At 40.6% G+C, this 257,569-nt stretch overlaps 1 protein-coding gene across 4 annotated transcripts; it reads left to right on the forward strand.

The window, feature by feature from the left end:
- Window positions 1-13,108: 13,108 nt before the first annotated feature.
- Window positions 13,109-151,686, forward strand: MLLT3 (MLLT3 super elongation complex subunit). Of its 4 annotated transcripts, XM_055791186.1 has the most exons (12): window positions 13,252-13,378; window positions 13,930-14,110; window positions 83,112-83,194; window positions 87,079-87,222; window positions 100,508-100,627; window positions 109,726-110,334; window positions 129,176-129,245; window positions 133,606-133,735; window positions 135,301-135,400; window positions 138,583-138,654; window positions 139,938-140,009; window positions 148,221-151,685. In XM_055791186.1, exons 1-12 carry the CDS (start codon window positions 13,367-13,369, stop codon window positions 148,350-148,352), a joined length of 1,725 nt encoding a protein of 574 aa, XP_055647161.1. In that variant the 5' UTR covers window positions 13,252-13,366; the 3' UTR covers window positions 148,353-151,685. The 4 variants fall into 4 exon arrangements, with proteins under 4 accessions (XP_055647158.1, XP_055647159.1, XP_055647161.1 ...); XM_055791183.1 differs by lacking the exon at window positions 139,938-140,009 and having other exon boundaries at window positions 13,109-13,378; XM_055791185.1 differs by lacking the exons at window positions 13,252-13,378; window positions 13,930-14,110 and adding an exon at window positions 29,402-29,437 and having other exon boundaries at window positions 148,221-151,686.
- Window positions 151,687-257,569: the final 105,883 nt, after the last annotated feature.

Here is a 257,569-nt window from a genome sequence, read left to right on the forward strand (position 1 = left end):
TAAATATTACCCGAATATAAAAAGAAATGTCTTCATCAGCTTCAAAATTACTGCAGAGTGAGTCTCTTCAGTCTTCAAATATTTTGGCAGGCAAACTGCAGGGACAACAGGAAGACACTGGACATGAAAAACGAATGCTGTTCTCTGTGCTGCATGTTATGCAGCTTTCTCAAAGGGAGGAGAGTAGGTGAATCTCCGCTCACAGCTCTACTGGTGACAGCTGCATCAGCGACAGGTTGAAAGCTCTATGCAGCAGGGTTTAAAGAGGTGGTGTTCTCAGTTAAGACTGTTATTTTAACACCAAACAGCACTTCGATTCATGAACATCAAAGCATCAGGCAACTTCTGCAAGACATGAATTTGTTTGGAAAGGGCTAGATTCTTTTCTAACGTCACTGAAAGGTGTGTGCTCTTGAGTCGGTTGAGCTGAAAGTAGTGAAATGCTGACAAACATGAAACCAACAGTAAGTGGAGGCAAGTAGCCTATTTATTTTTTTTTAACAGTTTATTAGACTTAGTCTTATGCAAAACTCCCAACACAGCTTGTCAGGTCCCTGCCTTGCATGCTGCTGGGGCAGTCAGTCCCAACTGCCACCACGTCCACTCTTGCAGTAGGTAGACATGGGAATGTGGATGCATCTCGTACGCTGCTTTGTTGTTCTGTTTACCTTTTTTCTCCTGCCTTGACAGAGGCTATTTTTGTTTGTTGCCACATAGCCTTTTAGCCAACTAGTTTTTCTTTTTGAAGCTTCCATGTTGCAGAGCTTGCCTAGACAGATGACATGTGTCTCAGTAGCGTGTTAACCAAAGAAACTTATCTGGCTCTGTGTTAGTTAGCTCCACGTTACACCCGAGAGGGGACCACTGCTCTCTGAGTATGGTGTTAAGTCTGCTATTGCCCAAATGAGCATTAGCCAAAATGGCTTTCAGTTAGATTAAAATTGTGATGAGATCTCTCAAGGGTAAAGGAGCATATAGGCTTTTGAAATATTTTGATGCTGACAGTTCTGATCATGTTTATACTGTGGAGCATCTTGCTATGAGAAGAGCTTCACCAGAGTGGCTTCATGCTTCGCATCGGCGTATCAGGGATTATCACATCCATTGTCTGGATTATTCAGTTCTGGAGCCTAGTTCCCAGCACTGTTTCAAAACCCTGAGTTTCATGCAGGTCATCTTGATACATGAGGACATTGAATGTACATAACATAAACATTCTCACAAAGGGCTTTTGGTAGCTCTGGAGACTCAGTCCTGGCTTGAGACGAAAGCAATCCATCTCCCCTGTATGAAATTATTTACTGTCCTGTGGTCTCAATCTGTTTTAATACCGTTCTGTTCTATGTCCAGATCTCAGAAGCAGGAAAGAAGCAGAAGATACCTCTTAATAGACATGCTTGAATTCACAGCTATTACTTTTGATTGCCTTTTGACTTGCATGTCTTCTAGAGCCTGGCTGTGTAACTGAAGTGTATTTTCTGTAGTTCACTGAAGTGGTGTCCCCAGCTTCCAAAGTCTTTCATTGAAATCGAAGAAATACTTGGGACTTATGAAGGCAGCATCAGTGCCAAAGTCATAACTGAGTTTGATTCAAAGCAGCTGCAGATTATGCTGAAAAATCTGTTTTCACTAGTCAAATTTGAAAGAAATTCAACACCTCTGGGAGGTGTCCCCATCATAATTTCCTTTTGGATTTAATGTCGCCTATCTGTTATACAGAAAACAATAGAACTCAGCTTGCATTGGGCTGCCAGACAGGCTTGCCGCTTTCCAGTTCCTGTGACTGGATAAAAGTTTCTGGTCAGGGAGTCCGTGTCGCTGACGGGTGAGCATGCTGCAGGCGCCTGGTCAGAGTGTGCTGGTCAGAGTGTGTTGATTCCGCGGTTCCCAGGACTTGCCCTGCACCTGGCTTCTTGTTCGGGCATAGCTGGTTTTCTTTCTCACACTGCTTGTTCCAAGGACAATTTAAAGTTGCTCAGCAGCTTCAACTAACAGGCCTCGGTTGTCCAACCCAGACAATGGTAACATATGTCCTCGGTCCTTCAAAAATCTCTCTACAAAGGTCAGAGATTTGGTTTACTTCCACAAATATTTCATCCTGCCTGTGTGCAGAAGGTTATACTAGATGTTCTCCTGAGGCTCTTTCTATGATTCTATGATTAGCAGCATTTTTCTTTTGGGATATTTGGGTGTGGGGAGGGTGCAGAAATGTGCATTTTTCACCCAAACATAATGCGTATACTCAACATAATTTTGTCTGAAATTCACATACAAAAACAAAAAAATGGCTTTGCTTCAATTAATAATTTTGCACTTACTGTGAAGCTAAGATGAAGTAGGCAGACTTGCAACTATGCTAAGCGTTCCTAGTACATTTTCAGAAAAGGAAAGCACTGATTGGGTGATACCCACTGTCAACAAGAATGTTTAAGTTTGAATGGGTATTCTTTCATATTTTCCCAAAATATAGAAATAATTTCCAACTCTGCTTACTATTATGTAGACTGTATTCCATTGGCATGGTTTTAATTGATAGGTATGTACACCTTGTGCATATATTAATGTGTCAGAAACTGATAACAACTGCATTGCACTGCTAGGCTTAAAGGTTTTTGATCTGTAGCACAACACCTAGTTGTAGACCAGTTACTAGTGGTGTACATCAAGGGCTGACACTGGGGTCAGTACTGCCTAACATCTTCAGGAGTGATTGAGATAATTGCATTTACAGTCTCAAAGGAAATTTCTCAGATCAGATTTTTAGAAACAACGTTTAATATCTTTCTAGAAAGCAAGAATTCTACTTTGAAGTAAGAATAGATGTTTCATATGCATACTTACTCAAACATAAAGTTGGAATCTCATTAGGGTTTTCATAACATGGGGTGATCAAAGTAATAAGATAACATGTCTTCGATATAGTCATTTGTGGTCTGTGGCAATTAATAGTTATGAAAAGGCTTTATTGGAACATAAGAATCCAAGTGGGAAATTCAAACTTGGTAAGTGACTTTGAAAAACACATTATAGATTTAAACTGTCAAGTGTTTTGAATATATTATTGCAAATCCTTGAGGCTACTGCACTGTCTACTTTTATATTCCCATCAGTTTATGCAGTCCCTTAAAGCTGCTATTTTGAAATGATACTTCATATTACAGCAACACCTTAATCAGTAATGATCTTCTAGATTCTTCATTCCAGATAAAAGATTGCCAGCTCCAGCAAAACAAGCCATGAGATTGGGATACAGGTGACCTCAAAACAATAAACTGCATTCTTTCACTTACACAATGCAGCACAGCTAAACATGAGGAGGATTCAAGGAATGCAATTAAGGATGTGATTCAAATTGTTTTGTGCCTCAGCTCCTTTTTCAAAACGTAAAAGTGCTACTTAAAAAAAAAAAGTTTTCTACTTTAGCACATTTCAGGCTATATGAGATTGAAATTACTGTCTTCATAATCTACTTGTCTAGATGCCTGGTAATCACCTGGTAACCTTCAGTTCTTGAATAGCTCATCTCAGAGCAATATGCCTGTTCAATTCTGCCAGTTGCAACTGTACGGGTATGTCAGAGAGGAGGGCCATACTGTGTCTGCCAGCATAGACATGTCGAATATCAGAATCATGCTCTGTGGTGCTTTTCCAAAAGCAGTAGAATCTCATCAATTTCTGTGACCAAAGCTGAAGTGGTACTTGAGTATTAGGCAAAAAAAAGCGTATATTACAAAATATGTAAAGAATGACCTTTACTCCTCTGTGCTTGAAAAGCTCTGTTAGCTGGATTAGTTTTATGGGTAGCTTCCTGTAGAAGAATGGCTGCAGAAGCGTGGCCTTAGATCTCTGGAGATCTGCACAATCCAGGCCTGGTATTAGAATAGGCCTGTAATCAGAATTGTACTGAAGTTGCTGTGCTGAAGTTAACAAGAAAGGTAGCCTTGAGCTGTTCTTGAATCCTGAGACCAAGTAATTATGTCGTGCCAACAGGCCGTGGCTGTAACAAGCTACAGCTGCTGGGAAAGCAGGTGCAGGGCCAAGAAAGGTAGGGACCGGTATGGGAATATAGGGAGTAACAAACTACAAGGCTGAAGCACAGCAACACAAGTAGCTACATGGATAGAATGCTTATTTTAGTCATGATAATTAGGGGTGTGAGAACCGTGCGCGCTTAAGAGACTAATAACCAATTATATTTTTGCTTTATGAATATGCATGAGTATCGATTCTATATAAGTGGTGTTAGAAACTAATAAAGTTGAGCAAGATGCATAACTCATATTAAGCGTCTTCTTGACTGCGGCGAACCCTTCTTCCAACAGCTTCCAACTTGGGGTAAAGGGCAATACTTGGAACTTCTATGATGAGGACAAGCCCCTAGGTCAGGCTTTACACCAAAGACAGAAAACTGACACAGATCTTCAAATCCTGGATGCTGTGCCACCACTTTTCTTCTTCCATGAAGTCAGAGTTAGGGAATCTATTAGTCTTTACATGTATTTAAATAGATATTAATTAATGTCATAAATCTGCAATAGGACTGCTCAGGTGTAATTTAAAATATATGAGCATTCAAATCATTGCCATTAATAAGACTACTAATTTTTTTAGGTTTACTTGGTGTGTTTGCAAGACAAGGCTTTAATTTTAATGTTCTCATTGAAGTACATTGGATTCCACCTGAACCATTGATGCAAAAATTAAAACTGAGACCTGATGTGAGCCTTTTATTGGGAAGTTCTGCAAGTACTTTTACTTCTTTTCAGATAGGCAATGCTAGTGATACAAAAGGGACCAGCAGTATGAGGGAAGAATAATGACATGAGTGAACTCACTGTTGAAAAAATGTTCAGTGAAACATACTATTTTTCTTACTGCTTAAGGTGCTTTTTCATTTTTGTGTTTTGCCTGGTAAGTTATTTTTTATTTTTGCTGTGTTTCCATCTTACACTTTTTTTACTGCCAGTTACATTCTTCAGGGAACTTTTAGAGCTGTGTTTCCAATGGCTTATATTTTTCTGGGTTCACTAGAGTTAAATTTCCTTTGGTTCCATTTCAGACAGCATTCTGAAACCCTCGAGATTTTAATATCATTACTAACTCAGTCACCAATTTGCAGTATCAACTATAGCAGTTTAAACACTTCCTTGACCCAAACTTTCTGTCTTTTGTTGGCCCTACAAAGTGTCTGTGGGACTTATTCCCACTGAAGAGAGGCTTTTAGAACAAGTAGAATTTGACCTCTCTTCCTCAAGACCTGGACTCTGAAAGCAAATTATTTACGATTTGAGTACTCCCCCAAAAGACTTGCAGGCCTCCTGGCATCCATTTTCATAGGAAGAGGTGCCCCTTTGTACCCTAGTCTCTCAAGGATTTCCTTGAGGTGGAGATGCAAGTACAGGACACTGATGAATGATGTGCTGGGGAACTATTACTTTCTAAATTTGCGTGTGTATATATAGTATATGTGTGTTACACACACATGTATTTGTATATATTTGCAATTTGAAGCATATAAAATTGATAGTTTTGGTCAGTTTAAAATACGCTGTAGGGAGAACAAATAAACGGGGCATGGGTAAAAAAGAGGCAGTGGAGCACTGATAGGTGGAAATTGCGGTAGATCAGGTCACCATGCTTTTTGCATTTGTATCTTTTGGAGAGCTGGGGAGTTTTATTTGAAATTGTAAATAACATGGAAAAGTATCTGGAATTAATGTCATATGGTGATGGAACATATTCTGATAGGAAATTCACTGTGTGTTGAGGGTTGCCTACCATTAGGAGGAGAGCAAACAGAGTGCAGCTGCTTGACTACTAAAATCTATTGAACTCAGTGAACCACACAGAGCTAATATGGAATGGCTTCTGAAATTTGCATGGCAAGTCAGAATATACAGACTGCAGCTCTACTGGTCCCCCTCCAGCAGCTGGCAAAGCATTTCCACCTACCTTAATTCTGCTTTGTTCCCCTCTGTGCCTTCATAAAGATTACCTCCAGCTTCCTTGCAATGCTGGGATTACTAGCTGGCTCCCAAACATACATATGTTGTGCAGTCTTGCTTTACAACTTTCCCATGTGTAAAAGCAGCTATTTCTCATTCATGCGATTTCTAGACTTCTCAAATATGTCTTTCAAGCCCTTAAGGACAGACTTCTGCAAATACATACGTAATCTAGACTTCTCAAATATGTCTATCAAGCCCTTAAGGACAGACTTCTGCAAATACATACGTAATATATTCCTCACACTTTGCAATGTTCTTTAAAATTCCCCATTTGTTAAAGCATTTCTTATTATTTGTTGAGCGAGCTGTGAATTTCAGTCTCTGCTCTCCCATACTACCTTTGTTTGCACTTCCCCGCCCCCCCCCCCTCCCCACCCCCCCCCATTTCTTAATTTTTTTCAGGGCCAAGCTTTGTCCTCACTGGGTTTAACTGCTTTCCCCACTTCATGCCTTTTCTTGTTGTCCTTATTCAAGTAATTTAATCTCTGTTTCAATTCCCTATCCATAAAAGTCAGGCTAAAACTACTTTCTGAGTCACAATGATGGCATAAGCATGAGTTCATTAAAGATGAGGACAGCTAAGAGCCTGTGGTCGTATGAGTACTTGTCACTGATAAAGGATTCTGCTTTTTCCCACATCATTCTAGCTTCTCACTCACTTTCTGTTGATACTGAGAATAAGGAAGATGTGGCTGGTTTATGGTTCTCGCAGCAGAAAGTGTGAAGGAAGAGTACTCAGCCTTTCTGATACTCCTGTAACCAAGCTATAGCATAAGCCAAGTAGTCTATGACCAGAACATACTGGTCATCTTATGCATAAACTGCTATCTTGGATAATGGTCAATTTATGTAACTAATACAGTGGCCAGCACAAGAACCTGATGCAGAGTGAGGACAGTCATGTAATTCCTTTACATTCTTTGGTTGATTTCCAGTTGGGAAATCTCCTGTCAGGCCAAGAACCAAGAACACTGATTTCAGTGAAGTTACTCTTGAATAGCTCCTTTGCATATGTGGGGGACTCTGTCCCGGCTATCGTGGAAATCTAGAACAGGTTCTCTGAACTTGGTCATTACACAAGCCGAAACTGAGTACAGAATTTGACTGTTTCTTTGCCTAACAGGAGGATTTCCTCTAGGGGATGCACCATTGTGAGGAAAAAAAACCCACTGAATACTTCCTTGTAGGTCTTTCAACAAGACTTTCCACCTTGAACAGACTTCCTTATGTGTCCCTAGAGGCCTTTAAACATCTTTTTTTTTTTTTTTTTTACCTTTTATTCTGTAGTACTGTGCATAGCCAGGACTCCTTTTTTGCATTTATCTTTTGTCATTACAACATCCCTCTGAGGTGGCTGGTGGTGAGTTATAAACTATTTTATATGGTTTCCTAAAACATACAGCTCTTGCTCTTAAATATCTTTTATACTGTCTAGGGTTTTAATACGTTACTAACTAAAGTGCTTATTTTCTGTTTGGTTTGTGATTAGAAATGGGCAAGCAAATAAAACCTCGAAACAGGTGCACACTTGGCCCAGGCTGCTTGGCATTTGTTCAGCCTATGTAGCCAACTCAAAAAAAAAGCCAATACAGAGAGGGTGTTTTGCCATTAATTGCTGGCAGCCAGAGTGGCATTACAAAGCATCTTATACATATTCCTTGTTGTGTGTGTAAGATAAGCTGTAGGCTTATTTTAAGTTTTGGCTCTAGTTCAGACCAGCATCTTAATATTGTAGTCGAAGTATCTGACTTGGATCAGGAATAGGCTATGATTTTATATGTTGTCTGCATAAGGAAATTAAAAGATCTCAGATACAGAGAAATTCAGACTGATGATATTTTTAAAAGGCACTGTGGTTTTCTTTATAGCCAGAATATTAGCTGCATCAGCTAGTTGTTTTTTTGAAACATTTAAAGACAAGGCCCATGTAAAAGTCGGTTCATATATTTGGGTTACTTTTTTTGTTTGTTTGTTTGTTTTAATTTGAACTTCAAATGGAAATTTAAAACAGCTGTGTTTGAAACACTGAAGACAATTCAATGTGTCCAAGTGAGCTGGGAAACACCCTCCTTTTTTGTGATATATCTGCAACATGTAAGAAGACAATAAAGGCAGCAATTCCTTTCAGCACGTGTGGAATCACCAACAGTATATCTATGAAAACTAGCTCTTGTTAGGTCGGGTGCAATGCTGCACTAACTCAGCTGTGCTCTTCCAGAGTTAGATGCATATTGAGCAGAAATATTGACTCATGTTCTAAGTCAGGGATCTGGGATCTGTGCAGCACACTTCACAGCATGTGATAGGATGTGAGGGAGCGGCCTCAAGTTGCGCCAGGGGAGGTTTAGATTGGATGTGATGAAAAATGTCTTGACTGAAAGGGTTGACAAGCCCTGGAACAGATTGCCCAGGGAAGTGGTAGAGGGACCATTCCTGGAGATACTTAAGACTTGTAGATGTGGCACTTGGGGACATGGTTTAGTGGTGGACTTGGCAGTGCTGGGTTTACAGTTGCTTCAATGATCTTAAAGGTCGTTTCCAACCTAAATGATTCTATGATTCTATGATTCTATGACGTAGGTATGTCTGAACGTGTCTGAACATAGGAACTAGTGCCTGCTGGGAAGCCTACAGCTACATCAGTTATTTCAGCAGACACAAAATGTGCAAGTGTTTTCAGCATCGCAGGAGCTGATTACATAAACCTTTAGGTAGTTAAATACATTAATGAGCATGACTCAAATGTCTCTTATTTTCCAGCAACTGTATAATTATTCTATTGTAAATGCTGTTTTAGCAGTACTGGATAGTATTACTAGAAAATTGCCTTCACATTTATAACTTTGTAGTTCTTTAAGCCAGGGTCTTTGCACTTTCATATGCACATAATTGCAGCCATCTGCTGTAATGAGATCAAAGAATGTTTAACTGTTAATCCAAAATGAAGGAAATAGTTGCAACAGTTTGTCACTTAACCAGCTTAAGATTGTTCTTTGATTCTGCTCCTGTCAGCCAAAGATTGTATTTACAGTTTGTGAAATTGGTAATTTTAAAATGGCTGTAATTGCATCACAACCCCTTCAGCCTGAATACAAGTGGTATTTTAATATTTTTTTTGTTTAATAATCAACATTGCTTCACAACTGACATATATTAAAAAACTCTCTTTTCCAAATTTGAGCCTGAATCTGCAGATGTTTTTAAGTAATTATTACTCAACTGAGTGGTCTCAGTTAAGTTGTTAAGAAGACTATTAGAATGAAAAAATTAGGTAATAGAAGCATTTACCTTGTTACACTGATGTGCAACATAGGAAAGCAGCTTATATTGATTCAGTTCTGTTCCAAGTCAGGAGGAAAATATTTTTGTCCACATACATAAGAAATAAAAATCAGCACTGAAAGACTCCAGAGGACTACCCAGTTCCATTTCTTCCTGTAGAATCCTAGGTTAGGGAGATGAGTATGGAGTGTGAGTCTATGCCAGAAAACTCAGCCATTTAAGGGATTCTGGGAAACAGAATTGTCTCAATGGTATCTGTTAAGAATAAATGAATTTTCTGCTTGCTGACAACCTTATTTCATCTTATTCTCAACTGTGACACATACTGAAGACAAAATACCTTCCTTCAGTGGAAGACTTTTTTTTCACTCTTATTTCCTGTTTCCTCTATCAGTGAAAATTAAAAATCCAGCAACCATAATCCTACAGTGTAGTAGAGACTTTACCTTTTGGACACCTTCTGTCTTGCTAAATGGCTTCGGATGTCACCAGCTGTATTAGAGCTACTATTAAAAACCTAAGACGTACTCTATTTGACTACGCTGTTACCAAAACTTCTCTTTTGAAGTAGCCTGAGTATAAAAGCTGTTCTGCTTATCTACACTCTAATTCTGGTAAAACAAAAATGATGCCAAAGATACCATAAAGTAACAGGACAATCATCAAAGAGATTATAGCCTTGTGGCTTTCAGGACAAATCTCCAAAGGTTCAGAAGGGACATTGGTTTCTTGACTTCAGCATAAAAGCCAGCAGGAACACAGAGGCACACACTTTGTGGAGACACAAGACAATTATTTTCTCACTCATCTGATTTGTTCTCTTTTGCAGTACATACATTTGGTGCTGCCAGGCCTAAAAGAACCCTTCCTTTCTCAGAAATTAGTATATCAGGAGGAAAGAAAGAAATTAAATCATATCTTTACAGCCTTCTGAGAAAAGCAGGTGTTGTGGTTTAACCCCAGCCGGCAACCAAGCACCACCGCAGCCAGTTGCTCACTCCCCCTCACTCAGAGGGATGGGGAAGAGAATTGGAAAGGAATATAAAAAGTCAAGAGTTGAGATAAGAACAATTTAATAATTTAAACAGAATAAAGAGGTAAGGACAATAATAATAACAATAACAATAATAATAACAATAATAATAGTAACAAAATGGAAAGGTGAGGAAAAAAGGGCAAAGCAAAAGCTGTGCACACAAGCAAAGCAAAGCAAGGAATTCATTCACCATTTCCCATGGGCAGGCAGGTGTTCGGCCATCCCCAGGACAGCAGGGCCGCATCACGCGTAACAGTTACTTGGGAAGACAGACGCCATAATACCAAATGTCTCCCCCTTCCTTTTTCTTCCCCCAGTTTATATACTCAGCATGACGTCATATGGTATGGAATATCTCTTTAGCTAGCTTGGGTCACCTGTCATGGCTGTCTCCCCTCCCAATTTTCTGTGCCCCCCACCCCCCCGCCCTCTGGCTGGCAGGGCCCAAGGAACTGAAAAGTCCTTGATTTAGTATAAACATCACCCAGCAACAACTAAAAACATCCATGTGCCATCAATATTGTTCTCACATCATAGCCAAAACACAGCACTGTACTAACTACTAAGAAGAAAATTAACTCTATCCCAGCTGAAACTAGGGCAGCAGGGCATATCAATAAATAAATCTATGTACAAGTATATCTTGTATAAAAATGTCATCATGGCTCTTACCCTGCAAGATAGTAATCATCTTTGCAGACCTGCTTCCACCTCTACCCTGTAACCCAGCAAGTGATCATACATTCAGGATCACGCCCACTGTGACTTCTGTCTAGCTATAGCTATGAATCATTTGTGTGGTTATACAGAGGGAGAAATAAATTTAAAAGGGCAGAGGTTTAAAATGATATCAAGTAATAATGATCTCCAGAACAAACTTAGTAAGACTAATTCAAATCTTTGCAGAAGAAAAAAAGCTGGAAGGAGGTGGACAAGAAGTAGAAATATTCCAACTTAGATCGATGCTTTTATTTTTGCATTTGAGTACTTCTAGTGTTTTCTGAACATCAAAATCTCTCACTGACTCAAAAATGCTTAAGAGTCATGATTTCCAATGAAACTAGCATGATTTAGACAGTTAAAAGCTCTAGATGGTCTATTCTTGGTCCTTACAAGTCTCTTAAGTGACTTAACACTTGAGAAGAGCAGCTCAGCTCAGCTGGGCCCCGACACCTGGAAGTCCACTGCATTAAGTGCAGTAGTGGTCCAACCTTGCTGTCCTCACTCATATGCATAATCCTTAGCCTAGTAAATAGTGTCAGTATCTTTTTCTACTTATCTTGCACGTACAAAGTTTTAAAATTACCAGAATCAGCTTTGATGTTTATGGGCTGAGCAGGAGTTCTTATGCCAGCTGGCTTGCTGGCTAGCTCAATGCAAGGTTAGTTGAAGATATGTGAACTATTAGATCTGCATTATGACTTGTGCAATTTTTACAAATGGTATTCACCCTTTTGAGGTGTTATTACTGATACTTACACCGTCTTTGGGAAAAAATAAGATACAGCTCAGCACCTTTGAAGGAAGTATTAAATTATGCTAGAATTTCGATAATGTGCGTTTCTCATTCCGAAGCGAAAAGACAAGAGGATGGGGATGCGGAGAGGTCAAATGAGGACATTAGCGCAAGGAGGCCGCGCGCCATCTCTCGGCGAAATCTGGGCCGCCCGAGGGGCGCGTGTCAGTGTGTACGCGTGCATCTGCTGGGAAGGATGGCTGCGTTGGCTGTGGGATCAGTGAGTTTTAACTGCCACCAGAAAATTAGCAAAAATGTAATTATCAAACAGACAAGAGTCGGTTTTCGGTGTGGCAAAATTTTAATATAGACAATTTTGGACGATTTTATGTTTGTCGGAAAATACCTCACAAGCATCAGTACTGTGATTTAGTCATTCCTAGTAAATCACTTGCTGCTCCTCACCAGCATATTCCTGTGGCGTGAATCAGCATGTTATCTCTTACAGTATGGAAGGGATATGGAAATTGTTGAGCTAGTATTTGTTTTTTTTTCAAGAGAGTATCGGCCCATTAATGTTAGAAGTAGCAGTCGGTGCTACAAATACGTGTTAAATGATCCCGGCTGTCATTTCCCACCTGCTGGCCACCATCACCTGTCCTACCCGTGCAATTAGGGCATTCCCTTCCTGTCTTCCTCCCTTTGTTTTGCAAGAGGATTTATTGGGAGCTCTTCAGAAACGTCTGCTTGTTTCGGTGCGCGGGACAGAAGCCGCGGTTTGGGGAGGCCGCCCCTCCTCAGCGTGCCTTGGGCACAGGGACTCCTTTCACTTAGTTTTGTCCGGGGGCCTCCTGCAGGCTCGGCGGAGGGCGGCGGGCGGGCACTCCGCGCGCTGCCGTGAGGCGCTACCGGCTCTCGCCGCTCGTAACGGCGGATCCAGACCGCCGCGCCCGCTGCCTGAGCGGCTCCGCCAGGGGAGCGGGGCACGGCGCCGCGGCCCTTGGCGTGAGGAGAGGCGGGGTGGGAGGCAGCCCCACCGCGCGCCGGCCCGTTTCGCTCGCAGCTGTTCTTGCTCAGCCTGCCTTCCCGCTTCGGCACGGCGCCGCCAACCCCCGTGCACGGCTCGGCGCCGCCGCCGCGGGCCGCCTCGAGCACCCCCCCCCGCCAGCCCCCCCCCAACCTGTTACTGTAAGGGCTGCCGGGGAGGGGCGGGGCTGGGCGGAGGGGCTCGTGGCCGCGCCGCCGAGCGCCATTGGCTGCCCAAGCCGCCCTGGTGCCCGCCCCCCTCCGCACACTGTTATGTCTGTGTCTCGGTGTCAATCGGGCGGGCGGTGCGCATGCGCGGCGGGCACTCGCCCAGGCGGCGGGGCTGGCGAGAGCGCTGAGGCCGAGGGTGCTGCGAGGCAAGGCAGCCAGCGAGTCAGCCAGCCAGCCATCCAGCGGGAGCAGCGAGGCAGATGATGTACGCCGGCCGCCCGCCGCTTCTCTGCACGCCCGTCGTCGTCTCCACGTCTTCATGAATTAGCGCTGCGGGTGGGGGCGACGGACCGGAGCGAGCGCCCCAGCAGAACCGGCGCCCCAGGCATGGCCAGCTCGGTGAGTACTGCCCTCCCGCCCCAAGCCCCCCGCGCTGCCCGGCGCCGCCGGTGCTCGCCGCCGGGAAGGGGTTGGCGTGACGGGGGATTTGTCTTCGCCTGCGGCATTCCCTGCCTCCCGCTACCTCCCCGCCGCTTCCGGCATCGGCACGGAGCACGCACGCACCCGCAGCGAGGCGGCGGGTGTCGCCTGAGCCGCTTTCCTGCCGCCGCACCGGGGACACCGAGCGCGGAGGCGCCGGGAAGGGAGGACGGTGCTGACAGCGGCCGCCGGCTGCCCGCGCCCGCAGGACGGCACCGCGGGCCGGTGGCCGCGCCTTCCCGCGTCCTCCCGGGCGGCAGCGAGAGCTCCTTACGCCCTCGCCTGCGGGTCCGGCTTTCTGCCGCAGGGTTGTGGTGAAGCCTTTTTGGTTTTGTGCCTTGCCGGGTGTGCGGTGCCGTTGTGTCCCTTGTGTCCCTCCTCCGCCTGCGATGAGGCCGGTCCCCCTCGGCTGCCCGCCCGGCCGCGCTGCCTCGGGCGCTCACCGGCGCTCCCCGCCTCTCCCCCCTCAGGGCGCCGTCCAGGTGAAGCTGGAGCTGGGACACCGAGCCCAGGTCAGGAAGAAACCCACCGTGGAGGGCTTCACCCACGACTGGATGGTGTTCGTCAGAGGACCCGAGCACAGCAACATTCAGCACTTTGTGGAGAAAGTCATCTTTCACCTGCACGAGAGCTTCCCCAGGCCTAAAAGAGGTAGGTAGGGCCCGCCGCGGGCCACCCCGCCGCCGCCGGCGTCCTGCCCCGCCGGCGCCGCGCTGCCGGTAGCGGCGGCTCCCTCCAGGCGAGCGCTTCCCGGCCGCCTCGGGGCGGGCACGGCTGACAGCGCCGTGCCGGTCTTCGCGCAGAACAAAAGCGGCCGTCGCTGAGGTGATGGGCTGCCGGCGGCCCTTTTCCCGCCCCCCTTGGGGCTGCCCGGTGTCGCGGTGGGCTCCGGTCTCGTTTCTGCCGCCTCCGCGCTCCCGCACTTGCTCCCTCGGGGGTCTCCACTCGGGTCTGGGTCCCGGCTCCTCCCGGTCTCTTGTCGGTGGCTGTCGCGGTTTAACCCCAGCCGGCAGCTAAGTAGCACGCAGTCGCTTGCTTGCAGCCCCCCCGCAGGGAGGAGAATTGGGGAAGAAAGTAAAACTCATGGGTGCAGCTAAGAACAATTCAATAAATGAAATAAAATATTATAGTAACAGTTGTAATGAAAAAGAGAGAGAAATAAAACCCAGAGGGAAAAAACCCCAAGTGGCATACAGTGCAACTGCTCATGACCTGCTTACTGATGCCATCAGTCCCCCAGCAGCGATAGGCAGCCCCGGCCAACTGTGCCCAGTTTCTGTATCGGGCATGGTGTTCTGTGGTGTGGAATCTCCCTGTGGCTAGTTCGGGTTAGCTGTCCTGGCTCTGCTCTGTTGCAGCTTCTTGTGCACCTGCTCACTGGCAGAGCAGGGAAGACTGAAAAGTTCTTCGTTTAGAGTAATCAGTACTTATGCTGATGGTTTAATTGCTGTGTCCTCCTGCTGAATCTGAAACACAGCATTGTACCAGCTACAGAGAAGAAAATTAACTCTGTCGCAGCTGAAACAAGGACAGTGGCATGGGGCTGACTTATCTCTCAGGATAGGTCTCCACCGAAGGTTTTTGCTCACGTGTTGCTTTCTTCTGGCTAGTGTTGTTTTCTCTCGATGTACTAAGTATCTGCCTGAAAACGTGTTCCTGCCCCAGTTGTGGTACTTGCATTTGGACCCCCCCAGAGCTTTGCTTTCTGCTTTGTTCTGTAGTTCATCGTCACGGCTTCACCCCTGCCTGAGTACATGAAAAATTCTTGAGGTGTGTGTGGTGCGTGCGTATGCATGTAAGTTGTGGGGGGAGAGGTATAAGAAGCCTTTTGTTTTCATTTCTGATTTCTGAGCCCTTACTGTCCTGGTTATTGTGGTTGGATTAGTAGGGGTAACAGTACAAATATAAGAAGTGAGCAGGTTTATTTGTCTATGCAGACACAATGGTTAGTAGTTATCTTTCATTTGATCTGCAATTTTTATTGGTATCTAGAACTCCTGCAGTTCCTTAAAACAATATCATCATAAATCCTGTCTGCTTAGAGCTAGTGGAGAAAAATTGAATGTTCAGGGAGCAAAAGACAGGAAATCTTTGTGTTGAGAATTTTTTTTTTTGTGGTAAGGTAAAAACGTATTTTGATTTAGTTTTCCTCAGTTTGAAGATACCAAGCTGTGACTTTTTTTTACATCAAATATTGTTTCTTCTAGAATATTTTCCTTCCCTTAAGCAATGAAGTGTAAGAATTGCAGTATTTTAGCTGCTAAGATTATCTTCTGAAGTATAAGTTATTAATTCCCTTTTACTATCAGAGTACCAATTTTTAGATCTACTGTAAACCAGTGCAGTATTGCACAAAGGGTTTTCAGTGGATCACATATAATACTGCAGTATTTCTGATGAATTAAATTGCCCAGATTGTGCTGTGGAGTCTTCTTCCTGTTTTCTTCTATTTCTTGTACAGAAAAAACATAACTTGAAGTAATTTCAAATAGTTTGGCAGAGAAACTCCTGAGAACACATCTGAGTAGCCTAAATAGGTGAGATAGCATTATGCATATTCAGTGAATTAGATGATCTATTGAAATCAGTGGTAGAAACTACATTTAATACTTTGAAGCTCTGTCTGCACAGGGGGTGTTTGTGATGCTTTTATTATCCATACTTTATTTATTTATTGTTGTCTGGCCTCGGGGGACATGGCTGTGCAGCCCAGACTTGGAGGTCGGTTGCTAGGTGTGATGTGGAGCTTGCTAATTTAGGACTTTTGCAAGTGAGAGATGCACGGTTTGCCACTGGGAGTGCTTTGTCTCCAGCTGCTGAGTTTAGTTATGGAGTCATTTATGCCATTGTTTTAAAGTGTTTAGTTTGGGGTTTTATTCGCATGCACCATTTTCATGATGTGGCAACTGCTGGGAAACATGCCAGCTTATGTAGCCTGGGAGGGACTTGTCACACTGTGATTGCCCATGACTTGGACTATGGGAGAGCGCTGCAGCCACTCCCATCTTGCAGAGTGTAAGCTCAGATGGCGAGCACCCCATTCACTTCTGGGCTTTGCTTAGCCTTCTAAAACTACAGCAATGAAGGAAAAATAGATGGTGAGGAAATGCAGGCCCCTGAAGTCACCGTGGGAGAGATGAGCATTATGCTGCCAAGAGCAATCCATGTATCAATTACCTAGCACTTCTTTCTGTGATTCAAAAGTGTTCAGGAGAGTGGTGGTGATCTGTGCCTTATAAATGGAAACATTTTGTTTGTCTTTCTAATTTACAAATACACTTAATTTTTTTGACAAAAGTAAATGCGCTCTGTAAATCAGTGCTTATAGTTTGACTTCAGATGGCCATCAGGGTGCTGTCTTAAGTGTTGCATATTTAATAAGAATGATATGCTTGCTTGTAGTTGGTCAAACTACCTTGTTTTCCATCACTTCTTCTGAAGTTGCATACTTTATTGGAGATACTTTGTAAGTTCTCAAACTAATTCTGGGCCATGGGTTTAGCAAGCTGAGGTAGGTGTACAATATTAATCAAGAGCAAGTACTAATATACTGACTAGCCATAATAACACTTAGTTCTCTGGTAAGTGATTTTTTTTTTTTTTTTTTTTTTTTTTTTTTTTGTCTCTAGATTCATGCTGTGAATGGCTGCTGTAAAAATGCTTGCTAGGAAAAGTTCAATTCATTAAGTCTATTTATAGAGCTCATGATCAGTTTGAAAATAACGAATGAATAGGCTACCGTGATTGTTATTAGCTCATAATGTGTTTCTGTTGATAGATCACTTTTTATTAGGGGCATAGTCATGCCAAACGTCAAGGGGGACAAGGGAGACTAGTTATTTTTGGCACATTCATTTTGCAAGTTTATGAGAATAGCTGGATAAACTGCTGGCTACAATTCTGGCTTTGCTTATCTGTTCTGGCTATAGTAGGGATTCTGGTAATTAGTACTGGAGGTTGGTGGTGAGTTTGCAAAGGTGTGTCCAAGTGTTTGCTCTACTAATAATTGCTGCAGAGCAAGCAGGGTCCTGTACCCTGAAGTTGGCATTGGTTTAGAGATGGCAACATAGCTAGAAACAGCATTTGGTGGAGAGCAGAGCAGGTTGGTTGGTTTGTGTGTATAGATAGGATGGGAAGGCGATGGTGACTAACAGGGGTGTCGAAAAGATAAGGTGACCTAAGAAATAGCCTCCTTCATCTTTCACTGGGCCTCACCTTAAAAACTTGAGCTTGGCAGCGGTTTCATTGTTTTCTGTTTGCTTTATGGTGATGGAGTGTTTCAGTGTATCTTTGCACAGTAGAGCATACAGGCATTCACAGTGGTTGGTTCCCTGTACTTCCTCCCATTTAATAGGCTGCTCCTGCCATCTGACTTCCATGAGTAATTTTATGGGGCTACAGGACTGCTTGTCACATTAAAGTAAGCAGACTCATGGCCAGACTCAGTTTTGAATAGAGTTTGCAAGACAAATGCTCTCCAAAATCATCGTGCAATCAGAAATACGGCTGTTTAGAAAGTCTCGTCTGTTCTATGATGCTGGTGCAAATTGGTTAAGACATGGAGAATTTCTAAGATTCTAGCTTTATTTCAAAGTGTTTGTTGCTTGCCTTTCATTATCAATGTGAAGAAAATAGTGCAGTATTTTTAAAGCATATCTGTGGAACCAGATTTGTCATCAGGTTATGATTAGTTTTGATCTGCTGCGATACTGCCTCCAAAAGAGGAGCTGATTTTTGATTATTATTAGTCTTACAGTATTCCAGCTGAATAAGGAAATAAATCTCTTGTGTTTCAATGACTCATTATTAAGTACATGCAAAAAACTACATTGGAGCTAGCATGGCGTGAGTAGTTAAGTTTCTATTGATCAGTGGTGCATTTTGACAAACTACATTTTTCTTATTAAGAAAGGGATGGGCTAATACTTCCTTGCTAATGTAGTAAATATGAAAATAGTGATTTGGACACTGGAATAATGTAATTTGAAAAGTGGGAGGTGTTGCTTTCCTCCGCAGAGCTGAGGAGAACAATGCTTACTGCACCTGGGTTGAAGTTTTAAAATGATATGGCAAAGGATGGAAGTGGAACTGCTCGTTATTCTGCTATAGGATGGATCAAACTGTAAATTTCTTTGAGGAAGTCCACATTTCCAGTATTGGTTGTTTTTGTTAAGGCTGTGTGTTAGTGCGGCATGAGACTTGAGTAGACCAGAACATTTTGACATAGACTTAGCTACTGTAAAAGCTGCCGATGAATTCTTCCTAGTAAACACATTCTTTATTTTCTCATATGAAAGCTTTTCCCATTTTGTTCCCACAATTCAACTAGGCGATATTTCTGAATAGTCTTCCTTAGAAAAGTCACAAAATCTCTTCTGAATCCATTGTGTTGTAGGAATCCAGTAAGGAGGAAGAAACTCTGAAAGATGCAGTCCCCATTATCACTGGCATTTTTTTACTGTTTGTTTTTTAAGATAACCTTGTCCCAGAGGCCATGGTATTTTGGGCCATGGCAAGGTAAGAATATTTTGGCATGGGAAGTGTGGTGTGGAGGTCAGCAGTGGTGTGGGGTGTGCCCTTCCTGGTGTGCTCAGTGTACAGCAGTTGCAGAGTAGAAACAGCATTAAGACCATCCTTCAGTTTGCTTATAAGCTCTTCTTGGGAAAACATATTTGTAGATAAACCCTAATATAGTATGCAGAATTTTATTTAAAGGGTAAACTTCTTGATTTAGGAAAAAAAGTCATGGCGTTTTTGTGCCCTATACACTGCCTTGAAATGAAAAAATGCCAATCAAATTCTGCTTTTGTGCATTTGGATTCATTATGCAAAAACTGAACTAAATTGATTGCATCAATTGCTTAACTTGTGATGATCAGATTGGTGCAGCTTCCAGATGTAGCTAGGTTCCTCCGTGGAGATGTTTGGCCTGCTGCTTTAAAGGGATGTTTAAATTTAGACAATTTTTTGTAGTGACAATTTAATCCTCTTGTGAAAGCATATCTCATTCTATATTCTGAAATAATCTCTAGTGATTTATATTTTGGCTGTGAAAATGCTTCATGAAGCTCCCTAAAATATTGATAATATGTTGGCCATGAGAATGAAATGTCTTAGAACAAACTTTAATTAGAAGGAATGATGCAGTTCTTCCCTGGTTACTGTGTGGTGGGTTTTTTTGTTTATTTATTTATTTTAATTTGCTTTCAAATACTGTGTTAGGAGGCACATTAGTGGAAGAGAAGTGAAAGAAGATCCTTAATCTTTCCTTCCTTTCCTAGCCCCATTTTATTAATGTCTTGACCACACTGCAAATATTTCTGCCTTTAGTAGCTTGTATATTGTCTTGTAAAATTTCGGAGAACATGGCTGTATAATATTATCTCAATGTTCTTGATTAGGTAGGGTTTTTTATTATTTTGCTGACTTTTAAATACTAAGGGTAAAGGGGAAAAAAAAAAGTCTCTCCCTGCTCCATTTAAAGTCAGTGAGAGACTTCACTATTAATTTTAGTAAATTGAGTGGTGTGAGGGACCCACAAGCAGGTTCTTACCATGACTTTGAGTTTTACTTTTGTACCAACTAGTGCAGGTCGATGGTCAAGATCACTAAACAGGCAGTCAGTTTTCTGTTGAATGTTTTAGTAGGATATTTAGCTACACCTGTAAGAACTAAGGTGTTTTGTTTGTTTAGATTTTTTTTTTTCTCCCTTTTACATTTTGCCTAAGCCTAACCCTCTAGGTATGATAGGCATGTGGGAATTTCTTTTTCTATCGGTCTTACAGATACAGGCTTGGTACTGCAGCTTTTAGGGCAGGTGCTGCTACTTCAGTTGCAAAATTGTTTTGTTATTGGGAATGGATTTGCTTCTCGGTGGATTTCAGCTATGGCCAAATGAAACTCCTGATGTCTAGCGAATGTAATTTCATTTGTTTAACAGAAACTCTTGGGGCTTTGTGTTGCTACGAGTTTAACAAGAGGCTGAATAGCTTTGAGAGTACATAGAAAGTGCACTTCAAAACACCTAATTCAGCCCAGTGCAAATCACAAGGGCATCTCACAGCTGTCTTTTTCAAAGAGAGTTACAAGAGTTGAATATAGAGAAGCTATCAAGTTTCATTTTTACATGAGTGGCGTCAGTAAATAAGTGGTGGCTTTGGTAAGATGCTGCCTGTATAGGAAGATGTGTTTCTAATAATTTCCCTTCCCTGGTACATGTCTAAAAACGATGACATGCAATGCCAATGCTTATGCTTTATTTAGAAGTGTACAGTGTAATAAGGACTTGATTCCTAGATTGGGCAGTTGTCATGGTTTAACCCCAGCCACTGACTAAGCCTCACACAGCCACTCGCTCACTGGCCCCCCACGGTGGGATGGGCGAGAGGATCAGAAGGGTAAAATTGAGAAAACTTGTGGGCTGAGATAAAGACAGTTTAACAAGTAAAGCAAAAGCTGCGCACGCAAGCAAAGCACGGAATTAATTCACCACTTCCCATGGGCAGGCAGGTGTTCAGCCATCTCCAGGAGATCACGTGCAGCGGTTGCTTGGGAAGACAAATGGTATAAATCCAAATGTCTCACCTTCCTCCTTCTCACCTCACCTCCCAGATTTATATGCTGCATGTGGTGTTCCATGGTTTGGAGTATTTGGTCGGTTGGGGCCAGCTGTCTTGGCTGTGTCCCCTCCCAGTCTCTTGTGCCCTTCCAGCCCTCTGGCTGGCAGGGCCTGAGAAAATGAAAAGTCCTTAACTTAGTATAAACATTACCCAGGAACAACTAAAATCATCCATGTGGCATCAACATTGTTCTCACACCAAATCCAAAACACAGCACAGCACCAGCTACTCAGAGGGAAATTAACTCTATCCCAGCTGAAATCAGGACAGCAGTACACATCTGGTTTACGAGTACACAAATCTGATGACCCCTCTTCATCAGCAATGATTTGCTGTCTGCGAAGACTTGCATTGTATTCAACTGAAATGAAATTAAATGCAGACTGAAGTGTAACAATGGGCGCAGAGCACTTGCTCAAGGTACGTGACTGTACAGTCTGTAAGTACCTCAGTGTGACAGGACATCTGACTAGCAGTGCTGCTACATCCTCCAGTGTCATGAACTTACAGATTTTAAAGTTTACCTGCACATTTTTTTATGTGATTTATTTGTGTGGTTTGTCTTCAGTGTGTGCTTTTTTCATTCTTCTGCATGGGATGTCTAGTTTCTGCTAGGTTTCTTCCCTCTGCCAGTATATTTCTGCAGGGGTAAATGATGATTTGTCTGAACAGCCAGTCAGTTCTGACTGTAATTTCTTAACTCTTAAAAAGAAGCCAGGTTATTTATTTCACATTAAGTTAACTTTAAATAGCATTTAATTGCTGATACAGTATTTTTAGTTCTTAGAAGCTAGGGCTACATCTATCTAAAGCTACATTATTTATACTCTGTGCTTAGAAATCTTCTAGATTTTAGATGGTACGAAATGAAATGTAGTTTCAGGGCTATCATATGCAAGATTTTTGGCTAGCCGTAGAAGAAAACTCACTTGAAGTACAGGAAACCAGATTGTTGTGTGTAAGATCAGCTCTATCACTTTAGTAAGATGAGAGGGAAGATACCTCAGAATGTTTAAATCAGTAGACAGTCAAATTTATTAGCATTTATTGGAGAAAATGAAAACAGCTGGATTGTTTGATTGCTTTTTATTATTACTACTCTATTCTGTGCAGTCTTTATCCTTGTAAGAAATTTCTAAACAACATTGTTTACTGTTACAGGTTAGACAGTCTCAACTGGAGATAAAGTATGTTTAAGATTCTTCAGTGCTGTATTAGTAAACTGTAAAGTCTTGGAAAATGGTGTAGTTCAAGGTGTGAAGGCTGTTCTCATAACAGAGCAGTGCAGTATGGTTAGGGTTGTTTTTTGGTGTGTTGTTGGGTTTGGGGATTTTTTGTTTGTTTTTTAAATTCAGGTTTAGGGGACGTTGGAGAGGGTTATTCTGTCCCTGGTTCTAGTAGAATCTGTGGAAAAGATTGACAACTTGATCGCTGCAACCTGTAAAGCCTGCTGATAATGCTTTTGATAGGTGGGGAAAGCACAGATTAATTTGCAAAAGTTTGATCTGGAATGGAGTCTGTAGGCTGCTGCAGTTCAACTACATTAATTTTTGTGAGATACTTATGATGGATGCCTGCACTTTAAACCAGCAGAACTTAGTTCAAACTAAGTGGCATCATTCTGTTCTTTCCTTCCAGGTAGTGATTGGTAGGCAAATATGAAAACAAAGGAACAGTCAAATTCTAGCACTTCTATGCGTTTGCGTGAAAATTAGTTTCTTGTCACAAAAACACTTAGCTTCTAGTTAAAAATGTTTGGGTTTTGTATGACTGTTGGCTTTTTTGCTATGCTTTCTAGTGTATATAAAGGGGAGGAAGAACAGACTGGTATTTAGAAACCTTTGTATGCTGACTTAAATCTCTGTATGGCTATTTAATTTATAATTAATATGTTATACTGTCTACTATTAAAGGATAGAGCTAAAATACAGATTTTTTGCAATGTAGAAAATTTTGAAAATGTACGCTGCTAGATAAAACCTGTTGTTCAGTACCTGTTAAAAAAATTGTTGACTTCTTTCTGGAGAGCTATTTACTTAATATTAGTGGATAATATTCTGTTACCACTAGGCAGAGTCAGCCATCACTATCCTTGTGATGGTGCTCCTAGGCAGAGCATCTGTGCTGAACTGTCTCCCTTGCTTGCCAGCTACCGGCTGTATGCCATTAATCCCATGCTGGGTTCCTGCACTGGCTCTGGCTTGGGCTCTCTTTGAGGACTTCAGGTTTGTTCCTTTGAGCCATCTGCACAAGCCCAGTGGTGCTGGATTCATTTGATTTTAAAATTTGTGGCACGCTGTGGAACAGAGATCTCAGCAGCTGTAACATCAAGTAAATGATAGATCAAATATCTTTTTTCTTTTTTTAAGTATGGTTCAGATCTGTTCTCAGCAGCTGTTGCGTATGAATTGCCTTTGTATGGTCCCAGTAACTTGTCCATAATTAGTGTAAAAAAGCATACAGTAGGATATATGTATTTTTCATATGGAAGCTTGCTCGTGAGGGCAAATACCAAGATAGGTATTTCTGGTTTTAGGTGGTTATGATGGCAGAGATTATAGTGCAAACTGCATTATTATACACAACAACAACAACAAAAAGCATAGCTGAACAAGAAATGTGAGATGGATTGATTTTGCTGATGAATATAGGATATAGGATACTGAGTGGTTTGTAGTAAGTCTAAATTTACTATTTGTGCCTACCTTTCTAAAGCTTGTACATAAAAAAACTCCACCAGGCTCAATGAGACACTAATCATTTTGCTTGTCCTAGATAGAAGTAATGTGAACATAACATAGTCTTGAAAGAGCAGTTGGCAGACAAGGTGTTCTGCATCTGTAGGATTGTAAGGGAAATAGAGGACTGACTTTGTATACTTGTAGGAAGACATTATTTTACCTTTCATGTGCTAATTTAATTTTAAAGGGCAAGTGATCCAGAAAGGAATAGTGCTGAGATTCAATTGAGACAAACTACTTGATGCTGTGAGCCTGGAGGTGAGCAACCGTGGTGTTTTCCATGTGTGGGGGGGGAAGAAGGGCACTTCCAAAAACACTTGCTGTTAGTCAGAGCAGCCTTTCTGGTAGTGGAGGGCAGAAGTTTTCTTGAGGAATTCTCATTGAGAAGTATTAAATGGGTAAATAACATTTGAATTCCTTCTGTGATCCAGCACCAGGCTCTATAAATGACAGTAAAAAATATTTGCCTATTTCATCTTATACAATGCAAATTCTGAGTGAATATTTTATTGAAGCGCTTGGTAGAACCATTTACAGGATGGTTGTTTTTAAGTTGTCACAGCACTAATGTCATGCTTTACTGAAAAGCAGGAGAGGTGGATTGAACTTAATTTTATGTATTCTGAACATAGAGATGCACAGGTCTGGCATAACATTCAAAGGTAGCTTTTTTTAATTGGGATACTGCCTGATGATTTTTTTTGTGGAGTTTTTCTTTAATTTCTTTTTTTTTTTTTCCTCCTTATTTTGCTTGCCCAACGTGGAGGTACACAGTATTTCTGGACACACTTGATGACTCAAAATGATTTAATGTTACTGCAAGGGTAGATAAAACTGTGTGAAAGAGAAATATACTGAAATGTGTATGTCATATTAGTGGGACAGAAATCAATCTCAGATCTGTTTTTATGAAAAGATCTAAATGAAAATAAATTTTTGGGAACTATTCCAAAGTATTTCTTTAAATACTTCTAAAAGTATAAAAATGAAGATGTTTCACTTTTGAAAGAACAGCATGTCCTTGTGCTATATTTTGAGGCAATGTTGGTATGTTTTGCCTCTCTGACAAGGTAAATTTCTACTTGGGTAATAAATAGATGCTAATAAGCACAGAGTTGGTTTTTTTTTTTTAGCCAGATCCAATGCCCAGCCTTTTCCAGCCAATATCCAGTTGCCGTCTTTCATTAGGGGATGGCTTAGAAACTGGAGGTACTGCTCAGGATGGAGGACCTGCACCCAATACGCACTCGCTTGCCGTGTTCTGAGCTTTCCCAGGGCTTGGAGGCTTTGTTTTGCTGTGCACTGACTGAACTCACACCAGGCTTCAGACACTGGCTCCTGTGTGCCACAGGCAATGTGTGAGAGATTATCCAGCAACCTGCTCTCTGATGGATGGGCTGGCAGGGAGGCAGAGGTGGATATCTGCTGCCAGCAGATAAACACACATGAGATCTGCACTGGAGTTTTTAAGAAATGGTGAGGAGGGCTGTGGAAATGTTTTGGTGCATTTGAAGACTTGACTGCTGAAAGCATTTATGCAAATTGTTCCCAAAATTTAGTAGCTAGCCAGAGGATGGAAGTACAGTTGTACTTGTGTAGTTTGGCTTTGCACAAAATAAAAATAAACCCCAACAGGTAATCTTCAGTCATCTCAAAAATAGTGAGCAAGGAATAAAGACAGAATCTAATGGTGAGAGTAGTATCTGGAAAGGACATATATACGGTCTGAGAGGGGGGAAAAAAACCAAAAAGTGTATTTTGTAACCATACCGTTCTGCTTAGCTTTTTGTTTAAAATAAAATCTTAAATTTCTTTGTGTGCTACACTAGATTCAAACTGCTTGTGAATTCCTCTTTGATATGTGAAAGTTCCTCATCTGTTTTGATGCAGCTACTGTTAAGGTTATGCCTCTTTGAGCTGCAAAGGTTTTCTCTCATCTGTGATATAATTCCTGCGCTATTAAGACTTAAAAGCTTTTTGACACTGAAGTTGTTACTTCTTTGTCTGGCTGTCACTAGTTTGTGAAGTGTGTGGTTACTGTGAGTCTGTTAGTATTGTAAATGCTCCTGTTTGTATCTAGCAAATACTCCAGAACATAAAATCCAACTTCTTAAATTTGGTGCGGCTTTTTTTGTCCCTTTCATTTGAGCTATGTTTTAGCCTAACTCTGCAGAATATTGCTCTAATGTCTTCTCATCAAGAAGTATTTTACCCATAACAGCCTACACAGTAATTCGTTACAGTTAGGTTAATAGAAACAGCAATACAGTAATACAATTGCACGTCCTTATCTAAAAGCTAGGGATACTTTAGGAAGTTTGACTGGACTGTAAATATTTTAAGATTGGTCTTTGTGTGAGAACTGGTGTACCCTCTTGCTTAATATAAAGGCAACTGGAACACATAAATGTGTTCTCTATCTTGTGGTCTTAGCCTCTTCTGTCTCCTCCATGAAAGCATGGGGGCATAGTAGCCTTCAAACCAGACTCTGTATTTACCTAGCATACTTTCTTATAAGGATATTGGCTTTTGTTACTCTTCAGTACTGTCCTCTCGATGATATTCCCTAGATACTTTTTGTTTTTAAGGAAGCTACTTAGAGCTGACTGTTACAAATGCTGTAGGGTATTCCTGTGTAAATTACTTTGAAGCAACTCCATCCAGGTTGTTTGGGTGCCTTGGCAGTCCTGTGCAAATACACCAAGACCAAACCTTGAACCTAAATCGAGTAAGGTACCCCCCAACAGTACAACGCCTCAGTTTGCTTCCGCAGGCACTGCTGTGCTGTGCAAGCACTGCACTTCCAGTGAGTGGCTGGCAGCGCTGCCAGTCACTCTGGCCATCCTTAAGGCTGTAGAGGCGGTACTGAAAAAGGCTCTCATGGTGCTGTGTCTTGAAGTAGAACCTGCTTTGGTCCTGGGGTGATTAACTCCCGGGAAGCAGCAGTGACCTGTGGTCTTCAGGCTGGACCCAGGTGGGCAGATTGTTCTGTGTGAATCCAGTTACAACACCTAGGAGCAAAGACCCAATCATTTCAATCATCAAAGAGAGTAAACTTAAGAAACCCACCACAAACAAAAACATGTAGGTGCATGTGCACACACTCACACACTTTACAAATACTGACTGTTCCATAGACATGGAACACTGTTTCTGTGTGGATTCTGTAGCTGTCCAGCATTTTAAGTTGAGGTGATGTACCTACACCTGCTGTGTTTGAAATCCTGTGCTTTAGAAAACAGAAAGTCTTTGTTGGATGTTGCACTTAATCAAAGGCTGTTCTTAAAATGGTAGTCATAAATTATTTTTAGTATTTGCTTTGAGCTTTATTGTTCAATGTTGACTCATCCCACAGCAGAAAGTTTATTTTTCACTTACAAAATTATTTCCAAACAAACTAAATGTCTTCACTGAGTGTACATGAGAATAGAAGTTATTATTTGACAAAGTAAATTTTGTCAAATACACTGAATTATTTGTTTTCATTATCCTTTCCATTGCCTGGAAACTAAATAGAAACGAACTGGTTTCTATGAAGCAGATCTACGTTAGGTGACTTCCTTCAATTTTTGATATAGTAAAGGCAAAGTTAAACAACCACTGTAGGTCTTTCAGGTTTGCTAACAAAAGTTTAGTTGTACTGGTCTACTGATCTTAGTCTGCAGGGATATTTCCTTACATTTCTGTCTTAATGCCTGAACTGCAATTTTACAGGAATTTAAATACTAATAAACTACTTCTAGATTGACATTTTAAGTGAACAGTCAAAAGTATCTATCTATGTTTCAGGTGGAATATTTAAATGGTTTTGGTGGGCTTTTTTTTTTGTTGTTGTTGTTAGCAGCTTAAATCTGGGAATTTGTCAGTTTGTGTGTCCAGACAACGGAAAATTTCACATTTTGTTTTCTGTTTCTTCCTTTGTGGTCTGTCCTGAAGTGTAGAGAACAGTAATTTCTTGATTAAAATCTGAAGTAACCTCTGGTTGTTCAATGCATTTTTAATGAAATATTTGATATGTAAATATTAAGTTAAGCTATGTAGCTAGCGTGTAGCTTGTAAATGTGTTTGTATGTATTGTAATTTTATAGGTATAACCAGCTTTTTTTTTTTACTTTAACAGTAGATTTTGAAATCTAAAGCAATGATTAGCTCAGTATGTTTGCCTTGAGGCTTCAGTAACTTAATATAAACTCTGCAAAATTCTGGAACATTCTTTATTTGAAAATGAAACTATTCAATAAACGAAAACTGGTATCTATATCTTTGTATGAAAAACAGTGAAGCCCGTAAGGGTGGTTAAGGCTAACATGCAGTCAGGTACTGAAGATAAGGCTTTTTCCTTCTCCCTGCTCTCCCTAGAGGGTTTTTTTCTTTCATACACTTTCTGCAGCCTGTTGTACTGTACATTAATCTTGCATAACTGGTCTTTAAACTGTATGTATAGTAGTTTTGCAAAGCCAGTGTTGGGGCCCAATGTTTAACTGCAAATTAGGACTAGAGTATAAGTACAAAATGCCTTCCAGCCATGGTCAGGTATGGGATTAAAAGTCTTTTTTCAATTTTTCCTTGTCAAAGTTAAGAACAGTGGACTTCATAAAAAGTGTGCAAGATTTTAAATGATAATGAGAAACATGTTTCTTCAAAAGTGCTACCGAAGAATGGGAAGAGGGGGTGAATCAGGAAAAGGCTTAGATTAAAGGTTACTCTAATTTTTAAAAAAATTTTGACTGATTCTTTTCCTTGCTAGAGATCACCAGGTTGATGCCTGGTTCTAAAAGGAAGGATTTAAAGTTACAGGCTTGTTTATCACAATGCTAATTTTATGTGGCACCTCTAGAGCGTGTGAGTTCATTCTGTGAAGAGAAAAAATGGACATGTGGGCATGCACATCGTTTATACATAGGGTAACTCTAGAATAGAGAGTCCATGATTCTAATTTAATATTGACTGTGTGTATTTGTGTGTGCCTGCTCATGGTAGGAATTACTGGCAAAATTTTCTTCAGCCTTCCACCAAAAAACAGCCGGCACTTGAAATGAGCAAAGAGTTTAAAGGTGTTTTGGATTTTTTGTGTCTTTCAACCATTGCATATTATATTAGACTGATAGTTTTCCTTGGCTGACAGGGAGTTTTCTTTCGTACAAAGAAATACAGTCATCAGTCTTCAATTTTTTCAGTTTCACCTCTCAAATTCCAGGTCACTAAAGAGGCAAAAGCATTGCTGGTGTTACTTGAAGGGGTTATAGTGTCATCCCCTTGCCTCTCTTGAGTTGTATCATGGATATCAGAAACCACGTTGGTACAGCAAGAGCTATCTTCCCCTGCTTACATGAGGCGAGGACCCTTTCATAATATAAATAATAACACAGAGATAAAATGTAGCTATATAAATCCCCAGGCACCTGTGATAGTTGACTTTCAGTGTATTTGTAATTTGTTGCTGGCAATATCAGTTCCCTTAAAGCAAAAGATACTGTCTTTGCTGCTTCTGCATGCTTAGGCAGTTTCACAATTTCCTTTTACTATTTATGATTATTTCCCACCCCTTTCTTTGCTATCCATACAAGAAGGGGAGAGAGCTGAACAATTAAGCAGGAGAATGTGCTTCTCAACTTGCAGTAAGTATTGGGGGATCAGAGGCAGGTGTAGTATGCTCCCTCCCCTGCTTTCTGAAGTTGCCTGTATCTCTGCCTTCTGTGAAGCAGTGTTGATTTAAACTGTTGCTGTATCTTACTTGTTCATGTTTGTGCTAAATCACTTTCCTTTCAAACATGGTCATCCCAGTGCTAAGATTTTGGTGTGTTCGTGTTTGAACATGTGGGAATTGAAATGCTTTTATTTCCTCTCTGTCTTCTGGAAATTAGATTTTTAGCATTGCCATAAGATGGCTTTGAAGCCCTACAGCCAAGCTAGGATATCAAAGGGCTACAGGAATTCAGCCATAATTGTTTTATGGCTTGCCAGAAATCAGACCTATTTGTATAGGTAGCATAGAAAAGAGCTGTGATTTGACAATTTGGTGCCATTTATATCCACCATAAAAATAATGAAAAAGTTAAAGGGGTATTTTGGAAGCAGGAACTAAGCTGTAAATACAAATTGCTTCTGCATTTTCTTAAAGAAACAAAAAGGAAACAGGTTTTAGGAAGCTTTTTATTGAAGCAAAGTTAACAAGGACCCTGTCTACTTCTAAGGATATTTAATACTGCACTTGCACTGTCAAATAGCACATTTATTTGTTCCTTTAGTACAAGATCACATTGTCCAAAATATACAGATTAAAAAGGACTTAATTACTAATAACTCAGAAGGAAAATTAATGCAAACTTATGCAGCAGGATGAGTAAATAGTCCAAGTGACCTCACTTCTGGAAAACTGGAAATACTTCTTTTTTCTGTTGTGAGTATATGCATGATGCCCTTGCTGTCTTCTGGAAGTCTTACTCCAAATTACTTGTCCAGGTACCATTTATGACTGAACAGTTAAGTGTGCAGGCGTGAAACTCTAATAGAATACTTTCTCAGCGGCCTGGAGAAGCTATTTTGGAAATGTGTTGGCAATCTTATTTGAAAACCTGGGATTAGGAAGCACTGGATCCCTACAAAGGAGTTTTAGGGTGTTTTGCTTTCCATTATGTTGATAAGCATCTGGTCACAGTAACTTAATCGCATCTACCTTGCCTTTCACTTGGCTGTACAGAGTACTCTGAACATGTAAGTATGTTTGAGGGGTTATTCCAGTGCACTGTGTAGAGGAGCGATGTAAGGAAGAAGTGTTCTGTGAGATACTGTTCAGTGGCATGCAGTGATAGCAAGGGCTGGAAGATCATCTTTTCTTAAATAAAAGAAGCATTTGAAGAGATTTGACTTGGCATCAGCACAAATACCAGGTCAGAGAACCTGTCACCATGTCTCCTTACATGTCTAAACAGATGTGGAATGGCAGGTCAGTTGTTAAAGTACAAAAACCTAGTTGCTAACTGATGAAAATCCCTGTATTTAACAATTACAGGGGCATCAAGGCGTTAGTGTTCCATCCAAGTGAGGACTGTTAAGGTGGTTAGTGTTTAGCTGGCAGTAGCCTGTGCTCTGTAAGCAGAGCAGAGCACGTTCAAGGTGGTGAAAAGAAGCACTCCAAATTACTAATGGCAATTTGAGGCCTGGAGAAATGAGTGAATCAGTATGCCACGCTGAGCATAGCAGAGGCTAGAATTTCCACTCTAGCACTCTTCCTTTTGTTGATGTTGGTGAGCCTGCTGACATCCAAGCTATTTTTATGATTAGGCATACCTTATTTCTTTGTCCCTGATCCCTTTCTGGTTCTTGAAAGCACTGATGTTTGTTGGAGTGTTAATACCATTTACACAAGCAATGAAACTTGTATTTGCTGTTGGGCTTCACTTAATGTGTGAACAAGGTTTGGCACCTCTAATACTGACCTGCCCTGTGAGAAAGAAGGAGATTTTTATCTCAAGAAATAGTGTCGTTCTTCCTGCTGCCAGTGGCACTCCTGTCACTAAAAAGAGTGGTTTCTTCATTAATATCTCATCTATCTCTTGTCTTTTGGTACCTGAAGAAGATTGAACTGTGGAATTTGTCTTAAATTCATTACTTCTAGATCTATTGATTTAAAGCTGTTCACTCTTAGTGGCTTTTAGGCTGACTGGTTATACCCTTAGTTGGTTTCCAGCTCTCACAGTCATCGTTTTGACATTCATCTGTTGAAGACGGAAGAAGCACTTTTAAGATTTGTAGTTGAGCTTGTTGTATAGATTGTGGGTTTTTTTCAATAACTAAGCCTTGCTTTGAAGACATAGCTATTTCTTCTCAGTTTATGGTGTTTTGTTTGAATGTTGCCTCCTGACTTGAGTTGTCTTGCTAATATCTGTGATTTGGCCTGGCTAGTAAATATCTTCCCTCTGACAAAGCAGTGCTTGGGTTTCAATTCTTGGCCTTCTCACATTCTCCAACAATGTCCTTGGTGGGGTAGGATTATTCAGTTATTCAAGCAGGTGAGGATTTGGATTCTGTGAACTTTGTATGGCATTGAGTGCTTATCCCATTTTTAAAAGATTTGCTGGAAGTGGAAACCATACAGTTGATCCAAGATGAAGGCCAAATAGCTGGTGATTTCTATGCAATAAGATGTGAGCAATTGCAAAACCTACTATATAGCTTGAAATTGTACCATGATTGCCATTCAGACTGTGTCTGCAAAGGGTTAGCACTTCAAACAACCTTGGTACAGCTTGGCAAATTGGTTGATTGTTTGATCATTGTGTAGCTTAAGTTGTTTCTGTTTCTCATCTCATTGACATTGTAAATTGATAAGTCTTTCAGTTGTGGAGCAATGAAAGAGTGGAGACTTTGGTTGTATCTCAAGAAACTTTCAAACCTGTGGCACACTACGGTCAACTGGCATATGAAGGTGGACTCTCATGGCTATAGCCATTTGACTTTCGGCAAGCTTCTAGTAATGAGTATGTTTGAGAATTTATTTGTGTTGTGTCCTGAAACAGAATTCAGTTAAAGGTGATGTAGTTCATTGTGAGTTGTGGGCATCTCTGACCTGCAGCAAGTTCACTGGAGAAGAGGAGGTGCATCTTCTGCTCTGTGTGCTTGTGTGGTCTTATGTGGTTGCAGTTTTCCCTCTTTTCTCTTTGTGTAAAAAGTGGCCAAGGAACTGTACACAGCATGTGTTACGTGAAGCCTTTGTGAATTTTCCGTTCCATATTGTCCTCATTCTGAGCTTCAAAACCATCAATAATATGGCATTTCTGTTTATCTTGTCTCTGTGCGCTAGCTGAGGCACCCAGAGGAGCTTATTTTCTGTTTGCTGGTATGTGTTACCCTGCAGTTGCACATGCAGTGTAGTTCTTGGGGAGGTATCAGAAGTGTATCTGTTGTTGTGATCTCTAGGAATGCTTGAGAAGCTTTAAATGGTAATAGATCCTTACAAGAGGTCTTGTTTATACCACTCCTTTTAACATCCTGCTGCTATGTTGTCATTTCTTTTGTAAAGCTTATAGCAATAAGAAACATGATGCCTTTTAAACATCTATAAAACAGGATGTCTAGCTACAGAAAGTGAATTTGCAGCTTGTGAGCTTTTCTACTAAGCCGAAGTTCTGTATGGCTAATCTTAACTGTGCCTTAGTTAAGGCTGAAGGTAAGCTCTTCTGGAGTTGCTTAGTACCTCACGTAAATAGTTTCTTCTCCTCTTCCTCTTTCTTAAGGACTGCTTTCCCAGTTCCAAGATAACTATTTTTAATCTTGGAGTTCTGGTGAATACAATTAGATTCATAGAGACAACAAACAGCTTAGTAGTTACATAGTTATGCCTTACTAGATCTAGGCACAGCCTGCTGCCTAAATGGGTGGCTTCATGTCTCCTTCTGTGTGTGTGCTGCTGCAGTTTTCCATGTGACATTGGTCTGAGCTGGGACAGCACTCCGATTAGATTGAAAACAGCTTCCAAGCCACTCCTACCACTTGTGGCTCTGAACTCTTGAGAAGTTCATTTTTAGTTGGATCTGTGGCTGAACGGACTCGCTCTAGAGCTGCCATGGCATCCAGTGCCAGCAGGACAGCTGGGAACACATGGCTGAGAGTGGAAGGAAAAGTAAGTCTTCCTCTTTCAGTGGCAGCTTGCAGTTGCATAAGGTGAGATACTGTGTTAAAACAAAACAAATCCTTAGAGTTCTTGTATAAATAATTATTGCTTTGACGCTGATGATGATCAGTTGGGGTCTTGGCTCTGACATTTGTGCCTTTGTACAGGAATCTTTAACTCACTCTAGAACTGTACTTACTCATAATGAATTTCTCTTATTTGTAAGTGCAGACTTTGCGGCATGGTTGGGAGGTGCAGGGCACTGCAGTATTAATTTAAGACTCGAAGGAAAAATTTCATAGCTTGGGGAAAGGCTATTTGCAGTCTGTCCGACAAAACAGTATCTACCAACTAGGAACCATTCAGGTCTGTGATAAGGAAAGGATAAAAGGATGCTTTGCTTTTCACTTAGAAAGAGAAATGTAGTATTTAAAAAAACCTTTTTTTTCTTTCCTTTTTCCAATGATACAGCTTGTTGTCCTTGAAGGCCATTTGATACTCTGTTTACTCAGTGGATAAGGAAGGCCGGTAAAGGGAGCTGTCTGTCTTGTATTTCTAGGGTTTGTACAATTCTGAAGAGCAGTGAATTCCCTTTTCTTTTGAATGCTTACAAGGCTACCAGTATGCGAGGCATGCGGTAGTACTCAAGGGAACTTCACTGCCCAAATAAGCGAGGGATTTAAAGAGAAACTGTTTACAGCAATCATGCCAAAACTAGGCTTACTCCTTTATATATCTGTGATATCCATGCAACTCTGTTCCTGTTCTTAATGTTTGGTTTTTTTCTTGAATTTTTACTTACGTTTTGGTTTATTGGTGTTTGTATGAGAGCATTTAAACTGATTGGTTTCATGACTAGTAATCTTAAACACCCAAATAAATTAATCGGATTCCTTCTTGGGTTTGATATTTACAGGGGAAGAGGGAAAGTGACCTGACAATGTCTTTTTTTCTTCTACAGTGTTTGACCCAAATGAGCAAGTGCTTTTGTCTCCTGTCTCCAGAGACAAAACGCTGTGATGCCAGAGATGAAGATTACTGCAGTGATCCTTGAAAATATGCTGCTTACTTTGATGTGCTGTTTTAAGAGCCTCCACTTGGCACAGTAATAAGTGTTCATCAGCTGAATGACTTACTAGTGATAGAGAGTACTGTGTAGTCTGTAAGTGATGTGGGACCTAAGCTGTGCCTGCCTGACTCTGAAAATTCTCTCTACTACAGGCTTAGAAGTTACTAGGCTTTTACACATTTTGGTTTAAGATGGACATGTAATTAAACTGTGACAGCCATATTGACTTAGTAGGTCTATGATACATTTAACTGGATGCAAGCAGTTAATTTTTCTTTACGTGTTGGTCTCTAAGAATAAACAGAAGAGGCCAGCACTGACTCAGGCTGCTTCTCATCATTTAGACAGTGTAAAACCAAAACTGCTACTTTAACACTCTTACCAGAGGAACTGATCAATACTGAAGCTGAGCCAGGTGTTCATTTACCTACAGATTTTTTTATTTATTTCTAATGGTGAGTATTTTTACTGATAGCTTACTATTTCTTGAGTGATATGATCAGCCTGAGTTTGGTGAAAATCTAAAGCTGAGAGGTTCTTAGTTGCTGTCAGGTCTTTAAAAAAAAAATAATTGCTTGCTTTCTACTACTGGAGAGGAGTACTTTCCAGATCCAAGAAACAAAATTCTTGGTCCTGAATGTTTAGGACATAAAGGTGTAATGCTTCCGGAGCTGCTCCTGGCACTTGTTACACCAGTCAGAGATATCGAGTAAGTCTTCCACAGCATTCTAGCCAAGGAGCAGCATTATTAGGAATCATGGAGTGTTTTTGAGGTTGCTGGCAATGGTAGGGCTTGAATGGGCTACAGTACTGCAGACACTGTTGCTTCCCATAAGCTTGAAGACTCATGCCAGTTGCTTGTCAAAAATTAAAGACTTGCCAAATTGCAGAGCAGCAACTGGTTACTACATTTCCTCCTGTGTCTACCAGTCCAGAGGCCTCTCCCAAGTTTCTGCATGCTGCAGAATGCATGACTTGATGCTTATACAAAGTTATATTCTTTTGAAAGAAGACATGGCCTTCTCTAAATTGCTGTGATCTTTTAGGTTATGAATTTTGTTGCCTTACTAGCAACAGAAGGAAAGTCTTCATGCCTGTTGCTGAGGGTAGGCACAAGTACTGAGACTATTTTCTGTTAAGTAAGGGCATGTTATCGTCAATAAGTATTTGAACAGGTGGAATAGCCTACTGCCTTCTTTTGCTTGCTTCTAGACTATCAGTGTTCAAAAGACAATATGTGACATCAGGACAGAGTGACATCAAGATAGGGTTAATGTGCAAATATGGAATGCAGAAGTATTTCATTCTAAGCAAGGTGAGAGAGGACAAAGCTTTTTAAGTTGCATGTCTAAAAATTTTCTGTCAGAATGGTCAATTTGTTTACTTGCATCCTAGTGATATGAATGGGGCCAGATGCAAAATCTGACTGTTTTTCAAAAGGCTTATTTAGAGTAATTTTATTCAGACAACAGTTAAACTCAATGGTATTGTGTGGCATGTGATCCCTCTCAGATTGCAGCAAAGCAATTTGAAGTTTTAAACTTTTATCATACAAGCCCTTGGAATCCACCCATTCATAAGGCATTTTACCAATAAGCTTAAAACTGTATCTGACCTTCCCTGGTGGAATTGTAGTTATTCTTTTTCAACATAGCATATAATTGGAAACAGACTGAGTGAACTGTTCAGAAGTGAAGTAGCGTGGAGTGTCAGTACAACCGAACCCTCTTGACAAGCTCTCAAATGAGTTAACTTGAGAAGGCGTGGCCCTGAAATGAACAAGAGTGCAAACAAAAGTAAGGTAGAGTGGGTCTTGGTTGTCTGAAACATGGGATAGTTTGCAGTGGTCAGCTTACGATGATCTTCCAGATTTGAAATGCTTTTGCAGACATTGCCTGACTTATACAATTGGCTTAGATAAGCTGAGGGAAGCGATGGGCATTTTTATGGAAGCGTGTAGTAAATGCTTGGGCCTTCTGTATTTCCCCCTTCGTTCTCTGGAGGGGTGGTGTACTGTGGGCATTTGTCAAAGAGCCAGATGTCAAGGGAAGTGTGTATGTGAAAAGTGGTGAGCACAGGCTCATCAGTAGGGCAGGGAGATGGGGAGCTTTAGAGGCAGTATTTTCCCTCCTTCAGTGTTAAGTGAAGCAGTCTTTCTCGATTAATTGTTTAAGGACTAGTGGATATCCTTTGAATTACACGTCTGCAGATGCAGCTCTGGATTGACTCCTGTGAGGAGCAGAAGCTACTGTGGCTATCTACAAACATTGCTGTAGTTGTGAACTCTGTTCTCCTGTAATGTTCCAGTTTAGTGGCAAGAGAGACATTTCTGCAAAATTTTAGAAATTTGAAACCTTGAAGAGGAAGGCATTGTAAAAAGCATAATGGAGATTTCCTTTATTAGATCCAACCAGTGGTTACCTACCCTATATCTTCACCTGCTGTAAAAATACCTGATGAGATAACTTCCTCCTAGGACCAAGGGAGGAAAGCCATTCCACAATAAAATCAGGTGGTGCAAATTCACTATTCTTACGCAGATCTGAGATAAATATCATGAGGAAATCCTCTTGCAGGAAAAAAAAATAAACAGCAATTTGTTTGTCACTTGATATATTATGAGTAATTAAGCAGATTCTTCCTGCATCTGCCTTGTTCTACATAGGTTTTCAGGTTTTTAATTCTATTTTTTTCCTCCTCAGGCTAAAAAGCTTTGTTTTTGTTACCTTATTTTGGGTTTTTATCTGCTTTGGAAATGGTCGAAACTGTTAACATCTGTGTAATGTCAGTGATAACACTGTCTCCTATGTAAAATATACAAGTTGTTCGTGCTGTGTATGTGACTAATTCTGCTTTCTGATACTTAAGCTTCTGTAAAATGGGAGTCTGAACTGTCTTTACTAACCTTATGAGCTGTTGTGGACAGCAGGTTGAGTTCAGTGAGAATTGTGCTTCAACACCTGGATGTTATTTTGAAAAATTACCAGCCCCCTCCTCCCCTCCACCCCCGCTCAGCCATCTTAAAAAAGACTTAGATGGTGGGCTTGTATTTGTTACTTGCTTTGAGAAATTTGTCAAAAAGATATTAATTTTAAGATTAGTAGCTTTTTGAAAATGTGTGTCTTTTTTCATGTAGTTAGTTTGTTTTGAAACATCAGGCTTCTTTTAAATTAAACCTAAAAAATATCCCAACACCTTAAGTACTGGAATTACAAATTCTTGAACACAGCAGTAAGACCCTCCAAGGCACATGCATGAAGCTGCATACTTGCTTAAGTGTTTGCAGGCCTAAAGCCTTTGTTTTAGAAATTCTGTTATTTTCTTTTTCCCCCTTGCCTTGCTTTAGAAAAAGAGTCTCTACCAATAATGGCAGTCACCTTTCTTCTCACAATGCACCATTTGGGAATTTATTGTTTAATTCCTGTAAAATATGTAAAAGTGTTGGTTAGTGTGATTCAAAGCAGTTAGTTCTTGATGTAATAAGTAGGTTAGGTTCTTAGCCCTTTCGCACTACCAAAATAGTGATAGTACATTTACTAGCATAAGCATAGTTGAAGAGTTGAAAAAAAATTCAGTATTTTTCCTTTTCCTGGTTTGGTCTATACCCTGGTATTTATTTAATTGTAAAGCAAGTCTAGTCTTCCTACATTTGGGAGGGGAAATGTATTTGGGGTGTTTACAGTAATTATGGGTTTTATGAGTCAGTACCATATTTTTCTGTTAACTTTTGGATACTGTTGCTGAGGTTGAGCCAAGTGAGAGGAATCTGGAGTGTACAGTTTTGTCTGGAAGGCTAGAAGAGTACAACAACAGAAGTTAGGGATAGATCTTCTACAATGGAATGTAACATCATTTCTGTGAAGAGCATTCTGTGATACATACTACTTCATACTGATGTTACAGATGTAATTTCATCATGTAATGACAATCAAGTACGAAAGTCTGTGATCCTTGCAGGCAGTGATTCTTTACCTTTGCAGACTGGAGGTGTAAACAGGGCCCTAGATGAAGGGGAGGTAAAACCACCAGCAGGCTTTTTGCCTTGACAGAAGCTTGCGAGACAGTGGGAAGTATTCAGGGCAGGGAACTACAGACTTAAGGAATCAATCCAGAGTAAACCTGAGTTCAGATATGAGTTTATTAACAAGACTGCTGCATGCAAGCATGCTTTGTGGTCTGTGTGGATCCTCCTTTGAGCATCCAGAGGTATTGAAAATATAGTAGCAATATTTTAATGTTACACTCCTAGACTGCATTAATTAAATGGTAAAGCAGTATGGAATTTTCTTGAAACAGAAGCAGAGATGCAGGCTAAGTTGCTATGTAACCAGAAGGTTACTGATATCAAGATTTGAAAAGACCAGCTGCTTCTTGGCCATTTCTGTTTTCACTTTGTGTGAAGAAAACTTGAGTATGAACTCCTTAAAACTATGATAAAGGCAAGGCAGATAAGTGCTTAATAATAGTTGAAATAACTCTACTGTATAGACTTAGGAGTTGATCATGGATTAAGCAAGGGAGGAAGATCCCAAAGAAAGACAGTCATTAGCAATTGGGATTTGAACAGAGCCTGTTAATGACACAGTGGATTTGCACTCTGAAATCCTGGCTGTACCTAGACTTTCTGGTGTATGTGGTAACATACAATGAGCTGGTAAAAGCTGTTTAGAAATGAGACCAAGATGTCCCTGCTCATTCCTGATATATGTCAACATGATATCAGTAATTTTCAGTACTGACTTGCTTGTTATTGTTCTGCCTTTATTGCTGTGTGGCTTTTGGGATGTCAGTGGATATCCTGGGCTGCTTCAAAAGAAGGTTGAGGGGCATGATTCTCCCCAGTCTGCTCAGCTCTCATGAGAACCCACCTGGAGTGCTGCGTCCAGCTCTGGGGGCCCCAGCATAAGAAGGACGTGGACCTGTTGGAGCAAGTCCAGAGGAGGGCCACAAAGATGATCAGAGGGCTGGAGAATCTTTCCTGCAAGGAAAGGTTGAGAGAGTTGGGGTGGTTCAGCCTGGAGAAAAAGAAGGCTCCAGGGAGACCTTATTGCAGGCTCGTCTGTCTTAAAGGGGTCTCATAAGGTGGGGGCAGACTTTTTTAGCAGAGCCTATTGCAGTAGGACAAGTGCTAATGGTTTTGAACTAAGAGAAGGTAGATTCAGACTAGGTGTAAAGAAGAAATCTTGTTACAGTGAGGGTGATGAAATACAGGAAGTTTGCCCAGAGAGGTGGTAGGATTCCCCATCCCTGGAAGTGTTCAATGCCAGGTTGGGTGGGGCTCTGAGCAACCTGGTCTAGCTGAAGATGGCCCTGCTCATTGCAGGAGGGTTGGACTAGATGACCTTTAAAGGTCCCTTCTAACTCTAAACTGTTATATGATTCTAGGGTCTTTCTGCCTGGCTAAAAACTTAAGTTAATAAAATTTTTCTTCAGTGATCTGAAACACTTGAAGTTCTGGATGAAAAGGAGTTGATGCATTATCTTAGAGGATAAAAGCAGAAAGTTTTAAGTGTGTGTTATTCTCTCCTGATAGAATGGGAAAGTCAGGTAGACCGCTAGTCTTACAAATAACCTTTACACAGGCAAGTTTAAAGATAAAACTCTCAAGTGCCTTTCATGAAGGCACAAAAAAGCACCAGTAAAGCTAATGAGTTTCAGCATAAGCAGTGGCAATAGAGTGGGCTCTCCTCTCTGCTCCGCTCTTCCAAGAAACCCCCCCAAAACCCAACAATAACTTGAGAGTTGGAAATGGAAGCTTTTTGGGGTTCCTGTTTTAAACAAAGGTTACCTTTTATTCAGTCTGAATGGGTCAGGAAGGGATGTCCCTTGGTTATCTGTGTGATTGGATCTGTTGAAGCATGGCCCTTAAACACTAGAGAGTTCACAACTTTCAATTCAGTTCTGAGTGCACTATATGGCTATTCCTGCAAATTGCAAAACAATGTCTGGAACTTCCTAGCTGATTTCATCCAGCAGCTTTGCTTGTTATATAGTAATCATACCTTGTAGTACTGGAGATTTATTTTAGGTTCGTTGTGCCCACAGATGCACACATGCACAAATCCATATCCAGTAGTACTAAAGCTAATACACAGGTAAGCTCTGCCACGCGTGACCATCATCTGTCCTCATAAACAAGTTTGTGTGAGCTGTCGGACAAGTTAAATATGGGGCATTTCAGAAAACCACCCGTTTCCACAAAATCATTCACATTCATATAGTCTCCTTCACAGTACCTAGCAGCAGTCTCTGTTTCTGTTTGTTGTGTGTCCTATCTCCATTCATGGGTCTGGAGTCAATTGCATGTGGGCAGCTTTGTGTTCAATTTTCTCTGCCTTTACAACCCTTCTCACTCATACCAAGGAAGACCCACATGCTTGTGCTGTGTGTTTAATGAAACACCAGAATGCTGCTCCCCAGATCTATGTGGGATTGCTTGCGCAGCATGTCCTCTTTTCTAACACATGGAGGGCTTGTTTGGCACACTTACAGCTTCACCAGCAGCTTTTATCCAGCCTCTTGTATTCATTATGTTTAGCACGGCTAATACAGCTGCTCTGCTGGCAGATGATTACTGCTGGCTGTTGCTGGCTTTTTGAATAGAAGAAGGGGAGGGGGGAGTAGTGGGGTCTTGGCATATACCTTTCATTTCTTATTCTTGGTCTTCATGGTTCTGAATGTTTCTGACTGTGGTGTTATGGAGAGGAGTCTCAATGAGGTTTGTTGGTAAGTTTAAGAACAATAATATTTTATTTTTGGACTCATTTGTTTATCTGAGCACTCTATGTGATAGTTAAAGCATCAGTAGCTATTTCAGTTTTCAGCTAAGATTCTGTGGGGTTCAGGCATGATAATATTTAGCTTGTGAATTTTTACTGTGAAGTCAAAGCATTTCACAGAGGAGAGATGTATATGTCCATTTGCAGATACGGAGAGCCTGAGACATCATGGCATATTGTCCTGAGAGGTCAATGGCAGAACTAGGAAAGAGAGTCTGATGCTTCTAGGCACTGAGTCCAGGGTTAGAGACCTTCCATCCTACCCAGACCAGATAGGATGGAAGGTCTCTAGCCCATTCCCCACTTCAGTTTTGTGCTGCCGTAGGGTATTAAAACTCATTTTTATGATTTGAAATTGTTCAAGGGAAGCAATTGAACTGTCGTAAAAGTAAGCATGAAAATTTGTAGTCACAGGAGTTGCAAATCTTACTAGTTTCCCAGAGAGAAACATATGCTGCTTTTGTGCATGAATGGAGCCCAGCTCCCTTCATGTACTATCCACAGGTAATCCCTTATTCCTTTTCCTTTCTTTTCAGCTAGACCCATTTGACCACACAGTTACCAAGTCATCTTTGAAAAGGCCCTGCCCACTGTGTACCTCCAGTTCTCCTAAGCACAGTAAAGCTCTTCACACAGAAGTGTGCCCGCGTGTGCTTGCATATTCACACAAAGGAGGGAGTGTGGAACTAGCATGTGAGCTGTTTCTCTCCCATCATCTCCTGACAGATATTTCCCTCCTACTGTTATTGTCCCCTGTCTTTTGATTCTTCTTCTTCCAAAAGTTATTTAACTTCTTTTTTCAACAGTCTAGTAAACATGTAAGGTACAACATACCGCTTCTGACACACCAGCAGGTTCAGTGGGCTGCTGTGTCAGCGAGGTCAGCACTGTGATGTGATGTGCTTTTGCAGTGAGACTGGCATGTCCTGCCTCACTTACTAAGGGCCAAAAGCATGCACACAGTCCTTATGCATGTCTCAGGTGATTTATATGGTACCCCAGCCATGTTTCCAGCCCCTCAGATGACATTAATTTCTCTTCTCCTTCCTCTTTGGTCCTCCCACTCCCAACAGTGCTCTTCATGGTTGGACCTCAACAAAATTTACTCTGTTTTCTCAGGACATTGAAGACTACAGCATCTCATTGTAGGTCAGGTTCAGTGACTACAGTATTTCTTTCTGAGCTGCCAATCTCATAAAAAATTGATCTGTTGTTTAATATGCCTGTGCTACAGACTGATGAATTTACTGTGCAGTTTCCACTTGCTCTGTAGTACTTTTTTTCAGTCCCAATAATACAGGATGTATTGAGGTCACTTGCCCAACTGAGCTTGGTAAAGGGATGCTAATAGTCTGTTTCCTATGTACAAACAAATCTCTAAACAGCTTCAAGTTGACTGTATTTTCTGATCACCTTGGTGATCACTTGGTAGTGGCCAGTTTATATCACTTTTCACACAGTGCAAGGAGTAGTAGACAGGGAGATTTTTCAGGTGCTTTTACCTGTTCTTTGAACAGTGACTGCTTATCAGCCTTGATTGTACCAGATCTGGTGCTAGCACTGGTTTGATAATTCTAAACTGCTGCAGGAAGTTACGCCCTCTAATGCAGATTTCTTTCCTGTTTTTATAGAAGTATAGCAAGTGGCTAATGACCAACAGGTACTATGTCTTTTCGGAATGCCTTCTTTTATGATAAGTTGATTGAAGCTGTTGTTCTATAATCTTAATTATACAGAAGGTATTTGTGACCTGACTATTAAATGCTTAGGGGTTAATTGTAGACTTCCTATCCAAGGAATCTCTTGATTTCAGTGGGTACTAGGAATGTATTAAAGCTGCAGGACTAAAGAGTAGTTACTGTAGAGTAGAAAGCCAGGCAAATTGGTTTATTTTTTGGAACAACTGAAATGCAAGTTCTAAAGACACATTCTTCCCCTCCTATATATTCCCTTCCTAACCCCTCATTAGAAGCCTGTACCACACTTCTAGTTTTTAAGAGACACTTTTGAACTTCATACACGGGGAATAGTCTTTGCCATTTCAGCAGTGTTACACATTGTAACCCTACCCTTGAAACATTTAAAAGCATGGCCACCAGTTTTATTACCCTACAGCAGCATGTGACTGAAGTGGAGAAAGGTCCTTGGTCCATATTTGTTAATGAGCCTTTGTAGACTATGGGATGAGGAGATAGACTTTGCATTTCGTGCTGCTTAGGAACTTTTCTTGATCTCCACGTACATGTAGAAGGGTTAGGGACAGTGTCGTCGTGGCAATCCTAGACTGACTGAAAGAAATGAGGAGAGATCAGTGCTTTTTACTTTATAGGTGGTCAGCTGTAATATTAATGTACAGCTTCACAGAAGTGGAGTCAGTGCTGGGATGCTTTCCTTGTAATAAGTACAGGAAGATGGGAGCATTACTCAAATCTATATCACTAAAAAGGTGCTTGTTGTAAGAATTCTGCAGTCATGCTCAAGAAGCCAAATGGGAGCAAACTGTACCAAATAACATTTATTCCCCTGTTCTCGCTTGTTTCTTGCAATTGCCAGAATTTTGTCTTAAATAATTGCAGCTATTATACTTCTGAGAGTTGTGACATCTTTTTAATGTGGAGTACCTTTGCAGACACTGGCATAGAAGCAAAGTTTGTGAAGTAATCCAAGGAAGATTAGAATCACTTTCAATTAATACACTGGACATCTGAACATCAAAAACCTTGCTGCTGTCATGTATTTCCTTTTGTATGTGACGTGTATGCCAGGATTGTCCATCCTGTTCATGAGCAGTGTCAAAATAAGTATTTTCTTCAGGTTATGCATCTGTATTTAGAGCATACTGTTTGGTTGCTTTTTTCCTGTTTCCAACTATGGCAAAAATTTAGCTGATTAGAGCCAGTTAAGTTTTTGTTTTATTGGGTTTCAGCTTTTGACTTTTTGATGGCAGGCCTTCCAGTGATTGATATGCTCTAATTTTTCTAAATTATTTTTTAAATTTTTGCTGTGGGTGCTTAACTTTGAAGTTGTTACTTACCTCGCTGCTGGGCTGATCGATGCAAGCCTGAAAAGCAAAGAAGATTATTTTGAGCTTTTCTGTAGCTATGTTTCAGCAGGGATCTTCAGGCGGACGGTGAGTGTCATAACTGGTTACAACTGGCAGGCTGGCTGTGCATCAGCCATGGGGAGCTCTCTGTTGTTACAGGGAACAGAAGCCTGCTGTATGGTCTTGGCTGGAAGCTGCTGCACTGTACAGGAAATTGGGCAGGGAAGTGGGGATGGGCTGATTGCAGTCATTAATGCCCCTGTAATGGGGGGCCTGTAAGGAATGTTACTCAGCAGCTGTCATGTCCCTTGTGCGGTGCCAATTAAATAATGTGAATGTGCAATTTCAAGCAGCTAGTACTTGGACTTACACAGAGGGGACAGGAAGTTTCTTATGAGGCAGGGATTAATTGCAAAGTCTGAGGGAATGTGAGGTGGCTGAAGTTCTCCCTTGTGTAAATGGGTTGAATAATGTTGCCTTTAATAGAAACTTGGAGAATCTCACGTTTATTAAATAATTCTGCTGGAGAACTGAGTTCCAGTGACAGGCATTATTGAGCCGAATAACTGTGTGGCAACTCTGCTTCCCTGCCCCCTGCTATGATCATACCACTCTTTGGGTGTTGCTTTGGAAATAGTATGTACTTTGTTCCCTAGTGTATTACCAGTCTCTTTGTTTAATTCCAAAATGAAAGATCGATATAATGATTGCTACGAATGCTAAATTTTGGATCTGTGTGGATCTTTGTTTTGTTACATTCCCTTTAGTACTTATTCATGTGACCACAAACTAGTGATTTTTAAATGACTATGGTAGGGAAAATAAAACTTTTCCAGTGGACATAGAACTCAAGCACCATAATTTCAGAAAATAAATAGTGCTGATTCCCCCAGCAACATCTCGCAGCCATAAGTTTTGAACTAAACCTTTTAAACTGTTACCATGTTTACCATATCTCAAAACAAATGACTATAAGCATTACATTGTTAGATTACTAAAAACAAATGGGAGTAATCCTCACGATCTTTACAAACCAACTGCAATTCCTAGTTAAACTCTTTCCTTTCTTTCTTTGCTTTGGGGTTAAAATAATGGCATGCAATAAGATCTGCTCACATTCAGAACAATGAATTAGTGACTTTACCTAATTAACATTTCTGAAATGTAACTTTGCTCATATGGCGTGGCTTGTTCATATTTGAATATAATAGGAGCATTGCAGAAGGTGAAGATACTAGGCAGAAGTGCTGTACACAATGTCAGGAAATACTGTCCTTTAAATCGGAGTAGTTGATATCCACCCACCACCACCCCAGCTCTGTGTTGTGTCATTGTTGGTGAAGAAGGTGGAATTTAATATTTGTGGAAGTGTGGTGTATTTAAAGAACTACTTTCAATGTCAAATGAACCTCTGGGTTTCCTTTCAGCAGCAATGCATTTGTGGAGGCATATGACATCCCGTCACTGCTCCGGTGGGACCAGTTTCCTTTCCCACACGGGTCTGCTTTGCCCCTGAACACGGGTGGAAAGGGGAACTGGAGACAGGCTTGCCATTTAATGAGAAGTAGAATGAAGTGGTAAGCATCTTCCTCACAGACTTTTTAGTTCTTGATGACTTCTCATTTTGTAGTCTGTTGACAAGAAGGTGGGTTTTGTACCTAAACTGCCAACTTGTTTTTAAAATCTGCATATTAAAATCAGAGTATGTGTGTTTCACATCATTACGAACTGACTTGCAGATGAACTTGCGCTATAGATTAAAATATACTTTCTACCTGAGAAATTTAGTGTGCTAAACTGGGGGAGGGCTGTTTCTGGTTTTGTTTGCCTTCTGTGGTCAGGGGAAGGTTAGTTGAGTTAGATACTGTCTTGTTATGTGAGTCTTCAGGAGAAAGGTGGAAAGGTACCTTGAAATTGACAGTACAGGTGGGTCAAAGTTTAGAGAAAACCTTTTCTGTTTTTTTAAAAAAGCCCTCTTTAAAAGCTGTGGATTTTTTGTTTAGGGAGTTCCTTTTCTACCTTTAGTCTTCTGAAAGAAGTGAGTATAATCAAATTTAAAGTTGAAGTTTGGTGTTTTCCAAAACGTTTCTTTAAGCTTTTATTTTATTTTCTCCATGTCTTTGTTCCTCAGTGCATCAGAATGAATGTATTTTGGGGGAAAGTGAGAACACTCGTTTTTCAGGCCTTGTTTTCCCAAAGCCAGAACAATTGTGAAGGCAGGGAAAGGAGTGGGCTGGCTGAGTTTTAAGGGTGGGGGAGAAATGTCATGTAAAGACATCAAGGTGCACTCAGAATGCACAAAATTTCTAGACTGATGCTTCCAAACTAATGCTTTCTCATATTTGAACAGTTAAACTACAAATACCACCTCAATATGAAACTATTACAGAAATGATAGGTGGTCTGCAAGGTGTCCATTATGTTGCAGCTCACTTGAGACTTGTGTGCTCAGTACTGGAATCTCATCTTGCTTGGAGAGACAAACTGTGGTGTCTGACAGGGGCAAGAAGAAGGTCCATTGTGTTAGCAACCCGCAATTCATACATTTTGTGCATGTACTCTGCTTGGCCTACAAACTGGTTGAGGTCACAACAGCGTCATTGGCATTCCCAGCGATGGCTTCTTTTTTTCTCTGAACTGCACAGATAAGATCTCTGATTATTCTAGAACCTGCCTTTTAAAAGTACATGTACACTGAGTATTTTTTTTCTAATAGTTCTGCTCTTATCAAAGAAAGAAAGAATTTTCTTTGCTGGAGGAAGATACAGGTGCATGATCTTCTCTCTCTCTGAGTTGCAAGACATGTCAGCACCATCATAATTAGGTCAGCTGCCCATAGCAGAGCTTGTGTGCACATTTCCATAAACCATGTGCTTAAGATGACTGTGTTGGTGTTTAAACTAACATCATTAAGTGTGGGAGAATATGGCAGGACCTGTAACTCACACCCACAGTCATGGAATTCTGCTCATACTTGTTCTTTAACTATATTTTTCACGTACACCCTGTTTACTTCTGAATGTATATTGTGGTGGATATTTCTCTTCAGAATTTTTGCTATTGGAAGCCTCCTCAGTTCTTCCAATTAATGTTTAAAAAGCAGAAAAAGGCAAAGCAGTCAAACTTTAAGAACATCACAGAAGAAAACTGATTGTCTGCAGATTCTTAATATCAAGACCATGGGAATTTGAATTCAAGGTAAGCACACAGCAAACCTTGTAAGTCATTCCCCTGTGAAGAATGTTATTATCTTTTTCCTTAAAAAAAAGAAATCATTTAGAAAGTATTAGAGCTCAGACCTGGTGAAAAATATGTGGCTTGTTGTTTTGAGAAAAGATCAGTTTTGCTAAAGCCCTGACACGTTGTGGTATTCTTTCTTTAGTCTTGTGATTTAGGCTTTCTTGAAGTCTTTTGGGTTCTGGAGTTTTGAGAGAATGGTTATATCAGACACCAGGATAACTTCAAAGTCCAGAGACTTGAGACATTCCTTGTTTTGCTGTTCTTTGTTTCCCCCTTCACCCAGAGTGAAAACACTCTGCCTGGCATCTGCTGTTAGAGTTGGGGGAAAAAATTAATGAGCTTCAGGTACGCCCTCTTCTTTTGGTGTGACTTACCAGGATAGGCAGCATTCTGGGTCTGTCAGCCAACTCTTGCCACAAACTTACTATGTGCTTTGACCATCATGGCTACAACTCATTACACATCTGTGGTAAGACTGTTTAAATGAAGCTTTGAGTGGAACCCTTTTCCTTTGTGTTTTGTAAATGGACAGTGCTTTTTTTACATGTGATACCTCTAGTCCTTCAAGATGTTCACTAGAACATAATGGTAGCCTGAACGTCTGGTTTTCTAGTTTTCATCTTCTGTTAGCCTTTTTCCTTGAAACTGAGGTCTGTGCAAGATCTAGCAAAGTAGTGAGAAGTGGCAGGCTTGTAAGGAGGCCAAAGAAAGTGGAGCCAATGCCATGCATTAAGTTAGGTGTATGTTGTACTGTTGGAGTCTGAGCAAGAGACGTTAGCGCCTTTCATAATTCTTCCCCTTAAAGTGAGAGATGGAGTAGCATGTGTTAAGCCGTAGACTGGCCCATTTTTCTGGTACTGCCAACAGTTAAACGAGTCTTTATTTATGTAGTGCTCCCTTTCTTGTTTAGTTGAATATTTCAAATATATTTTCAAATGTTACTTGAAAAATAGCAGATTTATTTCACAGCTATGAGGTCACAATCATGAAGTTTCAACTTCTAAAGCTGTAGATACGATGTACCTTTTTCAGAGGTAGATATTTCTTATGCTCATCTTGAAGAAAGTGCTAGGCAGTATGTTGTACCACGCAGTACGTAAGCTATGTAAAGCAGACAGAGCAGCAAATATAAAACAAGCACACTTACTATACTCATTCTTTATTTGTGTAAGTTTTACTTGGAAGACTCCTAGCTGCTGCTTTTCCTTAAGGTGCTGTGTTTGGATCGGCAAAAAGCAAGCCAGATCTAATTCTTAACAGAATAGTTTCTAAAAACACACTTTAAGGATCACAAAACATCCTCACAGACATTCACTTTTCCCCCTAGATCCTGTTCTTTTCATGTCAGAGTTCCTGTGGATGATTTTTCATGCTGTTGGTGATTCAGCTACATACCATAGTTTAGAGGTGGATGAAGCTCATGGGGTGAGGGACAGGTGCTTCTAATGCATACATAGACCTTGGCACATACATAAGTGCTCCCTCTCAGAGAGGAGGGAAAGAACTGCTTAGTCCTCCTTTTGTGAGAGCCAGCAAGGCAAGATTGGAAGCATAGGCATGCCCACAAGTGCATGATCGGGCAGGGGAAAACTGGTGTTTGAACACATTGTATTTGTGCCATTTAATCCAGTTAAATGGAATTGTATGTCTGTAAAATAAATAATAGGTATTCTAATAAAAAAATATTGTAAAGTCTTTTCTTCTTGGGGAGAAGATCTAGGCAGATCGATCTCAACATTTCGGTCATCACTGGGTTTTTTTTTCACAGGTTAAAACAGCCCACACAGAAGTAGAAGAGATTACTTCAGGACCTGGCAGTATGAGTTACTTTGACTTATAAAATATGTGGGGGTTTATTAGAATTAATCCAAACTTTCAAAATGTACCTTCATAATTGCTACTAGTTGCAATGTTGGTTAGGAAAGTGGTAACCTAGTTAAGCTTTTCTGATCCTTAGGTTTATATGATGTCATGGTTGTAATATTTTAGTAGATTTATGAGGTTCATTATTTATTAGATTTATTATCTTTATTAGACTAATTTTTTATATTTATTAGGCTTATTAGAGACACAAAACAGTGATGTACAGTATAATCTGACAAGAGGATAAGTCATGATAGACAACAGGTCTTCATTAGTATGAAGATGCAAAACATTTAAGTGGCAAGCTCTTTTTTGCCTGTAGGTAACATGTATACACAGGGTTTGAAAGGTTCTTTTTTCTGGCTGTGTCTTTTGCTTGATTGACCAGTCAGTTTCTTGTTAACCAGATCAGATGTATAATAAATACAATTAATTGGTGGAGAATGTGAAACAAAAAGCGGCTGAGATGTTACTGCTTACAAAAAATCATAGGTTAGAGAAAAGAGCTGGTTGGCCAGTCTGCTGAACTCTGAAGACTTGCTAGGACAGTAGTCTCTCTGTTGGTTCAAACTTGTAATGAGTAGTAAGCTTCAGCTCCCAGCAACAGCAAAATGGATAGAAAGTATAGAGTATGACAAGCATAAATCAAATTGGTTAAACCATGGTAAATTGAAATGAAATTAAAATCCTTAGAAATCTACATGGAACATCAGACAGAGCAGACTCTTTGAAACAGTAAACCCTGGCATTTCTATGTTAGATCACTCCAGGAAAGTAAACAAGAGGGGAGGATGTATGAATTGAAAATTCAGTAGTACTACTAATTTAGCTAAAAGGAAGAGTATTTACAGTTTCACTTGGAAGTAAGGGACTTCACACAGCAGGTAGATAGTCCCACCATCTTTCATAGGTGTGTGTTTATATGAGAGAAGTCTGACTGCTAATTTGTGGTAACAGCATCAGAATAGAGACTTTCTCTCCTTGCCAGAGGTATTGTAATTTTTTAAATTCACATTTTAAATGTAGCTTCTGTTCTCTTTGTGTTATGTTGTATGTGGGCAGTGCAGAGAACACATGATCTTTGTGGCAGATGCCGTGAAAGTGCTATGGAAAGAAAAAGTAGGGAAGCATCTTGAGTAACCTAGGAGCAAAATCTGTATTACATAGGAGAAGGAAATGGTAAGAATAGGAGTAGAGATGAGGTTCATTGAGAAGTTGAAGTGATTTGAAATCAAGGAAAGGAGCCACCACTATAAAGCGTCATGACTTGGCTAGTGTTGGATTTAGAGGAGGGATGGTGTGAGTGGCTTATAAGTAGCTAACTCAATTGCTGAATAACTTGCCATGTGACATCTGGTGTATGGAAAGGGGGAGTTAGAGGAAACGTACAACATATAGCCAAACCACTACCGAAATTTATCCCTAAGTCAGAGGTAGCAAGAGAGACATGGCTTGTCAGAGCCTAGCTAGGTGCTTGTTTGTACAGCTCCGATTAGAGGCATTGTTCTCATAGTTGTGACCTTCAAAGTACAGTGCTAGCACTTTTTTTTCTCCTTAGCTTTTCTAAGTGGCTGTGAACAAGCTTTTTGAAATAGTAGTTTCAGAAGCTAGCAGTTACACTGCAATAACAAAGGCCTGCAAGGCTGTAATAAAGGGCAGTAAAGGATTTTAAATCCAGTTTGATATGGTGAAAAGTCTTATTGTTGCTTTAAGAACACTGAAAGTCCTCCAAAAATATACCAAAACTGATTACAGAGAGAGGAGAAGTGTGTGCTTGTAGTGACCTTGGGACTGAACACTTGCTTTAGGGATTTGACAGGAATGGCTTGCAGATCAGAGAAATAAAAAGCATGTGTAGTAAGTATACAGTTACATTTGATGGCTGGAATGAAAAACAGAACATGGGTCTTATTTTAAGGTTCTCAGCACTTTTATTTTACTGCAGAAATCATGATTGTGACTAGTTTGCCAAAGTTGTTATCTTTGGTGATAAATGTGCTTTTAAGCATCTGAAAGTATCTATGCAAGTCAGAGAACAGCCAGACATATACCATGTTCTACTTCTCCAATGGTATCCTTACAGAGGTTTTTCTTTTTTATTAGTTTGTTTTAAGCAAAAAAAATTAATTATATGACTGCTATTAAGCCTTTCATGAAGGACTTTATACCACATAAAGGAGACAGGAGAGGCAGGAGGCTAAGACTGGGTATGTAGTGAGTATTGCAAAGGGGTATTTTTTAATTGGATTTGTTTACCAGTTTATATAGACTGCAGTAGTATTAAAACCTGGAAGAAACCAGCCCTGCAGAAGCATGTGCGTTGGCATTTCAGCACCCAGTGGACAGCATATGTGCTCAGCTCAACAGGAAATAGGGTTCTTCAGATTTTTTTCTCGGCTTATTCATCACATGGCTGTGAATGAGTTGCTTCATTTTCACATTCCTTCTGGCTTCTGCACAGGCTTATATCTTCAGTGCCATGATGTAGTTTTAGGAAAGGTGCTAACAGACCAGACTCTCCCCTTCCACTTGTTCTCTCTCTTCCACTTGGAGCTTTGACCAGTCACAGCCGGAGATGGAGCTTTCCTACAGGCTGAGGTCCCAGTCTTGGCTGTGAACCTTTTTTCAGTTCACTGGTGTTTGAGTGCTCGGGTTATGTCTCCAAATTCCCAGCCAAAGAGGGCTGGTGTTTAGAGGATGTTTAGAGCCCCTCTGCTTGCTCACCATCCCAAGAACTGCTGGTAGCTCATCTTTACCTCATTGCCAGAAGCAGCTGGGGACAGGTAGTAGAAAATATCTAGTCGTGAAAGGGTTGAGCTAGGATCTGTGTTCTGGTGTGGACAGTGAGGAGGAGAGAAACAGCCTATTTAAGACGAAATTCAGTAAATTTGTGGGAGGGTTTGGTTGTGTTACATGTTTCCCAGGAGCCTCCACTCAGCAGGCTAGACTGTCTGTTATGTTCCCAAATTCAAGTTCTGCAGTGTCTTGTGACATAACCACATCAATGACTTTGAGAAAACAATTGAAAAAATTGCCTTTGACTCAGAACTGAGGATGAAGTGGAAATGTTTAATCACCTTTTGCTAGATGCTATGGATTGAGCATGTTTGTATTAGAATATGAAAGCACTTTCTATTTGTCTTCTATCAAATACAAAGGTGAATTATAGGTGGCCTGGTGTTCCTGGTTACGTTTTGATCTTGAACTGAGGGGTGCTGATAAGTTCTGCCAGAAAAATGTCATCATTAGAGTTTTGTTTATTGCATATGAAAGTAAGGTAGACAGAAAAAGAAATTAAAAGTAGCCAGTTTAAAAAAAGATGAGTTTTACTTTGTTCTTTAGTTAATTTCTGTTTTAGCTTAATAAGGTAATGTGGAATATCTTGCAGGATGCTGTGAACGTAGAATGTATTGTGAATTCATTTAAAAAAATCTTGTTGATAGGTAGAATTTGGAAATGAAGCATCATGTCAGAGAGATGTAGAAACAATAGAGCTTGGAATGAATTCAAGTTGCAGAAACAAGGCGGAAACTGATAAATCATCCTCAGCATTTTAGTGCTTTGAGTACATACACTCATATGGTATTCTGCCATGACTGTCTGCCAGATATCTGACCTTACCTGTCAGGGTCTCCAGTTCTCTTGAAGGCTGACCCACTGATTGCAGTGGGCATGGGAAGGATGAGGAGAGGGAGTGAGTATGTGTGTGTGTGCGTGCTGTCTTTTCCACAGCATAAACAACCACTAGATCTGTGTTAAACTCTTGTAGTGCTGTCATTTAATTCTGTTCTACAGCAGCTGTGAGAAATTACTAATGTAGTGCTAGGACTGCACAATTATATTTGCCAGCTTGTGGTTGTAACTGAGAGCTGAGAGAAGCATTAATTCAACCATGTACATCTTTTGTGACATAAAATAGATTATACAACAAATAGTAAAATATTAATAGGAGGAAACCAATAGGATATGTCACACAGATACAAGACTGTCTTCCTCCTGCCTGTGCACGCACTCTGTAAATTTGTATAAAAGAGCAAATTGAATGTGCTGTTAACATATATGTTTCTGACCTTTTTTTGTGTATGTTGGAGTAACAAAGACGCTTATTTGAACTGAGCTAGTTACAGAGCTTGCAGAGGATAATCTCCTGTGTTGTTCTAGTTAATTGTAGGGTTCTCTTGTATCTCTGAAAGATGAGCTATTGTTCTTTATTTGGGGACCAGGTGGATAGAAACTGTAGTGCCAGTCAAGATAGTTTGGACCAAATGCATGGTAAAGAAACAGTGCTTCACTGAACACTGGGGTTTTGTGGAATGGTATGACATGAGCTAAAGTCTGCGTGAAAGTGAATGAGCAAAAAATCCTGGGCCTGTGATGGCTATGTGATAAGTGGTTTTTAAATTTGTCCAGCAGTTAGTGGTCATGGTGGTTCTAATTGATTATAAATTGACTTGGAGTAAAATTATAACTGAATTGGCTTAAATTTTATGTCACTGGATGCTAGGTCTCAAAATTTCATGGAAGCTTTTGTTTTTATCATAAGCTCATTGAATCAGGACATGTCTTCCTGTGTTTTTATAGACTGCCTTGGACTGCACAGGGATGTCATAGGGCCTCCACAAGCTGTCACTGCATAAATAATATGATTTGATATCAGTTTGACCTAACATCTTACTATCACTGTGTCCTTTGCAAACTGACTTTCAATTTAGTAGCTGATTGCCATCAGTGTGAGTGCCTGGTTTGTTGTGGTGGCACTGTTTTGCCTTGGAAGGCATTTATCTCAGAACTATGTTACAGTGTCCTGTGGATGAAATCTGTGGGTGATGGGTCACAGAATCAACTGATGCTCTTAAGGAAAAAATGAGTAAGGTTTTGGGCAGATGCAGTGAGCAGCCATTCCTCATATTAGTAATTGGTACCCCAGTGCCTGTGTCTGGTCATACCCAGAGAAGAATAGCAGCTGTTCTTTTAATATGTCTACAGGGGTTGAGTTGTCAGATTGTGAGGGAAGAAGGTGAGAAAAAGAAATATTCTACATTGGCATTAGTCATGAAGTGGAGAATGTGGCTGAGTAGTGTTTGGCTTTTTTTGTTAAACAACCTGTGCAAGGTGCAAATGATGACCCTGAGAGTCTGCCTTCTGCAGTCTCCCTTAGAAATGGAAAATGGGTTGGTTTGGATGCATATAAAGATGGTTAGCACCTCAGTGTAGGAGACAAGGATTACAGTATAGGGCAAGTATGACCTTTAGAAGGTGGAAGAAGAATTGGAAAGCCATAGCTGAATGCTTTTGGGTATGCAAAACCAAATCTTGTATTGTTGAAATACCTCCAAGCTGTCAGTGAATTTTTCTCTTCTCCTTGCTTTTTGATGTAAAAATTAGACTAGCACAATAGTGAAATAATATAAAACACTCTATCCACTTGCTACTCTAGCATAAGTATGCTATTCACATGTGAATTAAGATTATGGCAGAGAGAACCTACATTTCCACAGCCCTGAAGATGCAGACACCTTCCTTCTATGTGCAGGTATGATTGCAAAAAATGGGCAACTACTGCAAAAAAATTTGAACATTGGTTTTACATTGATGCTTGAGATGAGACAGTGAAAGTCTGCAGTATTTATGAAAGTAAATGAGGGAAGGAAGAATAAGGGATGCTTTAATGGAATCATGTTTTTACAAGTGAGCCAGCAACAACAATATTTATGACACATGAAGACTAGCCAATTGCCAACAGTGAAACTAAAGAATCAGAATTATGTAGGCAGGGTTGTAGGATTGAAAATGGGGAGGAAACTGTCCTTTTTTTTAACCAACTTTTTACTGCAGGCTAGAACTGAGGGGAAGAAAACGTCATATACCCTGACCTTACTGTGTTTTACTGCACCTTGTTCGATCCCTCTAGCAATGCTGATGTCTTCATTGAAAAACGTGTAATTTCTGAAAGTATGTTAAAATCACCTAAACTATGAATGCAGCAGTAGTCCTAGCTTTTAGATAAGACAGTAAATTGTGTGGTCCTTTCCTAAAGGAGTTGCTTTTCAGTTTGTGACAGCTCTGCTTTTATTGTCATTGTTCAGCTGTGCTATTTTCAGCACCTTGTAATATAGGCTACTAAAAACAGTTACTGACCCACTTACTGTCTTTTCATGCTGGGTGCCATACATGGATGTTGATGGCAAAATGTTAAACTTCTCACTTGTCTAATCTGCCCTTGTGACAGATGATTGCTTTGTTGATAGGCATTAACCCCCTCAAAGTATAAAACACTGAAAATAATACTGCAAATTGCACAGAACAACTGCTTTGAATAGAAAGAAAAGGGCTTCTTGAGTGTGAGCAACTGTAAAAGAAGACTAACAGAAAATTATTAACTGATACTTCAGCTTTCACTTAATTATATTAATTTGCTGCTTGAGGATTCTGATTACAGACTGCTTCTCAGTACTTGTTTCCTTCCACATCTCTTCACCGTCTGTTAGTAAGAACCAATGTAAAGTTGAGTTGGGATGACTTTATCCTGTGCCAGGTACAGTTCACCCTAGCAAAGAGAGCTATGCAAAAAATCACATGTTTCTACCTTGAAAACCTTGAGCTCCCATCAATAGCAGCCAAGCAGTACTGTAGCTTCTTGAATTTTAATGGAACTGAAACTGTTGTAGCAAGATTTCGCTTCTGCACTGAGCTGAATTCCCTTTTTTAAATGAAGTGCTTCATAGGAAAGGGCATAACTGAAATGTCTTATTGCCATTGCTTGAGATTCTGGCTTCCCCTTTAGGACTTGTATCAAAAGCTTGAAAGTTTCTTTACATTTTGGGAAATGTGCTTTACCATATAAGAATATTTGAGCAAATATCTTGTTAGAAAAACAGTTTACTAGATTAAGATTTGCTGGTAGGTTTTACTGAGAACTAAAATTGTCAGTAGTTGGTACCTTGCTCAAACAAACCAGGTAGGAAGTCTGTTACTAATCTATAGTGCCATCCCATTTTGGAGAAAACCAAGTGCTCCCTACCATTTAACCTTGTGTAATGGGTGTATAAACATACCTAACTGTAACATCTCTGTTGAGTATGACCTCATTCCATTGCTCCTGTTTGCTGATAACTGTGGATCTTATGGTGCGTTGGCTTTACAGTGGTCCACCTCTTAATGCTTCATTCTTTCATTCGTTGTGTTAGTAACAAGACTAATTGTGTGCTGATGAGAGAACTCATACTCTCAACATTTTGTTACTATTTTTAAAGTGCTCCACTCTAACTTTTGTGATTTTAAAAAACAGCCCTTATCTTACTGGGAGAATAGGTTTGTTATCTTTTAGTTGAGAAAACTGTCTCATACAAACCTGCTATGTCCGCAATTATTGTGGTTTGTCACTGGTGCTTAATAATACTAAGACTGACGAAATGTATGCATGTAGTTGTGTGATATATCCCCAGGTGTTAGCTCAGACTTACCAGCTGTCTTTGAAAGCAGTGGTAGAAAATGTCAGATAATTGCTGCCTAGAAGGCATGTTATATTCAAAGCAGCTTAGGGGCAGATGTGTGTGAAAGATCTTTTTGTTGATTTACTTTGTGCCTTTTGGGAATGCTGAATGTGAGGCCAGGTTCAGGTTCAACTTTGTGAAGTCTAGCAAAATGGAAGCTTTTTATGGATAGTCATGTCTTAATGGCAGTCGGCAGCCCTTGCATCTGTTCTTGACTTTGCCACTGATTTGGTGGATGACTTAGAACAAAGTGTTTCAACCCCGCCAAATCCTCTTGAAGTTGGTGCCAATAAGAGTAGCTTCCTTGGTCAAACACTTGGAGGTAAACCAAGTTTTTACTATATTACTATATTTGTCTTGAGAAGTGGTGTAAAATTGGCTCTCATTTCCTGTTCAGCTGAATACAAATGTGATGAGATTCCACATTAATGTCATCCTTATGGTGAAACACCGCTCCTGTATACTTTCTTGTTAATTGAAAGACATCTTATCTTTTTGAAAGAAACATCCCTCTCCAGTGATCTGCAAGCCACTTATGGGTGTTTTTTTGGGGGGTTGGGTTTTGTGGTTTTTTTTGTTTGTTTGTTTGTTTTTTTTTTGGGGTGGATACTAACAAGTGCCCAGCATGCAATAAACAAAATAGGATTTTACAGTGTAGTCACCCAACCAATTATCAAACTGTAATTAATTAAATTAAAATTTGATAATTCATGTAAAAGAAAATAGCAAGGCTGAACTATGCTTGCCTGAAGGCACTAAAAATTGCTAATGACCTGTTTATTTGCACTATGGGATGAAAATTAAGTGAAATCTAATGTTTCCTTGCGCCTTTTGAGTTTCCTCAGTCTTAGGTCACTTGTAAGCATGGAATTTTGTGTGACTACAGACCTTTTTTGTGTGGGTGGGTTTTTTGATGTATGTTTGTTTGTTTGGATGGGGTTTTTTTAGAGCACTTTCTGGTGTCTATTGGAGCACAGGTTCAACCACAAATTTACAGAGGTGTTTCTTATTGAGTTGATTCTCTACCATCTTTCCATACTTTTCTGTGCAATATTAAGATGCTCAGTACATGCACCAGCTGTAGGTTATATTGTAGAGCTGTTTTTTATAAGTGGTGTTTTGTAAACATATAAAAGAAGAGTTGTGCTGTTTAACTCTGGCACTGACTTTGGTGGATTGACTCTAGTATGAAGTAGGCAGAGAGAATTATGCTTCTTCAGAAAAACAAAATTAGTTACTTGTTCTCTTCATTTTATTTCAGAGATGCCTGCAATAGATATCCACAGCTATGGTGTTTCAGAGTAGGTAAGGATCCTTAGTGCAAAGAACTTGGTTTGAATAAGCCACAGATACAAGTTGTTTATATACTGAGAAACTTAGAGAGGGAGAGGTTACGCTGTAGTTGAGATCCTATGAAATAGGACAGTGACGACTCTGAACTTGATGAGGTATCTGCAGATAAGGACAAATTATAATGTGTTTATTATATAGAAGGGTAATATAGAGAGCAGCAAACACTGTCATGAAAAGTCTTCAAGCTGTAGAGAGCAGCTCATAGTCGGCTCATGATCCAAACCCACAAAAATAAGTATTTGAGGTATTATTCTTAAGTGTCTAGGGTACTGTAGGCTTAAGATACTGCGTTAGTGTAGAGCAGTGTATTTTCACCAGGGGAGGAAGTAGTTTCATAAAGTTCCCCAAAAGGACTATGTTAATCTATTCTAAATAATAGCTTCCCATTTCAACCTTCTATTATCTTAGTTGGAAAGAAGCTTTTTTCTACTGTTAGTCATGTTACTAATGAAAGGATGAATTAATAAACTTTTTAAAAGATCAGAATGACTGTGGTCTGAGACAATACACGGATTAAGGTACTTAATTTCTTTCATGTAGTATGTCTTAATATCACTTTTGTTTCTGCGGCTACTCATTCAAAGTAGTAGTACAAGACATTAGCCAGCAGCTGAAATTTTCACTTTAAGGATAGTTGAGTAACAAAAATAATCAGTGCCCACATGTCTTTCTGCAGAGGCATTTCTGTAGCTGTGGCCTAACTTCAAGGTCCAAGGGCTTAAATGTATTCTTAATATTTAATTACTGCAACAGCTGACTCAACCAAGGAAAAATGTGTAGGTGCCAAGGAAACTCTCAGAAGTTGAATAAGCTACTAGCCTCTGGGAATTTCATCCTGATACACATGGTACATATTAGGGGCTCTTGTGGGAAAATTGTGTTTCATAGAATGTGAAGAAAAAAACAGTATAATTCACAAGATGATCAGAATACAAATACTTTGTTAAAGGAATTTTTACTATAAGCAAAGAGCAGACAAGCCGGGGATCAAATTCAGTGGGAACAGATGAGCTAAGGTTTAGGTTATACTGTAAACAGTGTGTGAGTGAATCTTAACCAGTATGGCTGGCTAGAAGAAACATGTAAGCCTTACTTCTTTCCTTAAAGACCAAAGCTTTTTCTCATTTTCACATCTCCCCGTGAAAGCCAGCCAGTTTCAGCCAAACTTGACAAAGGAGATGGGAGTCTTGAGGATGTTAAGTTTTTCCATAATTTATGGAAATTGGCACCTTCTGGAGGGGAGGACAGACTCAATTTAGCATCACCAGTGATGGACAGGCAACACAGAGGTTCATGCTAGTCTCTTCCGCTGGTCTTTTTCCTTCCCCATCAGGCTGGATACATATCAGCACTTGCTAACTCCTGCTCAGGAATGCAGGAGGCTGATTTGTCTTCCAGCTTCTCATCTGGCAGGATAACATCTCTGGAGAGGAAGCCTTGGGAACAGGTGAAGATAGATGCCCAAGGCACACAGGCCACACACTCATACAAAATCTGGACTAGGTAACTGCTGCATTAAGAACTACTTGTTTCGTTAGAGCAGAGACCTTCCTTCTCCTTCACGTAGGGCATTTAAACTTTAATGGCTTTGATACTTCTTTTCCTGTTGTGTAGCCATAGTCTGACAAGGTGATGGAGAAACAGTATTATGGATCTGTTATTGTGTGTGGAACTGTTGAGACTAAGACACTGTAGCTTTTTTCTGTAACTTCAAAAAAATCATGCTGTTTTCTTGTAATGTTAGTTTTCTCAGCATGGGTTTCAGCAGATCTAGGGAAGGATGAACAGACTATGCTTTTTGTAGCTGTTTTCCAAACCTGTTTAGAGGAAGAAGGGTATATTTTGAGTCCTGTTCTTCTGAATTTCTGCTCTTGGAGTGGTGAGAAGCAATGGGGAACAAAAGTGTGAGCACAGTTTATCTGTCTTTGCTTTCTGGTGAAGCCAGTTAACTGCTGCTGGGAGTAAGAGGGTAAATGAGCCCATTTTATAGCGAATGTCAGCTTAAACATGTGTTACATGTTCAGAATATGTCTGTTAGTAACATCCAGAGGGAAATGAGCAAAACAAGAACTTCTCTAAGGGTAAGAATGATCGCAGTCAAAGAAGGAGCATGAGTGCTGGGAGGCAGAAGAAATTGTTGGTAACTCCATATCCACACGTTGTTTACAAGTGAAAACCTATATGGAAGAACTATAGCCAAAACCCCTCTGGATTAATTTTATTTGGTAACAGATTCCAAGTCATAACCCTTTATCTGAACTATTTCCCAGCAGTTCAATGGGTGCCAAACTGTAACTTGCTCCACCATTTTTCTTTTATGGTATCCTCATTTAAAAGTGTGGTGAAAAAGATTGTTTTTTGTGCCTACTAAGAGCAGAGGATGTGAAATGAATGACCTGTCCTAGTTCAAAGCATTAGAGTAAGAAGTAAAGGATATGTTTAAGAAACCTGTAATAAGAAACTCCAGTCTCCTTCAGTTACTAAATGAAATTGTTTCCAGGGGAGGAGGTGTGATATTAGTGAAGCTTTTATACTGTGTTCCCAAGGAACAGTGTTTTTAGTCCCTACTTCTGTTCTAGGAGAGACATCCAGAACGGAGTTTATTCTGTGCCCGCTGAACACCCAGCCACAAACTGAGGGACCAAGAGTGTTAAAAACAATTTATTTATAAAACAATTGTCTCACAGTTTCAGGGGACCCTGAAAGAAGATAGGAGAGACAAACCAAAGGCTGTTTAGCCTCAGACTGGGGATATTAATGCAGTTTTAGTGTCTTGGATGAGTTGGAAGGATTAACTTGGAGTCCAGACATCGCATTTCCTGCACAGTTGTGTATGTTGTGTATGCTTTCAGAGGATGAAATGTATTGGCATCTGTGAAGTGTTTGGTGTGGATTGAGAGGGTGATCTGAACAACTGGAAGGGTCATAGGTGTATTTTTTGGCCTGTTCCTGCAAGAATCAGGAGTGCTGAAGGCAGAAATACAGATCCTTGTACATACTTCTGTACTTTTCCAGGAGGAGAGCTGGTTGAGGAGTGAGAAAAGAGAACAGAAAGCATTCAGTGCAGGTCAATATACGAGGGTAAGACTGTTTATTCTGTAGCTCCATGGAAATCACCCCCTTAACTGACTGTGTCAAAGCCATACCTCAGAGTCTCTGCCAAATGCTTAGGTCACTGACAGAAGAAGCTTGGGGGTTTCCTGGAAAACTGCATGCTGTAAAAGCAGTCAGTAAGGATACAAAGCTGAAAACTGCATAGTTCAATAGTTACGCTATTTATATTAACATAACAAAGGAGATCTATCACTAACTTAGCAAGCGTATGTGCTTTCTACAAGGAATAGGCTTGCACATAAACACTTTCACAAGCTGTTTTTTGTAGGTTTACAAGCAAAATTAAGTTGTTAAATACAGAAATATATTGCGCTTAGGGATGTTCGACAGACATGTCATGGGATTTTGTGTTGTATAATATCTTATTTAGAACACCCTCCTTAACCATGTTGCGAGTGTAAGCAGGTTACTAATAAGATAGCAAATGTTGCTATATAGAGAGACATTATTAGCAGAAGTAGTAACACGGAAGGGATGTAAGTTTAAGGGGCATGGAGGGAAAGATGAAAATAACAAAATAAGGCTTACCTTGGATTAATGTGAGCCAATATCTAAACTCATAGCAGCAAGATTTAATTGCAGGGAGATGCCTAGAAAATAGATCCAGGAAGGAGTGGGGCAGGCTGATAAGCTTGTAGTGAACAGCAAATATATTGGTTTGTGTTGGACATATGTAGAAATAGAAAAGGCACTGCAGTTTCATTAGGAAAAGGCACTGCAGAATACAGTGAGAAGTATTGCTTCAAGGGGGTGCAGATAGTTCCTTCTCCTTCAGGGCTCTGCTGCGTGGGACTGTGGGAGGAAACTTACAGAAGAGCAATGAATTGCCTCATGGAGAGGGACTGCAGCCTTAAAAGTCTGGTCTGAGGCCTTTATTTAAATGAAACAGTTTGCCTTGGGGGATCTGGTGGGTTTAGGACTCATGTAGTGAGACCTGGTTACATCAGTCTGCATTAGAGGTTACCTGAACATAGTTTTCTGTTATTGCTTTACTTTGTAGCCAGAGATTGTTGCTCAAGAAGGCTAAGGTTGTTAATGTTTTTGAAAACAAAATGTACACCTTTATGGTATAGGTTGGTTTCTAGCATTAGAGTTGAGACTGAGTAGCAACAATGTGGTTATGATAGCCCCATACAAGCTACTGTGAAACAATGTAACTCTATTCCAGACAAAGTCACTAGAGAAGTGCTATACATCTGCTGCCTAAAGGCTTTAAGGTTTATCCTATGAAGGAGGATGCTTCCACTGCTGCTGTTTGTTCAAATCTGTAAGTCTGTTCTAAGTCTGAAGTGCAGTGTGTTTAGTGCTACAGACAACTAGTTTTGTGGGACTACCACTGTGAAGCATCTTACAAAAATGGAAATAAAATTAGAAAAATGCTGAAGTTGAGAACGTGCTGCTTTCTGAAAGTGACTTATTTCCAGAGGCATTAAAAATTATTGTTGTCATATTGTTGCACTTTTATATGTTTCCTATAGCTACTATATAGCTATATACTTGTTTAGTCTGTGAAGGAGGAGTCTCAGGGGGGATCTTATTGCTTCCTACGGCTACCTGAAAGGCAAGTGGGGATGGGTGTTTTCTGCCAGATAACAAGTGACAGGACAACGGGAGACAGCCTCAAGTTGTACCAGGGGAGGTTTAGATTGGCTGTTGGGAAAAATTTCTCCACTGAAAAGGTTGCCAAGCATTGGAACAGGGTGCCCAGGGAGGTGGTGGAATTGCCATCCCTGGAGGTGTTTAAAAATGTGTAGATGTGGTGCTCAGCAACATGGTTTAGTGGTCCATTAATTGTTAATGGTTGGACTTGATGATCTCAAAGGTGTTTTCCAACCTCAATGATTCTGTGATTCTATATGTATTTGTAGGGGCTTTAGTATGACTCTGAAAGTAATTACAGGTTTGAAATACTCAAGTGCTGTGTGTTCATGCACAGATATGGCAAATAGAGCTTAAATGGATTAGATGGTTTAAGAGATTGACAGTTGCATGGCAACGTCTACTAGCATGTACTGTTCAGTGTCCTCTTGAGGTAACTGCTGTGTTCTGAAGTTACAGTAATTGGTACTACTGGGAAGTGTGGGAATCTTTTGGTGAGAGGAAGTTCAGACTAAAAATTTAGAGAAATTATCCTCATCTGTTGCTGTAAGGCTTCAGCTAGGGCATTGTGAAAGGGAATGCATGTTTGGGGTTGTCTTAAATGGCTAGTTTTTGCATGTAGAAGCTGTGGCAGTGGCATTCATGAGCACATGACCCAATTTATTACCTGACTAAAGCACGTCAAAGGTTTGGTTTAACTCTTCTCAGTGGTGTTGTAATTTTTGCTTTTTAACATTCCTTTCAACTTTCCCTAATTTTCTGTTGTATTTTTTAAGGAATGCGGAGAAGATAAGTCATCACTATTATAGCAATTCAGTTACCCAGAATAATTATGTTACACTGCAGAAGAGCAGATAACTGGAAGACTGGCTATTTCAGTTAATTATTTTACTGGGTTCATATTGAGATTGCCTTGACTTCTTATGTTCATAAGTAGGATATAGCACCAAGTGGTAGGTACTTAAAATGGAATTACAGTTTAAATGGTATCTTTTTAAAATTCATATTACCTGTTTTTCTGTACATTGATTTCCATTTGTTACTGCCTTGGTAAGTGTAGGAAGTTATGTCAAGTCACCTGGTTTTCTTTGTTATGCCCAGATGGAGCTTAATCTAATTTTCTTTTATCAAGATGTTTCCTTCCCAGTAGGCTACCTGTCTTCCATCTAGTCTTTAGTAAATGTTGTGACTAGCACTCCTATACTGAAAAATATCTCATTAAGAATCATGAACATTGAAACAATCTGCCTGTTTAACAAGTTAAATAAATAAAATTAAGATCGCTGTCTGGTTTGAGTGTTCTGTATTCTTTTGGTTTCGTAGAAGTTCTTTCCTGCAATACTTTATATCTGTCTGGTCTTCTGTGATGGGGTTACAATGTTGATGGATCAGGGAAGAGCAACTGACGTCACGTACCTGGCCTTGTGCAAAGCTTTTGGCATTGTCCCGAGTGGTGTCCTTATCTCTAAACTGGAGAGACATGGATTTGATGGGAGGACAACTCAGTGGATAAGGAATTGGCTGGATAGTTACACTCAAAGAATTGTGGTCAACGGTTCAATGAGACTGGTGACGAGTAGCATTCCTCAGGGGTCTATCCTGGGACCAGTGCTGTTTGACATCTTTGTTGGTGACATAGACAGTAGGATTGACTGCACCCTCAGTGAGTTTGCTGATAACATCAAGCTGTGGGGCACGGTCAACACACTTGAGGGAAGGGATGCCATCCAGAGGGACCTTGACAGGCTTGAGGAGTGGGCCCCTGTGAACTTCATGAAGTACAACAAGGACAAGTGCAAGGTCCTGAACCTGGGTCAGGGCAGTCCACAATATCCATACAGACAAAGGGATTGAGAGCTTCTCTGTGGAGCAGGACTTGAGTATAATGGCAGACAAAGAGCTGGACATGAGCCAGCAATGTGCGCTTGCAGCCCAGAAAGCCGGCTGTAGCCTGGGCTATATAAAAAGCAGCGTGGCCAGCAGACAGAGGGAGGTGATTCTTCCCCTCTACTCAGAACCCACCTGGAATACTGGTGTTCATCTGTGGAGCCCCCCATATAAGAAGGATGTGGACCTGTTGAAGTGAGTCCAGAGGAGGGCCACAAAGATGGTCAGAGGGCTGGAGCTCCTCTCCTACGAAGACAGGCTGAGAGAGTGTTACTGGGTGTTGTGGTTTAACCCTGGCCAGCAACTAAGCACCACACAGCTGCCTGGTGTGATGGGGGAGAGAACTGTAAAGAGTCAAAACTGATGGGTCGAGATAAAGACAGCTTATAAGTCTGTATGTCCCCTGCTTCCTTCTTCGCCCAGCTTTATATACTGAACATGACATTCTGTGGTGTGGAATCTCCCTGTGGCTAGTTTGGGTTAGCTGTCCTGGCTCTGCTCCGTTGCAGCGTCTTGTGCACCTGCTCACTGGCAGAGCAGGGGAAACTTGGAAAGTCCTTGATTTAAAGTAAGCACTACTTAACAATGGAGACATCACTGCGTCATGGACATTATTCTCATACTAAAGTCAAAACACAGCACTGCATCAGCTGCTGAGAAGAAAATTAACTCTATCCCAGCCAAAACCAGGACAGTGGGCATTTCTCTTCTGAGTGCACCTCATTTGTCTACCTGTGAAGCAGCCATTCCTACTGTCCTTCACTCTTGTCTCTGATGTCTTAAATAGTTAAACTTACTCTGTCTGTGGGAAAACTTAAGAGTGTCTGGTGCTCATGATTGTTCTTAAAAGGCAAATTGATTTAGATAGGGCACTCATTGCTCAGAGTGTTATTTTCAGTCTATCTGTCTTTACTTTTAACTGAAGCAAAATGTTTCCTGCAAGGAAAGGATGCCCAAAATCTACCCTGGAGCAGAAGTTGGTTTGATCTTTTGTGCTGTCCTAAGAGGTACATAGGGAGAATCAAGAATGTTCAGTTCCTACTCTTACATGGACCATAATACAGTTTAATATTTTTTTATCATGCTGTCTTTTGTGTATGTAAGTAAATATTCCTCATAAAGAAACCTGAGGATATTTTGGAAGGTAGTAATATGTTCTAAAACCAGGTTTTTGCTATGTATGTTTTCAGTGTCTGTCTTTTCATTGCTTCTCTTAGTCCTCCTAATTATGTTGGGTTTTGCTTGTAGGACTTCTCTTAAAAGTGAATCATTATTAAATAGCAGAGATCTGCATGTATGTCTCCTATTTCAAACCCCACAGAAAGCCTATTTATCCATTCCTACAGGTGATAACTCTGTCAGGACACCACATGTCAATAGGCAGTGCCATTTGGACAGACTGATATTACAGGAAATGCTGAAGGAGATGGAACAAATCAGTCACAAACAGCCACGGAAGCATTCTTAGTTTCTGAAGCACATGGCTGAAGTTCTGCTACTCATAGCAACCAGTTCCTGAAGATAGAGGTGGAGGTTGGGTGCTGGAATGAAAGCCTTCTCCTTGTCCCGCTCCATGTCATGGTTCTCTGAACATTTCAGCTGCGGAGCTCATTCTAGCATGTGTTACTGCCTTTGCTTCAGGTTTTTGTACTTGGGAGCACTGAGAGTCTTCACAGCTTGAATTTTATTACTGATGGTGTTTTCTTTGTAGTATATTGGATTATGCGTGTGGGGAGGGCTCTTCATTGCTCACTTAGCATGAGGCTGTGAATGGGCACGTTTCTGACACTGTGACCTTGTTACTGAAGAAAAAGGGTTTTTTTTGTTACTGTGTTCTTTTCATTTAGATGACAGCATAATTATCAGTAGCCTTTAATATGGCTGGTGGCAGGGAAGCAGTGGAGAGTGCAGGAGTGCTTCTGAGTGGCGTGGAGCAAGGCAGTGGTGCTGGGTGTGGGCCCAGGCTGGGTGGAGGTTGCGTATTTCTGCGGCTGCAGGAGAGGATGTGGGGCAGCAGAGGTTCAGAACTTGCTATGAGCTCTGTCTTAGATGAGAAGTACTAGGGTGTATGTGGGTTTACAGCAGATACAGAGTGCTTCCTGAAGAGGATGGGTAAGGAGGAGCAGCATCTGCACAGAGAAACCCCTTTCCCCTGCCTGCATCCCCAAACCCAGAGCCTGCAGCTTGTGCTGCTGCTTGGCCAACTTTTGGGCCAAATGAGGCTTTTCTGCCATTGTCTGTTACATCTTCCTCTTCTGTTTGTCCTGGAGAAGGATGTGTGCTTTTTAGCCACAAGTTGTAGCTTCATTACCACTCAGATGAAGACAGAGAGGTCTTAACTTGGTAACTGCTCTTACGAGTTGACATCCTTGGGTGCAGGTGCTCGCTGATGTCTGTCATCCCTTACAAGTCTCCAAAAGTGCCCAAAGGCTCCAGTGTGACCTACCAGCAACAGAGGTGTGGTAAATAACAGCTGAAAACCACTTTAAAAGAAGGACAAAAGTAGCGGGAAGGGAGGTGTTTAAGTGGGCAGTTTTCCTTGTGTGTTGTCTAGGTATTTTCAAAGAACAAGACAAGCAGATGCTGTAAAAATGAGGCAGTCAAGCTTGCACCTTCTGTTTGGCCCTGTTTCATGCTTACCTGTTAGAAATTAAATGAACAGGAACATCTTGAATTTTAAAAGAAACAGTACCTGGCTTTGATACAGCATATTTTTAAAACACCTGATTGGTGGAGAGACTTGTCCTTCCAAAAACATACAGAAAAACGAGTGGCAAAGCTTACTTAAGAGTTTTACTCTGATTTGACTACATCTTGGGTTTCACTTTCTCTTTTTGTTTCTTAAGATTCAACAGTGGATTGCATGCACACTGTGGTCAGGGGTTTTCTTTCTTCAGACCTGTGGAGATCAGACTTGGAACAAAATCCAAGAGATATCTATTCAGACAGTTTCCTGGGGCAACTGCTAGTTTAGTAAAAGAAAACAAAACAAAAGTAACCAACAAATCAAAAATGACAAAGTTAAGAAACCCCCAGAACTAAACATGCCAGACTTTGAAAACCTTTTTTATGCGGTTATTGTCAGTCAAATCTATTAAGGGAAATAATGTTTTTTGATTAAATTATGTCCAAGAAGGAAGTCAGCTTTGATAAAGGGAAGTTGTGAGCATGACTCCTTTGAAAGCACCTGGTATGCTAGTTTGAAATGCTAATTTTCATTTTGACTAATTCAATGTCCTCTAGGCAATGTGTACTCTCATTCCAGAAAGAACTATAAATAAGTGTTAACTGGGGGATATTTTGTTAGGTTGAAGCAAATTATTGTGAGGTATACATGATATTACGGGTTTATATTGATTCACCCAAAGTAATTAATGACATTTCCTTCATAAAAAATGAAGAGAAGTGTGCAAGTTTTCTATTCCCCTCTATTCTGAGTCATGACCACTAATGAAGCAATGGTGGTGTAAGATTACTTGTTTCCTGCATGTCTGGCTGGGGTAATGCTCTTCAATTTTTTATTCAAGATATTTGCTCTGAATTATTTATGTTCTCTGTTTTTAAAGCTGTTATTAAATCAAATAAAACACATGGAGAAAGCATGTGCCAGAGGAATACCAAGAGATAGATAAATATATTTCAGTGAGCGAAGAAAATTATTAGAGTTGAAGTGATTGAGAGTTCAGATTCAGAAGGTCAAGTGATGAACTGCAGAAAGTGTTCTAGAGTCTTTTTCCTAAGCTGTTCACTGTGTTAATTTTTTTGGTTTTGTCTGGTTAGGCTTTGTCTGAATGTGTAATTATATTGTTGAGTAGGTTTGAAGTCCAGTGGGATTGATAATGAGCGAGGACATGAAGTTCAGTACAAACTAGTATCTCATTAATCGACTGTTTCCTTACATTAATTTCAGTTTACATCTGGCAAGGAATAACCTGTGTTGAAATTGAGAAGACTTCTTGTGCTTTGTTCATCCCTGGGTTATTAAAACTTCAGAGTCACAACTCAGCTGTAATAAAGTAAACAAGGCCTGAGTTGTTCTGAGGGAACAAAATCTGATGTAGAAAATCTGTCAAGGGTAATTTTAGTTGTCATTTTATCATGTAAAGTCCAAGCAATGACCTTACATTTGGCCATTTTCTTATTTCAAATTGACACATCATTTAATGATATGAATTAAAGAGCTGTTGAAGAATATAAGGAGGCATGAGTTTTCTCCTGGAAATAATTAAAATACCTGCCATATAAGAATGTCCTAGTCATTGTCCAAAGACATGAAGTTTGCTTTTCAAACATACCATCAAACTTCAAAGATATTCAGTTCTTTGAGTCACAGTTGTGTGACTGAATTCCTATTTGATCAACTTGAAGGTGAATGACAACCAAAATTCAAATACTTTGTGCTGGGAACATTGACGGAGTAAAATAAGACCATTCAGTCATGAAAATGAAGCCATAACAAACCTTTAGTACCTCGGTAATGAATGCTAACAAGAGCAGAACAGATGAAAATGTTTCAAGGAATGAGGTACAAAAACCAATCAGAGACTATACTTTTTTTAGAAGTGCATTAAGTGCCACCTCTTAAGCTTTTGAGGATTAACTGAGATGATTTTATTGATACAACTTCTTTGTCTGTACATGACTTTAAACATACCAGCATACTATACAGTCATAGAAAATCTGTCTATTATGCATCTTGAGTACCCTTTACTTTTCAGCTTTGCAAATACATTTTTCCACAGGAAAGCTTTGTAATGACACTTTTGTCACTTTGAAACACTTCTGAAACACTTTTCTGTTTCACTGCCATATTCTTTGAAGTTCTTTTAAAAATAGTTTCCTGGAAGCAAAACACATTATATATTAGGAGTATGGCATAATTCTTCACAAAACCAAACTTGCCTTTGCCAGTGATTTCTAAACATATTTTTAATGTAATAATGCTGTCTGAACACTGAAACAAAAGTTTCTAGGATATCTGGTAGTAAAAATGAACGTTAGCAGTTTGCGTATGTCAAGGTCTATTAGGAAGCTGTTCACTTTTCCCCTGTCTGCAGAACTAACAGTTAAGAGCCCCAACTGTTCCTCCAGAATTTTGAACAAAATTATTTACTTATTACCCAACTCTTGCAACTCAACAGTGGAATTATAAAGATGTCATTGATGGGAAAATGATGCTGTACATTTTTTGTCTCAGAAACAACTACAGGCTAGGGATTGCAGGCAAAATGTTTTTACTCTATAATGTATAAACAAGTAAAACATTGCTAATGTTTCAGTCAATAGCTTTCTGATTTGTTTAATTTCAAGAAAAAAAATACCAATTCTCAGATGCAATTTTGTCTGCTTTTTTCCATGACTCTTTAAAAAAGCAGAGTTGAAAGATTGCGAAACAAACGGCTTTCATGCCTGAGAAAGCAAACTGCTTTCTTAGGCAAAACCCTAGCCATGATCTATCAAATATGTATTTGGACTGCACAGTCACTGTATTTTTATTGTTTTACAGATTACCACAAGATTAGTAGTGCATATACAGACTCTTGAATGTAACATTTTTTAAGGTGAGGATTTTTAACACTAATTGTTCAATTTATGCTGGAATTGGCGTAGAACAAACCCAACTATTGTGGATTAGACCATGCACCACTTTGAAGATTTTCTGCTTTCAAGGCCCAATCTGTCTTTCCTCCCCCTCCCTTTTCCATTCTTTTCAGCTACACAGTATGTAGGGCTGCAGATTTTGAGAAGAAACGCATCTGTGGCTGCCTTTCAGCGTGTATCTTTCAGTGTATCCAAAATGCTTGTACACCAGTGCATGCAATGCGAGAGACAAACAGGATAAACTGGAAGTGTTGGTCAGCTCCCAGAGCTACAATATCATTGGAATTAGTGAGAGTTGGTGGAATGAGCCCCACGGCTGGAGTATTGGGATGCAGGGCTACAGGCTGTTCAGGAGGCAGGGCAGGCGAGGGGAGATGTCACACACACTGTATGTAAGAGAGAGGCTTGCCTGTGCAGCCCTTACAGTTATGGCTGATGTGGTTGAGAGCCTCTGGGGGAGGATTAGGGGCATGGAAGGCAAAGGAGATGTTGCAGAGGGTGTTTACTGCTGATCACCCAGCCAGGATGTAAGCACTGATGAGTTGTTCTATAGGCAATTAGGAGAAATCTCTGGGTTGGTAGCCCTTGTCTTTATGGGAGATTTCAACTTCCTACACATCAGCTGGGGAATATCATACTGCTGTGACGAGCAGGTCTTGGAAATTCTTGATGTTTGTAGGAGATAAATTCTTGTCATAACTACTCAGTGAGCCAGCTAGGAGAGATGCTCTCTTAAGACTTGATTGTTAATGGTAGGTGGCTGTCTTGACTACAGTGACCTGGAAATGGTTGAGTTTAAAATTTTCAGTGTAATAAGGAGGAGAGGAGAGTTGCTACCCTGGCTTCAGGAGAGCAAACTTTAAGTTATTTAGGGAGCTATTTAGCAGAGAGTACCCTGGGAATCTGCTGTTGAGGGCTTTAGGAGTCCACAAGGGCTGGTCTGTTGTTAAGAACCACCTTTTAGAAGCACAGGAACAGGCAGTCCCACTGCGTCGTAAGTCAAGTAAGGGGGGCAGCAGGTGAGCTCAGCTGAACAGGGAACTCTTCGTGGAGCTCAAGAGAAAAAAGAAATTCTGTCATCTCTTGAAGCAAGGTCAGCCTTTGCAGGAAGAGTTACATAGCTGTGGTTCATTTATGCAGGGAGAAGACGCAGAAGACCAAAGCTCAATTAGAGTTGAAGCTAGACAGTGTTGTTTCAGATAACAAGAAGGGCTTTTAAAAGTACGTTAATAGCAGGAGGAGGCCTAAAGAAAGCATTGGACCAATACTTGTTTAAGATGGTCAGCTGACTAATAGGGATGAAGAGAAAGGGGAGGCACTCGATGTGTTTTTCACCTCAGTCTTTAATACTAATGATGAACCTTGGGCTGCCCTGTGCTGAGTCAGAGGACCACAAGTGCGGGAAGTGGCTTTCCATTGGTGGACTCTGAAATTGTAAGGGACCAGCTGTGTCAGCTGGATGTTCGCAAGTCCATGGGGCCTTATGGGGTTCATCTGAGAAGGAGCTAGGGGATGTTACGGCAGGATCCCTCTCAATCTTCTGCCAAAGGTCTTTGGAGTCTGGGGAGGTCCCTGCTGACTGGGAGCTAGCCAGTGTTATTCCAGTCTACAAAAAGAGCATGAGGGATGACCCAGGGAACTACAGACCTGTTAGTCTAACCTCAGTTCCTGGAAAAATTACGGAGATGATTGTACTGGGTGCCTCTGAAAGCCATTTAAGGGACAGTGCAGTCATCGGGCACAGTCAACACGGGTTCACAAAGGGAATATCGTGTTTAACTAATTTGATACCCTTCTACAACAAGATCACCCACCCAGTGGGTGAAGGAAAAGTGATGGATGTAGTTTTTCTGGATTTTAGTGAGGCTTTTAATGCTGTCCCTCACAGCACCCTCTGGACAAGCTGTCCCACTGCGAGATGAGCAGGTTCACGGTGCACTGGGTGAGGAACTGGCTGAATGCCAGGGCTCAGAGGGCTGCAGTGGATGGGGCTCCGTCTGGCTGGTGACCGGTCACCAGTGCTGTTCCTCAGGGTTCCGTTCTAGGGATAGAACAGTTCTGTTCAATACATGTATCAACTGTCTGGATCCAGGAGTTGAACGCACCATTAGTAAATTTGTCAATGATAGTCAGCTGGGAAGTGCTGCTGACTGTCTTGAGGGACAAGAGACCTTGCAGAGGGATCTGAATAGACTGGAACATTGAGCAAGGATTAATGGCATGAAATTTCACAAATGCAAGTGCCGGATTCTGCATGTGGGATGGAGTAATGCCAGGCACAAGCACAGGCTGGGAGAGGAGTGGCTGGAGAGCAGCCCTGCAGAAAGGGGACCGGCGGTGCTGGTGGGCATTAAGCTCACTTGGGTCAGCAGCGTGCCCTGGCAGCCAGGAGGGCAAACCGCGTCCTGGGGGGCACCAAACACGCCGTAACCAGCCGGTCAGAAGGGGGGATTATCCCACTGCATTCAGCGCTGGTGCAGCCTGACCTTGGGTACTGTGTGCAGTTCTGGGCCCCGCAATTTAGGAAGGATGTCAAGGTCCTTGAATGCACCCAGAGGAGGGCAACAGAGCTGGAGGGAAGGGCTGCAAGGAGTGTCCTATGAGGAGCGTCTGAGGACGTTGGGCTGGTCTGGTTTGGGGAGAAGGAGGCTGAGAGGTGACTTCATTGCTCCCTGAAACTTTCTGGGGAGGGTAAGTGCAGAGGGAGGTGCTGATCTCTTCTCCCTGGGATCCAGCGACAGGATGGGTGGGAATAGCTCAGAGCTGCGTTAGGTGAGGTTCAGAGTAACATTGAGGAACATTTCTTTTGAGGGTGGTCAAACACTGGAACAGGCTTCCTAGAGAGGTGGTCGATGCCTCAAGTCTGTCAGTGTTTAAGGGGCATTTAGACAATGCCATTAATAACACACTTTCAGCTTGGCCGGCCCTGGAGTGTTCAGGCAGTTGGTCTAGATGATCATTGTAGGTCCCTTCCAACTGAAATAGTTTATTCTATTATATTCTACCTCTCGGAGGCAGAAAAATAAAGCTGTAGGTTTGCTATAGTGGTCAGAAACAGCATTTAGTGCTCAGAAATTCTATTTATTTCTGTTTGAAGAAAATCTTAGTTTTCTGTGCCCCTTCTTTATAAATTACTTATCATTAGCCTCACATGGCTACCTGTTCTCCTGTTTTCTTCCCTCAAAATGTCAAACAGCTGAAGAGTATAATTGTTGTGAACATTAACTGCATGGCAACATATAGAACATCTGCATTACCTGCATGCAAACACAGTTCATAAGCTGTGTTTATGCCTGGAGCATACATTTGCATTATGTTCATTATAAATGTGTTTGCACACAGACCTCAAATCTCTGCTTCAGGGTATTTTTGAGTGTAGACCTTTGTGTTGGTCCGTTACACAAGTAATGTGAAGTGGAAGCCGGAAGAAGTGGGCAGATTCATTTAAACACACTGTGTAAATAATTGTTCCCACCTTAGCGGCACCCATGTATAGTTTCAAGCTCATGTCATATTAATATGTCAATGTTTTGTTTATATTAGGATAGTGTACTTTATTGTATTTTCCCATTTGCTAATGAATGGTGTTAATGAAATGTGTTTGAAGAGGTATTTCTCTTTCCCTTCTCTTAGTCCCACTCTCCAATTGCTAAAATAACTACGAAATGTAGACTAGCATTCCTGATCTTATATACAGATGCTCTGAACAGCATCAAGAAGACTATCAGGTAGATGATACAAGCAGAAATAGTTATGTTTTCCAGTGTATTAAATATGAAGAAAGAAACATTGCAGTTAATGTTAAAATGTTTTTGTAAGAAGCAATTTCTTGCAGACTTAAGTTAAAATATACTGCAATTCTGTCTGCAGGCTTCAAAGGGCAATAAAGAGATACAGCAACTATTGTTCCAAGTGCAAAATGCTATTGCAGCTGACAATGAGGATGTGCTAACTCCACTGAGTTAGTGTCTTGCTTTTAGATACTAGTTAATATTATTTCAAATACAAACTCTGTATTCATTGTGAACAGTAACTGAATTATGCTACTTTTCATGCAGATGTGCCCTAATCTCCTATCTTGGTTTCTTAGTTCTAAATACTTTATCTTCTCTGAAGAGAAGTTGTCTGTTACTTGGCTTTTGCTGGAGAGTGCTGATACAGTCCAGGAGCTGTTCTAGCCATCCAGAAATCCACTCACTTTTGTTGCTGGAGCTACTTACGGGTTTCTTTTAAATTGTCGCGTAAGAAGTCAGCTACATTTATGGTAACTAGTGGTAATGGTGAATGTAGTAGCAGATTTTGTTCTTTGCTACTGAATTTTCACAGAAGTTCTACCAGACAGCATTACAGACTGATTTGCAGCTCTTGTCTCTTAATAAAATGGAAAGATTTGTACTGACTTTGTTGAGCATTAGGCAGCAGCCAGCTTTTCTGTGCACTTTTTAAAGCTTTTTTGAGCACTCCCAGATGGAGAGACTTACCTTCTCAAGGCTGTTGCAAACACAGATTATACATGACGCTGCTCTTTTACAAGAGAAGCGTTCTGATATTTTTCTAAGTTACTATATGTGTTCCATAGAATGAAAAGCCTTACAAATTAAAGAAATTATGTTTTTGTGATCATTAACAAAATAAAACAAGCACAAAGAACTGAGAAGTGTGATGGAAAAATTCTTAGACTTGGCTTGCAGTTCAACATAAAGTTTGACACAAGTATGGCATCACTGGAATACAGACTAATTTTGGTAGCTCTGAAAATATTTGTTCCCAGTTAGATCATTATATAGCATAATTAAGTTAAAATAAAGAACTACATAGATATTTATTTGACTTTTAAGTGCCTGGGAGTTGAGAAAAAATACTCTCTATGCAAAGTCTCTTTATTGAGCAGGGAGAAGTATATAATTAAAAACTGAGATAGAATTTACTTCAGACCCTGCAACTGTGCAACCTATTTTCCTTAGTAAAAGAGAAAATCCCAAGGGCTATATTTTCTATACAGTTATGAGGATGCATCAATGCACAGTTACTGGGCATTTTTATTACTCTTAAAATAATAATGGTATCTACAGGACAAAATTACGTTTATAGTCAGTTTTTAATATTAAATCTAATGTCTTTTCCATGAAAAATAATTGTCTGGTTTATTATGTTATTTCCAGACAGCCCTAGCTGCAGTTCAGTTAAGGATCTTTCCTGTTCAAGGGTGTTTCCTTTGCTTCAACAGCCTTCATTTCTAAGGAATACTTCTAGACTTCCTGGAAGTCATGTACTCTTATCCATTGATACCTGGGAGAGATAACACTCTTGTTTGAACACCACTTCCTGTTGGGAAAAAAAAACAAACAACAATAACAAAGAATTAAAAGGTGAAATGCAGTGTAGGAATAACTTCAGTTTCAAAATAGTCGTGGGGTTTTTTTCCTCTTCTCTCCTCTCCCTGTCATTCCAATACGATGTGGAGGAAACCTGAGGGAGCAGATGGAAGGGTTGGGAGGGATAAACTAGGAGTGGTCCTAGACAGCTCCAGTAACTTCCATATGTCTCATTAAAGATTATTGCTTGCTTGTGCAGTACAGACAATAGCTAAATACTTTCTATGTCCTTGAGCCAAGCGGAGGGGCTTCTGCACCATCTGTGATGTGTGCTGAAGTTTGAAACCTTGCAGGTGCCAGGGTCTCTTTTGATGTCTGTGGTGGGGCAGTCAAGAGAAGTGCTCCTCCTGCTGGAAGTCCTGGAAGGGGTGGGGACAAATGGTTTAATGCAGCATTTCAAGGTCCAGTGGACGATTTACTGCCAAGCCACTATTGCTCCACAGTCTAGCATGTGACGTGGAGCTTTTAAACCCTTTCCCCTTCGTCTCCCATTTCAGCAAAGCTGGAGAATATTAGACAAATAATTAGTGTGAATTTCAACAGTGTACCTTTACGTGGGAGGGAACTTCCAAGTTAAGGTAGCTCTTGCCTGTTCTCTGGCAGTACAAATTGCTTTCTTCTGTGTAGTTAATGAGTGAAGATCCGTTCTTTCCTGCATGCACTTTCTGCAGTATACGTACATTAAATGGGCTTGCACAGCATTATGAAATAGTGAGGATACCATAGGTCTGCCTTCTGATCTCAAACAGTTGATGTCAAAACGCTTAGTGACTATATTTTCAAAGGCCAGGGGGTATTTTATATGTGCTGCAGAAAAAAATCAAAGTAAGGAATTCCTGGATCTGTTCAGTTTACAGCGTCATGTTCTCAATTGTTTCCAGGACCTGTGGACAGATAGTATATGTGCACTGAGAATTAGTATAAGAAACCATTAAATTACAGGAAAACACCTCTAAAGTTATCAAAGTTATTGACAGCATCGTAAATGCGAAACTTCAGGTTGCCCCGCCTGATTCAGAGGATGTAGGAAGCACACTGCTGTATTTCAGAAACTCGAAATTGTGTGTTGTAGGCTTACTGCTCTCTTTGTGTGCTAAGACTAAGAGTTAGGAGTGCCCGCCCCCCCCCCCCCCCAAAAAAAAAAAAAAGGGTGTGTGTGTGTGAAGGAACCCAAATCAAAAAAACACCCCAAACCTCATCCTTGTTAATCTACTTTTGTTTGGAACAATAAGAAATTTGATTGTGAGTGAGTGGGTGTTTTCTACTCTCTCTGCTGGTCTTTTAGCAATGTTTAAAGGCCAGTGCTGAGTTAAGTACTTCAGTAAGACCTGAAGTTGGAAACCTTGATGGACATGATGGAGTTTTTTTCCTCTTCCCTCCTGTCGTGTGTATCAATTTCACCTGAAATGATGAAGAAGCTACCCAGTGGTCAGGGAGTAGGCATTGCATACAGAAAATACCACTCCAGAAGTTAGTTAGGGGTCACTCTATTTAAGGTATCTTTCTATCCTATCCAGCTGGTAGAAGTGGTGAGAATCTGGGCATTCAGCATGTGGGCCAGGGAGTTTCTCTGACCGTAAATGCAATGCTGAAAGCTCAGTCTTCGTGCTTAGTACTTCCCGTGATCTCACATGAGGGTTATATCTTTCTTATGAAATTCTTGTTAACATAAGGTGTTAATGAAATGGAAACTCCTTATTCCTAGTGTAGGAGGTGCTGTTTAACCCACACTCGACATAGTAGTTTTTGTTAGCTTTTGTGTGAACCTTCCTAGCGATTTATTCATATTTAATGGCTGAGGTGTGCCTGGAGGTTGATGGGGCATAACAGATCTGTTCTCGTCCTGGCTTTTTGTAGAGTCCAAGTACTGCAGTGCACCAGCTGAGAACGTGAGCTACTGAGTAGCCGTCAGAGAGCTTTTATAGACGTCTCAGCTGAATATTTAAATCTGACTTCTTCCTGCAGGAGGGTTTTGGCACCGTGATCTGCCTTCCTCTGAAAGTCAGTGCCACCCCTTGTTCTCAGACTTCTTCCGATGAAGCTGGTGATGAATAGAAGGAAAAAGTTGGTCAAAGGGTGACAAATATAAGAAAATTATAGGCAAGAATATATGAAATACCAGTACAACAAAGTTAAACCAGTTCTCTTATCAGAAGGCTTCACTTCCTCCAGCACCCACTTGGTGTATCCTGCAGGGTGCACAAAATGTATGTGAAGGGTTACAGTCATTCTGCATTGTCCTGATGTCGTGTCAGTATCTGCCTAAAAGGAACTTCTGCCTTTCCTTACTGATCCTGACTGCATTTTTAATAAAGGAAACATCTATTCACAGTAAAGTGTTTAACAGTGTTGGAGTGGCAAATGAATCTCATGTTAAAGCCTTTAAAAAAGATAGCTCTTACTAGAATTTTGTTGTTGTTATCTCCAAAGGCCCCATTGTGGTCACTCTTAGTGAAATGCATCATCATGGCTTGATTTGCATCTGTTCCTTACGTGTCAGTTAAAGTCTGATGCAACACATGAGAATGCATGTGGGAGCACAACACAAAATGCAGGGCTTCACTTGTGGAATAAAGAAGCAAAACATTTGAGATAAATTATTTAAGCCATTTATGTGAGCTACAGAGAAGGCATATTCCCCTGACAAATAGGGGATGGATAGCAATTCATAAATTCCTGTCCCGGCTTGCTGTGATCTTAGGTAACTCATTATGCTGGCATTATCAAAAGAATTTAGTTGTAGAGTGCATTGAATGAGAAATGAGCACTCACGTCACTCTCTTATACGTAGAAAAACAGGCAATATTACCAGAACATGTACTGAGATCTTTTGGAGAGGAAATGCTTGTTAATAAAATTGGTTATTAGTAATGATAATGTTTTTACTGATCTTTCATTTAAAGATGCATATTGATAATCTTGCAGTTGGTCTCTGGAAGGCATGTTTTGTTTGAGGAGTATTTCAATAATTTTTATTAGCTGCAAATTACTGCACTTGCGTATGTGGCAAGGCTGGTCAAAATAAACAGATTAGTATGGCCAATATGCTTCTGACTATTCCTGTTGTTTGTGAAGTGTTGGTAATACAGCTAAGACTGCAGCTAAGTGCCTAAAGAGTCCTCTATCAAGGGAAGTGAAGTGACAGTATGCTGTAGGTGAGCACCTGAGGTGTATACAGTACTGGAAGTCAGTACCTGTGCGGTTGCACACGGGTGTGCATGTGTCTGTTTCCCTAGCGTTATGGCAAAATGGCATTCCAGCTGTGAGAACTACTTCTTGTCCTGGGACCCGAACCTTCTTTCTCTAGCATCTACACCTTCCCCTCTTCCCTCCATCGCTTCACTTGTGTAGTCTTGTGTAGCTTGTGTAGTCTTTCAGTTTCACATATGTTCAAGCTCCTATGCAGTATATGAACAGCTTTTGTTATACTTAGAGCCCTGCTTGATCCAAATTCCCTTCTGTGGCCTCCAACATACCAGTGTTACTATGTGTTACAGCAGCGTTCACCCCAAAGTATAATGAAAAATGATGAGCAGAAGGGATGGACTTCAGCTTGTATAATTGTGTTGCATAAACTCCTATTCTCATTTCAGAATTGCACTAAAACTGCTGTAGGGGGCTGGTCTATCTGTGTTCAACAAATGCGTTTGCAAATACCTAAGATTAAAGCTTTCATTTATGGTGGAAGAGAAATGATCCTCCATTCTGACAAAAGAGATGATAACAGTATAGTGCCTTACAAAGGCAAAAAACCACAGGTTATTCTGTGGCTAGTGGGCCTAAATAAATACGCATAGTTTTGCTTTTCCTCTTTACTTCTCTCCTCCTAGCCCTGCAGTTCTCTTGAGAGGAGGTGCTGTGTTATAACTGCTTTGTAGTTACGCATACTGCTGGCTGCTTATCCCTGCATCTCAGTTAAGATACTCTCTGGAACTGCTTTCTCAGAGCAAGCACTAGTATATAACTAGATCCATAGGATTAATTGTCACAGAGATTCTTGAAGTTGGACCACCTAGTCAAAAGATAGAGGAAAGAGGGAGGAAACTCATTGTGAATCATACAAGCTGTTTCCATAGAAAAAAACCCTGGCCAAAATAATTACATCTTAGTGATAATGTTGTGCAAGAGGCTTTGTTTATCTGGTGCTTGAAATGCATTTGTAGGTGCCACTTCAAAGGAGAAGAGCAGTTACTGGGGACATGCCTCTATCCCTCTGGATGAGGAGGAAATTGTATGTCTGTAGAGGGGCAGTTTTTCCAGTTTATCTACCTGATGTAGTGTAGGTGCTTTTTTGAAGGAGCTTTGAGAAGCTGTTAGGGTTTCCAGGTTCTTCAAAATCACTCCTTCCTAGTGTCTGTTGTTGGTTCTGATCTGTGGGGCTATACTTGTAATTTGCTTTTGCTTCTATTTTCCTTCTCCACTAAAGGTGTGGGGTTTTTTCCTCTCCTGTTATTTTTTTCTTTCTACTTTTTCTGTATTTTACCTAACTTGCCACTTCTGTCTTTTCCATTCACCAAAACTTGCTAGGATGTTTGTGTGTTGGCTTGGCTGAACCACACATGCCACTGCAGCCCTGGATACTACTTGTGACAGTTCAGCAGCACAAAAGGAGCTTATGTCGGTGAGCGCTGGCTCAGAGTACACAGAGGTGCTGTTTCTGCCAGTTCAGAGTGCACAGAGGTGCTGTTTCTGCCAGTTCATGTAGTAGTGGCTTCCACAAGAAAGGTGAGGAAAATGCGGTAGTTGCTGTCTACACATATGCAGTGGCATGGAGCTTTTCTCAGTCACTTGCTTGCTTTTTTTTTTTTTTTTTTTTTAATTCCCAGGAAGGTTTCGTTTACAAGATTGTAGAATTTTCCTTTTATTAGAAGTCCACCTTTCAGTTGGGGAGGTCACCCGAGGTAGTTTCCTTGTGGTTATTCTTTAAGCCATCACCCAAATTTCAACAAAGCCTGCAAGTATAGCAGACTTCGTTTTCAGAACTGTATTTGGAACTTCGACAAGGTACTGTTCAGCATGGCTAACAGCTGTGTAAATCTGAAAGAAGATAAACTTGAGGGAGAGAATGAGAAATACTTATGCTGACAGTGTGTTCTGCACCAATTAAGTGCTTAGGAAGAAGTTGATGTGATATTTATTTTTTAAAAAAAGAAGATTTGTGACCTGTCATATAATGGAGCCTGAAATCTCTGTAACAGTTAATGTATTGTTACAGTTCCTATGTTTCTGTCTGGATAAATGCTGCTGTATAATCTTTCCCTGGTTTTATAGAACTAGATTTCAGTCTTCTGAACCCTGCTAATCATTTGAAGAATACTGGGAAGGCTTTCTTCTCATGTTCTCTTCTGAAGGCAGGGGAGAAGCAGGAAGGTTCCTCTATTTTGACTGAAAAAGTTGTCAGTATGTATAACTCTTAACCTGTCGCTGTGCTCCACTAGGACTATTTACATTTTTCAAATGCTGGTAAGCCATTTTAAGGGAAGACATGTCAATAGAAGGTGAAATACCACTTCTGGGAGGTTCTAATCTAACAAAATGCCCAGTTTCCAACTTGAAAGTTTTATGTATCAGAAACCACCTCTCAGATTTGACCTATCATTGTTAACACGTTTCTTCAAAATCTTTTACAATCCCACTTTATCAACCGTAAGTCCTCTTTTTTCCAGCCAAGAAAAACAAACTTAAATTCTATAGCTGCAAGAAGACAGTATTGCAGAAGAGCCTGGAAAAGAGACTATTCTTACTCTGTTTTTGTCATCCTTTTCCCTTTCTAATGATTGCATGCAGTGAACTGGGTAGTGATGGCCAGCTTCAGTAGGTGAGCAAGGACTTGGAATCTTTCTCATCCTTGAAGTCCTTGTGTGGGGTTGGTGCTAGCAGAGCAGGAGAAGAATGGCAAGGTAGTATGAGAAAATTCTGCTGTGTTCATTCACTTGGGGTTAACCAAGCTTGCATGTCTTCAGAAAGCTGACATACCAATGATACTTATTGAGAAGGTAGCAGTGGTTGTATTCCTGGATGTGTCTGATGGGCCTGTCATCCCTGATGGGATGGTAGAGAGTGGTAAGTGCCCATCTATGGTGCTTTGCTAAAAATAATAATTTTGGTATTCAGGCCCTGCACAGTTGATTGCAAGACACACTTTTTGTAGCTTGTTGTACCCGATACAGTACAGTGAACGGCTAACAGGGAATTCTGAAAAAACTGTACATCTTAGCAAATGATGATCTATCTCGAAGTCTGAATTCTTTTTTCAGTCAGCAAGATTGAACAGTTTACTTGTAGACAACAAATCTACAGTTGAGAAACTGGTCATTTGCCTATGATGTCATAGAGATGGTAGTGCGTATAACGTGTCATACGTATTGATGCAGCATTTGGAAGCATCTGAGTTGATGCTGCAGGAGATGTGGTTTCTCAGCATACCTTTGTGTGTATGTGTTATGTGGGCATGAATTCTGTAATGGGGTTGTCATGCAGCCAAACAGAAGAGGTGGCTTCTGTTCCAGGTTCTATAACAACTTGCTTTTTGTCACTGGTTGGAGTCACTTTCTTCAGAGAGCTCATGTTCAATACTGTGGGGATTTCATGTAACTAAAAGCCTCTGCATAAACTGAAAACCTGAGGGAGATGTTGGAGCTAGTAATACACACTGTCAGTTAAAGAAGTCTGAATCCTATAGGGTAAACCCGAATACTGTTTTAGGTTCTCTAAGCTGGAATGTTGTGTTGTGTGTCCCTCCCCCCCAGTTATACAGATTTTAATTTTATTAGCTCTAATGTAATTAATTTATTTTAAATTAAAGTTATTAGAATTAGCATTTTATTAGTAGTAGGTTATGAATACATGACTGGCGGTTCTTCTGCCCTCTACATGTTTAACTCTCTCAGGGTGGAATCCTACTTTCCATTCCCAGAACAAGCCATGGCTGCAGTGCCTATGTAGCAGTTGTGGGTACTCAGTGGGTCCACCTGGTGTTGAAGTCCCTGGTGGTTCTACTTTAGCAGTCTGAAAGGACTGAAAAAGAAAAAAAAAAAAAAGAAAAATTTGCTATCCCTAAACTGTAGGTTGTATACCAGCAGGAACGATTTGCTTGCAAAATTCACGTTGAGTTTTGCACAGATATGTAGTACTGTGTGTGTGTAGTTTTGTAATGGTGCTGCCATAGAACTATTGTCACAGATTATTTGCTCCTATGTTTTGCTTGTGCATGTAAAACTTTTTTGTGTGTGTGTTAAATATGTTTTTTTCTTTTCGTTTCAGTGTGCAAGGATCCACCATACAAAGTTGAAGAATCTGGGTATGCTGGTTTCATTTTACCAATTGAGGTTTACTTCAAGAACAAGGTATGGAATGACACACTTTTCATTTTTTAAAAAAATAAATTAAAAAAATCATGTGGAAGTCAGAGTTTTTAAAGTATTTACTGTGTAATTCATAAACTCAGTTAAAAATTAAGTTTAAATCTGTCTTTGTCAGTGCTGTTCCTCAATTCAAAGTCACTGTAATTTCTAGAAATGCATAGTTGTGTTTAGTAGATAACTATGAAATTAGGATTACCTGATAAAATAATAAAGTTGAATGTAATTTTTCAGAAGAGTTACTAGCCCTACTCAGAAGTGGACAGGCTTTAAATGACGATTAAGGAAGTAAAAGGGCCACTTAAACTTTAAGAAAGGAAACTGATCTTGAGTATACTGATTTCATAATGAACTCGTTCTATTTTAGTATTGCCAATCTTTTTAATTTGTTCACTTTCTGATCTTGCAGAACAGTTTTGGATTTTTTTCAATCCTGTATCCTCAAACTGAAAAAACATTCTTTTACACTGCATGTGAACATTGATTGTACTCAACATTACCAGGGGGCACAGTTTAAAAACGAACCCAGTGCCGTTCTACAAAGCTTGCATTATTGTGGTATCTCAAGTTCTTGAGTCTCAAGTAAATACTGCAATTACTGTGGGTTTCTTAGATAGCAAATACAGAAATTTGCTTTAATGTATGTAACAGGGTCTGTCTTACTAATAATTCATTCAGTTAAAAAGAACAGGATTTGGGTGGAATTATAGAGCAAAAAGCTTGCAAGATTTAATGTACAGTGCCTTAATAACTGCAGTATTTTAGGTTCCTTTTGTATGCCGTGTGCCTTGGTGGATCTGGTACTATACTTTGCAGGCAGAGAAGATAACTCTGTGACTATTTTATGTTACCAAGATGTAGTTTAATATAATTATTTTAGTCAAGTCAGTGTTACATCTTTCATGTGTTGAATGCTTGGTGAGAACTAAAACCAAAGGAAAACAGAAATGCATAGTAAAAGACTTTTTCAGGAACTCTGGTCACTTAAAATTTGTGTTAAGAGTACAACTTTGTTAACTGTGTATGCCTTTAAGTAGATACTCCAGTATTCTTTTGTCTTTCACAGAAAGCTCTGTCAAGGTGTCAGGTGTGGATAATTCTGCTCAGGCATTTTCTAAGTTCTAGGTTTTGAACAGAACAGGTAAATCTGAAATGTTCCCTGTATCAATCTGTGAAGAGCAGGGCTTAGGCTACCCTGTTTGCTGTTGGAAAAGGACAGAACTGCCTCAGTGAGCTGACTGGCTTTTTTGGTACGCTTTTCAGCACTGTGTATATTAGGGAAGCAGTTTTGATTCATTCAGGAAATCTAATGAAAAGCAGCCCGTTCTCTTTATTGCCTCTCTTAAGAGGTCATCCCAATACTGGGCAGACAAAGTCAGAAGACAGTGAGTCAGTCATTGAAGCATCTCTACAGAAAGCTTCCTGCCCGACATTTCTTTTTTTGTTTTTCACTCAGAGTTTTGGCTGCCTTTGCTGACTGTGGAGACCTGCAAATCTCAGGAGTTCTCCAGCAGGAGTTGTGGCTTAGACTGAGATCAAGAGGGCAGCAGTGATTACAACTCACCTCACCCTCAAGCAGCATGTGGAATTAGGAAGTTTGCAAACATCCATCACCCTTATTTTGGTGTCATGGAATACGACAAGCAGCAGTTGGACTGTGAGTCAGCTAGCTCTTCACACAGCTGCAGGAGCATGCCCTTCCCAGGGGTCTGTACAATACAAAGGAAAAGTGGCACAAAAATTGAGCTGGCATTCCTGAGGCAAATTACTGCTTTCTCCTGGCTCAGCTACTCTTCCTCCTCTAAGCCACTTCACAGGTATTCCAGTACAGAAAAAGAGGAGATAGACAGAAGGAGGAAGAGGAGACAGACCATCATCACTTATTCAAGGTAGACAATTTTTCAATTTCTGATTCAGAAGGTACCCTAGTGAATAGAGAAGGCAGGGGTACAGGAAGCCACTTGGACCATGGAGAATTAAAAGGGTCCCTGTTCCCAGGACTAAGCAGAAATTGGTAGTAAATCTAATAGGCATTTCACCCTGATGGAAAATATTCCAAGCTTTAAAGAACTGGAGAAATGGCAAGCAAACACCCCTCCCAGATGCAGTAACAGAGCATCTGTTAGCTATTGAGACAAAGTCCTTGAAAGACGCTTTTAGGTCAAAAGACTCCTACTTCAAAATGCAGTCCATTTAGGGTAAGGTTCATAAACTGCAGTATAATCTGCCTTCCCTGTCATACCATTTTGACACAATGACAGTGGTACTGGGAGTCCTTTGTGTAGTAAAAGTCATCTTCAAAATCACTGGTTATGTTCATCTAACTTTCCACAGAGTTCTTCCTGTTTATAAGTTATTGCAACTTTGCTTCTATGGCAAAGCTGTCTGGTACTAACTGTTTGCCTGTAGCAACTTCACAGTTTTCTAGACAGACCGTGGAGTAAATCACATCCACTTTTTTTCTGCAAGAAGTCGTGTGTTAATCTTTTTAACAATAAGAAATATCTTCATCCATGGTTGCCTTTGAAAATGGTCCATCAATAAAATAATTCATGTAAGGGAACTACTCTCTTCTGTCTTCAAAAATGGACTACTGCAGACCGTTTATTTCATATACCCTTCTGTTGTCTGCTCCAAATCTAGAGATGGGGTGATGAGGCTGCTCTTTGGCCGTGTTTGAAATCTCTGATTTTAACTTTTAGAATAACTGAGATTTCTACTATTTCTGTTCTTTACATCCTTGGAATCCTTAATCAAAGCTAAACATTTTTTAATGCAAGTTTTTTAAGCATCTGTTCTTGAAAAAAGCACACATTTTGATTACGTGCAATGTTGGATATGGACTAAGATTTTTCTATAAGTCTTCCTCCTTTTCTCTCATGGTTCCCTTGTAGCTAAAGCTTTTCCCGAATTTGACTTTTTAGTTGTTCTGCCTTAAGATTGACATTAGTTTGGTGGCTTCTGTTGTACATCAGGACCTTTTGAGGAAGGGCTTCTTCATCTTGCCTTAAAAGAGCATTTAACTTACATACAGCTTCAGGAAAGGACTGTGTAAATGTATAACACAAAGTGTTCTTGGTATCTTTTCTCTGTTATTACAAACTGAAGTCTGTTCAATGCTACTAGTATCCTTTTTTCAGCTGAGGCTTTCTTGGGGCAGTAGAGCACTGATGATTTTTTGCTAGATAAAGTTAACTTTCCGGTTCTTTCTCTCTCCGTATTGGTACAGGGAACATTCAGTTTCATTTTTTTCACTGCAGTAGCAGAAAATCTTAATCGCTTGGAAGCTGTGGTGCAACACTTGGAATCTAGCTGGCCACACTTGTTCAAGGCAATGAAGTTTCATTAATAAATGAGCAGACCCCATACATAGGAGATCATATGCAGATGGCTGCAACAATTTCGTTCTTACCCCTTTCTACAACTTGTGAAGAAAACAATGGTGTTTGGCTTTGTGGAGGAATTTGTGTTAAAAACTTACTGCAGTGTCTTCAGTACTATCTGAGGCTCAAAAGTGTGATTGTGCTGGTGAGTGAGTTACCTTGTGTCAGCTGAATCATGATACTTGCCTATGTGTATGTCTGCTGCCTGTGCCAAACGTGACGTAACACTTCAAATTAAGCCTTTTCAGGACAGCTTGAAGTTCATGAAGTTCATGCATTTTACCATGTGTTATTGTGGGCTGATAGGAACTTCTCTGATTTATTGTAGCTCAGCTGACACTTGGTAAATTCCATCATGTGTCTGAGAACACAAAGAATGATTAAAAATGACATAATTTTCATTTTAATTTACAGTCTTTATGTAGTTCTTATTTTCAACTTAGTTTTGGTGCTAGATGTTTCTATCTGGTTATTTTCAACCCTCAGGAAGAACCTAAGAAAGTTCGATTTGACTATGACTTATTCCTGCACCTTGAAGGCCACCCACCTGTAAATCATCTCCGCTGTGAAAAGCTCACATTCAACAACCCGACAGAGGAATTCAGAAGAAAGCTGCTAAAGGCAGGAGGGGTGAGTCCTGCACCCGTGTCAAAAGCCATCACAGTAAAGATGTTGCTGCTTATTGCTGGTGCATGATTAATATAATAAAGATTTACCTGACAGTGAATCCAAGTGGTTTTGTGATTAACTTCATGTAAGAGCTCAGTGCTTGTTGTCTTTGAGCAGAGTGGGTGAGCAAATGAGCATGTGCCTACTCTAAATACATGATTAGATCTCTGTCTTCACACCCAGCTGATTAACGTTTACTCCTGCAAAAGCAGAACTTAGACCTTATGCATGAAGCATTGCTTGCTTGACTTCCCAGAGATGAAATACAGGAGGGGTACTGTGATGGGAGGAAGTAATAAGAAAATAAAATGTGTCTCATTTAAAGATAAATGGTTCTATATTAAGCAGAATAAATTCAATAGTTATAAGGTAGAACAGCTCAAAAACTGTAAGTATAAATAAACCTACTTGAATTTATATATGTTACACAGTCTGAACCAGAAAATTTACCAAGATTTCTGTACATGTTGGTAGAATTAATTGATACGAAGGAGCCCAAAGGAAGTTTGCCCGTTTGGAGGGAGGAGAGGGCCAAACCTTTAGATTTACACTTTGCCCATTAGTGGAAACTGTTCTGCTGTGTTACACACAGTGGCAGAATAGTTCATGCTGGCAGGGACCACCAGTGCCTCAGCCCTGGGGTCAGACCAGGCTGCTCAGGGCTTCGCCCCTCCTTTCCAGGGTGTGAAACCTCCCCTGGCTGAAGGTGGGGCAGCCTCCCTGGGCCCCAGCTCCACCACTGGGCTGTCCTCGTGAGGAAGAGGCATCTCCTTGTCTCCAGTCTGAACTGTGTCATCCTGTGCTTCTGCCTCTTGCCCTCCTGCTACACGCACCACCCTGTAAAGCCTGACTGTCTCCTCCATTCCTTCCAGTTTGTGCTGGGGATGCTGTTGGGTGCCCCCAAAGCTGTCCCTCCTCCCACCTGAAGCAGCCCTGATCCTGCAGCCTCTCCTGGCAGGGCAAGGGCTCCAGCCCCACAGTCTCAGTGGCCTCCTCTCGCCTCCCACCAGTTTGTTGGTGGTGTTTCTGTGTCAGGGACCCAGACTGAAGGCAGTACACAGATGGGGTCTGATAAGCACCAAGCACAAGGTGCAGTCCCTGCTCTCCCCTGGCCTGCAGAGCTGTGACCTGCTCATGAGACTACAGGCACTGCTGGCCCTTGTTGCTGCCCAGGCACGTGGGTGGCCCCGGCTCAGCTCACTGCCCTCCAGTGCCCAGGACCATGTCCCAGAGCTGTTTCCCAGGCCTAGCCTCATGGCTGCAGCTCTGCCTTGCTGGAACAGGGCTTGGTGCTTGGCATTTGTCCTGGTTGTATTTCACGAGGCTGCTGTTGACCCAGTGCTTCACACTGTCTGGGTCACCTTCTGGTGGGAGCCCTGCTCTTGTTAGCTGCTTCCCTTCCCCAGCTGATTGTCATCTGCGAATCTCATGAACACAAGTGTGTTCTGTCTCCTCCTCCAGGTCACTGATAAGAGATGTAAAGCAAGCCTTCATACTGCGGGTTTACTAACATTAAATGCCAATGCTTTGCATTTGTGACCATTCATAACAAAAATGGGTAGTCCTGTTTGGCAGGATTAGAAAATAGTAGGCTCTGGGCTGGAGATAAGAGGTAGCTAGTGTGAAAATATTCAGTCTGCTGAAGAAGGTCTTTGAAAACAAAGCAAAAATAAGTAGTCACAGATGCAGTCTGAAGGACCTTGCTATCCTCCTGGAGAACTGTTACAACTATAGTTGTATTGAAATAGAAGCACGAGCTGTGTTTTGTGTTTGCATTTATTAGGCACAAGAGGGTATCCATGTCTGGACAATGTATTGGCTCTTTATTGTGTTTGCAAATAAAACGTCAAGATTGTGTTCTGGAAAACTTCATGAGCTACTGCTTTAATATTAATCATACCAGGTCAGTTGTCAATGGACAAGTTTTACCCACAAGTATAATAAATCTAAATGATACCAGCAGGGACATTGGGAGGTGGCTAAAAAGGTAAAAATAGGCAGCATCCCTTTTATTGCTCACTTTCTGTGCTTTCTAATTTTAAGTTTCATGAGGTAACAAAAGCAAAAGTACTGCCTAATTGTGAACAGTGAAAACATGAGTTTTTTGATAAAATTATTTCCCTGAATATTTCGGTGTGGTCATTCCTAAAATGCTTTGTGTCATTGTCTTCTGGAGGCTACGGACTGCTTGCCTTTTTTTTTTTTTTTTTGTGTGTGTGTGTGTGTCTCTTTTTTTCCTTCTCAGTTTTCCCAATTTCCTTCCAAGAAATGGGTCTCTTTTGAACCTGTCAGTGTTGCATGCTTCCTTCTGTAGGCTTTCTGACCTAGGAGTTTGACCAACTTGGCAGAGATGATGTAATGGTACTCTGTCTTGTTATTAAAAAGTCTCGATGAAGGGCTTCCATCTCCCAGCATTAAAGGCCTGTTACACTTTCATGAAGTGCTACACTCAGGCTTTCCTTTGAGTGTTTCAGGAGCCCTGGAAAGCTGGCTCTTGCTTCTGAATGTAAGTAGAATAGACAAAGAATTCACAAAACATTAACTCACACGTAACTTCCATGATTTAGGCTGAGAAAAGCTCAGAAAAACATTTACAGGGTAATAAAGTACAAGATGGGGTTTGCACGCACTTGTAAGTCAAAGCAAATCTTCTGGCTTATGGCTGTCTTCAAGAAAAAGTAGAACAAATAAGGCAAAATGAAGTTTATGTCCTTCAAAAGGAATGAGACACCATTTTAATGTAAAACACTGAGTGGCAGCTTTAAGAAAAGCACTCCAAGATGTCAGCCTTTCGCTTACATGCTTTTAAATAATGGTGTAAATTGCTTGATTTCTGTGCACCTCAAACCCCTGATTTCTCATTAGTTTTTCTCCAAGCAAAATTCATGGACCGTGTCATTTCACTGGTGTAAACTACTAAATATGATTCTTGATTTCTCGTTTGCATAAACATGTTTATTACAGATAGTGTGTCATTCTGAAGGGAAGACTACAGGCTCATCTGACACCTGCGTGCTGCTATATTTAGTATAGACTTGTCTATGTGTTGATCTCTTGCTGCATATTCCTTGAATTACTGCTTGGATGCTCACAACTCCCCTTTTCCCTCACACATACACGTTGTGGCATTCCAAATGCAAACCAGTCAGGGAAACTTGCTACAGCCAATGTTGTCTTTAAGGCTAAGAACCCCGTCTTTTGTTTTAAAATTAAGTGCTAGCAGTCTGCCGCTCCATTGTTACAATTACCCTTCCCCATCTTTCATGTGCCCGAAGGCCTGGCCGGTTATCCTGCAGTTCACTAGGAGAGAATAAGAGTAACATTTGAGTATCCCAAGTAGTTAAACAAGTGTGAATGCAACTGTAGCACAGTTTTGCAGTGGCACTGCGGCCACTTTAGTTAAGGCAGCAAGGACACAGGACATGAAGCGTGGTGCCAGTCATGTAGATTAATTATGTGGAATATTTCTCTCAGCGTTTAGCTTGATACCACCAGAATTGAAGCATAACTGTGCAGTCAGTCATCATTAGTAATTACCACCTTGCTGACTTCCAATCTGTCCAGTAATTCCAAGAGAATTGCTTTTTCAGTCCTTACAAGAAGAAGGATATGATTTGGCTACAGAGATTGTATTTCTGTAGTCGGGAAGGTAAATGGGAACCTTCAGTTCAGTCTTGTCCAAGTTTTCCACCTTCAGAAACATATTTTCTACATCGAGCTTCCCCCACCCCCTGAAAAGATATTAATGCTCAAGTCCGTCTCTACATTTACCTACTTCCAGTTGACCTTGTTCTAATAAATGTAAAAAGAAATGTTTACAGGAGAAATAAAATGCTTTTAAGAGTACAATGGGCAAATTCAATCAAACCATTCAGTGTAATTGTTTATGTTCCATCTTTTTGCATATGTATTCAAAATGACATTTCTTTGTCTGCTGTGGAAATTTCTTGTGCCATTTACTCAGTGTAGTACCTAATGATGTGAAGGTACCATGTATACAGATATGATTCCTGTGAATTAGCAGTGTGTACCATAATCCAACCTGTTGCTTGAGATCCCCCAAGACACCCTGTATACAAATGATGATTTCTAGTTAATCCAATTCTTACTGAGAAAATCGTCAAGTTACTGGTAGTGACAGAACTATATTCATGTAGTCTCCTACTGAGCTTTATCCTCTAGACACAGCATGAAATTATGCATGAGTAGGTACAGCAGGATTCAAGTTTTAATCAAGGAAACACCAGCAAGCATTGATCCTTACATGGTCATTCCTTCCTAGATTTGTCAGTTACCTTTCTGATTAGTTTCAGCCTTTAAATGTGAAAGAGCCTGAGGGAAAATAGGCAGTGTTGTGATTCCTGTGTATGGATATGGGGAGAGGGATGACTTGGAAGTTACAGTCGTTAAAAAATAATCTTCAAATTTGAAGTAGATTTTGAATGCTGAATCCCACTAAAACCGTTTATAAACAGGGTCTGACACCACTGATGTGTTTTGTATTGTCAGCAGTAGTGCTGCTTCTGTTGATTTTTTGGCTTGCATGTTTTTCAGTTTCAAGAGAAAATTGAAAATTATACCTAATCTGCTTGTTAAGACAGAAAGAAATTAATTTTGAAGATGCTGAATGACAGCTACCTCCCAGTTGAATTGAATTTTGCTGCTGGAAACACAGGCTTACTCAGGCATCGCTTGTTTGAATACGATGTTATGAATAACTTAATTTTGATTCTTGCAGGACAAGGTAGTGTAAGTATTTTCAGTCCATGATAAGACAGCAATTTGATAAAGCCCTTTCTCCAGTAGGTTCAAATACATAAATAAAAATATTTATATTGTTTAATACTCCCACCTTTTTGGAAGGAGACTGAAAATTAGTCGTTTAATCCAGGAATATATAGACAACATTTAATAGCTGAATTTTCTTTCATAAAAGGAAAAGCTTTATAGATGCTTCTTAGAAAGCAGTTACCACTATGGAAAAAATAGTAAAATTCATAAGGTTATTACAAATGCACATGACTATTAACGGTAACAGTTTGAGGTTTCAGATTTAGAGAATGCAAGGAATAGGTCACTTTTAGAGTAGTAACAATTCGTTGTAGCAATAGAGGTGTCCTTTTTCTCTGCTTTCTGTAAAATTAATCTGGAAATACAAGCAGTTCTGCTTCTATATTAAGACTACTCTTTCCTTGAAGAGAATTGGTGTATTAATGAGTCAAGAGACAGAAAGAATCATTCTGAAAGGGGTAGGATTTTTAGAAAATTTTAGAAAATTTTACCTACCAAGGTAAAAGATCAGGCTTTGCCAAAACCACTGCATTGTGTTCTTTGAGGTTTTTTTCAATTCTTTGTGGTTTAACTGTTTCACAGTTGAGAAATGTCTTTTCAGTCACTTGAGAAACCTGCATGATGCCTGTTCTAAAACCTACGTTCCTAATTCATGTAATGAAGATGAAATCATGGGGATTCCCCTCTTTTCTTTATTCTCCCTCTTTCCTTGCAATTCCTTTGTGTCAGTTGGAATAGTTGGCTTCTACCCAGAGCCAACCTTAAGTATAATGCTGCTCTAGGGAAGGGATTATCTTTAATCTTGTGCTTTTAATAATTAAGTGATTTAATTTTCTTAAACTATGTATTACTTTACTTTCAAGCAAATAAAATAATTCTAAAAGGTTTTCTATTCCCTTATGAGTTTTTTGGTTTAAATAGCAGTAATAGTTTATCAGGACAAATGGATTTTTGTTGTTACTCTTAGTGCTTTCAGTGGTGAATGAGCTCATTCTTCACTGTAAAACACCATGGGTGCGGCAACCCAGGACCACACAAAGAAGTCCGTTTATCTGCCACTGATGCACAATGAATAGAATTCATCTTCAGTGCTGCACAAACGTTATAATAATGGTTCCTTTTCCCCAGAGTTCTAGCAGATACCTCATAGCTCTTTACTGAAAGTACTATTTGAATTTTTCTGCAGCACATTGTGAGGAAGCTCACCAACCTGCTCTGAGTTCTGTTATATGAAGGTGTTTGTAGATTACCAGCTCAGGAAATGAAAATACAACAGGTACTTTGGTGTGGATCTGTTTGATGCAAGATTATTCCAGCTTTGTTGATAGCCTCCTTTCATTCAGGAAAATGAAAAAATAGGAGACAGGCAACAGCTTTTTGGTAGTGATTCATTCCCCTGGAGAAGCTCTAATGTGCCTTAATAAGGTGATTGTTTTATCTGGAGCAACTGTGACAGCTCTTGTAATTTCTACCTGTGTAAGTGCGTATGTGGGTTGGTAGATACATGACTCCCATGCATCGGGGTGGCACAATGTGCACTTGTAGATACTGGCAACAAGAGAAGACCAGCTTCCATGGAACATTTTGAGGCTGTTCCTGCTGTTCCTCATGCTTTCTGTACTGGGATCTGAAAAGCAAAGTTTTGTGTTCTGAAAGTGAGTGGTTCTTGTTGGGTGCTTGTATATTCCAAGCTGCCAAATGTGTTGGTAGATAAGTGTTGTCTTAGGTCAGGTTTTTGTAAGGAGATTTCTGAATCTGTTGTTAGTAGGTTTATGTACAGGTATTATAATTTCATAATTTTTCCCAAAATGCTGGGAAAAGGATAGTGGAAAAGGGTTCCTGATTGTATTAAGATAATTGGTACTGCACAGTTGTTGTTCCCTGATCCCTTCCTTTGTTCAGCAGTACATGGAACTACATAAATAAAACACGTGGCAATTTTTCATTCCATAGCACTCAGTTGTCTTGAGTAGCAAACTGGAATGCCGTTAAGAAGGTGCCTGCAGGTCAGGTAATATGGAGATTGCTCAGTTCAGGTTGATCAAGCAGGTAGGAGCATTCCTGCCCAATAATGTGAATACCAGTGGATTTTCTCTTCTCGTTGTTTGGTTTTGTTTTGGTTTTTTTTTTAAATAAGTTTTTCTTTGCCCTTGCCCAGGAAGCTGTCTTTTATTTAAAGCAGCTGGTAGACAGACTTTTTAAATACAAGCTCAACAGCTGCAGGCTAAAGTAGGTGTTTGGTAAACTAGAGGCAAGATACCGCTACTAGCAGATCAGTTTGAATGCTGATATGCATAATGCTTTGTTGGCACATATGACAAAAGGAGAAGATTCTCTCTGTATGGGGTGGACTGGTGAGAAAAATGTTGGGGGGAATGTCCTGGTTTCAGCTGGGACAGAGTTAATTTTTTTCTTAGTAGCTGGTGCAGTGCTGTGTTTTGGATTTGATCTGAGAATATGTTGATAGCAGTGGATATTTTCAGTTGTTGCTGGGTGATGTTTATACCAAGACAAGGAATTTTCAGTTTCTCAGGCCCTGCCAGCCAGAGGGCTGGAGGAGGGGTACAAGAGACTGGGAGGGGACACAGCTGGGACAGCTGACCTGGAACAGTCAAAGGGGTATTCCATACCATGGGATGTCATGCTTGGTATGTAAACTGGGGAGGGTTGGCCAGGGCTGCTGGTCACTGCTGGGGGGCTGGCTGGGCATTGGTCAGCACGTGGCAAGCAACTGTATTGTACATCACTTTTTTTCTCCCTTCCTTTTGGATTTTATTCATCTTCCTTTCTCTCTCCTTTTCATTATAATTATTATTATTATTGTTTGGGGTTTTTTTTCTTCCTATTTAATTGTATTTTTATTGGATTGTTCTTATCTCAACCCTTAAATTTTCCATTCTTTCCAGATTCTCCGCCCCATACCTCTGCGGGGTAGGTGGAGTGAGTGAGTGGCTGTGTGGTACTTAGTTTCTGGCTGGGTTAAACCACGACGGGGGGAAGCTGTCTTATACATCTGTCCATAACAGCAATGAAAGTAAAGCATAGTTTATGTAGACTTGTTCTTTTGCTCTGCAGCAGGTGTTGTTTACCATAGTAGATACTACCAGCATCATATTCATTTGATATGTATGCTTTAATATGTTTTAGTCTTGCATTGCTTTCATAAATTTTTCTTAGATACATTATTAGGATGAGATCTTGTGAAAACTTATTTTGATGTTACCACGTCTTCCCTATGTTGAGCTAAAACTTGCATGGAACAGCTTATTAGTGGTGGTGTAGGAAGCCTCCCAGTTACAGCGTAAACCAGAGCATGCAAAATTACGGAGGTTCATTTTCTCATGTTCAAGTTTAGTGTTGTGTTAAGTACATGCCCCCACTGATGCTCCAGTTCTCCTTTCACAGAGAAAGTGAAATGGATTGTGGCTTGTTCCATCTCTGTTGTCCATTATTCAAATAACTCCTCCAAAAACTGCAGTCTTTGATGTTACTGGAACAGATGAGCTTTGGAACAGGACAGGGAAAACCAGCAGTGGGCATCTGCATTTTCTTCTGTTTCTGTCTAGCCACATCAGGCAGTTGTTGCATTAACCAGTGCTACTATTGATCTTTCTCCTCTTTGTCTTGACTGGCATCCTCTACCATGTTGACATCATCTGTCCATCTTCACTAGATTACAGGCTGGCTTTCTTGGGAGTTCACATCACCTGCTGACTGAGTTTCTGTATGCCTTATGGAACAGCTCATCTTTTTCTTCTCTTCCTTAAACATCTGCTAACCCAACAGTCATGTTAGTATGGTGGAGCTTCTCCTGGACAGCACAGGCCATCTCTGAAAAACAGCTATCTGTGTATCATCTGTGAACTTACTGAGAGTTCACTCGATCCCACTGAATTGTTAATCAAGGCCTCAGACAGTTTTGGACTAAGTGTTGATCCTGGAGCGGTGCTGGTAGTCACTGGCCTCTAGCTGGACCTCATGTAGCTGAAGAGAACCATTTGAGTCCAGCAGTCCCAACAGTTCTCCACCCATCTCATCATCTATTTATCCAGTCCATATATCACAGATCTGGTTCTGAGTTCTTATTAAACCTATGCTGACTGCTCTGAGTCACGTTCTTGTCCCTCCAGTGGCTGGAGGTGGCTTCCAAGTCATGTTCTTGTCCCTCCAGTGGATGGAGGTGGCTTCCAGGAAGATTTTCTCCATCTTCTTCCAGGGACTGAAGTGAGACTGATGGGACTGTTACTCCCTAGATCTTCCTTCATGAAGATGAGTGTGATGTTTGCCTTTCTGAATTCATCAGGAACCTTCCCTGATCATCACAACCTTTTGAAGACTGACAGAGAGCTCCCTCGCAAATGGTACTGACCAACTTCTTTAGTACCCCTGCTTACATCCAGCCTGGTTTCTTGAACCTGAGTGTCCCTATGGATGAAGTACACCCTTACTCAATCCTCCTCTCTTCAGGGCACTGACTTGCCACTACAGACTCTGCGAGGATGCTCGGCTACCTTGGAGGCCTGAGGAAACAAGATCTTACATGTGAAAAGAGAGGCTAAAAGAACACTTAGTACATAAGCCAAGCTCTTTGTCATGAGGTCTCTTGCCCCATTGAGTAGTGGGCCCACTCTTTAGCCTGCCTGTTATGGCCTGTCTGTTTTTAGAAGCATTACTTGTTGTCATTCACATCATTGAATGTTAGCTGCTTCCTATGGGTGCAAAGAATTTCCATTCATGAGGATTATGAAATTCCTGCCACCAGGTAGTATTAAAAAATACACATTTTAAAAATTGAATTTTAAACAAAACAAAAAAAACCCAACGTAGATACGTAGAATCATAGAATATCCCAGGCTGTCAGGGATCCATAAGGAGTGCAACTCAGTGCTCCTTGCAGGACTACCCAAAACTAAACCATATGACTAAGAGCATCATCCAGGCACTCCCTGAACACTGACAGGCTTGGTGCTGTGACCATTCCCTGGGGAGCCTGTTCCAGTGACCGACCGCCCTCTCAGTGAAGAACCTTTTCCTAATGTCCAGTCTGAACTCCCCCTGATGTAGCTTCACTCCATTTCCTCGTGTCCTGTTGCTGGTCACCAGAGAGAGGAGATCAGCACCTCTCCATCTGCTGCCCCCCCTGAGGAAGCTGTAGACTGCCGTGAGGTCACCCCTCAGCCTTCTCTTCTCCAAGCTGAACAAACAAGTGACCTCAGCTGCTATTCCTATGTCTTGCCCTCGAGGCCTTTCACGACCTTGGTTGCCCTCCTCTGGACACAGTAATAGTTTAATGCCCTTATATTGTGGCACCCAAAACTGCACACAGTCCTCAAGGTGGGGCCACACCACTGCAGTGCTAAGTGGGACAGTCACCTCACTTGAAATATTTCTTAGTACAAGTTACTCTGTAATTCTCATATCTTGGTACCCTGGTATTAAACTGTATTGTATTGGGCATCACTTGTTTTTCTTTCTTCCGTTCCTTTTGGATTTCATTCTTCTGTCCTTCTCCCTCATGTTGATTATATTTCCTGTTGTTGTTGTTATTTGGTCTATTTCATTTTATTTCAACTATTAAATTGTTCTTATCTCAACCCTTGAATTTTACATTCCTTCCTGATTCTCCTCCCCATTCCTTGCGGCTGGAAGGGGGAAGTGAGCAAGTGGCTGTGTGGTACTTAGTTATCAGCTGGGGTTAAACCATGACAAATGGGTAACATCACGTCTACTTTTGCTGAAAGGTGATTTGATTCTAATGCAATTGGTATTTTCTGTGAAGTTTGTGATTTAAAACATTGCATTGAGTTTCAGTTAAAGGAGAACAGTCTCATTTAATCACCCATTTGACTTAGTCTGTGAGAAGAAATAATGGTAGAGACGTGCATTTTCTCTACCTGTTGCGCAGGTTTATGGTATGCACATGTGGCTACAGATTTTCCTTGTCCTTGTTGCTGATCGTTCTTTGTTAGCTTGTGCCTTCTCTTGCATGCAGCTGGGCTGAATTCAATCAAAACCCTTGACAAGTTGAGGTTAAAAAGCAGTTGTGAGGCTAAAAGAAATTCCTCATTGCAATTCACAATAGCTGATTGCTGTTGATATTACCATGGTGACAAGAAGGATGCCATTGCTTTTGTCCAGCTAATTTTTGAGAGTTCTGGCTCCTGCCAGGCTCTGGTTTAGGTGTCTGAGAAATGGAAATGAGGAATTGGGGAGAAAATTTGTTACATGCCCTGGGTGGAATCTTACTTCACAAAATGTTTGAATACATTAATAACTTTTAAAAATTTATTATTTTTTTAAAAAATACATGAACCCATGGTCAAGGAAGGAGAACAAATTTATTGCCTTCTTCCTCCACCTTTGGATTCTAGCATCAATGTTGAAAGGTAATGCTCGACTTACAGGCTGGTAAAAGTAATCTTTATTACCTAGACATGTCCTGTAATATTCTCCAGGCTACCACATGATCTTTGAACAAAGTTGTCTGCAACAAGATTCATTTGGAGCAGTGTTTAAACAAAAAAAAATTAAAACATTTAAATACTGTCTTGAAGAAGCTCTAGGCAGTAAATACCACCTTGACTTTGAGACGTAAAATATGAAGTATACATATATACATCCTAGATATCCAAATATTGCTATTTGTGTTCCTCCTTTATCGTAATGTGCATGAGGCACGTTATGGGTCAATCTCTCACTGTCCCCAGTATCAGAGGATGTTTGGATCATGTGAAGACGCAAGGGTGACCACACTGGGCATCCACAAAACCAGTTGTGACTTTGTGTGGAACTGGTGGAAAGAGAGATATGTTTCCTTTTAAGTGCAGAGCTCTGCAACTTCTCTCCAGGTTTTCAGGGCTTGTCAGGCAAAGTAAGCTGTCACTGCCATTTAGGGTTTTGAAACAACAGATAAATGAAGAGCTGTGCTAGGAAGCAGTAGAATCCAGGCACAGCAGCGCTGCAGCAGAAGACAGGAGCTAGCTGAGTTTCTCTCAGACAGAAGGCATCATCTTTACGTGTCTGGTAACTGCTCTGTGATGGCTGATTTCTCTGGAAACTATGTTTGTACTTAGGAGTCTTTAAACTCAAGAAGGGGAGCTAGATCCTTGTTAGAGCAAAAACGCTGCTTGCTCACCAGCCATCCAGTTTACTGGGCTCTAGGTAAAGCAGAAGCTTGAAGTTCGAAGTTGAAGTCGGAGCTATACTGGTTTCACGTTAAAACCTCAGGCTGTTTTTACAGTGTGTGGCTGTGGTGGGCTGATCTTGGCTAAGGGCTGAACCTCCTACCCAGGCGCGTGGTCACTTGCTCTGTCTCCTCAACAGGGCAAGAGGAGAAGACAGAATGATAATGCCCATGAGTAAAGATAAAGACAGGGAGATTGTTTACCAGTTAATGACACAGGCAAAACAGATGTGACTTGTGAAAAATAATTTTTTTTGGATGCAAATTAAAATAGATTTGGCTAGCGAGAAGCAAGACAAACAAAAAAGAAAACACCACCCCATCCCCACCCCAACACCACTGTCTCATGCTTAACTTCACTGCTTTGTTCTAGACTGATGTCCTCCACCTCCTGGAGAGGCACAGGGGGATGGGGAATGGGGTTGGCAGTCAGTCATAACAGCTCCTCTCTACCACTCCTCCGTCCTCACACTTTCCCTCTGCTCCAGCACCGGGCCTCTCTGGGGCTGCAGTCCTTCAGGAACTGCCCCAGCATGAGCTCTCCATGGACTGCAGAGAAATACCTTCTGCAGTGCCTGGAGCATCTCTTCCTCTCAGTCTTTGACCTTGGTGTTCATGCTGCAGTTTCTCACACTTTCTTTTTTTTCCTCGCCTGTGCAGTGTTTTGCCTGTAAACCTGGGTTCCGTGAGGCATAACCATCTTGCCTGAGGGGCTGAGACATGTCCTGCAGTGGGTCCATTGGAGCCGGCTGGATCCAGCTGTGTCTGGCATGGGGGAGTCCCCTGGCCTCTCCTCACAGAGGCCACCCCTACCACCCAAACCTTGCCACCTACACCCATTACAGTCTTTCCTCGCTTTGCTTTAGTTGAACATTAAGACTGCTGCACATACGTATTTATGGGATGTCAGCAGCCTGCAGAAGCTTTTACTGAAAGTGGGATGCATTTTGAAGAGTACTAGGCATTGCTCAGGAGAAGAGAAAGAGTGCTAGGGACTCAGGTGCCATGGTGTGTAAGCAGCCATAATCAAACAAGTTATGCCGTTTTCTGAGGGGGCTTTGCTGCATTTGCATGGAAACAGAAAGATGTGATTTGTCCATTAAATAGGGGATGGCAGTGTGGTTTCACTAACCCATCACCTGTTGAGAAGATACATGGATACTTTTGGTGGAGAAGTTTTATTCTCCTACCAATGTGTTTTGCTAGTTCTTAGGCAGGTGAGACTGTCTCTGTTGGTAGTGTTTGACTGATGTGCTTTCCCTCTTACAACAGATCATGATGATGTCAGATAGCACATCATTCTCTTCAGGACAGAGCCTTCATCTCCCCAACCTGCCCAGTAATTCCCTGTCTTTTTCTGAAGTGAAGAAGAAATCATCTCATGGGCCAAAGGTGAGACTTATTTTGCTAGAAGGTACTTCAGTCAGTGGTGCTTTCCTTGGGAATTAACTTGATAAAAAAATACTTCTAGGTATTATTTTTGCAATCTCATTACACAGTCCAGTGATTTTGGTATTTCATTGTTGTGAACTGTTTACCACATGAAAATAACACAGAGCAAGGAGAGCAAGGATGGTTGTGAGAAGAGGTGCCAATGAAGGTACTGCTTTTCTGCTTCTTGTACATGCATGATTGTTTTCCTCCTTTCCCAGAAGGAATTCTAATTGTCACTTGTAGTATTAGGGGATTCTGGTGGTGGAAGTGTGACATAAAGAAATGTGAAGAATATGAGAAAATACTGTAATTATTGTTTCATTTATTAAGTATTTTTGAATACTCTTAAAGATAATTGTGTAGACTGAAAACTGGACGTTGGTGTCCTTTAGTATTTATAATTTTGTTTAAATTTCAGAGGTTAATTCTTTACTAGGTGTTTCAAAGACAGCAATGTGTCATCAGTCTCTAGGACATGAAATTTAATCCCCAACCATCAACATGGTAAAAAGGTATAGTCCAATGAACCTTTTGAATAATACAAATGGACCTTTCTGAGACGGTGGAGAATTTCTTCAGTTGGACAAAATGAATTAATGGTGTGGGAGAATAAAGAGCATCCTGTTATTTATTCAAATAAGAAATGCAACACAATGACTTCTTCATAAATGAATTAACATATGTGTCTTTGTTCTGTTAAATTGTTCGGATTTTGATTTTCTTTCTTAACATCTTGTCAATTTGAAATATGTTACTTAATCTTGCACCGCATGTACTACAAGGGGCAATACCTATTTTTATCAGTAACTTCCATGTTCTGTAGCTGTGCCAAATCTTGTATCTTGTAATAACTGTCAGGTAATGAACTATGCATCTGCCTAAGTCTGTCCATTGGAGAACGTGTCACAACAGTAATGATACGGGGTGGTTGCGGTGGTGGTGGGGGATGGCGGTGGTGGGGTAAATAGGTTGTTTTGACATGTTTCTGCCTGGTTTACATTTTACCTGAGTGCCTCTAATGCACGTCTACTTGTGACGTTTAAAGGATATGTGGATGTATGATTATTCCTAGTGAGGAACTGCAGTAGATTGAGTCTGAGGGTTAGACTGAAGGCACTTACTTTGGCATGCCAAAATGACTGCTTAATGCCTAAAAGGAAGGCATCTGGCTATATCAGGTGCTGGAGCAAGGTGCTGAAGGTAACTGACTTTAGACTAGAATGCATCTCCATCTACTCAGATACTGACGATGAGTTATTTCGACACTTTGCCATCTATAATAGAGGTTCTTGAGAGGCTGGATACCTCTCTAGAGTTCGGTTCCCGATCACTTCTTCAGGTTCAGCTGTAATGTTGATTCACTCTTGTCTTGCATTGCATGCCAAAGCAGGCATACTGAGGCTTGACCTAAAAAAGCAACCCAAATACCTGCAGAAGGATTTCAGGGAGGTACAAACATGATACCAAGTCCTACACTAATGCTCCATCTAGTAACTGTACACCATGGTAAGTCTTGAATCTTCAGTGTAAGTTTTTTCATAAGCAAATGCTAACCTGGGATGTCATTTTCTGAACTGTATATGGACACTGAACTTTTGTCTGGTGTAGAAACCCGACAAGTGTGGAGTGTGTTTGGAGCAAATTAGGGTGAAGGAAGTGTTGTATGTTTGCTTTACTCATCATTATAAATAAACGTTTGAAATCTTTCATTTTTGCCAAAGCAGCCCAACTACCTGCAGAGAACTTGACCCATAGCAGGAAGTTACAGGAGTCAGAAGGCTAGATGTGCATCACATCTGAGGATTGTATTCAATATCTGTAAAATTGTTACACAGGAATGTTTTTAACTATTTGGTTTCAAAACAGGGATGTTCAGCAGCAGTGCTGTCTATTTGAAATCATTCTTTTTTCAACCTTCTGTGCTGTTCACTGGAGTTTTTCACAGTGGGAAGAGATGTTATATCAATGCACTATTTCTTGTCAGTCCATGTGAATATTCAATTTTACCCCTCTCCCCAGCAATCTTTGTTTCCTCCTGTCCAACTTAAAACACACACACTGATGAGCAACTCTTGTCTCGTAGAACTGTATATATCTGGCTAGATATCTAGATCATCATGTTTTTGAGAAATGGAAACATAAAGTAACCTTGATTTTAGTATAACAAAAAAGTTGGATTTTTTTATTATAAATCCTGGGAGCTGAGAACCCTTGGATTTTTGTCTTTAGGATTTCTGTTTTGGTTGGGGGGTAGGAGAGTTCCAGCCAATGTGTAAATAGATTTTTGGTTTTGTCATTTAAAGTAATTCCAGTGATGGAGCAACGTCAGTGTCCAAACTTCATTTAAATATGCCTCTAGAATAGGAGCTGTAGAAAGGTCTTGGTAGTTCTTGGATCTAAGTTGTCTGTACGAAAACTGTGGGTGCATGTACTCCAGGCATCTGTACTGGATGATTCAGGGATTTTTCTGCTGCAGTAATAGCCCTTTGATATGCTTGGCTTGGTTTTCAAGACAGTAAAACCGGTGCAATGAAGTAGTATTGTTAGTTTAGCATTCACTTATAAAAAAATACAATGCGGTATGAAGTAAGAGGGAACTGTCAGTTAGCTTTCTGTCACATCCTCTACTGAAATATTGCTTGTATTTGTTTGTTTTTCTATTTGTATTTCTGAACTTCAAAGATTTTGAATTTAAATTAATGAAGATGGTATTAGTGAACCCCAGCATTGTGATTCTAAAACAAAGCTTTAGTCTTGGAAATGCAGAGGACAGGCAGAAATGCATGAAACCTTACTTTATGCATTTTTTTCAGAATATAGAAATAAGTGCAAGCTAGCTACAGATACTAGTGTTGCTTTTAAAGCATTTTAAAGCATATTACCATGCCTGTTTGTATTATGTAAATACTCCATGCACAGAATACAGAGAAACAGCTTGATTAGTTTTGTTGTGATCATTAAGTCTTTTGGAATGAGCTGTAGTGCCAGCTGCAGTGAAATGAGGTTTATTTTATAAACAAAAAACCCAAAGCTCTTATTCCCCTGTGACCAGGAAAAAACCCCACACTGTTTTATGGTCCCCATTTAGGACTTCTCTGTCAAACCATTGAGCCTTATAATTCTCCATCTGCTTCTAATTCTCCTGGTGTCATGGTCATAATAGTTTGGTGGGCTGGACAAGCTGAAGTGTGGAAGGCTTTGTACATATGTGATACAGTAATAATCTGTAGAAGAGCTAGCAGCAGGTAATTTCATCTCCATGCGGCTAGCATGTGGAATAATACCACAGTATTTGTGGAGGCTCTCAGAATCTTGTGTGTGTGTTCCCCTCCCCCCCCCAAATCAGTTAGTGTTTTTATTCAATAATAAACACATTTGCATTCACAAAAATCTGAATTTCCTTGGGCAAGTGTTTACTTTTACATATCTTCCTCCTTTTAAAAGCAGGAGGCATTATTTGAGACTAATTCGAGTCTATTGGCTTAAGATGGGTGCACTATTTCAATAGGAATAAAATTTGAAGAAATGCTCTTTTATTACAGATGAAAATAATGCACGTTTTTATGATCACTAATAACAAATTTGTAGACTAAACCCAGAGTACAGTAGATTGGCCTGGCCATGCTAGTGTGCTCGGTTTAATGACTTTATAAAATTTAATGAACTGTCCCTCCCTGCCCCCAGCTGCTCCATTTGCTAATTAGGTTCCTAATGTCTGTCAGCAACTGGAGAGTTTGAAATGCTTTTGAGAGGATACTGCTTATTCAAACTCATGTTCAACCAAATTGGGAGTTACATTTTATGGTGTAAAGTCATAATCCAACCCTGCAAGATAAAGAGATTTCAGCACCATTTTTTGCCTTGAGTTACAGAAGTGTTTTAATCTGCAAAAGTGTTACCTATTGAGTAGCTGTCTTGGTCTGTTTGGACCTCTCAAATTTACAGGACAATGTACTCTTGTGATTTAAACTTTATTTCGTGAGCTTATTAAGAAAAACAACAAACAAACACAACAAACAGAACTTGGTCACCTTAGCCCAAACTAGTCTATCACATGAATTTACTTATTCACCACTCAGGTCATAACGTTTCATAACTTATCACCTGTAACACTTAATTCATGCACTTGGGAGCAAAAAAAAATAAAATAATCAGTTACCTAGCCAAAGGTGAGGGTGCGCATCCTTCCTCCTCTGTCACAGTGTGAGGGTCCACTGCATCACACTGGGAATTCTGAAAGCCTCAGTAGTCCAGCTGCTGATGGATCTACTGCAAAAGTTGTTGGTTTTTTTTTTTTTTTGTAAGATGATGGTTTATATCATCCAGCTTGGAGATTTGGTTTATATAATTTCCATGAGTTAGTAGATTCTTATGAATTGCCAGACAAAGATGGTGGCTGCAGGAGACAGCAGTTTGCAGGTAGGTGATCATGGCTGCATGATGGCCCTTTTAGCTCTTTCTGACCGCCTGTCCTGCCTACCTGATGCTCTTACTGCTCCCAGCGTACATCAGGCATGTATGCCAGCATACATCAGGCATGTATCAGCATGAGCTGTATTAGCTAAAATCTGAGCAGGAACTGAGTGCAACAGTCACAGTAGCACAGTTTTTCTCTGTTGGTAAAACTGTAGATTTTTATCATGCCTTCTAAAGTATGTATTTTTAAAGACCTGTTAGTACTGCTGGATGAAAGGGGTTATGTATCCTGAAGTACTAAATATATATGGTGGTACTTGGCTTAAGAAAAAAACCAAACATCTGCAGGTATTTTAACAGGCATATAATCCTCAGTGTTACTCTTTTGATGTTTGTTATTAAATATATAAAAGTCTAACATTCGCTTGGATTGCTTTAATATTTGATGAATACACAAATGTGAGCTATGGTATGTAAATATATTACCTGCCAAAATTCTATGATCTCCATTTTGCATATGAACTTGAGAAGAGACCCTTTTCTTTGTCCATCTTAGCAGAAATACATTGTTCACTCTTATTCCTTGTAATACTTCTGTAAGGTGGGAAGGAAAAGGAACATTGAAACACACTGTTAGATTTTGATAAATAAGAAAATGGATTGAAAGTGCATTCTGATTTTCACTAAGATCTGTGCTGTACATAATGTATTTAGCCACATTTCATCCCCACCAGCCTCCCACATTCATCATTAGGTATAATATAATTTTACCAGTGAATATATATGGGTTTTTTTCTGTCCTACAAATTTTATCTTCCTCTTAAGTCATTGTTGGCTTCTGTTAGCAGAAACTTAAGAAATACGAAAAAGATACTTTTTTTACTTAGAGAATGAATGCAGGTATAAAAGCAGTGGGTTGACCGTCTTAATGAAAGAGTAGTTCCCAGAGAGCATGACAGAGGTATATGTATGTGTCCATATCATAAGTACATTGTATACTTGTACTGTGATTTTTATGACAGCGCTAGCTTCCATATTTTAGAAAGAGGAAAGAAGTCTGATTTTAAAACTGAAAAGACAAGAAAGCTCTCAAGTTCCTGTTTGAAATTAATACTGCTATACCCCAGGACCTATTTCACAGCTCTTATCTGTTGGAAAACCACTAAAATTTCATCTCTTCTGTTGGAGAAATTTAAAATACATAGTAAGGAGACAAGTAAGAAACATAAGGACTCAGTCTAGTTTATTAATGGCACATATTTTATTCCTGCCCAGGGCAACACTTAAAACTCTGGCATGGTAGAGAGATATGTGAAGATAAAAGTATTAATGTTCATTAAAAGTTCATATGTCAGCCTTTGGGACTGGTATTGCATAAAATAAAATATGGAGCATGTTTGTGGTGTTTTTTTAAAAATCAAAAAACCCCAAACAAACAACAAAAAAAACACCAGGAAGAGAGTTTTGATTGAAGTAAAATCTCAAGGAATGATTAGTGCTTTTTTATTTTCATTTTTTAGTTGCTGGCCTGGGAAGTGAAGAATTGCTTTATGTTCTGACATTCAAATGTCATAATATTGTTCATTGTTGATACTTCTGCCCATTGATAATGTTGATGCATATATATTATATAGATGTGTAGATTTCCAAATCTGACTCAGCATTACGTTTGCAGTACTGATGCAAGAAACATCTGAATAAAAAGCACAATTGAATAATTTGTGCAGCACTGTGTGAAAATTCAGTGTTTCACTGAACAGTTAAGGTAATGAGAAGGGAAAAAAACATCCAAAGTAATCAGTTTTGATTACTTGTTTCCACCTATTGCTACAGAGGAGGGGGGAGATAGTGCTTGGTTTTGCGCATAGGATGTGTGTAAACTGTTCAGGTCCTACAGCATTCAATGCTGAGTTAACACATCTGGACTAGACAAGTCATAAGTAGTTATCTGCCAACAGGGAGCACACAAGTGGATGCATTCTCAGTCTTCATTTCTCTTCTTGTTGTCACAACTTTCATTAAACAGGCTAATTCTGCTTAGTTTTTTTGAGTGGGGTTTTTTTTCCAGAGCAGTTGTACTGGCTTTATTTTTAGAATTAGTTCAGCCCCCATGGGGGTTCAGGCTGGCCATCTCCTGCTTTGGTCCTTCGGTTTCCAGCACACTGAAAACAAGGAATTCATTCACCGTTTCTCATGGGCAGGCAGGTGCTCAGCCATCCCCAGGACAGCAGGGCTCCATCACACATAATGGTTACTTGGGAAGGCAAGTGCCATAAGTCCCTATGTCCTCTCCTTCCTTCTTCTTCCCCCAGCTTTACGTGCTGGTCATAACTTCATATGGTATGGAATATCCCTCTGGTCAGCTGGGGCCAGCTGTCCCGGCTGTGTCCCCTCCCAGCCTCTTATGCACCCATCCTTCTCACCAGTGGGGTGGGGTGAGAAACAGAGAAGACCTTGATGCTCAGTGTGCTATCAGCACCAATTTGGTGCTGATAACTCTGAAACATAGCCCCATACAAGCTACTGTGAAGGAAATTGACTCCACTGGAGCCAAAACCACTGCAAGGGTCAAAAAAGAAAACCAGATTCTTAGCATTGTAGAATGATGTGTGGATGGCTAGAAAATAAAGCAGAACTAGGGATTTGTACATTAATTTTATACAGTTGCAAGCATATCCAGTCTTACACAGATGAGAGAATTTTGGGCACCACTTTGGTCTGCAGCTTGCAAAGGACTTGGATGAATACCAACAAAATTATTGAAAGTCAAACCCAGAAGTGCATTTGTAATATTTATACTGACTAGCACCTTTTTAGTAGTTCCCCAGTTCCAAAATGCTTTCTTTGCATAAAAATTGTGTTGGAAGAACACTTTATTGTAAGCATCTTTCATCATCCTCTCTTTGAACCTCAGAATTTTATTAAAACTGTGACTCTAAAACTATGTATTGGGACACCCCTAATTAAATATATTCCAACTTCTGTCATCTTTTGTCCTAAGGAGTAGTAATTAAAGATTCTTGAGCTAGAAGAGGTGGTTTCCAGCAAGTAAGGTGAATCCAGTAAGTGAGCATGGGAATCTTTGGCATACTGCAAGTGTACAGTCCATATCCTGCTTTCAGGAAGAGCTCGTTTCTTAGGTTCATGGGCTATAACAGCCTTACAGTTTTTCATCAAGAATAAAAATTCACATACTTCTATTTTCTAGATTAGTATGGGTTCTTCTTGGTGTTATTCCAGCTTGGTATTGTTAATGAAGTCCTATTCAGTATAAATCTGTATCTAGCATTAGGATTTTTACAAATTTCACAATACGTCAGGTTTCATGCTTGATTTTTTTCCCCAGGGTTGTAGTATTTTTGGTTTTATACCATATAAACTTCTGTTCTACGTAAAGGGAAAGGAAATCAATGAGTACATGGAATATATTTGTTGAACTGTTTCTTTCTGAAAGTTTCACAGATGCTAGGCAATATATAGGTAGAAATGCTTACTATCAGCTTGGAAGAAAGTAAGCAACCTAAACTTGCTGACCATAGATTCCTGTAAATTGAGATGTTACTTTGCGGATTTGAAGTAGTATAAAAATGAAGCCTGTTTCTGGATAGAGTGCTACAGGTGTTTAGTGTTTGTAACAGTGCAGTTAGGCTGCTGGGTATTTTTGTAACGCTGCGCACCCACTGCTAGCAGTTCCAGTGAAAGTAGGCAGTGCTGGAGCTATCCTCATCTTTTGAAAATGCCTGGGTGTTAATTGTCCGAAGAAAGGATCCTGCACAATCCGTTCTGGATGGTTCAGTTCCCATATTGCCAGTTCTAGCTGCAGATCACCACTTTCCTTGCCACTCAACTTTTCTGCCACAAAATTTTTTTGACTGAGTGAAGAATGATACTGCTCTGCTCTTTCTGCTTTTGCCTATCCTGGGGGATGTCTGAGTCATCACCCTCTCAGAAACCCTTCTCACTTACAGCAGTTGATTTAAAAAAAATGCAGTTAAATACTCAGCAGGGACAGCAGCAATAAATACAAGGAAGAAAACTTTTTTTAGTAAAGGAGTTTTCCATTAAAAGACATTAACTGCTGAGATGTTGTGGGTCAAATCAAGTCTTCTACAACCAGGCTGAACCCAGAGTTGTTATTGTGTATGAAGAAGAGGATCTGGGAAAAGGTGGAGAGAGGACACAACAGAGAAGTCAAACTTTGCCTGAAATGTCATCAGGAGCACATTTTGCTCTGGTCCTAAGTAATTCTGTTGACAGTATATGATTCCTATTCTGATCTTTAATTACGATGGTTTCTTTTTCTGACAGCTAATGGTCATGGTTAACATTTCCTAAACTATCTTTGTGCTCTTCATAGGGTGTTTCTTAAAAAACATTTAATTCTAAAAATAAAAGCTAACTTGTCTTCCAGATGTTGACAAGCAGTGGTACCTGCTCATGTACCACCACTTTGTAACAGCTAAGTTGACTGAAATGATGGGGTTTGTATCTGTTCTTATATAGACATTTGCAGTTTCTGGTTTTCAACCTGCAGTTCCCAGTTTTTGATACGAATCCTATGTCCATATTGTCTCTGTCTTTCAGGACTTTAGGGTTCTTTTTTCTTTTTGTAAGTAAAATTTTGCATCTCTTTTTTGCAGGACCCAACTAGGATTCTGAACACAAATAGTAGCAGCAGCAGCAGTAGTAACAGTTTTTCCAAGACCAAGTTAACAAAGGAGCACAAGGAAAAAACTTCTAAAGACTCAAAAGAACATAAAAGTGCCTTCAAAGAACCTTCCAGGGAACACAACAAATCTTCCAAAGAATCCTCTAAGAAACCCAAAGAAAACAAACCACTAAAAGATGAAAAAATAGTTCCTAAGATGGCCTTCAAGGAACCCAAACCCATGTCCAAGGAGCCAAAATCTGAAAACACCCCCATCCTTACTAGTACAGGTGGGCAGCAGCAAGAAAAGAAGACCCCTACAAAAAGGCCATCTGTTCTGGACTCTGATGAACCTTCTGCAAAAAAAAGAAAAAAAAGTGGCTCAGATTCATTATTTAAAAGTTTTTCTAGTGCCCCACCACTGATTCTTACGTGTTCAGCTGACAAAAACCAGACAAAGGACAGATCTCAACTCAAGGTGGGGAGAGTCAAAATTGAAAATGATGCACTGGAAAGGAAGACGCCTGCTCTACCGCCATTTGATGATATTGTAGATCCCAGTGATTCTGACATGGATGAAAACATGTCCTCCAAATCTGAAGTAAGTGGTGTGTGGTTTTGCTTCATACGTATTGAGTATTCCCCATTTGTGGAATTGTGCACCGTATTTGTATTTTCCCCTTCTTTTTTCCTGTCTACTGGCAGATTGTTCAAACTGAAGGATGTTGACTGCCAGCTGTTCAAACTTAACACGTTCTAGATGAATTGTATTGCCTATTCAAGTCTACTTAATTTATAAATCTGTTAACATTGTGGTGAATGAGCATATGGGAGATGGCGATAAATAATACCGGACTTCTGGTCTTGTTCTTTTGAATTTCATGCTTCTTATGAGAGAGAAGGAAATTGATTTAAATGCTTGTATTTCACACCCTAAGTCTTTGTGCGTAGGTGTTAAAGAATTCAGTAAATTCAGGAAAGGGTTACAGTAAAACAGAGTGTTATTTTTCTGGTTAAAAGGGCAGTTCTGTGAATGATGCCAGTTTTGTGGAGGAGGAGTAGTTCCTAGAATCCTCGCTGTGATGAGGAGACTCTATCCAAAGTCACAGGCTTACCCAAGAAGAAAGACCATTTTTATGGAATTTGCTTTCCTGGAAATGTTTATCTACCATGTCTGCTCATCTGTTTCAAGCATCATTTGCTCTTGATGTTTATAATTTTAATCATTCTCCTAGCGGACTTCAGTTTTCAGAAGCATCTTTTATGGAAACATAAATAGAGGAAAAAAGGGCTGGGAAGAGATGGCTTGTTTGGTGCCTTTATTTGTGCTTATGGCTAGAGGTAGTGTGCATGGTGGAGAAGATGACTTCCCAGCATTGCCTGTTCAGTTCTCTCATTTTTCTGGTTTCTGTTGTATGCCTGTGTTACTGCCATCAGATTCACAGATTCTCCTAGCCCTCTCTGGAACAGACAATAAATACCCTGCTGTGGGGATGTGTCAACATCAGTTTTTTACTTCATAGAAACTTGCCATGAGGGAGAAAGTAATTTATTTCTGAAGTGACCTTTTAATGCCTGGTCCCTTATGGCTTATGAAGTCTGTAAAATTTAGAAGGTATGGAATAGGACGTGGCGCTGGTGATATTGTGGTTAGGGTGTCATTCTTAGTCTTGCTGAGAACTTACAAATTTGCCTTTAAACCCAAAACTGTTTACACTTGTCAGCCTTGGAGTGAATTAATTTTTAATGTCTTCAAAAGAAGCTGAATCTTTTATTTTAATTTATGTCAGTAACCTTAAGACTCACTACCTACCCTTAGTATAGCCAGCTAATTTGCTATCCGATTTCCTATTCATTCAAATAGGTGCCATGTAGCAGTACACAAACTTCTACGGGCAGCAGCGGTTCTCCGTTTTTCTTCAAAGACAAAAGAATTGAGAGGAGCAACTGCAGTGTGACTGGGATTTTACAAATGCAGGCACTAGAGAGGCGCGTGCTGCATAGATGACTGATATGTGAAGGGTTTGGATGGTGCTTAAAACTGAACCTTCTGAATTGCTGATGTGTTTCCGTCTTTGTCTTGCAGCCTCTCACCCATTACTACTGGTTTAATGGGTACACCCTTGTGGTTTTCGTAGAGTGACACAAATCCACTTGCACTTCTGTTCATCATCCACTTACAGTTGACCTTCAGGCTCAAAGGAGATCCTTAATTCTGTACTAAGGCAAAAAAACAGATTCAGGGTTTTCTCGTTCTGCAAGCTGCTTTACTGAGAGGGTCAGATACTGTAGTTTGCTCAAAGACAAGCAGATTCTGCTGGTCTGGGCTCTGGTGAATCTGCTTTAGCACGGGGTTGGGCTAGATCCAGGGTCCTCAAACTATGGCCCGCGGGCCGGATACAGCCCCCCAGGGTCCTCAGTCTGGCCCCTGGTATTTACAGACCCCCCCCCCGCCCCCACCCCCGCTGGAGGTTGGGGGGGGGAAACCAAGCAGCCGCAGATGGCTGCCTGCCGCTGCATCCGCGCGCCAGCCCCCTGGTTAAAAAGATTGAGGACCCTGGACTAGATGATCTCGAGAGGTCCCTTCCAACCCCAACCATTCTGTGTGTGTGTGAGGTATGGACCAGTGTGGACCACATCTGTCTGGGTGAAAAAGATGTCTGCCACTTTGGTACTGTGCTTATTAATAAATCAGCTCCAGTCAGTGACAGGCTATTATTTAGAAAGTAAATAATTTACTTATTTTTAGAAAAGGTATCTAGTAAACCTGGAACAATTCCCTAAGGTGCCTGTGGATTCAACACTATTGTTAGTGCTGTGGGTGAAAGAGCTGGGCAGCCTGGTTGATGAGTGCCTACAGAATTTCACACATTCCTTCTACACGTCATTATTTTTGACCAGGGAACCTAACAAAAGGCAAGCAAGCAGTGTAGTAGAGGTAACTATGTTGGAATAGTTTGAATTTTTAGTATGTGTTGGTGGGTTTCTAAGCATTTGAGGAAAAGGAGTGCATTTTACAGCAAGATCCATAAAGGGTGTGTCCTATAAATGTAGTTGTATGAAGAAAAGAAAAAGTGAAAAGTTGCAACGTTACATAGAGAGTAGGGGAAGTGAAAATACGATAATGCTTTTTGCTATGCAGGAACAGTTAGTTCTGTTAATGCTTCATGATACTAACCAACATAGTTGCCTGCAGCTGGGAAGACACTTCTTCAGTGGCATGTTCTGGCATAACACGCTATAAAATTCAGTCAGATGTTTTTTCTTACTCAGGTACAGTTACACTGGTGGGTATTGTAGCATTAATGAACAAACAATGTATCATTATTGAGGAGTATATTTGGTAGTAAAGTATTAGTATAGTAATAATACTTTATTACTATATTAAGTAAAGATTTATTCCTAAAGTGGCTTTAAAAAAGCAAATCCACAAAACCCGACTCAGCAAATTTCGGTTAGGTGTGAGAATTCCAATTACAAATAAATAACTACCAAAAAAATTGCTAGGATACCACAAAAATATTAAATTTGAGTCAAGTGCATTTTTTTAGTTTGTTAAGTTTATGATGCAGTACAAACCTAATGCTGTATGAATTGTAATAAAAAATTATTTTGCTAAGAATTTTGTGAGGATGATAATTTCTTCACTCTATGGAGTAAGAGATGTTCTCATTCTCGAACACACATGTTCTGAAATGGTGACTTCACTTTCTTGGTATTAGTTCATATACATAATTATGCATATCAAGCATGATAAATTTGTAATAAAAGGTGTAGTGTAACAGAGTTGTTTGTAACTGCTTTGTAGCTAAGGTTATATTACTTCACCTAGAATTATTATAGTCATGCTTTTATATTTTATAGAGAGTTCACTTTGTCAGTAGGTACGCAAAACCAAGTAGTTTTTATGTTCATTTCTTTAAAAAGGAAAAAAATGTGATAGGGAGGGTAGAGACCTTTATTTCATAGGTTTTGGAGGAATCTTCCCTTGGCAAATGTTCATTGCTTCTGAATTTTGCCCATTAACTCATTTTTTTATAGTATGTAAGAAGCAAGTTAAGAAGTGGGACATCAACAGACAGTGCTGGCATTATCTCTGGAAATTTGTCCAGTAAGCTGGATAGCAGTGGATGAACTCTTACTGCTTTTAGCAAACATTCACCAGAAGCTAGAACTTCCTTCAAAATTGAGTTTCTTTCTATTGCTGGGCACACCAAAGACTGTTTTAGAGCTAGGGGTAGTCCCCTCATCAGTTCTCGATTTCGAAGGCTGGGTTCAGTTTTTTAAATTGAGGATGACATCATGAAAAGTCCTCATGGTAAAGGAAGCTGACAAGCATCATTAAACAGAGGTGCTACAGAAAAGAAATGCTGCTGCTCCCCTCATTTCTTCAGATACAGCCCCTGTTCAGTGCATTGAGGTGGGGTGTATCCTTTCAATTAATGGGCTTCAATTTCAGATGGAAAAGCAGGGTGAGCTCAACCCTTCTCAATATTGGCATTATGCTTTACATGATTCTGGGCACTCAGACTTGAAATACTGGCCTTTACCTTCACGAAGTCAGGATGTAGAGGTTTAGTACCCTCTGAGAGAGGTGGATTCTTTTTCATGTGGTAGAGCATGTCTTCCAATGGCTAATTCACCCTACAAGCTGTCCTTTAAAATTCAGGTTTAAGACTTAAACACAGCCAGATTAGCGTACTGTTACATCAGGGGTGTTTCAGAATGCCAGACACTCTTCTGATGTCCTGCAGTCAATCCCTGTTTTGAGCTCCAAATATCTTTATAATATTGCTGTGGGAAACAAAAAGAATCACATCCTCGCTTAGTGATAAACTTCCTGCCCTTGTTCCCTTTCCCTGCATGACTTAAAGAATAAGATCAGGTATGGTAATTTCTCTGTGGTCTGCTTGGCATATGCTGTAGTGTGATGAGCTGCTGTATTTGGTTTAGCTCCGTTTTTCTGTTGCCTTTGAGCTGTTGGCAAGTGAAATGTGTCTCCCATTCTCTTCACTCTGCTATCTTGAGTATCACTTTCCAAATACATCCATGATTTAAAATGTGTTGGACTTCAGCATTAGTGAAAGCCTTGTTCAAAACAGCGGTGATCTTTTTAGAGTCAGATGAGCTAGCAAGGGTATTCAGGAGTGACATGTAGTATATTCAGTTAGAAATTACAAATAAAGGCTGAGGAATTATTTTACTAGCTTTGCTATGATGCATATAAAGTAGTGTATGGAGCAAAAGCATGTCAGATTTATGGTTTTATTGAGGTGCAGGAATATTGGCACAGTCCACTTGAAAACTCCAAAGATTTTGATGTTAAATTCAATGGCAGGATAAGAAGACTCCCATCTATTTGCTTTCTGTGTGTGGACAGTGCAGCAACATGATTGAAAAAAAATAATTTTAAAAAAAATATTAACATTTCAATTTTACTGCCTGTCTGATCATGAAATACGATGATGTTCTCAGAAAATTTGTGTGAGCTGCAGACTGGTTTGTGAGATGGGGAAATACAGTTTCGGATCTGAGCGAGACATCTTGCATGGCCGGAGCTGGCCCTTCTGAGCTGTGGAGCCATTGCAGAAAGGATGCTCTGGTACTTCTTGATTGATTATTACCAGTTTTGCGGGGCTGGGTAGGGAGGAACAAACAGTGTCTAGCTCTAAGTGAAGCTGCTGCAGAAAGGCATAAAGGAGATCAGGCAGATACATAGATGTTTAGGTGTTAACAGATGTTCTCAGTGTATCTCCAGTTGCAGACATCCGAATAAAAACTCATAAAAACTGCTGTGCGTGGCAGTGGTATGTTGGTGGATTTTTTTAGAGAAAGCATGTGGCTCTGTTGGATGAATCTCTGCTCCTGGTGTGATCATTTTGCACATAGCATGTATTGTTTTTACCCTTTCTGCCTGTGTATGTCCCTGCAATTGTAGCCTTGTTATTATTAGTAGTAACATCCTTTTGGCACGTTGAAGCCTACAGAAATACAAACTAAGCAGAAATGCATGCTAGCAAATTGTGACAGCTTAGGGTGAGCAGTTTCAGTTATTAAAAGTGGAGTACTTCAGCGGGTCTTTTTTGGGCTGCTTGAGAAGTCCATTACAGAGCAATAAAAATGCAGTAGTGATCACATAGGCTATGGGTTTGTACATAACGTCTTGCATATCTTAAGCCATCTTATAGTTACAATATGGGTACCTTTTTTAAATAATGCATAAAATGCCACTTTGGATCTGGCTCATGATCTATTAATTTGACTCTTACAGAGGAAGAATATTTTGAAAACCCCTATGGTCTTGTAAAACCTCCAGGCCCTTGTTAGATGAAAAAACCTGCTTTCTGCCAGGGCTGGGAGCCAAAGTAAGATCTCCTTCAGATAATATTTAAAGTTAGAGATAACAGTAGTGAAATAGAGCTCTGTGTGGAGTTTTCATGTAGTTACTCAGGAAAAAAAGGAAGCTTAATTTTTTTTGTGAAACTGTGACTCTATTAAGATCTTTAATGACACAGAAGAGGATCAATACTGATGATGTCCTTCATTGCAGGCTGTGTACCGTGGGTTTGCAACCTGTCATATTCTTAGAAACCTTACTTTTGCTTGATATTTTAATGCGTTGTTTCTACATTTGTTTACTTTTAGTCCAGATGTGAATGCTTCTCATAAACCCCTGCCAGCCACTTTTGTTGTGGGGTTGTTTGCCTATAGTACTGTTGTATCAAGGAGGTAATTCAGTAGTTGCAAATGAGTGGGTATTAGCAGGTCATGTAGATTCTGTACAGTCCAAGGAGTTTCCTTCCAGATGCATGCTCAGAGAGAAACAGCAGCCTAAGACAATCAGACCTCCTTAGAGAAAGCGTAGTAGGCACAAGTATGCTCCGTGGCTGTCAGCGTCTACTGTAGCGTGGCACCATTCAGCTGCTATACTAAGCCTATTTTTATTAGCTGTTACTATGAAGGCAAAAACGCTCTGGCTTCGCTCACAAAAGCAGAGGTGCATATTAAGCTGCTCTGTGTGTGGTGAGATGAACCATTGGTGGATGCGGAAGCAGCAAGATTGACAGGGAGTGATTCCTCTAGCAGCAAGCTTGGATGTTAAACTGGGATACTTTTGTTACCATGGTGTGTTAGGGAACCACTGCCTTACAAAAATGTATAGGATTTAGAAATAAAGCAGTGGGGAGAAACTATGTAGATGTGGTTAAATATACATTAGTTAGTTGCAAATGTAATCCCATGAGAGTCAGGAAATTCTGCCTTCATGAGGCAAAGTCATGGGTATTGAGTTGTTCTTTTCAGTTTTAGGCAATGTCATGTTTTGACCACAGAAATAACATCCTATGTTATTAAGCTACTAGTTCAGGCTTCAGTATTTTACTTTATTCACATGTGTTGACTACATTCCTTTCAGTGGGCACGACTTGTGTGGATTAAGTCATCGTTAGCATAAATGCATTTTTTGGGTTGGGGCCTTATTTTCTATATTTCAGCCCTGGAAAATTCTATTCACCTGGTAGCGTGCAGAAAGTAAGGATTTTAACTGGGTATGCGCAGTGCCAATATTTTAATTACATTCTTTCTTTTGTGGCAAAAAAAACCCCTTTGTGCCTGGTCCAGTAAAGTCATGACAGTTTTGCAGGGCTTAGATGAATGCAGTCAAAATGCTAAAGCTTGGATATTTTATTTTAATTGTGATCAGGTGACATCTTCTTGATACAGATTTCATTGCTTTGAAGTTGCTTTATCTACTTATATACATTATGTTGTGATCCAGATAAATGGCTCCATATAGCTAAAATAAAATCCAACACCTGTTAGTTGTCTACTATGTTAACTATGTCTACAATAGTTAGATCTATCCAAGGCTTTTACGCCCTTTTATTTTTTATGTGGAACCATCAAGCTTGCAGTTGTTTCCTTTGGCAAAAATGGCATGTTTTACTCATGTACTTTTGAAGGTTTGCTGCCAGACTCCCCATGAAATTAATTAGATAATTTTCGTAACGCTTCCCATTTAGAAGCTTGTAATCTAGCGATGACTGATGTGAATTCTCAAGGACACACCATAAGCGCACAATTTAATTTTTACTTTTTAAAGACTGAGTAATCCCCTGAAGGGTAATCCCCTGCAGTCTGAGTTTTATCAAGGCAGGATAAAGACTGCCTGAACCCACTGCTACTGAGTGTGTCGTGCCTGTGTAGAGTTAATGACAATTCATTGCTTGCTGATGAGGGGCTACTGTTCGGCGTTCCATGCTGTGGAGTCCTGGAGTTGTGCTGGGTGTTGGCACTTGATGCCACACCATAGGGGGATGCTGGGGCCCTTTTGGGATGGGCAGCAGATGCTCCTGATGAATATCATGTGCCTGCCCCAAACTCAAGGGTGATAGTGCCTGTGTGTCACTGTTCTTCCACTACCGAAGTGCATGTGTTACCCTGGTACAGAGAATGAGTGAAGGTAGGTGTAATCCAGCGGTGCTCTTTCTTGCCCTCTGCGTGATTGCCTGTTCCCTCGTGACAACAGTTTCCACTCCTTCACTGCAAAATCAAGGCATGCCAGGCAGCAGCTACTGTTTAGGGAGAGCCTCGTACCTGCAACTTATTTTAACAATTGTTTGGGTGTTCGCTGAAGGTGGTCCTGCATCACCATAGCAGCAATAAGAAAACTGTCGTTCTCTTAAACTTTAAGAAGTGCTGGTGTGAATTTGATTTAACTCACTGTGTCATCATTCAGTACTGCTGTCTTACTCAACTTGGTCAATACCTTAGTACAGCTGATGTTTTTGTAAGAAGATGTTGCAAAAGGAATTTTCTTCACACTTTTTCCTCGAAACAAAAAACCCAAAAAGCTTAGAATAAAACATTCAGCTGTGTTGGTAGTAATTCCTATAAAGCCCAGCGTTTTCTATTAAAAGCCTTTAAGCAGGCTTACATCTTCCGTTGAAAACAGAAATCCTTTTCTGCCCAACTGAAATGTGTAGTTTGTGCTTCCTCTGGCCCCAGGTACATTAGTGGGGTTTCTAATGCTTCTCTTCAAGCATCAATATTTCACACCGTGCATTCCCATTAGGGGCTGAAAACAAGTAGGTGCGTATAGCGTTGGTGTTCAGACTTCTTTGTTGTAAGACTGTGTGGCTATGAAGGGATCAAGAAATTTGCTAATTATTGCTGACTTTATCCCATTTGAAATGATAGTCCTTGCACACGTGTAGCACAGCAAGACAGGGCTGCCTGGTTGTAGGACATGTATGCAGGGTTTTTCAGTTTGTCTTGGGACAAGTTACCTGTTCTTGTCGGGGATGTCTGAACCTCTGTGAAGGAATCGCTTACTGTGTACCAACTGTGCTGCAAGCCACCTGACAAAAGTGAAGGAAACTATGTTCTGTGTTGTAGGAATTAATGTTTCAGACAGCAAAGTTAGAAGATACAGATAAATGGAGCTATTTGAACATGTCTGAATCTGTTTAAATATCCACAAGACTTGTATCATTGCCTCAGAGTAAGAGGAGAATGTTAAAAAGGGATTGATAATGTATACTTCATCACCAGAAGAGCTGTGTTTTGTAGCTGAGGTTAACGGTCAGCTCTATTGGTGCCCAAATGTCCCAAGGAGAGATTACTCACATATCTGGGGATAACGGGAACCAGGGCAGCAGTAGCTGGACCGGTGGCCTCAACATTGATTATGCTGTTCAGAAAACCATTGCAAAATTTATGCCCTTAAATATCATTGTTGGTGATCAGTTGTGGGTAGGACAGAAGTAAATCAAGTAACGTTGCTGCTTTGTGTGAGGTAATTTTATGTGTTAAATAGTGGAAGGACATTACATAAAAGTCTAACCCCGTGTGTTTTTAATGTTTCAAATTATCAACCACAAAAGTGTAATGGTTTAAACCATGACAAGAAAAGAGTAGATAAAGACTGTGGTAATTCTAGTGTCTTTCATTGTATGAATAATCTTTTTCCATTGCCCATGCTTCTTTAACACGATTTATTTAATACATTCTAACTTTATTCTATGGATGAAGAGGACCTAGTTTCAAGACAGTGATTATTGCATTGCATCTTCCACAAGGAGAGTGAAATATCACAAGTGAGCAGGAATATCAAGCAAATAGCCATGGTCTGAATATTCTGGATAATAACAGTTCAGTTGCAGAGTTTCTCGGGTTCAAGGCAAAAGGAAAAAGTCACTCTTGGTATTCTCAGTGATCTAAATTTGCTTTAGCAGAGGACTGTTGGGACTAAATAAAATTTTCCTAAGTTACAATTTTAGCTAAATAAAACAGTTTGTAGGTGCGATGGTTCAGCTTCATTTATTTGTGCCATATGCAGCCTTTTTGATCCTTTGAACACTGTAAAACTCAAGATTGATCAGGGTTGTAGTACATGAGATCATAGTTTAGCCAGCATTTTAAATAATGAAAATAAGTACCCAATATTTTCAATAACTTCAGTTACCTGTATGTTACTGTATCAGTAGCTTTTTGTATTTTTCTCTGTGTAACTTTTCACTGAAACTGGAATGTACATAAATGAAAGCTGAGATTTTCACATAATCATTTAATCCCAGGAGTTAAGTAAATACAATGAGGCTTGCTGTGAAGCTGACAGAGGCCAACAGAGATGGCATGTAAGAGCTGCACTAGATCTCTCTAGTTAACAGTGAAATTTTGGATGCAGGTTTTTTTTCTGACATGGGGGTGCAGGAGCCAGCAGTCTGCAGTAGCAAAGACAGTGCATAGAGACTCTGAAGCAGCACTTCAGAAGAAAAGCTTTTGTTTTTCCTGTATTTACATCTGTGTTTACTTTATGTGTATGACCTTGACAAGACTTCTGCATAGTAAAGGTTTAGTGTAGGGTCATGCTGGGGGTGCTGTACAGAGTCTGAGCTATAGAAGAAAAGAGAGGAACTTCATTGAATTTGCAAAGTCCATGAGTACCTGCTGGGAAGATCAGATCTCTAATGATGTGGAAATGTAGTGCAAGGATAACATGCATAAAAAACATTCTACATGTACTGAGGTGGTTCTGCGGTTGCTTCCTTGCTAATAGAAGTGCATGAATTCCTAACATCAGGACCTCAGATCTGGGAGAATTTAGGTGAAGAACCTGCTTACTGCACAAAAAGTGACAGCAAATTGTCAGTTCAGTTTCAGAAACTGGGACTGCATCAACATCTGCCCTTCTCAGTGCTGACATGTGAAGCAGGGCACGCAGGAGAGAAAACAGGGCATAAGAGGAGAATTGGGAAGTGTTGGCTTTTGATACAGCACCTGTCAGGGCTGGCCAGAATAGCTACCACCTACCTTCTACCATTGCTGATAGTTCCATTAGAGCAGAAAATGTAGGTTAGTTGCATGAAACTCTCACACTGGCTTTAATACCTAGGCTGAATTTTCGAGTTTGTAACTAGCACTAAAATTGAGAATTTGACTTCCTTTCTAAAACACATTTCTCCTTTGTTGGCTTATCGGAGCTTTGTGTATAGAATGTATGAAGGTTCTCAAAGGCAAAGTTTAAAAATTGTGAAGTTGAAGTCCCAGAAAATCAGTATCTGAGTGTTGCTTGTCAGCTTAATTTGGGCTTTCCGGTCTTACCAGAGCAGAGTGACGCTATTCTCTTGTCACAGGGCTTTCATGCCACTGAGCTTGCCAGATAAGCAATATTCTTCAAACAAGTTGTCCTAGTTTCAACTGGGATAGAGTTAATTTTCTTCCTAGTAGCTGCTGCAGTGCTGTGGTTTTGATTTAGTATGAAATAGTGTTGCTAATACACTGATTTTTTAGTTGTTGCTCACTATTGCTTATTCTAAGTCAAGGACATTCCAGTCTCCCACACTCTGCCCGTGAGCAGGTGCACAAGAAGCCGGGGGGGGGACACAGCCAGGACAGCTGACCCCAACTAGCCAAAGGGGCATTCCGTGCCATAGAATGTCACAGTCAGTACATCAAGTGGGGGGAGTTGGCCTAGGGCTGCCAATCGCTGCTGGGGGACTGGCTGGGCATCGGTCAGCGGGTGGTGAGCGGTTGTGTTGTGTGTCACTTCTTTGTTTTCCCTTGGGTTTTATTTTTCTCTCCCTCTCTCCTCTTCATTATTATTATTTTTGTTGTTGTTGTTACTATTTTTCTTTTAATTATTAAACTGTTCTTCTGTCAACCCATGGGTTTTACCCTTTTCACATTTCACTTTTTACCCTCCTCCCCATCCCACCAGGGTGGGGAGTGAGCGAGCAGCTGCGTGGTACTTAGTTGCTGGCTGGGGTTGAAACACAACACAAGTGATTTATTTAGGATATCTTCATCTTTCATCAGTGGACCCCATTTTGATGTTGTTGGGGTTTTTTTAAATGTAATTCAGACTTCCCCACATTATGCTGCATGTACTTTATTAATTCTTACAAATATTGATGCCTTTTCACACACTTCTGGGAAAATATGGTCCAGATAATGCAATTTTTAGGGCCAGGTTTGAAAAGCCTAGAACTTTATATAATCCTGTATTTGCCAACATTACCTACATATTCAGAACAGAGTTTTCATGGTTATCTGACAAGAACTTCCTCAGTTTGCAGTTTGCCTCTTTCAGTTTCTTAAGGACCATGTTCATACTCTCATGAACATGCAGCTTTTTAGTTTATTTTACATTTAGTTTACTCATTATTTTGTAGGCATGAAATCTATTGGAACTGTAGTATTCAGCTGCTCTACATGAGAAACCATCATATTATCACTTGTAGTTCTTTGCCTGTGTGTCTTCTACTCTTACCAGTAAGGTTTCTTCTTCAGCAAAAATATTCCTGCAGGCAGCAGCCTTCACTAGTGCTTCATCTTTCAACTCTATTGTGCAATGAATTGTTTATCCACATGTGTTAGCTCAGACTCCTGTGCATGACTCTAAGTCTTATACTAGATTATTTCTGAGTTTTTATGTTAGCAGTGTCTCAGTTGGTTTTTTTTATAAAGCTAAGACAAAATATGTACATCAATATAGAAGGAAAGAATTTTCTTTCAAAAGTAGATACATGTGTCAGTAGGACAGTCTCTAAAGAAACACAAATCCTGCTTCATCCAGTGCAATTGTTCAGACAAAACAGCTGCAATATTTGTCTTAAGGTCTTTTCTGGATTCTAATTGTTAAACGAAGGATGTGTTTCAGATTCATAGAATCACAGACTGCTTGAGGTTAAAAGGGACATCTGACGGTTATCTGGTCCAAATTCCCTGCTCACCCAGGGCCACTTAGAGTGGTTGCCTAGGATCACATCTAGACTTTTAAAAATACCTGTAAAGAGACTCCACAACCTCGCTGGGCAACCTGTGCCAGTGCTTGGTCACCCTCACAGGAAAAAAGTGTCATCTGATGTTCAGAGGAAACCTCCTGTGTTTCTGTTTGTACCTATTGCATCTTGTCCTGTCACTGGGTACTACTGAGAAGAGCCTGGCTCTGTCCCCTTCACACCCTCTTTGCACCTTCCTTTCAGATTAATATACGTTGACAAGATCTATGAGGATCCCTAGATCCAGGACCCCCATGTCCTTTTCTGCCAAGCTGCTTTCCAGCTCAGTGGGCCCCAGAATATGTTGGTGCATGGGACGGTTCTTCCATAGGTACAGGACTTCACGCTTCTTGTTGAACTTCATGAAGTTCCTGTTTGGCCCATTCTGTCCATCTGTCAGGGTCCCTCTGGGTGGCAGAATGACCCTCTGACACATCAGGCACTCCTCCAGTTCTGTGTAATCAGCAAACTTGCTGAGAGCACACTCTGGCCCATCATCCAGATCATTAATGAAGATGTTAAACAGGACTGGACCCAGTATTGACCCCTGGGGTATATTGCTAGCTACTGACCTCCAGATAGACTTTGCACCACTGATCACAAACCTCTGGGTCTGGCCATTTGTCCAGTTTTTAGTCCCCATCACTGTCTGCTCATCCAGCCCATACATGAACGGCTTGTCGATGAGGATCTTAGGGAAGACAGTGTCAAAGACCTTACTGAAGTCTGGGTAGACAGAATCCACTGCTCTCCCTTCATCTATCAGGCCAGTCATTTCGTCACAGAAGTGTATCAAGTTGGTCAGTCGTGACTTCCTCTTGGTGGAGCCATGCTGTGACTGGTCCTGATGATTTTTGCATCCTTAAGTGTCTGGAAATGGTTTCCATGATTAGCTGCTCCATCACCTTCCCAGGGACTGAGGTGAGGCTGACCAGCCTATAGTACTCTGGATCTTCCTTCTTGCCCTTCTTGAAAACAGGAGTGATATTCTGGAGTGATATTCCAATGTTAGGGCACTTCGTCCAGTCCCTGTGATCAGCCAAAGATGATCAAGAGTGGCCTTACAGTGACATCTGCCAGCTCCCTCAGCCCTCATGGGTGCATCCCATCAGGGCCCATGGACTTGCTCAGGTAGCAGGTACAGAGTCAACTTAATTAACAAATAACCTCATCTCCATCAGCAATTTGGTATTTTTGTTTGAAATTATAGTAATTAAGGCAGTTAATTGTATCAGTACCTTAGGTCACATTCTCTGCAAATGGCTGTCTCTGCCTTCTCTCAAAAATCAATAATCTTGGATTTGCTGTTTAAAGTTTACAGATCCTTAGATTACCTCTCTAAAGAATTGTTTAGTTCCTTAAATGTTGTAAATGTTATGAATAAATACTTCCATTTCTATAAGAAAATGATGAATTCCACTTCCCACTCTCTATCCCGTTCTTCCATCCTCCCTGTGAGCTTGCAGTTTGCAAGCCAACCTTTGTGAATGGTTAAAAAGGAACAGTTTTAACCCTGCCTTGGAGGTTAGTTGCTAATGTAGCAGCGTGACGGGAGATGTGGTGATACAGAATTTGGGCAGGGTGCAAGCAGCTCAGTTCAAGCTTATGGTATCATGGACACCCAAATGGTGTCTCCCTGTGGTGGTGGCAGATGTGGGATTGTTCCATCCTTTGAGCTACAGAGGGGTTGGATTACTCTGCTAAATGCTGAGACGGTGGTCAGTGACAGGGCGCTTCAGAGGCAGTACAAATTTTAAGTACAGGAGTCCTGTTAGCAAAGGCAGCTTGTCCTGCGGGAGCATGTTGCTCCTCCTTCTGAAGCTAACTTTGGATAAAGCAGAAGTGGAAGTAATACTTGGCCATAAGCACTTTTAAGTGGATAAGACTTTTCAGTATGTACGGCATAGGGAAACTTAAATTTTAGACTGTTGTGTGTAAAAATAGGAAATCTATACACTGGTTGGTGGGAAATGGGATATTACTACACAACGGAAATTTTATTTCAGGAAACAATATGTAAGCTTCCCTTAAAAAAGATTAAGGGGAAGGTGAGAAAAGCCATTGTCACCCACATACAACTGTTTTCTATTTTTTAGTGTAAATTAGGAACGTAAAATGATGAGGGTTATTATTAGACGTTAGATGAATCCGTTCAACCATGAGATATTACAGAAACAGGTCTATTATATCCTGTGTCATAAACAGATGAGTTTGCCTGAAAATTGTTTGCAGCTCAAGAGTAAGTTGTTGTACTACTTGTAGTAACAGACAAGGGCTTGGAAATGACAGAAGCCAAGTGATTTAGAACTGGTGAAAAAGGTGCCTTTTTAGGGAAAACTTGAGCCAAAGAAACTTCCCTTTTCTTGCTGAAATTTTTCAAAGCACAGAATTCCCTCAACCAGGCCTAATAAAGAAGCCAGTGTCTCCTTTGCATCGGTGTGAGAGCACTAAAATGAAATAGACTGTCTAAGAATGCAATAAATCATACCGGGTCATTGCACTAATGAACAGTTTGGGCCCAAACTCTCATTAGCTTGTCTGGGGGAAGAGAAAACGAGTAAAACAGGAAAAAGCTATTAGGAAGGAAGCTGGTACTGTCTTAAGCTTTCATTGTTGAAGGACACCCTTTAGCTAATTTCAGACCCATAGAAATAAATAATTCTGTTTGGTGATTAGTAACCAGTGGATAAGAGCAGAAAGCCCAAGTGAGTAAAGCCATAAATACCTAAGTCTTTGGGATAACAGCCTGCAAAACTGTCAAAAAGCGCTGCTTAAGTGACAAAAGATAGCCTCTCGTAACTAGAAGCATCAGCGCAGTCAGCACTAATCCATATTCATAGATGGAAGACATATTTTTAATTCCTTCTAAAAAGACAAGTCTTTTCTGTTAATAATGTTCATTCTTATGTTAAAAGCAGTTGTTTCCTCTGGGTGCGCTCTCACCCAGATTTCTCAAAGTCAGAAAAGCTAGGTTTAATTTCTGATACTTAGCAATTTTATCATTTATGCTAATCTGTATTTCTTGGAATAACTTTTCAGATAGGGCTGTTTAAGAAAATAATGTAAATTGTTTCAAGAGGCATTAAGAACTTTTTTCAAAAAAAGTGTGAATTTGTTTCACTGGACTTCTCAACTTGCTACAGCAGAGTGAAATTTTTACCAGGAAGATATCGTAAAAACTTTATGTGTATTCATATCCATTCCTTCTAGCGATCCTGTCTCATTTAGTTAATGCTGAGAAAAAGTTTTGACACAGAAGAATTCACTGGTGTTTGCATGCATTATAATGTGAACAAGACCAGGCCTTTTCCCTTTTTTCATTTCAAAAATGGTTAAAAAATAAGTAGTGACGTTTTCATAATGGCAAATATCACTGTCTCCGCATCTGTGTGGTATTTTCTTTTCCCTACAGTTTTAGCACTTCTTCAACTGAATTTAAAACTGAATATGATAGTCTTTCAATGTTTGTTACTTTTTTAAGGGAATGGATTTTATATTTATAGAAGTTAAAAGTACATGTTGAAATTAATAAGGGAAAAATACAGTTAATGGAAATACTCAGAAACCAGTTGTCAGCTAGTAAATTTGTTGCAAGAAGCCAAAAGTGACAGATAAACCAGATGTTTAAGAGTAACCTGAAGCTGGAAGACTAAATTAGTTTTCAGAATGGTGCTGTCTTTAAAGTTTGCATTGACTCTTGTTCTTCATCAGGGGCAGTCTGTATCGCGTTATGATGCCACTGTATAGATACCACGGTATATACATTTATGTCAAAGTATTCTATTAAGGGAAGGTTGCTGGTATTAAATGAATCACTGCACAAAGTTTAGTCCAAGCTGACTCTCAAGTCATCAAAACTGGTGAATGAAAGGACTTCTAATCAACGGAGTCGACCTCAGGAAACAAAGACCCAATGATTAGAGCACTGTTATCTGAATCATGCAGAAAGAAGCCTCCAAGTGAGGAAGTTCTGGCCACAAGAGGAGACAAGCTGATAAGGTGCTGCAGCCCACAGAAAATCAGTTGAAAGTAGGACAGAGATAATTGTGGCACTGGGAGATTGGACCTCCCACTCAAGTACCCCCCCCCACCCCCTGCAAGAAAGAGCAAACTCCCGCTTCAGGACCATGTATCGTTGATAGAAAATTTTGTTAGTGCTGTCTGAGGGTGCACACTAGTTTGCATTAGAAGCAAGAAACTTGTAACCAGTCCTGAACGTGAACGAAAATGCATATGTAATACACTATGAATGTGCAAGTACTCTACTGTATATAATGTGTACCCTCGAGTAAATTGGTGAGCATGCTTGGAGGAGACATTACCCCATGCTCCAAGCACTGTAATAAATAATGCCTGCCTTCTAAATCTTCAAATCAAGTGTTAGGTTTTTTTTTCCTTGACTGACTTCACAGTATCAGTTATCATACTTACTTTACAGCTAAAAATCTTGTATGGTTTTGCAGAAGTTCAGACAGTGAAAAAAATATTTTTTTTTCCAAAATTACTTGATTTTTGGAGCACTGTCAAGTGGTGCTGCAATGTCTTCCAAAAAGGTCTGATGCTGTGAACCATGTAAGAATCTGTCTTGGTACTCAGAAACGGCTTGTGGTGCTGGTTGGGTTGGGTTTTCGTGCACAGGGTTGATTCACCTGTATACAAGCTGTATATATCCATACAGTCAGGTCCGGAGTTCGTATTTTGACTGTGAGGACTGGAGCTGGTATTGATTTGAGGAGAGCAGATGTTAATAGTGTTTTTCTCAAGCATTCTGTTGCCCAAGTAGGTGTGTCTCATTGTGAGAAAAGGCGATGAAAGGCTGTAAATCTGCCTACTCCTTACAAAAGGCAACAATAGGTTGATTTATGGACAAAAAGTAACGGTTCGGCTTAGGTAGCCTGTGTGCATGAAAACTGAGTTTTAAAGTGACTGGATAGTACTGCAGTTATTTTTGAGAGCAGTTTGCTTCTAACTTAATCATGAGGGATATCATACAGGCAAGGAGAGTCAGAAAACTTCCGTTAGCCTGGATAACACTTCACTATAACACAGTTGTATAAAGTTTAAAGTGCAAGCAAGTTTTCTTTTCAATAGTAGATTTTTAGATTCTTACTTCCTAACCTGATTGTCACCATTCCTTCTGTATGATCGCTCCTTTCTTGTTTGATATTCTCTGTTAGCGTCTGCTGTGCCCACATACCAGATTTGTTCTTTTCCTCATATCTACAGATGTCGGTAGGTGCAAGTACGTACCGACACCCATGCACTTCAAGCCTAAGAAACAGCAAAAGAGTATATGGGGACATGCAGCATGTCAGCAGGAAGCAAGACTTCTCAGTACAACCCTCATAAGCCCTAACCACTATGAGAAAAATTATACAGAATTTTTAGATTAAGTAATAAGCCTTTCTCTGTAATTTTATATACTTTTAGAGAGAAATTTATACATTTTAAACCACAGTGGAAAAACATAATTTAGAACTGTCTGTTAAATAATGTAAACTGATTTAAACAATTCTGTTTTAAAATTGTAGTTGTCTTTTGTAATCTGTGGGTTTCAGATAATTGTCTAACAAGGCAATCTTTCTTGTTCAATCACTATTACCATCTGTAGGGTCTTTACACATATGGAAAGTGTTGGAATGAGGACAAATCCAGTAACAGCAGAAAAGTTTATTATGAATCCTCGTCTTTTAAACTTACTTTCTAAGGAAGAAGAAAGAAAACTGACTAGTTTTTCTGGCATTTAGTGTGGTCGGCTCAGGTGGTATTCTGGTTTTTGATTCTACTACATCATTACTAAATTGGAAATGTTGCAACTACGTTATGACAAGGACGCAGGAGCCTTAGATCTATTATGAGCTCATTTAGGCAATCATGTGCAGCCTTTCAAACAAGATATTGAGAACTTCTCGTTAGGATATTGGCTGTAGTAAAGAATGTGTATGATGTAGTAGTGTGTACGTATGTTGAGTGCATAGCAATTTCCACAATGTTTGCCTCACTGACACCTGAAATAAAGATCTTTGAGTATTATTGTGTTCCACAGTTCTTTTTTCGTGACAGCATGCCTTAGGCAGTAGCGAATATTAAGAGTTTTAGGCAAAAATGTTTCTGACTATATTAATTTTCTTTTTTTTTTTTCCTTTTAAATCTGAACAGCCCAGTCCTGCAAGTTCCAGCTCCAGTTCCAGTTCCAGTTTTACACCATCTCAAAACAGCAGACAACAAGGTACCAGAAAAGGAAAAGAAACTTAAAGTGAATGCGTGAAATGAAGGAGTGAAGAAAAACAGAACTGGTGGTGTCTCATTACGGCTTTTCTGCTGCCTTTCACAGCCTGAACTGACCACAGTTTTGCTTTAAAGACTTTTTCTCTGGTTGTTTTCAGATGTGGCTGTCAGGACAAAATAAAAGGGGAGGAAATGTGTTTCTGAGAAAAGGGTGTGAAGGGTATTTGTTTTGAAGCACTAACTACATGTCAGTCACTTAACAGATGCTAAACTCAAAGGAGCTTCTGTTTCTGAAGTTCTTTTCCAGGGCTAGGTAGCATGGCACCTGGCTCCATCTGAAGCCCTCCTCAGGAAGGTGTGGCTTCCCATGGGAAGCCCAAAGATGTGTGCATGTGTACTGTTTCAAAGGGCTGTGATCTTCCCATAATATCGGGAAGATTTAAGAGCATACGGTATTTACTTTAGATACATGGCAGGAGATGATGATGGTCAGACTTTTAAGTTTGCATTTTGGTTTTCTGGCTAATAATTACTGTGTACTTGGAATTCAGTAGTGTGTTTTTCTTCCCAGACAACTTGCCAAGGCAAGTTTTCTATAAAGAAGTTGAAATTCATTCTACGTGAGCTATTACTTAGTTCCCATTTGGCTTTTTTACCTGGGTTTATAAGATTGTACAACTGATACATTCTTAATCAGCATTTTTTTTGTTCTTTGGATCAGGAGCATTAAAAAAGCAGCTTTTGACTAATTAAAATTGCATTTGTTTTATCCATTTATATTCCTCAAAGGTAGACTTGATTTAAGGTTATGAAAATACATTAGTGCCTGAGGCAGGCAGTTTGTTTTTAAATAGATCTACACATGATGCAATCTGTCATGCTGCCTTCCTGTAGGTGACTGGTACTAATTTTCTAATGTGTTCTGGCGCTGTTACTCCAGATGAAAGAAGGCAAGAGGTGAAGTGAAATGTGGTTGATGACTGGCTTCAGGCATTAGATTTTTGCCTACGGCTAAAAAGAACCCCTTCTTGCTGAAACCCCATTTTTGTTCTCATATAAAATTCATTAATGCTGTGAACTGCCTGTTACAAGCCATAAGATTTGGTTACACATTCCTGTATCTGTTACCTTATGTTGAGCAAAAAACCTGTTGACTTAGTATGTTTTTCTGGGCAGACTGGATCCATCCATTTCTTCTGGTTCATGTACAAGATGTATCGCAGACCCTTCTCAAGAATAGGTGGATCATTTTTCCTCTGATGTGAACAACTTTTAAGTGCAAGCATTATATGTCTCCTCTTTCTTGCCACAGTGAATAGTGATTACTGCTTCTTTCTGGGAGGTCCAGTTAACTAAATGTGTTCATTGCTCAGGCTGTGCATTTGTGTATCAAAGGGAGGAAGTGTGAGGCATACTGTGGTGTGTTCAGACCGTGTGGTGTGTTCTGGTCAGAACCCATGCTTTTTTCCCTATGGAGAGGTTACCTGCCAGGGCCATTGCTCTTTTTCTCTTGTGTTCAAACTCCAGTGCTCGTTCAAGTGTCAAGTAAACTGCAGCATGAACTTTTTTCACCTCCTTTTAAGCAGTGGGCTAACCAAAGTTCCTTCAAGTGCTTTGGCCCTTGGGGCCTACTCTGATACTTCTGTTTCCTTACCAAGAGTACTTGCTCTTGGCCTTAAATATTCTGATCCTTTAGGAGATAACTTCTCAAACCCTTAAAAAGGTTGTAATGAAATTCTGAATTAAGTGTTAGCAAGGAGCAGAAGCTTAACAGTGACATCACTATGAGTGCTAAAAAAAAAAAAAGACCTAGAAATTAATGTGTTGCTGATTTTTAGGAAAGTCCACTGAAAAAATTACCCAGCTGGATACAAAATGCCTATGTAGAGTTGCAGGCATAGTCCTACATTAAGTGAAAACTTGTCTGTATGGCAGGTTGTTCAGTGCCTTTGGGTCTGTCAGTGGTGTATGTAACTCCCAAGAGTCCAAGTTAATTTTTCTCCAAGAAGAGGAATAAGCCTGGTGGCAACTTGAGACAGGACTATCTGCTTGTCCCAGAACACAGCAATGAAATATCAGGGGATAAAATTCCCCTGTGCTGTGCTTGAAAAAAGACATAGGCAAGAATAATGAATTAGCTTAAGCTTGAAAGAGTAGGCTGTGTAGGAATCATGAGGAATGTGTGCTGATTTTCCTTCTGGTTCTATTTAAAAATAAAATCAAGGACTGATGTTTTAGGTGACCTGTGAGCATAGATACCAGTTTCTGCGTTGTAAAGTGCTGGTGTTCTATGCAAGATCAGCTATTTATATGTCATACTAAGTTTCATTACAAAATTAGGTTTCAGTTGATTATTTTATGTTTCCTTCTACTGATCTTTTCTTCTCTTTACCATCAAGAGCGTGATGATGCTTTCATTTCACCTGTCCTTTACCAAGTTTTTTCTATCATATTCTTCCTCCTGTACATTGTGGAAAGGAGACGGACATGTTCTCAGAAGCTGGCTTTGGCCTACAGAGTGGAGTGAGATTCATCTGCTCTCAGTGCAAAGATTACCCTCTTCAGTAGGACTTCGATGGTGATTGTTAGTGTCTTTGCCCAGTAAGGTGTAAGGAAAGTAGCTTCTCTTGGCTAAGCCTAGCCTGTGGAAGTACCTTTGTGTTCTACCCTTTTATCTCTCTTGAAACATAGAGATATGTTTGTATATTTATAATTTAATTCTCTTTTCTAATCCTTTATGGCAATTCGTTCCATGGTGGTGGTGTGGACAAGAAGCACTTCAGTATAAGTCCCCTGCCCTTGTCAATGGTTCAAGTGTCGGGTCTGTGAGGGATCTGCCCATCAGCACCATCTGGTCTTCTTCCTAGCCAACTATGGGATGTGAAAACAAAAAGAAACCATTGATCTGAACCTGCCCAAACCACCAATGTATGAAAGTTGTAGTGCACTTTTAGTGGTAAATAATTCTCACCATTGGCTTTGAAGTCACTCACACAAAACTAGTCAAAATGCCTGTAACCTGAGCCTTGATAGGTCTGGAATAACCCATAAAGCCATTCCTCCCCTGAAGGGAGCATTTGCCCTGTTAGGAGTATGACCCTGACAGACAGAGGTCTATCTTATCTTCTGGCAGTGACCAGGGATGATACTCTTTGACTGTTTTCCCATTAGCAAGTAGAGAGCTGCAAGCTTCATCTCCATTTGAAGAACACTGTGAGGCTCACTTGAGTCACGTTGGTATTCATTGTTGCCTGGGTGAAGGAATTACAGAATCCTAATAGTACTTACTAATCCTGCAGGCATTACTGTGGCTTTCACTTGCTGCTTCATGTCTCAGATGGGCTTTAGTTCAGAGTTAAATGCCCTGTGGCATCAGTCTCGCTTCCTCCCCGCTTCTAGACTGCATTTTCTTGTTCTTATTTCAAGCAGCTGTAGTTTTACATTTCCCAGATACGTTAAGCATACACCTCTTTCTGTAACTGACTTTTACAGCAGAGTAAAATAAAACCAAAATCCCAAACTGAGTTTAATGCAGTTCTATGAGCAAGTCAAGCTCTGTACCTTCTGTTAATTCAAAAAAGCGATAGCATGGTGTTACACGGGACTGATGCACTTTTTACATATGAACATTGGCAAAGCACTTACTTGACTTGAAATAGACCCTGAAATAAAGGCACCAGCTAAAGCTAAATATATAAAAACCAGGAAGGCAAAGGCTGCCTTGGCCAGAATATGTTCATCAGAATGATTTTTTAGATTCTGCTTCGCAGTACGTGCATTAACCTAACAGTCATAGAATCGCAGAATCATTTATGTTGGAAAAGACCCTTAAAGTTATTGAGTCCAACCGTAAACCTAACACTGCCAAGGCTGCCCCTAAACCGTGTCCCAGTGTACTATTACTGATCAGTATGTCCCTGTAGATCTTTAATCGCATGTAATACCTTTGAGAAAGCAAAAAATGCTAAAACCCAGCAATGCAAAACAATGTTGCATAATATAATAATAAAGTAATAGTCAATTTCTCCTGGCATGACAGTCTTTTACTTACTTCAGCTGTGGTCCAGGGGGCCCAATCATACAAACACTTGAACCTAGGAGTCACTTTACTGTCATGCGTAAGTCTACTGAAGCTGACTGTGTTGCTTGTGTGAGTAAACAATTCATGAATAAGTCCCTGCAGCACAAGGCACCAGTGCATTGCTTCATTTGTTTAATGTTTAAGATGCTTCCCTCCCAACACAGTGTGGGAAGGGTAGTTTTCTGTCTTTTGGGGGTTTTTTTAGACGAAACAGGGTGAATTGCCTGGAACACTACAAAGTGAACTTCATTTGTGTATTTTATTGTCCGTGTTGTTTCAGGTCCCTTGAGGTCTGTAATGAAAGATCTGCATTCAGATGATAATGAAGATGAATCAGATGAAGCAGAGAAGAATAATGATTCTGAGTTGGAACGACCTGTAAATACACGAGGAGGAAACAGAAGTCGCAGGTGAGCGTCTTGTCTTATGATGTCAAGTAGCTGGGTGGCCAGGATGTTGTGCATGTTAGTAATGAGGTGAGGTCTGATGTTCTCAAAGAGCGCTGAGTAGCACATGGGCGGAGAATTCAGACTCTCCTTTTAAAGCAGATGAAGGTAAAAGTGCCTTTTCTAAAAACTAAGAGAATTAGCCATTTCCAATACAAACTATTTCTATACTAATCCATATGGCTGTGAAGATCTTCCTTCGACTTCCCTTGATTTCATGCCATTGTGACTTCAGGGGAGTAGTCATAATTGCTGTTTGGCATAAATGAGATAGAATTAAATCCTTCAATTGCCAGATGAGCTATTTTCTACGTAGCGTCTCATTTTCAGGATCTCTTTGCTTACCAGTTTTAGATTAAGCTGTTAAATTGGATCAAAATCAATTAAATTTGAATTTCAAGTAATTTCTGCACTACGTGCAATAGTTAATGTGTAAAAGTGCAGGCAGAAGGCAAAGCAAGCATCTATCACAGAAATTACTTTTTTAAAAAAGCTTCTGCATCCTAGCTGCAACCTGAAGAGAGTGTTCATCCCTCCTTCGGGCAACTTTACGCTCCATCTGAATGTTGTTGCAGGTTACGGAAAATCCGAAGCTAGTCTCTCTTGAACCTTTTCATAGTAGGTTCTTTATCTGATCCACAGGCTTTTGCTGTGAGTGTGCAGCACCTGAGTACCAGTGTCAGCTACTGCTTAAATGGGAATGTAATAGGAAAACATTAATAAATGTGAGCTTTTTCCCTGGTATACTTTAGCAGCTGGCATCAAGGAAAAAAAGACTAAAATGACTAGCAGTTTGAGAATTTGTTCATGACAGTGGTTGTATAAAGGATTGTCTGAAGCTCAACTTGCTCTTAATTGTGGAGATTTTGTTTCTTTTTTTTTAGTAAAACCTTAAGGCTAATTTTTCTCTACCTTCTTTTTATCCCAAATAATTATTCTTTTTTCTTCCAACAGTTAAATATTCCTTGTTGTTCCTAACTAAATGAATGATGAGACTGGCAAGGAACTGAGCTTTTTCATGTGGCCTTTCCCGAGATACTAAGTTTTAAAATTTTACCTAGGCAAAAGACTGTTATTTGTGACAACAAACATGGAACTTTTCAGTGAAACACCTGTCCAAGTGAGAAATACAGCTGTTTAGAAAGCTTGTAGAAGAGCAGAAAATTATATCTAAAAAAATTTTCCTCCTTCCATGTGGCTGTGAACGAAGATACAGAGTAGGTTCAGGAATGCTGGGAAAAGCAGTTTGATATTCTAAATATTTAACAGTATCTGTAATGTTAGATGCTGTTAACTAGACATGTCATCTCAGCCAAGTGCAGGCAGACAGCCTTATTCTCCATGCTGTGCAGAGCTTCTTTCAGAGTGCAGCCCTACTCAGATGCCTCTCTTCCACGTGACCTTGATTAATGATGGCTTGCTTAGCGAGGGGTCATTCTTGGTGTCTGCCTCAAAGTGCAAGCTCGGTTCACCCCTGTTAACAGCCCTTTGTCTGGAGGTGTAATCTCTTGGCTCTGTTTTTTCCATAGGGTTAGTCTGAGTGATGGCAGTGACAGTGACAGCAGTTCAGCTTCCTCACCACTACATCATGAGCCAGCACCACCTTTACTGAAAACCAACAACAATCAGGTAAAGTCAGGATTCGTAAATGCAGTCCTGGGGAGCTGATAATGACATGCTGACTACTTTGACGCAGTTACTTAGTCCATAAACTGACATGCTAGCTTTTTTATCGGTAGAAGGATTTGGATTAGCAAATACTGTAGACCAAAGTAATGTTTTCATAAGTATTTTAAGAAATGTGTCCTTTCTGTATGAATTAGCTTTGTAAGGTAAACAATGCAAACTGGCTTTACAGTGTCAGTCATACAACTGATGCAGATTAATACAGCTATTGATACAGGTATTAGCAGTAGACAGTTTGTGTCAATAGGCTCATTCTCAGGAGTTTATTGACTCATCTTTTCCCCTCTCCCCCACCACTGTTCATCTAGAAAATACAATATTTTTTACTTCACTAGAAGACACAATAGTTTTTTTTACCCCACTATCAAAGTGTTTTTTCTGTATCTGTAAGAGCTAACATTGTTATTATTTTTGAGGTAGGAAAGTAGGGTAGTTATTTTTTTCAGAAAAAAAGAAATTAACCTAGAGCTACAAAATACATTAGGGACAAATGACAGTTAGAGTTTGGGAGTTACCTCACACCCAGTCACCAATAAAGCAAAGCTCTCCAAATATAAAAATTAAACATAAAACCTGTTTTTTTTAAAAAAAATAATAATTTATAAAATACATAACTTGTCCCTTATTTTAGGGAGCCGCAATTCAGTTCCAGTGTCAGTTGGATCATAAACAAATCAGTCATAAAATTTGCTGACTGGTCATAAATGGCTGCTTACGATGTTGATACAGTTAGAATAGTGTCTACATGTATTAACAAAAGTCTGTGGTTTAGGTGATGAGTTTTATGGGTAAGTTTTTCCTATATCTCTTAGGTTAACTGCTTCGATTATCTGCCAGAAATTATTTACTTGTAAATGTTTTTCTAGTAAGGTTTCCAATACCAACTTACTGATAGTGCAGAAACAAAACATTATTATTCATGTTAGTTAACTTCAAATATACTGTGGAGAAAAAGCACACCCTAGGAAGTAGTATGTACACAGAAAGGAAGGAGATTCCATGTCCAGAAAGCATTCTTACCCACCAGAAACTCTGTAGGCTTTTTTATGTTGCTCTGTAAAAAAGTTACAAGTTTTAAAGACAGAGTCTTTTGGGAGAAAAGCAGACTATAAAGATGAAGAATATTGCATTTACTGGAGACATAGCACAAGAAAAACAAAACACCTATCTATGGCTTGTTGCTTAATGAAGACTAACGTGTACAGAGGCAGTGTAAATTTTAGTAATTGTAAGTCTCAGTAACAGCAGCCCACTCAGTCACATCTTTCATATTCCTTTCACCTTCAGTGATCTAACAGAAGGTCTGCCTGCACATCTAAGCACTCCAAACAATAGCAGTGGGCCAGCTAAAATTGAATGTCACGTACCTTCTTCCATTTTTATAATTAAGCTGAATTTTAAAGTCAAGCTGAAAAACATAAATTCAGGGAAGCATTATGACAATTCTAGTTGTACGGACCATAGCCACATTTGAAATCTCTGCTTGGTAGCATAGTGCTGATTGCCAGGATGATGCTTCTGACTGGTCAAATCAGGGTTGTGTCAACTAAGTCCATTCATAGAACTAAAGAGCTAAGACAGAGTTAGTATTTATATAAGCTTCCTCAGATGTGATCAGTGTTGTGTCTCTTCTAAATGAGTGCTTAAGATGTTGGGTTTCAATTACACATCAAGAACACTGTAAGGAAGCAGATTTTTTCCAAATATACTGTGGCCTTGCTAAGGTTCTATATAAACAGAGTTTTCTTCCTTTAAAAACAAAAGCATCTGAAAGGTGCTGGATCCACACCTAGAGGTCTGGGGTTTTTTTTTCAAAACAAGACTTTCTTTTCCACTAGCCTACACAGCAGTAACCCCAGGGAATACTGAATCAAAGAACTGGGATTTTCCTGCAGAAAAGTATGTTTTCTTTTCTGGACATGCGTCACTCTTGGCCAAGTAAATCCTTAAGTAAGGTTAACTCAGATCTGCAGTAATTTTCTCTATACAGGGAAATAGCTGCCTGCCTGCTGTATTCGCTATGCACCCTGGACAGCATATATGCAATCTTAGTGATTTATACCAAGGGAAGTAGAAATGAAACAGAGCTTAGAGAAAGCTATCAGTGAGGCTTCTTACTAGTCTAGAAGACTTGATTTTACAGGCCTTATTTCCTTGATTTATTTGCTGAGGTTTGTCCTGTGTTGTGACTGTCCAGCATGGTTTTAGAGATAAACATGCTAGTGATGTTAGTCTTACCTACAATGAAATGTGAAACAAAATTTCCCATCGTCTGTGATCATTTACTTTCCTTTGATGTTTTTCAGAAGAACTGATCATATTCTAGGTTAGGAATAACATGATGATTTATTATGTTTTTTCAACTCTTTTTTTAACTTAAAAAGAAGTGTGTTGCTTGTGGAAAATTGGTAGAACAATCAACAGTTCAATTTCCCTAAAGTATTCCTCACTTTAGTCCTAAAGTTTTCATATTAAGCATGTTGTTCTGCTGCTTGTTGACATGCTCTTCTTGGATGTGGTTCATTACTGGATGAAGCATTTTGTATATTGTTTGTATATGTGGTGGTAAATGGCTTAGTATGGCATTGAAGGAAGGGTACCATAAGTGCAAGAGAAATTACCATCAAACACGTTTTTTTTTTTCAGTTATAACTCACGCAGTCATTTCAAAGAATGTGTTTCAAAATCTGTATTGTAGAAGAAAAGATACAGCATTGCGGGGACATGGAGGGAAGAACAGGAAAAATATACTGTCATGTAACATTTCAAAAGCACTGGATAGTACTCATTTTGTATCTGCAGAATCAGACCTCTTATCCTACCGATGTGCAAAAGATACAAAAAAGTGTTGAGGTGACTTTAAATGACATGAAAGTAAGACTTTTAAGGTTTAATAATATCAATGTCGCCTCATTCCAGCAACTCAGCATGTTCTGCTGTAAGCTGCTTTTTTTCTGAAAAATATGAGTAGGCTGTATGGATTAAAGAATGAAAAGCTCTTGAGTTTTGATTACATTTTCTCCAGATGTTGCATTCTTTGTGTTATTAACTGATAGCACAATTTTTCATATGTAATTGTATCCAATGATGCATTTAATTTTTACAGGATTGTCTTTCTTTTCCAGATTTTAGAAGTGAAAAGTCCAATAAAGCAAAACAAATCTGATAAACAAATAAAGAATGGGGATTGTGATAAGGTAAATGAAAATGAGGTAACAGTAAACTAGTCCAGAAAGTAATATCAATATATTTAGTAAACACCAACCTTTGTTACAGAATGAAAATCTTAGTAATTAGTACATTTTTTGCTATGGGTTCCTAAGGTTCAGATCTTTCTCTTTTTTTCCTGTAATTCTTTCTTCTTTCATGCTATTTTGGAAGTGTTTCCTTCAATACTTATGGTGATTTGGCAAATGTGACCAGTTAGGAATCTGCCATCTATTATTTATTTTACCTACTCTCCACCATGAGTTTGCTTTGTGCTTCACAGGTGAAGTGATAATTTTTGAAGAGGAGAATTCAGAGTTGTATTCATAGCCTGTAAATCCATCAATTAAAAATATATATATTTTTTCCAGAATCCTTTCTGAAGACTGTGCGTTAGGAAGTGGCAGTGTGATCTAGCATGTTAAACTAGAATGATGTGAAGCAACAGTTACCATTTAACACTGAGGAAGACAGTTTTGCATAAAATTATGTCAACTGGCCATGAGTAAGAGCTTTAAGTCCTTGTGTGAGTTAACATAGCACAATTTCCCAGTGTGGACAAGTTCCTTTGAAGGTTCATATTTCACAGGTATTAGTGATAACATGAGGCAGGAGACCAAAGTTTCAGTATCTGCTGCTAGATTTTCAGTGGCCTGATCCATGTGCTTTTTGGTTTCTTAAGCTGGGTGCTGTATATCTCTCTGCTTAAAAGAAAAAAAGGTTTCTGATGGCTCAGACTGAAGGAGAAAGTTGATAACTGGGTGAAGAGGTGGGACATGTTTGACTCCCAGGAAGAAGGACAGTGGAATTTACTGTTGTATCAATCTTTCTTGATCTTTTTCCCCTTATATGTCCTTGTTGTCACAGAAAATTAAGTAGCCTTAGAGAAAGAGAAGGGGTTTGACTGTGAGCCTTTAGGTTTGGGTCTTATGTGGAAAGGTGGGAGACTTTTTTTCAAGATGCTCTTTTGGCATCACCAGTCTGTTTGACACTTTTTGTGACAGTTCAGATGCAGAGATTATCTTCTACAGCGAAGGACCACCTAGCAGGATTTACATTGGCTATGAAGTATCTTAAGAAAAGCCACAAAAACTTACATTTGGGTTCTACTATGCTAGAGAAAGCCAGAATACTAAATGAGAAAATTTAGCTCAAAGAAGATTTAAAATAAAATTTCCATTTGTACTGGTTTTTGAAGACATCTGAATTTTTTGAAATTTATAGCTATGACTTAATTAACAAGTTGTTTATGGGGGGGGGGATTTGTTTCTAGGCGTATCTCGATGAACTAGTAGAGCTCCACAGAAGATTAATGACATTGAGAGAGAGACATGTACTGCAGCAGGTGAGGAGCACTCTCATGCAATATCACAGCGTGCTCATGGAAATTGTGAAGTCACATCTATTTTTTTGTCTTCATCTAACTCTATAATCAGGTTTAATGGCATTCAAGCCTGTATAAACCATATACAGTCCATTACCACTTCCAGTGCAGTTTAGGGAATTTCTACATATACTTTAAATTGTATTATCGCACTAAATGACAAAAAAACCACTAACCCTGTGTAGGCTAAATTTACACCAATTCATTATTATGTTTCTCAACATACTGTATCAATAATAACGGAAACAGGATGGGAGAATGGATACATACATGTGCACCATGACTTGATAACAATCTTGTTGCTTTTTCCTGAAAATGATCAGCGTTTTCACAGAAAAAAATTAAAGATGTTTTCTGTGGCAAACAGCAAACGTGGAATTCAAAACAAAACTGGGGGAAAACACATACTCATTGAGCCTGCTGAAGTCATGGAAGAGTACAATAAGAAAATGTGCAAACCAAGAAGGCTCCAAATTTATTGGAAGGTTATACAATAGTAAGAACAAAGAATAGTATTCTTGTTTTGGGTGGCATTGTCAGGTGTTATTAGATTACAAATTGTGAAGATTAATAACAAAGCAGATGTAATCGTAGTATAGATGGTTTTATTATGTTTAGTGCAGTTATGTGCTAGTTGTGGACATGTTGTAAAGTGGGAAATCTTTTCTACGCGATTGCAATCACTCATCAAATTTCTCAACACTTGGATAAGTGTGTTAAAAGTATTTTGTAAGCCCAAACATTAATTTGTTTATTACTTCAGGCTCAATGTTGTAAGTAAAAATGAGAAAACGGTTGAGAGGTCAGTGAAAAGGAAGACATTGATTAAGGATATTCTTAGTTAAAAGATGAATTCTGATAGCTTTGTCAGATTTCGTAAGCTGCAGCACACAATGATGCATATTGGTTATTCTTCATAATTTCATGTACAGTTGTTTCCCAAGTTCCCTTTTGTCTACAAAAGGAACCAAAGCACACTTTCAGAATGGTCACAGAGGCAAATTTTTATCTACATTGGGAAATGAATGTGCAGGAGGCTAAAGGGTAGGAATTGCAACACCCTCTCTGCTTCACATTATTCATTAATTCTTAGAGAGTTCGCATAAAAAGTGAATCTGAAAAAGCCACTGTATTGTAAATTCCCACCGTAGCTTTGCTTCCTGAGCGCTTACTTCCCCAGTTATCCAAGGCATAGCTGTTGAATGGTTTCACTTCTGGTAGACCTCGGTAGGCAGTATTACACAGTTACCAGCTCTCAGTACAGAATGACACCACTGCCTTAGCCTGCACCATCTGGCCCTAACTCCAGCGCTCACTGGGGCTGTATCGACAGCCTGCAGAGAGTGTAGGGCTTAGGTGGCTTCATGAGAAATTTTGAAAATGAAAAACATCTTCAAAACGCTTTAAGCAAAGCAAAGATGAAAACTAGCAAGAAACATTTTTACCCCGTGAGGATGGTCTAGCAGTGGAACAGAGTCCTGGAGAGACTGTGCTGTCTCCATCCTTGGAGCTTTTGAAATCCTGACTTGATGAACCTGGAGCAGCCTCACGTGATTGCATGGCCAAGCCTGCTTTGGGCAGGGGCTGGGAACAGAAAAATCCCTTCCAGCTGTAATTCTTCAGTCATCCTAAGAAATACTTTCCAAGCAAATAAGCTGGTTCAAGTTGAATCCATAATCCTCTTTCTCATGTAGTAGTATTTAAGTGTATTGGGTGGGGAAGAAATCACAGAATGGTTGAGGTTGGAAGTGACCTCTGGAGATCATCTAGTCCAACTCCCAGCTAAAGCAGGTTCACCTACAGCAGGTTGCACAGGATGGTGTCCAGGTGGGTTTTGAATGTCTCCAGAGAAGGAGACTCCACAGCCTCTCTGGGCAGCCTGTCCCAGGGCTCTGTCACCCTCAAGGTGAAGAAGTTCTTACCTATACTCAGATGGAAACTCCAGTGTTGTAGTTTGTGCCCATTGCCCCTTGTCCTGTCACTGGGTACCACTGAAAAGAGCCTGGCCCCGTCCCCCTGACACCTGCTCCTAAGATATTTGTGTACATTGATGAGATCCCCTCTCAGCCTTCTCCAGGCTGCACCGGCCCATCTCTCTCGGCCTTCCCTCATGAGGGAGATGCTCCAGCCCCCTCACCCCCTTGGCAGCCCCCCGCTGGCCCCTCTCCAGTCGCTCCCTGTCTCTCCTGAACTGGGGAGCCCAGCGCTGGGCACAGCACTCCAGGTGCGGCCTCAGCAGGGCAGAGCAGAGGGGCAGGACACCCCCCGCACCCGCTGGCCACGCTCCTCCTGATGCAGCCCACGCTGGCAGCGGCCTTCTTGCCCACCAGGGCACACTGCTGGCCCACGGGCCGCTCGGTGTCCTCCAGGCCTCCCAGGCCCTTCCCCGCAGAGCTGCCTGCCAGCAGGTCAGCCCCAGCCTGTGCTGGTGCGTGGGGTCGCTCCCCCCCGGCGCAGGACCCTACCCCTGCCTTTGCTGAGCTTCATGACGCCCCCCCTGCCCCACTGCCCAGCCTGCCCGGGCCCCGCCGAACGGCAGCGCAGCCCCCGGGGTATCAGCCGCCCTCCCAGCGCTGTACCACCAGCAAACGCGCTGCGGGCACGCTCTGCCCCTTCACCCAGGGCGCTGGGGGGTGGGCTGAGCAGGACGGGAGCCAGTCTTTTTAGTCTTTTACTTTTGTTGGAAAAATTGTGCATTCATCTACTAAATCTTCTTCATGGGAAGTTACTAAAACAAGGAAAAACTGTGTGAAAAGAGACATAACTGAGCTGGAAATCTAGAGTATCCTATTCTGAGTAAATGAAAAAAAAGCAATATGTTCTTCTGCATTTTAAACTAAAGATAGACCTTTTCTTTTTTCCCAGGGTTATTTATCAGACAAGAGAAAGCATTCATTCATTGACTGTAGCCTCATAACTTCCGTGAAGAGTATGATTTTAATACCGTAGTTGGTGACTTCTGGTAGTATGTTTTTTAATTAGTGATATTATAAAAGTTAGGTTGATGTAGAATCAACCCTGTGTTGCCTTGTTTCCTGGGAGGCTGTTCTTGCAGATTGTTTCCCGTGTTTGGGGTGCATGCAGGCTGTCGGTACAGCCCCAGTGAGCTGGAGTTAGGGCCAGGCGGTACAGGCTAGGGCAGCGATGCCGTTCTGTACTGAGAGCTGGTAACTGGTAATACTGAGAGCTGGTAACTGGTAATACTGGCTGCAGAGGTCTACCACAATACAATGGGGGAGCTAGCTTACTCACTAGTTGTCTGTTAGCCAGTCTGCACTAGCAAATGGTCTATGCTGTTATAAAACAAATAATGCAGTTTAGTTTTGAAGACTTTAATCCCTTTATATTCTGCGATTCATTAGTTCATATGTTTTTATCAGGTTACAGAAATAAGTTCACAATATTGAGTGGATATCTTTCAGAGTGTCAGTGCTCCTCTGCATTACAAAAAAACCTGTCATCCCATCTTAAACATCCTTACTGCTTTTCAGCTATGTAAGTAATGTGAAATAATTCCAGTGAGCACAGAAATGGAGAAAGAGTACAGACCCGAGAAAGTTGTTAGGAATGAATGTGAAACTTCTAGACCAAGAAATACATAGAGACTATAGGAAGTACAAAGATCATGAGAGCAAGGGATAAAACTGTGGAAAGGGATGGTATTTACTGCATATGAAGGATTGCATGCAAAAATAGCAGAAGACCGTAAAAGCTGCAAGAGTTTTCAAGACAATGACGATGTTGAAGTGGAGTGATGGTGGAGTTGTGTGTTCCTGAGCAGTGATTGTCAGCTCTTTAGTTTTTGTCAGGGCAGGTAATAATCCCTTGCAAATGGCAAAGTCTGCTACCCGCAGACTTCTAGGGAATTGTTAGAGAAGGGACTTGTAAGAGAAGAATGAAGGCATTGATCATTCGAAAACGCTGGCTTTTGAAACTTGTGCTGAGGGATGTGCAAAGGAGAGGACAGGTTTTTGCAATTTCAGTTGTTACCAAGTTCACAGGCATGACAGCAAACAGGAATGCAGCCAAGTTGGAAATGAGAAAAATGTATCTGTCTGAGAATGTGGCTCTTTCCCAAGAAAGGCATTTCTCTTTGAGATGCTTTGTTAAAGGAAGCTGAAATAAATCTGCAAAAAAGAGGGAGGAGGCAGGAGACATGTCGTATTGAACTGCAAGTGCCTGGAAAGTAATCCTGATGTAAAATGACACTTAGAGATATATAAGAACTGTCCAAGAGGGAGAAGGCAAACGGAAAAGAACATTTGACCAAGAAATTAGTCCTGTGAGAGTCACCTGAGCAATTTTTATGTGAATATTGGACAATGCCAAGACAGAAATCGGTCTGAAAATACATTTTAAAAAGAAATATCTCTCCCACCTCTTTCACTGTAAAGAAAGGGCTTGGGATTTGCAGTGATGAGGCTTGTGGGGTTTTTGGGGGTTTTGGTTTTTTTTTAACATTTTAACATCTGTGCTTTCCAGTGAAATAGTAGGGATAACCAAGTGTGCATCAGATGTTAATACTGCATGTCCCATACATTCAAATTTGGCTGCCTAAAGCTGTGTTTCTAAATCTGCATTTTCAGTGCAGATGATGTTAGCATGACCCCATGAAAGGCAACAAGATTTCTGGTAAGACTTTGCCTTTTATTTTGAGACGTCGGAAGTTGTATCTTCAGTGGGTGAAAAGTTTCCTTAAAGCCGGTGTGCTAGACAGCACAGGCATAAGGAAGAAACTGAGAGTGCGCAGCACTGCTGAAAATTACGTTGCTCATGTCCACAGCTTAAGTTCAGATGGAAACTGTCCCCTGAGAATTTTCTGCAAGGGGTAGCTTGCAGGTCTGGAAACTATCACATGGCCTAAACTCCTCCATAAATTGAGAAATACACACACACACAGACAGACACAGAGACACATGCACGCACGCACACACACACACACACTTCATGTTTAAAGGCAGACAAATAGTTGTACTATAGTGGATAATGATGAAACTGAGCTGGAGAGACGTTATGTAAGAGAGATGTGCATTACAGCAGAAAAGCCAAGCCTGCTACATCAGGAATGAATGGGATACTTTTGTTCTTTGCAGCCTGAGGTCTCGGAATAAAACACTTTAATGCTGTGGTTTTGATATTAGAACTGTCAGGCTTCCTGGCAACTAATCTCAACGTTTATTCTTTTTCAAGTATTTCTGTATAGCATAAGGATGCATATGCTAATACTGTAAGTCATGAATTCCTCATGGACTGGCACACAAGCAGGTGTTTTTCATTGAGCTGTCTGGGTTTATCTTGATACATTTTTGTACCTCCTTTAAAACTTTTGGGGTTCATTTCAGTCCAATTTACCAAGTGCCCTGACATGGTGGCTACATTTCTTGAGGGCTGGATGAGGGATATATTGAAAATGTTTATATTTCCATTGCTCTAGAGCTTAAAAGCCCAAAGCAGAACATGATCAATAGAAATCCTTATCAGTTTTTTAAAATATACAGTGCTGTTTAAAAATGCATGTGTTAACACTTTTATGTAATCTTTGTTTCTAAAGTCAGGCATATTGCTGTGGGGGTTATGAGTGGTGTTATTCTTCTACTGTAATGCAAGGAAGTGTTAGGCAGAATTGTTCAGCATAGCTACGCCTTCATGGCCTCGGCTTCTGCAGACATCTTGTGCAGCCATTTATTTATCGCACAGTGAATGTACAGAGACCAAACCTGAAATTGCATTCCTAATTTTACAGAAAGAGGCTGGATTGACTCATTAGCTTCTCCTTACATGAGGTTCAAGAGAGTGCCTTTCAATGAGAATGACATTCAATGAGAATGACAAATAACACATATCAAAGTTTCCTTCTGGTAACAATCAGTTCTGTCCCATTTGATTTTTCTTCTCTCTTATTAATTGCAGTATAGTAGGAGATGGAAAAGTGTTACCAGAATCTGTGAATCAACAAGTGGACAAAAGAAGTTGGCAATTTTAGATTAAAACTTCCCATATGGAAAAAAATTAAAGCCAAGAGGCACAGGTTTAAATGAATTGTTAAAAAGAGCAGGATTGTTCCTAAGGACTTTCAGAATTTTGGACAGCTGCAAACCAAATTAAACAAGTTTTACTTTCACACACACACACACACACACACCCCTGGTAAATGGAAGGTGATTGAAAAGGGGGATTTTTACTATAACAGGCATTTCCCTCTTATTATTTTATCTTGTTTCCATTCTGTTTAATCCACCCTGGGCTGTATCGTTCTATGCCTTGACAATATACATACTTCATTTATCATCAACATAGTCTTTTCTTCCATGGTCTAAGGAGGAAACCCATCTGCTTTTATCACAAGATGAGGAGTGGAAAATTAAAAAAAAATTAGTTTAAAATCATTTTTCTTTTTCAAGTTGGTGTATTCCTACCAGATTTGTCATTTTAAGGTATGCTCTGTAAGCCATGTGTGCACACGTCTGTATCTACTCCAGCTGTTTGAAAGAAGTTACAGTCAGAGTCATAAAGCTCAAACAAGTAAGGACTATCTAGCAGCAGAGTTTTGATGGAGGTAGATGTGGAAGCTGTGGAACTAAATGGGTTTCAGATTGAAGGGTGCAAGCAGGATATGGAGCCCAGTCTAGGTACTGGGGAAGCAATGGTTGGAAGGAATGAGCAGAAGATCTCAGAATGTTCTGTCAGTCCATGACAATACCCAGAGGTCCACTTCAGATGGGGTGCGTTTCTGTGTGCTCACTTGGTGTGTCTGTCCCTTGGAATGAAACAACACAGAACAGACTTAGAGATATGGTCCGCCCTATCTGACAAATAATGCTTTGGCTTTCTGAGATGTTGTGTGGGGTTTTTTTAGGTAGGTGTACATTTAGAACTTCACATATCTGGAGTTACTTGTTAAAGCAATTCAGTGTTGAGTATGACCACTCTTCAAAAATGTAGGCCGCAATTCAGAGACTAAGAAGCAGAAAGTGACAAGTTAGATACGCACTGTTGATTTCACAGAATTACAGAATGGGTGAGGTTGGAAGAGACTTCTGGAGGTCATCGGGTCTGACCCACCCCCTGCTCAAACAGGAACATGTAGAGCCAGTTGCCTACGACCATGTGAGATGGCCTTTGGCTATCACCAAGAATGGAGACCCCACCACCTCTCTGGGCAACCTGTGCCAGTGCTTGGTCACCCTTACAGGAAAAAAGTGTTTCCTGATGTTCAGAGAGAGCCTCCTGTGTTTCAGTTTGTAACCATTACCCCCTCTCCTGTCACTGGGCACCACTGAAAAGAGCCTGGCCCATCCTCTTTGCACCCTCCCTTCACGTAAGTGTACACATTGATAGGATCCACTGTGAGCCTTATCTTCTCCAGGCTGAAGAGAATGGCTTTCTCAGGCTTTCCTCATAGGAGGGGTGTTTTAGTCCCTGTTTTTCTCAACAACATCTGACAGCTCTTCTGTTTCCTGTTTGAATGAAAGCTGTGATTGCAGGTTAAACAGTCGCCAGAAGAAGTGTTTTTTTGCCATTGGTAGGAGTCTTTCATGGTTGATTCATTTTTAAAAAAATGATTTAAGTCTGATACTCCAGAAGTAACTGTTAGTATGTGAACTAACAGTTGATGTGAGAGCTCTTGAATAAATTTTCTGTTTGATAAGGACTAGATTGTATAAGGATTTATTTCTTTCCCTTACTTTCAGAAAGACTTATGCCAATTGTTTTCTAAAATAACCTGCTTAGCACTTATGCACATAGTAAATATTCCAGAGATCTACCTGGGGTTCTTTTTATATGTTCGGGCTTGGGGGCTGGGGTGCATGTGCTCATGTTTTGGGGGTTTTTTTGTTGTTTTTTTTAAAGACCAACTAATAAAATATGCAGATTTTGTTTTAACGTTTGTAATATATATTCTCAATAGTAACATTTGCTGGAACAGCAGATGGGTAGGCTGACGTTATGGTTGATGATGATCTAAAAAAAACCAACCCTGAGGTACTGTACACTGGATCTTAATGTGTGTCAGAAAGGAAGTGAATGATAAGGGTAATGGTTTAACCTGCAAGTATTCGGGCGATTTGGCTTGGTTTATGCCTTTTGTTTCATACTTAGTGGCATGCTAATATATTCAGTAGGCATGTAAAACTTGTGAAATTTTCAACTGCATCTTTTCTTTCCTTTCAGGTAGTAAATCTTATAGAAGAAACTGGACACTTTCATATCACAAATACAACGTTTGACTTTGATCTTTGCTCACTGGACAAAACCACAGTCCGTAAACTACAGAGTTATCTGGAAACGTCTGGAACCTCCTGAGGATTCAGCATCTGGCTGCATCAAAAACTGTTCTTTAAATGACACATTCAGAATGATGCAACCAAAATGGGGAGAAGGAACAAAACAACCGTCTTCAGCTTTATTTTTCCTTAAAGCCAGTCATCATCTCTTAATAAGGGAGAAAAAAAGTGACAAGACTCAGAGGACCGCTCTTCTGAAGAAGAAAATACTCTGGAAGAGTTTGCCTGGATAGCCTTGAAAAACAAACACACAAAGACAAAAATACTTGGTCTTAATGAATGTGTATGGTATCATGTATCTCTCTCTGTGGTGTTCCAGTCCACAAGATGAATGCATGTTCAGCACACTGCCTTATTACATAACTGATCTATTTATTATTGCATACATGTATTCTAAAAGTCATTGAATGACACTACCAGATGTTGCAAATAGCGGGGTCCCATGTGTGCTCTTTTCATGCAGTACTATCACAAGCCTGGTAAACCTTATTCATGTTAAAATGCCACTTCTTGCTATCTTTTTCTAGTCATTTAAAACACTACAGTCTTGTTTTCACTTCTGCATTCCAGGAAACAAGATACAAAGTTGAGGACCAAACAGCGGTCCTGTATTTTCTTTCCTATCTGTCACAGCAGGTTGCACTGCAGGTCCTTGGTTCTATCCATTTATTGATCTTGGTCACAGTAGGAAATGCACCAAATAGGATCATATGACTTGCTGTCTAGCCTTAGTGAATAAACCAGTAGGGCTTTTAACGAAAAACTATGTATACTGTCCTGAATCCAGCATCTTTTCCAGTCTCCATTCTTGTGTCTGTTTTAATGTTACAAAATTAAATATGAGTGAAGGTGTTCTGCAGTATCATCATACAAGAGGAAATACTGGTCCTGTCTTCTAAGAAAGTGTTGTAGAAAATTCTTAATTTGGAGCTATTTATTACTATAAGTTTTAACACTCCTCTGCTGCCATTGTGTAACTAACTTTTACCATAAAGCTATATGCATAATAGTTTTGTTTGTTCATGTAATATGTGGTCTGCTTAGTTTGTTTTGGGGTTTTGTTTCCGGTTTTGTTGGTTTTTTTACAACTGCTAAATTAAAACCCATTATTTGAAAAGAAAAATTATGTTGTTACACAGTTACATATTGGAATATATACATATGATATATTGTGTATATATATGTGTGTGTATATATGTGTACACACACCTGTATATATAAACACACACATATACATACCTGCTTTTTAACACTTCCCAGATTTTCTTATCTTTTCAACAAGCCACTTGTGTTTCCAGAAGGATTTCTTGTCTATAAAAATGCGTATTCTGTCATACCATCTGTTATACATTAAAAGCAGGATCCTTGTTTATGCGTGATCAAATGAGAGGATGTGTACTCACTTTCCCATCAAAACTCCGTGCTCTCATATTGCTGATGGTTTCTTGATGAAATCATCATCGTTCTATTAGAAGTTCAAATCCTCCAATGAAAAGAAAATAGAACTAAAATAATACTTCTGGAAGCACAGGTTTATTCAGGTTTACCTGCCTTACAAAATGTATCTTGTTTCTGGACAGGCCAGTATGTAATGTGTATGCTTACATGCCATGTGTAGTCTGTATGTGTAGAGCTGAACAGTAGTATCTGTATGACTTACTGTTTCATGCGCACAGATTGTGCAGCACTGTAAAACTAAATTTTATTGGGGTTATTTCTTATTCAGATGGTAAATTTTAATAGTGTTTCTTTAAGTCCAAAGAAGGTTTTACACTTTACTCTTTTTGAGAGGCAGGATATGGATTGGGCTATGGTTCTTTTTACTTATTTAAAATGTTGTTTGACCACACTCTGCAGGGAGTCCTTCTCAGGCTTCCCAAGAATAAGTGTACTTTTTCAGTAATGTTATGACTCTTATTGACGATTGGCATGAAGCATACTTGAAGCATTATGTTGTTCTTTTAAGTCTATGTCTTAATGTGCAATTGGGGAGCAGGGTGAGGGGAGGAGGAGCGGGAGTGTAATTGCAAAGTTACTTTTGACATAAGGCAGGTGGTGATGGGGATAGGGAAGGGATGCATGTGAAGGGGATAAACTTCAATTTTTATTGATTATTTTGTATGAAAATGTTTGGAAATCTAAAAGAAACCTTAAAAACATTTGTTCTACTAGTGTGTGTTCAACTTCTTATCTTTTAGTTATACCATATACATATGGACTTCTGTCCACTTTGACTTTTCTAAGTTTTGTGGTAAAAACTCATTTGAGTTTCAGGAGGGGAAGGATCCCATGATTCTTCTAGGACAACTGTTGCATTGTTTTGCTAGAAATGGTGAAATGAATAATTTTACCTTTATAATACCAGATAAGCTTAATTATGCACTGAGAACAGGGTAGAAGAAAACAGCAAATAGGAGAATAGGCATAAAAGGGAGATGACAACAATTACAGGGTCAACTTTGTACTGAATTTCATGCAAATGGTGGATCATCCTTTAACTCTTTAAGTTTTCTAATTTGATGGGAGAAGGAAGAACGTAGTCTGCAGTTGTGTGTGTGTGTGTGCGCGTTGACTTTCACAAAATTCTGATATAATAAGAATTACTAAGTGTTGATCTACACTGAAAAAATACAGTAGCTATTTTGATCTAATTTTGTATGCAGAAACAAAATAAATCCTTGTTCACTTAATTTCAGACATTCATATTTCTCTTAAAGAAAAAATAGTAAGATACCCTTCCAAGACTTTAATGTATATGAACATTGATCTTTGGGATGGGTTAGTGTTTTGGCAATAAATGTTTTGGAGTTTTACTTAACATCAGGCTGTTTAAAACAAAGTTACACGTGAGAGTTTGGTTTTGTTGAGGTGACCAGGCAGAGGTCTGCAGTAAGTTGCAATATCTAAAAAAAAAATTTCAGCATGAGTTGCTGTTACCAGAACAGTAGTTATATGCAATAGGAAGGACAGTTTGCATCTCACCACTAACTTTACAACCTCAGAAAGTGGATGTCCAATACGGTTGAGAAGTTTTAATATCGTTTTGTAAGTCTGAATCCACTGAGAGGCTTTACAAAAAATTCATTATCATCTGGATGTTTAGGCCATCTTAGTCCATGCTAAAGAGAAAGAGCAAGAAAGGAGGAAGGGGCATACACTGAAGTGAGGAGAGTCTTCCAAGGTAAAACAAAACCCATGCTTAGTCTTCAGCCTTTGGATCATAAGAAATGGTTGATCATTTCTCTCTCTCTTTTCATGGGTTGTGTGGTTTTAGGTTAAGTCTATGCTTTCAACTTCAGAAGCCAAGTACATACAGTACAGTGCATTTGGAGAGCCCAGTATATTTTTATTAAAATTTCTTTTAGTCTGGAGGATGGAGATTACAAGTTCTTGGGTTTTGCCTGACCCATTCTCCTTCTTTCCCAATCTTACAGTGAAATAAAGTATGTTCACAGTCTGCTTCGGGTCCTTGATCCTTACTTGGCAAGTATAATTTTGTTTTCTTAAAGCTATACTAATGTTTTGGGGTCTCTTGAACAACCCATTGATTCATCTGAAGGAAAAAACTGTTTGGTTGTTGTATGCATTGTCTTACGCTAGGCATTGCTCTGATGGTAGAATGTTTGCTTTGCTTCATGCCATATTTGTCCGTACACATCATATCCCATCTGTTACTAGTTGCAGTTTAACGGTAAACAGTGTATATTTTAGTGAACTCCTGTTTAAGTCTGTAGAGGGACTTGTTACTTTTGTGTTTGCTCATTGATCTGTTGATTTGCACTCTTTGCTGTAGTGCAGTACACTGAAATTGAGACTCACAATGAAGTGTCAGCCATAGCAGGAGCTAGCAGGAACTGCAAAAATAAGCAGTGTAAAACATGTTCCAAAGTTTAACTTTGTGTTAAGTGCAAGGCATGTGTTTTTATAAGCCTTAATAGTTTTCTTAATTATTAAGCACTATACAGTAGAATGTAGTGTACACCAGGAAGCTATTTGGTATACTGTACCGAGAAGCTTTACTGTTGGGCGTAAAAAGCTTATGAACACATGATGGAGACTAAAACTCGTATATCTGTAGTGCTTTTGTGTGTGCTTGGGAGTTAATCAGTGCATTAAGACAGCTAAACCAGTGACATTTACAAGGCTGACTCTGTGTCTGAGCAGATAAATTAACATCAAAGCACAATCACATAAGGGCCTTGAATTCACTTGAGCAGCAAGAAATGCTACTGTGATTAGACAGGAAAGAGCAGAGAACAATACCCTTTGTGTGGGGAAGAACTAATTAAAAAAAAAAAAAAAAAGTAGAAATCCCTTAGTAGCTGGACATGGTTCCTTATGTTATCATAGAGAATACAGGTTTTGCCGGTCAGCAGTACTGTCTGCTGTAAGAGTGGCAGTGTGCAGCAGCAGCTTCTTTGGTTCACTGCTGTAATAATTCTGGTGTTGCTGACTTGATGAGAGAGAAGTATTGCAGCATCATACAAAAATCTAAGCTGTCTTATGGTTTGAAATGCTAATGTCTGTGTAACACTGAATATTGCATCTTTTTTATATTCTGTGTTTTACCTCAGCCAGATTGATTCTACTGCAAAGTGATAATCTTGCATTTTTCATTCTTCATTTACTTTTAATTTTTCCAGTCTGGAAATCTGAGCAAAGTCAAATGTAGGTCTGTGAATACAGCAGCAGATGTGTTTTCATCATCATTCAGTATAATTGGGACTGGAAGTAACCCTTTCCTGAATGTTACTTCAAATGGGTCATACATTTTCCTGTGTTCTTTCAGCGAACTGATGCTATAAAAGCTGGAATTTTCAGTAGTAAACTTCACCCTTCTCATCACAGTGAGGAATAAATGATTCCCTTTTATCATTGCTCACAGGGAGACAGAATCAAGGTCTGGGTCCTCTTTAAGACATAGTAGGTTTGTGAAGCTGTCAGTCACATCTTTTTGGTAAGACCTAGAAATAAAGCCTGTCTCTAGGGGAGGAAAAGAAGGGGAGGAAAAATCCTTGGAAAATACTTCCAGTCTGGTAATGGTGTTTTTTTCAAAGTTATATTCCCCTTTCAAATCCTTAGGCATCTAGTACTAGTAGAGAGACTGTTAAGGAAGCAAAGGTATTGAAAAGATAAGTTGTTTTAAAAGCCTGGCTGCACCATTAATAAGGTCATAATGCTGATACTGCTTTCAGTGCAGGGCAGACATTCCTAACACATGTGGTTTGTGTATCCAGATCTGAGTGGGTGGTCTAGAAAATGGTGCAAAATGCTGCAGGAGAGCTTAGTTTTTGAGCAGTGGTGAGGAGACATTCAGGATAGGCTCAGTCAGCACCACCCAGGCTATCCAAGATAAAGCAATTTTCTTTCTGCTTTCATGAGCAGATAAGTTTTCACTTTGCCTATTCATTTAAATATTTGAGTTCTTTTTTGCAACTATATTAGTCTCCACTCACAAGTTTTATGCTTGCTAGGAACCTGGTTGGGTTTGAGGTGGGGTTATTTTGATGGGTGGTTACCTTCTTTGCATGGGGCATAAGAAGATAGAATTGGAACATGATGGTGACTTGTTACTATTCTCTACTTCTGTCCAACAAGTATAAGTTTCTGAAATGTTTTCCCTCAAAAATCCTCTTACATGTGGGAAGAGGTTAATGCTGCTTTCATTAGTGTCACTTTTTGTTAGCACAGTGTATAATAAGATGATGAATTAAAGCTTCTGTGAAAGTACACATCTAAGATTAGGATGTAGCTTGGTGGAATGCTTGATGGTCTGGTCTGTTGGACCACTGCAAGCAGGGAAGGCTTTTTTTCATTATTATTATAGAAATGTGTGAATCTCAGCCCATGTAGCGAGTGAAGTAAGTGATTGAGGCAGTCAAATACTTTTTGACTGTCTCTTGCCTAAGCTCCCTTGGACAGCTGCACACCACCTATGTAAAAAACAAATTACTGTGAGTAGTGGGATTTTTCTGTGCTGAACAGCCCTTTCTCTTTACATTATCACAGATATCAGGAGTGGGTGGCTAGAATAGACATCTGCTACTGTCTTGCAACTATGGAACAGAATTCTGCAGTGCCTTGCTTTAAGTTGAATTATACTCAGGACTAGCCATGATGTTGGTTGCTCAGATAAATTTTCTTTATCCTTTACTATTTTGCAATTAAAGATGCCCTCCCACCTCCCCTCTCCCCACCTCCAAAAGAGAGTTGTTCTCTCTCTGTCTCTGCAATGCCTTTCTTCCTTCCTGGTTCACATTCTTAAAATAGTTAATAATAAAACATCAGGACTCAAGCTCTTCCCTTGACAATGTGATGCATTAGACATCTGCTGAACCTTTGATGGCCTAAATCAACACTGGGTCTACAGTTTCTACTTCAAAAGGAGTTGAAGCAAGGAAAAAGAGATTGATTCTATTTCACAAAACTGTTGAGATTGGAAGGGACCTCCAGAGGTCATCTGGTCCAGCCCCATGGCTTCTTCATGTGAGTCCCATTGGGCTTTTGCCAGACCATTTGGGAAGCTCTTGGTTTTGGGCCTTTCTTATGCACTGAGTGTCCAAGAGCATTTAGACACACTCTCATAAATGTTATGTCACTCTTCCTTTAAGAACAGGCTTTCTTTCCTTCCTGGGTAAGGAGTTTTTCTCCAAGGGCCAAGGCTGGTACAGATCTCCCTCTGTTAACAGTAAATTGAAATAATTTTAAGGAGCCTTTTCAGCAATTTAGATACACCATCTTACAGTCCAAGAACACTTGGTTGGCTGTGGTTTTTAGACTAATGGTAATGTTTCTTTTATTAATATACATACTATATTATAGAATCATAGATTGGTTTTGTTTGGAAGAAGGGTTGGGACCTCTAAAGATTACCTAGTCCAAACCCTGCTGCCATGGGCAGGGACACCTTCCACTAGGCCAGGTTGGTCAAAGCCCATCCAACCTGGCATTGAACACTGCCAGGGATGGGACATGCACAGCTTCTCTGGGCAGCCTGTTCCACTGTCTCACCACCCTCATTGTGGAAAAGACTTCTATATGTCCAATCTAAATCTGCCCTCTTTCAGTTCAAAACTGTTGCTCTTTGTCCTGTTGCTACAGACCCTGGTAAAATGTCCTTTGCCATCTTTCATATAAGGTCTTTTTATCTATTGAAAGGCCACAATAAGGTCTCCCTTGGAGCCTTGTCTTCTCCGGGCTAAACAACCCCAGCTCTCTCCGTGTTTCTTCATAGGAGAGGTGTTCCAGCCCTCTGAACATTTTCAAAGCCCTCCTCTGTACCTGCTCTAACAGGTCCATGTCTGCCTTGTACTGGGGACTCCAGAGCTGGATCCAGTACTCCAGGTGGGGACTCACAAGAGTGGAGTAGAGGGGAAGAATCACCTCCCTCGACCTGCTGGCCACACCACTTTTTATGTAGCCCAGGATATAAACGCCTTTCTGGGCTGCAAGCACACATTGTGGCTCATGTCCAGTTTTTTGTCTGCCGGTATCCTCAAGTCTTGCTCCACAGAGAAGCTCTCAATCCCTTTGTCTGTATGGATATTGTGGACTGCCCTGACCCAGGTTCAGGACCTTGCACTTGTCCTTGTTGTACTTCATGAGGTTCACATGGACCCACCTCTCAAGCCTGTCAAGGTCCCTCTGGATGGCATCCCTTCCCTCAAGTGAATTTACTGCATCACTCAGCTTGGTGTCTTCTGCAGACTTGCTGAGGGTGCACTCAATCTCACTGTCTGTATGTCATGCAGATATTAAATAGTATTTGTCCCAGTATGGACCCTTGAGGTACACCATTCATTACTGGTTTCCACTTGGACATTAAGCTACTGACTGTAGCTCTTTAGATGTGGCCCTCCAGCCAATTCTTTGTCCATCTAACAGTCCATCCATCAAACCCATTTTCTTCCAATTTAGTGGCAAGAATGTTGTGGGGGCCTGTATCAAAAGAGCCACAGAAGTCTGGGTAAATGACATCCATAGCTCTTCCCTTCTCCACTGATGCAGTCACTCCATTGTAGAAGGCCATTAGCTTAGTCAGGCATGATTTGGCCTTGGTGAAGCCATGTTGGCTGTCTCTTATCACCTCCCAGCCTTCCATATGCATTGACATATCTTCCAGGAGGATATCTTCCATGATCTTAAGAGGCACAGAAGTGAGGCTAATTAGTCATTGGTTCCCATGGTCTGCCTTTTTACCCTTTGTAAAAATGGGTGTGATATTTCCCTTTTTCCAGTCACTGGGGATTTTGCCTGACTGCCATGACTTTTCAAATACGGTGGAGAGTCGCTGTGGCTTGGCAACTATGTCAGTCAATTCCCTCAAGAACCTGGGATACCTGTTGCTGGGTTCCATGGTCTTATGTATGTTCAGGTTCCTCAACTGGTCTAGAACCTGATCTACACTTATGATGGGAGGGACTTCATTCCCCCAGTCCCTGTCCTGAGGTTCAGAGGCTTTAGAGAGATGTGGGAGAAAGATTACCAGTGAAAACTGAGGCAAAAAATTGTTGAATACCTCAGCCTTTCCAGATGTCATTAGTTCAGTATTATCTATGAGGAGTGGGGAGACACCTTTTCTTCCATCTTCCTTTTCTGGCCCATATACCTGCAGAAGCCCTTATTAGTCTTTACATCCCTTACCAAATTCAGCTCCAACTGTACCTTACCTTTCCTGATCCCATCCATACATATCCACGCAGCATCCTTATACTCTCCCCAGGATATATGTCCCTGGTTCCATTGAATATGCATTTTCTTTTCACACTGTAGTTTGACTAGGACGTCCTTACTCAGCCATGCTGGTCTGCTGACTGCCTTTCCTGATTTCTTATACATGAGAATCAAGAGGTTTTGCACTCTAGGGGAAATATCCTTAAAGAGTTGCCAGTTCTGTCCAGCTCTTTTATCCATGAGGGCGGTTTCCCAGAAGGTCTCATCCACTAATTCCTTAATCAACTGAAAGTTTCTTCTACAGTTCAGGGTCTTGAGATCTGTTCTTCATCTGCCAATAGACCTCAGGGCAGTTCCACCAGGGCATGATCACTGGATCACTGGAGACCAGGCTGTCACCAGTCTTGACATCTTTGATTACTTCATTCATGTAGGTAGGCAGCAAGTCTAGTAATACTGCTCTAGCTGGGCTGTCTGTCACCCGGATTAAGAGATTATCCTCGATGCACTCCCAAGAGTCTCCTGGACTGCTTGCAGCTGCTGTGCTGCTTTTGCAGCAGACGTTAGCATGATTGAAGTCCCTCAGCAGGATCAGAGCCTGCAAGCATGATGCTTCCTGAAGTAAAAATGCTTTGTCAACAGGGTTCCCTTGACACCAGCCACAAAGTTTCTTTTGATGACTCGGCCCCTAAATTTTACCCATAAGTTCTCAACCTGTTCATCGCTGTTTTTCAAAGACAGGTCTGTGCAGTCATTTTTTTTACATAAAACGCAATTACCTCACCTCTGTTTTTCTTGGCTTGTCCCTTCTGAATAGTTTATAGCCATCAATTGCAGTGCTCCTCTTGTGATTCCTCCCACCATGTTTCAGTGATAATGATAAGATGGCAGCTTTCTAGCTGTGCAGTAGCTTCCAACTCTTCCAGTTTGTTACCCATACTGCATGCATTGGTATAGAGACACTTAAGTTGGGCAACTGACCATGTCAACTTTTTAGAGGAACATGCCCTGACTCCTTCAAGGCATTGTTTGTTTGTTGGCTCTTAATATATCATCAGTGCCTGGCTCTTCTCTGTGGCTCAAAACTCCATCCTCTTCCCCCACTAGATCATCCTCTGACTTCAAAAATTCAATACAATACTTTGTCCCATTTCAGTACTGGATCTCTTTTGAACTTGTGAAAATCTTGCTTGTGCTGTTTTGTCAGCCACCTTCACTGGGTGTCAGAATTTTCCTCAGCTTGGAGAACAGCTTCACAGAGAGTTATCTTGGTCTTAAGCAAACTACAGTGTTTTTTCTGGCAGCGGTTTCTTGCATTCAGTCCATTTGCAGTGTTATAGCAGAAAGCAGCAGCAAACTACTTCTGTTTCTGGAGAAAATAAATGAAAGATTTTCTTCACTCCATGACCTAGTCTTCTTGTTGGTTTCTTCTGCGCTTTGGAAAAGACACTATATATGGCAAATAATCTCATCTTGGTATGGGATAGATGACTCTGACTTGGGTCATTAAAACCATCATGAGTCTGATGAGAATAATCTTTCTCCCTTCTACCTTGTCTTGGTTTAACCCTGGCCAGCAGCTAAGCCCCGCACAACTGCTTGCTCATTCCCCCCACCGTGGCATGGGAGAGAGGTTCGAAAGAGTAGAAGTGAGAAAAATTGTGGTTTGAGATAAATACAGTTTAATAGGGAAAGTAAAAGCCATGCATGCAAGCAAAGCAAAGCAAGGAATTCATTCACTACTTCCCATGGGCAGGCAGGTGCTCAGCCACCTCCAGGAGAGCCGGGCTCCATCACATGTAACAGTTACTTGGGAAGACAAACAGTGTAACGCTGAATGTCCCCCCCTACTTCCTCCTTCTTCCCCCAGCTTTATGTGCTGAGCATGACGTCATATGGTCTGGAATATCCCTTTGGCCTGTTTGGGTCAGCTGTCCTGGCTGCGTCCCCTCCCCATTTCCTGTGCCACTCCAGCCCTCTGGCTGGCAGGGCCCAAGAAACAAGTCCTTGACTTGGTACAAACATCACCCAGTAACAACTAAAAACATCCGTGTGCCATCAACATGGTTCTCACACCAAATCCAAATCACAGCACTGCACCAGCTACTGAGAAGAAAATTAACTCCATCCCAGCTGAAACCAGGACATACCTGGACCAAATGTCTGGGAAAGGAACATCTTTGCTGGTGGATGCAAAGAAAAGACTAGCTAGCATGCCAAAACAGAGATGGGAGTTCTGATGAACCTGCAGGAAGGCTGGAAGAGCTTGTTTTACTGCAATGGGTCAGCAATCCTTTTCAGCTTTCTTGGCTTCAGTTTCCACTAGGAAACCTCTCCCTACAGGCTGTGGAACTGCAGGTCAGTTTTATTGTAGTGCTTTGGGGGAAAAAAAAAAAGAAAAAAAAAAAGACTTATTTGATTAATTTATGGCTGGTATAATCTGCTCGTACTAGCTGTAAAGTTTCTAAAAGGAATTCACTGAGGTGTCTTGCCAGCTACCAAGTGCCTCTCTGACATTATTAGTGGCTAGACCGGTGACATCCCCTAAGAGACTAGAGTCTTTGCTGTCATTTGGTGAAAAACACCCTTCTGATATTCATCACCTAGAAGGCTGAAAAGACCAGTGTTGAGGGAATCTCCTACAAACATGACTTTTTTTTTGGTGAGAATCAGTTGTCCTTAGATCTCACCCAAACTTATATCTGATGGGTGCCTTCCCTTTTTACACTGGTTGGTGGTAGTGACTTCCTTTGCAGAACACCATTCCACTGCAGATGTAGTGAGACTGTGGGGCATCACTGTCTGTTTGCCACCTTTTTCAGCCTGGACAGAATCCAGCCTTTTCAGGTGTATGCCTGAATTCCTTGTTGTGTTTCCTGGCAGAGATAACATGCTGCTCCAGCAATTATCTCAGGTTGGCTACTTATTTCATCCTAACAGTCATGTCATTGTGTAGTCACGTATCTTCAATAACCTACCTGTGCTATTACTCAGAAGCTTGCATTTTTTAAAGATTTTTTCTGGCAAAGAGTATGGCTGCCTTGCACCTTTCACTGCTGTGCTACATAGTGTCAGAAAGTATCTAAGAAGCAAGCAGACCCATTATTTTGAGAAATCTGCTCTCATATATGTATGCTTGTGCCCTCTGAATGGACCACCTGTCTTGAGGAGCTTCATTACTCTAAAGCAAATAACTGGTTAGTTTCACTACATATATCTTGTGTGCCCTTCAACAAGGCACTACCCCACTTTGCTGCTTCAGTTCTTTTGCTGTACGTAAAGCACTAGCACAATTTTCAGTGACGAGAAGGCTTACGTGTCTGCAAGGTATCACCTTATAGATCAATGGTATCTAGCAGAATGGCGGTCACAGGATCAGAATGGTTGAGGTTGGAAAGGACCTCTGACAGTCATCTGACACCAACTTCCAATACTCAAGCAGGGACACCTAGAACCAGTTGCCCCAGACCATGTCCACATGGCTTGTGAATATCTCAAGGATGAAAACTTCACAACATCCCTGGCAACCTGTACCAGTACTCAGTCACCCTCACAGGAAAAAAGCGTTTCCTGATGTTCAGGGGGACCCTCCTGTGTTTCCATTTCTGCTCACTGCCTCTTGTCACTGCGTGTCACTGGGCACCACTGGAATGAGCCTGACTCTGTCATTTTTACACCTTCCCTTCACTTATTTGTACACATGAGATCACCCTTGAATGTTCTCTCACCCAGACTGAACAGTCCCAGCTCAGCAGCATGCTTCACTGGGTTCATGTGTGTCTGTCATTATTGTATGGTGATTGATTTAAAAATATCTGTTGAAACAGTTGATGTTGCTATGTGATCTCCCAAGCCTGTGAAAACAGATACCTGTGGTTTCCAGTCTGATTTATGAGACTTACACGGATGTCAGGGGTGTGCTTGTTTGCAGGATCAGGGTCTTAATGGTGGGATTATGGGGCAGCCCTCAGGATTCCTATCAAACTTCTAGTGTATGTAGAGTAGAAGAAACTTAAGGTGTAATGCTGCAAAATCACCATGGCTGACTGGACAGTGAATCTCTCCAACACCATGGTAAACTTCCAATCATTACTTCTTAAAGGAGAACAAATATAAAACCTGATTGTCCTACCACAATAATTGTGAAAGCTCGAGAAAGTAATGGTTTTGACTTTTGTGTTATAGTTGCTTTTGATAAAGAATGAATCTGTGATTTCTAAAATGGAAATTTAGGAAATAGGAGGAATGGACTTTATTAAGAAACCATTTTGGTTAATAGGATTGAAGTGGTGATGTAAGACTTGTTAACTTTCCTGGAAAGCTCCTGAATGCTTTTTGTTTCACTAAGGTGTGATGATTTTGTTGTCTTTCTAAGCCAAGACTGTAATTTGTCTAAGTGGAGAAAAAAAGATAGCATGTTAGCAGAAAAATAAAATAATGCAATATTTTAAACAGGAAGGGACCTGGGGAGGCCCATCCCAGGCCCTGCCCAGAGCAGACTCAGCTGGAGGACCCAGACCGGGCTGCTCAGGGCTTTACTAAGAGTGTGAAAAACTCCAAGGATGGAGACAACCCAGCCTCCCTGGGCCATGGATTCTCTGCTGGACTGTTCTCATAGGGAGAGGCTTCTCATCTCCAGCCCAATACTCCTGTGTTTCTGTTTGTGCTGCTGCTTCTTGCCCTCCCACCATGTGCTGCTGTGAAAGGTGCAACTGCATCTCCTCCATCCTTCCTGTCAGTGCCTGGCATGCTGTTGGGTACCCTCAAAGCCATCCCTCCTCCCAGCTGAATCAGTCCTGGTCCCACAGGCTCTCCTTGTAGGGCAAGGGCTCCAACCCCATCATCTTGGTGGCATCACCTCAACCTCCACCAATCTGTCAATGGTTTTCCTGCATTTGAGGCAGCATTCCTTACATGGTCTGGATGCAGAGAAGAGGGGATGATCCCTCCTCTGACTCTCAGGGCCGCATATTTTTCATGCCACCCAGGATGCTGCTGGCCCTTGTTGCTGCCAGGGTACAGCTGGCACCTGCTTAGCTTGCTGCCTGGCTGTTTCCCCAGAGCTGTTCCCCAGACCCAGCCTACATCATTGCAGAGCTCTGCTTTCCCAGGGCTGATCTTAGCATTCATCCTTGTGAAATTTCACAGGGTCACGGTCATCCCCTTCCCCCCACTTGTATAGGCCATGCAGCCCTACCCTCAAGTGTTTGACTACAGGCCCCTCAAATTTGAGTTATATGCAAAGCTGAGGCAGGTGCAGTTCGTGTCCTCCTTCAAGTCACTGATAAAGGTGTAAAATAGGAAAGATCTCAACAAAGACTTGAGGAAGGCTACCCGTAACTGGCTTCCAGGTGGAGCACAAAGCATTAATGACCAGCCTTTAAACCTGACCACATTACTCTTGTAGCTGTCTCCCCACCCAGACCCCAACCAGTCTGAACCTGACTATGCAAATACCATGGGAGAATAGGTTGAAACCTTTGCTAAAGTTAATGACATCCACTGCTCTCTCTTTTACTCTTGGTAACTACATGCTTCTGTTACCTGCCACCACCATCACCTTCACGTGCCTGGAAGAGTTTTACAGAGGCCTGGGAGACCCTTTCAGCAAAGACCAAGGTGAAGGCAGCACTGACGATCCCACAGCCTTATCTGTGTCCATGGTCACTAAATAGAATCTGAGCAAGTAAGAGTGGGACAGTTAACAGACCATAAAGCTTGATCATATGTAGTCTGAGCTGGGGCTGTGGTGCAGTATAGAGCAGGGAAAACATCCTTCATCCAATCTGGTGGATTTCTTCTCTTGAATGGAGATGCCAGGTAACCAGTTACAAGGATTTTCTGGCTCCTCCTACTGTCAGAGCTGCACAAAGGGTCTGGAAGAATGCTAAGGATTCAACCATTTATCTGAAGATAAATAAACAGAGCAATTCTTTGTACAGTTTTCATGTTGGTGGTTTTGCTCCCACTCTCTCTCAAGGCAGATGCCAAAACCTGCACCAGACATAATCTTTTCTTTTTCATAAACAATGACAAGGAACACAGCGATATATAAACTTAAACTAATTAATCAAATAAATAAGTCAAATGTTAAGTTTGCTTAGCAATGAATGCTGTGTAACATAAAGGGTCAGGGAGGACTACAGCCTTCTATGCACTTTCCCAGAAATATCAAGGAGGTATGAGAGGTGGTGCGGAAAAACTTTCAGGCAGTAGTTTTCTTATGCTAGAAGTTCTCTCAACAGAGACAATCTTTGCTTTAGTGACTGCTATTACCATAAAAGGGGAAATGTAAAACTGGAATCAAGCTATAGAAAGACTTGAAGAAATCCAGGCTAATGATATGATAAGTAGAAAGCTTAAAAATCAAAGAAAATATGTGGCTCCAGGAGGTCTGGTGAATGAGTTTTCATGTCCAACAGGGCATTAGTGATGGTTTACTTTGACCATCTCCGTAACATAATGCTGAATTTCTCCTTGAAGTTGTCCCTGTGTGTAGCTGAACTACAGCCTCATGCCTGAATGACATTTGGTGTTAATTTGAGAATGCTACATGACAGAACACTGTCCTTGGTTCCCTGTCCCTAGAATCACTAACTTTCCCTTCATTTTAAGTGTCCAGTTTGGGGTATTTAAACTATATACTTGTTATTTTAGTACATAACTTTTATCCTCTGAATTGGACCTCACTTCTTCTTCACTACCTGCAGGGCATGGTTTTCTTTTTCCATTAGCTGCAACTTAAGTTTCTAATTTAGCTGTCTGTTCTGTGCTTAATCTAGATGCATAAAGTACACAGTATGGATATGCTTTCTCCTCCTTTTTTCTAGTATGACATTTGTTCATCTTACTGAAGTAGTTTGTCAGGAATCATAGAATATCTTAAGTTGGAAGGGACCCATAAGTGCCATCAAGTCCAACTCCCTGCTCCTTGCCGGACTGCCTAAAACTAAACCACGAAAGCGTCATCCAGATGACAGGCTTGGTGCCATGACCACTTCCCTGGGGACCCTGTTCCACCCTCTCAGTGAAGAACCTTTTCCTAATGTCCAATCAGAACTTCCCCTGACGCAGCTTCATTCCATTTCCATGTGTCCTATTGCTGGTTGCCAGAGGGAGGAGATTAGCATGGTCCAGAATGGTTCTAAAGGTCTGAAGATACGTCCAAATTTGACCTCTCAGCTTAAACGGAAACTAGAAAAAATATAAACTATTTAGAGAGCAGTCAGTAGGTACTGTATTTTAAGATTAACCAGTATAAGCCATCTTGTCCTCAAGCACTGAGAACTCAACTGAAATGTGTTCTAAATTAAGGAGTTATAAATGTCTAATTTCCTCTAAATTGAGAGGAGAAGACGATAGAAATGAGACTGTAAGAAAATTGGTGAAACGTTTAACACATGCCATTCAAATATGAGGCTGATCCAAGAGAGCAGAATAAATGGATAAGATACCCATTTGCAGTGTTGGCACAGTGTGAAGAGTACAGGTACATACATGAAGAAGAAAGGGAAGATGCTTTAGTTGAAGACATGAATGGTTGCAACACTGAAGCTGAAAACTGATTAATAATGCCATCTTTTTTTTTTTAATTAACATTAACATTAACATTAACATTAACATTAACATTAACATTAACATTAACATTAACATTAACATTAACCCAAAGTTAATGGCTTTGTCTCCTGGAGGGAAGGGGGGCACATGGTGTGCCCTCACCAAGGAGCTGTGACAAGAACAGGGAACACTGTCTTCCCAACTGTCCTGCCTGCAGGCAAGCAGGCTGAGAGAAAAGGTACTGTCTGTCTGCTAATAGGAAGGAGGGAATGAGCTTTGGTACTGCTAATTGTTTTAAACCTGAATAGCTGATGAAATCATGAGGTGTGGAGACTGGGCTACAGAGAGAGGCAGGAATGCAGGGTGTTGACAGACGTGCAACTGAGATGAGGGAGGATAAGAAATTAACATTAGTATTAGAATTTACTTTCATTAGAAGAAAAAATCAAAGAGCTGGTGTGGATGATGGTATGTTAATTTACCAGTGGGAAGGAGAAAGAGGAAGTGAATTAAGAAAATGGGGCTTTGTGGGGTTAATCTTCAGTGAGTATTTTTAAGTTGAAAAATATCAGGCATAGTTTTGTGGACACTTTCAAAATCCCAGTACAGGGGCTTTAAATGGGAAACTTCCACAACTTTTCCTGGTGTTCGAACACTGAAACACCAATGCTGCCTGTGCACTAGGAAACTGAGTCAGGATAGGAAACTGAAAGTATTTCTTCACTTGGTGAATGATGGCTGTATGGAATACATTTCTAGAAAAACAAGTTAAGCAGTCATCTAATGAGAGCAGGATATCTTGATTTGTTCCAGGGGAAATGAAGATGTCAAAGCAGCAGGGTGAAAAAGTTCAAAAGTGAGATTTTGATATATTTCAGAAGGTTTAATATCTTTTCCTGTCCCTAAATTTTAGTATGATCTTACGTCTGATTAACCTTTCGCCCCTGTTGTGTGGCAGAATAATGGTGTCTTTGTTAAACTCTCAGCAGAGCTGATCCATTGTATCCTACTTAATGTCTATTTGTAATCCTCAGGTTTATCTGTGGTGGGGGTTTTTTTCTCCATTTTTTTCTCTTCCTTATCAAACCAACAGAAACAAAAAATAGCACTCAGACCATTCTGCCTTGTATTTCAACCCCAGTTGCTGAAATGTGAGAAAGAAGTAATTTCTTTTTAACCAGTCTAACATGTTCTGTATTGAATATTAGTTTTAAAAGCAGCAATGTCAGAGCTTGCACTCTGTTTTTCTAAGATGAAAGAAAAGCACCAGGGGTTTTATACCTCACTGTTCTGTCATCTCGGGAAGTGCACAGGAATAACAACCATTTGAAGATTTTTTTCCAAAACAACATGGTGAAATTTTCCACACTATGTGAGTACATTAACATTGCTTTTCAAAAGGGTCCCACAGTCACTGAGGCTTTTACTCTTGTTTTGTGCCTCACATACATTATGTACTTGTCATTGGAGTGGGTATCCTCCTGTATTGCCCAAATCGTGTACCATAGGATGGGGCCTATAGAATCTAAGTTACCTGATTACATAACAGTATCAGTTCATGAGCTCTGAGCTTAAGCAACAAAGATGCAGCAGTAGCTGCCTACATTTGATATATAATCTTCACAACAGTCCCCAGAGAGGTTTGATAAATGTTGAAACTGAGGTGTAAAAAATTCAGCCAGGGTATGTCAATGTTTATTCTTTATGTATCACAGTGAAAGTATACAGAGAACTCATTAAATTTGCTACACTTTCTGTACAGCCTGCATGCTGGATTTGCAATACTAGTCTGAAATGTAATGCACCTGAAAATATTTAAGCGTTTTGTCTGCTGCTTTTGCCTGAAGGCTTAGGGTGTTTGGCTTTTTTATTAACTTTTCTCATCACACAAAGCCCAACCACTATCCTTTCTTAGTGAACACTTGAGGTTTTGGGGTAGTATTTTCTTACTGTTGCTGAAAGCATTAACCGTTGATTGCATAGAAATTAATCTTTTAGTGAAAACTCAATGGTTATGAATAGTTAAATTAATGGTTAAGAGTGTGGTCTCTTTACAGCATCTGAAACTTTCAGAATTTGTTTCATCTCTAAATTTAAGTAACTAAACACACAAGTTTTTACACATCTGCAGAGAGCCACAGTAGCTGAAATAGGTTTTGCAGGCAAGATGTTATCCATATACCCTATAGCCTTAACTGAAACAGTTATTAAGTCACTTATTGTCACTCACTGTAAATCACTTTTATAACACTTGAGAGATAAATATTGCTAACACAGCACTGTGAGTAGGCACAGCACCCCAGAGGTGTCTGAACATCATGGAGAAGTTTACCATCTAAGTAAGATGTAATTCAGCTAGTAAAAAACAAATAAATAAACAAACAAAAATATTTGAGAAGCCCAGGAGTAATTGCATTAAATCTGTTGTAGGCAATGTGCCAGTTTCAAAAGCACTATTGTACCAGGGAAAGTTAGCAACAGCCAATTTATTCAATCTGTGTGCTGTACTTTTGGAAACAAATAGATTAAATGCTTGAAACAGAATTGAATACTATTCTCTTTCAATGAGTCTCCATTAGCTCATTGTTTGTTGGCTAGACAGCCCAGGTCTGGTTTCAGACAGTGTCATACCATCACAGACCTTGGCCTGGAAGCATGAATGCAAAAGTGCATTCATTGAAAAGGTCTGTGAGGTAAACGTTTTCACATCTGAGACTGAAAATTTAGGATAGTTAGTGATCTTATGAAGAAATTCAGTTTGTTTCTCCTGACATCTTCTCTTGCCACCCATCTGGGAAGGATTATCTCACATGTGATCAGAGTAATCCCCTTTCTTTTGTATGTGGGCCATAGTCTGTTCTTATGTCTCATAGCAAGTCCTCATCAAAGTAGGAGATCTGCCTGCGTTTTGAAGTGTATAGGGTCCATGAACAGTGATCTCATCATCTGGTAACTACAAACTGGATGCTACAAACCTGTGTTATAGCAAACAAATTGCTATCATGGGAAGGTTTGGGGATTTTTTCCCCCCTTCCCCTTATGGTGCTGTATGGGACCAAAGTCATGGATCATTTATGCAGCCAACTTAGGTTACATTGTTTTAAGGATTTCTAAACCTTAGGACTACAGCTACTCTACCCTTGCTAACTGCTTGCCAAGTTACCAGTCCTGCAAAGCTGATTATATGTTCCCAGATCACGGCAAGTTTGGTGAAAGGATACAATTTTATGCACAGCGGCACTGGGTGGGAAGGATTGTTGGAACATAGTGCTGCTTCACTCTGGCTGTCATCAGACTCTTGGTTTTTCACTGCTGGTTTTAGTATGGTAAAGTGGGAATATTCCTTTACCTCACAGGGGACTTCTGAAGCTGGTTTTATTGTTAATTTACAGTCAGTCACTTCTTTCTTTCATTGCTTCTCAGTTAAATAGTGTGAGCTCAGAGGTATTAGGTGTGCTCAGAAGAGCTATATAACTTCTCAAGTATGCCACCAACTCCGCAACAGCTGTTGGGCTCGCTATTTCATGCCAGCCCAGCCACTTACTGCAACCGTGGAAGTCTTCTGAGCACTTGCAGCTGCCCAGTGGGCTGTCACCTAAGAGGCAGATAGTCTGAACTCCCAGTTAGCAACATAGGAATGTAGAAAGGATATGGTGCTGTAAAATGTTGAATACCTTTAAAGATTGTATGTTGCCAACCCCAAAAGAAAATTCCTACTGAAATTCCCTAGGGCATTGCAAGGTGAGGACTACAGAAGAAAAGACAGAAAAAGTAGAGAACTTTAGAAATTGGAACCTGGAACCTGTGTGTAAGCCTAATCATTTATTTGTTTATGGCACTGTTGAATATGAATATAAATCATCTGCTGATTATTTGAGGGGTTGTTTTGTGTGCTTCTCCTCTACCCTCTCTTCTTCAGAAGCATGCCCGGTATGTTTTCTGAGTTGTTTTGTGACTGAAAATGGGAAATGATAAATATTTTTCAGAGTCTATATTTCTAGGTCTGGAAGATGTTTTGTGGACACACATTGTGAAAGGATGTGTATAGCCCACTCCTGTGAAAATCAGTATCGACATGATACATAGACACAAGCCTTAAAGAAAACAAAGCTTTACAAACACAGCTTTAAAACTACTAAACGTTGAGGGTTTTTTTTTTCCCTTCTGTGTACTATCCAAAAGCACACAGTACCTCTGGTGCCAATTAATGTAATTGGTTCACTTACTTGGGCAATGTTTTCAAGTGCCACTAAACTCTCTCAGGCCTTGGCACACAATTAGAGGAGATGGCTTTGGTAGTTAAAAAAATTTAAAAAAAAAAAAAAGAAAGAAGAAAAAAGGAACAATTAAATCATATTTAAATGTCTTTGTGAGAGCTCATGAGTAAATGTGTATACAGTTTATACAGATGCATGTACAAACATGAGTCTGTTACTGATTTGGAATATTAAGTAGTTTCAAGACTTTTGTCTTTCATTAAAATTTCTTTGAAATTTTAATCATGTACTGGCTTAAGTTCTTTCTTCTAGCATGCTTTATTTTTTTCAGTCTTGATTCCTTTCTCTTTCCTCTTCCTTTGATTTTTGTCTTGACTGTTATGTCTTGTTCTTGGTTCAAAGACCAGGATGGAAGCTGTCAAAGAGCAGAGTAATAGTGAGGTGGACCAGGATGTATGGCTTTCTAGGTCAGCTTGGTATTTGCAGTGCTCCTTCAGCAACAGTGAGCTGTGGACATAAAATGAACAGTAAGACTTTTATTTTCAGCATACTGCTTTTTAAAATCACTGTTTAAGCTAAGTACTTGCCTACAAGAGACTGAAAATACTGTTGTAGTGTCCCAGATAATGAGTTCATGCAAAACAAATGCCACAACAATCTCTTGGCACTGCTAATGGTACTTGAGTGCAGACTTGAAGATTGTTCAGACTTTGAAGACTATTTGTCCTTGGATAGCTGTGACCTCCAGCCTGCTCTCGCCTCAGTATTAGTGCTTCACCTGGGCCAGAGAATCCCCAGCCAAGTATAACCGACCCATGGGAGCAGGTGTCCAAAGAACTGTCGGGAGAACTAGTGTCACCTTCCAGTCCTGTGCAGTGGTGTCCTCAGGTCTGCGGGTCCAAACAGCAAAGAGCTTGCTTTGCAGTGTCTGAAATTGTAACCCGTTCTGTAACCTGAGGAGTGCTCTCACTCTGTCCTTCTTACCCCGCACCCCACAACCCTCACCTCTCCCAGCCCCTCAAGCTCTGTGTTTCCTCCGCACCAGCCCATACATCTAACGCTGGGCCAAAATCAAAGCCTGGGTAAAGAATGGAAGAAGATATAGATACCAGGTTTTAAATTAGATGAGATGCAATGGTTTGGTAGGGGAAGAAAGGTTTCTCCTAAACTGCCTGACTTTGGTAAGGGTGTAGAAATTTACTAGTGGCTAATAATTATGACCCACTTTTTCAAAGAACAGTAACATACAATTGCAGTAGGAAACTAGGCAGGTGGTCAGTTGAGTGAAACTTTATTTCAAAAACAAACGATGCATAAACATGCAAAGCATAGAAGAAAGTTACCTTAGCTGATGACATTTTTTTAATTGTCCTGTAGCTTTGTTTTACTGGGCAATCTTGCTGTGGATTTCACATATCAACACTGTGAGATATGGAGAATCAGGATGTTTGAAGTTAATGGCACAGAACACATTAATCTACTTACAGGCAGTTTGAATAGTGTGAGTAATTCTATGCCAGCAAGTGTCTTACATTCCTGTGTTATTCCCTTTAGAGCAACTGAGAGTTCACGGTCTTATGTTTCTTCAAATGGAATTAGATACCTAGAAGCCTGCAGTTTGTTTATGTTTCTTTTCAAACTAATAGAATAATGTGGTTGCATTCAATTAAACCTTTTCTTTCAGCTTTTGCAATCTTTGAAATATCTTTGTGGTTTTTGATGTCCATGTAGCTGCATTTATGCCAATTAGATTCAGCCCCACACTGAGACTCTGGCACAAAAATGCTAAAATAAGCAAAAAAACCACTTGAATGTTGCCAGTTGCTGCTGTCCCCTCAGCAGTCTTAAATGCAAGATTGTGCTGTGGGGGTTTTGTGTATATGTATGTGTAAACATCCATTATATTTTACTTGGTTACATAATTTTTACCAAAAGCTCTTAAAAAGAATGTGAAGGTGAAGGAGCTTCCCATTTTTTGCTTAGAAGGAACTAGGGGGTTTAATATGTGAGACCATGGGGATAATATAATTATTACACCACTCATTTTAACTGCTTATGATACCGAAATCCTTGTCAGGCAGAGCTGTTTATAGTCCAATACCTTGTTTCTCACAGGAGCCTCTGAAAATCCCTGAGAGGAAGGTAAAGGAAACTGCGCAGCTGACAAGTAAGCATTAACTAGTTTTTACAGGAAGTCTGCTGGCTTCAGGGCATAGTCTTTTTTTTACTCTCTAGCCAAGGTGGCTGTTCTCCTTAACCATTAACAATGCACAGAAATGGCTTGTTGACTAACTTGGGGAGCAGCGAATAAGACTAAAAGGAGGAACAGAAAAGAAAGTGAGTCTGTCTTTACTTTCTTGTTGTAGTTAGTGAACAAGATGGAGTGAGCAAAATGAACGGGGAAAACTTTCCACCTGCTTGGTTTCTGCTTTCCTTTATTGAAAGAGCTCTGAGAAGAGCAATGAAATACACAAAACACACTAATGAAAAGAGGTTGTCATGGACAACTCTAGTGTTCAGGAGCCAGTGGGCCCCCATCTCTGCTGAAGGACTGGCAGATCACTTTGCACAGGTCCTCACTCCTGTAAAAGCAAATGTCAAAGTTCTCACGTTCTTGGCAATGGTCCCCATTAAATGCACCTGCATTGGGTTTTAGTTGTGTTCAACATCTAGATTCACATACATTGTTTTTTCTCTTTTTGAAGGCAAAGGAATATCTTTTGCTATGGACCATAATGCAAGTAATTGGATAAAATAGACATCTGCACAGTGAATAACATTGCTTAGATTTTAAATCCCCCTTGACCTGTTCCCAGCTACCTCATATTTAATGGAAGTGGAGGAGATTGGTGACATCTGGACAGGTTTTTTTTCTGAAATAAACGTAGAGTTGATTTGCTGTTTCAAAACTCCACTTTTTTTTTTTTTTTGGTAGTAAAACTCCTTGAGGGGTGTATTCACCTTTTTTTGATTTATGAATATTTTACATGTCTAGTTTAGGAGGATGGGAGGAGTTGGGGATGATGAAGATAAAATGTTAACCAAAGTGTGACTTCTAAATATTTTTGTTCTTGTTTTTTTGGTTGAGTTTTTTTTAAGCAGTCAAGGAGCAGTTGACAACAAAGATATGGAATTTGTGTGTCTTGAATTTTAAATCTCATAACTGCCTAATAGTGTTAGTGGCTAAGATCTAAAGACATGCTTCATGAGTGGCTTAGGAATCATGAAAGTTAGCTGTGGATATGGAGGTTGCAAGGCACAAAGGAAGATGTTTCAAGTGGAAATCAACTTTCTTTTTGTCAGTGGGAAAATTAATATTTGGAGCATTTATGGATCTGGCCACCTGTAACTGACAAAGCAGAAGAGCACTGGTCAATCATCCAAACAAGAGCTTAGCTGGAGACTGTAACAGCTGATACAATAGTAGATTTGTCCTGCAGAAAGCCTCTCTTGTGTCTGAAGTGAATTATGAGTTGCAGTCAAAGTCTTTCCTGGGGCATTTCCCTCATTCCTCAGTAGCTCCCCACACTCAACCAGCCCTCACAGCCTCCCCATGGCTACAGGCAGAGAGGTGTCATCCTTCCGCAGATCTCTGCTTTCCTGGGCATGGCCCCTTTTCACAGATGATTCCCCTTCCTGCAGCAAGCTCTCAAATGTTCCTTGTGCAGGGTGTGAGACAGAGTATTTACAAAAGATGGCGTGATCATTTGAGCCCTTTCTCCTTAGGGCTGGTAAAAAGGCACAAAGTAGACTTGCATCAAACCCTGAGAGTCCATAGGTTTCTTAGCTACTCTTTAGTTTGCTGTTTCATCAAATAACACATTTCATGTCAACTGACTTCTCTGCTGCAGACATTCTGGTGAAACTTGCTCAAGTTCTAAGTAATACTCTTAAAAAATATTATTTAATGTAGTTTATTTTACTGGAACTTATACAGTTTTAATAGTATCACCAAGAATTCTGGAAGGAACATAAAAAAAAAAAAAAAGAAAGGAAAGTTATTTCATGTCATTTTTGCTATAAGCAGAAGGCTACTGTAATCTGGTGTGGGATGTTTTATGTTCCTGTACTGCCAGAAAGGCTGCGATACTCGATTAAGGCCACAGGGAAGTAATGCATCTTTCGGACACCAGGAATGAAAAAACCCAGGAGGAAAATGGTTAGTGGTACCTGACTTCTGTGGTTTGTCGTATTATGTCATGACAGCACTGCATGTAGAAACAAGCAGTGGCCGCAGAATCCCCAGGGATCAGTGGGGCGGGTTGCAGATGCCCCTTCTCTGCCACTGTTCAATCCAGGTTGATGGGGCTTTGAGCAACCTGGAAGGGGTCCCTGCCCATGGCAGGGGGGGTGGAACTAGATGATGTTTAAGGTCCCTTCCAGCCCAAACCATTCTAGGATTCTACGAAGAGCTAACCATGTTAGGTGGGTGATTTTGCATTTATACATATATAACCTAAGACTAACAAATTCATCCATGTAACACCATTTAGCTGAGACTATCATGGAGTCTATTATGCCCTGTGAAATCATTGCGCACTGTGGAGCATGTGGTACAGTTAGACAATTGCTTGGCAATCAATCACCCCTAGCCCACTGCAAAAATTCAGAAGCCTGTGAAAAACCCACCTAGAAACACCACAGAAAATGATCACCAAAGCAGCATGGAATTGTATGATTAATAAAATCCCTGTGCATAGTTTTGGTGGTTCTACTATAACTGTTGGCCTCAAAGCATTTGGTCATATGCTCAGTGTAACCAGTTATAGCATTTTCATGGCTTTCCATCACTTTTGGATAGAGTACAAAGTACTGTTCTGCTCAAGAGATAGATTTAATTACCTCAGTTTTAAACAGGTGCAAGCAACTCTGTAATGTGTTATATTGTGTTAGAGCTAGATCTTCCAGTATTGTTCATGAACTTAGAGAACATTTGACTTTGGTTGCTGTAGTAAATTTTCAGCAAATGTGAAAATCAAGCTTTGCATAGCCAATGTATCTGTAAAAATAGCAGACTGAAGACCAAGTAGACAGGCAGCAGTGACAACAAGGAACAAAGCCAGGGACTTATACCCTGTGGAGTTTCTCCACCAGATTGGAGTGTAAAGAGTGTCTGCTATAGGCAATTCTCTCAATACTTGGCTCATGAACTCACTGCCTTCTGATAAATCCATTCCCTGATAGACTTTTTCTATTTACAGATAAAGAATCCCATAAATATTTACCAAAATATGGAAACAGTCTGAATGGTTTACAATTTCATGCAAGGAAACAGTAAATCAAGGTTAGTAGGCAGTAGCCTGCTACTGTAAATGCTTTAAAGACTGTTTCAAAAGAGTGTTTACCTTGTCAGTTAAGACATCTTTGGGGTTATTATTCATTGAGCTACTACCTGAGCTACTACCTTATGGTAAGCATGAAGTATGGATTCAGCAGGCCAAGTGGATGTTATAACCAAACAGTAATCAAAATGTAGATCAAAATTTGGAAGTAAGAAACAGTAGACTTCCAACATTTTTTTTTCTGTATTCATAAAACCCATTCTTTCATGTTTGATTGCTTTTCTAAAGGAATAAATAGAAATGAACACTGTTTCTACTGTGTCCTTATGCTAAGTATCTTGCAGACAGCTTGTACCACAAGCTCTGGTTTATAAAACACATCTTAAGCCACACTTCTTCAGTCTTCAATCTGCAATGCAAAGATAATAATGATGCCCTGGACTTAAAAGATCTAAGGTCTGTGTAACAAATTATTTTCTTTTATTCAAGTGTATCAATTAAGAACTTTGACAGAGTCTTTTTTGTCATTATTACAGATTTCTAGTTTTCGTATGTTCTATATGTCTTAAGCTACTTTCCATATGACTTTCCAGATAATTGTTTGTGGCTGTAGTACAGATGGATAGGCACATTTCACAGCTTTAAAGTGATGCATGTTTCTTCAACATGGCAACACCACGTAGTGTCTAGAAATTACTCTCAGTGTTTCAGTTAATGCCCTCTCCTTGGTAGAGGGCTTAGATGCTGGATGAATGGTTTGTCGGTCCATTTATAGAACCAGAAGGAGTTATTAAATCACCAAGTCTGATCCCCTGCTGAACAGGGAATGAAAATTTTACCCAGTTAATCCTGAACTGAATCTAACAGAGGACACAATACTGCATCTGCTGGCAAAGCACAGAACTCTCTTTCAACTTCTTGATTTGTGTTGATACGTTTTAGAAGGTGAAAATGAAAAACAACAACATGCAATGTGCCCTACAAAATACAGGTAAGCATGATGAAATGATATGACCTTATGAATACTTTCCTACTTCATATAAATAAAGTCTGTTTTAAAAATAAGCACAATCTTACTGATGAAACAACTGTAAGTGCTAGAAGTGCTAGCCCTGGGGATTTTCAGAAAGGCCTTTGATAATTTTTAAATCCTTGTTAATTTAGCTCTTGGATTTTTTTTCTAAAACCTTATCTCTTTTAAAGGTGACTTGAGAAATTATGTCATTTCCGTTTGCTTCCTGCTTAGGTACAGACTCTGTTACCTGAAGGTGTTTCTATAAATGAGTGCACTGCATGTTATTTTCTTTAATGTGAGTGCAGTGCTTTCTGTGGCACAGCTACACGACAGCAGTAACCTGCAAAGTACATTGTACCACATGAATTTCTGTTTGTATATGTTTAATAAGATTGGTAGTATCTAGTGCTGCTGCCATTGAAAGAATGCATCAGACACCATCCAATGACAAGTGGAAATGGCCAGGCATGATAAGACACCATACCTTTAGTTATCTCTGAACATCTTTTCTACAAAAATAGTCTCCAAACTTATGCTTTTCCAGATGGCAACTCAGAATGGGTCCCTTTAGACATACTGGAAAAGTCCGTACTTAAGTCCAGCATGCACCATCTCCACTCTGCAATGTTTTTGACCCTGACTGATGCTGGATAGCCTTTCTTCCTGGCAGGAAGCCTTGCAAGGCTTTCCTCAGACATTTTCTGCTGCTTACCCAGCCCACATGCATCATGCAAGTCAAAATCTTTACCTCTAATACTCTAGGCCGTACAATCCAGTAATAAACTGGACATCCTCTTTTGCATGTGGAAAGTATAATTAGCACAGTGATAACCCTTAGAATGGCCTATGCTAAATAACTATAGTTTAACTACAGGCCAAAAGCAATTGCTGCTGTATTTACTTCTTGGTTTCTCATCACATACAGTCTGTGTAAACGTATTTTTCCAGTTGCTGAGATGCACAGGGAAACCTAGTCTTGGACGTCTGTCAAAACTGAAGGCTCCGTTTGGATCTTTCTGTCAAGTATCAGTCTCAGATAATCTATGTTCTGCCTATACAATTTCCCATCATACTTCAAGGGGAAATGATATGCTATGCTCTTTTGTGATGCTGTGCACTGTTCAGCTGCTGAAATCCTGTATCCCAGAATTGGTCATGTTCAAATGCTGGATGAAATGACTCAAATCTCCTCAGCCAAACCACACTAATGCGGCTGGTACCCAGACAATGGCAGGTGAACGCAATTCTTACTGGCATTTACTCAGATGTCTCCTGTGCCTTGGGAAAGGGGAGGAATTGGTAAGGCATTTTGAAACTACTAGACCAGACTGAATAAATTACCTACTAACTGGCAACAGCGTAAGAGTTAGAGCAAGACATGGCAGGATTAGCGTGGGTTTGTCATGAGCTGCATCAGACCTTGTAAGGCTGCTTGCTACCACTCTGTCTGTCAGCTACATACAGAGTTCTGGTTTGGGATATCTTTGTTCTCATACTGGATATGCCAGTTCTGATTTTCCTGCTTCCACAGGATGACTTCTGGGATTTCAATGGAACTGCTGTGAAGAAAATATTAGATTAAAAAAATACCGTGTTGGCCTCATGTGTTCCAAATTGGGATTTAATAAGTAAAAAAATTTAATAACAACTTTTGAATATTATTGCTGGTTTAAGCTGAGATTTTTCAATTTTTAAATTTTAATCTAGAGGTAGTCTGTTAAAACTAAAGACATTACAGTTCAGAGCATATATTAAAAAAAAAAAAAGAAGGTATGAACTTAATTTTATGTTACCTTATGAAAAACTGGTGATGATTATTATTACTTCTTAAAGTAACATTAAAAAATTAAGAGCTCAGACTTCAATGTTGTGATCTCTGGAACATTCCTCAACTCATGCTGGCCTGACTGTTGTGAAAGGCCTGACTGTTCATTTTTGTTTTATGAGCTTTTTCCTATAATATGTCTTTCCTAAAAAGTAGTTAAATTTTTAAAAATTATGTCATTTTGCCATGATGTACTTCCTGTAACTTCTGTGATAACAGGAGATGCAGAAATTCAGCACTTTGTAAAATGACATTGCACTACTTTTAGCTACCCAGCCATCAGCATTACACTTGATATCGCTCATGACCTACGGCATAATAAGCATGATGAGCTGAATAAATGTTTTTAAATAGCTGACAGCGGTCCACTGAAAACAGTCTGGGAACACTATTTGCTTTACTGAAATGAACTGATGAAAATCTAATAATTTCTGACTTTAGCAACAGTTTTTCTCTCCACACTGTGCCCCGGTTGTATTTCAAGTGGATAAAGCATGCAAGTCCATGAGCTCTTTGAGTCCATAAAAGTGAGAAGGGTTGTAAACTCAGTTCAGCTGTACAAGCAAACCTGTTGTCTGACATCAATTCCACTTGGTGTAAGTAGGAAATCTGAAACAACTGCATCCCTCATGGTAGAATATTCATGCAGAGGGGGCAGGCAAATGCCCAGAGTCCTTATTTAAAGTCAGAACATTTTGATAGTGTTAACCAGCAGTTTCATTTTTGGAAAAGTGATCCCTGATAACTTGCTCATCTTCACACTGTAATCTACTAACTGTAAAGAATTTTATAGATCACATCTGTTAATATAGCTGAAGAATTTTCTTCTGTTTTGTTGCCAGTGTTTATGCAGCCCTAGCTGGGGGGAGATGTCTTGACCTTGATATTGTGCTCTATCTCCTTAATCTATGGAAAAGTCCTGGTAAACCTTAGTAGAAAAAGTTATGACAGCTTTGAGAACCTAGGTCATAATTTTTTTCATGGAATGGCAAGCTGCTGTTGCTTGTCCTGTCCTCTGGACTAGTGCTGAAGCACATACACATTTGTGCAGACCATTTTACAAATCAAGGTGTCTTTGGGGCAAAACTTTTGCTATGATCAGAAAAAAGTCAAACATAAACTATGTTCCAAGCCCTCTATTCAAAGTAACTGACAAGAAGTTCTACTTAAGTAACTGAAACAGCTGTGTGTCTCAGCAGCAGATGGCTATGCTTTGGATGTTACAGAGCTGAAATCCCATTTAATGTGCTTATCTTAAAAGTGGGCTCATCAAAGTGTTGATACCAGTTTAAATGCTTAAATGTTGCATGTCAGAAATTAGTCTTATACTGTGTCATTGTAAAAAGTTACAAGAAAAAGATTATCTCTGCCTTTTATTTCTGTGTGGAGCTGCCCCAAGCTGCAATGCAACAGGGCTGGAAAGCCTAAGTTGGTTGTCGTAACCCAGGTTTCTGTTGTATCAGTGGCTGAAAGAGAATGCATTATACTACCTTTTTCTTCACTGCAGGAGGTAGGGACAAATGGACAGATGTTCTTTGGAAATATGGCAATAGCAATGTGGAATGTTTTATTTTTGTTGTTATGCCAGAGTCAATACCAACTATGTAGTAACAATAAATTTAAAAATCCACGTAGAAACTGGGTACTCTACATGTAGGTACTGGGTTTCCTCTCTCAGGGTGAATTTAGAGCTTCTCTCACAGGCATGACTGACATGCCCAATTTGTATATCTAAATTTTGACTAACTAAGCAAGAGAACACAAAGAAAGTGGGCTATCTCAACACACTTCAATTCTTTCATCTTTTCCATGAGATCCTACTGACGTAGTCTAGCTTAAGAAGTGAGCCACAGCTGGAAATCCCGTTCCTGTAGTATCTTGATTTTTAGGTATTTTCCCAACTGGAAAAGGAAGATTACTGTTTTTAATCCATGTGGGATAATTCTCTTCAGTCACATCCTGACAAGAATAGGCATGCTGAGAGAGATTTGTTTTGAGGAGGCATTAAACTGGCTATTGTTTTTTGAAGTCATGTTGAAAAATATAGTGGAAGGGATTACAGACCTATTTTAGTGGTAGTGTACCTGAACAGAAACAGAAACCCACAGAAACAATCTTCTCAGCATAGTCTTTTGTCTTTGTCTCAAAAGTAGAGCTATATCATGCAAGTTCTATGTAGTAAGGAAAACACATGGGTGCTTTTAAGGACCAAAGGGCAGAATCATTCAGAGTCCCTGGTGGCTGGAGGTGGCAATGCCAGTTATGTAGATAAGTCAGGCTCACCAAGCAACAGCAAGTGAACACAGAAGCCTGTGCATGATATGTGCGTATCCATGAAAGAAATAATGTAATTGTACTAGCTATCAGAGATTTAGCAATTTTCTTTCTGTTTCATTATGACAAAAAAAGCTTTTTTGTGTGTTCTTAATCATCTGGGAAAAAAAAACCCAAACACAGACCAAACTGCAGACCAGAGTAATCTATTCCAATAACAACAATTATTTTTTTTCCTCTGTAAGTTTTCTGTTACAAATTTTGAGAAAACTTACCGCTGACTAGCCACTGGAGGACATCACTGCCACTGCTATATGAGGCTAATCCCAACATGTACAGAATCACAAAATAGCTGAGGTTGAAAGGGATCTCTTAAGATCATCTAGACCACCCTGCCCTGCTCAGAGCGGGTTTAACTGCAGCAGATGGCTCAAGTCATTGTCTGGTCAGGTGTTGGGAATCTCCAAGGATGAGGACTTTGCAAACTTACTGGTCAGCTGGGTCTAGTGCATGACCAACCTCAACACAGCAAAGTGTTTACTGCTGTTTAGGTGGAATTTCCTGAAAATCCGTTTGTGGTCATTGCCCCTTGCCCTTTCACTGGGCATTATTGAGGACAATCTGGCTGTCTTCTTTACACACTTTCATCAGGTATTTATACACATGAATAAGACCCCCTCAGCTTTCTCTCCACCAGGCTTTACAGTCACAACTCTCTCAGCCTCTCCTCTTTTGAGAGATGGTCTGGTCACTTAATCATCTTCATGGTCTTCACTGGACTTGCTCCGTTATGTCCATGTCTCCATTGTAAGGAGCCCAGAACTGGACCCAGCACACAGATGTGTCTCAGCAGTGCTGAGCAGATGGAAAGATCACCTCCCTCTACCTGCTGGCACCTTCCTGATGCAGCACAGGAGGCTGTTGGCCTTCTTTTCTGCAAGGGTACACTGCTGACTAATGGTTAGATGTTGCCCACAAGGGCCCTCCAGGACCTACTCTGCAGAGTTTCTTCCCAGCCAGTCAGCACCCAGCATGTGCTGGTGCATGGGCTAACTTCTCTCCAGGTGCAGGGCTTGGCATTTTCTTGTGTCAGATTTCATGGCATTTCAGTCAGCCCATTTCTCCAACCTGTCCAGGTCCCTCTGGATGGCTAAACCACCCAGCTGGTCTAGCAACCACTCCTGTCAGTTTTGTGTCATCTGTGAACTTGCTGAAAGATGCTCTCTGGCCCACAATTCAGGATATTCATGAAGCTATTAAATAGTATTGACCTCATATCCACTCCTGGGGCACATTGCTGGTATCTGGCCTGCAGCTGGACTTTGTGCTGCTGACCACAACTCTTTAAGCCTGACAGTTCAGCCAGTTTTCAGTACACCTCACTGTCCATTTATCTGACCTGAATTTCAATAGCTTGTCTACATGATTGTTACAGCAGACCATGTCTGAAGCATTACTAAAGTCAACAGTAAACAAGATGTACTGATGTCCCTCATCCACCGAGCCAGTCACCTTGTGGAAGGCTGTCAGATTGGTTAAGTATGAATTCACCTTCATAATATTGGTCCTTACTTCAATACAGAGGAATACCTTCAAGAATAGACATCTTTGGAAAACTCCTATCTTAAAGTTAGTTATTTCCTGTAAGAGTGGACTTGCAGCCATCTATATTGAGTACAGAAAAAGGTGAATTTAGAATTCTTAGGTCCAGGTCAAGTGAAAGGTCAGTGGCAGAAAACAAACCAGAAAGCAGGTTTCATGTCCAAGCCCTTTTCATTGTCATCTTTACTGCTTCCTAAAACAAAGAAATGAATGAAAGTCATGATATTAATTAAAATAAAAAATCAAAAATCAATCTCTGGAAACACTGATCTCAAGGGGTTTTTGCCTTTAAAATACTTATAGAGGCTTTTTATTCCTTTCTTCTTTTTCACTGCCTTAAACAGAGAAAGTCATCATCCTTGCAATCATCCCTCGCTCTGTCTCTGTCTTTTTATGTATTACTAAGCATTGTCATGAGGTGCCAATTCGGTATGAGGCCACTGAATGCTTGAAAGATGATAATTTTGAGGTTTTAACAATATATGAGATCCTTTCTGTTCATCTGCAGTCACTTGGGTTCTACCTCACAGTGGACTACTGCAGTTACACATGGCAAAGGCAGGGAGTCTGCGTTGCGCCAGTCTCACACACACTTTTGTAACAATAAATGTGATAGCTGTGTGTCTCTTGTGGGTTGTATGCAATCTGATTGCTGTATTCTAATTGCTATAGCAATTTTAAGGTAGCGCTGAGGGGAAGAAAAGGCGTGGGCTGTGGAGAACAGTTGCAAGAGTTCTACAGGAATGTGCTTCTCTCTAACTAGGAGAAGTGTCCTATCTTCTTGTTTGTTTATTGCTGATTTTTTCCCAGGGGGAGAAGACAAGATCCCTATCTATCGCACCTGATTCCACATTAGACTCAGCAACTGAAGTCTTGCACAGCAGCAGGAAAGGGAAACAAAATGTTATCAAGATCCTTCAGAATAGGCCACTAGGGCAGTTGAAAGGAAAAGCTTTGTGAATGTTCAGGCTGACTAATGAGGCATTGTCGTATCATTCATATGTTCAGATTTGAAGGTAGTGGCTGACCACATGAAATATGGAAGTAGGTAAATGCCACCTGTGCATTAATGAATATAATGGAAACACATTGTGAAGCATGTGAGAGTAGTGATTTAAAAAGGCATTTTTTAAGCTTTGTGAAACTGCAGTGTATGAAATAATGTTACTGGAAAATCAAAGCCACATCTTAGGTAACAAAGTTCACAAAACCCTTTGTAACCAGTGTGATAACAGTGGTCTCTATGTATCTATTAAAGATTTTAATGAGTCACACAGCTCTGTTAAGCCAATGGACTTAGTTGGAGCCAACTGAATAGAATTCAAGATACATGGCTTTTGCAATGACACAGCTGAGAAGATATTATTAGTTTGGTGTTTCTCTTTACAGAGCCTGGGGGGAAGTGAGAGGTCTACAAATCACCAATATAACATGTGTGTAATTTTAGGGACAGTGCTGTGGGAAAACAGAGCTGTCCTGGTTTCAGCTGGGACAGAGTTAATTTTCTTCTTAGTAGCTGGTGCAGTGCCGTGTTTTGAATTTGGTGTGAGAACAATGTTGATAACACAGAGATGTTTTTGATTGTTGCTGGGTGATGTTTATACTAAATCAAGGAATTTTTAGTTTCTTGGGCCCTGCCAGCGAGAGGACTGGGGCGGGGCACAGGACATTGGGAGGGGACACAGCCAGGACAGGTGACCCCCAACTAGCGAAAGAGGTATTTTCATACCATATGACATCATGCTGAGCATATAAACTGGGGAGAAGAAGGAGGAAGGGGGGGACATTCAGCATTATGGCGTTAGTCTTCCCAAGTAACCTCTATGTGTGATGGAGCCCGGCTCTCCTGGAGGTGGCTGAGCACCTGCCTGCCCATGGGGAGCGGTGAATGAATTCCTTGTTTTGCTTTGCTTTGCTTTGCTTGAATGCACAGCTTTTGCTTTCCCTATTAAATTGTTCTTATCTCAACCCTTGAGTTTTACATTCCTTTCTGATTCTCCTCCCCGTCCCTCTGGGTGAGGGGGAGTGAGCGAGTGGCTGTGTGGTGCTTGGATGCCAGCCGTGGTTAAACCACGACAAGAGTCCTAGAAAATAATGCCAAAAAACCAGGGGGGAAAATGGCAGCGTCAACATTTCAATTGTAGATGATTGGGATGTTGCCAACTAAAAAAGGGAGCAGAAATCTTAATGAAAGAAAAAGAAGTGTTCATAGAAGAAGAAAGGGGTCCTTGCCATCACTGTGAGCTGTTGAATATTTGAGTGAAAGCATATTTTTCACTGTGTTTTGTCTAGAAAATAAAGGTAAATTGATCATGACTTCTCTCTACCTTTAGCAGAGTAATACACTGCATTTGCTCTTCAGCAGTACTGAGTATTCAAAGTAGCATTTGTGTTTCCATGTGCAATGGATGCTGAAGGAAGACATGCTGTGGCTGCTGACAGAACAGGTAGCCAGCAGTTCTGCTTCATCACTGGGAAATGCTATGGGGTCCGAGTATGAATAAAAGGAAAATAACCCAAGAAAACAACTCCAAATATGTAGGTCTTGTCACCCTCAGTATGCAGTTGACTTTGATTCTAGGGAGCCCAGAAGAGGCACTGGCAAATGCTGGCATAGCTGGCTTGGAGATGGTTCAGACATTGTGGACTCCCTGCTATCTGGCAGGCAAACTGGATGTGTGTAACGCTGTTTTCTGTTGTAGGTGAGAATGTAGAGGTGATTGTTCCGATCTGTGGAAACCCACACTGAACAGCACACTGGTTTCCTTCCTGCCTGTCATGTGAGAGTGGTTTATTCAATGCAGTTCATTGCACTAATGTTGGTGCAAGCTGAATGTTGGCTTACCTGATCTTTCTGATCCTGAAAGACAGAAAGGAGGTGATAACACCTCCCATTTCCTCTTCAGTTTTGTTCTCTGTTCCATCACACACACACACACAGAGCGTTGCCTTTAAAGCCTGCCACAAAACCATGAAAAATCAGCAGCGGCATGCAGGCTGTGTTGGCTGTAATGTGTCACTGCTGCAGCTACCTGAATGGACATACATTGTGCATTCATTTTTCTCGCCCCTGTAGTAACCAGCTTGAAATCCATTGAACAACGTAGGAAACAAAACAGCGCTTATTGATTTTGGTGAAGTCTTCAGCAAAAGTGCCAGTTTACTTTTGAAGTTTCTGTCTCAGATGTTGGACTTGAAGTTTCACATAAAAATAACTGACTGGCTGTATGATGATTATTACCCCAAAACTTCTGAGGGATTACTGTGGGCTGTAGAGGAGACACAGAAAACCTGTGTGTTACTGTGGTGTGCTTCCTTTGGCATGCCGTCACTGTCTGAGTGCATAACCAGAATAGTTCAGGGCAGGACACTGGCTGCTGGTTTGGGTCTGAGGAAGACTGATGCTCAGCATCAGCTTGGCTGCAGACTCAGTGTGACCAGTTTTGTGCAAGTGGTTGAATCTCTGTTCGGTGTGGTGCTCTTTCTCTTGGTGAGGGATTAGAGAATGGCTGGGACACTGTGAAGGATGGCAACAGTAAAGAAACTTTGTTCATTGGGAGAGATGCCGTAATTTACCTAAGATGGCCTAAGATAGCTGTTACCTATATCAGATTTTTTATATCAGCAGGATATGCAGAAAAAATATTGTTTATTTGAAAAGGATTTCTGTAAAGATGTGTAATAGCTTGACAATGTTGTATAATCTATATATTATTTTCTAATGCAGTGCTCTGATCTCTCTAGTAAAAACCATGGACAATACAAATGTACTCAGTAGCTGCTGTTCATGCATAACAACCACACCCTTTTTTTGAGGTGATACTGTTCAAAAATAATCGTTCAAAAAAAGCTGAACTAAATTCTGATAAACTAAATATGTGATTTTTAATCTACCGGCATGTCATTTGCTGCACAAGGCATTAGACATATTAAAAACCTTAATTTGAGAACTATTTGACTAAAATCTGTTTGTGTGTGATTTTGCATACCCGCACAATCACTTACTTGCATGGAACATTTTATGTAATTGTTTGGGGGACTGAATCACAATTAGTTTGGAAAGTTCCGTCTGTGGATAATAGATATATTCAGATACATGTTTTAACATGATATTTTCTAGTCGGCTTAATATGCTGAGGAACCACCTCCCTAGAGCCTCCCGTTGAGGTGGCATCCCTCTGAGGTTTTTGAATCTTAAAGGAATAAAGCTAAACAAGAAATCTGCAGCCTAGTCTCACTGGATTAGTTTAAACAATCTTGTGTCACCAGCACAGCCAATGAAACTGTCTTTCACAGCTTGGGACACCAGCAAGACATCCTGTTTCAGTTTAGAAATCACCCCTGTGGCCCCCCCCACCTCCCCACTAATAAAACAGAGGAACCCAAGGAATAATCTCTGGCTGAAGAGGCTGCTCAGGCACCGATTGTCACACTGGCACCCAGCCAAACCCAGTGGCCCACAGAAATTGGCTCAGGAGGGGAGTGCCTGGAAAGCAGTCAAAGAGCACCAAAAAGGGAAGTCATTAAACCACCAAAACCAACAAAACTCTCGTTTGTTCAGTTTTCCTTTATTCTTCTTCTCCCTCCTTTTTTTCTTTTCTTTTTTTCTTCTACTTTTTTTGAAGAATGAAATTCAATACAAAACTTTCCTCCAGGCTGTAATGAAAGTTCAAATCCGCTTATTTCTATCATCCCAGTGCTGCTGCTTTTGCATTTTTGTTTTGGTCACATTTTTTATGAACTTTTGCATAACCTGACTTCCTTATTCAAAAAAAAAAAAAAAAAAAAAGAAAGAAGAAGACTAGATTGTGAGTTTCTCGCAGAATGAAAGGAAAGGTTTTGTGTGCAGCATGAGTCTTGTAAGTGCCTTTGTGATGAAACCCTTATAGTTGCAGAATGGTTTATTTGTTCTCTTTTGGAATATAGTGGGGAAAGGAAAGTGACATTTTTTACCATTTGAGGGCTGGATTCTTGCTGGTGGAGCTGATGTCAATACATTGAAGAGAAGTTAGGTTGATTTATTCTAGTTAAGAGACTGTTACTCAATATTTTTTTTTAATTCCAAAGAATGTAAATACTTTGGAGGAAGTAATGTTGAGAGTGTGTGTACACTGGGAAATTGGAAGGGATACTATTATAATTAAGATTTCAACTTGTAAGATTAAGAAAGAGTTAGCAGGTGTTTAAAAAGTGACCAAAAAAACAGTGATTTGTGTCATGTGAAACTACAAAAAAAAAAAAAAAAAAAAAAAAAGAAAAAGGTAAAATAACACCCAGTCTGCTTAGCAAAGTGACTTGCATATCTGTTGTAACAATTACCAGACCACACGATAGTAACGGCTCCAGAGTGAGGGCCTAATAAAGCTGGCAATGAATGTTTTGGCAGATGATGGAGAGAGATGTTAGGAAATGTTTACTTTTCCTTTTCCTAAATACTGGTTTTAATTAACACCAAAATGCTTCGTCTGTAGCCCTTTGGAGTGCAGCTTTGGGATGGCTCCCTTGATACAACACAGTACTTGGGGTGGCTGTTTACTTGTCAGCACTTGACATTGCGGAGGAAAGATTAAACTTGAGAAATATCCTAACATATGGCCCAAAAGGAAAAGGTTTCTGGGAGGGGAAGAAACTGGGGTGCGGCTGATCAAAAGTATTCTAGGGGATCTAAAAACACGCTCTGAGACTAGGCTTTCACCTGGCTGGCACAGCCACATTGTTTATGACAATCTGGTAAGTCTTCTGTAATAGATGAGGAACACCCATTTGGTGCAGCAAAACCTTGGGCTTTTTGAGAGTGGCTGTATTTTGTACGCAGTGCCTGAAAGATAGCAAGAGGGGAAGAGGAGAGCAGGCAGGCTTTCTGCATGAAAGGAAAACTACGGCTACTAACTGTAGGTGCGTACCTAAGGTGCTTCCTATGACCATAGGTTTTTATGATTTTTACTTCAATGTAAATAAGATTTTATGCATAAAGTGGAACTTTGCAACCTAAATCTGAACCTGCCTCTGTGGAGAATCTTTGGGTTTAGTGCATTTGCTTACTGGGACCAAAAAACTTCATCAAGCTAAGGGGCAATGCCAAGCTGAGCCATTTGAAAGACAAAGGTATATTTCACTGCAGTGGCCTTTTATTGAGTTGCTGTCTTTGCACATACAAGAAGCTTCTCAAAGCTGCTTCACATTAGCTCTTTGGGTTTCTTTCTGCTCGCAGCCCTTCATATTACGATTTAGTAATGAACACTCTCCTAATTAAATATCTCAAAATACAGCTTATGCAAATTCATTAGCTGAACGTGTCTGATAAGTATGAAAACGTATTTGGGTAAATGTATTATGGACACCCAGCTTGCCACTCATACCTTTTCTTTTTCCCCATTTGCTCACATTTATCCACCTGCTGCTGCGCCGTACACCTGTGGCTTTTTGGCTGTAAGTGGGGTCATTGTGTGACTAACTGTAGTTGGATCTTTAAAGGGCTCCCCTCGTTACCTTCACTGCAAACTTTCAAACCAATCTGCTGCAGCCTGTAGTCATTTCATGCATATTTAATTGGATCTGGGTGTTGTGACATGCTTAGTCATCAAAATAAGGAAGAATTAAAGGCTATTGCCATTTAAAAAGAATATGCATGCAGGTCGTGTGGACATCAGTTTGTGTGAGGAAGCAGAGATGCGGTATTTCCTGCAGACAGATGTTCTTACAAAGCACATGCTTTCCAAAATGTCACAGTCCTACCGAACCTGTCAGCGTGAGCTGTAGCTGAGGAGCAGTGTGTCTGGCTTTAAGGAGGCTTCTAAATCTGCCAGAAGAGATACGAGCACAGGGCACCCAAAAACCACCTTCAAATTAAATTTTGTAGTTGAGCATAGCATTCCTTAACACATCTATCTCCAAAAGGATTTGCAGGCCTGGGTTTTGATTCCTTGTAAATAAATTTCTGGTTATAAAATTGGTGCATTTGCAAGGGCCACCTAGTAACACATACTGCCAGGCATGGTGTACACTCACATGCAGCTGGCATTTAGCCTGGTGTCCCAAAGTGGAATCCTCTAGTGTCTGTAAGGGATGAGGCCCAGAAGGTTCCAGAAGTAGGAAAAGGCAGTCATGAGGAGAGGCCTGGTGTCACTGCCCCTGGCTGACTGGTGTCTCAGCCACTCCTGGAACTGGGCCAAGAGAAGGTTCCAGAAGTCCAGGATCTGGGGCCAATAAATAGAGACACATACAAGCCTCTTGAGCACTCGCTTTCTCCACTGAACACCCCTGCTGGCAGGTCCAACACTGGACCCAGGACTGGTGATCTCCTCCCTTCCCCTCACCCTTCTTTCTCTTAAAGTTGTTAACTAGTGCAAGGCCTGCCTTGTCTTCTCATAAAGCCGCATGGCTTAGGTGGGTGTAACTGTGAGAGGGTCAACACATACAGAAGGTGGGTTCCCTTAACGTTGATGTTTATGTATGGTTCTTGAGTGTTGTCTCACCTTCATCCACACTGAGGGCATCTGTGAGTCTTAGTCACTCTCTCTGATCCTTCTTAACAGTATCGTCATCAGTTTTGTTTTTTACAGCCCCTTTGATAGGCAGCTCAGCCAGACTCTGTTTAGCTGTTACACAAAGACAGTGGCTCCTTTTGGAAAAAGGTGTGTTTGATGGGCAAGGGTTAGCCGGTGGTCCGGGGAGGTAGAGAATACAACACTCCAAGTCTGTAAGTAATGGCGTTGCCGCTCACATCGTTGTGCTCACATATTATTTGATATTTACAGAGCCTGTCATCTCAAAATACGGTTACATTCCTTTGTGTTGCCTCAGCAGATCTGCTTCTGAGGATCGACAGCAGAGAGAGCTGACTGCAGCATTTACCTCTAGGCACAACGATACAAGGTGTTTCCTACAGCAACATTCTAAGCTTCAGTGCTGTGAATATGAAAAGATGTAGCATGGAATATCTCCAAAACAGGCTGTACAGCATGTGTGTTTAGAACTGTACAGGAACTTACGACATCTAATTGCAGCCAGAGACCATTGACTCTCGCAAATGTCGCTTACGGTGACTGGATGCAGCCCTTCTTGCAAAACCTCCATTCCTGCCATTGGTGTCTGTTCATGCCAAACACTGCTGGCCACTTACACTTGCCTTACTTCCCCTGTCTTCAAGACTTCAGATCAAGGCCAGATGCAGAGATCACCACATAAAGTGTAACTTCAGCTAAGCAAGCATATGGGGCTGCAGGTAGTCAGGCAAATGAAAGGAGGTAATCCACAATCTAGTCTGGAGTCAACATGACAACTTCAGTCTCCTTGTAGAGCAACAAGAGAGAATGGACAGGAGATTGAGGAATGAGGCATGGTTTTGTCTCAGTTATCTTTAGGCTAAGCTAGTGGACTTGTAATGCCTGCACTTTCTTCTGATCAGACCAGTATTCCCTGTATGTGGCCTTGAGTGCATCCTCAGCAAGTCTGCTGACAGCAGTAAGCTGCACGGTGTGGTCAACACACTGGAGGGAAGGGATACCATCTGGAGGGGGGCCTTGATAGGATTAAGAGGTGGGCCCATGTAAACCTCATGAAATTCAACAAGGCTAAGTGCAAGGTCCTGCACCTGAGTTGGGGCAACCCACAGTATCGATACAGGCTGGGTGGAGAATGGATTGAGAACAGCCCTCAGGAGAAGGACTTGAAGGTGATGGTGGACAAAAAGCTCAACATGGCCCAATAACGTACACCTGCAGCACAGAAAGCTGACTGTATACTGGGCTGCATCAAAAGAAGCATGGCCAGCAGGTTGAGGGAGGTGATTCTCCCCCTCTACTCTGCTCTTCTGAGACCCTACCTGGAGTATTGTGTTCAGCTCTGGAGCCCCCAACTTAAGAAGGATGTGGACCTGTCGGAGTGAGTCCAAAGAGGGCCATGAAGGTGATCAGAGGGCTGCAGTACTTCTCCTATGAAGGCAGGCTGAGACAGTTGGGGTTCTTCAGCCTGGAGAAGAGAAGGCTCCAGGCAGACCTTATAGCGGCCTTCCAGTACCTAAAGGGGGCTTGTAAGAAAGATGGAGACATACATTTCAGTAGGGTCTGTAGTAACAGGACAAGGGGTAATCATTTTAAACTAAAAAGAGTTAGATATACGTTAGATATTGGGAAGAAATTCTTTACCATGAGGGCAGTGAGACACTGGAACAGGCTGCCCAGAGAAGCTGTGGATGCCCCATCCCTGGCAGTGTTCAATGCCAGGCTGGATGGGGCTTTGAGCAACCTGGTCTAGTGGAATGTGTCCCTGCCCGTGGCAGGGGGGTTGGAACAAGAGGATCTTTAAGGTCCCTCTTCCAACCCAAACCATCCTATGGTTCTGTGATTCTATGAACAATGACATGCCTATCTGGTGGGCAACTCTCATGTGTAAGCATGAGAATTTGTAAGTCCAGTGTCCTTGACACTGAAACAGATTAAACGCTAGTGAGAGAACTGCAGTTCCCCTTCTTCAAAAATGTCAACCTGATTCATACTGAAACTTTTCTGTAAGAAATGAAGGAGAGAAGGCTAAAAAGGTAAGGATGTGCTTGCAATATATAGATGTTTGTTCAATGTGCTAACCACAGACAGGGCTTTATAGTCAGACTCTCCTCTTAAAGCTGTTTCACAAGTTCTACTCAAAAATCTGTCTTGGAAGTCTTCAACAGGAAAGTTTTTAAAAACTGGGCATGTCCACAAAAGATTTCCATTTCTGTGGCCTAATATTTTTCCATATAAAACAACCTTGCTTGGTTTCTTCTGTTTTGTTGTATTTTTCCAAACTACTAGCCCTTAACCGTCAGAAAGACCTGAAAACATCCCAATTCTAATGGCAGCATCCCAAATGCTCTTGTCAGGCAGTTTAGAAAGACTGAAGCAGGAGATGAAACATTAGCTGGAACAACATGAAATAAATGAAAGGGGCAGTGGAAGAGACAGGGGAAGTGGGGGAAATAGCTGCCCAGCCTTTCCATGTGGCAGGAAACAGAAGACTGCTGAGTCCATATTTGGTCTTCCCCTTGCTGCAGCTGCTTTTTCTTTGGCTTGCTGTGTTTTCTCACTCCCTAATCTTGCTAGGACTGCCTTACTGGGTGTCAGAGTTTTCCCTCCATCCCCACTGCTCTCCAGGGCTATCTGTTGACTTTTTTCAAGTCCTTTTTATCCTGTGCCCCCTTGAGCCATCACTGAAAGGACCAATGAGAGGAGAGGCTCCCAGACAGGAGAATGAGGGACAGGGGATGGAAGACAGGTTGCCTGGGTTGTGGCATCTCTGTTGGCTCTTCAGAAGATGGAGGTAAGGTGAGGCAATATGAATAAAAAAAACACATGTGAGACTATCCTGTTGTGCCTTGAAAAGATTTTGCTTCCAGTGTCCCTGCTTAAGGATTTTTGTTTTGAGAGTTTTTTTAAAAATGGTATTTTACTATATCTATAGACAAAATAAATTGTTTGGGGAGAAAGCTCAGTCCAGATTTCTGGAGGCAATCAGACCCAAAGATCCAGACTGTAGGTTGTCCAGAGCACTTCAGGACATAGCTTACACATCCCAGCAGAGTTGACTGAATGAGCAACTGCAAGGACTCTTCAGGGGCAATACCTTTACTTGCACTGTGTAAAAGCAAGGCTTGTGTCTTCCTAACATGTGTCACAAACCCTGAGTCTCCTTCACATGAGACTGACTGCTCCCATTCTGCATGGGCAGTGAGAAATGTCAATAATAGCCACCTTAGGCAAAAGCATTCATCACTATGAGTTAGATCTGCTTCTTTATTTTTTTCTTTCTTTTTTTTTTCTTTTCATGTCCTGTGTGAGGAGAAAAACCATGCTTTCTCTTCTCTTTTTGCCTCTTTGCTGGAAGTTTCCACTTTCGTGCTAAATTTTTATTGCTTCTGTTTTTTCTTTGAAGAAAAGAAACTTCTGGCATTGTTATTTGTTGCAGATGGTGTTAGCTGTCAACCTTTTCTATTCAAAAAAGTTGCTTTATTCTTCTAAGCTAACAAAGCAGTGCAGCATTTGGAAACCCTGCTACAAAAAAAATTGTCAGAAATAGTACCTTTCTGGTTTTGTGCAGTGCTTTTGGTCTGCAGCTACCACTAGAGAACAGTAGGCACAGACAAGTGAAAATGTTCTAAGGCCTCCTGCCAGGCAGAGCATCAACAGTACCACAAGAGCTTGCTGAGTACCAGACCTGCCCTGTTCCTATGTGTTCATCCTGTATCAAGGTATTTTACAATTGATCTCTTATTTAAGGACTTCCGAGGTCAAGGCACAAGTAAGACTGGATTTAGCTCATTACATTACATGGAACAGTGACCTTCACCAGAAGGTGTCTGGGCAGATCAGAATAGCACACTAGTATATGATTTATAGAGCTATTACGTGCTAGACTAGGGTATCTAAGTACATATTTCTCTATTGCCCAAGAAAATACCATCTTCATGTATGTGCCTGGATGTTTCCAGAAGTCTTGCAAGGTCATGCCTGTGTGCTTAAAAGTCTGGTCCCCATTAACTGATTCTGACTCAGGTCTGTGACTGCCTTACACAGACAGCTGTTATTTTGTCCTGTGACTAGTCACCCCTAAAGGATACAATCAGAAATTCATTTATGGCTGAATTGTACTTACTGCTCTTGCATTGATGACAGTGCTTTTATTTGCTTTAGATATATTTTACCTACACAATATGATTACCTTCACTTGTAATTATCTTTCTGCTGCCATGAATTATTGTTTATTAGTTATCAAGAGGACAAATGCCAGTATTCACTACAAAGAGCTGTGACTAACCTAGTGGGAAGACCTGGGACTGAAACACCCATAATCACCTGTAACTTCACTTCTTTATTTACAGAGTGTCCAATGCAGCGCTGGATGTCCTTACAATAACAGGCTTTGTGTCATCAGATGGACCATAAAAAATGTGTACAAAGCATTTCCCTTTCTAAAAGAATGAATGAGCTGTTAAATTTATAATGCAACTTCTAATCCAGATAATTTTAATAAAAGACAGAGCATTTTACTGAGCAGCCTTATGCAGGCATTGTGTGACAGACCACACCTTGAGCATCGGGCTGGGTAACCAGGTGACCATGCATCTTAGGGGGGCATGCATGAAGCTGGCACACTGGGGCTGTAATGCTATTGCCAACTGGAAAGAGGAACACCCAAGAACAGATGGTTGCTGAGGTGAAAGATACAGGAAACATGGCTTCCTCATCTCTGGATAGAGGGGGAAATGGTGTTTCCAAGCATCTGGTCTGACAGGATCCCAGGTTCACAGGTGCCAAACGTCATGGCATAGTGGGCTGCAGTAATGAATACCATCTTTAGGAGAGGGCAGGCTGAGGTAACCAAAACTGTTTGTGAGGTGTGCTTGGGAACCCTAGTGGTGGTGAAACAAGTAGGCTGTCTTTGGGGAGGACACAAAAGGAATTCTACTAAGACCTTGACTGGCAAAGAGACTACCAATGGAGAAGCCAATTAGTGCTGTGAAAGGTTTATTGTGTGATCCCCTCTCAGTTTCAGATAAACAGTGCTTATGTGTGTTGGAATCTAGCAGATGGATAGTGTTTGTCCTACTTGTGCCAACTGAAATCTGGAGCTACTTTAACTTCCCAGCAACCCTTTCTTCCTCACCCCTCTCTCTGAGTGCTGGCTAATGAGATGAAAATCAGGAGTTGCAATCTATTTCTTTTTTTTTTTTTTTTTTTTGCAGGTTCTTACGATACTTTGCCTAAAGAACCAGGTACTCCAGTTCTATATGGCATTATGTACCCATCAAGCAACTGTGGCATAAATGTCTCTCCACATCTGCTGGATTTGTCTTTCATTACAGTTAAATTTACCCATGTTCCCATTTGGCCTCAGATATTCAGCAGTAGAAGAAACTCTTCTCAGCAGTTTCTTACTCTGGAAAATATTTGGCATTGTTCAGGGTACTTCTCGGCTCACCTCCATAACAAAATAATTTGCTTCTAGAAGGGAAGAGGCATATGGGAACATTTCTCTAGTTCTAGTGTACACTGGCTTTGGACTAACAGACAGCTTCCAGATCTCTTGAACAATTTGTCAGATAATCCATCAGCTTTTGCTGTGAGCTACCTCTAGTATAGCCTTACTGTAGAGGAATAAAATCTGAAGGAGACTAAACAAATGTCCTTCACAGTCTTTCACTGCTTCATCATCATCAGATGCTTGATAGTAACAGTGGTCTTTCAAAGAGCAAACATAGGTCAGGTATGCATTTGGCAGATCTTTATAAACCAGCTGAATTGATTCCAAGACAGAATTTCTTCCAGCTTTGACCTTTTGAATTTGGTTTTCTGCCCAGACATCTGCAAACAGTGAAGCTCCTGCAGTCACTATAGACGTGCTCAAGACCTGCCCAGACACCGGTGCCTTCCTCATTACAGGAAACCTGAATGCTTCCCAGTGCAAGCGCACAATTGTTTGAAAGCTTGAATGTGAAGAACATCACTATCAAATGCTGTTACTTGCAATGAGAAGCTGGAGACTGGCTGTATTTTGCTGGCAACTAGGCAGCTGTAAAAAGATTTGCTAACAAAAACATGCCCATCACATGACCAGCGAGTTCCGCACAACACTGAAAGTGACTGAGGCTGTAGTTTGATAGTAGAAAGAGGGGTGATATTAAGATAAAGATATACTCCTCCCTACTAGCAACTGCCCCTTCAGCTCTATCAGTGAAATGGGGCACCTGCCCTGGATTTGAAATTAAGAATTCCTTTGGTTAAAGTTTTTTTTCAAGCCATCCCTTCCGTGATCTAGGTCACAATACTGAGACGGGAATTATCTGCAAATGCATAACCATGAGGATGCTTCTAGGGCAGGAGAAAGTGCAAGGGAGTGCAGCAACAATGCGCACCACTGCATCACTGCTGCAAAGCTCATGCTGTTGTCATGGGCCTGTGGTGTATCCCAAGCTGCACTGTTCAGCATGAGCTTGCAAACAGTAGGAGTCAATGTGTGAATCAGTTGAGCTACATCTCTGCTGATGAACCAGATCAAGAAACTGCAAATGAGTTCAGGAATATCCCTTCAGTCTTCCACATGAAGCCATCTCAGCTGGGCACATGCTGCTGCAGGACCACTCTTTCTGGTCTGGTGCATGAGGCAAGTGGCTGGACTTGCCACCAACACAGCCCATTCTGCTGAATTCAGCGGTGTAACACACTTTGTGTTAGTATACTCTCTGGTATCAAGAGCTGGTTTTTTCAGACTGGAATGTGTGTTGTACGGCCTGCAAGTCCAATATCAAGAAATATCTTTAAATATATGAAACAAACCACTTGCAAGTAGGCTGCAATTCAAAACTCTGTGTAAGTACATGTAACTTATTGAAACAACTTCACATAACAACTACTGTGTAGAAACCATTGTATTATAGATAACAGTTCAAAACAGGCAGAAACTGAATGAATGTTGTTATGCATTGGTCACTGGTTTATTGTGAATATGTATAGTGTCTAGAAATAGAAAAGGCTGTGGCACAGCATACACAGAGCAGTATTTTGAAATAACTCTCAAAATAACACTTTAGCTTTGATGCTGCCAGTATGAAACTTAACTTCAACTCATTTCCAAAAATATGGGACAGCGCATGGCCTTTATGTAAGCCATGCAACATACTTCTAATTAGTACTGTGGGCAGCAAAGGTCATTATATCATGATTTACAGATTTACAAACATTCTTCATGGCTTTAATTGAAGAAAATGAGGATGACTTACAGAGATAATTCCATGTACCCTGTGTGGCAGCTTCATGTGTTAGCATATCAGTGACCTTTTTGGAGCCTTACATAACAGTAGACAGAGACCACCTAAAGTGCTCTGCAAACAAACACTTCCCTGCCCTCTCCTGCTGCACTGAGTCACTGCACAGCATTCTGCTTGCTGTTTGGGGGGGTGTCATGGTTTGACCCCAGGTGGCAGCTAAAGGACCACACAGCCACTCACTCACTCTCCCTCAGTGGGATGGGAGACAGAATCAGAAGGATAAAAGTGAGAAAACTCATATGTTGAGATAAGACAGTTTAATAAGTAAAGCAAAAGTCATGCACATAAGCAAAATAAAACCTGGAATTCATTCAGTAGTTCCCATCAGCAGGCAGGTTTTTACCCATCTATAGGAAAGCAGGGCTCCAGCATGTGTAATGGGTGTTTGGGAAGACAAAATGCCACAACTCCAATGTCCCCCCACTTCCTTCTTCATCCCCTCAGCTTTTGCTGCTCTAAATGATGTCATATGGTACAGAATATCCCTCTGATCAGTTGGGCCAGCTGTCCCTCTGTGTCCCCTCCCAAATTCTTGTGCACCCCCAGCCTCCTTGCTGGTGGGGTGGGGTGGGGTGAGGAGCAGCTTTTTGCCTTGGGTCTGGGTAAGCCCTGCTCAGCAATAGCTAAAATATCTCGGTGTTATCAATGCTGTCTCCAGCACAAATCCAGAACATAGCCCCATACTAGTTACTAAGTAGAAAATTAACTCTATCCCAGTCAAAACTAGCACAGGGGAAAACCTGACCTAAATACAAAGCACTAATCTTACAGAATGTTGTGTTCTCACGCTAGCTTGGCCCCTGCTCTGAGATCCCTGTAGAGGCTGAATCTGAAACATTCTTATTTGGCAGCATCTTTGGGAGACAATGTTCTGAACATTGCCAAAGATGTCTCTTTTAAAAAATACCCTTGAATAGATAGTGGAGGCCTATGAATCCTGCATAAGGATGCTAGCTTTAGAGATGCTACTAGATATATGGAAGATATAATGTATAGATTTTGCACATGCAACATGCCCCATAATGCCTACCGACCTGGGAAACAAATACTGTTTTAAAAGAGTTCTTCCTCTCAATCAGGTCTGAAAAGCTCAATCAACATTGGGAGCTCATTAGTGCTAGCTATTTTCAGTGTTTTAATATCTGATGAATAAAAGGGTTCTACAAGAAATTTTATTGTGTCTTGTGATTCCTAGAATTGAAATAAATAAAGCCAGCTGCAGAAAAAAAATTTGTTCTCACTTGAGCCCTTAATGATTTTAATGATGCTAGAATAAGAAAAAAATAGTTTAAAAAAAAATTTAGAGCTAGGTGAAACAGATTTTTTCATGAGCAGAAATACTTGTCACAACTGCTGAATGAGAAGTTCTGAAACACGATCAAGGGCTTGAATAACACTTGTGACAATTTATGGACTGTTCCTTCACAGCTGAAACAAATTAAAAGCTATATCTTTTATTTGAGTTTGCAAAGTGTGGCCTGTAAAGAAAGCCACTAGTTTTAGATATAAGTGTGTGGTGATTTGACCTTGGTTGGATGCCAGGTGCCCACCAAGCTACTCTATCTCTCCCTTCCCCTCCTGAGCAGGACAGTGGTGGAGAAAATAACATAAAGACAGTTTTATAAAATGATACTAAAGGGTATTCTCTACTTCCCATCAGCAGGCAATATTCAGCCACTTTCTGGGAAGCAGGGTGTCAGTACACCTAGTGGTTGCTGCAGAAGACAAACGTAAATATTGAATGCTTGCACTTCTTCTTACTTTCTTTTAGCTTTTGTTGTTGAGCAGATGTCATATGGTATGGAATATTCCTTTGGTCAGTTTGGGTCAGCTGTCTTGGCTATGTCCCCTCCCAAGTTCTTGCCCATCCTCAGCCTACTGGTGAAGGGGAAAAGTTGGTGCTGTAACAAAACACTGGTGTGTTATCAACACCTTTCTAGCCACCAATACAAAGTACAGCACTATGACATCTGTAGAGAGAGTATGGGGAAAACTAGCTCCATCTCAGCCAGACCCAATACAAAGTGTGAAATAAGGAATCATTACCTTTAATGCAGAAAAACGGAGCTTATGCCTATTGTTGTCTAGTCTAAGTTTAAGAGACTGATTACACATTGGTTCTCATACTTCATTTTAACAAAAGAGGCTGAAGTTTATATGCTGGCCTGAGTAACAGTAGCAAGTCAGTCAGATGATTTGCTGAGAAGCATGTGAAAATTCTAACTGAGCAAACATTCTCTTTCATAAGTAATAAATAGGCTGTTCCCTCCAGTAATAGTGTTGTCCATAAAAGTGGAATCTTTCACCCAATATGCAAGAGCCAGTCAACACACAGAGTCGAGGTATTTCTTTTATTACAGGTTTGCGCAAAGCTGGGGGCTAGGTGGTGTTCCACAAAGCAAGCCCAAAACTCAGAAGAACAAGAATAATATTTATACAGTCTAGTTATACATATGTATTTTCCAAACTGTACCTAAAAGATACTATTGGTAATTAGTTGTGCACAGTAGCTTCCTGATGGTCTGTAATTGTCTCGCATTGATTTAAAGTTAGTGTATTTTAAATTTACTATGCAGGGGGGTGTATTTTAAATTTACTCCCTGTCTGAGGGAGGCAGGGGGGTGGTCTTTTAGTGCTGAATTGAGTCAGTGGTCATGACCTGCCCCTGCTGCCTTTACAGCCCTAGTTAGAGCCGCCTTCTGCTGACTTCTTGTCTTCATTGCAGTTAACTGGTTGTTGGCACCTCCTGGGGTAGGATGTTCCCTTTATGAGGTTTATAGTTCTCCTTCAAGGGCACAGTCATTCACACAAAGTTACAGCTATGCGGCTAACCTAGCATCACTAGGAGAAGAGAATCATTTCATGTTGACAACAATGAGATCACGGAGACTGAATGCATAGCTAGACATCAATAGCATTAAAACTGACTCTGTGAAGCTAGAAGAAAGCACCACATTTCCAGCAAAGCATTGTACCTGTGGTGCTTTTTAAGAGTTCTCGAGTCATGGTTTAGTGAAATCACTCTATGAGAAAAGTGAAGGGAGGAAGGAGTAGTATTCTGGCCTCTGGGCAGCTGGACAGATATAGAGAACCCTTATCATCTGTATTAAGAAAAGATATATATAACCATTACCATTGTGAACACTATCTTCATCTGCCTTTTTCACAATGTGACTTGCAGGAAGTCTCTCTGACACTGTTGCTTTTCTTTAAAGCGCAGAGAATTGAGCCAAAAGTAGGCCTGAAGCCAGATCTTTAACAGTGGCAGCTAAGGCAAAACAGAAGGAGCACCACCACCATCTCTAGCTTGAGTCTGTGAGCAAAGGCACGGCTACCCTCTCCAACCAGGGGAAGCTGGCTCTGTCAGCCACTACACATCAGCCTGAAGCCCAGCAGCTTAGCTCCAAGAAAGTCTCCACAGGCACAGAGTGGCACCTGCCATTGACTGCTGCATCCTGCACAAAGGCTATGTGACCCTGTCCCACCAGTGGGCAAGGCCAAGGTGCCTGCCCACCAGCCCTGGCAGCGCCAAGGGCCAGGCCAGCAAGCAGCTGGCACTGCTCTCTCTGTAGCCATCCTGTGCACCACCACTGAGCCCCCAGCACAGTGGCAGGTATGCTCCTCCCTGATGGATTTTCTGGGGAGAGGTGTCTACTGGGAGGTCATGCTCTTGGAAAGGACTGCTGCCACAGTCAGGCTCTGGTTTTGGCTGGGAAATGGCTTTCCAGGGCTTGGGAGCAATGAAGCTGCTCCACAGTTTGGGCTTTCCTTCTCAGCCATGTTGTCCAGACTTGAGGAATAGGGTGCAACAGGCTGATATGAAGACATGCATGGAAAGTTCAGTAAGGCTGGACAGGAGCTGTGGCTGCATATGCAGTGCAGGTGTGACGGGTGGTGCAGGCTGAGGAGGGCCTGCAGGTAAACGGGTGTCGTGGCTTAACCCCAGCCAGCAACTTGCTTACTGCCCCCTCACAAGGGGGGTGAGGAGGAGAATTGGAAAGGAATGTAAAACTCAAGAGCTGAGATAAGAACAATTTAATAGTTGAAATAGATTTTTTAAATTAAATAACAATAATAATAATAATAACAACAACAATAAAATTCATAATGAACAGGAGGGGAATGGGGGAGGAACAAAATCCAAAGGGACGGGAGGAAAGAAGACAGGTGATGCACAAAACCGCTCACCACCCACTGACCAATGCCCAGCCAGTCATACATACAAAGTTACAGCTCTGCAGCTATCAGCAATCAGCAGCCCTGGGCAACACCAGCCCCCCACCCCTCACCCCACTCCGAGTTTATATACCATGATGCCCCATGGTACAGAATACCCCTTTAGCTAGTTCCCAGCTGAAACCAGGACAATGTGACTGTTTCCATGCAAGTCTCTGGGTGCGAAGTTCAGCTGGTGGGGGGAAGGCAAGAGCTGTGGGGGTAGCCATAATGCAGAGCAGAAACCTTGCCATCATTTAAACCCTTGAAGGAATTTCCTACCTACTTACGGGGAAATGCAGCAACCAACACTGAAATTGCCTAGCATCTCTGTTTCCAGGGATGAACCACTACATCCCACAAGAAGGGGTGGTGTGTTCTCAAAAGCAGCCTTGGGAAAGGTGCTTCTCGCTCAGAGAAGCTGTGAGAAGGCCATGTGAATCCTGAGCACTGGGCCAGATGAGGGCAGAAGCTTTCATGGCAGTGTTGTGTGAGAAATGATGAGCTCTGCAGAGTCTTGTGCTTTCCTATCAGCATCAGTTCAAACTCACGATGATTCAGCTTAGTCAGGGCTCTCTGTATTTGGGAATGGTACAATGCCAGAAACAGTGCTGCTGCTAAACAAAATAAACCTAATAAAACACAGGCATTGTCTGAACAGATCAGACTTCATGTCCATCTATTCCAGACTCCTCTCTCTCACATTGATGAGACCCTTCAAAGACAGTGGTGGAAAATAACAGCAAGCAGATGTGGACTAAGCTGCCCTGTTCCTTCCCTGCAACTGTGTTAGGTCTCATTTTAGTCCATATAAATATTGGCTTGAGCACCAAAGTATGAGTTTTAATATCCCTTCCAAAATATTTTCCGCTGATATAACTCTGGCTGTTGTTAGTACTTCTTTATAAAAGTACACTCTTCTGTTTAAGGCAAAATTACATTCTTCTAGGTGGTTTCAAAACCACGTTCACAGATCATCCCAGAAGCAATTTCTTTTTAATTTTTTGTAACTTTTTGGCAAAATTCCATAGGTGGCCTCGACAAAGGAGCTATAGCTAGTATTTGTGAAAAGCCTTCTACTGTCCCCAACAAATTAGTTTTGAATCCAAGTTACAGATGGCAGATAATACAACAATGTAACAGCAAAAACAGAGGGAACACAAGTCTCAGTAATGCAGACAGACCTCTAGGTCACATTTTGTTTCTACTCTCAAGTGATAGCTTACTTCTTTTGTTGTTTTGCTTTTCTGAGTCTCTGAGTGTTTCAGGGTTCTGCAGGGCATTTCAGTTTCCTGTTAGTGGACACCATAGTGTGAAAAGTACAGAATATTTTGAAAAATACAGAACATTTAAGGAAAGCATGATTTTTAGTTCTTTGTCTTTGTGGCTTCCCCCCTCCCTTTGCTCTGCCACTGTGTTAGTGGTATGCTATTGGCAGGCTTTCCCCAAACACATTCAGCTCTCCCATATTTGTTATTTGTGTCTGCACTAACCTGGCAAGGCTGACAAATTGTGGGGTTTTGGTTGTTTTTTTCTTTTTTCTTTTATTTTTCCTTCCTTCCTTCCTTCCTTCCTTCTTTTGTTCGTTTGTTCTTTCTTTCTTTCTCTTTCTTGCTCTCTTTCTTTCTTTTCTTGTGTGCTTTTCTGTATCCCTTCTACCCCCAACTTTCCAACCACACAAGCTCACAAAATCCATCTATCCCTACAGTAAATTCATTATCCCTGCCAGCAAACTCCAATACAGAATTCTGGGTGGCAGATTCTGACCAGGGTTGCATACAAATTAGTTTGTAGAAAATGGCATCAAGTTAGGTAAAGAACAAAAGCAAACTGACTTCAAAGGGAATGAACCAAGTAGAATCTACAGTTACTATACACCAGGGGTTTAACAGAGCCTGTGTTAACAAAGGAAACCACCTACAAAACAAGCAGTAATCAGACCTTCTCTTCTTTCTGTGATACATAGGAATTGCTTTTATAACAAATCACGACCAAAAACTAGCTATTTGGTACACATTTGTGTTGCAACCACTGCTAAGTGCATTTTGTTCTTCCTGGTATTCCACAGCAATTCACTGGGACTCCCTGACTCACCATGTCTGGACCAGCTTACAGACACAGAGACGGAGAACGTCTCAGCTGGCAAATCTGAATTGGCTGGCTATAAATGAAATCTGGCTAGTTTCCCAAAGATTAGATGCCTGGGCATGCTTCCTCTTGCTGTTTTTGTTTTTTGATTTTTTTCCTTTCCCCTTTCTAGTCAGTCACTGATGTGTGTATATCTAGCAAAGACACAGTGAACCCACAAACTGTCTAGCATGTTCTCGTGTATGTTCACCTTGTTTCTTTTTTTTCCATTTGGGAGGTTGCAATGGCGTTTCAAAACAGAGGGGAATTTAACAAGACTTTTAAAAAGTCTATTTCCCCCCCTCTTTTGCATATCAGCTCAGCAGATTACAATAGGAAAGATGTTATTAAAACCATGTTTGCTTTGCTTTATAAGATACATAAAATGTCATTGCACTTTAATAAGGTCTGTCCACTTGTGAGCTTTTTTTATCATTTATAAGAGTCTTTCCTTTGGAAAGCAGTATTACGTCAGACCAGGATTCAGAGGCAGCCATTATTTGTGTGTGGGTCTTGCTGGTTGTCTTTAACTAGAAAGGCCACACAAAGCAAGTTTTAAACCTATGTCAGACAACAGGAAAGCACCTACTTTTGCATACTGAAAGTTCCTGCAGGGAAGTAAGAGGAGTTGGAGGAAACAAAAGGGGATAGAAAGACAATTTATGTCCTAAATATGGAAAAGAGTGAGTTTACAGTGTGTGCCTTAGCTCTGAAAGAGGTAACTATCCAGCAAGTTTGGACTTGAACACCTGAGCTATATCATAGTCACTTCATCCTATATTACTTTTAGTCACTCTTGTGTGCAGGGTATGAAGCCAAATTGCTAATATGTTAGTCTCAGCTTTTATAAGGTCATTTCTGGGGAACTTTTTTTCTCTCTCCCTCCCTCCAAAACCCCCATTAAAATAGTTGATTGTCTGTGATTTGTCAGGTGAAAAAGAAAGGAGTTGCATTGCTCCTGGAGATGAAAGCCATTCAGTTGTTTGATGTGGGGCCCTGGGAGGGCTACCCCACTGTCTGTATGAGGTGCAAATACAGAGCACTGTTCCCAAGACAGGTTTAATACCCATTTTGTGCCTTGTGTGCAGCAAATGACAGGTTTTTAAACTCCTGCTTGTAGTGTGGTGATGTAAGACAGTATATGTGCACTGCAAAAATCCTCTCATAGAAGTATGTAACCACAGAAATACCAAATAATTCCTTCTTTGTCCATAGACTGCCTTTTTCAGCTATCCCAGATAAATCTGCTAGACATGGCTTTGGAATACTTGTTAAAGAGTACAGAGTAAGCAGGGAGAAAAGATTAAAAGAAGAATACAATCTGTGTGAAACAGTGGCCCTGACTCTAAAGAAGCAGATGATCTAAGGGAAGGAAGAGCTTCCCTTTAAACAAGAGACTCCGCATGCAATGCAAATGATCCCATATGCAGCTGCCACTGGCAGGCAGCCACCCGCCTACAGAAGAATAAAGTCAAAGCAACAATTGCCTGAACTCTGAAGCTCAGTGACTTCAAACAAGAGAAAAAGAAAAAGTGACATGATTTTTTCCAGTGGACTCTTTCCATTTCTAAACTCTATTGATGACCTCATCAGCTCCAGCTGTCAACTTGGAGCTTAGCTTCTTTCTGTCCAATGGACAACATCTGGTACTATCTGTGTATTTGTACCTAGGATGGGAAACATGTGGAGCACGCTGCCTCAAAAATATGTAATGATGCCTTAAAAACGAACCTCAGCTTTTGTTCACATGGGCAAGCACATGCAAATCCAGTAACTTAGTGGGAACTACATATAGAAGGGAACATTGACATAGATAATTTAGAAACTATTGGCTCCTTAGGCAAATTTTATTGACAATTAGTTATGCCCATCTCAGCTTTAGATACTTGTGTGATCCTTACACATAGCCACAGTGATGAAGAGTGTCTCAACTAGCAAGGTAAGCTTGCCATCTCTACCGGACTCATCTATCCCCTAAACAAGGCTGAGGGGTCTTGGTAGTGCATCTAGATATTTTCATGCCACTGCTGCTACTTGGAAGTGTGATACTTGCTTTCCTTTGGAGGCAATTTTTCAAATCCAACAATATACTTCAATTTTCAGTCTCTTACTCCCCAGACAGGAAGATGCAGATGCTTGGAATAACCTGGAGCCATAGTACCTCTGGTGCTGGGAACATGGTAGGCTTCAGGGGGCCTTCTTGCTACCTACTGTATAACATATCTATATTCAAATATATCATATTAGTCTTTATGACTCACCAGTGAAGTCTTCAATGTATACAGACTTAATTGGATTTCCACTTAGTTCCATGTGGCTGCCAAACTATGAAAGCTGGCAGCTGATGTTGCTTTGATTGCTGTTCACTGAGTAGCACATTAGTGTCCACACAGGCTTAAGTCTTGGTGCTAAGTACTTTGCAAGTGCATGGCAAGAGTGGTATCTCCTCAGAAAACTTACAGTGCAAGGCCCTAATTCAGCAAAACACATGTTCTGCTGTGCACTCACACACGTGAGTCCGTGGTGGGGAGGAGGCCACTAGAGTGAGGGTTAAAACTACAGTTTAAAGTCAACAGCAAGCTTCAGTGCTTTGCTGAATCAAAGCTTGCTGGGAGACAAGGGAAAGGAACAGAAGAGGGAAAGTGAGAAGCCATACTGAAAAATTTGAAAGCTGCTTGTGTGTTGTTTCTTGCTAACATGCAGCTGGAAAGCCCAATTCATGACAGCTCCCTGCTATGTGTTTAGTTTTAATAGTACATGAAAATGGATCTAGTGGCAGGATTTGAGGAACAGAGTTGTGGAGATGTGGACAGTTCTGGAAAAATGCTCCCTGCAGAAGCAGTTGACAAACTCACATCTGAGGCTGCTGCAAAGTGGAGGAGTAGAAATTGACACTTGAAAATATAGAAGTGGATCAAAAATGCACAAAGAGAGCTGTGGAAGAAGCTTAGGAATTAAAAACACTCCTGGTTTTGTCTCTCCATCTGTTTTGGGAAATGTGCTGCCACCTTCCAGAGAAGTTCAGCCTTCAGAAAACTCTGGAGGTAAGTTCTTGAATATTATTACATTAGTTAGTATTTATCTGTCAATGCGACCCTGTTTCCTTGTTCTTGTTTTTTCAAAGGTCTAGATTTCTCATATTTCAGATAAATGAAGAATTAGCACTTAAAATAAGTGAGATAAACAACAGCAAAAAGTGAAGAGAGATCACCTGGTAACTTTGTGGCTCCTTAATCTCAAAAATACTTCAATTTAAGCGAAGAAAATGGCCTTCAATTTGTGAAGATGGCATTTGTTTGAAAGGGTGAAAGCAGAATGGCTGAAAATGGTCACATCAAGTTTTGCTCACGGAAGAAGATCTCTATCATTTGTCCTGTGTGTTGTGGACCACCTGCTATACTGCTGAAAAAAACAGGAACAGGAATAGGTACACCCACAATCCCAAAATCTCAAATAGCTATCCTTACTTACAAAGAATGAAACTGAAATGTGGGTGCATATCATCTCAGAGCTTCTGGGTTGCATTTTTGCTGACAGCCCTACATTTGGACATCAAAAGACTTCAGTGGATATAGTTGAAGGGCTTTCTATCATCTATGGGACTATTTCACTGCCTTCCAGAAACAGATCCTACACATTGATGTTGGAGGGTGAAGGGAATTCATGAATGCAGCCAAAGGCAGAATTTGGCCCAAAGGCCAAAAATTCAATTCTGGAATCAATTTCTCTTAATCTGGCCCATTTTCTAATATTACAACTACAAGAAGAAAAGTAGGTGCCTGATAAAAAGAAAAATTCAATGCCAAGAGCACCATTACCTGTGAACTATTTATAAATTATGCATCTGTTCTTAAATTTTGTAAGATTCTAGTCAGATGACAAATAGATGTGGTATAATGTTCCAGCTGAATTCAGCAGAACAGAACTGACCTTAGGAGTGTCTAAATTATAGGAATTTCTGTAGAAAATTTTCCTGTTTCATCTTAGATTTCTAGGATTTTCTAGACATACTGGAGGCAGGGCCAAGGTCACAGCTGTTACTCATGCTAATAAGCAACATGTTAACTATGCTTTCTGTGCCATATTAAAACACTCTACTGCGATTTTTTTCAGCCATGTAAGAACAATTACCTTTGAAGTTGTTCAGTATATGTGTATGTTCTTGCTGTTCTGTATAAATTCTGCCTGGCTAAATTAAATCTAAATAAGGTCCCTGTATATGTTTTCAGTGTCAGAAAACCATACTAATACAAACATACGTAATCAGTGAGTATGATCTGCTTTTTATATACAAATGCAAGTTCCATGATTTTACTATTATGTAGATGGTACACCGTAGGAAAGTGTGCAGTGATACTGCAACTAATGACACTTACCATTTGCTCTCACAGCTTTGCCAAAAGCCTCTTGTAGATCTGTCAGAGAGGAAATTTTAGTTTTTCTATGAAATCTAGGGCCAAGTGCTCAGCTTAAGGCTTTCTCAGGTGAAAATGACGAGAATTTTGTGCTTATCACAGAGATTTGTATTTAAAACATACAAAGAAACAGACATGCTAATATGTTTATCAAAAATTATGGGAAATGCTTTTGTCCAAGTCTTCATACTTCCCTACAGTGCCTCAGTTGAAATGTCATTCTACCCCTCCTATCCCTTTCTGCTCATAGCATTGCCACAAAGAACCTGCTTTCTATAGATTTCCAGCTATGATTTTAGGGTTTTGGTATTGGAAATGTACAGCACAGGAGCTGTGTTTTCTAGGAGGAACGTATAAGATTCAAAGACCATCTGCAGATGTGTGCCTTATCACAAACTGAGACAGCTGTGAGCAAGTTGTGATCTGAGGTGAGAGCGGAAATGTGAAACCCAGATAATTTTTTTCCCCCGAGATGGGAAAGGATGTAGGCTTTGCCTTATCTTCTAAGAATGAACAGAAGATTCAGATGTGAACAACAACATTTCTTTCTCAGTGAATTTTCTGCTGGGATCTCTGGGAAATTTGGTTATGTGTCATCTTAGCCTGACAGAAAAAATACAATGTTAATCAACTATATTGGAAACACCCCTCAATGCCATCCCTATCAAGAAGAAAGCATTCTTCAAACAGGAGCTAGAAATACATTTGTGTAACTGCATATTACCAGGTACTGATATGGCATAGTCTAGTTTCAAGCACCAGGCTTTTGAATTTTAAGAATGCTTTAGGAAGAAAGGGAACTATTCATTGAAATGTGAAAACAATTTTAATGATGCTGATTTGTTGAGAAGACTGAAGTACAACTCTTTCCACTAGGTGTGTCATGCTTCAGTGCTGTCTTGATATAGACAATATCTTGACACAGAAGTTCTATAAATATTGTTTTCTGTCATGTGAGTTTATGAGCCAAGTCAATAGCTTTAGGGCCGACTTGTGCACTAGATCGTGCTATAGTCTTCCTTGAAATGTATTTTTGGTTCACGGAAGAACAAACAGAGTCTAATAGGCAATGTAATGGAGTGTAATTTCATACAAAATACCTAAATCACATGAAAGCAATTAGCTTTTTCTTTCTGAAAATGTCTTTACGTTCCTGCCTGGATATTATTTACTGCCATATTTATTTGGTTTTATTTATTATTCTGTTTACCAGGAAACACCAATTCAGTTTTTTCTTCATCCTTACTGGTGGTTGTATGCTACCAGTTAATTGCATTTCTTCCTTCAGCGGAGATGCTTGGCACATTAGGGAAACAGAGGGTGGTAGCACACTGCATTTGGACACTTCAGTCTATATTGCCCCTCTGGGCCAGCAACATCAAGTACATACAGTGCTGGAAGACCTTTTGTCAGAGCAATAAAAATATATTTCAACCCTTCTCTCTCTGTATGATCTAGTCATAACAGCTGTAGAACTTGCAAGGAACTCAAGTTCAATCTGGGTACATATTTAAGTGCTGTAACCAAGTGCTGTATAACCAAGTTATAAAAACAAGGGTGAGGTAAACTTGTTATGACCACCATGTGGTGAGAGAAGGTCTTTCTGTTTCTCTGTGTGTGACCTCTGAATGTTATCATCAGGATGATGAAAGTTGTTGGCCAGTGTCATGCACCAAAGGAGAAAGGAATGGATTTCCCATGAGTCTTTCTAGACTACATGTCTACTCTTCTGCACTGTGGCAGCCACGCTATGATTCAAGACAGGTTGCTCTAAGAGTTCCTCCTAGTCTTGCTTCTCCTGCGTGTTATCATGTGTGTGAGTGAGACTGATTCTGAGAAAGGTGGGATCTCATTCTGATCTCCTTTTTTAGCTTAAAATGGAGTAATCATACTCAAAAAAATTGGAGTTAAATAAGTGTAAGGTGATGTGCCCACAGTGATGACTAGCAACACATAAGTTAATTTCATTCCCTGCATGAGACTTGGTGCTGGATATACTGTGGTTTAGCACAGCTGTGAGCCATCAGAAGATCTCACGGAAAGTTATGTGGCTGTGTAATGAATTAACCTGTATCACTGCAGCACAGCAGGGCCTGTAATTAAGCTGTAATTCTTCCCAAATAGTTTAATAGTTCTTCTTTTGCAACTACCACTAATTCTAAGCCGTAGCTCTTCTGATCTTACCCCTCTCCAGACCCACAGAGACTCCACGGGGTAGGACTGCTCATCTTGATAGTATTTTACAGAAAGCTTTTCTTGGTCAATCAGTTCTTCTTGGGGCACAAATTTAGGGGGAAACTGAGCACAGGACTTGAATTGAAAACTGAAGGAGTTTTTAGGGCTATGTCAGTTGTATCAAAAGCTGAATTCTGTAGCAGCTTTACTTGGGAAGATAAAAGAGGTTTTATCTTTGGGTGCTAAGGAGACTATGTAGTATTCAAACTCTTTAGGACTCTGGTCAAGCTTATTGTTAGCTATCCAGAGGAAGTACCATACTATGCTAAATGTAAAGCCTAAAAAGCTCTCCTTTTGATGAGACCTTTCAAAGTGGATAGCTCAAACAATCCATAAGATTCATAATGTCAAATTAATTTCATGGTAGAGATGGATCTAACATTGCTTTTTAAGGCTTCCCCATAAACCAACACTAGTGAAAAGTTCTGAAGTTCTCATGGGAGGGCATTGACTTTTGTATTTTTATCTTTTCAAATGTTTTTGCCCTAGGATTTCCCCGCCCCCCCCCCCCCCCCCCCCCCGATTGCTATGACTGATTAGCCTTGTTGCCAAGATGCAGAAGCCTGAAACTGTTGATTTACTCCATTACTATAGACAACATCTTCATTGTTGGTATGGGAGTTTTGGCCTTCACAGAATAACCAGGGTCTGAGAGTACAAAGATTGTATTGAAAAGCATAAGCAAGTGCCAAATAACAATGTATTTTGAAAAGGAAATTAACCTCAAAGTTCAGAATAAATAGGCTATGCATTGCAAAATCTTCTAGTTTAAGAATTTTAAAGATGAAATGCTCAGGTTTTCCTGTCTCATCATACCTCTCAAATATTCTTGAATCTTTAAAGGTTGATCAATAGGCATAATTTTGTTATTAATACATTTTCTTTCCTACTTTCTCTCTGTCCTCCTTCTCATCTATTTAGGTAACTAAAGGTCAGAAATTTCAGATAAAGGCAAAATAAATGAGCCTGATATGCCAGATGGAGGTACTTGCCTTTTAAAACTGACCCCACAGTGTAATTACTGATGACTTGAAAAATGTGGCTGAATTTTCTTCTAATGATTATGCATTTGAATTTTTGTCCAGGAAATCCATATGAAGCTGTATGTCACAATATCGCCTCAGTGCTAGGCTTCTCAAAATTCTGCATGTAGGTAGATGTATCAAAATTACTACAGCTTCCAGTGGTGATTCTGTGTTTCCTCTTAAAAAATGTGATGGCAAACACCTCTGTTCACTGCTTTTAATGAAAGAATAGATCTCAAATTTTCTCTACTTCTCTGTCCATGCAGTATGAATTTTTCTGAGCACTCAGAGGTTTGCTTCATATTCTGCAATATTCAGGTGGAAAAGGTAAAATGTATAAGGGAGTAGGAAGGCTGCAGGGCCAACAGTGTCACCAGGCCAAGTATATGTTCATCTGAATTCTGACTAGTTTTACAAATAGCTTGCAATGGGACATCTCTGCTCTAAGCAGATCTCTGCTGTGTATAAGCACAGTTACATCATCGTTATCACCAGGAAACCTTCCTTTTTTACCTCATATAGAGGTCAGATCCTCATTAGGATCTGGTTATTTATTTTTATCATCATCTAGGAGATCACTGAGTAGCTGCACACATTTGAACAGATAACAACTTATGCTTTTTTTTTTTTTTCTCTTGATAAAGCAGACACACAAAGCAGTCTTAATGAAGGTGTTCATGGTCTCTGTAGCAGGTCTGAAGACAGCAGTGTATTTTCTGACATGGTGGATTACCCATATTTCCACAGCCTGGCTCACTGCAAATGATGCCTAAATTTGGACACCTGCTGCTAACAAGCTGCTGTTTTTCACTGCAACAATCCAGACAACAGGATTAAATCCAGACTCAGTGACAGGCTGTTTGTCACATAATTCCCAAAAGAGAAGAATAGTTAGTTGCCTCAGTAAGATAAGCATAGCCATTTTTCAGCAGCAGCAGTCCTGAGAGTGCTTTTAGCCTTCACTTTTGCTCTATAAATAGGAATAGGGATAGGAAGGGCCTTGAGAGCTACTCCTCTGCTTTTAAAGAGTCTGGAACAGGGACTGGAACAGTTGGACTCAATGATTTTAAAAGTCTTTTCCAACCTAAGTGATTTTATGGTTCTATGTTCTTGGAACACTTTCTGATTTTACCTTCAAGTATCATTTAACAAATCAACTGTTGTTCATGTACAGTTAAAGAGATGGTTTATTGCTCTAGTGGTAATGAGAGGTCTTCTTTTAATATCACAATACTTTCACAGGACTGTGTGCTATTTAACTAACCCTCAGAAAGAAAGACAGTCCTGCCCAGGGCAAGCCACACAGATAAGTTTGCGTTGGCAAACCTGTGAGACTAAGTACTAAAAAGTTGCATGGAGGTTACAACTTATGATTGTTTATGTCTTTAAACTCTGTCTAGGTACTGGGAATCAAACAAGCTACAAGTGATGCTGGAAGCCTTGTGATGAGCTCACTGGAAAGAGAATATGTGGTTAACTGTGACCTCTCCCAATCACACAGATAAGCATGCTGTTCAAAGTAAGGTGAAGCCTTGCCCTGATTCACTAAATCACCAGATCCCAAGAACACCGGACATAGACAAAGAAAGTGGAGAATTTACGTTGTACAAATGATTATTAGTTAAGCTAAGCAGAGAAGTTTCTCCAGAGTAAATAAGTTCATGTCTCACCTCTGTGTTCACTGGTTACCAAGATGTCCTCAATAATTTGCTGAAATTTTTACCTGGGTGTTTGCAATAAGAAGTCTTTTCAATGGTATGAACACATATGTGGACTACTGTAAAGTATTTGACATATTTTCAAGTTTTCAGTGAAGTGAAAAATTTCAGCTGGATGTAAAATAGTTTTGACTATTCCAGAGTCTAAATGAAACATTCAGACAGGGCAGAAGAGAATAAGAAGCATAAGTCTGCAGAAGTTTCAATGCAATTGAGAGACTATGCAGGAAAACAGAAAGAGCTTTGGTACTCAGGGATCACAGGACACAGCTAAGAGATTGCAGAAGTGTACACAAACCCATGAAAACAACTGGTGATGACAGGAATTGAAAAAGTTGAGTTACTTCTTTAAAAATTACAACTCTAGCCTGAAGTTTTACTCTGTAGTCCTATTCCAAATACTGTGCTAGAGAGAGAGGCAGAAGGATTCTTCCCTATATTAAAAATAATCAGGAAAAAAACTATTTGCCTTTCTGTGAGGTGGAAGATTATACAGAGACAAAGATTTCCGGGTTGTCAGATAAGTCAATTTTATCCTATGAGTGAAATTCCTGTAAAGAGAAGAGTGTCATCTCACACCTTACCTCTTGCATACTGGGTCTACCACATGTAAGTCCAGCAGGGAGCATGTGTTGGGGAACTCTTTGTGGGGATTTAGTATGTCAATGGTCACTGGGCAGAACCTCAAATTCAAAGTAAATTTTCTGCAGGGTGCTTTGAGTTGCCCCAGAACCTCTATTCAGTTAGCATTCGGGCTAAATTCTCTGGCTCCTTTATCTGTGTAAATAGAATGAGGATGTTCATCTAGTCTCAGCTTTCTCAAGCAGAGTCATAACACTTACCTATAGCTTTTTTTCCAATTGCTTTTCGGTCTCAAACAGAAGAATTTACTTTCCCAAAGAACAATTTTTCTTCAAGGCAGGATGCTTTTTAGGTGCCTGTTCTTGGACTTCCGTAAGCACCAAAATTTTACTGCTGCTACCTGCCTAGGGTCTTTGTGTGGAGGCAGCAAGATCAGTTCATACTGAGCTTCCTCAAACATTTCTACTCGCATAAGTCAAGGGTGGTAAATGAAGGATGAGGTTAGTAGACAGGGAGGGAAAGGCAATGAAATGGTGAGGGAGAAATCTTTGGTTAAATCTGCAATGAAAAGAAATTAATCTGAAACAAAGAATATAGGATTTGGGGTATCCTTATTCTGTGCTCCATGTTTTTGATTGAATAGTTCATCTGTTGAGCTCTTTTACTTCTTTGTATATATATGAGAACCAAACACTATTATAGAAGAGGAAAAAAACAGTAAGAACTTCATCTCTCCAGTCAGTTTCTAGAAAGTCGTTACGCTGTAATCTTAAATATCTTACATAGGAATGCTAAATAACTGGACATACTTTATGATGTGGACTGTGCCAGACGTACTGCCTTTCACTGTCTTACAGACACCTTACAGCTGGTGTCAGCAATGTGGGGAAAGAGTCTTTTAACTTACTAGTAACTTAGAATTGATCTCTTACTTTCCAGAATTTTTATCTTTTGTATTTCATCTTGCAAATAGAGATTTTTTAGTCTAAAAATTCCCTACTGTGTTATTTCAGGACCAAACAGCTCTTGTATTAGCTAGTCTCACTTGGTGCTGTCCCTGAAATACATCAGAAATATGAAAGAACATTCAGATAATGAGACTAATAGGAGGCTAATGAAGACTGAACATGATAGCATACTTTGTTTTTTTGTTATTTTTTTGTTGTTTTTTGGACAACTACAGCAATCTTTTTTGTTTTCATGACATAAACTGTCAAAAGGTGTTTTTAATGCAGCTAGTGCACCTACTTTTAACATGTCCTCAGCTAGCAGCAGAAATTGGGGGGATTTCTTTTTTTTTTTGCAAAATACAAATTAATAGTGCTTTGGTATTTCTCCTTTCTTTTCACCAACTTTGTGGTGTTTTCATCAAACTGTTTACTGACTATAACAATAAGGATGTTACTGAAGTGTTTCCTGAAATGTGCATCCATGTCTTCAGCCTCATCAACGTTTCATTTTCCATATGAGAAAGCTTGATGACATTCTTTAGAAGTGGAAAGTTTTCTCTGTTCTGAAAGTAGAACCCAGAAAATGTAAGAGAAACATTTTTCTATCCCTTTAGATAATTTCTTGTTCTCCAGATTTCTTATTTGTCAAAATCTGTATGTAGTTGTCATCTTTGATGAAGTTTCTAACAATCACTAAGAATTATGTAGCCCTAGCAAATGATGGGATGTATTTGTAAAATGTGTTAGGCTAGACAGAACAGAAGTGGACATTGTTGTTTTAATCCACGGTCATTTAAACCTGCTGTGTTCTAGCTTTTGTAATAAATACCATTCCTGAGCATAACTGCAAATTACAGAAGTCTGGATTTTTCCTGTTTCCTACTTTTTGAATTTTGTGTACTTGGCTGGTGAATGAAAAGAATGTCCTTCATGTTCTGAAGAACAGACATGTCCAACAGAAGCAGTTTTTTGTGACTATTCTTTAGTTGTTTTGTGTTTCTTTCACAAACATATTTTAGAAACTGGATTATTATGGTGTGCCAGAAAGCTGCCAAAGCAAATAAGTGCAGGTGCAGTGCAATTACAACACCAGGCCCCAGACGTCTATGTACCTGATTTGAAGGTACATTTCACCGTGTTATCTTAACTGTGTCCAGATGTGTCAGACCTTGCTGGGTCAGTGGATGGAATACCCTTTCCAGAGTATGGTTCTGTCATGGTTTAACCCTGGCTGGCAGCTGAGCCCCACACATCTGTTCACTCACTCCCCATCCTGTGGCACTGGGTATAGAATCAGAAGGGTAAAGATGAGAAAACTGTTCGGTTGAGGTAAAGATAGTTTAACAGGTAAAGCAAAAGCTGCACGCACAAGCAAAGCAAAATAAGGAATTAATTCTCTACTTCCCATCAGCAGGCAGGTATTTGGCCATCTCCAGGAAAGCAAAAAACCAACAAACCAAATGAAATTATTCCTTGTACAAACACAAAGATTCATTTCTTTTATGCACCATTAGTTTCATTAGGGATTTGTAAGACACGTCAATTGGGTATTTCAGAACAACCATTCTCATAACATGAAACTGTTAACAAATACTGAAAATTAGTACATATGGGGAATAAATGGCATTGCATTTCTCACAAACACCCACTAAAGCAACCATAATTTAATGTTCAGGCAGACATACTGAATCTTACTACAGGCAGCTAACTTAGCTTTTTGTTAGTGTGTTGTCTGTCATTATTATAAATTGGTATTTCTGGCTAAGGTGATTTTTTTTTGTTTGTTTGGGTTTTGGTTTTTGTTTTGTTTTGGTTTTCTTTTTGTTTTGTTTTATAGGTGTGTGCATATATATGGGTGTTTTCTAGAAAGGTCCGTAGTAATATTCCATTAGTAAAATGGAAAATGTTAGTAGTCTGATTTGAATGAATATGTACAGCCTGTGCTGTATCAGCAAATCCCTTACATGTTAGGGCTTTCAGTCTAAATAGCATTGTGAGGAAAGCTACGATATCCTTTCTGGGAAACCAGCATGACTGGGTGCCTGTCAGAATACCTGACCCCTCACAGCCTGGAGGACACGTACGTAGAATGAGAGGTCTGTCTGCATCTGCAGGTTTATGGTCTCACTGGGATCATGAAGATGCGGTGGGACATGACAGAAGCACTATTGTGGGGGAATATAGGCTTTTTAGAGGGACAAGCCAGAAAGGTGAGGGGGAGAAGTGGTTGTATGTGAGCTCTTTCTGTGAGAGAGAGGTGAGAATGGATGGAGTTCTGCCTTGGGATGGGTGGTGAGACAGCTGAAAGCTTGTGGGTCAGGATTAGTGAGGATACCAACATAGGAGCTATGTTGTAGTGGGAGTCTGCTGCAGATCCCCTGACCAGGAAGTGTAAGTAGATGAGGCTTTCCCAGACACGTGCAGGAAGCTCCGCATTTGCAGGTCTGTCCTCACAGGGCTTCAGCCACCCTGGTTACCTGCTGGAGGGACAACCCAAAAGGGCACAAGCAATTCAGGAAGTCTCTGGAGTGCATTGATTATAACTCCCTGACAGGTGATCAAGGAGTCATCAAGGGAGGTCCTTTGCCTGACACATGCCCTTCCACCTCAACAACACATTGGTTACCATTGCCATTATGCCGGGTGTGCTGGCTCCTGCTAGGGACATCAGTGTCTGGGTATGGGATTTTACCTGAGAACACATTTCTTGGTGTGGTGACTGTAAGTGCCACAGCTACAACATGCACAAAACCATTTCCTCACAATCTTTCCTTTGCAGCCACTCATATTTTCTTCCTGTCCCACAACCGTTTACCCAGAGCAGATGGTAGTTTGTCTCATCATTTAAGGGGCCGTCTTCCGACATTGGCTTTCTAGGTAGCTGGAGATCTCAACTGCCCATGAGGAGTTCCCTGCTGAGATAATGACTGATGTCATCTCAGGTCTGTCAGGAGTAGAGGGAGATCTCACTTCTATTTTTCCAGAAGGTAGCAGGAAAGAGAAGTAGTTGTGCAATGATCCATTGCAATTTCTCTTCATCAGGCTTCATTATGCTTCCTCTGTAGTAACACACATTCAAAAATGCTTTAGTTAAAAGCCAAGAAGCATCCTTTTTCAATTCAAATCCATTTCTTGTAATCATGTGCATATTTTCTAATTGCCTGTGCACATAAATTCACCTCTTTTTAATTTCTGTGTGGTAGCTGCCACAGATGTTACTAGAAATCAATTTCTCTTGGACTTCGTAACAGCTCACAAGACTCTCCAATTGGACTATCTGCATGGAAAGTAAATTTCTATCTTTTATTTCTTGTATAAACAGAGCTAAAATTTATTATTCTCATTTCCTTTATAATGCTTTGCTATTATTATATGAAAAAGACGTAATATAGGTAGAAACACTATTTATTTTTCTTTATTAAAAATTTGGGATTTCCAGCTGAGCAGCATATTTGCATGCTGTTACCCAATCAGTCTCTACTGCTTAGCTGAGTTTAAAGGCTGTCTGTCTCTCATAGTAAGCTGAATAATATGTCCCATTTGCAAAATAAGGATCCTCTGCTGTGCCTCATTAAAATGAGGATACTGAATTAAAATGCTCACTAAAAATATTGCCTGGCTTTGTTAGTATGCTTCATGTAATTCCTGTTGGGCCCTGTGACTGTAAGTGGAAACCACACTTACTAAGGTCTCCAACCTGCAAACACACACTGCCATTTATGGCATTATCCTGTTATATTATCTACATGTATCCCTGGAGAGAGAGTCCTGCCTATTGTATTTTAAAAGGAGAACAAAAAAAACCCATCAAAATTGAAACTTAGGAAGGTTTTTAAGTAGGCTAAGTAAACAGTGTGAGAGTAAAGATGTGCAGAGGAACCAGATTTCAGGCTGTGCTGTCACACTTAGTTTCGTGACATTGACTGTGCAGGAGGCTCTGTTCTGCCCATCCTTACTCCAACAGATTATTTTGTCTTGTTTTGACACTTCGTTGTTTAGGATTTCTGTTCTGCATAGCAAAAGACATAAAAATGTTACTGAAAGTTTTAATTCCCTGGGGAGCTGAATGTGTTTGCTCTATGAAGCTGTTTTGAGGAAGGAGCTTTGGCACCAAGTCTGTGGTGTTCAGTGTTGGAGGAAAGGTGTCTTTAGAAGACAAACATAAATGCCCCTCATCCCCTCTGGGTTCTGTCCTGTGGTGAGGTGGACTGTCGCAGATGGCTGTACTGAAGTATTGTCCAGGTTTGGAAAAGCCCATGGAAAGTCTGTGTTATTCCAGCATGTTTTACGAAAAGATGGATGTAGGTCACCTGTGCCATAACTCAGCACACGCAAAGCTTTGAGAAGCTGCTGGCTAGGTACCTGGAGGGCTTTGCCCAGGGATCTCAGCTATTCAGAGTGACTTAATCATCTTCCTCATCTCCCTTCAGCACAGGAAAAAGTAGTAATAATGAAACTGGAGTACAGTAATAAAGAGATTTCTTTCCTCAATGCTTACTGAGTGCCTGCATTTTGCTTGGTGGATAATGGTGTGGGACTGGCTGTGATTTCCAAGCCTGTGTTCAGGTATCATTTTAAACTTGCTTCTCTTTTTGACACTATGATTAGTTTTGGCCAATGTACACTAGACTGGAGACAACAATAAAAATAATTGATTTAATATTTCTTAAGTTAGGTTTGTGAGAGGTCTCTTGCTTGGAGGAAAAGCACGTTGTAGTCCCTAGGGTGGCAGCACTTCCAGCCTCCTGAACATCAGAGGGCTTTTAAATGCAAGCCCAGTCCCTTCCTGTCTCCCTTGGCTGCAGTTCTGCACGAAACCCTACAAGCATCCTCTGAGGCACACAGCATGGCGCCCAGGAGTGGAGCTAGCCTCAGGCATTTATGAGACTCCACCCTGGGGACTCCCAGTCTCCAGTGGGCAAAAGACAGAAACAGCAGCAGGTAAAATTGCCTCGTCTGGGCCTGGATTTTTATGCCTTCCCTGAAGCATATGGTATGTAACTTTCAGTCAAATGCAACCAACTGAAAGACCAGTTCTTTTTGGAAATCTCAAGCTAACAGCTTTTTCCTAAAAAAAAAACCAAAAACAACAAACAGTCTGAAATAAACCACGTTGCATTCGTGATATTCAATAGTGAGAGCTGAGTCCCTGGACTGGCAGTCCTGAGCCTGCTGTGGGAAGGCAAACCACCCAGGCACTACCTGCTCCTGCTCACATGGAAAATCAGCCAAGTGGGAAGCTGTCACTCCCTAACAGCACGATGGGCCCTGGCAGGCATGGCAGTACATGTTGTGGCATCGCTTGCCCTTTGCATGTCCCAGTCTGTTCTGAGGGGAGAGAGCACAGGGAGCCAGCGTGCTTTGGTGGACTGCCTGCCTGTGCCCTGGGAGGACTGGGCAGCAGGGAGCAGTGCACAGACACAGGGAATAACATTTTTCTTTAGAAGACCTCTAGGAGCCCATTTGTCACTTGTATGCCTGGATAAAAAGTTTTCTGTCACTGGGGTGAGGAAGGGTCCCACTGGTTTCAGAAACAGAAAATTTTCCATTCACTGAAACACTACACTTGTATTATTGCTTGGTTTTGCTTCATTTATTTGCTTTGGAACACTTTTTCAGCTGGGACAGTTAATGAATATGAAAGAGATTGTATCTGTGTTGATTCAACTGGTCTCTTTTATAAAGTGCTCAAGTCAGCTTTAGTAGCTGAAAACGCAGCTGTTTCTCTTCAAATACAGATGGTATCATAGCTGATAAGTCAAATTAAGCCTGAACAAGCAACCCTAGACTACATCTCAGCTAGTTTAAGAATCAATTTTAGAGATTTATAATACCACAGTGGGCACTGTTCTGTATTATCTCAATGTGCAATGATTTACACGTTTACCAACCACTTACCATTAATAACATAGACACAGAAAATCCCAGTCAGTGAATTACAAAGTATGCTACTGAATAGGGTTCCCAGCAGTGCCATGGGGCCTCCATGTAGAAAGGAAAGAAACTGTGAATAAACTGATTTTGCATGTCTATAACTTTGTGTATCGGCATTCTTCCAGTGTGGTTGCTTTGACATTTCTTTTTTAAATTTTTTGCATGTAAAATGTTTCTGGTATGGGGTTGTTAATATGATGGAGGACAAGCACAGATAAACAGAATTTGCCTGTGTTTAATATGGGCAATTTCTCAGTTACTTCCATTCTACTGTTCACATCAGGAACATTACCATGTGAGCTTACCTGTTTTGCTACTCTTGGCAGACTGTTTAGTTGCTTATGAACATATGAAAACTGTGTGTTTGATGCATTAAGCTGAAATGTACGGAGTCTTAAGCTTTACTTGTGATAAGTAGATGGTTTTACAAAAAGACACATTTCTACAGGTAGTATAGTTAAGCTGCAAAACTGTATGTTGCCTCAAGAAAGTCAAAGGCTCTCCACAAACCTAAACCTGTCATTTTTTTTTACACTTTTGATATGTTTTGTTGTCTGTTGCATGTCTGGCCCTCACCACTGAAGTGCTTGTGAACATCATACATCTTAACTGGTCTGGAGTAGCCAGCTTCACTCCCAGCTCACAGTTCTTCAAAGCAGTCATTTTGTGTCTCTTTTGTCTCAACACCTCCCACTTTACAGTGGCATTAGGGAGAGGGGGTGAATGCTCTCGAACTACATTTGTGTGTTTTCATGCTTATGAGAGGAAATACCTAACTCAGAGAGGTCACAGAACACCCAAAAAAGGTGGTGGAGTTTGTGTGCTCATAGCAGTCAAGTTCTTTGGTTTCCAAAAAGCTGGCAGCATGCAGTACACCCACAGCTTTTGTTTGATTTGGAGGCTAGTGGCTATGCTGGGGAGGCAAAGGTGGTGACTGGGATCAGGGATCCATGCCTGGAGGCCTGTCTTCACCTTCCAGCTCTACCCCAGACCTCAGCCCTCCCCTTCCCCTTCATAAAACAACAGCTACTCTTTGTCCATCAGCCTGTATTTACCTGGGCTGGGGGTCCTTTGGGGACTTATTATGTGTGAGCAGCACCTATTCTGGTCAATCCAAGGTCAGCAACCAACTTGAGCAGTGACAACCCAGAAGAAGCAGAGCAAAGCTTGAATATGACTGAAATTTTACATGAGTCCATTCACTGCCCCAGCCTCTGCTGTAGCAGAAGCAGCCGCTCCTGTGCATTGTTGTGAGGACTGGCTTACCAGGAGGGCTGCCTCAGGAGGACCATCAGTCACACACAGACTCTCCGTCACAGAGGAAACCCATCTGGAAATTTCAGAGCTCAATTTTTTGCATGACAAAGTGTTTGGAGAAAGGAAATAACTGCTATTCCCCTTGGTCTCTCCTTCCCTCCCACAAGCAAGCCTCAGTATTTTTTGAAATTATTTAAAGAGTTATTACTCTTGAATGAGGGGGAGGGGGAAAGGACTTTATTTTTTATTGGTCACATTAATTGTGTATTTTTATCTATTACTTGGTAGACTAGGTATCTGTAACTTGCAAATTAGATTTTTAGTACAAATGCACCCTTTCATTTTCAGAGTTTGCTTTCCAAATGCTTTGTACAACTAGAAAGAAGTGCCTCTGTGACATAAATATGTTCTCTTATGCCATTATGCAGTTATTTACTGTCATCCTGTGAGACACAACCCATCAAGGACTTTAAGGGTTCTAAACTCAGTTCCACAGGGACACAAAAGGAGAAACCTGTTCTACCCCTCCACCACTCCCACAGCTTATAGCACATAAGTAAGATGGAGAATGTCCACATTCTATGTATCTAGGTATCCATCCCACAGTGGAGCAGAGCACAGCAGGGCTTGAAGACAGCTGGAGCAGCCATGTGCTGCAGATGAGATTGCCTGGGTCCCAACAGCACGAAAATTGAATTAATGTGGGGTTTTGCCTGGGCTCAATAGGCCTACCACTGGTTAGCTCAGGTGAAGCAGCACCTTGATAAGTTGGTATGTTTTCTGTTTCTGGGTCTGGACAGTGTCTGTTCAACACCATGTATCAGTAATACATGGAAAATCATTGGGGAAGGCAGACATAGGCACAAGTAAAGATTTCTCATTTTTTGTCTGAGAAAGGAGACACTCTGGAGTAAAATTGGGTTATTGTACCAGAGGCAGACTAAATAGACTGAGCTGTTAAACCTGCATTTTATGAGACATTTTAGCTTGCAGTTATATCAGCGGGTTGCACAAATATCTGAGAAAACAGTTGTAAGGTTTTTCACCAGTGCTGTTCAGCACTTCAAAATCTATGGTTTGTATTACTTTTACATTGCCTCTTCTTCCTCTAGCACTACATCTGCCAAAAGGTGCCATGACACTTGCTTTACAGATTCCTCTCTGATCTCAAGACTGCCCCTTGTGCAAACAGCTTTTCAGCAGCTGGTGGAGTTCCCTGAATATGGAAGGAGTTGCAGGACGGTCTGTAAGCCTAGGCATTAGCTGTCCCACTGTTCTTTCTCCCCAGCAATCTGTTTGTGCTGTAGTCTTTCCTCTGGAAATTTTTATGGTAATGTTACTTAACCACAGACCTAGTGGCCTGGGAATACTTCATAGGGGAGATGGTTGCTGAACAGCAGAAATGCAGCTCTTGGGCACGATCAGTTGCTTCTCTTTTAACGAGGTATCCAGAGAAACGAAATACTTTATTAATATGCAGAGACAGGCCAATTTTGTAAGGGAGGTGTTCAACAAAGGATGAATACTAATATAAATAGTCATAACTAGTTTTTTTCTGGAACAAAATTGACCCTGTCCTACATGTTGCCATAAAGTGGACATAGCTGTGGACACATTTTAGCTGTGGACATAGCTCCAGAGAATACCCCTGTTGTGATAATATATTTCTAGACATAACACTCTTTCACCCTTCAAGCAAATGTAAAAACTACCAGCATACTGCTCACAAACCAAATAACTGCATGAATTTACATAAAGGAATAAGGAGTAAATGACGCTCCAGGGGCATGCAAATACCTTATATGATGCAAGAGAGTCCACTGAGGGATTTCAGCCCATCATAGCACAGACATGGCAATTGTACCTAGCTTGTCCCTTTGCATTTTAATTCTTCTCTAATTTCTTCAGCAATTGTAATGAGGAAAATAAAATGAAAGAAGTTGGCAGCTTGATCCAGAGACAAAAATATACTTGTCACACTAAGTTGTAACTAACTGCCTATTAAATACAAACCATGTCTGGTCATGGTTATGAAACTGCTGCAGACTTCTTTACAGCAGTTTCTTGACATTACAGCTTATGCTAACTTAATGATTTGCAAAAATCCGTGGTATTCATTCCTAAATGGTTCCAAAACATTCTGAGCCATTCCTCAATGGTTTGCTAATCTACTGAAATTCAGTTTGAATTTCTTTCTACTCTTGTTTAATCCAAACCCACAATGTTCCCCCTCTCATCCTCCACTTTTAACAGCACTTTAGAAAATAACTGGTTATTACCTTGATACGTTTATTTTATTATACACATGTGATTTCAGAATACCTTTTTATGTTACCCATCAACAGAAATAGGCCTACAGTGTTCCTTTGTCCTGGAGCAAGCTTGGGCTGTTAGCTACCACTAAACATTAACAATCTTACTTATATGTTTTGTTTGAACTGTCAAGTGATAGAAAAATAAATAATTTGGATTGTCCTTTACAAGCTGCTGTTCAGCAATGCATGTGAGGCTTCTAGAGATCCTGTACTACACGTTCTAGTATGTGTGCTCTTTGTTCTAGCCCTGTGTTGAAAACTGGGTTAACTTACAATGAAAGGTGCTTGAATACAGAGCAGAGCAGTTGCTGTTAAAAAATATTAAGTAACATGTGAGTGATTACAATGGCCTCTTCATCCTCTCACATCCACTGTCCTGAACTTCCCATCATTTCTCCCTTCCACTGTAAATCTATGCCCTCTTACAGTCCACATACCTCTTTGATTGCAGGATGAGAACAGTGAAGAGGAAGGCCTCCTGGCATGTGAGATCAAGTAGCCATCAAAGTGATGAGGTCATGTTTGGTTGGGTTTTTTTTTAATTTTATGTAGCATGGAAGACGGAACAAAACCAGTTTTATTTCCAAACCTGGTGTCTGATTTAAAAACAAATCCTTTTACTCAGAGGTATGTTAATTTCACCTAGCTCTATCTTAAAACCTTGGGTTTTGTAAATCTACCGAGTATTTTCCTTTTTTTTAGATACATGCTGTTAGTTGTGGAAGGTGAATATTTTGAATGAGATTAAATTCCTTTTTATTTCCTTAGTAAACAGGAAGGTAAAGAAAGACATTTTTTATTTTATATATAATTAGCTAAATATTTCCTAACAATCACACAAAGCCACACCAGACCAAATGTTAACATGCATGCCAAAAATCCTTTCCAAACCCTTCTTCACTCAATTAAATTTGTAAACATTATTTTCCATTAGTTGTAGTTAACTTCTGAATCAAGCTTCTGAGCACTGAAGAAGGAAGTAAATGCTCCTTTTTATAGCAGTGTGCAAGGAACTGAGGGAGGTGGAGAATAACATAGGGAAGTTATAACAGGAATATGAAATTAGACACCTGAGAAAAGAAGAAATTGAATGAAAAACAGTCTGCTTTTAATTTGTGTCAATTGGCAAGTAACAACCATGAAAGCTATTTTGGGGATGGATATTCCCTCTATGACTGAAGTAACTGGAATCAATCCAGCATGCTTTCCTTATCCCAGTTTCTCAAAACATGTTGTATCTTGTAGGCAGAAACACTGAGAAGATTTATTTTCTCCCTTTGCTTTTTTCTTCTCCATTAAATCCAAATTTATTTAAAAGGACAGCTTAAAAAAATTAAATCTGACCTGCAGTTGTCCTGAAGAGCTATTTGTGAATGGGAGAACAATGTGGTTGGTAGGACACAAACCAATTCTAAAACATTGTGTCTGATTTTGCTGGTGTGGCATGAATACATAAAACCAGTGTTCTGACTATAATCATGAGGGTGGTTATCCATACTATTATGACTGGCCTTTCCTGGATAAAACCAATCTATTTCATAAAAAAAGGCAGAGCTAGGTATTAACCTAGATCAGCTAAAGTTGATTCTCACCCACTGAATGAAACTAGGTCAATTTTATCCTTTAAATGCAAGGGAATATTGTGTGTTACTCATTCAACATAATAAACCTTTTCAACCGAAGTATCAAAAAAACCCTTAGTATGAAAAGGCTATTTTATATTATCAGGTAAATTTTTAAGTTCAGGTGTGAAATGGTAAGTAATCCTTAATGAAAATAATTTGAAGAGAGGTGGTCACCATTTTGATGTGTGTTTTGGTGTAGAAAACCCCACCTTTGTTTGATCTCACTTCACTGAAAAGTAACAGTCTAAGCAGCACCTTACGTAATGTACCTATCACAATATTAAAATGTAAGTAACACCAAATCTGAAATAAAATTAAAATGATACATATAACTGGATTACACTTCACCATTTTCTGGCTATCACCCCCGCCACCCCACCCCCACCCCAAGATTGAACTGGTATGAATACTTCATGGCACCCTTGAGTCCAGACAGTTTTAATAGTGTCATTAAATTTCACAAACATTACTTCACTAGCTAAAAATCACTTTTACAAAATATCACCTCTCAGTTTCTTTCTTTGACCAGCTATTGTAGCCAGCTCCTTTTCAACATACTGGCAAGCAATAATAATTTTTTTATTAATTTCAGGTTGCTGAATGAACATTTGTTACTTTAGTGACTGGCAACACCAAACGTTAAAACAGTCATGACATTAGCAAAATGTCGTGATAACTGCATGTCAGCCACAACAAACTCTGCTTGGTTTAGTTGTAACAGCATCAGACAGGGCTGCCTAACCATCATAAAAAACTGGTGGCTTGGGAACCCTCCTAGAGATGGGCACCTCATTACAGAGAATTGCCTGTGTTTCGTGGGTTTTGCATTGTATGTGGCTGTTACAGGCTCATGCTGGAGGCAGTAATGACCCCTTCAACCTTAAAAAACAAACTCACATGGCTGAAGAAATAATGTCTAAGTAAATGACAATTGGCTTCAAAACATAGAACTGGTTCCTTAGACACAGTATGTTGATTGCCATCCACTCCAGGTATGGAGTTACAGGGACTCTCTTGGTTGTGTCAAATGTGGGAAAAATATCTTAGTACTCATTCTTGTGCATTAATGCCTCTTCTAGACCACCTCTTGGAAATAGTCCAGATTCTTTGTATTGACATAATGCTCAGCAAAAATAGCAAAGTTGTCCACCAAGAAGCAGGTGGTTCGGAGGAGTAGGTGCTTGTATTAACAGTGTGTTTACAGTTTCTTGTGAGGGCACAGTTGCCTCTCTTTCACTGCATGCAATTTGCGTGGGAAAAAACCCACTTCACTACTTGTGAGAAAGTGCAATGCAAGTTTTTGGGGGGTGGGGTGGCGGCAGGGGGAAGTTTAACACTTGTAAGGTACATTTCGGTAACTATGAAAAATGAAACTTCTCTGCAGAAAACCTTATGTTAGGACTCATTTCATCTGATACATGAAGAATAACATAATGAAATATTAATATTGTATTACAAAGGAAAAACAAACTAACATTTACTTGAGGGAAAAATGTAAATTTCCTTTTTCAGGAAAACTTACTCAGAATTTTACAAGAGAGCAGACTCCCTCCCCCTGTCAAATGCATATTTTAATCCTGTATACAGATGGTAACCATTTGCCTGATCAGCTAAGTTGAGGTCTATCACACCTTAGTTGACATCAAAGAAGGTGAACCTACTGTCAGCAGGCATATGTGTCAGAGTTGTTAGGTCATCTCTCGCCTTACTCCAGTCTCTTCAAACACCAGTATTGGTGGTCTGCAGAGCTGCCGGTCACTAGACAGAAGCAAACTGACACGCTCCAGGCTTGCATTAATTCCAATATCTGCTGTGTTTAAAGGGTTGGAATGATTTTGATACCATAAGCACTGGGAACCTTAGTTGAAGGCAATGCTTTTGCATCAGCAGCTTAGTTGTATGAACTTCTTTGAATTTGCAAGCAATTGTTTAAATGAATGTGCGTTGAGAAATACCTGGTCTTTTGTTCTGGGTAAAGGCCAAGGGAGAAAAACTTCTGTAGCACAGCTGATAACTCAGCATTATGATCAGTGTTAGTGAAATTTGTTGTGTGCATCCGTTCATCTTGACCAACACATTTTGCTCTTCAGAAAGCCGTTGTTTCCTTTTCTGCTGCCTGTTTCCCAGTGTGAGCCCCTGCGAAGCTAAACAGCTTATGTTGGTACCAAGCTAGGCATCTTACACTGTACACACACAAGTGCACATCAGATACATACACACACAAACACACAACTCTTCTCTGTTAATTGCAGACCCAGTGCTTCCTTTGCATTTTTGACAAACTGGCTTGCAAAGTCAGACCAATTTCCATCAAGAATTTCAGACAATTCATGTGACTGCTGTTTTGAGCTAATTCCTTCAGCACATACAGCTTTGCTTTTTGCTCAGTGTTTCTCTGGGCTGCAAGTGGGATGAGGAAGAATCTGTGCCTTACAGTGACTGTTGTTTCATGGCTGAAATTTATAACAATGCTACTAGCAATGTGATTTTTGCTATAGCAATGAAAGACTACGAGTTTTGCAAAGCAATTTGAGAGCTGACAGTGACAACCTCGAATTGCTATGGAAGGAAATCAGTGCAGAAAGATGGCTTTCAGCTGTCACCTCTACTGATTCAACTCAGTCATTTTGTTCTGATCTAGGGAAGTTTGTGACACACTATTTCAGAGGCATAAACGTAAGCCCATGTGAACTAGTGATAATCAGTGAGTGCTGCTGGGACAGGGAAGAAAAAGCAAAGTTTAAAAATGAAATCTCCAACTGCCCCTGATTTGCCAGGGCTGACACTGTCTTGTAACCAGAGCCTCTGATGCCCTTGAAATCTTGAGCTGAGATTGACAGAATCCCAGCTTCAATATCCCTGTCTGAGCCCTGCTTGCTCAATGCCCATCTGAGTTTTCAGATTCCCAAACAAGTAAAGATGAGAACAGCCGTTCTGTTATTCCAGGCCAAAATCTAATCTGGTCTCCCAGCACTTCTGTTTCTTTGTGCCACTTTCTCATAAGATAAGTCCCGTCAGCCCAGTTTAAACATAGTTCCTTGTCTTTCCCTATGTTTTGTCCTCGTCTCCAACTGAAATCAGATTCTATTGGTTTTCCCACTTTTTAAACCCTGACTGTCTGCTAATCCTGAACTAAGTATCTCAACTTTATTCATTGCCAAGACCTGACAAAATGTTTTTCTCTTTTGCTTTGATTTTTGCCATTCTTTCTGCTTTAAGAGTCTTCTAATTTTTCTGCTTTTAATCAGGTTTGCATGATCAACATTATGTTCTGCCTGCTGGCCTGGATTTCTTTCCTAGGTCTGGTATTCTGCAGAGCTGACAGGAGATAAAAAAGGTTAGATGATATGTTGTTCATGGAAATTAAAGAAAATAGCATCATGAAATTCTTGCATACAAAAAGCAATCTGCTGGCTTTTTTCCCCCTGAATGATCTTTTAAAGGCTATTGCTTTGTTTTCCTTTAATCTAAAATAAGTTCCCATGAACCAGTTTGGTATCTTTTTTGTAGATGACTGCATTAACCCAATTTCACAAAATGGCAGCAGTTCCAGCTCCTGAACAGAAACATAAAAGCCACATGTGTTTCAAAAAAGTGAACACTTTGGAGGATCTGCCTACATAAGGGGCAATTTAAAACACCCTCTCCTCCCTCTAATTAATTCAGATTTTAACGATTAATTTTTTAAACCTGGGCCAGACTGCATAACCTTTCTTCATCAAAAACAACTGTGATTTCAGTGGGAGATATGACTGAGTTTGAATTGCAAGATTTGGGATGGAAGAGGACTGCCATAAGTTAGAAAGAGTAGTTGGGGACTGCTCTCGTGGAGGGCAGCTCAGGGAAAACATTGTGGATGGAATGGTTACAGTGAATTATAATTCTTTTCACACATCCTCACTGGCTAGAATATGAAGGTAAGTTACAGGACACAGAAAGAGTAGACATAGATCTCTTACATCCGGTAGGCAATGAAAATTAACGTAATATAGTAAGCCTAAAACTGTCAAAATTAGACTTACCTCTGAATGAGTTGACAAAATATGTGGTTAAGATGGAAAACAAAGCTTCCAGTAGTATGTGCTGTCAATATTTCAACAGTATTGTCTCCAATCTGTGCTGACAGGATTCAGAGTGTTTCCTGCAGACAAATGGGGAATCTCTTAATTTGTTTGCCCTTTGAAACAAGAGTGGTCTCTTAGGGACAAGGAAGGAGGCTTTGCCATTTAGCGAACTAACTTCTGGGAATGAAGTTTGATTAGCAATGTTTGCTAAATCTTTGCTCTTGAAAACTGGTGGTGGCTAGACCTGAATGGCTTGAAATAAGTGAGGGAGAGTGACCATTGCCATGGAGCAGAGAGGAGGGGACTAACTCTGAAAGTCTGAGACTTCTGTTCAGTTTGGGAAATTCAGTCAATTAACAAGTGCTCAGTTTGAGTGGGAGTTTCTGTGAGTCACTGGGTCAGACTCCATGCAGTGAGCTGGCAACAGCAGGAGCATGCTGTGGGTATGACCTCGGATGCTGGGATTGCCACAGCTAACTGTTCCTTTTGGAGAAGGGACGCAGGTGGCTGCTTCACCTCTTTCAGTGCAGGCTCAGCTATACTGCTGTTTTGCAAACCCATTGCCCTTGCCTGGGTGGCAACAGGCAGGGATATCACAGTGCAGTGCTCACAGAACTGAAATGTAGCCCTTACCTGAGGGTTCGCCTTCTGCACCCTCACCCTGTCCACCATGTTCATGTGAGACAGAAAAAAATCATTTATCATCCCCGGTTAGCTGGCTGAAAAAGTTCCTGCTTACTCTTCTTAGAAAAAATCTTACTAGACTTTACCTCAAGAGTCAAGCAGGTGATGAGTTAAAGGTATCTGTATCTGGGACGCTTTGTAGTTCTCTTCTTAAGAAGCCAGCATACTGTAAGATCACACTGTCTCAGCAAGGTATCTGTCATTAGACAGCCTGGTGAGAAAGCACTCGTTTTTCAAGCTTCCCATATATTACCACTGCTGAGGTCAAGTTCTACCTTTATGTCCTTGTACCCTCCAGAAATATATGTGGTGAAATCTTTCTTCACACTCACAGAGGTATTTTGATGGTGCGCCATTTTGCTGCTGACCCTGTGGTTAACAATAAATTCTCTTGCGGAGCATAAATAATATGTTTCTTAGGGACAGATCTGAAACACTTTAACAGAAAGTGATAATTCTTACATTAGTCAGCAGCTTTTAAGAAAAATGATGTGCTCTTCCAGCACCTTCATCAGTTTTGGGGACAATGGGAATATGTTTGTTATTATAATTGAATCACTGTATTGTTTGGAGATTTGGGTTCAAAAGACTTTCTCTGTGATACTGAGCAGCCATTTGCCTTCTCTGTTCTTCACTTTCTTTCTGTAAATGGCTTGCAGACTGTATTCTTGACAGCATATTACTGTTTTTCTAGTAATCTAATTGTTTTAAAGCATGAACATCTACACCCATCATTTACGGTCAAATGTTCAACAGTAGGAGTTTCAAGGTGCTGGTCTTATTGGTTCTTTCTTATGAGAGTGAAAAGGCAGAGGGACCTGAATCAAACATCTGGTGGTTTATAACTGACAATGCAGCTTTCTTTATGGCTGTATTTCACAAAAGCATTTGAAAGATTTTACTTTTGGGTCAATTAAGAAAAATAGCTTTTGAAACTTGGTGACTTACACAGAAAAAAAATTGTCATCCTCTAAACCAGGGGTCCTCAAGCTATGGCCCGCGGGCCAGATACGGCCCCCCGGTATTTACAGACACACACACACACACACCCGGGGGTTGGGGGGGGAAACCAAGCAGCCGCAGATGGCTGCCTGCCACTGCATCCGCGCCCCGGCCCCCTGGTTAAAAAGTTTGAGGATACCTGATCTAAACCATTCTTAATATGTTATTTTTTTCCCCACTTAATTCTGTCTTGATTATCTGCATGGGAGCTACTCTTCTTAAAACAGTCCTTGTCTTTTACCATAGTCCAGTTTCTGATCGTCATCATGACCATTTCCAGTAATCTCATTTCCTTCAACTTTCTCCTTACTTTTGGACTCAGGTTGTTTAATATGACTGGAAATGTTTGGAAATACACTTCTGCTGTACATATGGAGCATGTCAGTCTGAGGACAGTATTATAAAAAAACTTATAACATTTTAACAGTATTTGATTTAAATTTTGATTTAAAAATCAAACAGTATTTGATTTTAAACCTGATTGCTTTTCTTTGAAGCTGGTAACTATATATTTATACTAGTTTTGAGACTACTTTTATTTGTGTTCCAGCCTGCATTGTTATTTGCCAACACTTCCTCCTCTCTGTGTGTATGTTTACAAAACACCCAGTCATTATGCTAGGTCATCTTTGATACTTCCCTTTAAACTCCAGGAAAAATGAGATTAAAATTAAAAACTCATTTCTGGAAAAAAAATCAAAACAGAGTGAATATTTTGAAAGGAGTATTTCTAGAGATGCAACATCTATAAAGAATGCAAAGGAACAAGAAGTAATAGAAGCCAGACATGGTTTATGTTTGGAATTTGAAGAAGAGATGGTGTTATGAGATAGATAATGCCCTTTCCTTCCTATTTTTTATTAGAATGCTACAAGAGAAAAACTGCTAGGAGCTTTCAGCTAAGAAAATCTGCAGCGTAAATGGACGTTCTCTATATTGTCTTTGCTTGAAGTGGTATAGGTGGATGTCTACATGAGGATACAGGAGCAGTGTAAGTGAAATAGCTCCTTTCTCTTCTAACTTGTTCACTCAGCTGAAAAGGACTGAAATACAGGAGAAGCTGTGAGCTGCAAAACTTAACTTGTTAGTAAAGGGTTTTTTCTTGTGGGGGAAAAAAAGAAGTAGATTTTTTCCACCTTGACTATCCACATTTGAATGTATTTTCAGAATTTTATGTTTAGTTTTATTTTTAGAAACCGTTTTCCAAAGGTTGCTACTGAAATAACATTTCTGAGGTTTATCCATGTCTCTGTTCTGCAGATAAACAGCAAAAGCGCACACACACAGAGATTTGTTTTAGGAAGATATCTGTGATGTTCCTGTTTTTCTGATGACTGGTGAAGTCATTTCTTTTAAGGGTCCTGTTTGCCTGTGTTTCTGGAATACCCAGTGCAGGTTCAGTGCATGCCATGGTGCTTTTAGATCACACAAAAATCCTTTCTTTTTCTTCTTAATATTTTCAGCTTACTGAATGACGATGCTTACACTACGGGCATGAAAACTCTACTACCGGTTCATATTCAGGGGTGCTATAGGCCTGAAACATTTAAACTGCCTAAAAACAAAACCATGGCTGTAAAATGGACAAGAAGCTCCTTTGGATGATGGGCTTATCCTGTGCTTGAAAGAGGGCATGCAAAAATGCAAGTGGGCCTTGAGATCCACCTAAAACCAGACGTAGTTACAGCAAAATCGCTTGAAATATCAGGGTGGACTCTCAACTGGCATAAAGCTTATGTGCTAGCTCATAACATGACCAACTGCATTTTTGTTTCTGTGTAGTCAGGATACGCTTTTAAATTACATATGCCACTAATTGACTGCAGTTGGAGGTGCTTTGCTCAGCACCTTTAGAAGTCAGGTCACATTTTTTGATGTCTAAATATAATGTTGAATGGCTGAGGCACCTGAGTTTTCACAAACTTTCCCAATTGTTTAAAATCATATATAGAACTCAGATTGTATATATACTTTTGCTAGTGAAGATGGTACTTCCTGCAGCATAGCTCCTACCAAGAGCCTTCATGGTGTGATTTTGTTGAACACACAGTATGGGTGACAATATTAGTGATGCATTCCTGACAAAATTGTGCTATTAACATGTAAGTGTTTTCTCTGTGATCAGTTTCAGTGGGAAAGTGATTGCCTTTCCCGTCTCAATTGTTGGAAAAAAATACTGTATAATGTTACTTGGTCAAAACCATACTTCAAATCTACTTTATTACACTGTTGATGCGTATTTGAATTATGGCACTCTCCACTTGTGAAATTCTTGCACAGCACATTCTAGACATGTGAAATTCCTATCCTCTGCAATGTAGGCTTAGAAAAGTAGCTTTGCTGTTGGACTGAAGCTTAAGGAAGTGTCAGGCTTTTCTGCTGAGGCCTTTTACTAATAACAGATTATAATAATGTAATTAAATCCATTTATGTAGAAGTAGCAAGACCATTCTCATTTGCCAGTGAGGCAGCCTGCACTGGAAAGTGCTACAACTGTATTCACAGTTCCATATGAAGGGAAGGACCTTAAAAATAGTAACACAAAGATGAGCTGCTGTTCAGAATTAACTCAGATCTGTTACCAGGAATATTGGAAGAGAGAGTTTTGGTCCCCATGTGCCTCACCTAGTCTGTCTGTGGCCTATGTAGGGGAAGAAACGTTCAAAAAATCCCTGATGTTCAGTACAAGAGACCTGCTTGAAGAAGTGAAGCTGGAAGGTGCCCAAGGATGTTTGCTGGATCTCAGTCTGGGATTCAGTGAAGATAAATAATAAATAAATACAAACAAAATAAAAATAAACATGGAAAAATAGGATAACGTGATAAGTCCATGCTCTCCCTCAGCCTACTTACACATTCTGTTCTTGATGCTGTGTAGCGAGCAAAACATTTCACACTGGATGGGCAAGCTGCAAGTTCCCCAAGGGGTCTGCATTCAAAGGAGGGATATGAAGACAGAGGTGAGGAAGACGAATGCTAACAGTAACAAGCAGTCACAACACATGTTGTCGGTTCAGCTGACTTCCAGGCTGTGTGGGCAGATGATTTTGGTTCCAAATCTTGGGCATGAGGGTGAAGGACCTTCTGCTTTGTCTCAGGAAGAGCATATCAGACTTAAAGACTGGATTGAGATAGGCAGAAAGGTGGTAGCATGAGAAGGTGATGGAGAAGCAGGCAGTGCTAGGCATGATGCTCCATGCCAGGGACTGGCACAAGCCTACTGAATGCAGCTCTGAGGCTTATGCAGCCTGCTCCTATGCTCTTGCCCTTCCACTCTCTTGGGGATGTACAGGTGAAAAGAAGGGCTGACGGCTAAAGACCTGCTTCCAGGCAGAAATTGCTTTTCTTACCCATTCCTCCAAAAGATCATGATACCAGAGATTCAAAAAAAACCTCTGTTGAAAGAATAACACATATAGCACATTTTCCCCTTAACCAAAGGGAGCCATGTGGATGAAGCTCTCGCTCAAAGATCTCAGGCATCTGGATGTAAGCACCAGCCTCATGAATGCTCACCACACATCCTCAGCACATCTGCTAGCAGTGTCTAGGAGATGACAACAACCACTGAAACCTGATCTCACATCCTTTCCACTGGCTATTGTAGTGGGTTTATATGGCAAGGTTTTGGTAGCAGGAGTGGAACAGGAGTGGCTTCTGTGAGAAGCTGCTAGAAGCTTCCTGCATGTCCAATGGAACCAGTGCCAGCCAGATCCAAAATGGACCTGCTGCTGGCCAAGGCCATCAGTGACGGTCATAGCACCTCTGTGATAACATATTTAAGAAGCGGGGTGGGGTGGGTGCGGGGGGGTGGGGAAGAACTGCGCAACAAATTGCATTGTAAGAAAGGAGTGAGAATATGTGAGAGCAGCAACTCTGCAGACACCCAGGTCAGTGCAGAAGGAAGTGGAGGAGGTGCTCCAGGTTCTGGAGCAGAGATTCCCCTGCAGCCTGTGGTGAGGCAGGCTGTCCCCCTGCTGCACACGGAGGTCCATGGTGGAGCAAATATCCACTTGCAGCCCATGGAAGAACCCACACTGGAGCAAGTGGATGCCCAAAGGAGGCTGTGACATGTGGGAAGCCTGTGCTGGAGCAGGTTTGCTGGCAGGACTTGTGGACCCATAGGGGACCCATGCTGGAACAGCCTGTTCCTGAAGGACTGAACCCTATGGAAGGGACTCATGCTGGAGCAGTCTGTGAAGAACTGCAGCCCATGGGAAAGACACATGTTGGAGAAGTTCATGAAGAACCATCTCCTGTGGGAGGGATCCCGCACTGGGGCAGGGGAAGAGTGTCAGGAGGAAGGAGCAGCGGACACAATGTGTGATGAACTGACTGTAACCCCCATTCCCCATCCCCCTGTACTACTTCGGGAGGAAGCAGAGAAATCAGGCATGATGTTAAGTCTGGGAAGACGGGCTGGGTGAGGGGAAGGTGTTTTTTTAAGTTTTGATTTTAATTCTTATTATTGTACTCCAATTTGAATGGTAAGAAATTAAACTGATTTCCCTAAGTCCATTTTTTGCCCATGATGGTAAATGCTGACCAATCTCCCTGTCCTTATCTTGACCCACGAGCCTTTCCCTGCCCTATCTGGTTGAAGAGGGGAGTGACAGTGTCTCTGGTGGGCACCTGGCATGCAGCCAGGGTCAAACCACCACACTGGTGAACAGAAAAAAACCACACTGTAAAAATCCTCTGTGGTGCAATGGGGAATTGCTATGGTTGAACCTGAGGTCCTCCAGCATGGTGCTGTGCAGTGCCATTTATACAAACCAATTTGGGAGCAAATACACCATGGGAGTTGCTTTTATATGACCCTGAGATTTTAATAAAGCTGAGGTTTTCCTTCCCATTGTACCACCATTTCTGCCAGAAAGATGATTGGATGCTTTTGCTCATTATCAAGAAAAAAAAGAATGGAGATTCATTGTAACAGGGTTAACAGGTAACTGAGAAACAAAGAAAATTACTTCTGCATTACAGCAAGTATTCGAATACTGTCACTATCCTTAAGGAATACAACCACCCTTACGATGTGTGACCAAAATCCTTCTCAGTCAAAGGGGACACAATGTAAGCTACTGAACTACTCAATGTTCAGTTCTCAATAGAGTACACATTAGTGAGCTCTGATTTATTTGATACCTTAGTGCACAGCAAGATGCTTCTAAATGAAAAATTGGTAAAGGAACAATCACAAGCAACATCTTTTGCAGAAAATTACTCTTCTTTCTTCAGAAGTCTCTGCAGGTATGAGTTTAATAATAATTTGAATGGATACCATGCTATCATAAAGCCATCAACATATTCCCAAATTACACTTAAAATGAATCCTAGATATTGGGAGACTTGACTGAATCACAATTTTGCTGTTAGTGCATCTATAATCCTACACTAAAGAAGGAATAATATCAAATGCAGACTAGAGCAAAGTCTGCTGGTAAGAAACAGTAAGTTTTCACCCTGTTCTTTCTGCTGTCATTTCCAGAAGGGTCTGATTTATGCTTTATGTCTCCCAACTGAAATTCTTAAGTGTGAGTAAATTGGAGTAACTATTTGGTGGCAGCCTCTGGCTTACTCCCTCTATAGAGTCCTCTTTTGCTTGTGAGTCATTAGCCACCATTCCAAACAGACATACCATGTTTCTGGGCCTGCCTAGTTTGTTGCTAAGGGTACTACATGAAGGAAGTGGTGGGTACAGTGTTAATGGTCCCATTGGTTGAAAGTCATGAAATCAGGAAGAAACTGCTTTTTAGGACATTTTCCCCCGTGCTCAAATTGCTTAGCCAAAGTTTCACTAACATTAGCAAGCCTCATCTGACTTCAAATTTTCCTTTAGACTCTACACACTAACGGTGACTCCCACCCTTTACACTGCCAGACCAGATAAAAATGTACAAGATGACCTGGGGGATAAAATGAAAAGGAATTTGACTGTTGATCCCAGCTTCCTCCTGCCACCACCACAATCTTCTTCCTTTCTTTCTTCTTTGCTTCCCCATCTCTATGTACCGGGAGCACTTGAGAAGTGACAGATGTCAAATATTTCTATTCCAATTAGGAGCTGCAGTCAGGGTCTCCAGAGGAAAGACTAAATCACCTGAACGTCTAACAAATTTTTTGGCATGCCAGGAGTAAGTTCAAAGGCAAAATCATCCAGTGTTGTAGATGGATGAATATGCAAAAGGAAAATATCACCAACACCCATCCCCTTTCCTGGATTATGCTTCCTGATGAGGAGTGAAGTGCAAGGCAACAGAAGAATATGTGCTGAAGCCTGAATTATCTTGTCAGTGGTGCTTTCAAGGCTGACAGAAAGAAGCCTGCAGTGTCTTGCCTGGGATGTATTCCTGGATCCAGCACTCAGTTGCAGCTCCAGAGAAAACTTCTTGAGAAAATGCATGGTGTCAATGCAAATGAACACTGGCAAAGAGGTGAGCAAGCCCAGTACATTCAGTTCTGGTCAGTCTGGTTCTTTTCTTGTTACGACTACTGAGTGTGACTTTCTTTCTTGTCCAGGGCTTTCCCCATAAAGGACTTCCCTGGCTGATGGTCCTTCCAGGCAGTTGTGTCTTTTACAACTGCTTTTACATGCAATGGTACCAAGAGAAATTGCAAAGCAATTCATTCATTCTCAGCCCATGTGACAGATAGTTGTTAACTGTGGATTTGCCACAGAGTCCCTCTGATACTGAACAACAGCCATTCACAGCTCACCCATCATTAACTAGGTAGTTGCTGTAATGCTGCTTAAGATGTGACAGGAACAGTGTGCTTGAAAAACCAAACGTTTGAAAAATCTGCTTTATAGATTCATTCTCTATGAGAGGTGGATGGAAAATAAGTATTAATCTTGGGGTAGACAGATTAGCTCAAGCTCTATTTGTAAGGTGCACATCAAACGTAGGAGTGGACTGCAGCTGTGTATAGCCGCAGCCAGAAAGACAGTTTCTGCTTGTTTTTCTGTAAGCAGCATGGATTGTACTGCACCAGAGACATCAGTGCAAGCTAGCAATATAAATAACCACTCATAGTCTATAGCTGACATGCACTGCCTTTGCTAAAGTTCATGATGGAGTTCCTAGATTTAAGCAGACTAAACTTAAACCAGACTTAAACCAGACTTAACTGGTTAACTTAACCATACTAAAGCGAATTTGTGTGTTTCTGTTTCTGCTGCAATCTTACCTTTGGTTGCAAAGCAGCCTTAATGACATGTCTGTAGGGACTTGGAGAGCCAGCCAGGAGAATATAGGTTTTGTTTTCAGCTCTGTCATGGGTTTAGGTTGTGACTTGAGGCGTATTACTGAATCCCTCTCTCTTTACTTCTGTGATTAGGGGAACACTAAAGCTACTTTCGTGATTCTTTGGAGTGCAGTAAGGTAAATGCTTGTGAAATGTTCAGAAAAAAAGTTTGAGGGTGAATATAAATAAAACACACATTATGTGCCAGTGCAATAGTATGGAAATGAGGATTCCATACAAAATTCCCTTTGAGAGTAAGTACCAAAGCAACAATGACATGTTGATGTAGTCAGTCCAAGCACTACTGAGGGATGTTGATAGATGAATAAAAGTGACACTGCTTATGGTTGATTATAATGGCATTCAGAATCCTTTTCCTAAGTAGAAGGATCATGTTGTATCTGATGTAGAACATGCCAAATAACTTCTCTGTAGTTGGTATTCTTCCTCAGCTGCATCGGTCAGTCCAATAAAAGATGCTACTTTTTGTCTGTAAGCCACGCCTCACTATGACAGAGTATGTTATTTTAGCAGAAAGTCCAAAGGGATTCCAGTGATCTTTGTGGTGTTGAGAGTGCTTGGACAAATCAAGGGAGCTTCATGAGCCAGAATAATGCAAAGAACCTTTTTACAAGACAAACTTTTTGGGTGGTGGGGATGTGTTTTATTAGAATGAATAACATCCATGGTTATTAGACAAAAATGTAAGCAGTTTTAAACCCACCATCTGAAGGATGATTTTGAGGTCCACAAGCTGGAGGACTTTTTTTCAGTGACACTAGTTAATGTAACAAAATACTTACCTAAAAAACTTGTTTTCCATGTTTCTTTAGATCACTAAGGCTACAGCATGGCTATCACTGAGGTTTATTCTCATTACTGATTAAACCATAGGGACTGAGTAGTCAGTGTTAATTGCCACAACCGTTGTGGTTTTGTGTGCTGTACTGAGCAGCTACAGTAGCTGCAACACTCACCTACTGTTAAGAAGAAGACTTGTTAATAATGCGGTACTGCTCTGCATTCAATAGCATTTGGGACATTCTTTGAGAAAATACTGAACTGGAATATCCCACCCACCCTGGCCAGGACTGTTGCATGTGCAGCTTAAATCATGACTCACTGGAAACATAATGCAGCTGACTGTTGAGGGAGCAGCAACCCTTCAGTGGCATGGATTCTTTCAGGACAAAATGACTGGGATAGAGCCTAGATGGCTGCACGCCCCTTTAGCTTGTCCTTTCAGGGTGGAAGGTACCTTCCATTGCAGAGGTCAGCTTAAACAAAAGAAAAGCTGGCAAGTCAAAGGTCACAAAAATCAAGCACAGGAGGTTGTAAACCAATTTCTGGTCAGGCGTGGTCGCCTGAAGTGCTGTTATTATCTGGCACCAGAAGAAGTATTTTTTATAAAAGTAGTAACAAGATGCACATTTTTTTTCCGTTGAAGGAGTAGGGTAAAACATAAAGTCTCCACATCAAAGATCGTACAATATGATAATTACATTGTATGCCTCTGTGTGTTTCTGTGATGTTTTATGGAAGTTCTGTGATTTCTTATCTGCCTGTCTCCTTAATTCTTTGTCTAAGTTAGCATTCCCAATTAACTATTAGTTTTATATTGTAGTTTTTAAGCAGCTGACGCCAGTTCCCCTGGAAAAAAGCAAGAAAGGTGTATGAGTTGGACATCATGTCAGTCTGCCTATGGATACAGATAAAAATATATGCATATTATTTGACAGGAATGTTTTTTCAATTATATAAAATAAAACTTCTGTGAGGGTGGTGAAAAGCCTCTGGGTTCAGAGCCTTCTGGAGAGGTTATTTCTGTGGAGCAGAGAAGGCACCCTTTAAAGGCACAGTGTGAGTGTTTTTCTAGAACATTATTAAGAATAAAGTTAGGTATTAGTACAGCATCAGCATGCATGTACAGACTGAATTGTTGTAGTCAGCTGATCTCCAAAATAAGTAGTCAGATTTAGTCATGTCTTTGTCTGTCAAATCTATTTTATCTGTGCATTGCTACTGTGCTGAATATTTCCACGTTGCTTGTCATGAAAACATTTAATTCTCACTGTGGTGAATAAACTGAAAGGTTTGTATTAAATGGGTTCCACACATAAATGTTCTCTTTCCCCACTAAAATTTGTAGCTCCTTTTTCACTGTTCTATCCATCTGGAGTTTTTTTGCAATCATATTGGTCTCTTCCAGTATGTTACATGGGATGCTAGGCCAAAGTTAATTCAATTAGATCATTTTCAAAAACACTCAAAACTTATTTTGTGAGATCACTGAGTTAGGGACTGGTTGCCAAAAGAAAAGAAGAAAAATCATTCTACTATTTCTGGCATGTAAATATGATCCCTTTCTTCATAGTATACTCAGATGAACCAAGATAAGGCAGCTCAAAATTGAATCAGTGTAACCTCATATTACTCAAGAGAAAGAACCAAATTTGCATCCTATTCATCCTTTTGTTCTCATATACTGTGTTTGGATCCAAAAACGTTCTACTCTATTTCTCCAAGAAACCTGCTCATCAAAGAAAGAAATCAGATGTCTACAGCTGCTGGCATAGAAGGGATCTATGGTTCTTAAATTTCCAAAGTGATTTAGAAGGGAAAACTCTGTCCACACCTACCATAGAGCTGCTCTGTGGAACTAGCTTAACTTAGAAATCCTTCAGTTTAGCAGTATTCACACAGGTAAACCAGAGTGAAACACTAACGTTTCAGTGGCCTGAAAGTCTGCCTCTTGGGGAATGTCATCGCCAATTGTCCCATTCAGATAGCAATCTTCTCCCTTCTAGTGTTCTTTCTATGTACTTGCCATCTGGATCTTGCCACTTGCCACTGCATCTTAATATGCCTTTGCAGTTACATTACAGACTTGTCTCTCTTTATCTTGTTTTTCTTCAGTTCATATGTTCCCTAACTAATGTCATTCTTAAACTCACAGATAGACATTTTGAATTCTTAGTCCCATTATTACCAATATCTTTTAATACTTTTGAAGTTACCTGATGTGTTGTTAGAATCTTGTCTTGCAAATGCCTATTTGCAAGGGCATGTGCAGGCAAAACTTGGAACATCACATTCATCGGCTAGCTAAAGAAAAACGGTATCTCTCCCTGCAAACCTTGCCTCCCTTATGTTATGATGCACCATGTGAGCACTCCTATTGACTTCAGAAATGTAAGCCACCCATGTGGTGTGAGCTGGGTCTTCAATATGGGGATGGCATTTGTAAATAATTTCTGCAAGTCTCCCTATGCTATCTGTAGTTAATTAGTATTATGATGTTTGGAAGAAAGTACGGTCTTTGTTCTCAGCGCTGCTCCTCTTTGTTAATTATTGGTTTGGTGGGATACTCTTTCTTGGGGTCAAGTCCAGGTCTGAGGTATGTAGAAAAATGGTTGTGTCCTTTCAGCTACTACACCTCTAAGATTTATGTTTCTCCTCTGTTGCATCCTGTATCACTCAGCTGTAGGCTGATATCCTGCATTCTGACATCTTATACTAACCAGAGATGTACTTCCCTGAAACTTAGGTTGTATTGTTATACTAGACTCAGCCTGGCTGGAATAAATTCAACAGGGTTTCTTGTTCTATAGTTAAGGTTTATTTCTGATTTGAATACAACATTCCTTTTTATCTTCAGCTTTTTTTTTGTCCTGTGGTATGTATTTCTGTAAGATGTGTGTGTGTGTTCTTGACAGAGCACAAAACCTTTTCTAAATTTCATTTAATCTCCCTTTGTGGAGTTAGAACCTCTGGCACTCTCAAAAATATTTGTTCAAAAGCTAAGAGCTAATGTTTTTGAAATATCACAACGGGCACCAACAATACCTCTTTCTCTGAGAAGAAAGGAAAATGTACATAGGTTGACGGAATTCCTTCAAACTGTGCTTTTCTGAAGAATAGGATTGTAGAGTGAAGAATAGTTGGAAGGTCAAGTGTCACAGCAAGTCTGTCAGCTGTTTAGCAGTTGAATACATCAGAAGAAATATGCATGCACTTCAAGCAAACATCTTGATTTGCTCTTTTTCTCCTTTTATGTACTCCTTCTTTCTTGTCTTACAAAACTCCTCATTCACTCTATAGAAAAAGCCTTTCTTACACAGACACACTGGAAAGCAGGTAGCCTTTCTTAGAGCTGTCAGCACCTGCAACTCCAAGAAAACCCCAGAGCTGAGAGATTCAAGGGAAATAGCAATGGGAACTGCTAGAAGCCTATAAATCATTTAATCTTAAATTATCTTGTTTCTTTAATATTTGGTTGGGTGAAGTTCAAAACATATCCCCCCCCCCTTGTTTTTTCTTTTCTTCTTTTTTTCCCTCAGGACAACACATTATTTCCAACTGTGATTAATACTTTATTTCTCACTGTACACAGGTTTTTTTATTTCCCTTTTCTTCAAGGATACATGGCCCATTTTTCTTCTTCTCTAACCTTCATCTGCAGTTCCACCCAGCTGGGAACAGCAGCCTGAGAGACACTGCAGCTTGCCTTACCTGCTCACCTGCTAGCACCATGAATGAGAGTCTCAAAAAGCAAAGCAGTCATCGTCAGGACTGCCTGTGCTAAGGTGTCATTTTTCCTTCTTCTCCTAGTCTCCTGGGTGTAAAGTGTTAATTTGCAGAAGGATTTCTGCCCTATGCATATTTATCAACCAAGACAGTTACAGCAGATAGCCAAGATGAGCTGTCACACCCATGTCCTGTTTCAGTGACGTGAGGGAGGAAGGGGCTGGATGTCACAGCATGCAGGCTAGTCCCTGCTCCTTACCTTCCACTCGTTGTCTCTGCCTCTAACAGGTATTGAGGAGGTGCTCCAATGTTTCATAAATATCACACAGATCAGGTGAGAGCAGAGTGCTGCACACAAGCAGAATTTTGCATAAATTTATGGTTTGGTGCCCTTATTTTTGGTCATGGTTGTCCTTGTACCTTTGAGGTGCAATGCAGTGTGATCTCACAGTGATGAGAGCTCACTGTGGCTTTTACTTAGAGGCTGAGCTGCACAGGCCTGGTGAGATGGTTCCATCATTCCTTTGGACAGGCGTACCTGATGTCCTCAATTGTTTTGCAGTATGGGAATATTTTATGTAATGCTCTCTTTGCAGGGAGAACCTTCTTAGGGAAGCGTCCCCTAGGAGACTTGAAGCTGGATGAACTCAGGGCCTCAAAATATGACATATGTGAGATAGGTACTGAGACTCACTCTGATGGAAAAGTAAATCACTGAGACATATTATTCAGGGATTTAATTGCATTTGCATTGGTTTTCTAGTCTTCTGTATGCAGTCATACGGAAAAAATGGAACAGAGCAGAAAGCAAAGCTGTCCAAACTGAGTGTGGCACTACAACTTGTCATACAGCCAGTTATAGCAGATTTTATTTTTTTTCCTTCAGCAGTGCTTCTATATGTGAAGCTCTTGGTACTTAAGAGTGCAAACTCTTACCTGCGAAAGTTTTCCATAATCTTTTTCCTGGGAGGTTCACAGTCCATTTTAGGAAATTTTAGGAAAAAAACGAACGGATACACTTTATATTACAGACAAGAAGTATCCTAGTGAAGTCTATGTGAATGAATGCACATTTACATACATGCAAGTTCATACCATCACACATGCACAACAAATTCTGGGCATATTCATACCACACGCGTTGGGACACCCTGCATATGTGTTCAAAACCTGAAAAGAGCACATTTGTTGGAACAACACAAAACCACCCTGCTATAGCACGCAGGATACCAGCTGCCTAAGTACTCGTGCTGACACAGTACTGTGCTAGACATACACCTTCTCTGCAAGCTCATATCAGCTTCAGAGGCTGCTCTTTCAAGACCACAGGAATGTATTTTCTGTGTCTGAGAAGAGCTTGTAGTTAAGATTTCTCTCAGTGCATTCAATAGTACGCACTAGTTCTTCCATGTGTGGCATTTCCCCATATTTGAGGTGAACCCAGGGGCACAAGCAAGTATTTAATATTGATATTGAGAAGACATGCATAGCTAAGAAAATTGAAGTATCTTACATATTTTGAAAAGATCTGGGGTTTTTGCTGCTAGTCAGAAAAAACACTCTTCTAGCCTCTTGTTATTTTACTGGTAAAAAAGCTGAAACACTCTGCATGTGATTATTCTCTTGCTGTCTTTGGAGGATGCCAGGAATAACAGTGCTGAAGTCAGAAAAGCTACAATGACTGTAAAATCAAGTCTTTTTTCTCTTGGTTTCTGTAACATCTGCCACAGTACTGTTCCAGCCTTGGCACACTGTAATTAGGTATAGTTATTGCTAAATATAAAAAGTACTGAGAAGAGCACTTCACATCTCCCAATTTCATGCATTTAATTAGATTTATAGAAAAAAGGAAATGCAGCTTCTCAAGCTTTTTCTATGTTACTTGCTTTCCTGCACTAGGCCAGACATATTGTTGAAACAACTAAGAGGTATTCTTAAGTTTCAACATTTTAATAGAAGTTGGTAGAACACCATTGCAGGAAAGAAATGATGTACTATCATGGCTGGTTTTTAAGTCAAAAGAAAAAAATGAAACATTGATAGGTTTTAAAACTGTAGTCCAGTTCTTTTTGTCTCTTTTCCTTCTACTTTGGCTGTATGGATATGTGATGGATTGTATACCATCATCTGGCTCCTGTGGGTCTGCTCTATGGCTTCTAGGACAGTAATTGATTGCTAACATTTCAGGTTGGAGGAAAATGTGGAAGGTTTGCAGGCTACCTTACAGCTTTAAACAGAAGTTGAAAATTTACTGACCACCTTCAAAACTGTCTCCATATATGTACTGCATGTTTGATACATGCCTAAGTGATGATGGTAAAAGGAAGAGGTGGGGATGAACACTTATTCACTCTTTTGAACTCTATTGTTCCTTTTTTTAAAATCCAGGTTTCCATAATAATGGTGAATGTAAGCAACAGCTTTTATTTTTCGATACCTGAACCTGATGTCTGAAATACACAGAAATGGGCTCAAAGAGCTTGGGAGAAGGCCATGTACAACTGTTAATGTTGGTTTTCAGTTTGATTGCTGTGTTATTCTCAGACAATCTGCACTGGATGGAAAATGCCCACGTCTGTGCACACCAAATTGATCTCCAAGTGTATTTGTTGAGGTTTGTACTGCACAGCCTGTACATCCTCAGAAACTGCTGAAAACTGAGTACAGATGTCAGGTGCAATTATTTTACAGAGTGGTTTAACTTCAGTTACTTCAGCACTAATACCTGTTTTTTACAGGTACATAGGAAAGCAGAGCTAGTGCTCTCTTCTCTAACTCTTCACCCTTCTTCTCCAACCCTTTATATCTCTTTTCCCATGTAGGAGGGGGAAAAAAACTCTTAGCAATCTCAAATGGATGTTTTAATGCACAACTCATACTTACACCTTGATCCAGGATATTCTCCAGAGGTGTGATCAATTGCCCTTTAAAAATAGTACTAATCTCTTTATCACTTGAGAACTAGGCAGGAAAAGGACAGCAAGTGCAGAAAGGACTGGTTTTCTGGTGTCTAGCCACAGACAAGATGAGTGCAGGAAGAACTGTCTTTTTGGGTTTTAGCCGAACAATTTTTGTTTCATTTTGTAGCATGCAAAGTATAGGAGAACTTCTTGCAGAGGTGCATGTAAGCATATTTTGACTAGTCCCATCCAACATTTTCTATAAAAACATCAGCCCATTAAAGGATTCTGAATGTGAGGAGATTAAAAGAAAAAAAGGAAAAAATATTTTTTCCAGGAAAAACAATCAATCAAAAAGCAATTTAATCATTCAAAACCACCATTTAAGTTTGCTTTCCTGCCTTCACTCATGGTGTTTGTACATTGTGTATCTCAGAAGCAGCTGAGCCTGTGCCTACCTGCAAAACAACTGTGAGGAGGTCAACCTTGGCTTCAGTTTGGGTGAGCTGCAGTCCCATGGCCAAGTGCAGGAAGGCCAATTCCCACCTTTTGGAACCATGTGAGCAATGTGGGGGGAAGTGGGCTCATCTTATTCTTCCTCCAGTCTCACCTAACCAGCAGACCATTTACCTTTCAGTCTTCCTTTAAGCATTACCCATTTTTCCACTCTTCATTTTTGGTTCAGGGGTTTGGGGTTTTTTTCCAGCTAATCCAGCTAATGCTTGGACTGATAACTTGAAATAACATGGGCTGAGAAATTGCAAAGGGAACTCTATAAAACTAAACAGTTATTTTACTCTCAGTTTTTCATTAAACAAACACTTCTATCAACATTCACTAGTTTTAGCACTTCTATAGGTGCTAAAAACAGGAAGATAAAAAATTCTAGTTTGCTTTATCTTCTCTCACACACGATTCTTCTAGATTTCAGTGGTTTAAATTGTTTGTTTAAGACATAGATTTTTTCCCCCTGAAACTGAAACTGTTCAGTTTATTTCCTACTGATCCTGGAGGAAAGAATGAAGGATTGCTTACACGTTCATTTGCTTTGTTCAATACACAAATCAGGTTTCACTTCAGAGATGCTAATTCACTGCAGTCAAAAAAGGTGTATGTTTCTTTCTACTCTTGCTGTGTAAGAGGTGAGACAATAAGGGCAAGCTTCCTCCCACAATCAGAAATGAAAAACAATCCATGTCCTCAAACTTCTGCCCAGTGTCCAGCAGTTAATGCAGTCCAAAGGCTACATTTATTCACAGATTTTTACTTGAACCACATTGTTCTCAAAATTTTTTCTGTTTCTATTTACCTTGTTTTATGCAAAGCCAAGTTTTCTATTGTGTTCTGCCAGTCAAGCAGAGCAAAGTGTCTGGAAAAGAGCCAGTCATCACTTGGAGAGATTTTATCCTAGTCCCACTACTTGTACTTGGCCCCAGTGCAGGAGCAAGTTGTGGTAGCACAGCCAGTCAGCAACCTCCTCTTACCATACGAGGCAATGACCAGTTGTGTGCTGCCATGCAGTGTGCCATGTTACAGAAAATGGCACACAGGTGGCACAGTGGCTAGAACTTCCCAATTGAAGTACAGAGTAGAATGCGGTAAAACTGTGTTTAATGAAGTATGTGCTTTGCAGGTAGAGATGCTTCTTAACATAGAAATATAGAATTATTTAGGTTGGAAAAGACCCTTAAGATCATCAAGTCCACCTGTTAACCTAACACTGCCAAGTCCACCACTAAACCATGTTCCTAAGTGCCACAATCTATATGTCTTCTAAATACCTCCAGGGATGGTCACTCAACCACTTCCCTGGGCAGCCTGTTCCAATGCCTGACAACCCTTTCAGTGGAGAAATGTTTCTAGCACTCAATCTAAACCTCCCCTGGCACAACTTGAGGCTGTTTCCTCTCGTACCATCACTTGTTACTTGGGAGATGAGACCAACACCCACCTCCCTACAACTTCCTTTCAGGTAGTTGCAGGGTGTGATAAGGTCTCCCCTGAGCCTCCTTTCCTTCAAGCTAAACAACCCCAGTTCTCTCAACTGCTCCTCTTAAGACTTGTTATCTAGATCCTTCACCAGCTTCTCTTCTCCAAAGACTACAGCAAAATTCTATCAACTAGAAGATTCTATAAATTAATGTTCCCAATGATAATGTCATATGCAGAACTGCTACAAAGACTCAGACATGCCAAAACAAAAATTGACAGGTTTTCAGAATTGCTTAGCACCCTCCCCTCTTTTTCCTTTTTTTTCCCCTGTTGCAAGATACACAAAGGGTAAAAAAGGAAACTAAAGAATATGAAGTAAAATCAAGTTTGCAGAGTCCACAAAGTTCCCCAGAAAATTGTTAGATGTGCAAAGCCAACAAGGGATTGAAAATTACTGCTCTGATTCTACCAAAAAGTTGTGACAGAAAATCAGGCCATGGAGGCAACCTTCCAAGGAATGAGGATATTCTTCATTTTCCTCACCTTGTTTATTCCTTCTTTTACATTGTATTCTGAGTTTGTTGGGTGAAAATCCAGATATGTGAATCTTTCCCATCTAGAGGATGTTCTCGAAGAAAATTCTTTCCCCTTCAGAAGAGCAATATTCCTTGATGATTTGCTGTTCCAATTTTCCTGGGGTCCCCAGCAGCCTACAGAGGTAATCAGAGAGCTAGAGCCTGCAACACCAGTTTTCTTTCTTGCAGGGTGCTTGGGTTCAGTAATATCAGAAAACCTGACAGCCACTCCTCAGATGTAGCCCACCAGGTGCGCTGCTGAGGGCCTGAGAGCATAGAAAACTGTGCTCTTAAAAGAAGACTGACAACTTGATTTCTATCATCAGACAATGAAGAAATAGCTGCAATGGAAATAGCGACAAGATTTTCATACAGATTCTTGTCTATTTCCACATATCTTTGGTAATGGCAGTGCTATCTTTTCCTGAGAGTGAAACACAATATGCTAACAGCTTTGTTCAGACTTGAGACCATAGACTTTGTGTCTCTAGAACAGCTGTTTCAAAGTGTTTTAAACCACTGGGCTGCTGCCAGACCTGTGTTTTTCTGGTTTCCAATACACGTTTTTCATTGAAAACCACGTATTATACTTCTGTGAACAGCTCACCATGACTTAGACCAGTGTTTTAGTGGAAATCTTGAACAGGAAAGTATTGTACTCTGTGAATCTCTGCATTGAAATGCTTTTGATAAATAAAATAAATACCATGGAAAGAAATTTGCATCACTGTCCAATTTAGCCATTGTAGAAAAGACAGACTGGATCACAGCTTGCTCTGTGTAACTGTGATAGTGGCAGCTGAGTAACTTAGTAAAATCAGTATGAGTATTGCTGATTTACATGGGTGCAAAAATATCACTGATCAATACTCTCTGCTCCATGAGTTGCTCTAAAGTCTGTCCCTAGGCTGTCCAGGACAATGATGAAATTTGAATGTGGTGATGTATTTTAACAAACACCTTTTTAATGACATCATCCAATAAAGGCGCCTGGGTGACCAGCATGTTGTAGGATGGCAGTGTCTTTAGAGACTCTCCCTACTACTCCAGCTTTTTAAGAGTGTAGAATAGTTCAGACTTGGTTGTTCTCCTCCTGCAGGTAGTTAAAATCAAGAGCTAAATATGAGGCTTTTCTGCAGATGCCTGAATTCATTAGTGAAGGGTGAAATACAAGGTGTGGTATTTCAACTCTTACTGTTAACAGGGTCCGTATTCCCAAGTCATTAGAAGTGAATCCTATTGGCACATGGCCTGAACTGCTGCAAGAAAAGTGTCTACTTCGTGTGTTGGAGCAGTCTGAGATGTATTTCAGATGGGAATGTTTAAAAACTGGCAGTAAAAGCAAGCAGTGCTAATTGCACAGTGAGGTTTGCCAAGGTTGCAAGGAAACACCCAGTGCCTGTTACAGCAAGTACCATTGAGACCCTTAATCAATAACTGGATTGCAAGCACCAACAGGGTAACATCGTGCTATGTTAGCAATGCCATTTGCTGGAACTAAAGCAGCCTGCCCATTTGCTGCTGTTTGTTCTTGCGTAGAACATCTATGCTAATGGTGGGAAACATGAGGCAAACTTACATCATAAAGAAAACAGAGAGCGTTCACTGGTGTGTTCATACACTATCCCTGACATTCTAACTTCGCTTTTTCAGTTTCTGCTTCTGTGCTTTCTGCTTCTCTCCTGCTGTCCTCAGTGACTTAGACAAATGTATGTAGCCTTTGTCCTCCATTCAGCTTTGTATGAAGTACAAGTGTGACATGTATCTGCTTTTCTGATAAACAGAAGAGATGATAATAGCAGTTTAGGGAGGTAAATAAAACCCCCTGAAATAATTGTCATCCCCAATGGCTCCCTCAGAATGTATAGGTTCAACTTTGGCATCGTTGCCAGGGGTTGCAGCCCTCTGTAGAACAAATTTCCTGATTTTTTTGCCCAGCAGAGTTATGGGCAAGTAATTTGGTTTACCTTAGCCTCAGTTTCTTTCTCTGTAAAACTAACTCATCCAATGGGTGGACAACACAATGAATCCTTTGGTCATTATTACTGAGGGACAATAGTAATTCAAGAAATGAATCATTTCTCCAGCATTTACCTTAATCATTATGATAAATCAATGCAAATAGAAACAGAAAAGCGATTTTAAAAATTAATAAAAAACATAAAACCAAGCAGAGGTGCAATACTAAATAACCCGTGGTAATCCTGTCACTTGAATTATATTACCTTCAAGTATTTTTCAATTTGTCATGCAAGTTGTCTATTGATGTAATCTCTATGCCTCATTTGAATCTAACCGTAAAATATATCTGTCTCTTTTTTTATCTGTGTACAATCATCTGTGGTGCTTTGTGGTTTAGCATTGTTTGTAGTTATATTATTTCCAGTGATTAATGTTTTACTTTGCTTACAGATTCTACCAAATGTTTTGTCTTGGTGTTTCTGGTTTTGGAAGTCTGTACTCTATATAATCCTTCTAATGATTTTAAATGAAGTGAACAAGAATAGCCTAGTTCTGTCCTTTCCTAAGTGACAGACACAATGACTGAAGAGTAACCTTTCACAAAGACTGAAATAAAAAAGGCTGCTAATTTTTATCCTTTGTGATTATTATTACTTACGACCAGCCCACCCTATCTCCATTTAACCCCTTCTGTTCCCATAGAGACATCCTCTAGAGAGGTAATAGAACTCCAAGAAAGGGACAAGGGGGGAAAACTAAAACCAGACATAGTTATGCTTAATGCTTTTGTCTGTGCTATCCAGTGATGCTGTATTGGACTTTTTTTTCCTGTGGCACCACCAAAGTTACCAAATGGATTGAATTCTAAGCCCTTAATCTCTGCCTTACATTAGTGTGTCTTCCTTCTCACAGTTTGAGAATCAGCTACACTGTGGCATTTGGGCCTGCATCATGTATAAATGGCAGTCAATTGACTTTGCTCCATCTGGTGGGTATTCCCCCTGCTTAAGAGGGTTTTCTCTGCTGTGAGAAGCTGCTCTCATCCAATTTTTATGGTGGTTGCTGTTGTAATATCTCCTACAATACTGTTTTCTCTTAGTGTTTTCTGTAAAGAACCTTCTTACTTGCACCTATGATAGCTCAGACAAGCATTGAACTCAGTCCTTGTTTTGATGCAATCAAGAGGGAGCATATGTTGTGGTTTGACCTTGGCTGCATGCCAGGTGCCCACCAGAGACACTCTATCACTCCCCTCTTCAACCAGACATGGGGAGAAAAAATATAACAAAGGGCTTATGGGTCAAGATTAGGACAGGAAGATAATCCAGCAATTACCACCATAGTTAAAACACATTTGACTTGGGGAAATTAGTTTAATTTCTTACCATTCAAATCAGAGGATGATAATAAGAACTGAAATCAAAACTTAAAAAAACACCTTCCCCTCACCCAGCCCGTCTTCCCAGGCTAAACATGTCTCCTGATTTCTCTGCCTCCTCCCACCAAGTGGTACAGGGGGGTGGGGAATGGGGGTTACAGTCAGTTCATCACACATTGTGTCTGCTTCTCCTTCCTCCTGACACTCTTTCCCTGCCCCAGCGTGGGCTCCCTCTCACATGAGATGGTTCTTCATGAACCACTCCAGTGTGGGTCCCTTTCATGTGGTGCAGTCCTTCAGGAACAGGCTGCTCCAGCATCCAAGGGGTCAAAAATCCTGCCAGCAAACCTGCTCCAGCACAGGCTTCCCACATGTCACAGCCTCCTTTGGGCATCCACTTGCTCCAGTGCAGGATCTTCCATGGGCTGCAAGTGGATATTTGCTCCACCATGGACCTCCATGGACTGCAGGGGCACAGCCTGCCTCACCGTGGGCTTCACCACAGGCTGCAGAGGAATCTCTGCTCCAGTGCCCAGAGTACCTCCTGCCCCTCCTTCTGCACTGACCTGGGTGTCTGCAGAGTTGTTGCCTCACATAACCTCACTCAGCTGCTGTTGCACAGATATTTCCCCCGCCCCTCCTTCTTAAATATGTTATCACAGAGGCGCTGTCATCATTGTTGATGGTCTTGGCCTTAGCCAGCAGCATCCTGGAGCTGGCTGGCACTGGCTCCATCAGATGTGTGTGAAGCTTCTAGCAGCTTCTCATTGAAGCCACCTCTGTAGCCCCTCTGCCACCAAAACCTTGCCATGCAAACCCACTACAACATAGAACATCTGTTCCCATCACCAGAGCAGTGACTGTACTGGAGCTGTTCACCACTGACTTCAGTCAGAGGAAGACCTTGCCAAGAGTCTCCAGCATATACTTTGCAGTTATTTCTCAGCCTAGAGTTTCTGTTAAGTTGTCATTGGCAGAAATTAAGGTAACAGGGAAACCAGCTTTTCAAGTAGAAAATGAAACTGAGTGTTTTTAAAAATATATTGACAAATTAAGTATGTCAGTCCTAAAAGAAATAGTTTGTATTGACCTCTTAGGAGGCTACTAGACCAGATCTGGACCTGTGCCTAAGCAGTACAAAGCACAGATCATGACAGACCTCCCAAGGCAGCTCCCCCAGTTTTTGACCACAGGATTGCTTGTTCATGGACAGCTCTAGCAGTCTAGGGCCAGACAACTGCTGTTACTCTGCCTTTTTGCTCCAGAAATCTCCTAGTGCTGCAAAAATCATCCTCTGGCAGATTGTACTCCTTTTGCCATCTCTGTGATCACTGCCTTGCCTAAGGGGAGCACTTCAGGGCAGCTGCAGTCAAAGGTGATGCAAAAATGGCTGTTGGTGAGGAGATGCATGAGGGCATGGAAGCAAGGGGAGGTACAAAGGCCTTAGGTACCAAAAAAAGAGTAGGAGATGTATGAAGAGTATGTCAAGGCATTGGTCTAGGTTATATTTTTGTACCCACTAGTGTCCTGATCTTCTCACCTTCCTATGATTCCATTTATAGCTATGAACCTTGGTTCTAGCTACACTGGCCCTGCTCTTCCTCTTGATAGTCTTGCTCATGCTTCTTCGAAACTCGTTAAGGCAACTACAATAAGTATATAATAATGTACAAACACTTCCCTCATAACAAGGTAATCAAAGCCTCTGGACTTCAGTGCAGCTTTACAGCTGTGATAATCTAGGGCTGGCCTTCTACATCCCATCTTTCCACAACGTTTTGTGAAGACTTGTCCTTACCTAGTCTTTCATTAAGCAGATTATCCAAAAGCAGGGTGAGGCAGAGTTGGGAGCACAGATAACTTTAGGGCTCTTCTGTCCCCAAATCCACACTGGTGGAGGCACAGGCCAGCTCTGATATTCCCATGCAGTGTTGCCTCCAGTGATGCAGCTGGTTCCCATAGAACCAGTTCACAGATGGATATTCCCTAGGCCTATATTTGATAGGGTTCCTCAGCACATACCCTCTCTGTTAATGGCAGGCCATTCCCACTTCACCCAGCACAGGCACTGAATGTGATAGCATATGAGCAATTCCTTAACTGCAGCAAACTCTCTGCATGAATTCATTATGCTAATGTTGGTTATAGTTCCTGTCCAAACAGATTTTTCTACCCATATATGACAAAGTATGTCACCACAAAAGACAGCAATCACCACTGAACAAAGAAAACTGAAGCAAAGAGAGATGATGTGGTGCATCTCTTGTCAGTGAAAGTTACCATATCCCCTGTGTCATAAGTAGACTAAACATGTGGATTCCTGGTACAGCTCTGTTCACTTGGGACAGAGCCACTCCAGTGTGTGCTTCGGTGTGGCACATGTCGAACACTGCCGGTCTGATCACTAGCCAGATGAAAATTGATGGAAAATCTTCCCATTGTTTTCCAGAGCTTTTGGACAAGTCATAGCAGGCAAGGGGTGAAAATAAATGTACAATAGATGCAGCTCTAGCTTGTTTCATCAGAAAGGGCAGGATTGTACTGGAGAATGGAGTTTGTCTCTGACAGATAGCATCAACACTGCAGCAATGTTTATTTTTCTATGTCAATGTAAACCTTATTGTTCCATTTAGAGAATGAAGCAGGCACTGCCTGATGACTGATTCAAACCCCACAAATTTCCATCACTTTTACATTGCATGGATGATGGGGCAAGCACATTTTATTACATCTCCCCATAGGGCCTGCTTAAAACAAGCAGTTGATTTAAGCTTTATCTGGAAGTCTTTCTCCAGGTTTTACAGACACAAAATAACTCATCTTTGTGGGACATTCTGTCTCAAGAAAAAACATTCAGTGCTCTTGTTCAATGGTGACAAATTGCCACTGATTTTAATTAAAAGCAAATACATTTTCACCATAGTCAATGAACTGACTGCATCTGTATAAAAGTTTCTGGGTGTTATTAGACTGTTACAGTATTCCTGTTATGCTTGTATGTGTACAAGACAGTATCAGAGACAAACCAGAGTGTAAAATGCCTTCTGTTTCTTTTTCTGTGCTTGTGAAAGGGGCAGGTATCTGTGCAATGTCTGTGCTGATAAAAAAGGGCTTTTTTCCACCCCCAGTGATAAGATATGATTAGCTTGTGTTACTGCAGCAAGATATCACTAAGAGTGGGCAATTCAGTAGATCCCAGAAAGGTTAGAGGTTTCAGTCGCCAATGAGAAAGTCTCTAGTTTCAGAAGATAGGAAATGCATGCACGTATATAGTGTTGAGAGAGAGAAATCCCTCTTCTTTCACTGGACAAATTTTAGGAGAAAATGTTACCTGTGAACAGGTTATGCTCCAAAATGATTTGTCTGCCACCAGGATAGCCACTGCCACCTGCAATCAAAAATAGTATCTAGGCAAGTGAACATGTTGTGTAGTCCTCTGTATTATGTTTAAAATGAGAAATAAGAAATAAATGTGGTCCTAATAAAACACATCCAGAAAAAATGTGCTGTGAATGCTTTATTGTTTAGCACTACAACTACACTAATTGTGAGCTAAATTAAAGAGATTTAGTTTGCAGTTGACTCAGATAAGCTCCTTACAGAAAATCACAAAGCAGATATGACAACTGATATAGAATCACAGCCCTATCAACCCAAGTCTCTAGAGAGATGATACAATTACAGGAGATTGCTTTGCAAGCCATGTGAGGGTAAGTGACATACACTTCCACAGACTGATAGAGCTAAAGAAGAAACTGAGGCAGAGGAGACTGAAGAAGGAATGTAAAATGGAAAAGAGGTGAGGATTGTGCAGGTGTCATCATGACAAGAATAGCTTATAATGAATTCAAGCATGGAGGTAGAGGACAACAGGATGTATGACAATCCAAGCAAGGGTAAACTTGAGAGCTGGGTTGTTCCTGACTTAAACACTAAGCCTCAGGTCAAAGTTATGAAGAAGATTCCTTTCCAGCACCAATTCTTTCCCTTCATGACCCCGCGTAATTGTACTGCTGGGCCACCTCTGCCATTGTGTCCTGGTTTCAGCTGGGATAGAATTAGTTTTCTTCTTAGTAGCTAGTACAGTGCTGTGTTTTGGCTTGGTAATGTTTATGCCAAGTTGAGGGCTTTTAGGTTTCTTGGGCCCTGCCAGCCAGAGGGCTGGAGGGGTACGGGACATTGGGAGGGGGCACAGCCAGGACAGATGACCCCAACTGGCCAAAGAGGTATTCCATACCATATGACATCATGCTGAGTATATAAACTGGGGGAAGAAGGAGGAAGGGGGGGACATTCGACATTATGGCGTTTGTCTTCCCGAGTAACTGTTATGTGTGATGGAGCCCGGCTCTCCTGGGGATGGCTGAGCACCTGCCTGCCCATGGGGAGTGGTGAATGAATACCTTGCTTTGCTTTGCTTTGCTTTGCTAAACTTGCATGCACAGCTTTTGCTTTCCCTATTAAATTGTTCTTATCTCAACCCTTGACTTTTACATTCCTTTCTGATTCTCCTCCCCATCCCTCTGGGTGAGGGGGAGTGAGCAAGGGGCCCGTGGTGCTTGGCTGCTGGCCAGGGTTGAACCACGACACATTGCAATACCTGAGGGCCAGACAGAAGGCTGTACTCAGACAGACTTCTCACTCATTTTCATTGCTTCTGAAACTAGCTGACGGCAGCTCAGATTGTCTCCCTCCTCTTTCTTCCTTTTAAATCACAGCCTTTAGATAGAAGTATAGTTCTGCAAAAATGTGGAAACAGCCATATTCCCTGTACATGGTCTGCTTTGGCTCAGTTTTATTCACTGCTATTTATCATTCTGGAGTTGAGAGGCTCTAGCTGGGAGTGCCTTATCTCTGACTCCTGTGAGCTTTACTCAATCTGTGGAGCTATACATGATTAATGTCTTCAGGATTAAACCTTTGAAGGAGAAACCCCTTTGACTCAGATGGCATAAACAAGAGAAGACAAGCATGCCAGAAACATGCTTAGAGATTTTTATTTCCTCCTGTCAAGTACGGGACATAAAGATATCCTGGCACCAGTCTTGGAACATCAGGCTTGTACCATGGAGATGTCTGCCAGTGTAACTGGATTGACAAAGAGGTCTGTTAGGGACAGCTGCATACTGATAGATCCTCTGCTTGCCAAGGTGGGACAAAGTTTTGCTCCTATTTGGAAAAGTCTCAGGAAACCATCTTGTAAGTGAGCTCCACCAGCCAGGGTGAAGCTTCTGCAGGAATTCATGTTCACTCTTCCTTAGTTTGAAAGCTTTTGTGGAGCATAAATGGGTCAGTCAATATTACTGCTGGTTTAACATTGCACGTTGGATGCAATGACAGCTAAGAACCTTCCTGTTAGGAGGAATTGCCCAGACATACAAACCTATTTAGGCCACATCCCTCTCATATACAACTACCAGTAGATTTAGCCTTTTGAAGCTTGCTGCCAGTAAAATAAAATACATAGTTTACCGTGAGTTTTCTTCTCTTCAGTATTTATTATAAAGTGTTAGACACTGTGGGTTAGTTCCTATATATTAAATCTTTACTATGCAGCTCCCAGAGCTAACATAATTCTCTGGGCTGCCCTCAAAATATACACCAATAGCCTAAGAATGTAAGTACCAACCAATTCTCTTGCCTGAGTTTTTAATAGATTAAGAAATCATCCCTAAGAAGACCACAGACAGCCACTCAACAGATCAAAGCTCCATCATGGCATTTCACACGAAAATTGCAAACTGATATGGGCTCGTTTTTAGGTTACCAATATCCCCATGCTAGAGTGTTTCCTAAAATCTCTGGATCTGTAGTGATCAGTGATATGTATGTAAGGGTGGCTGAACAACTAAAGATGGTGAGGGTGGCTTTATTTGGGATAAGGGATGGGGCATTTTTGCTCTTATTTCTTTTTTTATTGTTATTTATCTTTTTACCTTCAGCTGTTGTGAAGGACCACTTCTAACCACACTGGACTCCCTGTTGCAAGTTAATTGAATCTCTCTGTTGCTGGTGGTAGATTACGTGGCTGGCTGAGTGTTACAAATGTAATTTCTGAGGTCACGGAAGAGCAGTGCCATTACTGTTAAACAAAAATGGTAGTCAATCACTATTTAAAAGCAAATGTTTTCAGCTTGCCATCAGCAAATATCAAGAACATGAAATATGAATTCACAGTTGCAAAGTAACTGCAAAAAAGATTTGAGGGGCTTGGGGGGGGTTTCCTTCTGCCTGAAAATTAAGAGTGGAAATGAGGAAACGGGTATAAATTATATTTTAAATGAAGCACAAATGTTTTTAATCCTGTGTTTATAAAATAGTCTGTATAATCTGACTTATAACAACTGGTCTTGCATGATATATTTTGCTGTGTAATTTTCAAGACACCAAGAAAGATGGTCCATGGTTAGGTAGTTTAAAAATAACCTAATCCATGCCAGTTTGGGGCTACCAGCTAAGCAGATCCGTGGAATATTGTCCCCACAAAGCCGCAGCTAGGTAAGGTATCATGTGCTGTCAACATTGACCCAAAAGCTGGACAGAGATGGAGTGTAAAAATGCCATGTGTTAGCCTGCACCCATTGAGGCTGGTGGGATTTTTCCAGTAAGTTCAAGGGAAACAGAAACTGCCACTCCGTGTAAGCTTAATGTCTATCTCTTCAGTGCCTTTGAAAGTTAGGAAGAGGTCTGCGGGCAATTAGAAAACATCACTTAATTTTGCATTCAGATCAGCTTCCCCTAATGATTATCTGCTGCTTTGGAAACCAGATGTGTATTTCACAGTTGCATGGAAATGTAAGCCTTTGCTAAACATTGTTTCAATGGGAAATTAGGGTTGCAGAGGTTCAAACTTAGACCAGAAAACCAAGGCAACTTGACTCATTGGAGAACTGTTTCTGGTCCTGGCCACTTTACTGACGTTAACTGTTTCATGGCTTTCCTCAGGTGCAAGGCTGTCAGTAGCTGTGACCTGGAAGTGGTGAACAGAGGTGATGTCCCAGCTAACTGTATGCTCTGAGTTCCAGAGAAGGATGGTCAAGTAACCAGGAATTTGGTGAGAGCTCTACACCTGCTGTCTGCTTGGTCAAAACCTTACTTACATGCAGAAAGTGTCATTAGAGCCCAGCTTTGGATTTCAGTGGGACTCACAGACCAAATTCCTTGTATCTGAGCTGCAGCCTCTCCAGTTCCCTTGCATAATACAGGCTGGTGTGGAGTTTGCTGTGACTCTGCTTAAGCACCTAACCTCAGGAGAGATTTCTGGACATTAAGATGAAGTACCACCAATGGCTGAATTCAGACAACTCTGGCAAAAATGCTT

This window comes from Falco peregrinus, chromosome Z (genome assembly GCF_023634155.1).
Source record: "Falco peregrinus isolate bFalPer1 chromosome Z, bFalPer1.pri, whole genome shotgun sequence".
NCBI lineage: Eukaryota > Metazoa > Chordata > Aves > Falconiformes > Falconidae > Falco > Falco peregrinus.

Excerpts from the sequence above, each read along its gene's own strand:
- MLLT3 (XM_055791186.1), top strand. Across the intron at positions 100,628-109,725 it reads AATCATCTCATGGGCCAAAG|GACCCAACTAGGATTCTGAA; the intron begins GTGAGACTTATT and ends TCTTTTTTGCAG. Across the intron at positions 140,010-148,220 it reads AGAGACATGTACTGCAGCAG|GTAGTAAATCTTATAGAAGA; the intron begins GTGAGGAGCACT and ends CTTTCCTTTCAG.